Genomic DNA, 288,358 nt, shown 5'->3' with positions numbered 1-288,358 from the left:
AAGAATTGTTTGATATTTGTGAGGTTTCATGGTGGAACATATTTACGCGGTGGATTTTATCTGTGATTTTTGTCCTTTTATATCTTTAGATCAGCGGCAGCTCGCTGAGGGAGTGCTGCGGGGTGGGGGAGGGCCGGGATGGGGGTAGTGGACTCCAACTTATAGCGGAACGGAGTTAAGTAAGTAAATAAATAAATAAAACAATTTACATTGCGTGCCCTGCATCGCGAATTTGTCGATGCAGCGCACGCGATGTAAATTGCTTTGTTTATTTATTTACTTATTTAATTACACTCTGCCGTAAGTCGGGATCCAGTACCCCCAACCCTGCCCCTCCCTCGCCCTGCCCTACCACCCCACAGCACTCCCTCGGCGAGCCACCACAGCATTAAATATTGGTTTGTGCCATGAATTTCTGTGGTTTTTAGTCTGTGATTTTTATTGATACATGTTATCCATTGATAATTATATTTGCACTTTTATGTATGTGTGTTTTTTGGCTGTCTTGCATGTCCATACTTTTATGATCCACAGAGATATAAATAAATGTCTATGGTATCGTATGGTATGGTATGGTATGGTATATTTCAGCACAGTACTTTAAACATTGTTCTGCACATAAATAATGCATTCAGTACCATGTTAGCCTACAACTTAAACTATAATAAAAGTTAAATCAGGAATAGAATTATAATAGTTCAGCATTGTGAATTCACCAGCTCCAACTACAAGAATTTGCCATTTAGAGATCCCCTTTGAGTTCAGCTGCTGAACCAGAGTCCCTGTAGTTGATGTTTTCCAAATTATCTCCAGATCCAGCAGCTAGAGAGATATAAATTTGGTTCTGCTATTATTATCCCATTGAGCATTCTCAGATCACCTTTTATGTGTCTGATGTAACATCCTAAGTGGCCAAGCGTAAGCTGAGATGTGTGTCCCTTGCTCATTGTGCCACTGTAACCAAGCTACACCCAACGGAAGAGCCCTAATCATTGTGAAGCTGGTTTTCGGTTGCTAGTGTTTCCATTTGGAGAGGACTTGGCTTAGCATGTTGCTCTGTATGGTTCCTAGTGGAGAAGGGTGAAAACTGATTTGCATATGGCTATTTCTAATCGGACGTGGCATGGTGGACAAAATAATGATGGGTTGGAATGCTAACCAAGCGATTGCCAATGGTTAGATGTACTGCAAGCATCCTCCCTTCATCTTTTGTGGGTTTGATGTAACATCCTAATTGGCCAAAGTTATTCCCAGATGTGGGTCCCTTGCACACTGTGCCACACTAACCAAGCTACACCAGACTGAAGAGCACCAATATAATTTAAACCATTTTTGGCTTGCTTGTGTTCCGGTTCGGAAAGGACCTAGCTTAGCATTTTGGGCAGGACTGCTCCTAGTGGAGCTGGGCCAAGACTGATTTGCATACAGCTGGTTCTAATCTTAAGTGGCATGGTGGGCAAAAGAACGATGGGTTGAAATGCAATCCTGCCTCAATGGTTAGATGGACTGCAAGCATCTCCATCACCTTTTGTGTGTTCACTGTTCAGCTACATGACCACCATAAGTGTTGTGAAGCTGCAACATGGGTGCAGCTACACAGCAGAAAGATCAGCTGAGCCAGAATGTTCAGCTTTCAGGGGGTCTAGAACAGTATTCTGTAACATCCCCTCAGTGTTTGAACTCTTCAATCTGATGTCGTACAGAATGCCTTCCACACACTACCTGCAGCAGTGTCAAATTTAGGCACTGATTTCTGTGGTCAAGCGCTATCTGCTGCCAGCTCTGCCAGTGAGACATCTCCAGCTGGCAGGCCCATGCAAAGTGGGACACTGCTGCCCATGAAGGTACCTGTCATCCCCCTTTTCTACTCACACCACTCCAGTGGTCCCTTGGAAGGGTCATACACTAGGCACGGTTGAGAGCAACAGCAAAGAACCTACCACCAAGGCACACAAAAAGTGATATCTTAGTACGAGCATCTGGACTGTTCTCCCTATCTACATGATAATGACACATTTCTCATCTGCTCATGAACTGTTGTATGGAAAAATACTTTAAACAACTATTGGCCAATCTGAACTTTTGCATCTAACATTCAGGTCACCTCATTTACTGCCAATCTTACATGAAATATAATCTGCGGAATGTATGCTAAACATTTTCTAAATCAAATTATCAAATTGAAATGTTGTTCATATGTTACTCCTTCTTTGGATCTATTTTAATAAAACTGTTTTTATCACAGCCCGAACACACTTCACATATCTGTTAATACCACTGACAATTAATATAACCAGACACCCCATGTGCAGTTTTGGATAACAAACAGTAATAGTCACACTAATATATGTATCTAGGAAAACAGTAAATTGTGTGAATACACCGTTCTTTAATAAACATGCATTAGACATCCACAAACTCTGCAATGGAGAAGGAAACACCAACAAACATGCAATGCAGAAGGACACATCAACAAACACTCATAAATATAGACCATGTAGAAGAAAAAACAAACTTGGAAAGTAAAAATCTGAATTCCTAAACGTTTTCAGTCCTTTTCTATTTTTAAGTGAAAGATGAATTCTATGATGAATTTATTGGTTTTTATTCACATATTGGCAATATCTTAAGTCAGTTTTGCATATCTATGATGACTGATTCTCAAAATTACTTAGAAGACAAATGGGAGTACTCGCCAACACATTTGGATGCCCACATGTTCTCCTTAGACATTATTCTTAGGTGATTGCATAATGTTCACTAAATCCCCACAGATAGGGTAAGGCAGAAATATCAACTCCGAATTTTGGACAATGAGACAAACACCACATGTGTCAGGTCCCTTTGAGATTAAAATAAATTACATCACTCCATGTTTGAGAATAAGTGGACTGCACACAGAAGCATCACCATTGCACCAATGGCTTGGCAACGTGCACTCCTGATCTCTCCAACACCAGTAACTGTAAGATAAACCAAAGTTTTCACCATTGACTTGCTCATGTCCCAGAAGATTAATTACAGGATGGCATGACCAAGGAAGAACTGGGAAAAAATAATCATGAGTATTAGGCAAACATTGCTTTGAAAGATTTTAACTGTATACACATGTTTCAAAAGAATCCTCAGTATATGAACAACTGGGCTTTTAGAGATCGAATATCTTACACAGGATCCCTCATTAACACATGGGTCTCAGTGAAATGGGCTTTTACTGGCATTGCGAGGTCTCTCAGATGTATCAATACCCAGGTATGTAGAGCATACTTTGAGTCACATGAAAGATATAAACACAAAAAGTAAGTTTAAACATCTGATGAATGTCTGAACACACAATAGTTAATTTGGCTGAGAGATGACACTTACCAACAAGTAAGGTTGTCCTTGTTACATGCCTTCCATTTGTTGTGGTACACTGCCGTTGCATAGCATGAGTGAGAACCAGGAAACCTTGCAGAGACACCTATGATGTTGAAGTCTGCCTTGCAAATCACCTGCACATTGATGGAGTGGAAATGCTTACAGGTGCAGTCCAACAGCTCCCAAGATTAAATTGTACCCATGCAACATGGGTCTCATTTTTTATGCCTACTACATGCAGTGCACCTCCCAATCCAAAAAGCTCAGCCTTGATACTGTTCAGTATTGCAATATGCATAGGAAATATAATCATTTATACATCTGACCATAACATCCAGGACATTAGAAGTGCAATGCTAAAAGTATATTGTAGACACATGGTAGCATTTCCTCATTTTTATAAATTGTAAAACATAATTTAAACACTTTTTCAAAAATTCAATTTAAAATAAGTATATTGATTTAGTTAAATAAAATACATGTAAAATTCCCTAAAGAATAAATAAAACTTGATTACATTTTTTTATTTTCGATCAAACTTGACAGAAAATAAATGAAACACAGTGTAGCTTCATTGATTGTGATAGTGTCAAATAGTTGGTATTCATGAAAATATCGTTATACATGGCAGGAATGGGCATCAAACGCCGTATGAATAACATACTACTGGTCTGCCAGATTGTCAGGCATACCCTATGCTGACAATAACAGTTTTTGAAGGTGGATCAAACATGGCGGACACCTGATGAATCTATCATGATTGACAGACTAGTAAAACAGTGTTGTGCCTAACTTTTCTGGATTTTGCAGTCCCTCATTGGTGAAATGGGTACTTCATTTATGGAGTTTATATCAGTGTCCACTGTCACATTCATATACATGATTTTTAAACAGTGAGGTAATTTGCCTCCTAAACTCAGAATGCATTTACTGTTTCTGCTCAGTATCTTCTGCTAGTGCTCACCATGGCTAAAGAAACAGGTGACTATGCCCCCTCCTTCACATCTGAGTTGTTGGAAATCCTGACCAACTGCAGACAGCAGTATGGCCCAGAAGAGAATCAGGTAGTTGAAAATAATTAACAAAAAATCCATTTGTAATTGTTATAACTATAATTTGATTTTTTTTTTTTACATGATAGTCTGACCGCAATGTGATGGATGTGACGTCTGCTGTAGAAAATGAGCCATGTACCTTCTGCTCCTGATTTTGATTTTGGTATACAGGATGCATTGTCACAAATGCGGTGCGGTACCTGTATTTAAAAAAAAATACCAGTTTTGCCACTTTCCTTAGAGTTGGATGAATGGTGAACTTTCCAAGTGACAGAGTCCTGGGCAAATACTCGTCTTGGCCACGCAGAGGTAGGCCCTGACCCCAACATATCAGAGCAGTATTCCTTGTGGGGATAAACATAAAAAGAATAACTGTCAGGCTGTGGTCAGTACCTAGATTTTGCAAAGGCAAGCTGGGCATTTACCCATGGCACCAACATGGAGAGGGAAAGATTGAGGTACAGTCATGGTCTCACAAAGCTTGCCATGTTGTTTCAATCAATAGGGTAGTAGTAACATAACTGATTTTGCCCATGGCACTATCTGAGTAAATACAAGCCCTGGCTGTGGTAGTAAGCTTTCCGACAACTGAACAAGAATGGACACTGTGTCTGGGAAGATCACAGTTCACTTGATTCTAAATAAACTGTGCATACCATAATGTTTGGTGGACAGGGCACCATCATGTTTGTAATGTAATACCTTTTATCCCAACTTCCAAACCAGGCTGTATATATACCCATGCATATGTAAGGACTTTTCTACAGGCATAAGTGTGGGATAAAGCATATTGTTCTGTAATTTATATGAGTTCTCTCACATACCCACTCAATCTTCTATGCATAACTTACACACCCACTCACTCACCCATACAGGCACTCCCACAACCACTTACCTTAGTTCAACTATCAGTAACTATTGGAAAAAACTCAAAATCAATGGATGATGTCATCAGTGATGTAATTTGAGATGTCATCAGCGATGTCATTTCAGATGTCATCAGTGATGTCATGGGTAATGTCACTGACCATGTGTAATGAATTTGCTTTTCACAAAAAGGACACAGTCAAACACCTGCACTCCCACTTTGGAGGCTAATGAAAAGCATCCCCGTGTGATATCATACCACAACCCATTAGTATAAACTGTGAATTTTAAGGGAGCTGAAATAAAAAGAATCAGTTTGGACTTTTGACAGGTTTGTTTAAGGATCCAGACTGTATTATTCACTTAAATTCCTGGATCACTGGGTTTTAGGAAATTAATAGGGACAGTGCTAGCAATGGAATGGTCTGGGATACATTTAAAGACAGGGTCAGGGGGAGACGATCAGCTACAGAATTAGAACGCTCAATCATGCTATATAAAGCACTGATAGATTTGCAAGAGGAACTGACTAGTGTAATAGTGTGAGGCGCACCTTTAGAGAGCTGGATACATTGAATAGCGGTAACCAAAGCAGAAATTGGGGCAATCTCAGCGACCAAGGCTGCTGAGAACTATCTTGCACGGCACCAGGGGTGCTATGAATTTAGCGAGCAAGTGAGACTTATGCTGGCAGTACGGACGAGGCAGATGAGGGTGATGGGGGAGATTCCACTGCGTATATGGGAGGAATTTGGAAAATACTATAGCAAACTTTATCAGGAGGAACTTAACCTGCCACGAGGCACTGCAGGGGATATCTGAATAATATCCAAATAGAGCAATTTGCTACTAATGATATAGACGACTTGGAGGCGAGCCTGATAGAAGAATAAATATATAATGCCCTAAAGAATCTATTGAGATATGGAGCGTATTAGATCAAACCGATCCTGACATATGTTTCGTTACAGAAACTTGGCTTCAGGAACACGCCTCCTCGGATGTACAAATCGCCTTCCCTTCACTATATAAAATCATCCGAATCCATAGGAAAGAGAAAAGCGGGGGCGGTTTGTTAATTGCTTACAAAGACGCCTTAATGGTTACTATTTTGGAAAATATAATGCACAGTCAATTAGAAATATGTACTTTTCAGATCACTGGCCTCTCCAATGGTTCTTGGAGAGGGGCATTGGCTTATCGACCCCCCGGTGTAAAAGGAAATTTCTCAAACCAGCTATTATTGCGCCCCATGTCTTAGCCTCTGATAATTTTTTTCTGATTGGAGATTTTAATCACTATGCAGAAATGCTATTAAACCCAGACACTGACAAACTAATCTCTAATATGAGTTCCCTCGGTCTTGCTCAGTTGGTGGTTGGTCCCACCCACTGCGCCGGCCACACATTGGACCTCATATTTACGAATGCCTCTGAAATGACTATGGAACCCCCTGAACCGTTGGTATGGACTGACCATTACTTATTGAAATTTGCTATTCCAACTGCTTTAAAAGAAAAAACTAACTTAGATAGCGAAGTCGTGTTAAGCAGATCTTGGCGCAAAGTAACTCCATCTCTTTTTCAAAACAATTTCTCCCCTGATCCGATTGACTCAGCAGCAAGTGTCAACTATATGGCATCACAATTTAATAAAGCCATTTTGACAACTCTGAATAAAATTGCCCCTTTACATAATGTTAAAACTAAGACTAGAGTTGCCCCCTGGTTTACTGATCAACTAAAAACCACTAATTATGGCAAAAAAGTAGAAGCCCTGCTAACCGCGAAAGCTATAAAAAACAGCATCATATCTATATGAACGAAATAAAACTGGCAAAAAAATCCTTTTTGATGAATTGGATCACAATGGCAGAAAACTCCTCCAGGGAACTTTTTCATATTTTAAAAGAATTTACTGCTCCTACAAACCTGCCTACTGTGTCTGCATCCCAAAACTGGACAGACTCTTTATCTAAATTCTTTGAAGAAAATATTATGAATATTCACCGGACGTTTTTTCCCATATATAACTGTACCCATCCTGAAGAACTGCCCTGTTTTTTACTAGACCCCGCATGGCATTTTAGATAAATTCATAGAATGTGACCACAAGTCTGTCACTTCGGCAATACTAAAGATAAAATCAGGCTCCCACGCTGACCCTTTTCCCTCAAAATTATTTTCTATTATGGCACCCACAGTTTTAGACGGATTGATTGATCTTTTTAATAAATCCTTTTCCGAAGCGGATTTTCCTTCTGTTTGGAAGGTAGCCAGAGTCAGACCTATTTTAAAGAAGCCGACAGCCGATCCTAAGGTGCTTCTGAACTACCAACCCATTTCACTACTTCGCTATTTTGGGAAAATGCTGGAGTCCCTTGTTAATCTGCAGCTGGTAAACCATCTTGAGAGCCATGGACTCTTAGACCCCTCTCAATCCGGCTTTAGAACAGCGCACAGTACGGAGACGGCACTGATTGAGGTTACTGATAATATCAGACTAGCCTTAGATAAACATCAATCGGTTATCCTCGTCCTGCTAGATCTTTCTGCTGCCTTTGACACCATCTCCCATAAGATACTTGAACAAAGTCTCTGGGAGGTTGGTGTCAGGGGGAATGCTCTTAAATGGTTTATCAGCTATCTATCAGAACGCACAACTACCGACCAGATGGGAAACTTTGTTTCCTGAGAAAGACCTGTAAAAATGGGAGTCCCTCAGGGCTCTATTCTGAGCCCTACTCTTTTTAAGCTTTATATGACCCCTTTGGCTGAGTTGATCAGATCACATGGTTTTGATGTCATATCCTACACTGATGACACGCAGATTCTGATCACCTTAGGTCCTGACCCAAATGACAACAAACAACATTTTAAAAACTGTCTTACCAATGTCGACAAATGGATGAGATCAAACCATCTCCTGCTAAACGGGGGCAAGTCAGAGATCATGCTCTTTGGTAAAGCTATCAACCATTGGTGATACGACTGGTGGCCTTCTAGGCTTGGCCCTTGTCTTGCCCCAAAGAACATGGTCCATAACCTGGGGTTTTATATGGACGACTGTCTATCTATGCGGGGCCATGTAAACCATGTCGTTGGCACCTGTTTTGGTGTCATGAGTAGCCTACAAAAGGTTTTTAAATGGCTCCCCATAAAGGCACAAAAACCCCTGACACAAGGATTGATCATAAACAGAATGGATTATGGCAACGCATTATTGCTGTCAATGAACGAAGATATTATAAATAAACTTCAGGTTCTACAAAACACAGCTGCGAGATTGGCCCTTGACCACCCTTACAGATCTCCCTCTGTAGCTTGCTTAAACACTCTCCACTGGCTCCCGGTGAAAAAGCGAGCTCTTTTTAAAATACTATGTCTCACTCATAAGCATATGTACGGAACTGGTCCAAAATACTGGCGAATAAAGTTACATTGGTATCACCCGTCCAGGATGCTACGCTCCAGCGATGCGGCATTGCTGACTCCTCTAAGAATTAACACTGTCAGGCAAGGAGGCCGTTCATTCTCCTTTTTGGCACCATCATCCTGGAACAAAATACCTTTCTACCTTCGTAGCATACAAGAACATGGTAAATTCCGTAAAGAGTCGAAAACCTGGCTTTTTGGAAATTAGATCTGGTCCGTTTATCAGAGCCGTCTGCAAGCGCCATGAGACTCATGTGAGTGATATGTGCACGATACAAATGCCCCTGACTTGACTTTACTTGAATCTCCCATCGGGGAAAGCAGTGGGGCCAGATCAGATCCCCCTGGAATTTTATAAAACTTTTTTATCAGTCATTAAAGCAAGACAAGGTAAAAATGTTTAGGCAGGTGCAAGGGGGATGCTCTATACCTGAGTCCTGGGCCCAGGCAGCAATTGTTGTTTTTTCAAAGAAAGAGAAATATCTGCAGAACCCGGCTCATATAGACCTATCACCCTAATGAACAGTGATTCTAAGATCTTCTCAAAGATCTTTGCCTCACGATTAAGCTCAGTCATTAGTAGGGTGATTCACCCATGACTGTACGGGTTTATGCCTGGTAGAGGAACCACCGAGCATGTACGAAGGGAAATAACATTATTCGATGCCACAGCCGTCTCAGGAGACCCTATGGCACTGATACTGAACATAGTGCACATGTTAATGACCTGTCCCCTCTTATGTGCTTGGCTAGGTGAAATTGAAAAGTTTCCGAAGGTTTCCCTGAATATAAAAACAAACATTTCCGCACAGCTCATAATAATGGGAGTCACTAGCGATAAGGCATAGGAAGATCACTGCTACTTCCTAATTATAGCCATGACAGTGGTCAAAATATGTATTGCTGAAGCTTGGCTGGTTCTCCTGATTTCTGGGTTTCAGCAATGGTTAGCGAGGCTATTAGCCACCTATAATTTAGAAAAAGGAGTATATGAAAAAAAAGGCTTGAGAGCAAGAGGATTGGGGGAAAACATCTGAGCCCCCATCATAGGATGGAAAGAAGGAAATTAAATGTATATGGTATATTACCGGCATTTCAGCAGAACATTGTGAAGATAGATTTTCAATATACCAGGTTACCTGTAATTGTCTCCTATAATATCGAATTTCTCATCCTGCAACCTGTTTAATTTGTAACGTGGGTTTTTTTCTTCTCTCCTCTTCTTCCTCGCTGCTGTTTTTGCTGTTTTATTTTCCATATGTTTAACCCTAAGATTGTAACTTGTCTTCTTTTCAATCCTCATGTAACTTGTATGCATTTAATTTGCTGGTGTTGAAATAACCTATGTTTATAAATTGGTTTTGGAATTTTATTGTGTGTTGTGTCTTACTTATTTAATGTATTCGTGTTTTTAAATGCTTTACAAGCCTGACTCCTAAGTTCAGCCTGCCTGCACATTGCCAGTTATCAAGGGTTGAGCAAGGGAATCATTTATTGAGACCCTAACTGAACCTTTTATTGTGTTTGTTGCCCTATTACTAGTGGTAAGTCACTCATTATCACTACAAATAAACAGTCACACAATTGCTGTTAGGACACTTCTAAGTAAGATTCATTAACAATGGTGGTGTCAGGTCACAATCATTTGTGACTGTTTGCTTTGACAAAGCTGCTGCTTGAGTAGAAAATTAGCAGAAAGAAGTAATACCCTCTGGCGCCACCATGCTCATTTGTCAATGTTTAATGAGCTCCTGGTGCTAAAAAGCAGCGCAAGCAACGCATAATGCCGAATTCCACCGGCTCGCAAAACTTTGTCGAATCTCTAGAAGTTTTTATGTAACGCAGCAGAATTTTGTTGGGTAAAACTCCACGAGTTTTGTCCACCCCTAGCAACCAAATGGCAAGAACGATAGGTTGGAATACTCCTGTTTCTTATGAAAAGTCAATTTCAGACACATTAATCAAGTATTGAATGCATTGTATGAAGGCCTTTTTTAACTCAACCATTGTTTTTTGATTTCTTGAATGTTGTTACACTTGTTTTGCAGGTTTTTTCAGTTTTAGGTTTTATTTGATGTTGTAAGCCATGCAGTTATTCATGCTAAACTCAAAGTAGGTTAGTGTACCTGCTAAGTGTGGAAAATGATGGCACATTATCCTTCAATATTGACTTTGCAACCATCGTGGCACGGGCAGAGCTCAGGATGCCTTCTTATGAATTTACTTGCTGTATAAATGCTGATTTCAGTGATCATTATTTGTTTTACATTTTACCATTAACATTATATTTGCCATTTTTTGTTTTATTTTCTATTTTATCATTTCACCTTTTTAATTATATTCTTATTCCTGTGTTATTATGGTTGAGGGTTAGCCTTTTTACATGGTTCTGGGAGGGACGGACCCTTTAAATAGTTGGACCATCTGGTGAACTGGTCCTGACATCCAGATAAACATGCGTGGCAAGAGAGGACATAGATCATGCTGTATGCAACCTTATCGTACAATCAAGAAATAACTACTTTGGTAAGTGCATGCACACTCTGCATTCATGTTTCACTTGTGAGTGTCAGAATTTATGGGAGTTTAGAGGCATTTTTCACTTGTGCACTCACTGACATGTTTTGTAACTAACACTGCTATATTGTTGACTACCCTGTTTGTATTTGCAGAGGCATGCATTTTAACTTAAACTCATAAACCGTGAATGTAAGAGCACACTTCTCACTGGCGTCTGCTAATTGTAAATTGCTTAGTTTTAGATTTATGAAGAGGATGTCACATACATTCAGACACTCTGTTCATTGGTGTCCATTTATTATTTTTCACCCACGTTTAACTCTTTTAGTCATGCTTACTTTGGTTTTGGTGCTTACGAACATGGCAGGAGCATGATTGAGTCCCCGATAAGTGCACACTAATTTTTGTGGAGTCCTTAATTAGTTTGGACTGCTTTCACACCACAGAAGGTATTGCATGCTTTTTTGTTTGGTGTGCGAAATGAAACATCGGTGTTATGCATGAACACATGTTGATTTTTTAGAGGTTGTTTTATGTTTCATTAGATTATGGCTGAGATGTTATATTATTTTATTTTGAGTATTTTGGTCATAAGGTTATATAGCCGTCAATGGCACCATATATCCGATAAATATCAGTCATGTAAAACATGGTTCATGCTTGTCATGGGTGAAAGTGGGACCTGGCTCATTGTATGTTTCTTTTGTGATTGGATGATATGTGGTTCTCACAGTGCCATACACTGTTTTAGTTTTGTTGTGGTTACCCCTGATGAAGGGTCTTTTGCCTCAAAATGCATTGATTCTTTGATATCATTGGATGCTACAATTGAATTTTACGGTTGTAAATGGGTATCTTGTGGAGATATGAGATGACATTCCAATGCTAATAGAGAAGCATGATATGCAATCATCATTAAAAGAATAATTAACAGCAGCTCATCTGTTGGCATGTCATTCTAAAGCTTCTTTTTGTAAATTGGTGAGCCTACAGGTCACATTCTAGTGCATCTTGGGACTGGGAAGTGGGCTCACTACCTCAAATAGTTTAAAGATCTCATGTGCATGTCTTTTATGAAAGTCAGCTGATGTTTATCCTTATCTCGGTGGCATTCGATACGGTTCCTCATGCGTTGCTGCTCTCCCGACTGGCGGAGATAGGTGTATCAGGTAGAGGATGGGGCTGGCTCCAATCCTTTTTGGTGGATCGGACATAGCAGGTGTGGCTCCCACTGTATCCCTCATCACCGAAGAAAGTGACCACAGGAGTTCCATTGGGCTCCTCTCTGAGTCCTCTTCTTTTTAATATTTACGTCACTACTTTGGTTCAGTTCGCAGAGGACTTGGGGGCGAAGATAATCACTCATGCCGACGATACACAGCTCCTATTCACTTGGAGCAAAAACGAATACTCTATTTCATTCACCAAACACAGTCTGACCACAGTTGTTCGCTGGTTGGCGGGGGCTGAATTGAAATGCAATGAGAGAAATCGGAAATCCTCTTATTTGGCAATTTTCCCTCCCGTCTTAGGGAATCACTCTGGCCCCTCGACTCAGTATTGCCTAACTCATCAGGGAACCCAGTTAAGAACCTAGGGGTCTGATTCAAGGAGAAACTCCGATTCACCACGCAGGGCAAGAAGCTGGCAGGGACTTGCTTCGGTCTCTTAATAACCCTCAGGAAGTTTCTTCCCCTTCTTCCTCAGGCGGCTAAGGAGACAGTGATTTGAGCCCTTACTCTTTCTCGGCTAGATTATGCCAACGCTTTTATGCTGGCATCCTGAGCTACCTATTAAATAAATTGCAAGTGGTGCAGAATGCGGTGGCCAGGCTGCTCGTGAACATTCCTGCCAGATGTAGCATGAGACAACACCTAAGCGCCTTACACTAGCTGCCTATGGCGGAGAGGGTCAGATTTAAGGTCCTTGTTATCACCCACCGTGCTCTGTATGGCACTGGGCCAGGCTATCTTCAGAAACAGTTTTCCTTTTACACCCCTGCAAGAGACCTGTGTTCCTCTACTCAACTCCTGGCCCAAGTCCCCCGTTTCCGCTTGCAAAGGACATGCAGCAGCTCTCTAGCTGTGAAGGCCACTTTGGCCTAGAACGATCTGCCCTTTGCGCTTCGGTGCATTCAGGACTCAAATCTATTTAAGAAGAAGCTGAAAACTCATCTATTTCACTAATCTTGGCGCTTGGCTCCTCTTCCTTCTCTCAAGGTTCGTGCCGAGACACTCTTGCAGTATCTGTGCACGTTAGAAATGTAAATAACATAACATAACATTAACTACTTTTGACTAGACATTGCCTTTGCGATGTCAATCAGTAACAATCCCATTTTATATTTAGCCCTGATGAAGACCTCTTCCAGAATATTAACAAGAGTACAAGTATTCCAACTCTCTGTGAATTTGATTTCTGACCTTTTTTGACATATACACTATTGGGAACAGAAGCAAAATTTGGTGTGCTTCACAGCACAACAAAGGATGCAGAAATATCCCAAGCCAGTTTGTTCACTGCCTTTCTCCTGCTGCTAAGGGCAAAGCAGGCAACAGCACAGGCGTTCTACTAAATATGTACACATCACACTCCCTCACATAATATACAACTGCCTTGTCGATACAGGACCGCCTATAATTTTCACTTATCCTGCATTTCATGGGCAAGATACTGCAGTGACCTCTATTTACAACTCATAGCACATTGTCACATAGCTTCAGTGGCACCACAAGCAATCCAGTGCATCATAGAAACCTTAATCACCCATAAATTCATGAGCCGCACTTCTAAATAGCATCAGTTCTTCCTGTAATCCTTTTACTCAAGTGCACCATCTGATTACATTTAACACAATTGCTGAGGCACACATCAATTAAAATAAACCAGAGAAGCTTACAAAATCCAGATATGTGCACACAACATCCGGAGAGTTCGTTGACCAATATACTTTAAGGAATCTATAATACCCGGCTGGCTTACATTGCCCCCTACTGATGCTTGACGATTCATGGATATTATTAATGGATCTATCTACTTGTGTGTAGCCCTGAAAAAGTCCGCTTTGGACGAAACACGTGTCGGCTGTTGTGTGCACATATCTGGATTTTGTAAGAAGATATATTAAAGAAACGTGCAAGCGAAATTCCAAAGCTATTGATGGACTCTAATTTCTGACACGCTCAAATACATTGTGGATACCAGCTTCTCTGGTTTATTTTAATTGATGTGTGCCTCAGCAATTGTGTTAAAAGTTTGTGGAGTCCAGAGAGACCCTTGTCTCTTTTGGATTTTCGATTTATCCTCCAAAGGCAGAGGGGGATTTTCTGCTTGAGAGCACCTTGGATACTGATTCTATGGGAGTTAACCTATTGTCTACATGCTTAAGTGGATGTGCATGCAAATGTTCTGGCAAGCTTTTGCTTGGGTCTCTGTGTGAAGGACCATCTGATGACATATTCATTCAAATGTTGCATTAAAACATCACACTTCAGACATTCTCTTCACTCCTCTCACTCAATGCTCCACTCAACACTGATTCCTCTTGCCTTTCCATACATAATATTTTCACATCTTCATTGACATTTTCATTCAACCTATTACTTAGTGGCAATCTAGATAGGCAGTCACTGCCAAATTTTATTGCACCTGCAATATGCTCAAACCCTTATTTGAATCCTGAGCATGTTTCACCTAATTTAAAAAAAAAACAGTGACGCACTTATCATTCTATAAATGGCAAACTTCAAAACAAATAGGGTATAATATTCAATATGTCCCAAAAAGCATCTCAGTTTGTGTTAATCTTTGGGAGCAGAGTCACATTTCATTGCATTCAAATGTTCACCTTTTGCTGAACTCCCCTGGCTGACACATGGTCATCCCTATGGTGAACACCCTAAATATCGATTCAGAAATATCGACTGACCAGAATATCGAATTTAAAATATAGAGTGGACAGAATATCGAATTATCAAAATATAGATAGGTCAGAATATCGAAATTGGGGTCATAATACAGAATTCCATAATATTGAATTTTAAAATATAGATTACCATATTATCGACTTTAAAAATATAGATATCTATAATATCGATTTTTTTTAGTGTTATGTATGGTAGTATACGTGTTAAAATTATGTATTATTTTTGTAATGTATGTTTAATTTTTAAAAACTAACGAATGTTATGTAATTTAATTTTTGCGTAATTTAATTCCGTAGCGGGTTGTGGGTTTATAGGGAAATAGGGTGGGAAGTAATTTAATTATGGTTAATTAAATATTAATTATATTGATATGTTTTGATAATTAATTGATTGATAATTAATTGTTAATTGATAAATAATTATTATTAATTGGTAATTAATTTATATTAATTGATTAATTGATAATTATGTTACTTGTATTTTTTATTATTAGGAGTGGGTTGTGGGTTTATAGGAGAATTGGGTGGGAAGTAATTTAATTGTAATAAAGTAAATATATTTTTATTTATTTATGTGTATTGATAATTAATTGATAATTAATTATTAATTGGTAATTAATTTGTATTAATGGATAATTAATTTGTATGAATTGCTAATAAATTTTTATTAATTGCTAAATAATTTTTTATTAATTGATTAATTGATGATACAGTTAATTGTATTTTTTATTAATGGGAGTGGGTTGTGGGTTTATAGGGGAATTGGGTGAGAAGTAAATTAATTGTAATAAAGTAAATATTCATTTTTATTTATATGTATTGATAATTAAATGAAAATTAATTATTAATTGGTAAATAATTTTTATTAATTAGTAATTAATTTTTTTCAATGGTAATTAACTTGTATTAATTGGTAATTATTTTCAATTAACTTTTTATTGGTATTGATAATTAATGTAATCTTATTTTAAAATTAAATCATTACTTTCCCTACTTTTGCACTCTGAGGAGTGGGAATAGTAATTTTTACCCTGCTGCTATCCAACGCTTTCCCTACTGTTACACTCTTTGGAGTGGGAATAGTAATTTTTACCCCTACACTATCCAGCGTTTCCCTACTGTTGCATTCACTGGAGTGGAAATAGTAATTTTTCCCTTCCCGCTATCCAACGCTTTCCCTACTGTTGCACTCACTGGAGTGGGAATAGTAATTTTTCCCTTCCCGCTATCCAACGCTTTCCCTACTGTTGCACTCTCTGGAGTGGGAATAGTACATTTTATCCTCCCGCTATCCAACGCTTTCCCTACTGTTGCACTCTTTGGAGTGGGAATAGTAATTTTTACCCCTATGCTATCCAACGTTTTCCCTACTGTTGCACTCACTGGAGTGGGAATAGTAATTTTTACCCCTACGCTATCCAATGCTTTCCCTACTGTTGCACTCATTGGAGTGGGAATAGTAATTTTTCTCTTCCTGCTATCCAATGCTTTCTGTACTGTTACAGTCTCTGGAGTGGGAATAGTAATTTTTCCCTTCCCGCTATCCAATGTTTTCCCTACTGTTACGGTCTCTGGAGTGGGAATAGTCATTTTAACTCTCCGGCTATCCAATGCTTTCCCTACTATTGTACTCTTTGGAGTGGGAATAGTAATTTTTACCCCTACGCTATCCAACGTTTTCCCTACTGTTGCACTCACTGGAGTGGGAATAGTACTTTTTACCCCTATGCTATCCAATGCTTTCCCTACTGTTGCACTCACTGGAGTGGGAATAGTAATTTTTACCCCTACGCTATCCAATGCTTTCCCTACTGTTGCACTCACTGGAGTGGGAATAGTAATTTTTACCCCCACGCTATCCAAAGTTTTCCCTACTGTTGCACTCTCTGGAGTGGGAATAGTAATGTTTACCCCTACGCTATCCAACGTTTTCCCTACTGTTGCACTCACTGGAGTGTGAATAGTAATTTTTACCCCTACGTTATCCAACGCTTTCCCTACTGTTGCACTCATTAGAGTGGGAATAGTAATTTTTCTCTTCCTGCTATCCAATGCTTTCTGTACTGTTGCACTCTCTGGAGTGGAAATAGTAATTTTTACCAATAAGCTATCCAATGCTTTCCCTACTGTTGGAGTCACAGGAGTGGGAATAGTAATTTTTCCCTTCCTGCTATCCAACGATTTCTCTACTGTTGCACTCTCTGGAGTGGGAAGAGTAATTTTAACTGTCCCACTATCCAATGCTTTCCCTACTGTTGCACTCTTTGGAGTGGGAATAGTATTTTTTACCCCTACGCTATCCAACGTTTTCCCTACTGTTGCACTCACTGGATTGGGAATAGTAATGTTTCCCTTCCCGCTATCCAATGCTTTCCCTACTGTTACAGTCTCTGGAGTGGGAATAGTAATTTTTACCTTCCCGCTATCCAACGCTTTCCCTACTGTTGCACTCTTTGGAGTGGGAATAGTAATTTTTACCCCTACGCTATCCAACGTTTTCCCTACTGTTGCACTCACTGGAGTGTGAATAGTAATTTTTACGCTCTCACTATCCAACACAATCTCTACTTTTTTTACATTACTTTTATTATGTTTACATTGTAAGCTCTTTTATATTATATCATGTATGTTTTATTTAATAGTTTTTAATATTTAATTACTTTTATATTATTTTTAATACATTTAAAATATTCGATATTTTAGCTAACCTTTTAACATTCTATATTTTGGAATCGATATTTTAGTACTTACCTGTTTGTAGATATGGAGTCGATATTCTGTCCTTCTATATTTTGGTGTCGATATTTTGTGCATTCTATATTATGTCCCTCGATATTTAGTCACTGAACCATCCCAATAGTCCACCCCGACCTGAATACATTTGGATATGTATTTTTTCAAGATCAGCCTTGAAAACACCCAGGACAGATCAAAATCACTAATCATGTTCCACATTGCTCTTTTCATATATCAAGATGTCATCTTGGAAGCAGGCTAACCTCTCAATTCCCATGAACACCACAATCCTCATCTTCTTACTGATGAGATTGATACAGGCCAAAAGGCTCTCTGGAGTCGTGAGGAAATTAGATGCCTAAATTCCTATGCAGCTCAATTTGATGAGTTGTTTCTGATTTATCAAGAAAGTTGAGCACAGCAGCGTCTTTGAAGATGGACAACATCTTGTTGATGTTGGGTAAAAGTTGACGGTCGACTAATATGCTGGAGTTGATATCTCTCAGGTGAACCCATAATCCTACAAATTTGTCCACCTTTCATAGAGTGTGGAACTTTCTATGGCCTCAATGATTCCTAAAGTGCCCAATTTTTCCAGTACTATCCTAAATTACTGGCTTATGGGTAATGACACTTTGCATACTTTCTCCACTACTGGTATTGCGTCCTTTTAAAGAAAATATTCTGTGTTAGATCTCCTTCCCTGAGACTCATTGGGCCCTTGAGACCCCATCCCCCAGGGCCATGTTTTTTTTAAGGGGGTGCGTGTAGCCCCCTTCCCAGGACATAATTTGGCCCTTGGGACCCCATAATACAAATAAGCGTATTGTAAGCTAGGAATGTAGAGCTTGCCCTCCTTGCTAGTCGTATTCGCTGAATTGCGATACACTACAATCACCAACCTTGAATTTGATTGTGCTCTGGTGTTTCTGTACCAATAGTATTACGTCGGTAACATTAAGTCACTAAGATTAATCCCTGGAACTTGATTGCAGAGTTTCATGAAACAAAAAACACATTTCAAATCAAAGGTCATGAGTTCAAAATGTATTTTAAAACAGACATATTCAGAGTCAACCTATAATACACTATAGAGCAAAAAGACTAAAACATACATACCTGCTTCTATCTGAGAGGAGAATATAGAATAGAGAGGAAAAAGTGAGAAGAATGTCTAGCTAGCAACATTTAATGAACTGTCAACATATAATGCCTACCCTGGTTCAATATCATGCAGCTTGATTATTGTGGGTGTGTGATTTCTATTAAGAAAGCACTTTTAGTGGGGTCTAGCTCATTACATATGAGCAACCAATGCAATTTAGTAGCAAGAAATGTAAATGCAGTGTAGATATGCAGTAAGAAAAGAAATCTATATTGACGAACCCATAGTAATTCATTTTCATGGTCCAATAGAAAGGAAATATTTCAGAAAGTGGGAGACATTTTGGCATCACTAAAATCTGATACATTTGGCAAACTACAGGAGAGCGAAAACAATGTAGTGTATAGCTGGTAGTTTAACATTTGACCCAAAAGTCACAAACAAGTCATATGTTTAGCCCTTTACATGGAGGCTTTGGATGATAAAGCTCCACACAGTCCTAATAGTTTGTGATATAGCCTTTGAAACAAAATGCTGTCTTATAATAAGGGATACTCAAAATGAGGCACTCAGACATGTGCTTGTACTCACAGTATGTTGCCTCCTGTGCATGTCTGCCAAACACATATTTGTTTGAACAAACAAGCAAAACCCACTCATTACCTCCTGCTGAGAACGGGTTGAGAAGTTTAAGTAAAACCTACTGTTGTATTTACCCTGCTGCCTCCCCTCTTGGTACCTCCCATCCACCCCTCCCCTCTTCCTATGGTTAGAATGTCCGGGAGCTCACCTTAGAATGTTGATGGTGTGCTTCGTAGTTGGAGAGCGGATGACCTGAATAAAGACACCTCTTACCTTTAGTCCTGTTTCTTGTCTTACTGGAGTGATTACTACACTGGCGACGATCCTGTGTGGGGGCAGAACAGGTCATCTCCCCCTTTGTTTATGCTCTCATAATTCAAGAAGCCCGGCATTGTACTTGATTTTGGCAGAACAGCCCTTCGAGGTCCACTCGGATGTCAAGGAATGCATTGCAGTTCAGTGCTACTTCTATAGTGCGCCATTGCCTTCCAGCTCCAGGGAAGGACTTATTCACCCCACAGCCTTCCGTGATGATTTAGTCTCTTCAGCTGCCTGGGTGACCTTCTGCAGTTGGGAAGTTGGGAGCGTGCCTCTGTGGACTGTATTCCTCCGCTATCCAGGCAGCTCGGCAGTTCTATCTGGGCCATTGCTGCATTGGGGGCCCCAGCTTCTACAGTGTGGTGTTTTCGGAGCGAGAGGTTCGTGACCACCGCAGCGTCGATGTCTGGGTGAGCGTCTCCCCTCCTGTGGTCATAGGAGGTGCCTCCGGCTGTGTCCTCACGCTTTACTGCAGGTGATCCACCCCATTTGTGGCTCTGACAGACTTTTCTCCCCTGAGGGATCCCATTTTCAGCACCTCTTCAGCGGCGGCTTCCGCATTCCACGGCAGCTCTCCCAGCGACCCTGCCTTCCATTACAAGCTTCCTGGGCGTCCATTACATGCCCACCAGCGGGCGGAACCTCCCCGCGGATCCCCTCATTGCCTGGATTGCTGTGCTTACGGCTCATGAGTCATTTCATCCACAGGTGTTGTGGGCAGTGTCATCCTCGTTCTTCCGGTTACGGTGAGGTGAAATAACTTTTTCTATCCTTCTCCGCGCTGTTGGGCATAGCGCTATTCACCTACGCTGCCCCCCCCCCCCTTTGGAAGTATTTTGACTTTCTCTTGGTTTTCCCCTGCATCTCCTCTGTGAGACGCCAGCTCAAGTGCAACACCAGCCTGGTGTCCATTCTTAGATGCATTCCTACTCTACTCATATCTACAATTGAACAATCCTTCATTTATTCATCTCCTCTCAATCCAGCCAGCTCTGGTACTGCCACTGCGGGAATCTGCCAAACTTGCACTACTTTCTCCAGTGGTTCATCCTCCTATTTTTTGTCTGTGTAAGGTTAAAATAAGGGGGGGGGAGATACGGGGTGTTGGGGATCCCCCTATCTTAGCCTTCTCCCACTAGTTTATTTGTGCTACTTCGCATCTTCCTGGGTCTCTAATTTTTCCTGTTTTTTTGGGGACGTTTACTTCATCATTTCTTCTTCTACTAAGCATGGGCACGCCAGGGATATGTCAACCCCTCTAATTTTTAAACGAATGTGGAGAACCTGATATCCATTGGAAGATATGGACTAAATTATTTTAGTCTTATTTAATTGCCATGGGGGGGGGAAGGTTTTCAGCGTTGCGCAAGCAGCACATTCTTCTACATAATCTGGGTGTTCATGGTCGTAGTGTTCGAGACCCTGCCTGAACCGGAACTAGATGAGGAAGATGATCTGGATGCATATGAAACCGCCCTGCTAAAGTTAGGAAACCACATTGGAGATAAAATAAATTTGTCTTGGAACGTCACAAATTCTTCAACCGTGCTCAATGCAAGAGTGAATCTGTGAAAAACTATATTGCGGCCTTAAGAGGCCTAATCCAATGGTGTGACTTTGGGGATCTTAATGACTCTCTTATACGAGACCAGTTAGTAAGATGTACGAGCAACAGCAGGATTCAAGAAAAGTTATTGTCCAAAAATCACACATTGGAGGAAGCTATCTCTATAGCCCAATCGATTGAACATACTGCCAAATGCATGAAAGAAATAAAAGTATCAGAGGAAGTGGTGGCCGCAGTACAGGTTGACATTCCTAACAATAGCGTATTGAAAGTCCGAAGTAAAGGGGAACTACCCAACAAACCTATGAGGGAACATTCTGGCCTCAAATGCTACCGATGTGGAAGTAATAACCATTTAGCCAACAGTCCCTTGTGCACAGCACAAAATGCCCACTGCAAGAAGTGCAACAGAAGAGGTCATTTAGCAAGAGTGTGCAGGGTTGGAGATAGCAGTCAAGTTAAAGCTATTAATGATGGTAGCTTTGATCAACTCAACTTCGTTTTTCAAGTAAAAAGCTCTTGTGGTAGTTATGTCACAGAGTACCCTAAATGCAACATCCTACTCAACAACAAATCCTTTGAAATTTTTGCCGACTCCTGTTCTCCTTTTACTTTGCTAAACGTGGAGGATTACAGGAAAATTCTGGGAGATCCGGGCATGATAATAAATAAACATGCTATTACACCACATGGTTATGCTAAAGATCCTATTCCGCTGGTAGGCATGGTGGAAGCGCAAATAAACTTCAAAGGTAGATCCACGGTAGGAAAGGTATATCTTGTGAGTACAGGTTCTAACCTCTTAGGGTGGAAACATCAAAGGGAGCTTGGCATCATTCTCAATCCTAATAGCAAGGATCAGGTCATTCTGGTCAAACTTGACAAACTGTGCCATTTAGGCGTCATTCAACCTATCGATGCCTCGGAGTGGTTAGCTCCCATTGTCGTTGCTTCGAAAGCCAATGGGCAAGGCATCCGCCTTTGCATTGACTTACGCAGTCTCAATGAGAATATTTGGGTTTAGCATTTCCCCCACCCCAATATCAACGAAATGCTGAGCAGTATGGGAAAAGCCAAATTCTTCTCTGTTATAGACCTGTCCATGGCGTACTACCAAGTTGAACTCCACCCAGAGTCCAGGCCTTTGACCGCCTTCTCCTCCCCATTCGGCACATACATGTTCAGAAGGATGCCTTGCCTCTCAACAAAATTATGCAATATGTATCAATGCATAAAGATAAGGTACAGATGAATAATAGCATACTACTTTTTTTTGTCCTCATTTATCAACTTATGCTAGAGTGTCCAAAGGATCTAACAGACTGTGGCTAGAGGTGCCCGGTCTCTCCACCATGTAAGAACATCCCTGCCCAAGAGGAGCCTCCTGCCTAATCTAAAGATCTGACTCCTCTGTACAGGTGAAATAGAGATCGAAAAGAATAATGGCTGGTAACAAAGATCCACGGTCCATGCAACATGTATAGCATGTCACTAATTATTGGACCAGTGATTTTACACCAAGAAAGGCAGAGAAACAAAAGAAAAAGAATTAGGAATATTTACGGGATAATACCAGTAATGTGCAGCTTAAACCAATCATCACAGAGTTCCCAGAACCTTGTTGTCTTAACGTGAAAGGTAGCTCAATCAAGTTTAGATGTTCTTTGTACTGATCACATCCATTGTAACTCTATAGGGGTGCAAGTGAAAATCTACTTGATACACAGCTCGCTACATGCAAGAAGAATTAAGATAAAAATGACAGCTTTTTGTGACTTAAGGAGGCGCCTTTTACCCTCCCCTCCAGGAGCCCTCCAAAAGATTACCACAGCCAGGCTCACCTTAATCTCATGGCCCATAATTCCTGAAAGAATCTTACCAACTTTATACCAAAAGTTCTGGATTGATGGGCACTGCCAGAACATGTGGGCATCATTAGCATTTTCTTTTCCACACTTTGGACACTTCTTCGCCTCCCGACTTCCCAATATCGAGAGCTTCTGTGGCGTCCAATAGGCCTTGTGGACAGTAAATAGATGTTTCTATCTGAGTGGTGCAGATTTCAGAGAGGACCATATGTAAGACATAGATACTTGCCAAAGTATTTTGAAGTCTTGGTCTGGCAGTTACCTCCTCCAGATCTCCGTCGGCGAAGCTTGTACTTCTTTCATGGCCTGGATCAGCATCCAGTACCATTCTGTAACTTCTTTTCGCAAAAGCAGCCGTAACTGCATCCTATCCTCCCAATACTTGCTCCCCTTGCCGTCCATTCCCAATGTTTAGGCCTAACTTGCTAATTGCAAATATTTAAATATGGAAAAAGATCTCTCAGAATTATCCAGCAAACCCTGCCAAGAAATTAATTGGTTGTACTTTATTAATTGACCCCAACTATGAATGCCACAGTTGTGCAAAGGAGTTGCGAGTAAATCAAAAAGACGGGTTGGTGTCCCAGGATTGTCCCATATTGGAGCTGAGTCACTGTAGTAAGGTATTTGTAGGGAGAGTCTTACTTGGCACCATAACTTACAGGCACCCGCTAAGATCTTTAGCCTGACTTCTTTTTTTATTTCAGGTGATCGAATTTGGGGAGGAAATAAACTGCTTGCTCTGAGAAACCTGCAGTGAGAGCTCTAAAAAGGGGGGACAAAAAAGAGTTGCACATCAGTAGCTGTTGGAAGTTCTTTAAGTGAAAAGCACAATAATACTGGTAAAGATCCGTAATGGCGATACTGCTGTGTTCCTTCTTTCTAAGAAGCTACATCCAGGCAATTCTAGCGCTTTTGCCCCCCCCATAAAACTGCTCAGAACCCCCTGTACCTTCTGAAACCACTCTTTTTTAAATTCTAATGAGATTGCATTAAACAGGAAGGTAAATTTAGGAAGAACAGACATTTTCAGTAGGCTAGACCTACCTAAAAAAGACAGTGGAAGAGCACCCCACACCTGGAGTAGTTTCCTGGTACAGAAAGCTACCTTGTCGAAACGTACTTGGGCAAGTTTCTCCAGGTTATGCACTTCTTGAACTCCCAGATACCTTATTTCTTGCTTTACTAGATCGCTCGTGTAGTGGGTATTCCACTGCATTAGCTCTGTCTTTTGCTGATTAATAGAGTATCCCCAAACCCTTCCAATCCTTCGGGAATTTCCAAAAATTGCCAGGAGGGACTTAGGCAAATCCCCTGTATAAATCATCAAGTCATCAGCATACAAACCAACTTTTTTCTCCCAACGTTACAGGTAAAGGGAAAACATTTCCTACATGCCCTTAGTTTGCACGCCAGTGGCTCGATGTAAAGGTTAAAAGGGAGAGGGGGCATCCCTGTCTGGTCCCCCTACCGATATTTATTAATTTTGTTAACCATAATCCTGGCCAAGGGGTTTTTAGATAGGGACCTAACTGCTGCTAGAAAGACCTCTCCTAGGTTGAACTTCTGGATCATCCTGTACAGAAAGGGTCAAGTGACCCTATCGAAGGCCTTTGCACCATCAAATGTCTATACTGTTAAAGGGCTCCCGTATTCTCCAGCCAGGTCAATTCCTCTTATTCTATCGTGAGTTAACTCATGAAGTTGTCTTCCTTTTATAAAACCTTTCTGGTCAGTATGAATAAAAGTTCCCACCACCTGATCCACTCGCTTTGTTAAAATCTGAAGGCCCGATTCACAGAACTAACTTAAGACAAAATCCTAAACATACTACCATTTTGGTATTCACAGAAGGCACTCACTCATTTTGGTATTCACAGAAGGCACTTACTCATTTTGGTATTCACAGAAGACACTTACTTATCAATGAGTGAGTGCCTTCTGTGAATACCAAAATGAGTGAGTGCCTTCTGTGAACACCAAAATGAGTAAGTGTCTTCTGTGAATACCAAAATGGTAGTAAGTTTAGGATTTTGTCTTAAGTTAGTTCTGTGAATCGGGCCCTGAGTGTATAATTTATGATCACTGTTAAGAAGCGAGATGGGTCTATAAGACTCGCAGGCTGTGGGTACTTATTTTGTTTAAGTATTATGTTAATAGTTGCAACATCCCAGGCAGAGCCGGACCGGCTGTAGCGGGCACCGGGCAATCCCCTGGTGCGCCTCATGGGTGGGGGCTGGTTTTGGGCCCCTGGGGGCTGTTTTAGTTACAGGGCCACTTTTGCAGCATAGCTGGAAAATCGGCCCTGTAATAAAATCGGCCTGAAACCGGCCCTGGTAAAGAGCTCGATGGCACCCCCCTCCCCCAGGGTAGGGGTGTGGGGGGGTGGCCGAGCACTTTGCCAGGGCCGGTTGTGGCTCCCATTCCAGCCCTGATCCCAGGAGGACAGAAGGCCCTGACTGTGTATGAAAGCAGAGATAAAAAATCTGTGACATAATAGGTGCTAGCTGGTCTTTTAGTATCATATAAATCTCGTTAGGAAGGGAATCAGGGCCTGCAGATTTCCCTTTTTTATAAGTTAGTAAAAATTTTCAGAATTTCCTCAAGACAGATGGGGCTATTTAAATCATATCTCAAGCCCGCCCTGTATAGATGGAAGTTTTATATCTTGAAGGCAGCTCTTCATTCGGTCTCTCCCCACTATCAAGTCTTCTGTATAAAGATCTTGAAAAAACTGTGGAAAAGCATTTTTATCGGAAATAATCTGACTTCCTTAATCATAGTCCATGTTTGGTTAGCTTTTGTTTTCCAGGCTAGCATTTTGCCACAGCCCTCCCCATATTCGTAATGAGGCAACCTACTGGCTTCCCATTTCCTCCTAACTATCACCTCCAAGTAGTCGGGAAGCTCAGACCTTGCTAAATGTAACTTTGCTCAATTTGCTTCACAGTTGAACCAGTAGAAACCTGTTCAAGGTCTAACTGGAGGGTATGTACTGAGACTTCAAGTTTACCAATTGCTTCCCTAAGCTCCCAATTTTTGAGTAACGATTAAACTGGTTAGGATGCCTCTTAAGAAGACCTTATAGGTGTCCCATACAATATGCAAAGAGGATGAATCTATTTTAAAAAGGAAAAAAAAAACATTTGTCGCAACTTAAATTTCTCCACTACCTGTGAGCCTAAAAGTAGAGTGTGAATTAAAGTCCATCTGCGAGAGGGAGGCCTGTTGCATTAGAGTGATCTCTAGACTAACTGCAGAGTGGTCAGATAGATATTCCGGAACATAGGTTACTCTGATAGTGCTCTTGCTGGTATTGTTGTTATTGTTATTTAATTTTATAAGGTGCACAACTATCCAGAGGTTTACCAGCGCCGCCTGACACGAACAGAGAAGAAAGGGAACTCTTGATTAAATGACCAAGTTTTTAAACACTTACGGAAATTCGCAGAGATGGTTTCGTTATGAAGTGACAAGGGAAGAGATTTCCACAAAGAGGCGCCCAGACACGAAAAAGACCGACCACCCATTCATCACAGTCTGGTCCTAGGAACTGAAAATTTTGCGTGAGTGGAGGAGCGAAGAAGGAGCGGTGGAAGGTAGGGGTAGAGTAAGGCATTCTGGTACTGAGGTGCCAATCCAGGTGCCAGATTTTATTTTGTACATATAACTCAGGGCTTTGAATTTAATGCGGTTCTCTGCCCTAAGCCGATGAAGGTCACGAAGAGAACCTGAGATGGAAGCAATTCTGGGAACCTGGCAGAGCAACCTAGCAGCTGAGTACTGTACCATATGAAGTTTATGTGTCACATTCTTATTGGTTCTTAAACACAGGACTTTGCCATAGTCCAGCCTAGAAGTGACAAGAGCCTGGACCACAGTTCTTTGAATTGGACCAGGCAACATCCAAAGAATTCTTTTGAGTCATTTAAGAATGGTGAAGTAGGTTAAGGCGACCTTGACTGCTTGTTGCTTCATTGATAGCTGGTCATCAATGATAACACCTACATTTTTAACCTGGTGCGCAGGTTGGGGTAACCACGCATATCAGAAGGCCAGTGTTGGGGGCCCCAGAGATCTTTATTCTTCCCCAAAATTACCACTGCCATCTTTTTGCCATTGCGTTTTAGCAAGTTGGCTCGCATCCAACATGCAATATTCCTCAGCCTTGACTGGAGAGATGATGGCTTAGATGCCCCTTCAGTGGAGAGGGAGAAGATTATCTGGGTATCTTTGGCATAGGAGAAAATAGAAAACCCTGCATCTTCAGCGTCCATCGCCAACGGCCTGATGTAAACATTAAACCATAGAGGGCTGCGAATGGAGCCCTGCAGTACTCAGTGAGGTGATGCATGGGTATTATAACTGGCTGACGAAGAGAAAACCTGGAACGTACGGTCGGCCAGAAAATCAGTAGGCCAGTTGAGTGCAGAGCCGACAACACCCATTGATTGTAAAGCTTTCAGTAGCATGGTGTGAGATACTGTGTCAAAAGCAACACTCAAATCAAGCAATATGAGTTCTACTATCACCAGTATCAAGACGGTGAAGCAGTGTTTCTGTGACTCCAAGGAGAGTAGTTTCTGTTGAGAAACCTGCTCTGAAGCCGGACTGTGAGGGGTGCAGAAATGTTCGGGAATCAAGCAAGTGAGTCAATTGCAGGATAATGTTTTTTTGTAAGATTTTGGAAAAAGGCGGAAGTAAAGAAATAGGATGGAAATTAGATAGTTCCGCCGGGTCAGCATTGGCTTTTTTCAAAAGTGGAAAAACCATGGCATGCTTCCAATCAGATGGATCAATTGCTTCCTGTAAGGGGGCATTGAGCAAATCCATAATTAACTTTAGTGAAGACAGCTCACGCTTCTGCAGTACGGTGATGGGAAGGGGATCACTAGGAGAGCCGGATTGAATACTACCTAAAAGTTGTCCGAAAGAGGTTATACCGAGAGGTGACCAATTTTCCAATTTATTGGTAGGTTCGATTGTTTGACAGTCCAGCAGTTCAGTACTTCCCAATGTTGGTAGCTGAGTCTACAAGAAAAAAAGTCTAGCCTAGATCAATGGCCACATTTTGTATTGTGAGAAGTAAACTTTCCCCCTGCCGTGACTTCTCTACAGCCCGTTAGTCCCCAGATATCCATGAGGCCAATGTCCACCAGCAACTGTTTCAGGGAAGTTCTCATATAAGGAGTCGTGGCAACTGCCCTCCTAGACGATGTATCTTGGGCCGGGTCAATAACAAGTTGAAGGAGTAAAGCCTGGAGAGGGGCAGGGTCATCTAGTTTAGAACCATAATACCCTAGAAACGTTAGCCAGGAGCCATAAATTATTACCTTAGCTATTGACCATTGTCGCCTCCCGAGATTGATCCCAGAGTGAGGATGGCCAAACGAATGAAAACTTGCAGGAGAGAGGATTGAGGGTCAGGATTTTGGTTTATTCTCACCAAAAACAGAAAGAAAAATCAAAGTCAAGGTCTGTGTATTCCAGGGCCGAATTCCTGGTTGGAATAGTCCCGTCTTCACCAGGCCTTCCCCTGGACTTGGGGTTGGGCATCTGGTGCTTCACCTCCCGAAAGTTGGTTATATCGGCGTAGGTGGGAAGGAACAAGAACAAAACAAAATTGGGATGAGTCATGGGGAAAAAACGGCGCTTCTTAACACAAGGGAGTAGGAGTGAGGGGAGAAATCACCTCCAACCAACACCAAGGGAGCACCGACGTGACCTCCCTCCTCCCTCTACACCACGCCCTTACCCCTCCAGTGTCTTGTGAGCCCCTGTAGTGTCGCCAGTACCTTGGTGAGTCACCCTCCTGAGACATGGTCCCGTTGGCCTCCGGGCTTGACTCCTACGTCCACCACAGCAGCTCTCGCCTCGGTCTTTTCTTCCGCTACAGATCGCCTTGTTCCCGATGATATCCTGCCTCTGCTTGCTCCTGCTGTCCACGCTACAAACTCTCCTCCTGCTCCTGGGAATTCCACTTCCGCCTGGTGAGAGAATGTCGGCCCTCTTGTTTTTGCCATCTGCACCTCTGATAGGCCGCTTTCGGATGATGTTGTGGGCTACACCCCGTGGGGTTCCGCTTGAGAGTTGCTCTTAAAGAGCTCCTGCCCTTCCTGTACAAAGGGTGAGACGACGGGTATGAGAGGCTTGTCGGTATCGAAGGGCAACAAAGTCCGCAGTTTGTTATCGGACTCGTGACACACGCCCCCCTCTTGGGATTCCCCGATCGGGGAAAAGAGGAAACCAGGACAGGTAGTCAGCATTGCGTTTGGTCTTTGTCCTTGCGGTGTAACACCTCAAAGCAGAAAGGCTGCAGGGCCAGAAACCACCGAAGGACTCTGTTGTTATTCCCTTTGTTTCTTTAGAGCCAAGTGAGAGGGACATGGTCAGAATATTGCAAAAAGGAGCGCCCCTCCAAATAATAATAAAGGAGATTCTCCACACTCCATTTCAGGGCCAAACACTCCTTCTCTATCGTGGGATAGGCCATTTCCCTCGGAAAAAGCTGCTAATATACAGAATGGGGCGTTCTAAACCCTCGCTATCTAATTGAGAACGTATGGCCCCTATCCCCACCTCAGAAGCGTCTCTTTGGAGTATGAATGCTTTATGGAAGTTTGGAGTGAAGAGTACAGGAGAAGTGGTCAGTGCTGTTTTCAGGGCCATGAAGGCCTGGAGTTCCTGTTCGGTGGGGTTTTTTATACGAGTAGCCGTAGAGGATTTTTTTAGCAAGTCTGTGAGGGGGGCTGCTGTTTGCGAAAAATGGGGAATGAATCGCCTATAGTAGCCGACCAATCTCAAAAAAGCCCTTATCTCTTTCTTGGTACTGGGAAAGGGGGTGTCTTGGATGGCTCTTACTTTTTCCAATTGGGGTTCAATTATCCCTTCCCCCAACAAGTAACCCAGGTATTTGACATTTTGGAAGGGGAATTTAGATTTCTTTGCATTTATGTGAAGGTTAGCTTTCCTCAACTCTGTAAGAATGGCAGAAAGGTGAGTTTGGTTTTCTCCCCACGTTCTGGTAAACACAACAATGTTGTCTAAATAGGCTGACGAATACCCTAGGTGGTTTTTCAGGAGGGGGTCCAAGAGCCTTTGAAAGCTAGCCGGGGCGCCATGAAGGCCGAAAGGTAATACAGTAAAGTGAAAGAGGCCATCCAGGGTAGAGAAGGCAGTCTTTTCTTGGTCCTTCGGGTGGAGATCGATCTGCCAGTAGCCTTTGGTGAGGATGATGGTGGATATGTAGCGAGCATCACCCAGGCGCTCAATCAGCTCATCCATCAGGGGAAGGGGATACCCATCTGGTTTTGAAATGCGGTTCACCGCTCTGAAGTCAATACAGAAGCGGGTGCTTCCGTCTGGCTTCGGAATGAGAACTATTGGTGAACACCAATTGCTCTGTGAGGGTACCACTACTCCTAGAGCCAACATGTCAGCCACATCTTTTTGCAAGGCAGCACGACGTGCCTTGAGGACCTGATAGGGTTTCTGTTTAACCACCACGCCCTCAAGGGTGGGCATCGAATGAGTGACTAAAGACGTTTTGCCGGGCAGGTTGGAAAAGCTATCCGAGAACGAGAGGAGTAGGGCTTGTAACTCTTCTTTCTCTTTTGTACTGAGTTCGGGACCAAGAATGGTATCCCTGACTGTGGTTTCCGCTGTCGTGGTGAAGGAAATACCGCAGGGTTTCGGGGGAGGCGGACCCAACCACTTTTTAAGTATGTTCACGTGGTACATTTGGGTTTTGTTGGCAGAAAGACAGAGCACATAGGTGGTCCTCCCGACCTTCCTTACGACCTCAAAGGGAGCCTGCCATTCTTTTCTTAGCTTGTGAGAGGAGGAGGGAAGAAGTATCAATACCCAGTCACCTGCTCTGAACTCCCTCCACTTCGCCCCCTTGTCGTACTGTAGCTTGTGTCGTGTCTGGGCCTTGTCTAATTGGTCGTGTGCCAAGGTTCTCAACTTGTGAAGTCTTACCTTCACTTGCTTTGCATAGTCCAATAGAGTGTGTGCTTCAGTAACCCCTTGCTCTTCCCATGTCTCTTTTGTGATTCTGAGGAGGGTACGAGGTCACCTCGCGAATAGGAGTGCAAAAGGGGATACACCCAGGCTTGATTTTCAGTGCTCCGGATGACAAACAGCGCTAATGGAAGAAGCTGATCCCAGTTTCTTCCATCCTCTGACAGGAGCTTCTTTAATGTAAGTTTTAGGCTCCCATTGTAACATTCTATGAGGCCATCCATCTGGGGGTGGTATACAGATGTCTTTATGTGCTTAATGTCTAGCTGTTTACAGATCTCCCTCATGAGACGGGAAACGAAAGGGGTGCCCTGGTCCGTGAGTATTTCCTTTGGAAACCCCATTCTTGAATTATACCCTCGACTAGTTTCTGGGATATGGATGTGGTAGTGGCTGTCTTCAGGGGGAACGCTTCAGGATAGCGAGTGGCATAGTCCACGATCATAAGGACATACTGATGGCCTTTGCTGGATTTAGGCAGGAGTCCTATCAGGTCCACCCCTATTTGCTCAAAGGGCCGCCCAATAATAGGCAGGGGCTGTAGGGGTACCTTCGGAGGGGTGTAGGGGTTTCGTTTCTGACATACTTCACACTCCTGGCAATACTGCTTGATTTGGAGACATATGCCAGGCCAGTAGAAGTTGTCCAGGATTGCCTGGCTAGTTTTTTCCGCCCTTACATGACCTGCTAATAAGTGGGAGTAGCCAAAGTATAGGACATGGTCCCTGAAGCTTGTTGGTACTAAAATCTGAGGTGTGGCCCCCTCCTTAGCGATGCGGTACAGAAGCCTGTGCTGTTCGAGAAAACAAGGATAGGCTTTGTTATGAGCATTCTTCATTTCTTGTGCTCTCTGCCAGGCATGCCGAAGGGATGTGTCGTTTAACTGGGCCCCCCTGAAATTTTTGTCCATCGCCCACGGTTCTAAGGCAGGAGGGCATTGTGTGACCTGTTTGGGACTGTCTCTGGTTTCAGGGCACTAGCAAGGAGGAGGGGAAAAGAGGGATTGTCTACCCCTAAGATAAGTGGCTCAGGAAGAGAGGGGAGAACCCCTACATTGATGGTGGTATGGGTGCCTGTCTTGGTGCTTCCTGGCAATTGAGCTATAGGAGAGACCCGGGTGTCCCCATGCACACATCGTATTCCCACATTCCTCTCTGCGACAATCTGTGAGCGAAGGACCATATCCGCCCGGGCCACTGAAGTCTTGCACCCAGAATCAAGGAGGGCATTTAATTCCTGCTTGTTTACAATGAGACTCACATAGTACATGTGTCCCATCGCTTGCAGAAATAGAATCGATCCGGGGGCGTAGCTGACATCCATGGGCTCCTCATCAGGTTTGTTTCCCTTTTTTCAACAGATTGCAGCTATATGGCCCCACTCGCCACATTCAAAGCACTGAGGGCTGGAGGTGACAGGAGTGTCATATCTTCCGGGTTTGGCTCTAGGGGGTTCAGGGTAGGTTTTGGCAGGCCTTCTTTCCGACTTTGGCGGGACAGGACCTTTTTGAGGTTTTTCGGGTTCTTTAAAAGGTCCTCGGCCCTGGGCATGGATGAATGAAGTGGCCTTATCAACGGCTTGTTCTATGGTCAGGTTTGCGTGTTGTCGCAGCCATTTTAGGGTGCCATAAGGGAGGGCTTCCAAATTTTGTTCAAGGTATATCTTGTTCATTACATTGTTGAGATTGCCCACTTGCAGTTTTAACTAACGGTCGGCAGCATCCTTCATCTTAAAAAAAGGCGTCTTGGGAGTGTCGCCCGCCATTCCGCGTTCTTTCCTGAGTCTAAGGCGGTGGGCCTCGTCATCAATGCCAAGGTGGTCCAGGACGTATTGTTTCACAACCCCATACACAGCAGTTCCATCCTGATTGATGGTATGGTATGCTGCCTGAGCTTCTGCTGTGGGTAAGGTTGCCAGATAAAAGGGCCATCTGTCGGTGGGCCACCCACTGGCCCTAGCAGCCCATTCATAATAACAAAAAATGCTGTGGGATCCTCCCCAGGCATGTACTTTTGTAGGGGGATATTAGTGCCAGGGGATGCGGGAGTTCTTCCTTGTCCCAGCCACAGGAGGAGTTGGTTTTGTCCTTCGGCCAACTTCAGCAGGTTGCCTGCTTGAGGTTGTATGGCAGTTGTAAAGGCTATTCGGTCCATTTCCACTTGATTGGCACTCCGCTCAATGGCCCATTCTAGTTTGATTTGGCCCTCCTTCAGCTGGTATATAATGTTCTCCATCTTGTAGCGACAGAGGATGTGCCTGCATTCTCCACCACTTTGTCGCCTCCCGGGATCGATCCCAGAGGGAGGGTGTCCAAACGAATGAAAACTTGCGGGTGAGAGGTTTGAGGGTCAGGAATTTGGTTTATTTTCACCAAAAACAGAAAGTCAAGGTCTGTGTATTCCAGGGCCGAATTCCTGGTTGGAATGGTCCCATCTTCACCAGGTCTTCCCCTGGACTTGGGGTTGGGCGTCCGGTGCTTCACCTCCCGAAAGTTGGTTATATCGGCATAGGTAGGGAGGAACAAGAACAAAACAAAATTGGAATGAGTCGCGGGAAACAACCTGCGCTCCTAAACACAAGGGAGTAGGAGTGAGGGGAGAAGTCACCTCCAACCGGAACCAAGTGAGCCCCGACGTGACCTCCCTCTTTCCTATACACCGCGCCCTTCCCCCTCCCGTGTCCCGTGAGCCCCTGTAGTGTCGCCCGGACCTTGGTGAGACACCCTCCTCCAGGAGGGTGGCTGGGCGAGACGTGGTCCCGTTGGCCTCCCGGCTTGACACCTTTGTCCGCCGCAGCAGCTCTCGCCTCAGTCTTTTCTTCTGCTACAGATCGCCTCATTCCCGACGATATCCCGCCTCTACCTGCTCCTGCTGTCCACACCACAAACTCTCCTCCTGCTCCTGGGAATTCCACTTCCTCCTGGTAAGAGAAGGTCGGCCCTCTTGTTTTGGCCACCTGCACCTCTGATAGGCCGCTTTCGGATGACTTTGTGGGCCACACCCCCTGGGTTTCCGCTTGAGAGCTGTTCTTAAAGAGCTCCTGCCCTTCCTGTACAAAGGGTGAGACGACGGGTATGAGAGGCTTGTCGGTATTGAAGGGCAACAAAGTGTGCAGTTCAGTATCAGACTCGTGTCACCCATCTACCAAAAGGGTCAGCCACACAGTTCCTGATTTAAGAGCCCCTTTGAGATTATTCTCTTTAAGAGAGTATGACTTGAAGTTTACCATGATCCTTCTCAGGTTTTTTTCCCTGGTCTTCTTGAGAACAGGTAGCGATGTACTCTTTGGATATTGTCCTCTATTCCTTGTCAATATTAAATTCTTTTAGAAGGCTGATCATAAAACCTCTAATGTGGTCTCCCTTGAGACCTTCTGGGACATTCAGAATCCTGACGTTATTTCCCCTAGCACTACTTTCAAGGGCTTCTATCTTGTCTTGAAGTTCTTTATCCCTGCTCTTCAACCTCTGAATCTGATCTTTGTTAGTATCAACTTTTTGGGAAGGATCCACTAGAGAGGCCTCCATTACCCACATTTTCCATCATGTTGTTAATCTTATCTTCCAGAACTTCACATGCACCCTGAATCTTGTGTTGATTTAGTTCAGAGACTGCAAATATTTCCCTTCCTTCTATTAGCAGGGTGGATAGAAGCTTCTCCATGCTGGTTTGCTCGACCTGATTTTCTCTGCAGTAAGCAACCTCTCTTTGGTCTTAGGGTTGATTCAGGATAATAGTAGAATAGGATTTCTCTGATCAGGCTCCAAGTTGTCCTCTACTGCTACGGGGCTGAACCTATTATCTAAGCACAGTGTGTCCTACCCGCCTTTACTGGCAGTGTAAGCCTCCATTGATTCAGGGAAACTACTAGATTAAAAAATGTACAAATAGGTAGAGTACGCCAGTTGGGGAGGAAGGGCAACTTGAGCTCCTTGGGATTGAACTTTAAAATAAGATCGTAGTGAAGGGGTAATCTTTACTCGATTGCTTTTTTGAGTGCCTACCTCCTACTATGTTCAATAAAGATGTATCAGCCAATGGTTTTTTAACCAGTGAGGGTGAGGGGAGAAAGGTATGGCGCCTCTATTATTTATTTTCCTCTGTAAGATCTGTGGGTTTTTTCTTTTATAACAGATGCGCCTGAGGGGGTTTCTCCTCTTTCCCAAATGTCCCTGCTTGTCAGGGTAAGCCTATTTGGTGGGCAGGCAGTATCCTTATCTACCGCCTTACTATCTAAAGAGGGGGCTTCAGTGTGCTTAGAGACCCCACCTGAACTAGCAGGCTCCCATTCCCCTTCCCCTCTTAGAATCATTACTTGGGCGGCATCCTGTACCATCACCTCGCCGCCGTATGAAGTAGCATGTTGTCCGGGGAGGCCAATGCGATCCCTGACACAGGCTGCTGATCTACAGCTCCAGCTGCCTCAGAAGCTGATCCTGGCTGCGGCTCGCCGGCCCCTGCCAAGCCGCGATGAATCCTTCACCCACACATTGCTTCATGGCTATACCGCCATCGCACACGGCGAGCGGGTGAGCCGACCCGTGGCCCCTAAACCACCTCAGGCTCCGCACAAACCCCCCACCAGTACCTCTCCACTACTGCACCGTGCTGCTTAACCTCAGGAGTCCAAGCACAGGTAAGAGTTACTACAGGCTGCCATGTGAGCGAGAGAGCTCGTGACTGGCATTACCTGTCGGCCACCATGTTTCCAACCCACACAGCCAATAATAGCATACTAATGTGCTTGACATATCCACAAAGGAACTCACTGAACCATCATCATATATAACTGCGAGAAATTGTCTCTTTGCATGGTCTTTCCCAATTGGACTGATGCTGTTGGTTTTTGACTTTGTGCACTGTGGTGCTGCTAACCAGGCCCTAGTACAATTCTGTGACCCATAAAAACATGTCACAATTTGCTAAACCATGATTCCCATATTTAAATTTACTCTAAATCATATACTATTGTATACCCATAGCATGTAAAGATACATGTCACCTATGAACTACAGCACTCCTCAGTCATACGCTAGTCTGACAAGACAAACAGGACTCCATGAATAACACTGTAGCCCCCCTGTTGCAGTTTTAAACTGTACCTTGACCTGTCTAAATAAACCCTTTTGACAGGATAAAATGTCCCTTTTCAATATTTATATGTCAATCCTATCTCGACCTTGTTGCCCATAAGGCACAACAGATGATGTTTAAAAGCAAGACATCTAGATCTTTAAAGTTATCATGTCCTTCCACTGATTAGCCCCTAAAAGCTATTTTCACTGGGATGTGATATTAAATATTAATACTATTATCTCATGCTAGGATATCAATAGAAACATATTTTATTTCAAATTTTGTTTTTCATATGTATTAAAAGTCGAAACCACAAATTAAGTCAGATTTTGAATAAATATTAAGGAACATGTACTTTTTGAAAGTTACCCTTTCACTGCCTGAAGCTCTTGGAGGCTAATTTTCATTAACCTCCAACTGTAACCCAGCTGGGAAATGCCCTGCTGAGATGTGAAACCTGCTCCAGGAGCAGGGACAATGGCACGAGTGTCAGGAGGTGATTTTTCCTCCGGCAGGTAGAGCAATCGGCTGTCTGCTGGATTTTAATTTACATCAAATAGGCCTCTCCTGTCTCAAGCAGATGTTGTTCAAACTTGCACAATCCACCTACATTGTACTCCTAGTTAGGCAGTCATTCATCTCAGTGGGGGAGCACTGCCCCGAGAACTGGTTTGAAGTGATCAAGAAGGAGAGTAGTGATCTTTACCTTGACTACTCCTCTGAGTGGAGGTTCTGCATAAGAGAAGAATAGTTTCTCCATTTTGCACTTAGTGAGTTAGGGGTACTGTGGGATTCTTTGCAATAGGGCTCGCAGGAACTGCTGCAAAAGTGGTTAGGGTTACCCCTGATAACTTTTTACATATTGGTCAAGGAAGAGCCATGAATTATCCACACCATCAAGCTAATGCCAGGGATACATCTAGTACTGCTGTGCTCCTTCATTAGAAACATCTGGACCTGTTGAAGAACAGGACTACAATTGCTGTTTGAGACCTGCAAGGCTAGACTTGCTCTTGTACCTAGGACACGGAAGTAGACTGCAAAGGTCATTTGGCTGATCTTATGTGTAAGCTACATGGCTGAAAATTTCAAGAGGCCTATTCCCTCAAGAGCCTAGTTGACCACTTCCAATTGAACCTACCCAGGACCCTTCTCATGGCCTCTGCGGGAGTGAGTCTTGATCCCTAAATGCTGTTCCTGATGTCCTAGAACCCTTGGCTGTGTCAGTCCTCCTACCATCCCTGAAAAACCTGGGACTTAGAAACCTTTATACACTCCATACATTGCATCTGGGCTGAAGAAATAAGATTCCATTCTGAGCAAATCTAGTTTAGCGGGACCTCACTGAGGAGGTATCTGGCCTCTTGGAGCCCTCTTCGGATAGAGCCTTCTGTCTTTCCCCATTGAAGGATCCTGAGCTCTGAGCAATTCTGACGGACTCTGTTCTCTGAATGTAGAAAATGTGACTGTGCGAAGGGACTAAACGCATCTGACCAGTTAGAGGACTTCCTGTGGTAAGAAAGTCAAATTTTCCCTCTCTGAGCTTTTCCCGCCTAAACCAACAACTTCATCGTGACCTCCTGAGGCGGAAGCCGGGAGAGAAACCTTCATTTTTTAAAAATTTGCATTTGTGTCACTAATTTCGCCGAAATACTTTGTACTTTTAACTGAACCTCACTCACCCGTTTTCCTCCTGAAGCGGGCTCTCAGTCACTAGAACAGCGACCCCCTCGCTGCAACGTTAAGGCATCAAACAAACTTCCCTGCCGCCATTCTCGGCGAGGGAGAGAGGCCACGCCCACTTAGGCCACGCCCACCCGCCCCTTTTTCTGCAACATTTAAGATGTGCAACTACCGGACGCGCAGCGGACGGGCGCAGCGGGCGCGCCGTCAGCGCGCCGAAGGCGCGCCAAAGGCAAGCCCGTCTGGGCCCGTCCGGGCCAAGACGGCCTTAGGCCTAGCCACTATGCCCAATCGGCAAAATGGCATCTCATACCCCAGAGACTCACTGCTTGCCTGGAACCGTGGAAAACACCCCCAGTGCAAATACATCCACAAGGAGGACACACCCTATGTAGGATGCACCCTCTGTAATAACCTCGAGGAAACGGAATGCCACCCAGGTCTCCGGCTCGGTCTTCTGAACTGCAGATCCCTGGTAAAGCATGCCCATGAAATCAACATCCTTGTCCAGGACTCGCGGCTAGATCTGCTATTTTTGACAGAAACTTGGCTAACCCCGCACAACGACTTCGATGTGGCCAATGCAACTCCCCCCGGCTACCAAATATGTTGCCTAAATAGGCCAATCGGTAGAGGCGGAGGTCTAGCCATACTCTTCAAAGATCACCTCAAATGCAGAATCGAGACCGGATCTGTTAAAGACTGTGAGAACTGCTACTTCACAATCCAGATCTCTCCTTCCACCTCCCTTTCCGGAATACTTGTGTACCGACCCCCAGGATCCCTAGGGGAATTTACTAGCACTCTGATTGACCATATCCTACTCAAGTCCATCTCGGTCTCCAATTTCCTCCTCTTAGGGGACTTTAATATTCATTTCCTGGACCCCACGAATAACACCGCAGCAAACCTGCTTGCTGATCTCACCACAGCTGACCTCCTCCTGCAAAATCCTAAAGCAACCCACGAGAAGGGCCAACTCCTAGACCCCATCTTCTCTAACATTGCGAACCTGTACGCCCAGGACCCCACCCCCCTGCCCTGGACAGACCACATGCTGATTCCCATGCACTGGCCACTCGACACATCTCCAGGGCCTTCTTATAAAACTAGGGTACAAACCAGACGATGGCATAAATTAGTTCCAGAGGAATGGGAAGCCAAACTACGCAATACCATCTCCCCTTTGTCCACGGACCCTAATACCGCGGACAGAGAACTCATGGATTGGCTAGTCCAACCTCTAGACAGCTCCATTCCATTGACGAGCTCGCTAAAACACATGAAAAGAATTAGTCCCTCCCCCTGGTACACACCCGCCCTTGCCTCTCTCAAAAAGCATTGTAAAAAGACAGAACGCCTATGGAGAAAACACAAAACAGCTGAAGAGAAAAGCGTCTACCTCTGCTCCATGAAAGCTTACAAACAAGCCCTTCATGACGCTAAAAGGACTTATTTCGAGGAAAAGATAAAAAACTCTGCCTGCTCATCCAAGGAGACCTTCTCCATTTTTAAAGAACTCCTCCGTGTCCCTGCCCCCCCCCAGAAACCCCTGGACCCCAAAGAAGCCGAGGAAAAATGCGCCATGTTGGCCTCCTTCTTTGATGAAAAAATAAAAAAAATACTCTCTTCCCTCCCACCTGCCAACTCCAACATCTCAGAAAGAGCCAAGGAGCAGACGCCTCCCGTAGACAAACCCCTTCTAGAGTCGCTCGGCCCGGTCTCGGAAGAAGAAGTAAGAACCACATTGGCCTCAACCAAGACCGGAGCCCCTAGCGACCCGGTCCCCATACGTTTCGCAAAAATTATCATGCAGACCATAGTCCCTCAACTGACTGCCCTGATCAATATCTCACTGGAACACGGAGTGGTCCCTTCCACCTGGAAGGAAGCCGTAGTCAAAGCGCTTCTCAAGAAACCGTCGCTTGACCCCACTAACCTCTCCAACTACAGACCCATTTCACTTCTCCCCTGGATAGGCAAAGTCGCTGAAAAATTAGTTAACAAAAAGTTGTCGCAATATCTCGAGTCAAACCATCTTCTCAACAACTCGCAGACTGGCTTCAGACCTGGCCAAGGCACAGACACTGCACTCCTTGTGGCAGTGGAAAGAACCAGGGAAATCATCGACTCAGGAGGATCAGTGGCAGTGGTCCTCCTAGACCTAAGTGCGGCCTTTGATACGGTCAGCCACCAGGTTCTAATCCACCGCCTCGGGACTGTTGGAGTTAAGGGCAAAGCCCTGAAGTGGCTCTCGTCCTTTCTCTCCCGACGCTCCTATCAAGTATGGGAAGGCGAAAGCCGCTCCTCTTCCATCCCCCTCCAGTGCGGTGTGCCACAGGGCTCTTCCCTGAGCCCTACATTATTCAACGTTTATATGGCCCCACTGGAGGAACTTGTCTCACCCTTCGGAGTCACCATCGTCAGTTACGCCGACGACACGCAACTGGTGGTCACTCTTTCCCACCCCAAACTCGAGCCCTCCAACCTCCACGACTGCCTTACCAGCGTATACCAGTGGATGAGCGACTCCGCCTTGAAGCTTAATGGCTCCAAGACAGAGATCCTGGTCCTCGGACAAAAAACCACTAACATCCCTTCCAACTTCTGGCCCGCCTGCATGGGCGATCCTCCCACTCCCAAAAAGGAGGTCAAGAGCCTTGGCGTGTGGCTGGAGACCGACCTTACCTTCCGGACCCAGGCCAGAAAGACGGCCGGAACCTGCTACGGGTTACTTAAATCCTGCAGGAAAGTAATCCCTCTCCTACCCTTCCAGTCACGCCTTATGCTGATCCGGGGCTTAATCCTATCCAGGTTGGATTATAGCAACGCCATCTACCTGGGCGCCCCGGAATCCACTTTCCAAACTCTGCAAAAGGCTCAGAACGCCGCCGCCAGACTCCTAACTAGCACCCCGGCCAGATCATCGGCCAAACCCGCTCTTAGGAAGCTACACTGGCTCCCGATCAAAGAAAGGGTCACTTTCAAGGCCCTCTGCCTGGCCCATAAGGCTCTCCATAACACCGGCCCCCCCATACTAAACAACTGGATCACCCCCTACAGACCCACGAGAGCGCTTCGCTCAGAGCACGGAAACCTTATCACGATCCCCATGGTGAAAAAGGCCCGGATAGGGGGCCGCCGCTTCTCGGTAAACACCGGACTCAAGTGGAACGCACTCCCTCTGAACGTCAGAACAGAGCCCGATTTACTTCGGTTCAGAAAAACCCTCAAAACTCTCCTCTTCCCCTAATCCGGTCTCTTACCTAGCCGCTCCCCCTCCTGAGCAACAAGGTTCTAGCGCTGGGATACCCTCGTGGTGACTACGCGCTCTACAAACTCTAAATAAATAAATAAATCAGCATTGTATAGCTCTACTTGAATATAGCCTGCTGCTTTGCCCCACTGGCGGACCTTGACTTTGAAAGTAAAATGTCTGATCCGGTGAAGTGACTGACCTATTCTTCATTGCAGTCGGCCTTAAACAACTACTGGGTCCTAGTCTACCATGACCAGTTAACCATCTTTGGCACTTAGTAGTTTTTGCTGTTTTTTTACTTTAAAGTTTGAACAAATTATTAACTTTGGTTTCCCTTATTCGATTTTTGTTGCTTATGTTAGATTTTGTTCATTACACTAGTCTTTGTTTTTATAAACTAGAACAGATTTTTATTGTGGTGTTTTTTGAATTTTTAACTGCTTTGGTACCTCTAAATGCAGTACACATTTTCTTAGATAAGCCTGTCCGCTCAGTGTAATATCTGCCAGGGATGATCTGGCTCGGGGAGAAGGGCGTGTTTCCCCTACCGCTTTATATGAAATTGTGGGCCCCAAGGAATGGGGTTCCTAGTGCTAAAATCAGATAAGGGGGAGAAAGCACGCCCGACCCCAAATTACAATATATATTGACCCTCAGGTTTTGTACCAACCTGGGGGGTCATATATATTGGGGGTACCACAGGATCACTGCAAAAACATCAATTTTGCTTTATATTTTTGCTCTGTGGTGGTCGCTCTGGGATAACGCTACAAGGGCTACGGGGATGGGTATTTTTCTTAAACAATTTCAGGACAGGAAGTCCCCAAGTCCTGTAATGGCTGCCACAAACTGTTAGTTCAGGTAACGGCTAGCCAGTCAGAGCACTAGCTCATGTGGGACTCTCACTTCAATGGGGAGTTAAGATGCGCCAAGGCAAAAATAGTTCCCTTGGCCAATCGGAGCACTAAAAGTTTTGAAGTTGAGCTCAAGGGACTTTCATAAGAGTCTTGAACCTAAACGTCCAGATATACAAATATTTTGAATCTTAATTTCTCAAAAACTACTGAACGTTATCCTAAAGAGCAAAATTCCTGGACCAAGATCCAGCTTTCTGCCAAGCTTTGTGTTATATATATATATATTAGGCCTGGGCTGCGTTTGCGGAGTTCCTCTAATGAACTCTGCAAAGTATCAAAAAACTCTACTGCGTGTTAGGTTGCGCCGTTCACACTGATTTTTAGATGGCTGGCGTTTATCCCGCACTGGAAAATCAGCACAAACAGCACCATGCACAGCACAAGGGGGCGCTGCTTCTTTATGCCGCTGGAGTAGATTTTCTACAGACTTGAGCGGTAGCTTCCTCAACATGAGGGGATGGTCTCTCCACAAACGCCCGCATTAGAAAATCTTGCTGGCAGGTGGTCTGGCGTTGGATTTTCTTAGCTTGAAAACTCAGATCTGATGGGGTCCCCAGGGCCAAAATCAGCTTGGGTCGGAGGGCCCTACACACATCACCTCCTCAAATTACAGTATATATTAACTCCCGGGCCCTGGTCAAACCTGTGGGTAATAATAATTTTAAAAATAACAATGCATTGTAAATGCATGGTGTGCTTAAGGAATTTGTGGGAAGTTTATTGCATGGAAATAAACAGCACTGTAAAAGATGTTTCTCACAGTGAGCAGACATCCAGAGTCACAAATGTCATTTCGTCCGAGAAATCCATATTAGCAAGCTTTTTAAGCAACTCTCTGGTATCTTGTAACTATGAGGAAAGGTTTACTACATAGGGCTGTAAAAAACTATCAAAATACACTGAGATATTTTCAGAGGTGAGCCTATACCAGAAATGATTGGTCGGCCGGGTGAATTGGCCCTGTTTTATGTACCTTCAGGCATATGGAAATACATGGGAAAGTGGAAAAACGGTGGATTCAAACATCTATACTCCAAATCACTGATCAAACATTCATCACACTATTCTTCAAATGTCCTGTAATTGTCCTAGTGAGATCTAAATTAGGTTTTATTGATAAACTCATAAAGGCTCTATTGTCTCCCAATTGCTTATCAATCTCTGAGATGTATTCGAATCTGATCATTATAACTGTTGCTGCAAATGGCCCTCTCTGCAGGGTCAACCCCAAACATTTTGCCTTTCTGCTTCCACTTTTTGCTGAAAATGTTTCTGTTAGCCATTGGACTCTGTGCACCATACCATTGCTTAACAGTGCTAAAGTGCTTTTGCGCACTCCCCAAACATGGTTTGCTTGCCATATGCATAACTGACATTTTTAATTTACTTGTAAGTAAGCCTGGGCGGAGTTTGTGGAGTTTGTGGAGTTCTTCTACGCAGAGCTCCGCGAAGTGCAAGTGTATGTTAGATAAATGCTGTTCGCTATGATTTTCAGTGCCAGTGGTTTGTCTGCACTGTGCAATCATTGCGAACAGCACCATGCACAGCGCCACTGGGTGCTGCTTCTTTTCACTACTTGAGTACATTTTTACTCGAGCAGCAGCTTTCTCAACGCGAACGTAAAGTTTTTCAACACCAGCAGTCGTGAGCATATGCGACCACTCACAATGAGAAATCTGACCGCCTGCGTTGAATATCTCGCTGGGAGGTTTATTTTCCATGCTTGTGCTCGCCAAATTGATGTTGATGATCGCGAATGAGAGAACATCTCATTGGGAGGTGGATTCTCCTCGCTTGCGGACTTGGCGTTGACAAATACGTGCAAGGAAAAAAACACCGCTCTGCTAAGCGGAGCAGCGTTTTTCAGAACTTCGCGAGCTCCGCGTAGCGCGAGTGCAGAAATCTTGGCAAGCTACGCCATCGGAACGGAGTTCACCGCCCAGAATTACTTGTAAGTTCCTTGTAGAGGGGTATACCTTATGTGCAGATCCTGTAAATTAAATGCTACCAGTTTGCCTGAACCGCTTGAATAGTCATTTAGCTAAATGCCGCGCTAGTCTGTGTTTGATCGCTAATGCTTCGCATAAGCTCCTTTTAAGCATTTCTTTGAGGCAAAGTGTTAAAATCACTCTACTGTTGCTGTTATTGTACCTGCACTTTGTAATTTTGTCGCTTGCACAGAACGCCAGTCTCAGGACAGCTTGGGGGGTTGGTCAGCCCAGTACCTGACCACGGTGCCCGTAGTTAAGAGCGAGCCCGCCTCCACAGAGGTTAGCCTACTAGTGGATTGGCTTACAAGGGGGATAAAGTTAGAATGCTGATGTGACCATGCAGCATAGAATAGTAGATGAAGACAGGAACTGCTTGATCAGTCATTTAGCTAAACGCCACACTAGCCTGTGTTTTATCACTAACACTTTGCGTAAGCTCCTTTTAAGCATTTCTTTTAAGCAAAGTTTTAAAATCACTCTACTGGTGCTGTTATTGTACCTGCACTGTGCACTTTCGTTGCTTGCACAGAACGCCAGTCTCAGGACAGCTTGGGGGGTTGTTCAGTCTGGTACCTGACCGTGGTGCCTCCACACAGGTTTGCATACTAGTGGTTGACTTTCAAGGGGATAAAGTTAGAATGCTGATGTGACTGTGCACCAGACGTGTGCACCAAGTGCACGAAGGCATGCCCATCTGTACCCATCGGCGCCCGGAATGGGCAATGCACCAGGACCCTTGCCTGTTTTCCTAATCTAACTGAAACCAGGGAACAGCTACTGTCCTTAAGCACTGGTAGGTGTGACTATGTTGCATTTCTACTTAGTGAAAGGAACAACAACACCCTGCTGTGCCCTCACTGCAGGTACAAACTCTTAGCTTGCAACCTCCTTGCTAACTCCCCAGCCTTTGGTTTTCTTGAAGCGATAGTTTGGAAAATGCATGCAATTCAGGGAACCAAGAACCAAAACTTCCAGTGTACCTATCCATCTTCACATTCATTAGAGGGTACTAATGCTCCACATTTCAAGGGTGGCTCAATTAGAGATATATTACATAATGCTAGATCTGCCTTCAAACACAAAAATGACTTAGAATGTTTGTTGCAAAGCTTGACTCCTGATGTAGTGTTTCTTACTGAAACTTGGGCTACTGCGTCGTCTGAACTGGATTGGATGATAGCCCTACCAAAGGGCTACTCGCTTGCCAGCCTGCCCAGATCAGGGCAAATGGGTGATGGGATTGCTTTTATCTATAGGTCCAAGTTTAAAAATGCTTTTGAGCCTGTTCTGTTACCAGGAGCAGAAGCTATGTTCAACATCAAAATCGGGAATGTGTTAGCCTTTCCTGGTCTGCTCCTCTACAGACAGCCCAGATCCAAATCCCAATTTCCTCAAGCCTTACTGTCCTTGTTGGAATTGTGTCTAAACTCCCCCAAGTTTACCATACTAGGGGATTTCAATTTTCACCAAGAATATGGGGTCGATGCTTATACCTCTGTGTTGATAGACACTCTTGAGGCCTTTGGCCTTACTCAGCTAGTCTTAGACCCAACTCACAAGGCACTTCATACGCTGGATGGGATTTGTATGAACAACTCCTTTATTAGTGTTAATAGAATTCTGCCACTGACCTGGACCGGCTGTATGGCAAGTTTCTTCAACCAGACCTGCCGTTACCACCCCGCCTCCGACCAAAGTACGGTCCTGGCAGAACATCAGGCCTGAGGTGCTAACAGACCTGCTGGATAACAGTATGCCCACCTTAGCTGCAGATTCCAACATGGCAGCTGAAACCTTTAAGAATTGGATTAGGTCAGCCATTACTCAATTGGCCCCAGAGAGAATCGTCAAACAACATAGGAAAAAACACACCACCCCATTGTACAACCCCAAGCTGAAAACATTTAAATCCACCTCCAGATGCCTAGAACACGTATGGAGGGTGGACTACAGAACGACGACCAAAAATAATTATAACCAAGCACTAACTGATTATAAAACAGCTATTATCAGCTCTAAAAAGAACTTCTACACTAGTAAAATAGAGGGAGCCAAAAAGTCCGCCAGAGAACTCTTCACGACCTTCAATGCACTATCTAAGCTCCAACAGGGCAATGCTTTTGCCCCAGATAAAGTGCTCTGTTATAAAATGGCCACTTTCAAAGGTTCAAGTAATATATCAGGAATTAGAGAGCCAGAGCTCTGACTCCCCCTCCCCTCAGGCCACACTCACAGAAGACGTGACATCTATCACCTGCCACCTCACCAGCTTCTCCCCCTTGACAACAACAGCATAAATTACCTACTACTGGCTATCAAGACTGCATCTCCAACTGACCCATGCCCGCCCCATACCCGCCGGACATCATTCATGGTGTCTCGACAAAGTCAGTATCCTACTGGCCCCTCTCTTGAACAATGTTATTAACAATGGTGTCTTCCTGACCTCCTGGAAAAAAGCATACATCCAACCCATCTTTAGGAAACCATCCCTGGATGCTCTTGAGGTAACGAAATACCGCCCGATCTCCTGTCTGCCTCTAGCAGCCAACGTCTTGGAGAAAGGCATTAACTCAGAGCTCACAGACTATCTAAATTCCAATAACCTTCTAGACTTTACACAGCTTGGCTTTCGATTGATCCACTCGACGGAGTCTGCATTAATCATGGCTGCTGAGGAAATATGATGGCAAATTGACAAGGGTGGCAGGGCAGTCCTGATCCTACTTGACCTATCAGTCACTTTTGATACGGTTAATCACACTGTACTTACGAGATTGCTGGAGGCAGTAGGAGTTGGAGGCACAGCCCTGACACTTCTCCTCCTTCCCCTCTGCCAGAGAACAGAGGGAGTGCTGGGACACCCTAGAATCTACTGGTGGAGTGCCACAAGGGTCAGCACTCTCACCAACACTGTTGAACATTTATGTGATCCCATTTGCCAAATTAATCAGGGAGCATGGCTTCTTGCTAGTATCGTATGCTGACGATACTCACATTATTGTCACCATTTCATCATTGGCAGAATCGGTGGTGGACAGATTCCATAGCTGTCTTGGCCACATCATGAAATGGATGCATAAAAACTACTTAAAATTGAACATGGATAAGACCGATGTCCTGGAATTTAGAAATGGTCCTCCTATCTGGACCGAATTATTGTGGCCAGCAGTAGCAGGAGTCTGCCCTGTCCCTGCTACCAAAGTGAGAAACCTTGGTTTTATATGTGATGTTCAGCTCAATTTCTCAGGGTAGATAAATCAGTACACATCAGCCTGGTATTTTCTTTTAAAAATGCTTCATAAAATCCTACCTTTTCTACAGATGGAGCTGAGGAAAACTGTTGTGGTGGCTCTTATTCTCTCCCATTTAGACTATTGTAAGGCCTTGTACCTAGACGTTGACAAACACCAGCTATCAAAACTTCAATCCCTAAAGAATGCAGCTGCAGGTACCCTGCTTAACATTCCAAAAATATAGTCACTTTTCCGGCGCCATCAGAAATATGTACTGGCTTCCAGTTAAGCAGCGAACTGAATTTAAGGAACTGTGCCTGGTTCATAAAGCCCTTTATGGGAGGGCAACGATTACCATAAATCATTCCAATGGCATTCCCCCGTAGGATGCTAAGATCTGCAAATAAAGCCCTGGTCCACGTCCCTAGAGTTAGGAATACCAGATGGGGAGGGAGGTGTCTCTCTTTCTTGGTATCCAAACTCTGGAATGGACGTCCACTCAATATTAGGCTTTTATCATCCAGATCCCAGTTTAGGAGCCAGGTTAAAACCTGGCTTTTCCATACCCAATAGCGATCAAGCCCCTCCTGAATTCTTGCTTTCTCTAGCACCAAGACACCTCAGCATTTGTGTGCTTTAGAAGCCCATACTTTCTTACTTTCTTACTTACTTGCTTACTGGGCCTTCAAAACCGATTTCTATGCCATGCAAACAAAACACAAGATGTATATAATTGGTTGAGGAAGTTCTGCACTCAGAAACACAGCATATGGCTTATGATCCTACAGACATTGCTCAAATTTTCTTAGCCTATTCTTCAGATGACTGCCCAAAGACAAACCAGCAACTATGACAAACTTAGAGCCTTTAATCATCCTTGGAATGAGTGGTTACAAAATCACTATTATAAAAACTCCTTCTTTGTTAGCGATGGCACTGACCGTCAGGCTCATACTGCAACTTACAGGTCAGTTTAATGAAAGTAAAAGAAGATAACTGAGCTCTTTAAAATACTGGGGGCCTTCAGATGGTTGCAGAGAGTGTTGTGTCAATATTTATCAGTATTGGGGAGGGAGAATTCAATAACACATCCTCATGCAAGGTTTGAGAGAAGTTTCTGCCCTGTAATAGAGCCCATACTGCAGAAGCAAATATGCAGGTAAGCTCTGCTTGACACATGCTGTCTGGTTAATTTTTGCGGGGGCCAGGATTAAACATCACTGGGATAATTGAGACTCTGACACCACTTCGAAATGCCAACACATGGTATTTGCACCAGTTTTTTTAACTAAACCCATTTAGGAGCAGAAGAAAAATAGTCTAGACAGCAAGGAAGTTTGGCCACGTCTGCTTTGAGATCAGCAAATCATTAATTTAATCATTTTTTTAAATATATATACCCTGAGGCTTAGCAGTTGCTGCTTCGAGAAGAAGGCAGTTGACTTTCCTTTCTTAAAACACATCTTTTTTAAAGCACTTTATTTTTTTGATTTTTGCTCTTGGATTGTTGGCAGTATTCTGTTCATTTTCAGGTCTCGGCTAGGCAGCGCATGCGCTGTCTCGTCGAGGGATGCTGTATACAGTAAAGTGTAGGAAACACTTTCCACCTATCATTTTGATTGGCCGAAATCCTAAATGCTGGAATATGATTGGTTTTTGGCAACTTAATCCCGCCTCTTGACGGCCATGCCATCATTTTTGTCCTTCCACGGCTATCGGCCCCTTTACTTGAAAAACTCTTTCGTTCCCCTGCCTCCCCGTTCCCTCCCGCAGTCTCAGACTTCTCGGACCACCACCACCTCCCCACCCCCTCCCGTTGGTGCCTTCTTTCAAGCCCGCACTTCTGTTTAAAAGGCAATAGATCTCGCGTAAATACGAGTCCTATTGTTTGGTGTGTGATTGGTGGGTATATTTGCACTTGTTTCTATGTTTTGAGTAGCGTTCTAGTGCATGGGCTGCTCGTTTGTCTCGCATGCGTGCGCAGGCACTAGCAGACGCTTCTCGGTTGTCTGCCTCGCACGGCTTCTTTTTTTTTTTTTTTGTCAGCTGTGCACAGTTCACTGGGATGGAGAGGTTAGGGCGTGTGGCTTGCAGAATTTACAAATGTTAGCTCTCTAGTAACCATTCTAATTACATACGCTACAGAATTCCCTGAGGAGAAATACAGTGATGCGTTTTCCACTGCAGGTTTCCGGTGTTAGAGCGGGCACTGGGACTACATAGGTACTTCTGAGCAAGACTTCAGTCACAGACGGGGTAGTTCTCCCATACATGGACAAACCGGCGCTGTTGCCTTTAAGATCAACAGACAGCACGAGCAGAGCCAGGCAAGCGAGCAGATGTTTGCAGCCACTATGCCCGCAGTCGTCTTTGGTGCCCTCTGGTAAGCACACTTGTTACAAGGCACACTACATTATGTCTGCCCATAGGCGTGTTAATAAATGATCTTAGAGTGCCAAGTTGTGTTTGTGTTAGCTCTGGTGGCAGACGAAGAGGCAGGGATATTGTGGTGTGAAGGTGGCTGTTCTGGATGCCTTTGGTCTGGCTCCGGCGCTTGTTTCCATCTTTTAACTTATTTGTTGACACCAGTAACTCTCAAGAAGGAACGGTAACCAAGAAAAGGCGCTGCACTGCAAAGCGCGTTATGTGCGTCTTAAGGCAAAAAGCGCTATATTTGTTAAAGACGTCTTGGGTCGCGATTGTGTAATGTGGACTAATTGAAAATCATGTACCACGGTGGCGCAACACACCGTGTTTGCTGTCCCAACAGACAGCTCCGTTCCATCCAAAAGTTACTATCTGACTGCACCGATAAAGCGGCTCTGAGTCTCATTATAGGTACTAAGGTGCAGATTTATGAGCCCCTTGCGCCACTTTTGCACCACTTTTCCATGTTAAAAGTGACTTAAAAGTGACGCAAAAGTGGCACATGGGGCTTGTAAATTTGCCCCTAAGTACCCATACCATAACTTTGCTGTTCAATTCTAAACGTTTTGCCATATTGTTGCATGCCGTTGTCTAATTCCACTCAGCGCCGAAACTGCGTGTGAAATTGCCTTTAGCGCTTTCCTATCTTAATATACCCACAAACGAAGCTTGTCGAAACGTCTTCAATGGCCTGCGATTGTTAAGGAACAAACAACCGTGATTCTTAAATGTATTCAAATCAGCTTGTTTCACTTCGACGTGTTAATATAGCGCCGAGACACTACCTTTTCGTCCCTTCAGGGTGCGCGTCGGGGGAAGCATAAAAACGCCGGACATATAAAACTTGTGACTGAGGTGATCATTTTAAACTGAGTACAGGAATGACATCATCAACAAATGTGAGCATTTTAGAGAGGTTGTCAGATGGATGAATGGGTGGATAGGTGCAGCATGCCCATGTAACAGTTTATTCAAAGTATTCCGCACCATGCGCCCAATCCATAGGCATGTAAACCTGGTAAAAGGGCGTTGCAGAAACAGACCGAGCACAGCAGGGTGTACAGGAGCATCGGGAAGCGCGGGAGCAAGAACCTGTGTGGGGGTAAATAGGCGTGTAAAGAAAGGCTGCGCCTGTTCCCTGGTCTGTGTACTGTCAGTGTGTACGCCGGGGATTCTAAAACAAGGCGAACGCGACATTTGTATGTTACAATATTAAAAGTCGCCATCATAGTAATTGCTCTAGCCTAGTGTGCCCTTCAGTTCTCTCGGGCCTTTGCACACTGTGACCTTGAAGTCTGCATGGGCTCTTCGCTTAACTGTGCCTCCCCATCAGCTGGGATTGGCCCCTATAGAAGGTGTGAACTAACGCTTGTGTTTATGATTTGCTCGTGTAGCAGATGTTATCTGGAGTTTAGTATTTGATGGGTGGCTAAGTTCGTCTGCTGTTAATGGTGTTTTTTTAGAGCCGGTGCTCTCTGAGCTGCATTGATTGAAACCTGATGCCTTTTCACAACCCTAGTGAACATCCCGGTCGGCCGTTTCCAAAGGGTTTCTGCTGGACCCAGTAACTGCCATATCGGATTTTGGACACCTGTTGTTCTCCTGGGGGGAACATTGCATCTTGCAACTGGTTACTGGTGTCCATTGATCAAAGTTGGTATTTTTGTTTGTGTCCTGCGTACCAATTGAGATCAATTGCGGTCTTGAAGGTTCCTTATCTTTAACCCCACGTGCATTCAGTGCTCACGCAACCCACAGACCCAACATTGCACTATCGTGGTGCACGGCGGCCTTATGTGGGCGTATGAAGTTCGTAACTCCACGCAATTCATTATTCACAAAAAACGGCCTTTACGTGGTCGTGTTTCACACTGTATTTATGTAGGATTTATCTAAATAACCCTAAATCACCTGGCGTTTTTCCACCCTCAGGAAGGTCTGGGCTTTGGACGGCAAGGTTTTGTTTGCATTAATATTGCGTTTTCCAAACAAGTTACCAATACTCCCCCCCCCCAAACCCCCCCCATCCTGGCCATTTCTTCTTCCCCCTCACAAGGGCCTGTGCTTTTGCTCAATCTTCTCCGTCTTTTGCAGCCTGAAGCAAAGCACCCCTCGCTCTGGCTCCACAGACGCTGAACAAGATTCAGGGGCTGTTTTAAAACTTTTACTGGCTGGGCAAACGTTACAGCTTTTTCAGCCATATCTTTTTTCTTCTTTATCTTGTGCAACATAGGCCTGGTGAAACGCAGTTGAGTCTGCTGATGCGCATCATTCTTGGTGTTCCCGCTAGCCGCTTACATAGGCTAGTTAAGAATCCCGCTGTTCATGTGTAACTTGCTTGTCAGGGCTTCAAGCCGGAGTGACCTTAGCCTTCCTCCCCCTTTATTGACTATATAACAAGAGATAATTTCTTTTAAAGCAGCTCGGATTTCTACAACTTCGGTACATATCTTCACAAAGGTATTCAGGTGTACTTTAGTGGCACAATGCATCAGCAATTCACTACATATTCTAAAGGTGAATTTGTTGTTCATAAGACGTCACATATATGTTGAAAGGAAAGGGCACTTTACATTCATCCGAAGGCAGCCTGCCTTTGGATGAATGTAATGCCCTCTTACCAGCCAGTTATTCAAAAATAACACTTTAAATAAATACTTCTCAATGCAGTTCGATAATATGCCTATGTGTCCTTGCATAATGTACCTGAGGCTCATGTTAAGCACCCAAAAACCTTTGTGTCTAGATCGCGCTACATAAAAATATTACACAAAAATACTTCCACGTTAAAGCACACTAGATGTTACAGTGGCACCCAAGATAATATGCTGAATAGCTAAAAACGTATAAGCTTCGAAAGGCGAGACCGATTGCATTGCAAATGCTTGTTTTATTTTGCATCTCATCTTGAAATACGCTTTTTTATGCAATTTACTTTCCTCTATTGGAACCTAGCATTTGTGATTACCAGAAGCAGTCACTACTAATGCTAAGATATCCGCGTATCGTCTGGCAGCCAAGGGAGGTAACGTTTCTCCCTCGTTGTGGCGCCCGTGTACCTGTCACTCGATCGGGTTATGCTGGCTGCCAGACGATACGCTGATGCAGCCCTTCTACCTTTAGGGGAGGGTTCGGTTTTGTTGAGAACACGGACAACTCGTTTAACGGACACAGAGACGTCTTTCTTAAAACTTACTACAGTGGACGTGGCTGTATAGGGTGTCCTTCCCTGACTCCCACTAATACCCCCCTTTTGAGACACACGGTCCTGAAGAAGCGCACCAGGATTCATTAGGGACCATTAGAATGTGCAAAACATGTCGACCATCACTTATTCTTAGCACATCACACACCTTCACTTACGGTTTGAGAGCAGGTGGGAACAGACTAGTCCCTCCCCTTTATTTAGTCCAGAGGAGAGTCTCCAAACCACATTACATTTTTTAATTTACCTTTTGGACCTTTCATTAAACTTATTGATGTACCGAAAGGTAATTTTAATATCACACACACTCACCACTTTGGCCCACACACCTGCATGCACAAATACGGCACCTCCTTAAAAAGATCTCCAACAAAGAGCCCTCTTGTAGGGCCCGTGAGGGACTGCAGCGCCACCCCCATGAGGAGCACCGCCCAATGATGATGCTTTACACTCGCAAGAGTGTGTGAGGGCACAAAAGAAAAGACAGTGACATATGACTCACAACCATAGTCAGATTGTTGAGCATCTGTCAGCCCCCCCTTCTTTTTCCCTTTTCTTCTCTCCAGGAACTGTTACCATTTTGTTATAACTTATTGTCACAGGAATGTTGGTACAGGACCTCCTCCTACTCTCTCAAACTAGCTCCTCGTCCCCCTCTCTCATGTTAGTGTATAACCACTAATATTAGTCCCCAGAAAGCAGTTGTTCATGAAAAACCAATCAACATTCAAGCCTTATATATTAGAAAATTTCAACTTAAAACCGGCATATTCATAGTCAATCAATAATACACAGTTTTGTAAAAAGAGTAATTAATATAAATCTGTCCTTACCTTAGTGATTTCCGAAGCTAGCCTCTGGACTGTGATAAGGAAGGCTAGTTAGCAACATTTTCAAAACGTAAAACCCACCCTACTACAAAATGTGCACCTTCATATAACAGGAATGGTACAGACATACAGGAAGGACCACTTAGCAAGGTTTACTTTATTACATATAAGCGACCAATGTGATTCAACAGCACACAATGGGAATGCAATGTTCCTGTGCATCAAATGATGAGGTCAATAGTGACAAAAGTGTAACAATGACACTTTATTGTGTATTATAATAAATGTGTGTAAAAAACAAGCTTCCAGTTTTTCATCATAAAAGACTAATACATTTGAGTAATTACAGTAGACAGAGAACCACAGGCTGGTGGTATAGTAGTTATCCCAGGGTAAAAGAAGTCTCTGTTGGTGCACCACACTAATAAATCATATAAGGGCTGATGCACGGGTTTGGGGCCATGTGAGTTGCAAAGGACAGCAGCTCAAGGCAAATGAAGAAAACTTTCACCAGACAATATTCAAAGTCCAAACCGTAAAGGTTTATTCAAAATTTAAGAGTCATTACAGAAAGCAAAAAGATTGGTTAGTTATTCAGTTTAAATCAGCATCAATATGTATCATGTTAAGATAAATTGTCTAAATATATATTCTTTGAGAGGACTGAAATGAAGTCTGCTTAAGGAGAATAAGCAAAAAGCTCATTAAGTTTAATTCAGATATACAGACTGTCAAGGAGTCTGTTTTGGGAAAAAAAGCACGAGGTCTGGCATGCATCCCAAATAAGGCATGTTTATAGGTTTCAAACAGCGAAAGACACGCTTGCAACATGGTGTCAAATGAGACAATAATGACAACAACCAACGCATTTTCCAAAATACATGATACATTAATTGCCAATTTGTTAGAAACATCTTCAGAATACATAATTTATGCTAAACCTTAACCTAAAACAGGTGAACTAAACTGTATATTTGCACATAATAAACATGATGGACTCTTCCGAGCCCTTCACAAGAACAGGAAAATCCATTAATTATTGCAAGAGTGAATACAGTTAGGGTTCAGCTTCCTCCAAAGTTACATAATTGAAACAAAAGGAATTACATTTGAGTTCAGCACAACAGCACAAAATGAATCCTATTTTTTAAATTTTTTGTTACTGGGAAAGAATTTAAGCAGGCCTTTTAAATGTGGAGACTAAAAAGCATTTCTTTCGTGTTTGCAAAAAACATGTGTCAATATAGGGAGTCTAAGGCACACTTATGTCAATTGGAGGCCTAATTATGATAACTTAAACACATGTAAATAAGCATTTATTCTTAATTAATGAAGCTGCTCTATCAGTATTTTGACCTAAAAGTAAGCCTGGGCAAAGCACTACACTACGCTCGCGTAGTTATCGAAGTTTGCGCTACTTCGCACTACGCAAATTGCACGTGGCACAGTGCAACCACGCGCAGCATAGCATTGCATAGTACAGCGGTAATTTGTTGCTTGCTCGCGGTCCTCAACGTCAAGTTGGCGACCGCGAGCAAGCAAAATGACATCCCGGTGAGACTTTTTCCTCGTTCGCGATCAGCAACATCAAGTTGGCGATCGCGAGCGTGGAAAATAAACCTCCCGGTGAGATTCTCAATGCGGGGAGGTCAGGTTTCTCATTGCGAGTGGTCGCATATGCTCACGACCGCTCGCGATGAGAAACTACCAGTCCGCGTTGAGAAAGCTGCCACTAGAGTAAAAATCTACTCGACCGGCAGAAAACTACAGTTCGCACTGTGCAAGATGCCGTTTTCAATTATTGCACAGTGCCGGATGCTTGTCCGCACTGTGCAATCATTGAAAACGGCATCCTGCACAGTACGAACAGGGTACTACGCAGTTCGCGAAGTGCTACACGTAGCTCGCGTAGTGCAGAGTGCACTTTGCGTAGCTACGCGTAGCGCTACTTTGCGAACTACGCCCAGGGTTACCTAAAAGAGGTGGATTAGAAGAGACATGAAAAATATCTACACACTAATGGACAATAAATACAATTATCTCTGCCATTACATTCAAAATAGTTTTTGAAATCTAATTTTCAGCAAAATGTTATCTTACTAAACATGCATGTACCCAAATTATACGCATGTCGAGCAAACATGTTTGTTTGAACTGAAAAGAAGCTCATTGCCACAGATGTAATATAGCTATGACTTAATGTGGCATGCCTCTAAAGGATTGAAAAAATTGTTTCAGTGACACTTAGCAAGCAAGCACAATTATCCAAATTTATCAATAGGTTAAGTTACAGTTAGGACTGGAATATTACTTTGTTTCATGCATCCTGCTAAACAGATATGATAGTTTGATAATAGCTTTTCATACTGGAAGGTATTCAGCAAGGTACACACATCAACCCAATATGCCATAACATCTGTAATACTTATGGGCATTGTGTGGTATTAATATGTTGGAATATTGTAGTGGAATGTTGGCTTGCATTCTAAACCAATTGATGCGGTGGCTGTAGGGTTCTATTCTAAGCAGCTGAGCATGGACCTGGTAGCTGAGCCGCGGGATGTGATGTGCTTTTAATAAAGAACCTGATCTATCTATTTGTGGATGGCTTAATCTTTACAGTGGCAATGACTGGGCAGAAGCATCTCCAGTTACTTCCACCTCGGATGTGTACTATTGGTTTTCTAGACCGAGCTAGAACCGGTATGTTTACCTCCTGGCCGCATTTCTGCACGGCCCCGTGCCTGTATGTCTTATAAATTATTTCTTTCTTTATGTGCTGCTGATTTCTACAGTGCATTTTTGGGGAAAAGACTTCTACCGGCACAGCGTATTTTCAAAGAATAGACTTTCTCCTTCAGGGCCAGGGTTAATAGCTCGTGACACTCTTTGGTGTGGTCTCATAGTCAAGATTCTGTTGCAGGTCTGTGCACATGGCAGCTGCTCCAAACACTGCGTATTTTCAAGGAACAGACTTTCTCCTTCAGCGTGTGCAGTAATAGCTTGTGTGGCCTAGCTGACAAGATTCGGTTCAGGGTGTGTGCACAAGCCAACTGCTCCATGTGCACACTGTACCTGCAATGCAGGTAGCATGTGGCACAGAAAATTTCTTGGTATGTCCAAACTGTGATTCAACATACTATTGCAAGAAGGAATGAAGAATACATATCCCAACTTTATTAGAACTCACCTGCTCGCACGTTCAACTTTGTGTGAAACATTCACAATATCTGAAGTATGCACATTGTTTTTTTTTCGACTCCTCCTGGTCAGGTGACTTACCTAAAGGTAACTATTCTGCTAACAGTTTTTTGCATACAGCCTCTGGAAACTGCAGAGTGTCTTCTTGATGCAGTAGTGAACATGTTATTTTCTGAAAATAAAGTCGAGACTGCTTAGAAACCTCTGTATAATTTATACTCTATTAATCGTAAGTACTGCAACTAAAACTGCTGGAAAGAACTACTTGAGTTGGAAGACACACAGAAAGTAAATATTGTTGTATTCCTTAACAGATTTATTGAGTGATTGTACTACTGTGTAACTGGTTTCTTTTACAGGGAGCAACAATGCAAAATATTGTGCCTCCTCCTTTCTTTCATCACTAGGTGAACCTTCTATTAAATGGTACAAATGGAAGAAAGCCTTTGCACATTATGCCAAAGTCTGTGGATCAACTCTTACTCCAGAAAGCAAAACGGCTCTTTGAATGCACTTCCTAGGTTGCAAGGGTCAAGCAATACTTAAAAATGTACCTGATCTAAATGAAGAGGATGAAGATGAGGATCTGAATGAGTGTGATACTTGCATAACGATAGAGATTTACATTTTCCACCTAAAGTTACCACTGTGTTGGGGAGATACCATTTTACCTTGTCTTGTTGTTTAGGAGCTACTTTAGAGGAATGGATAAGAGATAATTGTATGCTTTGTTGTAGTTCTAACAAAGTAAGACAAGAGCTGTGGTTGAAGGATGATTCCACATTGAAAAAGATTATTTCTATTGCAAAATGTGTGGAACTATCCATGGCTTGGGTGGAGGAACTAGAGAAAAACAAGGTGATTGACGTCTACAAAGTGGGGTTGTTACAAGAGGAAGGGAAGAGTAAGACTACCCAGCTCGCAGTAACGAATGTTAGAGGCGCATGTTACAAATGCAGAAACCCTGGTCAGATTCCATCTTTGAAAAAAATGTTCGGGTCTAAATGCTGTCCATAAACTAAAATTTAAAAAGGGGCCTTTTGCCAAATGTTGCCATTCACAAAGGGGGTCTGGGATAATTAATGGTATATTCTCTGAACCAAATGAAGTTAAGGAGGATTGTACCAGAATGGAACCTCATCTGTGCCTTTATCCAACAAGAGTCTATAGTTTTGCACAAAATATCTGTCCAACTGTACGTTCTACTAGTTAGTAAGTGCTAAATTGTTGGGTAAATTTCCATTGCATATTCTACACTACAGCTGTGTGATGGACCAGGAGGAAATGTCCCCAGTGACCTTCTGTGGGTTTCATTTCAGCAATGTAATTGCTTTTTCTTCCAGAAATTTGTGATTACAAAAAACTTAAAACTTGATTTTTCTCAGGGTAGAAGTAGCTTTTCCGTTATGGGCTGGGCATCTGGGCTCTCCTGCTAGCACCGGGACACTCCTCGGAGTAGTCATGCACTTTATAAATCTTTCTATTATTCATTCATTTATTCATAACAAAAATTCTCCAATAGAAAAGATGACAAGACTATAAAAAGGAAGAGATGTCCTCACATCACCAAAGTATGTGGAAAACAAGCTGGGGGGCAAATTGGTAAGCTTTCCATTTTACGGGCAAAAGGTGAGAAGACCTATGCATACTACTAAGGTAGATGAGGTGGGGCCAAATGGGCAAGGTTTCCAGGTGATTTTGCACATTTAAATACACATAGGGCCTCATGTAGGAAGCCAAATACCGGTCGGTAACGGACGATTTTCGGTAATTATACCGTTACCGACCGGTATTTTGGCTTTTGGTATGTAGGGGGACAATTTCTGTATTCGGAATTTACCGAATCGGTAAAATTACCGAATCGGTAATTTTACCGATTCGGTAAATTCCGAATACAGAAATGAGATGTAGGGGGAGTGTGTGGGTGATGTTTGGAGTCGGTATTTACCACCAACTAATAGTTGGTGGTAAATAAAGTATGGATGGTGAAATGCATTTCATAGCGCCTACAAGTGTGCAATGTGGCAGACATACATGCCCTTGGGGCATGTATGTGTGCCACATGTGCACACATGGCCGTTTCAGGGGTGCAACAGGGTGTCAATGTGACACCCTGCCACCCTTGCATGTGTTCCCCCCATTACCGAATCGGTATTTACCGATTCGGTAATGAGGCATACCTTCCCATCAATGGGAAGGTATGCCTCATTACCGAATCGGTAAATACCGATTCGGTAATTACCGAATTATTCCGAATCGGTAATATTTACCGACCAATTACCTACATATCATTTACCACTTCATAAATACAGAATCGGTACAATTCGGTATTTATGAAGTGGTAAATGTGTCCCTACCTACATATGGCCCATAGTATTTTGAGGGGAGAACCATGGACTCTGTTCTCACCAGGAGAGGACAAGAAAAACCCACTCATAACTTTAAAGAAGGGGAGCAGGCCATGTGGTCCCCCTCCCCTTGCCGATTATGAGGTATATGGGTGAGTAACTACATATATGAAAGGCATCATAGGTGAGTGACTGTATGTGTAAGTGTGTGATTGTGAAAGTGGCTGTAAGGATGAGTGTGTGCTTGTGTCGCTGATGGTATGGATGAGTGACTATGTGTTAGTATCTGTATGAATAAATGAGTGAGTGTGTATATAACTGTATAGGTAAATGGCTGTGTGATTGACACTATGAGTAACTGAGTAGGTGTGTGAGTAGCTCTATGGGAGACTGGTAGTATAGGAGTGGCTATATAGATGTATGAGTGGATATATCAGTGGCGTTAGTGAGTGAGTTGGTGTATGAGTAACTGTATTCATGTATGAGTGGATGTGTATGTAGACCTATGAATCAGTGAGTGGGTGTGTAAGTACTGTATGGGTGTGTCAATGGTTTTGAGAATAGTAGTGTAGAAGTTGCAGTGGATGTATGAATGTTATATTGGTGTGTGAGTGGGTGCCTCAAATATTCTGTGGATGATGTCATCATTGATGTCATTTGAGATGTCATCAGCGATGTCATCAGTGATGTCACTGACCATGTCATGAGTGATATCATATGTGAGGTCATAAACAGTGCATTGCGGGGGTGTGAGTTATAGTTAGCTCAGCTAACAATAACTGCTGAATGTCTCTGGTTTTGTACGAATGAAATGTCAGCCTATCTATAATGTCCCTATAACCTCCTTTGGTTTTTTAAGTGAATTCCCAAGGTTGTGTATATTATATGTTTTTTTTCAGTGAATTTCTAAGGTTTTTTAAATGCTAATTCCTATCTATAATGTCCCTGTAACCTTTGTTTTTATCAGTGAATTTTGAGTGGGATTTTTTATTTTATTTCCTAACTGTGATCTGTAAACTTTGGGAGTAGGTGGTTGAGTTGCTGCACAGGTTGGTGACTGGGTGTTTAAGTGGCTGTATGGATCTGTGAGTGAGTGTGTAATGTCAGCTTAATTACGTATGTGCATGCGTAGTGCCTGGGTGATTGTATGATTACATAGGTAGTATTTGTGTGATTCTATAATTAGAATTGCCAAGGACACACTGTGAATATCGGGTGTTTTTGACAAATATATATAGACATATTTTAAATAAAGTTTCAGTGTAACTATTTAGTAAGATGCTAATTTAACTTTCCCCGTTGTATTCAATTGTTGAAATAACTATATAAAAATGCATTTTCCTTCTTCACAGCAACACCGGAGGTCGCAATGACATCATTAGTCACGAATACAAATGACAAAGTGTAAAACAGATTTATAGACATATTTTACACAAAGTTTGAGTCTAGATGTTTAGTAACATATTGGTTTAAATGTATTTGTAAAAAACAACAGTTTAAAAAAATAGCTTTCAACATCTGAACTCAAGAATAAAACATAACTACCGAATAACCATTGAACTACCCATTGTTACACAAACTCATGGGGAATCAAAAATTGCTGCAATTCACAATCTATGACAAGGCCCTCTCTGGAGGGAGGAACAAAAATATTCATGTGGGACGGCTTCCATCTTATATCATCTTAAAACCTATCATAGAAAATGTCTACAACTGGCGATCTAGCAGAGTGAAACTGCAGGACCATTTACATCAGTGGCAGCAGGAACAATTCCCGGCCAGAAAGTCCCTTCAGAGGTGCAGACTATTACAATTCTGCATTTTCATTCAGATGATAATGTATAGTGTGTCTTCAGCTGTTATAAAGTGCCCATCAGGGTATATGTCTTGCATGTGGGCCATACCAACCTCCCTAAGTAATCTCATTGATCCCTGTTCGCGAGTCACTGAGAGCTCTGCATGATGTGCTAGTTGCAGGGCTGGGGCATACAGGGGGAGCTTATTTGTCATTTTCCCTATCAGCTGCAAGGCCCCTATAGTAACATCCGGGGTATTGATTTCGGCCCTTTTTGTGCCCCTGTGTGTATGCGTTCGTTCACCAGCAAGTGGGACGGGGTGTGCATCTCCGTCTTCTACAGCTACGTGTGGTGTGAAGTCATGTGGGTGATACCAAAGGTATGCATATTGCGTTTGGGCACATAAATAATAAAGATAAGAATCCGGGGCGTTAAAACCTCCTCTATCATAGTCCAACGTGAGTGTATTCCAGCCTACTCGGGCCGTTAAGCCTCTCCAAGTCATTCGTAGCAGTAGAGTGCGCACCGTTTTAAAAAATTGGGCCGTCCCTCTAATGGGAATATTACTAAAAAGACACAAGAAGCGAGGCAGGATAACCAGTTTTATCAAGGGTATGCGATCTGCCAGGGATAATGGTAGCTCCAACCACCTGTCTACTTGTTGCTCCAGATCCATACATGCTTTACAATATTTCTCCCTTATGACCACGTCAGGGTCACGGTGTGCCCATATTCCTAGATACTTGACCGGTTCCGTAGACCATATTAGTGGGTACTCCTTAGTTGGGGGAGCAGTGATTGTTGTCAGTGGTACTACAACCGATTTATCCCAATTTATGTTGAGACCAGAAAATAAGCCGAACTGGATATATTCCATAGTACCGGGGCAAGGTATCGCTGTGGTTCACAAATAAACAGCACCATGTCATCGGCATAAAGAGAAATGCCCACAGGACGGTGGTGAAAATGTAGTGCCGCTTCTCTGTGTCGCTGTCTGATTACGCAGGCTAAGAGTTTGTGCATGATGGCAAACAGTAGAGGGGACAGTGGGCACCCTTGTCCTGTGCCTCGTTCAATACAAAAAGGCTTGGCCGTGAATCCTCCGACCCGTACCATCGCTGATGGTTCGGTAAATAATAGTTGCACCCATTTTAAGAAGACAGGTGGAAATCCCATGCGGGTCAAAACATGGAACATGTATGGCCATTCGATCGAGTTGAATGCTTTAGCCGCATCGAGCATGACTGCAGCTGCAGGGAGGTCCAGGTTCAATATGTGAAACATGGCACAGATGGTTTTTAGGTTGTTAGATGTCGATCTTTCGGGTATAAAGCCAGATTGATCTGGTAAGATCAAATGAGGCATTAACGGTTGGATTTGAGCAAGGATTTGAGCGAGGATTTTCACGTCCAAATTGATCAGTGAGAGGGGACGGTACGAATCACATGCGGACAGAGGTTTGTCTTTCTTATGCAGCGCTATGCCCAAAGCCTATCTGAGGGAAGGCGGTAGCTTTCAAGTCTCGTGTGCTTCGGCATACACTTCGATTAAGTAAGGCGTCAGCAGATCTACATACGTTTTATAAAATTCCGCTGTCAAGCCGTCTGGTCCTGGTGCCTTTTTGTTGGGCAAAGAGAAAATTGCAGCTCTGTCAATTGGCAGGCCAAGATATTCACGCTGTCCCTCTCCCAACCATGCACATGCAGTGTCAGAGAGATAGTCTTCTGGTGCGTTACTATCTAGACTCCCCTGAGAGGTGTATAGTGATTTGTAACAATCCCTGAATTGGGGCGCGTAGTGCTCAGTGACCTGGTCATCAACTATTTTAGAGATATGTTGATGATTGGCCCTAAACTTCTATTTAAAGGCCAGCTGTCTATCTGGTATACCCCCTTCTCTGCATGATCTGGCGACGTGTCTACATGAGATGTAATTGACTTCCTGCTTTGCGAACGAGTCATATTCTATAAGCATCTCTTGAATTCAAGCTAATGTGGATGCACATGGTGTGGACGTATATTTCTGTTCAAGGCCCCAAAAGGAGGATTCAAGTTTGTGCAATTGTCCTCTAATGTCTCGCAGGATGCCCTCTATGTGGTGCCCATACAGACCCCACGTATAGTCACTTTGAATGCCTGCCACAAGGTAGCCGTGCTGTCAGCAGTTCCTACATTCAACTCAAAGTACTGTATTATCGCTGTACGGATAGTATTTTCATATACAGGGTAAAAGAGAGTTTCCGCAGCCAATCGCCAGGCAAATGGACGCTGTGGATTAGTGGGAATAGTTGAGCATCAGGCGCACTGGGTTGTGATCGGACAGTGTGCGAGGTAGGATCTCCACCCCTGTAACCCAGTCATTAGCTTCCTCACCCAAGAGCCAGTAGTTCAGGCGGGGAAGGCTGTTGTGCGCTGGTGTAGCATGTGTACTGATGCATGTCTCTGCATGCCTAGTGTACCAAACATCCAGTAATCCAAATTCCACCATGGCACTTCTTATACATTGAGCCACCTTGAGTGTGCGAGAGATGTGAGGACTGGACTTATCCCTCAGTGGATCCAAATGAGTGTTGAAATCCCCCCCCCAAATTATTGTTGATTGCGACCAGCATCGTAACACATTGAACATGCGGTAAAAAACCTTGGCTCTTCCACAACAGGACCATATATATTGAACATGGCACAGCGCCCTTCGCTATCAGTGTATGTGTCAATGGGTCTAAATGGTGTGCCTCTTTTGACCAAGATCAGAACCCCTCTAGCATAGGCGGAGTAAGACGAGGCCAGCTTGTATCCAGCCCACCTTCGTGCTATCCCTGACTCAGATTTAGTGGTAAGATGTGTTTCCTGGTGTAGTGCGATCTGTATCCCCTGTCTGTCTATATACGCAAATATCTTTCTAATCTTTTGAAGAGTGTTGAGGCTGCAAACATTCCATGTTAGGTATGTACATCTATCACCTAATACCATGGTGGTGGTGTGTTTGTAGAGGCAAGTCATAGGTCGACATGTAATCTGTCAGTGCAGTACATGCAAGCTCGGTCATTGTACACAGTGCAATCAGGAGGAACATATTCAAACATGAACTCAGAATATCCCCAACTCCCGCCTCCCGCCCAGTAGCATGGCATATACCTCCAAGTGTCCCTCGCTATTGCGGCCCCTAAGTCTCACCTCCCCCAACCCCCACCCACTTCAGCAACCCCAAGCTGCCAAAGCTACCCCAATTACCTCCCCAAAATGAAAAAAAACAAAACACACAAAACCAGCAGTGTTGGGGATCACCCATTGGAGCACATCGAGACACAGAACCTCTCCTGAGATGTACGGGTGTTGGATAGAGACTAAGTTCCCGCCCTTGCATTAAAAAGCAAATAAGTAGTAAATGAAACAATTCCCTTAGAAATTGAGGAAATCTTATCTGCCAGTCCAGCAATTAAGACGTTGACCACAATAACAGCAGTCTTTCATCCCAAGCTCTCGATTTCTTTGGTGGATTTGCCTTTGGATTCAGTCAGGCGTCGCCACTCCTGAGTCCGAGTTTTGTTGGTGAGATGTATCTTCATCACTGCCAGGATGGTTGGAGGCGTCACAATGTCACCGTTTGAGGGTTTTCACATAGTCTCTTGCCGATTTGGGATTGTGAAAAATCTTAGATTGCCCGTCGACGTCTATCCACAGCCATGCAGGATACAACATTGCATAGGGGATCTTCTCAGCAATGAGGTGCTTCTTGGCTGGGAGATATTCCTTTTGTGCTGTCTGCACTGCCGCTGTAAAATTTGGAAAGAAAGCAAGATGGTTCCGCTCATGAACAATATCTCCTTTTTCTCTTTCCAGCCTGAGCATTGTGTCACGGTCTCTGTAGTTTAGTAAACGTGCTATCAGGGGTCTTGGGGGAGCCCCTGGCTGCGGCGGAGCTGTCAGAGTTCTGTGAGCATGCTCCACAATCAGCATTTTTGAGATGTTCTCAGCACAAAATATGTATTGCAGAAAATTCTCGACATAACGTTCGAGGTGCCCGGAGTTGGTGGATTTGGGCAGTCCCGTGATACGTATGTTGTTGCACCTGGATCTGGCCTCTAAATCTTCGTTCTTTGCCTGGATCACAGCGAGCACCTTTTCCATGGCAATCGTTTTCTCCGCCATTTGCTGCAGCCCATCCTCGGCTTCAGAAATGCGGGTTTCGGCTTCCCCTAGTCTCAGCGCATGCTTGTCCAATTTAGTGGACATGTGGTCCATTCTAAGATTCAGATTGTTGATTTTGTCGTAGATCATTTTCAAACTGTTTTGTACGGCTAGTAGCATCTTATCTATGGCTGTGAGACTATCTGAAGGAGCGTCGGCCTCCGAGTCCGAGGCCGCCTGCTGCCTGGGTTTGCTAGATTTGCGGCTCCCCGCCAGCCTAACTACATGTACAGCAGCTCCCGATCCCTCAGATTGTGCAGGATTGACCGCCCCAGCAATATGCGCACTGTGCAGTGGCACCAGTATGAACGCAGGTAATCTTACCGAAACACAGAGTTAATTCGCAATCCTGACGAGCGTGAAGTTAAAAAATTCTCGAATGTCTGCTCGAGGAACACTCACGGCCTACAAAATCTGTAAGGAAGCCCTGGTGCTTTAGAATTCCTGCAAGCGTATGACATCATCTTAGCCCAATAAACTTGGAGCACAGCGCTTTGGAATATTACAGGTGTTATCGGGCACCACGAACCAGCAATAAAATTGGCAAAATTTGGACACCCAAAGGGCGGTTTGCCCTCGTATTTTTCAACCAAATTAGACTGGTCATTAGAAAAACTCCCTATAGTGACGCATTGGGTTCTCGTATCCAAGCTGGAACAGCATATGAATGAGGGGGCTCCAACAATACTAATACTACTAAACGTCTACATTCACCCAAGTGAGGAAACAAAAGATGAGCATATGAATATGTTGTTTAAAATAACAAAAACATTACAAAGGCTGTATTGTCAGGCGCAGTTTATCGTCTCGGGTGACTTTAACATCAATTTATGTAATACTCCAGGGAACCTGAACAAAATGGGCATCAACTTTAGATGACAATTTGAAACACTAGGATTGATTCACCTTAACGGAAATACAAAAGAGGATTCTCCAGCCGCAACGACTTTTTTAAGCGGGACCAAAAGTTCAACCATTGATCATACCATAGTAAGTGAAACTGTAGCACGACAGACGCAAAAATTCCAAATCGTGTCACGCATAGAGAGCGATCACATGCCACAATCTTTGCAATTGGAGCAATTTACAGCCAGGCTGAAAGCAACTAAAAATCTACTCTCAACCCCACACGCCTACAACTTTAAAAAATTGAATTGGGAAGGAACGGGGATCAAAAAGGTAATGACTGAAGTATATTGCAAAGCGGGACGAGTAAAGGAAGCCTAGAGGAACCCGGAATTTCAGAGACAACCTAAACAGGGAAGGGTGAGAGATTAAACGCTTGGGAAAATCTAGTGGGAGCCCTAATGGAAAGCTTCGTGGACAACAAGAGGAAAAATCCCTCTGAGTGTCACAGGAAGCACATTTGGACAAGCAGTCACCATCCCTGGTTCAGCCATGAATTACGAAAACAGAAAAGCCTAATAGTGCGTAAATTAAGAGTTGTCTGAAACCATCTAAAAATGGGGAAAAAACCCGACAGAAGTGAGCTAAAAAAATATGAAAGCAATGTAAGAAAAACTGTTGAATAGCCAAAACCAGATACCGAGTTGCAATATGGAATAAACTTCTTCTGGCAAGTAAACAATGGAATGGAAAACACTTCTAGTATCAGATAAATTCATTGACACTTGTGAAAAATAGACATCAAAGTGCAGGGACAAACGAAGATACATGGGTAGCACACATAATGAATATGTACAAAAAACCAAAGCCCAAATCAACATCAGTCAGTCAAACAGCAAAAAAGGATTGCAGGAGGAGTGAGGAACGAAAAAAGGAAATTCCCCCCGGGGGTCATCAACTTGAAAAACAAACATATCGCCCTACAACACAAAAACTCAGATGAATTAACGGAAGTAAGCAAATTAATAAAAATTATAAAGAAATTAAAATTAGAGGGCGCGCCAGGCCCCAATGGAATCCTCAATGCCCTTTTTAGGGGAGACGCCTCATATTGGGATCTTTACTTTACTCCACTATTCAACGAGTTGTTCATTACAAATGGAATCCCAGAATCATGGAGGGGAAGCATCATCCAGCCAATTTTCAAAGGAGGAAATTCAACAAAGCCGACAATTACAGATTGATTGCTTTAATAGATGTTGAAGTAAAGTTATATGCAAGCTGCTTGTTAACCCAATTGAAAAGATGGTCAGACAATCACAACCTCATCCCAAGATCTCAAACAGGGTTTCGGGCTGGAGCAGGCACGCTCACAAACCTAACGGCACTAACATTGCTAGTCAAAAAATTTGGAATCATCAGGGGGTTCTAATCCCTTCTATTTTAACAAGTGTATTTCATTATCAACATTTTTTTTAGATCCCTGCATCTCCAGCTGAGACATACACAAGATAGACATTAGGAGAATATTCACATTCTATCAAGGTAAACCAAAAGAGCTAAGCATGTCTGAACATGTGTTTTTTATCAATGGACTGATATAAATGGTTAGCCCCTTTGAAACTGTATCTTCAAAGGAATTATGTAAGGAAAGGTCACTGTGAGAAAACAAGGTTTTTGCAGATGCCCCCAGTTGGACTACAAGATGCTGGTTTTCTGACTCTGACTCTGCCCTGGGCTCTTCTAACCAGGCCCAGGGCCAGTGCACTGTTCAATGGGTATATGGTAATTAGGTGTAATCACAATTAGAACTGACAACCTACCTGTAAATCCCTTGGATATGGTAGGGCATGTAGGTGTAGAAGCCCAGTGAATTTAATGCACTTTAGTGTGCACTACTGTAGTGCCTGTTATCATTTTAAAGACAGCCCTGCTTTTCAGGCTGCTTTTAAAATAAAAATATGTCCAAATTTGACTTTGGAATAAAAGTACTTCCAAAGTCTTAAACAATCCTATTTTTAATTATGTCATCCCTAAGGTCTACCCTACATGCCCCAAGTGAAGGGTTCATTGTGAAATAAGCCGGGACATTATAAAAGATGTTTTATATGCCCTGGTGAGGGAAACTCTCCCAAATTTGTTTTCTTCATTTTATATGTTTAGCTCCATAGGCTAGCATAGCAAGGTTAAATTAAACTTTATTAAAGCTTATATTTGAAAGGAGTGAGCTAGAAATGTAATTCAAAGAATTCAAATAATAGTTACACTATATCCAGCAACTTTTTTTGATGTTTTATAATTATTGCAGGAAAGAAGTGCTTTTCTGAATTTACCTAAATTCCGCCCTGAAGAAGCCTCTTTTGATTGACCAACCTTTGACAGTCTAAGCCATGCTTCCTTAATGAGGTGTGACGTGGCCTGGGTTGAGACAAAAAGACAATCTGGTGGGAGGAAATCTGCAGCTGCAAATGCCAGGAAGGATGCTGGGTAGCCAAACTGGTCTTCAAAGGGAGAACGACTGCTAGGACAGGAACCCTGCACTTCCCCATTTCCTGCCATCAAAAGCCAGTCGGGAACCCCTGTAATTCAATTAGGAGAGGGAGTGGAAGGGGAGTCTAGAAAAAAGTTTGCCACACTTTTATTTTGAGTTACCCAGACCTGAACCATCAGGAGTGATTCTTTCCATTTTGGATTTTTGTTAGAATTTCTTTCACAAACATATCCCACACTTCTAAGGCTGTTTTCATCATGGATGTTAGCACCCTGCATTCTATTGGTCAGGGGTGCCCCCCTTTACCAGCCCAGAAACTGACAAAAATATGGGGGAGCTGCCCAGCAACTCAGATCGCTCCCTGTAAACATCAAGAGAAGAAGGACTGCCCTGCTGAACCCCTGGTCTACACCAAGAGAGGGCTGCACTCTGAAGAACTGCACCTGCTGCACACCCTGGGCATCACAAAATAGAACTTTGCCTTGCATCAGCGGATTAAGGAGTGGACTCCATGAAACCAACGGCCAACGGGTATATTAGAGAGTTAAGACGTCACCTGCATCAACTTCACCAACACAAGCCCATTTTCCACCAGTGCTCCACCCATGTAATTCCTCTCCAATGCAGGGTAAAGCAAGCTAACGCAAGATGCTGCTTTGCGTTAATTTACTGCTGAAAAATTATGTAAGGCCAAGCAACAATCAAGTTGCATGGCTTTCTAAATGTCATTGATGAACTTGCATTGCTTTGCTTTGACTTGTGTGAAGCAACGACAATGCAAGTGCTTTATAAATCTGGGTCCTGACATTTCCTAGTATATGCATCCAGCCATTACTTTATACTTCCAACTCCTGCACTGACCAGATGACTTTGCTGGAGCAGTGGTCTAGTGGTAGCCTTTCATAAGACAAAACGTTTGTCTGATTCTAGTGCTTATCACACGTACCTAATAGTTAACTATCTTGGCATACAAATTATGCTGCTTCTTTCCACAGCCTTGTCTCCTTAAATTACATGTTAACCAAAAAAGCAGAATCTTTATTTCTGAATCTGCATTGAAAACTGACCTAACTTCTGATTCTTGCCTCTCTTTTTTTCTTTCCAATGGCCCTCTCCTTCCCTTTCATCCTCTGCATGCCTCAGCTCTCTCTAAGCACAACCTTCTCAAGAACACATGCATGCTTGATGAAATCTGTATGATTGTATTTCTGAAAACACCCTACAACTTATATCAAAGACCACAGCTCTGCTTATTGGGAAGTCAAAGTCACAAATCTGCAACAGACAATACATAATCTCTGTGCAGAGCAAATGAGTAATAATGAAGTAAATCATGAGTTTGTTAAAAAAAACAGACTGTTATGCTTGCAGTTCCAGTATTGCTAACTCACATTGGCAGAACAATAAAGGGACCCAGAACTCCCAACAGTCTTTAGACACCTATATAAACCTAGAACCAGCAGTCTACTCACAAAGTAGATATGTGTTGCATTTAGACATTGTGTAAAAGAGATGGTTAAGAGAATGTATGAGAAATGCAGATGTGCTGTCAATGGTGTCTGCTGCCTGAGTGGTATAAATGCAAATGTGTTAAAAAAAAAGGTATATGTTTCATTTACTTATTTATCAAAATTCCCTTTTATAGTCCCAATGTAGGTGTAAATGTATTTTATGAACCACACAGTGGTTGTTTTTGGTATTATTATTAAACTTCAAGGTGCACCACTGGCATATGTAGAGCAGATGTTCATGATCTGGGTGACGTTGAAGATCCAGAACATATTGTTTTACTTGAGCCTCTATTTTCCATGCATATCCAGTCAGGATGCACTGTTAAAAATTTTCTTTAAACTAGTGAGGAGCAAGAGATTGAATTGCTATCGCTGTTAAAAGCTGTCCACACATGGTTATTTAGCAGGCATCTGTGAATTAAATTGTTCTCACTTCACTATGTTCTTTCTGGATAAATTGATTTCAACCATGACATATCATTATCTGTACGAGAAAGATCAAAAAGAACAAAACAATCATAATCTATTCAATTGCTGAATATCTTTAAAACATTTCTAGGATTATAATAAGCAAGAGGCAAGAACAGTGATGCTTCACTACTTTATTCAAATGTGACACAAGGACAGAATAATCTTGAGAGTTTTCTAAATACTAATCTGCTTTCTCTTGGTTACGAAACTAAAATAGTCCTGTGTGTCGAGATAGGGAGAAACAGAAGATCCACCAATCCACATCTGTGTGGGATGATTCATTTGTCACGAAGATCAGGGCTTGAGATTTCCTGAAAGAAGAGCATAAGAAACCTCAGTGAGAAGGATCAGGTGTAGAGTACACTAATCAAATAACTTTAAAATGCAAAGGAAAGCAAAGGAAAGCACATAACCTAAATACTCACAAAAGAAAGAACATTTTAAATCCCCACGAGTTGGTATATGGAAGCAACTAACATCCAGGGATACTCTCTGGTTGGTGGGCCAGGAATAGCCATGGATCTGGGCTTCACACGCTTGCTCAGTACTGCTCCATGTCAAACAGCTATATGTCCCAATATTTTGGCCATTAATACAAATCTGAAACAATATCTACTCTGCACTATCAACTACTGCTTTATTGTTAGAGTAAGTATATTAAGTAACACACAGATTTACCATTCCTATCTCCTTGTCTACTTACCTTATTTCTGAAACACTAGTCAAAATTGTCAATTCAACATTGTTGCAGGTTGCTATGTCGACCATGATCTTATGAGCCCACTACATCCACTGTTCAAACAATTCCATGTGAGGCAGTTAAATTTGAAAAGATGATGAATGCTCAAAAGTCATTTTCAAGAGTAAAGCCTGATATTCACACTTTAGGGTTCTTAACTATCCCTGTATCTGAAATGAACTTTTGCATTAAAATTTTGATTGGGAATATTTACCATTTTCAACAGTTAATCAGTTGACAATCCCTCTGATGGTGCTTTGAGAAAGATTAGCATATTTTTTGAGATGCCGACTCACCATGAAAGCAACTTTTTTGTGTGTGAATACTAGCTTATAATGCTGCACAATTGCTTGCTGTGTCCATATCCATCTCTTGACAAGGACTAATGCCTGAAGAAGTCATAAGTAAGGGGGCAAGAGAATAACCTCTTTTTATCACACCACGAACATCTAATACTTTACATTTATTTCAACTTCAAGAAAATGAGCTGAGGACTCCTTAAGCTCTGTCTGCCTGCATGACAAATGTGCAACAAATGGGGCTTACGTGCAAATGGTATTGGAAATAGGTTTTTTTTTTGCTTTTGGTTGGTATTTGTCTTGATGTATAACTTTATTACTGACATAGTTTTTTTTTTTACAGAGTTTTATATAGTACGGACTTGACCAGAGGGAATCGGGTATCAGAGTGCTTTACACAAGCACCACTTGTGCTGCATGAGGACATTTCTGTTAGGCACGGGGAGAGTCCGTGATTTGCCCAGAATCACAGGATGTTGCATGTCCTTGCCGAGACTTGAACCCGGTTCCCCAAATTTGAGGTAGACGGTCCTAGACTATAGGCCAAGTCCTCTCCCCAGTTAGATCCAGTGTTGTATTCTGAATGTAGCAAAACCAAAGTGGATGACGGACGGAGTGGGTTTAATCCATCATCAATCTTTAGCTCACTCCACCACCCCAGTTCAGACATGGCCATATGCAAATCAGTCTGACCCTGTGCCTCATGGGAACAGTCCAGCCTGAACTGCCAAGCTATGTCTTCCCTTGACTGGATACAAGCATCCTGGGACCGGTTTCTGGCAAATCAGCCGTCATCAGCCAGGCTAGCTTGAATCCAGTGGCAAAGTGAGCAAGGGACCCACGTCTGGGCATACCCTGCCAACTTAGGGTGAACAAAGCAAAACCAAAGGGGATGACGGACAGTGTGTTGAACATTGCAAGCACTCACCCCCAGTCAACTGATCTGGGTTTAATCCATCATCATTCTTTAGCTTACTCCACCACCCCAGTTCAGACATGGCCATATGCAAATCAGTCTTACCCTGTGCCTCATGGGAACAGTCCAGCCCGAACTGCCAAACGATGTCTTCCCTGGACCGGATACAAGCATCCTGGGAACGGTTTCTGGCTAATTAGCCGTCATCAGCCAGGCTAGCTTGAATCCAGTGGCAAAGTGAGCAAGGGACCCACGTCTGGGCATACCCTGCCAACTTAGGGCGAACAAAGCAAAACCAAAGGGGATGACATACGGAGTGTTGAACATTGCAAGCACTCACCCCCAGTCAACTGATCTGGGTTTAATCCATCATCATTCTTTAGCTCACTCCACCACCCCAGTTCAGACATGGCCATATGCAAATCAGTCTGACCATGTGCCTCATGGGAACAGTCCCCGAACTGCCAAGCTTTGTCTTCCCTGGACCGGATATAAACATCCTGGGACTGGTTTCTGGCTAATCAGCTGTCTTCAGCCAGGCTAGCTTGAATCCAGTGGCAAAGTGAGCAAGGGACCAACGTCTGGGCATACCCTGCCAACTTAGGGCGAACAAAGCAAAACCAAGGGGGATGACGGACGCAGTGTTGAACATTGCAAGCACTCACCCCAAGTCAACTGATCTGGGTTAATCCATCATAATTCTTTAGCTCACTCCACCACCCCAGTTCAGATATGGCCATATGCAAATTAGTCTGACCCAGTGCCTCATGGGAACAGTCCAGCCCGAACTGCCAAGCTATGTCTTCCCTGGACCGGATACAAGCATCCTGGGACCGGTTTCTGGCTAATCAGCCATCATCAGCCAGGCTAGCTTGAATCCAGTGGCAAAATAAGCAAGTGACCCACGTCTGGGCATATCCTGAAAACTTAGGGCGAACAAAGCAAAACCAAGGGGGATGACGGACGCAGTGTTGAACATTGCAAGCACTCACCCCAAGTCAACTGATCTGGGTTAATCCATCATCATTCTTTAGCTCACTCCACCACCCCAGTTCAGACATGGCCATATGCAAATCAGTCTGACCCAGTGCCTCATGGGAACAGTCCAGCCCAAACTGCCAAGCTATGTCTTCCCTGGACCGGATACAAGCGTCCTGGGACCGGTTTCTGGCTAATCAGCCGTCATCAGCCAGGCTAGCTTGAATCCAGTGGCAAAGTGAGCAAGGGACCCACGTCTGGGCATACCCTGCCAACTTAGGGCGAACAAAGCAAAACCAAAGGGGATGATGGACGGAGTGTTGAACATTGCAAGCACTCACCCACAGTCAACTGATCTGGGTTTAATCCATCATCATTCTTTAGCTCACTCCACCACCCCAGTTCAGTCATGGCCATATGCAAATCAGTCCGACCCTGTGCCTCATTGGAACAGTCCAGCCCGAACTGCCAAGCTATGTCTTCTCTGGACCGGAGACAAGCATCCTGGGACCGGTTTCTGGCTAATCAGCTGTCATCAGCCAGGCTAGCTTGAATCCGGTGGCAAAGTGAGCAAGGGACCCACGTCTGGGCATACCCTGCCAACTTAGGGCGAACAAAGCAAAACCAAAGGGGATGACGGATAGAGTGTTGAACATTGCAAGCACTCACCCCCAGTAAACTGCTCTGGGTTTAATCCATCATCATTCTTTAGCTCACTCCACCACCCCAGTTCAGACATGGCCAAATGCAAATCAGTCTGACCCTGTGCCTCATGGGAACAGTCCAGCCCAAACTGCCAAGCTATGTCTTCCCTGGACCGGATACAAGCATCCTGGGATACTCTGAATGTACGATTGCCATTAGTGCTGAAGTCTGAAGTTTTTTTCAATTGTGATGTGCGTCGGGCTCCAGGTACTGGTTTGTGCACCCTGTGCCCTACACGGAATAACACACAACCTCACACTGTATTTTCATGACACTAACCAACTGCTCTCACTGCCTTCTGGGGCAGTGGAACAGCATATGTTACTGTACCCATGAGGAATGAAACTCCCACAAAGAATACTACAGTACTCTGCACTAACTCCTAGTAATTCTAACTCACTACATTGCACTGCACTTTAAGGTGGAGGACACCTGATCCCACCTCCATTTAAAACCTTAAATCACACTAGTGAACCTTGCACAGGAGATGGAAGAGGAACTGGCACTGCCTTGCTCTTGACTATGGGAGTGTGGCTGTAGACAAAGCAAATAACAAGAGCCACAGAAAAAGAGAGTTCTGAATAAGCTGCACTGAATGGGCCACAGCAAAGAATACTACAATGTGCCTTCAGCCCTTTCAGGTAAGAAACTGGAGAACAGGAAGTTTAGGGCCTTCTTATTCTTGCCCCTTATGTCCCATCCTTAGGTCTTTGCTCCCCGAGACCCTTTGGATCCCATGGCATAAATGCTTTGGTTCTTTGTGCCTCTTGCGTTGCTATTTTGGCCCAGCCCCCAAGCTAAGCTCTTTCCTCCAGTGGGCCGATTATGGTTTCCCTGGGCCTGACCCCTCTCATAGCTCAATGTTCCTCAGGGCTTCTCATACTGTGAGCGTTGCATCATTATGCTTATGTGTCTGCTTTCCCCTTGGATCTGTCATGCTTCTCCTATTTTCCAGTCTTCTATCTGTGCTCTCCTTCCTATCCCGGCGACTGGCCCTGTTACATGTATTATTGCTTTTGTTGGATCAACACGCGTGGCTCCTGTTTCAGCAGCACGGCCCATGCAGACAGAAACTTCACAGTGAACTTCACAGTGAACTGGGACAAACAAACTTTTTTAAATTACATGCATGCGCCGAACTGAGGCTGACGCCCTCTCCCACAATCCGTTGCCATCCACCCGACACTAGCTGACCACATTTCTAATCATGGAGTGCTCCCTTTGCTATTAAAAAGGGTTGCAAATTTATGGTGGCCAGCCAGCAGCTGCTCAGCAAGATGTAGAAGGGCATGCACCTGGGGACCCCCAGTAGGCAGCTAGCGAGCCGAGAGCAAGACCCTCTCACCCAGCTGTTGCTGACCGCTGGCTTTAGCTCCCCTGCCTACATCCAAATCTTGGCTTTCCCACAACCAAGTCCGGTTCTACCACCACACGAGCAGGCTAGCCCAGCCGGGGACCCAATGCAACCCATCCTGCACGGATCCAGTGGCAGCAGGGCCTTCCCGGAGCAGAGCCTCAGTACGGGATGGCGTAAGGTAAAGCTCGAAAACGTATGCCTCTAGAGACACGCACTAAGAAGCGCACCTTGTTCATGTGCATGTTTACGTCATGCGTGTGCATCTCTACAAAGGCAAAGTCACGCACTTTGACAAGACCCCTGCTACATGCCATGCCTGCACACTGGCTCTTATCTGCTTGTAAGTGTTCTTCCTCACAACTGCGTTTTTGCACTTGCACTGAGCGCCCAGATTTAGTTGTGCATGAGAAGGTATATGCATGTGTTGTGTGGTGGCACACAGCCGGCGCACTTCTCTCAAATACCTAAGAAAACATGAATGTGCCCTTGCGTGATGTAAGTGGTGCTCATGTAAAGCGCTCCACTTCCTAGCGTTATAAAAAAAAATAACAAAATGTGTGGAAAGGTGTACTTCTGCGCACACTATCAGTGCATTTATTGAATACTCAGTTTCACCACAACTATATAAATATATTCTAGTTATTCATGTGTGCTTAGCTACATTGCAATACACATATGGACTGGCATGTATATGCATGTGTATAGAATACCATACTTTACTGAACATCTCACTTATTTTGCACAGGTAACTTAGTAAAGGTATCCCACTTGACTGCACAGCTTCTGTACACTATCTAAGCTGAGGAACTGTACATGCATACAACCTCTACCAAAGTCCAAAGGTCACATATGCAGGTTTAAATGGCACACTCATAGCTCCTAGACATGCATGCAGTCTATTTGCACAAATGGACTATGTGCAAGCAACTCATTTGAACATTGCAGTCATATGCAAAACAAGGTAAATGTTAGTGTTATCTTATTATGTTTAGCTGTTTCATGCAAATATATGATTATTTGCTTATGTGATTCCTTGCCTCATTTTTTTTCTTCCTAAAGCACAAAATTCATGTCCATTTTAAGGTCCATCGCTTGTAAAATGGCATCCAGGGCAACACATCTTTGCGGAATAGTGGATTTCATGATGTATTAAGTGGGGCTTTTTCTACGATAGGTTGAGTTATTCTCTCCCTAGGGTGGAACTATGTCTCCCAGCCCCATTTGTTCTACTTTACTGCATCCCCAGTGATGCACAATGCCAACTTCATTTTCCAGGTACTGCCAGACAATCCGATCACTTAGATATTTTTTATATCTTCGAGTACCAAAGTGGCACAAGGCAACATTTCTCTTGACCCAGACTCAGTGCTTTTTTACTTTATCATTGGGGAGGCATATAGCAATAATTTGTGAAATGCAGATGCAAATATAAGAAAAATATACCATTTGCAGCTAGTCTGGTCCATTTATTTCAACCAATTAAACAAATCAGCGGCCATATAAAAAAAGAAGCAGTCCTAATGTGGGCAAATTCTGTTACTGTCAGGTTGGTTTTAATGCAAGTAACCAGTTTTTTTTCCCAACTCCAGAGAGGAAGAAAGGAAAAAAAAAAACTTAAAACCATGGGGAGACATAATAGAAATCCTGCTACCCCATCTCAGCTAGGTTCTAACCCACCCTTGAAATCAAGAACTCGCAATACACAATTGAAAATAAATCAGGGTATTTCAAAAGCTGAGTGGGAGCGAGTTCAGAAAAATCGAAGAGGGTCTACCCCCATAGCTGATTGTTCAAGCTCTGGGGAGGAACTTACAGATTAAGGTGAAGCTGAAGGTGAGCAAGGTGGGTTGCAGGGAAAATTAGTCAATGTTTCCCAGATTTCGACGAGCTCAATTACAACGGTTACAGACAACAGCACTGTTGGTACAGTTTGCGCAAGCGAGAGCCAAATGAACCAGGACAAAAGTCTTTTAACGGAAAATCAAGAGGACTCGTGTATAGACCTGTGTATAAACCCTTCCAGTCTATCGGCAGGCAAGAACAAGGAGTATTTTATTTTTCAGAAAATTAAACCTTCTCAACCTTTAATACAGTCTCTACCTTCACCGCCGCAACAGTCTCCCAAGCTGGACTCTCAGAGCGTGAGGACTCCCCAAGTTGATCAATCCCAGCCTCCCTCTCCTTTGCTAACCCTTTCTCGTGTACCTCCTCTGCTCTTCCTCCCAATGGGGCATTCCTCCCCTCCCGTTTTACCATTGGAGTTGGATAAACGCCCTAATCAAGTAGTTTTGGAACCAACAGGACCCGCGTCAGGACCTGGGACTGGATCAGCAAAAGGGTCAACAACAGAATCTGGATTCAGTTTCCATAAATGTTCTATAAAGCAAGATAAGTATTAGATTGAACGAACACAAATCCACTTTTAAGAAGAAGAAAATCAAATGCCCCCGTAGGGGAACATTGGAAGGAATGTCAACATACTGAAAGGGAAGTAACATTTTAATTCTAGAGGTGATAAGAAACACCCTACGATGGAGACATAGAGAAAAAGAGAAAACAAAGAGAGCAATTTTAGATGAGTATGTATGCTACTTATAAAAGAGGCTTGAATAATCGTGAAAAGTGAGACCAGCTTATACAATGAAGATTTTGAAACTAAAGTGTAAAGTATAAATTTAACAAATAGAGGGATACTGTTAGTAGAGGGATAAGTTGTAAACCCAGAATTTCATCTTTACTCATTGAGGAAGAGTAAACTTAGAATTTCATGTTTACCCAATGTGGAATTGCTTGAAAATCATGTTATTACAATCAGACAAATATGGGAGACCTTACATATTAGGACAGGCCAAAGTAATCACAAAACTAGCAACACATATAAATACAATATATGTCTGAAACCTTAAAATCAATGATGATACTATAGTAGCAGGGATGTATCTAATTTGTTTAAATAGAGGAAAAGAACAATATATATTAGTATGTTTTAATGTTTAATACTTTGATATAAGAGGACAGTGAATAATGGTCAAATATGGTATAGATAAGTAAAGTTTATTGATATAGTTGCTGAAATAAAAAAAAAGAGGTGAGTAAGTTGCACTGACTCTATGCCGACGAATATGGATAAGAGAATTATGTACGTATATCATATAGTGATTCTTGCGCTATATATATGAAATGAGATATAATATATAATACAAGGCAATAGTAATCCAAATGGAAAGGATGAGAACACCATTGAATGCGTTCCCGTATATATATATATATATATATATATATATATATATATATATATATTCACTGAAAAAACCATAGGTTTCACACACGTTATAGTTAGGAATTAGCATTTAAAAAACCTTGCAAATTCACTGAAAAAACCATAGGTTTCACACATGTTATAGTTAGCTGTACATTTCACTCGTAAAAAACCAATGAAATTCCCCCGTTATAGTTAGTGCAGGCAACTATAACTCACGCGACCGCAATCTTCTGCTGATGCTAATACTGTATTTAGACACTTATTTGCCCATGTCTTCTTCCATTAAATTTTAGCTATACATATATTACAAATATTTTTTTTTCATAAAGACACATATGTCATCAGCAGAAGATTGCGGTCGCGTGAGTTATAGTTGCCTGCACTAACTATAACGGGGGAATTTCATTGGTTTTTTACGAGTGAAATGTACAGCTAACTATAACATGTGTGAAATCTATGGTTTTTTCAGTGAATTTGCAAGGTTTTTTAAATGCTAATTCCTAACTATAACGTGTGTGAAACCTATGGTTTTTTCAGTGAATTTGTACGGTTTTTTAAATGCTAAGTTACTTTACGCCATTCGTGGCGTTGCGCGCCCAGTTAACGCAGTTCGTTCCGTGCACGCACGGTGCGCTTCGCGCACCGTGCGCGCACAGTGAGCACGCGGTGCGCTTCGCGCACCGCGCGCCCACTTTACGCAGTTAGTGCCGTGCACACACGGTGGTCACGCGGTGCGCTGCGCGCGCCGCGTGCCCACATTATGCGGGATGGGCCATGTACGCACGATGCGCTTCGCGCACCGTGCGCACATGGGGGACATATTATGCGCATCTTTTTGAAATGTATTCTTTGTTAATTTTATAGCTGTTATATGCCATGCTCAAATGGTGCCCTTCGGGCACCATTTGCACACGGGGTGGCACCGTGCGCACATGGGGGACATATTATGCGCATCTTTTTGAAATGTATTCTTTGTTAATTTTATAGCTGTTAGATGCGATGCACAAATGGTGCCCTTCAGGCACCATTTGCACACGGGGTGGGGAGAATGTGGATAATTTTTTTTTTTTTAAATTTTTACCGTACGCGTACGGTAAGCGTAATCGGCGAATTTACGAAAAAAAAAAATTTTTTTTTTGGGGCTTGAGGATTGTTTGGGGACCCCTATATCAATGCTGGGTGGTTTGGATGTGACGAAACTGCCTCTTTAGCCATTTTTTGGCTTCGTTTTTGCTGCCCAACTCAGAGAGCGAGAGAGAAAATGGCGGCCGCCGCTTCCTGGTTTCGACCGATTCGAATGTTTACTAAGATCTAAGAGCCAATCAGAATCGCGCACGCCACCGTACGCGTACGGTAAGCGCACCGTAAGCGCACCGTACGCTGGCTCAGATATATATATTGATTTAAAGGCTATTTTCTCAGAATCTACTGAACGGATTTACACCAAACCTACAAAAGGCACTTCCTTGACCTGAGGACTAGCTCTCTGCAAAATTTCAAGTAATTCTGTTCAGCCGTTCGGGCTGTAGCTGTGTCTAAAGGTCCTATAGAAAAATGCATGGGAAAAACGCGTTTTGGGACCCCCTTTTATCTCAGCCCCCGCTTGACGAATCCCCCCGAAACTTTCAGGGTAGGAGCGGAGCGTAGCGCCCCACCTATTTTGAAAAATTCGCGAGGATTCGTCGACCGGCGCCAAAGTTATTCAAAATAGAATGTTGCGGATTTCCTATGGAAACGTGGTCCTAACTATAACTACCTACTGGCGACCGCCAGTAGGTAATATATATATATACATATATATATATGCTAACTATAACTCGCACGCCCGCAATGCACTGCTGATGACGTCACATATTAAATCACTCATGACATGGTCAGTGACATCACTCATGACATCACTGATGACATCTCAAATGACATCACTGATGACATCATCCAGTGAATGTGTGTTTTTCTGAAAATTACATATGTTTTATATATGTATATCTCAAGGTCGATGGAAGAATAAATGGGTATATAAGTGTCTAAATGGATGATTTGTTTTTGAAAAATTGATTGTATAACTGACTGATTAAGTGTATCTTAGTGAATACATGGCTTAGTGTGTAATGTTTAAATATGTAAATATCTGTATCAGACTGTCACTTTGTGTATAAGTGGCTGCATGGGTTGGTGAGTAGCTACATGAGTGTCTATATAGGTTATTTGTTGGTTTTTTGAGTATCAGTATGAGTGTCTGAGTGTCTGTATGGTTCAGTGGGGGGTATTACGTAGTGCATAGGTGCATGAATGAGTGACTCACTGTTTGTATGTGTTGAAGACAGCATGTGTGCAGGACTGTATGGGTGGATAAGTGTGTGCATGGGTGTGTTAGTGAGTGAATGACTCTCTCAATAGTGTCTTTATGAGTAACTACATATGTTTTAAACTAGTATATGTGACTATTGGTGTATATAAGTGAGTGAGAGATTGCAATAATTCCTGTATGAATAAGTATGTGTTTCTATAAGTGATTGTTTAAAAGACTAAGTATATGTAAGTTTCTGTAGAAGTAAGTGTGGTGGTGTGTGTATATCTGTATATGCAAGTAAATGGATGTTTGATTCTTTATTAGCATGAGTGACTATGTGTGTGAGTAACTCTATGGATGAGTGGCATTGTGTAACAGGATGTATAGGTGTATGAGTACAAATGACGAGTGATTACATGTATGAGTGACTGTATAGGACTGTTGGTGAATGAGTGGATGTGTATGTGGATCTTAGAATTACTGAAAAGGTTGTTGTAACTGGTATTGGTATGTCCATTGTTTTGCAAATTTTAGTTTCTATTTTTGAATGTGTGTATCAAAGGTTATATTAGGGGGAGAGGAGGTCTGCCACTCTATCACAAGGATGATGTCATCAGTGATGTCATTAGTGATGTCATTTGAGATGTCATCAGTGATGTCATGAGTGATGTCACTGACCATGTCATGAGTGATGTAATATGTGACGTCATCAGCAGTGCATTGCGGGCGCGCGAGTTATAGTTAGCTGAACTAACTATAACGGGGGAATTTCAATGGTTTTGTACGAGTGAAAAGTCCAGATAACTATAACGCCCCTGAAACCTATGGTTTTTTCAGTGAATTTCGAAGGTTTTTTAAATGCTAATTCCTAACCATAACGTGCCTGAAACCTATGGTTTTTTCAGTGAATTTCAAAGGTTTTTTAAATGCTAATTTCTAACTATGCCCACAGAGATAGGACATGTGAAGAAAGAAGAAAAAACGCACAGAAAGAAAAAAAAGAAATGCAGAAAGAAGCAACAGAAGTCCTCAAAGACGAAGAAAAGTGCAGGAAGAAGGATACCGTGCAGGAAGAACAAACATGTCACGCTTACGTGTTTCATTCTGGAGTGGAGTCAGGTGCGGAGCAGGAGCAGACCAGAGCGTGTTCAGCATCCGACGGCAGTTGGCTGTGGCGAGAGGAGCGGCGTGCAGCGAGCGAGCTGCAGCTAAATGCTAAATGCTAAACGCTAAATGCTGAGAGCAGTGGCAGAGCTGAACAGTTGAGCAGCGAAAGGTTGTTGGCGGTTGGTGGAGGTCGTACGGGACGGGAGGCATAAGGTGGAAGGTGCTCCTGACCTGCTTGACCCGCTTGACCCGCCTTACCCTGCCCAGTTCAAGCTCATTTTCGGCGGCGTTAGATTGCCGCCGTGCTTCCTGCCTGCTGTTTTGATAACAGAGGTAAAGACTTTGATGAGAGAGAGGAGAGAGCGGAGAGCAGTAAGCGAATTCGTTGCTGTTGCCGTCGTCGCATGTTCAGCTGGTTGAACTCTTACGCTGCTGAGCTGACAGTGCCTGACCGAGCCTGTTCGAGCCTGCTCGAGTCCACCCATATTGGTGGCCTCCCTCTTGCTTTGCCTTGCCTTGCCTGCCTGCCTGTTTAAGACAAAGGAGGGTATACCTGGCTAGTGGGCTAGGTTAGTGCAGTTTTTCTCCTTTTTCTTACAAGCGGAGAGGCGGCGCAGTGAAGATAGTGAGGCGTACCAGAGAGAAGTCTCTTTTGGAGAGGAAAAGTGGGAAAAAGCGAGAGGAAAGTGAACTGAACAGATACAACAACAAAAAAAAACTTTAAAATAGCAGAATTTGCTGAATTACCGGAATCAACGGAAATCGACGGAAATTAATTAGTAGTAGATTTTTAATTGTGCATGAGTCTGATAAGGGGTTTGTGTCAGTATTAATGTGTTTTTTTTTTTTGCTTGTTTGGTGGGTAGAGGGAATTGATTAAGAAAAGATAGTTTGATTTGGTTATAAACAGTTAAACACAGTGTGAATACAGAGTGAATCAGGATGAGGTCAGGTCGCCAGCGTTTGGATAAGCAGGAAAATAGCAGTGCAGTTATAGAGGGAAGTTTGTGTCAGCCAGTTGAAGATAAGGTTTTATCAGCGCCCGTTAATAAGGTTATGGGTAGTATGGATAGTAGGATCTGTATGAAATCTCCATATGTGGCTCAATCATCTATAAGGAGTTATTTTTTTAAGTACCATCAAAACCAGTCTGACAAATACACAAGTAATATCACCGAAAAGGATAAGGGTGAGTTTAGCGGGGATACTAGTGATGGTAAGGTGTCTTTAATCTCACCGCTATCATCGTGTAAAAAGGGGGAAAAGAGTTGTGATTTGATCTGTTTAAAGATGCCTGAAAATCTGAATATTATCATGGATAGTCAACGTAGTCAGGATAGGAATACAACTGATGAAGGGATAGGAGTAGGAGTGGGAATGGTGCCGTTATCTTTGTCCCAGGCGACATCATCCTTAGCTGGCCAGCAAAGGGCGCAGGTTCAGGCACAGATTCACGTGTGCGCCCCCATTGCTGACCAGGTAGAAAATGTCGAAGATGTTATTGTGTTAGATTCGGAAGTCGATTGTAGAATTGTAAATTTGGGTTGTGAAGAAAATATTATTGAACCGATATTGGTCCCAGAAGTCCCAGAAGTTTTAGAGGACTTAATTTTCAGTCCAAATAGCTGTTTGGACAAAAGTGGTAATGTCAGTTTATTTAATCTGGAACAGTCAAGTATAAGTATGGAGAATTGTTTTACCACTAATGAATCACTGGTGGAACCAGGTGTGGGTAGTACTGATAATATTATTAATATAAATGATCAACCTAGCATAGAATTAAATGGCCATTTTAATCTAGCAGATATATCTTCGCCAATGAAACTGGAGGAGACAGACAAATCAAACCTAGGTGATCCAAAAGAAAGAGTGGTTAGTCCTGAGAGGGGAGTATGGGATTGTCTTTTATATACCATGGACTCTATCACCAATGCGCTTAATTTCCATTCTGATAAATTGGACGTCCAAGTAGATATCTTAAATAGATTAGCATCCCATGTTGTGGGTATTGATACAAAACTCCTGCAATTAACTAACCTCATAACAAAGGTTCAAGCGGACAAAGAGAATCTGTATATAACATGTACCTGCGCGCAATTGATTGATAAAATTTCCGATTTACCATCTATAGTAAGCTCAATGGTCCACGAAGTAAAAAAGTTGTCGGGTGCAAGAGTACAAGGTACGGAAAAACAACTGATTCATTAGAAAAAAAGAATATCTCAGGTTGTACGTCTAGACAGGGGCTATTGTCATTAGATAATTTGACTCTTCATCAAAAGGATGTACTCAATGGAAATAGTACAAATAGCTCTGATAATAATATTAAGGAACAACTTGTAAAAGATGAAAGCAAAATAAATGCAATAGAAGAACCCCTCATTAATATGAAGGGTGATTTAAATAAAGATTGTTTGGCAACAGGAAACTTTATTACTGAATATCCTATGTTAACCAAAAAACAAAGTAGTGTAAAAAAGTCAGGCCCAAATCAGACCCAGGTAACAAGTGTCCCTTTAAAACCAAAGAACCTTTCAAAAAGGGCAAAAAAAAGGTTAAGGAAGACACGTAATAAGATAATGTACAACTTACAATCACCCATTAAGAATAGTTGTGATAATCCCCCAAAAAATCCTAAAGAAACTAAAACCGAAACTGAAATGAAATTATATTTTCCGATTTTTGGTAATAATAAAAATTCGGGATTAAATGTTAAGAGAAATCATTTGAAGGATTGTGACAGTGATAAGGCTGAGCAAGATGAATGTAAGTTGAGTCCAGGCCCTATACTAGAGCCTTCAAAAATTTTGAGGGAAGATGGATTGAAACAACTTATAAAGGAAAGGGTGGACGCTATAGATGAACCTCTAGGTTAGAAACAGAAATTGGTAGGCCATACCGATCATTTAAGTAGTATTAAAAATGAACAGGGGCATACCTTGTGTCTGAAATCTATTAATGATGTAATGGTTGAACAGGGAGTCAAGAAGGTTATCCATCAGCAAGGTGGCAATATGAATGATCAGGTGGCCCAATTGGATGTGCAATACGGAAAATTAATGAAGGATAATGAATTTAACTGCCTAGCAGATATTGCTCGGGTGTCTCCAACCGAGAACAGGTTGTCAACCACCTTTGTAGATGAGGAGGAAATAGAGGCATCAAACTTGTTGATTGATAAGAGGAAAGTAGCCTTTTGTCCTTATTATACAACAAGAGGTCCTCATGATATTTTAAATTGAGGTAATATCTTGAAATTGTTATATGCAATTATAGACCTTAAAGATGTGGTAACGGAGGATCTGGAAGCAGTAGAGTTTAGGCAGGAAGATGTCAATATGAATAGAGAAGCAACAATTACAACTTGGCGAAATACTGAAATTGTTGATAGAATAATGGCCAATGGCACAATATTTGAAAAGTGGGGTATTAGAGTTTGGAGACCGCAAGGTCCACGATATCCAACGCTGCTAATTCCAATCAATCCACCTGAGTTATTGACTCAAAAAAAAAAAGAAAAAGGAGGAGAAAAAATTAGTTGAGGTATCACAGATAAGAATATTAAAAGGGGCATCAGGCCCATCGACGGAGTTAAATTTATCTTATGGGATCAAGGTTAGAAGTAGCCCGTCTGGTTTACGAACATGTGAGGCACTGAAAAAATCCCCAGAACTTTTAGATGATTGGAGCTGGCTTCCAGGAATATTAACAAATCCAAATCATGGAAAGAAGGATTGATGTGAACCTCTTCTTGATGAAGTTTCAAATACTCTGAAATTCTGTTCATGGAATACTAATGGCTTAAAATCCCTAATTGAGGATCCAAATGTAATAGATTTTCTAAACTCTTTTAATATAATAATTCTCCAAGAAACATGGAATATGTGTAGCGAACCATTTATTGGTTATTTTGAATACTGCAATAGTGCAACACGTGAAGCTCATTCAGGTCGTCCTTGTGGTGGGCTCTCTATATATGTTTCTTTAAGTCTTAGAGTAGAACATTTTGAAATAGACCTTCAGTTAAAATGGTTGCAGTGTATCAAATTAATAGCTGGTCAATCAATCATTTTTTAAAATGTTTATTTAAGTTGTAAAAAGAAGGTTAGATCCACTCAAATTATTCAGTTATGGGGACTGGTAAAAACTTTATATTTTGATCACCTAGATTCAGCATTTATTATCACAGGTGATTTTAACATGCACTTAGTTGCCTCAAAAAAACAGACAGTTGGTTTAAACTGTTTAGCTCAATGGACAGACTGTGAGTTTAAAAAGTACAATTTGAAAATTATGCAAGACTCAGATAATACTCCAACATTTAATAAAGCTGGTGGTCTATCTGTAATAGACTATACAATAATGTCAAAAAAATTATATAACATGGTAAGCAGCTATCAGATAGTCCCGAGGATTGAGAGTGACCACAATCCTCAAGTGGTTAAATTTGATTTAGTCTTTGATTGCCTGCCTGAAACTAAAATCCTGAAAACAGCTCCCATAGCTTTTAATCTTAAAAGATTAATATGGAATGAAAAAAATGAGGCAAGTATTTTGGGAGTTCTTACCTGTATAATACAAGATGTGCAGTCTGCTTATGGTGAAGGGAAACCCATGGTGGAATTGTGGACACATTTATGCAACAAACTCCTGGCTAAATGTGCTAGGGACAAGCCATCTAGGGGTATATTATTGAACCCTAAGAAACCAGAGTGGTATTCGTTCCACCTATTACAACAAAAAAGAAGACTCAATAAAGCAATTAGATTGCTGTACAGAAATAAAAGCAATGTATCGTTTTTTGAGATATCACTTAAAATTAGAGATTTAAAACAGGGCTACAAGAAGGAAATTTGGAGAGCAAAGCAAATGCATTATGAATCAATATGGGCTAAGATGCATTATGCTTGTAAATCAAAAGATCTGCGGTTATTCTGGAGCATAATCAATAACCTTGAAAATGGAAATAATAGAAGCAGTAGTGCTAATGTAGATGAAATAAGTTGGGTGAATTTTTTTAATTCGAAAGTGGATACTCAAGGCCAATTGCATGATAAGTGTATTAGCAATAGTCCTACCTGTAGGTCTAAAATAAAAAATGGAATTAGACAGGAGAGTCGTAATCATCATCAGTATAGTGTAGAAATCAATCCTTGGTCGCTTGAAAAAGTTGAAAAAGCGATAAATAAGATTAAATCCAAGGGAGCTCCAGGTCCAAATGGTATTCCGAATGCCATATTTAAAGCTAAATTAAGGAATTGGCCGGAGCTATTAATGCTCCTGTTTAAGGATATACTTAAAACAGGCCTTATTCCGTTAACATGGCACGGAAGTATCATACAACCAATCTATAAATGTGGCCCCCAGGATAATCCGGGTAATTATCGATTAATTACACTTACAGATGTAGATGCAAACATTTTTGCTAGTTGTCTGTTGGATGATTTAGAGATATGGGCTTTAAAGGAGAAGTTGATTCCCAACTTTCAAACTGGGTTTAGAAAGGGTGAATCAACTCATACAAATCTGATTTTATTAACATTATTAGGTGAAAAAGCTAAAATGAGGAAGCAAACACTGTATGTGTACTTCATTGACTTAAAAGCTGCGTTTGACTCTGTCCCGCGAAATATTCTTTGGTCGAAGTTAAGGAACTGGGGAATATCGGAAAATTTATTAAAAATGATTACATTACTTTATTCCGATACCTGGGTTCAGATTAAGATTGGCGATGGTAAACATACGACTCGTTTGACTACTAACGTAGGACTAAAACAAGGTTGTGTTTTGGCTCCTTGCCTTTTTAATCTTTTTATGGCCGATCTCCCAGCCCATTTTAATACTATTAATTTGCATTCACCCTCGATATACGGTAATGAAATTAAATATTTGCAATATGCTGATGATACCATCTTAATGAGCCAAACCGCTATAGGCCTTAAAAGGTTAATTGATTCCTTTAACTCCTATGTCGTACAAAATGGACTAACTATTAATATAAAAAAGACAAAAATAATGACTATGGGAAAGGGTAAACCGAGAATAAAAGAATGGAATATTAACGGCCTGGTGATTGAAAATGTTAAAACATATAAATACTTGGGTATTATTTTTGATGACGGACTGATATTTAGGCAGCATTTTAATAAACTTGAAGCCAGGGGTTTATCCCTCGCTTTTGCTTTTAGAAAATTGAGAGACAAATTGGTCTGTCCTAATTATGATCATTTAATGAGGGTGATGAGAGCTAAATTGATTCCATCTTTAGATTATTGTTCTATCATCTTTAGGGGCAAAGACGCAAAATTGCTTGATGATATAGAAATTAGGACATACAAATCTGTTTTTAAGATACCTAAATATATTAGTCGTGCCAATATAAGATTAAAATTTGGTTTGAAGAACCAATTATTGACACGCCAATCTGTATTTTTAAAATCTTTATTATCATTAGTCCGATCAGAGGAAGGATCTTTAGCGAAGTTGTGTTGGCTCGAAATTTCAGAAGGTGAATACTCAAGAAGTTGGCAGTCATATTTAAATGATTGTTTAAGCAATTATAAATGCTTAAAATTAGAAGACGAAGTGAGGAGTAAAACTGTATTTAAGAAAGAAATGAATCAAATGGCTGCTTTGCTTAGCACTATAATGGACAAGGATGACCTAAGAAAAAAAACTCATTTTTGGACTATAGCTAACTCTTTTGGTAGGTTGTCCCCTCAACTTTATTTGTCATACCATTTGAGACCTTTGATTAAGAACAAATTTATTCATTTAAGGTTGGGTAGATATCCAACAAAGGATGGAATACCAAAATGGGAAAGTAAATGGTCATCTAATGTCTGCAGGCTTTGTGGGTTAACGGAAGAAACCTTAATGCATATTGTAACAATATGCCCAGGGTTAACTGATGCTCGAAAGTCTATCCTTAAACCGATTTTTAACGAATCGGGAGTTAGAACATGTAGGAATGCAGTTATTGCCTGTTTAAGTGGTGATGATATTAAATTTATCCATCTCTTTATTAAATTCATCACTATTGTGGAAAAGAAATTGCAAAAAATAGCTGTTTGAAGAATAATATCATACGACTATAGAGTACCAGCAACTTAATATAATTTAGGAGTTTGTAGACAATTATTAGAGATAACATTCTTTTTTTAGTTGGTATGATCTCTTAATGTCTACTTATTGAAATTATGAAATGTTTTATCATTAGAAGTTACTGTCGCTCACAGGTCATATTATATCAACTGTGTTACTGCTAAATTATCTGATGTTAAAACATGTTACTCTAATTAGATGTAGTTAAAATAATTTAGCTGCTAACATAAAGCACCTTAGTAAGCACAATGCACTTTATAGTAGTTTATGAATGGATAATAGTAAAAGGATCTCAACTGTAATATCTGCTGCTAATATATGTTACCTAAAGATGTTGCTAAAATAAAAAAAAATTTGCGGTTAGTAAAAGGTATTATGGTAAGCATAATGCTTTTTTCTTTTTTTCATTTAATATGAAACGATAATAGTGAGATATTTGCAAATTACAAAAACTGCTGCTAATATATGCTGTTTTATTTTGTTGCATTTTAAATGGAAATTATTGGAAGTATAATGTTCTCTACTGATTATAAAGCTTTTTAATTACTGTTTTATGTAAAGATTTTAACGTTAGGTCAAAAAATGTTTAATTATTAATTTACAAGTAGTGGTTCTTTTCAAAGGGGTTTTTATTTTATTTTTGTGTGTGTGCACATGATTGTAATGATTTTAATTAATTAACATATAAATTACTACTACTAAAAAAAAAAAAAAAAACAAACAGAAGAGCAGAAAGAAGCCTTGTTGCAAAATCAACCTGTACCCTCAACTTTTTCAGACGGATACTGATGGTAACTGAGTCTGACTAACCAGTCCTAGAGCCAGTGCTATGTTAAAAGACACTCAGAATACAGTGAAAACACCTACATACACTAGGGAACACTATGCGTTGGGGTCCCCCTGTGATCAGCATGACCTCCTCTGTAAGCCCCTAGTATATAATAGGGCAGGGGATTAAAACTACCTCTTAAAACGCGCCACAGAACCTCAGGCCCCATCCCCTCATTTCCCCACTGTGTAAACACGCCCTGTGGCCATTTTAAGTTGAGAGATTAAGTTCATTTGAATCCTGAGGGTCCCTAGGGTCCAACTAGCCCACTAGGTACCTCCAGTATGCGCCACAGAGCTGCGTTGCAGAGAGGTGTAAAAAGTGGCACGGCCTGGACCACCTCTCTGCAACGCAGCTCAGTGGCGCTTACTGGAAGCACCTGGTGGGCTAGTTAGCCCCCAGGGGCCCTCAGGATTGAAGGGGAATTATTTCCCCAACTTAAAACGCGCCACAGCGCTTGTTTGCACACGTTAACTCAGGCCCCGTCCCCTCCCTTCACCACTGTGTAAACACGCCCTGTGGCCGTTTTTAGTTGGGGGAATAAGTCCCATTGAATCCTGAGGATCCCTAGGGGCAAAATAGCCCACTAGGTACGTCCAGTAAGCGCCATTGCAGAGAGGTGTAAAAAGGGGCACGGCCTGCACCACCTCTCTGCAACGCAGAGCAGTGGCACTTACTGGAAGCACCTGGTGGGCTAGTTGGCCCCCAGGGTCCCTCAGGATTGAAATGGAATTATTTCCCCAACTTAAAACGCGCCACAGGGCGTGTTTGCACACTTCACCTCAGGCCCCGTCCCCTCCCTTCACCACTGTGTAAACGCGCCCTGTGGCCGTTCTAAGTTGAGAGATTAAGTCCCCTTGAATCCTAAGGGTCCCTAGGGTCAAACTAGCCCACTAGGTACCTCCAGTAGTAAGTGCTTACCGTCAGCTGCTGCTATAATAAGTGTTTGGAGGCGTGACAGTCGTTTGGACCCCCCGCCATACCCTTTTGTTTCCCTAGCACTACAACCATGGGAAATTTGAGCGGGGATGCAAATGCGATTCAGAATAGTTATAACCAAATACTGGTGCGTGTATGTGAGGTGAAGATAATTGAGTGGAATAATTATCCCAGAAAGTATGGCTACATTGATAGTGATGTCCCACTTTTTATTTAGAGTGTGACGACAAGAGCACCCTCCCCCGCAGTCCCGGGTTCAGATTAGTACACGTAGACTCTTGTAAGTACATTGATTCAATTGGGAGTTGGGAATAATAAACCAAAGAAAAACATGTATGTTTCTTCTCTCTGGGGTTCTAGAGAGAGCTATGGTTGTATAAATTTGCCGTTTTTAACGTATAAGCACTGTAAATACACTTGTGGGTCTTTGACTAAAAATGACTTGGCACTTTCACTATTGGTTTAGGGTTCCATGTGGGTGGTGTTGTCCACTTGCACGGGCTTAGGGTTGTGTTAGAAGAATAAGCTGCAATGAAATATATTAATTACTTAAATGGACCGATGGGAAACACAATAAGAATTATAAATAATGATAAGTATTACGAGATTGGAAATCACGATCCGTTTTTTTCTTCTTTTCTTGTTGTAGAATTGTATATCCTCTTGGAAACCCCAAAAAAGAGTGACACTTGGGTAATTCCCCGATTGAAAAGGTAACAAATACCCGAGTAGTGGTACAAACCATTGAATAGGGACCAACACCCTGATGAATGCCAGAGTGATCCGGTTGGGCATGTAAAAAGCTGGCAGAAACATGTTGGTTTTTGCAGTGGGGATTGAAGGGTCGTTACCTTTCCTGAATACCCCATTTTGTTGATTTTAACCCTGCCAGAGGTTGACAATAATAAAATTTGTGGGTTAACCTCGAGACAGTTTTATATCTATATCTGCACCCCTCTTGGTCCCTTCTTCCAGGAGAAAATTTGTTTTCCTTTTTGGATTTGAGTTACACTTTTGTGTTTCACTTTTGTCTGTCTTCTTAACTATATTCTACCCTCACCACTTCTCTTCATCTTACATCCTAAAAAACTGCGCTCCATCCAAGGTTTTGGTCTGCACCTGAATGTATGATGCGGCCCAATGATGAAGCATGACACTACTAAGTGTGTGAGGGCAGTATTAAGACATCTGTTGATTTTCCCACGTCCAGCGTCCAGTACAGTTATTTATGTCATTGATTGTTTCTCTGTCGTGTGAGACTAAGTATTAGTAAGGGAGTCAGAGAAAGCTTAAAAATCCCTTGTCTCTTCTATCTTGTGTGTTTGACCTCCAGTAAGCGCCACAGAGCTGCATTGCATAGAGGTGTAAAAAGGGGCGTGGCCTCAGAACACCTGTCTGCAACGCAGCTCCCTGGCGCACACACCTGTTGGGCTAGTTGGCCCTCAGGGACCCTCAGTATTGAAGGGGAATTAATTCCCCAACTTACAACTGGCCAGGGGGCGTGTTTGCAGAGTGCTGCAAGGAGGGGGCGTGGCCTATAGCGCAATGCCGGTCTTTTATTTATTTTATTTTTTTAAGAAGGAGGGCTGTGTGGCCCCCCTTCTTTTTCTAATTTACTGGCCCTGGGGACCCCATCCCCCTGGGCCTGCACCCTAATTTTTTTTGTTAAAAAAAATAAATTTGGCCCTCCCAAGGCCTTAATCGGCCCCGGGGACCCCAACCCATGGTTCATGGCCTTTTTTTTATTTAAATTCTTTAGGAGGGGGCTGCGTTGCCCCCATCATCAGGCCACTTATGGTTCCAGGGACCCCATCCCCCGGGGCCGGCCTTTGTTTTTTAATATTTTAAAAATATATATATTTATAGAAACACCTAGGACATGCAGGACAAACCGTATGTACCTATCACCATGACGATTTGCGTGATATTCATTAAAAGGCGACTATGCATAGAATGAATCCACATGGAATGTATTTACACCGCTAGTGAAGCTCTGACGTGTCTGACGCCCTACCGCGCCTAATCCCGGCGCCCCCGCCGGTGGGTACTCTCCAAGTAGACACCCTTGTCATTTATTTATACAAACATGGGTAGCTATTGACAGGCACATTTAATATACACGCACACCAACAAATTCAAAGGGGATTCGACAAAAATTTGACCAAACTATGCAAGAAACCCCCCTCACGGTTAATAAAAAACACATCCACCGCCGGATGTGTAATACTTTTTAATTTACTCTCTGGAAAGGAGACAAACCTCACTTGAGAGTCACAGCATGCTCCTGGCTGAGCCCAATGATGTGTTACACCCACCAGTGCCCGCCGATTGCCTCACACCTCTGTGTTGTATTTCACCAGCTAGTGCGTATGCTATGACACTCTCTAGCCCATGTGCACTGTAACACCACCCCGTGAATATGTCATGCCACACTTGCCTTTGCACAGGTTATATTGCCCCATATAACGTGCCTTCCTCGATGTGTATGTTATAACGCACAGCGCTATGCCATACATATTACAATCTGGGATCCATATCTTTGTCCCAGTGCATATGCAACATTACACTCCCCAGCACATATTTTATATTACAACTTTAGAGACTAGTTATGTTACACAACACTGCCCTGTGCATATTAAACTCCAAGGCGCATATCGTACAGCACGCGCTAGTGCCTGTGCTATCTCGCGCTCTCCAATGAATCTGTCATTGCGCACAATGTATTGCATATTATATTTCACGCCCCAGTTCATCTTATATCACACTTTTTGGTGCATAGTTTATACCATATACTACATCTAGTTTTCATTTTCAATCGTGCTCTCAAGACTATGTTCTATATAACACTGGGTCCACCTACCCTTTTCACGGGCCTTACATTTTGCGATGGGGGTGGAGGGTCAGGGGGTGTTTCTGCCAAGTGAGCCCGGAGTCACAGTCACAAACGTCCCCTTCTTCCTGAATAAAAGTGAGATTATGCTGCATACTTGTTCATATTTTAAGTAGTTCGCAAAGACACACATTTTAAAAACAATAAAGTTCCTAATACCCACCTTCTCTGAACAGTTAGCTTGCTGCCCCATCCACCTCCTCCCTATCCTCTGTTGTCTGAATCCATGGACTAGCCTCCTCCCTCCTGCCATGCATGGTCTGATGTGCTGTCACTGCCCTCCATTTAGCATGATGTACCAGTCCACTCCTCCTGCCCTCCATTGCCCAATTCCATGGCCCATCATTGACCTCCTGCTTAGCCTCTGTGCTTAGCTTGCTGCACCTATTCTCCTTCCCCCTGCCCTCCGATGTCTTTGTGCATGCCCCTGCTCCATCCTTTTTGCCCACTATGTTCCATGGACCTGCCACTCCTATCTACTCTGAGTACTCTGTTGAGCTGCCACTCCCCTCCCACCTGCCTAGCATTGTCAGATGACTGTAACCTGTCCCTGCCACCTCCACCCTGCCAGTCCACATGCCATGCCCCTATCCCCTTCCTCCTGTCCTCCATGGTCCATTTTACTGCCACACCCTTCTGCCCTCCCTGATCTGTTGTGCTGCAACTGCTCTTCCTGCCTGCCCCACGCGGTCTGTTGTGAGGCCCCTTCCCCTGAACTCTCTTGTCTGTGCCCAGGTCCTGACCCTCCCTTCTATCCTCCATGGTCCTTTGTGCATGCCCCTGCACCCTCATTCTTGCCCATCATAGCCATTGTGCTGCCACTAACCCTCCCTCTTGCCATGCATGGTCTTCTGTGCTGCCATGGCCCCTCCCACCTTCCCTGTGTGGTCAGCTAGCTGCCCCTGACCCCCTCCCACCGTCCCTCCATGGTCTGTGTGTATGCCACCATAGTCTCATTGTTGCTCTCCATGGTGTGTCTTGTTTCTAGTGCCCATCCTGCCTGACCTCCATGGTCATCTTGCTGCTCCTGCCCTGCCACCTTGCCCCCAGCCCTCTGTTTCCATGTGCAGACCCCCTATTCCCTCCCTCCTGGCTTGTCTGTTCCATTGTAATGCCCCTGATCCGTCCCTCCTGCCCTTTATGGTCTGTTATGCTGCAGCTTTCTCTCCTGTCTGTCCATTATGGTCAGCTAGCTACCATTGCCTCTTTCCCATCTGTTCTCTGTTGTCCATGTGCATGGTCCTGTCCCCTCCCTATTGCTTTCTCTGGATTGTTGTGCTGCACTCCCGTCCCGCATGCGCTGTGTGGTGTATTGTGCTGCTGCAAACCCTGATGCCTGCCCTGTAGGGTCAGTTTGGTGCACCTCTCCATGTCCCTCCTGTCCTCTGTTATCCGAGTCCATGTCCCTACCCCAATTCCTCCTGCCTACCATTATTCAATGTACCATACTTGCGAACATTTTGAACTTGGTAAGAGGGAGATTTTGAAAAAAAAATGGGGTATTGAAGTACTGGGTATTTTAAGCCCAGCGGTGCAGGGGAACACACCCTATGACTTCGGGGTTCTTCCTGTTTCAGACCTACAGAAACACAGAGTCTTCTGGGTGAAGTCAAAGATTGTTTATTGGCTGCAGACCAATTACAGGCGTCCTAGAAGTACAACAGCGTGTATGTTCTCAGGAGACTGCTGAAAATCACAGAAATGGGCTTCTCCTTAAATATAGATTTTCCTGCCTCAGGCATACATTCCTAGGTTTATGGCATGGTCATTCACAAGTATACATTACAAACGAAAAAGCAGAGTCATGATGACCATCCCACATTCCAGTTAAACAAGCCCGTAATTATTTACACAGTAAAGCTCAGATCCCACATCAGATATCGATAGGCCCCAATAAACATGAGCATCTCCTGTTTTGGGAAACAAGTCATAAAGCAGGAACAGCAATGTGTGAAAGAGATTAGCCGGAGGCTTGTGTAGGATGAAAAGACTTTATGGTGTGTCAAGCCCTGATGCTGATCACAGGCGGCCAGAGGACGGGGAACTCGTGAGACCAGTTTGACCCGGGGCAGCGGAGCCTAGCTGCCCAGGTCACAGAAAAGTCAAGGAAAGGCACATGTGCTCTGAAAGGCCCGTTTTAGCTTTATGCTATATAGCCTATGTGAGGGCAACCATAAGATGGTCACCGATACAAAATGGAACCCACGCAGTGATGTGAAATAGCGTATACACAGTGCGTTCATAGCTAAAAACGTTACAAAAAGCACTCGTACATACCGCATTAACCATTCGCGGTTCACTATTACCGAGGTAGACAGGGGTAGGGCCCTGTCTCCTACGCGGTCCCAAATTCTAAAGTACGACAGACCCTCCTTTTGCCCTTACATAGGCAATAACTATACTCATTTCAATCCGAGTCCAGGTCAATATTCACGAAGTCATGGAGATGTTGCTGTAGCATCATCCTATTACTTAGCTCGTCCCTCGACACAGGTTTCCTTACACATAATGTAGTACAAAGGCCACATATCGCAGGAGCACACTGTATGCACAGACAGAACAGGAAAAGGATGGCTAAGATCATTCCGATGACCATCAGAACTTTCCAACCCCAGGCAGATATCAGTTCCCAGAACCATCCCACCAGTGACCAATCTCCTTTATCCACGTGTATGGACTCAGATATTTTATGCAGTTTGGAGATGGCTTGATAAACTGTTGGAGCGTTGTCTGGTATGAAAATGCAACAACTGGATTGGATAACCTTACATACCCCACCGCGGTCTGCAAGTATAACGTCTAGAACCATGCGGCTCTGCAAAGTCATGAGGCGATCCGTTTGGAGCTCAGCTGTCAAATTACCAAGGGCACCGGCCGTAACATTAACAGTGGATTCAACCACATGAGTCAGCTGTCTCAGGTTCCTACTATTGACCATAGGTCCCCAAAACGGCAGGAAACCCAAAAAGAAGTCTCCCGCTTCCTGACCGGCAGTATCCTCCTTACTAATCACGCCTCTCACAACTCTGGTCTTGTGATAGTCGGAGGCGGCAGTAAATGTTGGCGGTAGCAGATTTGCAATATAACATGTGCCCGAGAAATCAGGGGGCAACCATGTATATGCTCGGTCATTGCAGATAAAATATGTACCCTTGGCAGCCAAAAACGCAGGGGAAAACTGTGACGGAAAAGTGTACGTTTCAGTACAGTCACTTCTTCCCAGTTGAGCTCTAGGATTCTGACCATTACCTTGCAAACAGAACTGACCTATGTGGGGTACGACCCAGATTGGGGATGAGATTTTCCGCTGTCTTTCACCTAGACTAATACTATACCCCGTTGCGTTCCACCCTACATAAGCTCTCAACTCTTCTTTGGGAATGGATGAGTATGCATCGATATCTCTACTCATATCGGCAACTCCTTTCACTAAAGCTTTGTTATTGGTGCTAGGTCTGATGGAACGCGGTTGTCGCGGGGAGTACGCATCTAGTGCATAGAGAAACATGTTCTGGAATGCCCATGACGATCCATTGTAACTATACGGCAGCACCAGATAGGGAATACCCTTATTAATGGTATGTGGCATTAAACCACACACCCAACAATTTGTTGTATTCATGACTAGTTGGTGCTGGTGCAGGAGTTGAATAAACGAGTTATTCACAAACTCAGATCGTCTAGCTTGTTCATGTTCAGGCAGAGGGTGAAAAGAGTGTGAGGAGATAGTAGGAGAAGGTGTAGGCTGTACAGTGGGTGCAATGGGCTCTTGAGAGGAGAAGAATACAAATCCTACAGTGAACACTACCAGACTACATAATACAAACAGGCATAATAATACAAAACGTTTGCGTGTCATGATTTTACACATTCTTGTTTTAAAGTTCATTTCCTCAGTGAGTCTCTCCATCTTACAAAACTCCATCCTCTAGTCGTGCCGCTCGCGGCGGGTGAGTATCTTCTGCTAAGGGGTACGCCTGTCAGTCCAGGGAACACCCTAGACCAACCAGAACCGTCGACCTAACGTCTTCGGCCTGTACCCCAAAGTCTTGGCACCGCGACCCTGCGGCTGAACCCGGATGGTGGTTCGAAAAACAAAAATCAAGAAAGTCCTTCAGATGGGAGAGCTCTGGTTATCAAAAAATAGAAAGGTAAAGGAAAAGAATATTTATTTGTCCGTGGGCCTTGGCCTCAGATTATAACGGAGACGTCCAGGCACTGTTTGATCTTGAAACAAGAGTTCAGGTTCTGTAGTGTCCAATCGAATTGACGGTGGCACAGCTTCTTGCAAAATATCGTCACTTTCCTGCGCTGTACTTGTGCCTTTTATGCGTGTATCACTGAACGGCACAAAACGAGGTACAGTGTCTGTTTCAGAGTCCGCGATACCCTCCTGGACCCACCGGTCATACGGCAGAGGCAAAGGGATCCTCTTCACGTGGGCGCCGTGGATCCAGTTTTTCTTCCCCTTCACTCGAACAGCTGATCTTGTCGACAGCAGCACGAGGTGAGGGCCAATCCAGCGGGGCTCCTCATTGGTCTTCCTCTGAAAATTCTTTACAAGGATCCACGTGCCTGGTTCGATAGGGTGTCCAGGAGCTTCAGAAGCCGGGGGGAGAGTATCATGCACCTGTTGGTGTAAAACACGCAGTTTAGCTGTCAATTCGTGCAAGTAATCAAACAGTATCGGATGCCCGATTTCACTGAATTTCATCGGTCTTGGCACACCCCATACATTGGCCGGACGGCCAAAAACGACCTCGTAGGGACTAAGTCCCACTCGGGAGTGTACGGTCATTCTGGTGGATAGGAGTGCTAGAGGCAGAGCATCAGGCCATTTAAGACCTGAGCTCGCTTGGATTTTGGCCAGTTTAAGTTTGAGGGCACCATTGTAGCGCTCTACTAATCCTGCTGATTGGGGGTGGTTTGCAGCGTGAAACTTCTGCCTTATAACTAGTCCTTCACACATGTTCTTCATCACTTGACCCACAAACTCACTCCCATTATCACTCCACACCATTCTTGGCATTCCAAACCTAGGGAAAAATTCCTTCACAAGGGCTTTGGCTGTGGATAGAGCAGTGTTATCTTTTAGAGGGTAGGCCTCTATCCATTTTGAGAAAGTGCAAACAACCACCAACACATATTTCAGGTTGTTGCATATTTCCATGTGGATAAAATCTAGCTGCAAAACTTCAAATGGATATGATGGAGGCGCAAAATGACCAGCTGGAGTTGGGGTTCCTATACCAGGGTTGTACTTCAAGCATACCATACAATTCTTGACCACATTCTCTGCACACTTAGGAATTCCAGCATTCTGCCATACTGGAGCCAACAACTTACAGATTCCTTTTGTACTGATGTGTGCCATTCCATGTGCCATAGTAACCACTGGAAGCACATATGCATCAGGTAACAACCATCGCCTATGTTCTGACAAATCAATCCAACAACCATTCTCATCCAACTTACCCATACTTTCTCTCCACTTGCTTAACTCTTTCTCTGTGGCTTCAGCTTGAAGGGACTTTACACTCTCTATTGTGTTTTCACACATTCCAACATCACCAACCCTTCTGGCAGGGCCTGCAACATACATTCGAGTCTTCACATCTTTTGCTGTTTCTTTCGCGACTTCATCAGCAAACGCATTACCACGACCAACATCGTCAGTAATTTTCTTGTGCGCACTGCATTTGCATTTCATAATCGCAACTTGTAACGGTAGGGTCAGTGACTCAAGGAGATCATTCACCAACTTGCCATTCTGAATCTTAGCTCCATGCGAACTCAGGAACCCACGTTCCTTCCACGATCGCCCAAAACTATGAGCCACGCCAAAGGCGTACTGGCTGTCTGTATATATGTTCACTCTCATTCCTTCAGACAACACGCATGCTCTCGTAAGGGCAATCAATTCTGCTGCTTGAGCCGAATTTTGTGGCACACGCGCAGTTTCCACAATCGTGTGCAAAGTCGTGATAGCATATGCAGCAGTCGTATCACCATTCGGAAGCTTGAAACACGAACCATCCACCCATAAAGTACCATCACACTCAGTCAGGGGAGTATCTTTAAGATCTACTCTCCCTTTCGTTTCTTCTTCCGTTCTGAACAGACAATCATGTTGCTCAATCTCATCTAGATCTGCTGGAATTGGTAATAGTGTAGCTGGATTCAACGTGTTGCATCTCTTTATGTGTATGTGATTTGCTAACAGTGTCAGCGCATAACCAGATAATCGTGCACTAGTTAAGTGTTGTGTCTTAGTCCTGTTTAACAATGTGTCCACAGCATGTGGAACCATGACAATCAATGTATTATCGATTACTAGTCCAGCAGACTGTCGAATAGACACGGCTGCAGCGGCTGTGGCTCTCAGACAACTTGGCAATGCCCTCGCTACAGGGTCCAAGGTTGACGCGGTCTATCGCCAAAAGGCTGTGTTAACACTGACAATGCACAACCATCTTTCTCGTGAACATACAATGTGAAAGGCTTGCTGTAGTCAGGGGTACCCAACACAGGAGCTGAACACAATGCATTACGCAATTCCCAAAAACTTTTCTGACACTCCTCAGACCATGGGATAGGATTCGGTGTATCTTTGCATGTTAATGCTAACAACGGTTTCGCCAACAAGGAAAAATTTGGTATCCAATGCCTACAGTATGAAGTAATGCCCAAGAAAGCACGCACTTCTCTCTGTGTTCTGGGCACACTCAACTGTGCAATGGCTTGAATTCTTTCCGGGGTCAGTTTCCTTCCCTCCTTCGATAAGAGATGACCTAAGTAGGTCACCTCTTGTCGACAATATTGCAATTTTGAGAGAGACACTTTGTGGTGGAAGGCAGACAAATGACTCAACAATGACAAGGTAGCGTTTTTGCAAATCTTTTCAGTATCCGCGGCGATCAGTAAATCGTCGACGTACTGAATGAGGATAGCGCCATTCGGTAAAACCAGTGCATCAAGCTGCGCTTTTAAAGCCTGACTGTATATTGATGGACTCTCACAGTAGCCTTGGGGAGCGCGTTTAAAGCGGAAGCTGCGACCTCCTAAACTAAAGCCAAAGATGTCTCTGCTCTCCTCTGCAATTGGGATGCTAAAGAAAGCATTCTTTAGATCGATCACTGAGAACCATGCAGCCGAGGCTGGAATCATGGTTAACAAGGCAGTTATATCAGGGACAACTGGAAACTGTGGTACCACAATCTTATTAACCTCTCTAAGATCAATCACAAATCTGTAAACAGGTGGCTGTGAAGGGTCCGTTCGTTTTAAGACAGGTAAAACAGGACTATTGCAAACGTTGCCTCTTGTCTCTTCAATTACGCCCTTCTTAATCAAATCGCTGACAATTGCTAACAATGCTTTCTGACCTTCATTGGAGATCTTGTACTGGGGAATACGTGGCAATCTGACATTGGCTTTCAAAGTAACCACATATGGCGGTATTTCCAGGAGACCCACATCATTGGGACCAGTAGCCCAAAGGGCATCCGGAAGGGATGACAATTCAGGTGGCATTGTATTTTTAGACAGATACATTGGGGAAATCACTTTCTTGCCTAATGTAAGTTGTACTCCTGAGGGAGAACAATATAGCGTGGCATGCAATCTTTTTAGCAAATCTAAGCCTAGCAAATTCTCACCACAACCTGTTGTTAGAATGAGGGGTGCTTTCAGCTCACAAGATCCAACAGAAAGTGACATAGGACTCGAAATCGGGTTCCGAACTGGGGCGCCAGAAAAACCTACTGAGACATTTATTTCGCCAGACAAAGGCGCGCCAGGGAGTTTTGAATGCATAATTGAACTCTTTGCAGCACCAGTGTCCAGCAGAAAGGGCTCCGTTACATTCGCTGTAGTTACTTTAACATAAGGTCCGCTCTGATCCACTGGCACTGAAACAACTCCCTCTCTCTGTCTACGGCCGTCCTAGTAACCATCATCTTCTACATGGTTGTCTTCTGCATAATAATCGTTACTGTAGTACTGAGCTGTATTGCCAGTCGCATTGGCTTGCTGATCAAAGCTATTTATGGTATTTTGAGGCGGAAGAGGACGTGCGTTCTGGGGAATATTTCCACGCCCCCTGCCTCTAGAAGCTTGCTGACCATCTCCACCTCTTGCGCCATACGCATTACTGTTACGCTGCATTAATTTAGGGCAACTATATTTGAAATGACCTTCCTCTTTGCAATATGAACATTGGTTGGGACCTACAGGGATTCGTGGTTGATAATACCCGTTCATTTGCTGATTATTCTGAAATTTTTGGGGCTGCTGATAGATACCTTGTGTTTGCCTATAATTACTCTGTCCTCCACGTGGCGGATAAGCCTGCTGCAAGAGGACCTTTGTCTTTAGTTCCTTCGTTTTCTTATCTGTTCTATCCTTCTCATCTTTGTCTCTATTCTCATAATACTGTGCAGTAGCCAGTATTTGCGCTGAAGAGGAAACAGCCCAAGAACTTTCTGAGTCTTTAAGTTTCTTACACAACTCGGGGAGTGGATTCTGCACAAATTTATCAACAAATAGTCGTTGGCCACCTTCAGTGCTCATGTCTTGACCACTGTGGTCGATAAACGTTTCTTCAAACCTGGTAAAGAAATCGGACACTGTCTCATCTTTCTTCTGCTTACATGCCGACAGTTTGTCCCAATTCACGCGCATCGCAGGCATTATAGTTTTCATGTAGGTAATAATTCTACCAGGGAGCGCTGCTATGAGGGGCTCAGGATTTGCACCACCAACTTGTCTAGCGTCTGCAGCAACGATATTAGCCCACGTGTCACCTAGTTCCGCAGCGTGATCTACATTACGAGTAGATCCCCATAAAGGCTGTGGAACCACATTCCCAAACAGCATATCTATGTCAGCCAAATTCAGAATTCCTTCCTTAATTTCACCATGGAATCAAGCAAACTGAGTCTACCATTCCTTGACCTTCTCATCTTTCCAACAGCCAACGGACTAGGGAGTGAGCTGTTTACCAAACCTATGGCCAGGAACTCTCTCTTGTCTTACGACAGTTTCCACCCCAAATCACTCAGGTCCGGTTTACCATTTGGGCAATTTCTTCGACTGCGACGTAACTGCACTGACACAGACAAGTTCAGAGAGCATGCTGACGTCCTTGCGAAGAATTTAAGGGCTAGGCAGTACCCTGCGAAATTGATCAAACAATCATATAAGCGGGCCAGCAATAACAATCGCGATGCCCTATTAGAACCATCTGTACCCAAGGCCTCGCTGGACAGATTGACATGTGTGCAGACGTTCAGCACCCATTCTAATCAATTACAAAAGATCATACGAAGAAACTGGCGCATTTTGAATGTGGGACAGATACACCTCAGCCCCCCGCTTTTTTCGTTCAAGAGGAGTACTAACTTGCGGGACACACTAGTACACACGCGCCCCAAGAACAGAGCGATCACCAAGACCAATACCTTGTGGAATTTGCCTCCTGTTCAAGGACATTATGCATGTGGCAACTGTGCAGCTTGCCCTAACACTGGACACACTACAGAAGTAGATATAGGGTCTAGAAAACCCTGGAGGCAGATCAAACACACTAACTGTAACAGTGAGAGGGTTATCTATTTGATCACTTGTCCCTGCGATTTGAGGTACGTGGGCATGACCACCAGGAAGGTTAAACTCAGGATAATGGAACACAAAAGTAACATCAGATGTCAAAGGCAGGCAACCCGTATGACCAGACACTTTGTGGAATGTAAACATAGTCCTGATGACATTAGGTGGACAATTTTAGAACAACCGTTCATTCCGTCCCACATAACCGATGTGTCCACTTTCTTGTTCAGAAAGGAGCAACGCTGGGTTTTTACACTCAGAAGTGACACGACAGGGCTTAACGAGTCAATTCCTTGGACTTCGTTATAATACTCTAGGGTCTAAACCCATTTTGCTGATATTGGGGCCCATTATCTTTGGGTCTTGTCCTGTGTCGAGTCTCTAGATACAACACACCAGTGTGATAAACATCCCCAGTTGAATCGTTTGGCGCTTCAGCCAGAGTAGTCTGGGATATTGTTTTAACCCATCTCTACCCCACTCTTTGTGCCATTATCCCTAGTGTACAACATTTCATAGCGAGAGAGATATTCTCTTGCGTGACGACCAGAGTTTTACCCTACAGTTACATAACCTCAATATGACTCGATCACCTGTCGCATAATGAGTTTTATACGTTCTTTGTAAGTAAACTCATTGTGCCATTAGAATCTCCCTCTACTGGTGACTGTCATTACCAATAATTTAAGACGCATCCACCTTGTACGCTTTGCACCTGTGGTCAAACCTGATTTGTTTGTTCCCCTGGTTATATCACCATGATTGGGGACATATGGGGCCGAGATTGTAGCTTCTAGCGATACTTCTGCCCGAGGCATTACACCACTCAGGCTATGAGCGCATTGCATATTGCTTAAACTACAATTTGCACGCTCTGCACCCTTGTCCAAACCTAATTTGTTTATTCCCCTGGTCAATCATGGTCAGGTAACACAATAAGTGAAGATCAAGGTTTTCTACCCAGAACGGGGATATATGGGTTGCGATGGTATCTTTTAGCGATACTCTTGTCCGAGGCATCACATCACTCAGGTTATGAGCGTGCTATAATATTGCTCAAACTACATTTCCCATGAACCCTTTGTACTACGTACGTTCAGGGCACGTTCCACGTCATCGCGCCTCTGCACGACGATTGGCTCGCTGTCCGGAGCGTCATACAGTTGAAGGGCAGGCTTACGAGGCCCCTGTCACGCTCGTTACAACCATGAAGGAAGTCCGGGGTAACGACGGACAGGTAAGCTGGCCCTCTACACCTTGTTACATACTTGCTTGGTCTTTTTACTAGATTCCACTATACAGATTGAGCTTAGAGTTACTCGTGATTGCACTCAGATGCATGTCTTAAGATTTACTTGATGTGGGTAACTTTATTAGTATGTTTGTCATGGACATGCCTGCCAAACGATATTGGTCAACCTGTTTTCCATTGCAGTAGCAGCATGGCTTGTTCTATTGTGTAGTCAGTCAATACATCTTCGTCTGTAGATGGGTTTTTAAGTCTTTAGAGTTATACAGCTTGGTGCTCACACAGTTGAATATACCGTCTTCTGCTGTATATGGCATTAGCTAGTTGTTTCTCCCCTTCTTTTTGTCTTCTAGAGCGTTGCCTCACGCCCTGAGTTGTAACCAGGAGTGTAGGTGCATCCCCGACTTTTTGCGGGTAAGAAGACTACGCAGTTTGCACGCTTGACAAATGTTTATGTACGAGACATTTTAATCAGTTTTAAAGAAAAAGAGTAGATCTGTTCAGCACATTCATGTATTATTGTTTCTGTCTTATCTTCAGGTGATTAAGTCACATCACTACGGTGCCACATATCCACGGATAAGTAGGTACTTTGGTAGGTTGTATCGTTCCTTTTATTTCACTCTTCACTCACTCACGATCTTGCAGTAGTGTTACCTTTTGGTCCTGACGAAAGCCACAGTCATTGGGTAGACACAGGTTGGCTGAAACATGTTGACCCACGAGGGCGCGGCCCTATAACGTTTGTGGACACGCTCCCCTTACAATTTCTGCTGTTTTTAGTTTGGTGTCATTGGATACAGAATAAAATTTATTTTCCAATGATGATCAATTTTAAACCACTTTTTTCTACACACTGCATCTAGATTCACCACACTTATGACAGCTTTCTCAGTCTGAGTTTATCCACCCTCCCAATTACAGGAATCAAAACATCCCTGAGCTCCTCCTTATTACAGTAACCGAAGGAGTAGCAGCTCTATAACTACACCAGGTGTAGTTATGGGAGGTCCCAGATGATGAAGCATGCCACTTCGGTGGGTGATGGGACTTGGCCCTCTTTATGAGGACTTTTTTCATTTTTTGAATGTGCTGACCTGTCACTTCTTTCCTTTTGATTGTTTGGCTTAGACCCGCGGACTCTTTTTGTTGTGTTGAGCCAAATTCATTACACATGATTCTGCAGTTTGGGATAACTCCTTATAATATCCCGCAGGGTTTTTACGGGGGTCAGGCAATGTCTGTTTAAGTGCTAACACCTCAGATCGCTTCCATGGGACATGTACCCAAACACGCTGAAAATGTGCTAGGACAGCTGGATTAGCATTCGGATCAGCAGGTCTCCAAACTGGAGGAACCTCACGCATCGGATATTGGCGCGCTTTTACCTCCTTCCCCCCAGGGAATTCCTGTTCGAACAATGATTGCTGACAATCCCCATTTCTAAGGGACAATAAAGTCGCAACTGCTTTATCTACATTGGGGCCCACAATTACACCTGTTCCGAAATCAAATCGCACTCGACACAATTCCTGTGGGTTTGGGTTTGCACCTTTATCCTCCAATTCCTCACAGAGGAATTCACACATTTTATCAAAGACATACCTCTGTTTTGGGGCGTCCCATTGGTGGAAAATGTTAACAACCTGTTCCACATCATAGAGTGAAGGGAAACCAATCCACCTACGCGCCAGATGATCCAACACCTCTTTCTCTTCGGGACCAGGTAGCTGACTACGCAATTGCTTACGCTGTAAACCAGGAGTCGCACTAGATGACCCAAAGAGAGGCGACATTAGACTAGTAACTACATTAGCTAGTCGTTGTCGCGCTGAAGGAGAAGTTGAGGCGAAAACAGGGGGATAGACAGAGGGAAGAAAAACAGACTCAGATACAGGTACCGGGGTAGTGTAAGAAGGAGCGCCAGGGGAAACCGCTGGCGTGCTAGGCAAAGTCGCAGAAAGCGCGGGGGTAACAGGTAGCAAAACTGGCGGCCCTTGAGGGGGCTGCACTGCAGGGATAGGAGCCAGCTGAGGAGCTGGCAGCTGCGGGAAGGCTTGCGGCATATTTACTAGAGGTTGCACATTTACAAGCTGTGGAGGTGCGGTGGCATTTTGCGCATACGGGGGTGGCGAACTTAGCAAATGGGACATTAGGGAATCATTTTCTTTCTCTTTTGTCTCATCTTGCACAAGGGGTGACAAAACAGGATAACATTTATCAATCCCTAATTTGCGCTGTCTGTGTAATTGCTCATTCCTTTGCTCTTCCTCATTATCTTTAAATTGCACAGCTGCTTGCATCACTGAAATACCTCTCTCTCTCTTATTCCTTTTCGCTAGCTTAATTTCCTTCTGTTTGGCTTCCTTTCGCCATAGGCGGAAAGAATCAAACATCGCCGGCCGGGCTTTCTTTTTAAACAATTTTACTTCCAAATTATCTAAGATATCTGTATCAAAATTTCCATTCTGGGGCCATTTTAAAACACCGTCCTTTCTGGTGTATCGGATCCATACTTCATTATATGCAATGGGGCCCACGCCATGTTTTACATAAAGCTCATAAGTTGGAGTTCCAATTGGAGGAACCGGACATGAATCCTCTAACTGGAAATCCCTTCCACAACCCAAACAAAACAATCTACAAAATACACTAGAACCAGGCATCTTCGCTCACTAGTCTAGTTTCAAACGTCAAAGGATTATCGAATATGATAGTCTCGTGAATACACGAGTCCTCTGGCTTTGGGACTTGCAAGCACCAAATCGAAATGATCCCAAAGGATACCAAATTCAAACTGGGAGACGCTCCACTTATACTTAACTGAATATTGATGATCGATGGCGTCACCAGAAGACTCTCTCGATTGTTTCGCTCTACCAAAAATCGTCAAGGGTCCAAAACAGGGCGATTAATCAGGGCAGCAGTCCTTCGTAGCCGTCGGGACGCGGAGAACCTCGCAGAAAAGACCTTTGGACCACGTCGACATGCAGGGGTCGATGAAGTGGCGGCCTTCCTCCAGACTTGGACCGGTACCGCTGAAATCGCGCCGTGTTGGGCGCCAACTGAAGTACTGGGTATTTTCAGCCCAGCGGTGCAGGGGAACACACCCTATGACTTCGGGGTTCTTCCTGTTTCAGACCTAAAGAAACACAGAGTCTTCTGGGTGAAGTCAAAGATCGTTTATTGGCTGCAGACCAATTACAGGCGTCCTAGAAGTACAACAGCGTGTATGTTCTCAGGAGACTGCTGAAAATCACAGAAACGGGCTTCTCCTTAAATATAGATTTTCCTGCCTCAGGCATACATTCCTAGGTTTATGGCATGGTCATTCACAAGTATACATTACAAACGAAAAAGCAGAGTCATGATGACCATCCCACATTCCAGTTAAACAAGCCCGTAATTATTTACACAGTAAAGCTCAGATCCCACATCAGATATCGATAGGCCCCAATAAACATGAGCATCTCCTGTTTTGGGAAACAAGTCATAAAGCAGGAACAGCAATTTGTGAAAGAGATTAGCCGGAGGCTTATGTAGGATGAAAAGACTTTATGGTGTGTCAAGCCCTGATGCTAATCACAGGCGGCCAGAGGACGGGGAACTCGTGAGACCAGTTTGACCCGGGGCAGCGGAGCCAGGCTGCCCAGGTCACAGAAAAGTCAAGGAAAGGCACATGTGCTCTGAAAGGCCCGTTTTAGCTTTATGCTATATAGCCTATGTGAGGGCAACCATAAGATGGCCACCGATACAAAATGGAACCCACGCAGTGATGTGAAATAGCGTATACACAGTGCGTTCATAGCTAAAAACGTTACAAAAAGCACTGGTACATACCGCATTAACCATTCGCGGTTCACTATTACCGAGGTAGACAGGGGTAGGGCCCTGTCTCCTACGCGGTCCCAAATTCTAAAGTACGACAGTATTGATTTTCCCCTTTGAGTTAAATTGAAAAAGAGGAGATTGTAGACAGGAGACAGATAAAATAAAGCCCATTTGAGCTTAAAAACATTGGACGTTTCCTGGCTGAAACGGGTCTGTTGGCATGTATGGTTGTACTACCACTGCCTCTTCATTCTGCCCACAATGGTCTATTATATTGCCACAGCCTCTCTTGCCAGTCCTGTATTGTTGGTTTGTTGCCCCTGCCCCCCTTTCCACTGCTCTTCATAGTCTGTTGTGCTGCCACTGCCCTCCCTGCCTGCCCAGTGTGGTCAAATTGTTGCCTCTGCACTCTCCTACCTGCCTTCAATGTTCAGAGTCCGTGCCCCTGACCTCTGCCTCTCAACAGTATCCCAATGAACAACTAGATTGCTAACATTCTATATTTATTACAAAAGTGTGGAACGCCTGACGTATCTTGATGTAATCAAAACTGTAATACCTAGAGTATTTCGTTTAGAAATTACATATATGAGAGGGTCTTATTTGCATCAAAATTATGGTTAGTGCTCTAAAAAACTAAAATGAGGACATATTTTCTGAGTTTTCAGATAGCGACAAAGAACTTTTAAATTATTTGTAATCTTTATGTTTTTTTATCCAGTTGACCACTTGATTAAATGTTGCACCTTGGCGAGAGGATGTGGTGTTACTTCCAGAGCTGCAGACTTTGCAACTGGGGAACCAGGTTGGAGTTTCTGCTTCAGCTCAACATTCTGTGATTGTGGTCAAATCACTTAATCTCCTCATGTCTACAACCAACATGAATTTGATCTTGTGTGATGTGACCAATGCTCATGTAAAGCATTCCAATACCTGACAAGTCTGCACTATATAAAACTGCAAATACACAAAAAATAAGTGTTTTGCACACTTCTGTCATTGGGCTACATGTGGGCTACATCTGGGTGATATTTGTGCTGCATTTAGGCTCTTTTGTGTCTGGTGGCCATCTTGGGAGATTTATTTGTTATGAAGTTTCCTAATTTCCTCATTTACTGCAGTCTCCTCAGTAGGAAATGCTTTCAGTTTTTTTACTTTGATTCCATCAAGAAGGTATTCAGATATGTCACACATTTGCCATACATTCTGAATGTTAGCACTCTAGTTGCTCATTAGATCACTGTAGTAAAGCTACTGCTCATCACGAAAGTCTGCTGCTGGTATTAAAAGTGCATGTTTCAGTCTGCATATCAGAATTTTTTGATGAAATAGAAGAGGATTTGAGAAGTCACTCAAAATGTGCCCACATTTTTTTTTCTTCAGCACTAATCATAATTTTTATGGCAAAATGAACCCCCTCATTGTGTTCCTTTTTGAATTAAATGTTTTAAGTGTTACCAGTTTATTCCAATCAAGATGGCTTCAGGTGTGCCAAACTTTTGTCATAAGTAAGACCGTTAGCGCTCTAGTTGTTCGTTAGAACACTCTGGGACATTCTGTCATTGGGCTATACTTGGGATACATCTGGGTGATATTTGGGCTACATTTGGGCTCTTTTGTCTCTGGTGGCCATCTTGGGAGATTTATTTGTTATGAAGTTTCCTAATTTCCTCATTTACTGCAGTCTCCTCAGTAGGAAATACTTTCAGTTTTTTACTTGGTTCCATCAAGAAGGCATTCAGTTGTGTCACACATTTGCCATAAATTCTGAATGTTAGCACTCTAGTTGCTCATTAGATCACTGTAGTAAAGCTACTGCTCAACAGGGAAGTCTGCTGCTGGTATTCAAAGTGCATGTTTCAGTCTTAAAAATTTTTTTTTAATAAAATAAAGAGGATTTGAGAAGTCAAAATGTGCCCTCATTTTTCTTTCTGCAGCACTAATCATAATTTCTATGGCAAAATGAATCCCCACATTGTGTTCCTTTGTAAATTAAATGTTTTAAGTGTTACCACTTTATTCCATTCAAGATGGCTTCAGTGCCATACTTTTGTCATAAGTAAGACTGTTAGCGCTCTAGTTGTTAGTAATAACACTCTGGGACATTCTGTCATTGGGCTATACTTGGGCTACATCTGGGTTATATTTGGGCTACATTTGGGCCCTTTTGTCTCTGGTGGCCATTTTGGGAGACTTATTTGTTATGATGTTTCCTAATTTCCTCATTTACTACAATCTCCTCAGTAGGAAATACTTTCAGTTTTTTACTTTGATTCCATCAAGAAGGCATTCAGATGTGTCACAAATTTGCCATAAATTCAGAATGTTAACACTCTAGTTGCTTATTAGTTCACTGTGGTAAAGCTACTGCTCACCAGGGAAGTTTGCTGCTGGTATTGAAAGTGCATGTTTCAGTCTGCATGTCAGAATTTTTTAATGAAATAGAAGAGGATTTGAGAAGTCACTCAAAATTTGCCGTAATTTTTCTTTCAGCACTAATCATACTTGCCTTTGCACAGGTTATATTGCCCCATATAACGTGCCTTCCTCAATGTGTATGTTATAACTCACAGCGCTATGCCATACATATTACAATCTGGGATTCATATCTTTGTCCCAGTGCATATGCAACATTAAACTCCCCAGCACATATTTTATATTACAACTTTAGAGACTAGTTATGTTACACAACACTGCCCTGTGCATATTAAACTCCAAGTCGCAAATCGTACAGCACGCGCTAGTGCCTGTGCTATCTCACGCTCTCCAATGAATCTGTCATTGCGCACAATGTATTGCATATTATATTTCACGCCCCGGTTCATCTTATATCACACTTTTTGGTGCATAGTTTATACCATATACTACATCTAGTTTTCATTTTCAATTGTGCTCTCAGGACTATGTTCTATATAACACTGGGTCCACCTACCCTTTTCACGGGCATTACATTTTGCGATGGGGGTGGAGGGCCAGGGGGTGTTTCTGCCAAGTGAGCCCGGAGTCACAGTCACAAACGTCCCCTTCTTCCTGAATAAAAGTGAGATTATGCTGCATACTTGTTCATATTTTAAGTAGTTCGCAAAGACACACATTTTAAAAACAATAAAGTTCCTAATACCCACCTTCTCTGAACAGTTAGCTTGCTGCCCCATCCACCTCCTCCCTATCCTCTGTTGTTTGAATCCATGGACTAGCCTCCTCCCTCCTGCCATGCATGGTCTGATGTGCTGCCACTGCCCTCCATTTAGCATGATGTACCAGTCCACTCCTCCTGCCCTCCATTGCCCAATTCTATGGCCCATCATTGGCCTCCTGCTTAGCCTCTGTGCTTAGCTTGCTGCACCTATTCTCCTTCCCCCTGCCCTCCGATGTCTTTGTGCATGCCCCTGCTCCATCCTTTTTGCCCACTATGTTCCATGGACCTGCCACTCCTATCTACTCTGAGTGCTCTGTTGAGCTGCCACTCCCCTCCCACCTGCCTAGCATTGTCAGATGACTGTAACCTGTCCCTGTCACCTCCACCCTGCCAGTCCACATGCCATGCCCCTATCCCCTTCCTCCTGTCCTCCATGGTCCATTTTACTGCCACACCCTTCTGCCCTCCCTGATCTGTTGTGCTGCAACTGCTCTTCCTGCCTGCCCCGCGCGGTCTGTTGTGAGGCCCCTTCCCCTGAACTCTCTTGTCTGTGCCCAGGTCCTGACCCTCCCTTCTATCCTCCATGGTCCTTTGTGCATGCCCCTGCACCCTCCTTCTTGCCCATCATAGCCATTGTGCTGCCACTAACCCTCCCGCTTGCCATGCATGGTCTTCTGTGCTGCCATGTCCCCTCCCACCTTCCCTGTGTGGTCAGCTAGCTGCCCCTGACCCCCTCCCACCGTCCCTCCATGGTCTGTGTGTATGCCACCATAGTCTCATTGTTGCTCTCCATGGTGTGTCTTGTTTCTAGTGCCCATCCTGCCTGACCTCCATGGTCATCTTGCTGCTCCTGCCCTGCCACCTTGCCCCCAGCCCTCTGTTTCCATGTGCAGACCCCCTATTCCCTCCCTCCTGGCTTGTCTGTTCCATTGTAATGCCCCTGATCCGTCCCCCCTGCCCTTTATGGTCTGTTATGCTGCAGCTTTCTCTCCTGTCTGTCCATTATGGTCAGCTAGCTACCATTGCCTCTTTCCCATCTGTTCTCTGTTGTCCATGTGCATGGTCCTGTCCCCTCCCTATTGCTTTCTCTGGATTGTTGTGCTGCACTCCCGTCCCGCATGCGCTGTGTGGTGTATTGTGCTGCTGCAAACCCTGATTCCTGCCCTGTAGGGTCAGTTTGGTGCACCTCTCCATGTCCCTCCTGTCCTCTGTTATCCGAGTCCATGTCCCTACCCCAATTCCTCCTGCCTACCATGATTCAATGTACCATACTTGCGAACATTTTGAACTTGGTAATAGGGAGATTTGGAAAAAAAAAATGGGGTATTGATTTTCCCCTTTGAGTTACATTGAAAAAGAGGAGATTGTAGACAGGAGACAGATCAAATAAAGCCCATTTGAGCTTAAAAACATTGGACGTTTCCTGGCTGAAACGGGTCTGTTGGCATGTATGGTTGTACTACCACTGCCTCTTCCTTCTGCCAACAATGGTCTATTATATTGCCACAGCCTCTCTTGCCAGTCCTGTATTGTTGGTTTGTTGCCCCTGCCCCCCCTTTCCACTGCCCTTCATAGTCTGTTGTGCTGCCACTGCCCTCCCTGCCTGCCCAGTGTGGTCAAACTGTTGCCTCTGCACTCTCCTACCTGCCTTCAATGTTCAGAGTCCGTGCCCCTGACCTCTGCCTCTCAACAGTATCCCAATGAACAACTAGATTGCTAACATTCTATATTTATTACAAAAGTGTGGAACGCCTGACGTATCTTGATGTAATCAAAACTGTAATACCTAGAGTATTTCGTTTAGAAATTACATATATGAGAGGGTCTTATTTGCATCATAATTATGGTTAGTGCTCTAAAAAACTAAAATGAGGACATATTTTCTGAGTTTTCAGATAGCGACAAAAGAACTTTTAAATTATTTGTAATCTTTATGTTTTTTTATCCAGTTGACCACTTGATTAAATGTTGCACCTTGGCGAGAGGATGTGGTGTTACTTCCAGAGCTGCAGACTTTGCAACTGGGGAACCAGGTTGGAGTTTCTGCTTCAGCTCAACATTCTGTGATTGTGGTCAAATCACTTAATCTCCTCATGTCTACAACCAAAATGAATTTGATCTTGTGTGATGTAACCAATGCTCATGTAAAGCATTCCAATACCTGACAAGTCTGCACTATATAAAACTGCAAATACACAAAAAATAAGTGTTTTGCACACTTCTGTCATTGGGCTACATGTGGGCTACATCTGGGTGATATTTGTGCTGCATTTAGGCTCTTTTGGGTCTGGTGGTCATCTTGGGAGATTTATGTGTTATGAAGTTTCCTAATTTCCTCATTTACTGCAGTCTCCTCAGTAGGAAATGCTTTCAGTTTTTTTACTTTGATTCCATCAAGAAGGTATTCAGATATGTCACACATTTGCCATAAATTCTGAATGTTAGCACTCTAGTTGCTCATTAGATCACTGTAGTAAAGCTACTGCTCACCCCGAAAGTCTGCTGCTGGTATTAAAAGTGCATGTTTCAGTCTGCATATCAGAATTTTTTGATGAAATAGAAGAGGATTTGAGAAGTCACTCAAAATGTGCCCTAATTTTTCTTTCTTCAGCACTAATCATAATTTCTATGGCAAAATGAACCCCCTCATTGTGCTCCTTTTTGAATTAAATGTTTTAAGTGTTACCAGTTTATTCCAATCAAGATGGCTTCAGGTGTGCCATACTTTTGTCATAAGTAAGACCGTTAGCGCTCTAGTTGTTCGTTAGAACACTCTGGGACATTCTGTCATTGGGCTATACTTGGGATACATCTGGGTGATATTTGGGCTACATTTGGGCTCTTTTGTCTCTGGTGGCCATCTTGGGAGATTTATTTGTTATGAAGTTTCCTAATTTCCTCATTTACTGCAGTCTCCTCAGTAGGAAATACTTTCAGTTTTTTACTTGGTTCCATCAAGAAGGCATTCAGTTGTGTCACACATTTGCCATACATTCTGAATGTTAGCACTCTAGTTGCTCATTAGATCACTGTAGTAAAGCTACTGCTCAACAGGGAAGTCTGCTGCTGGTATTCAAAGTGCATGTTTCAGTCTGCATGTCAGAATTTTTTTATGACATAGAAGAGGATTTGAGAAGTCAAAATGTGCCCTAATTTTTCTTTCTGCAGCACTAATCATAATTTCTATGGCAAAATGAATCCCCACATTGTGTTCCTTTGTAAATTAAATGTTTTAAGTGTTACCACTTCATTCCATTCAAGATGGCTTCAGGTGTGCCATACTTTTGTCATAAGTAAGACTGTTAGCGCTCTAGTTGTTAGTTAGAACACTCTGGGACATTTTGTCATTGGGCTATACTTGGGCTACATCTGTGTGATATTTGGGCTACATTTGGGCCCTTTTGTCTCTGGTGGCCATTTTGGGAGACTTACTTGTTATGATGTTTCCTAATTTCCTCATTTACTACAATCTCCTCAGTAGGAAATACTTTCAGTTTTTTACTTTGATTCCATCAAGAAGGCATTCAGATGTGTCACAAATTTGCCATAAATTCAGAATGTTAACACTCTAGTTGCTTATTAGTTCACTGTGGTAAAGCTACTGCTCACCAGGGAAGTTTGTTGCTGGTATTGAAAGTGCATGTTTCAGTCTGCATGTCAGAATTTTTTAATGAAATAGAAGAGGATTTGAGAAGTCACTCAAAATTTGCCGTAATTTTTCTTTCAGCACTAATCATACTTGCCTTTGCACAGGTTATATTGCCCCATATAACGTGCCTTCCTCGATGTGTATGTTATAACGCACAGCGCTATGCCATACATATTACAATCTGGGATCCATATCTTTGTCCCAGTGCATATGCAACATTACACTCCCCAGCACATATTTTATATTACAACTTTAGAGACTAGTTATGTTACACAACACTGCCCTGTGCATATTAAACTCCAAGGCGCATATCGTACAGCACGCGCTAGTGCCTGTGCTATCTCGCGCTCTCCAATGAATCTGTCATTGCGCACAAAGTATTGCATATTATATTTCACGCCCGGTTCATCTTATATCACACTTTTTGGTGCACAGTTTATACCATATACTACATCTAGTTTCATTTTCAATCGTGCTCTCAGCACTATGTTCTATATAACACTGGGTCCACCTACCCTTTTCACGGGCATTACATTTTGCGATGGGGGTGGAGGGTCAGGGGGTGTTTCTGCCAAGTGAGCCCGGAGTCACAGTCACAAAAGTCCCCTTCTTCCTGAATAAAAGTGAGATTATGCTGCATACTTGTTCATATTTTAAGTAGTTCGCAAGGACACACATTTTAAAAACAATAAAGTTCCTAATACCCACCTTCTCTGAACAGTTAGCTTGCTGCCCCATCCACCTCCTCCCTATCCTCTGTTGTCTGAATCCATGGACTAGCCTCCTCCCTCCTGCCATGCATGGTCTGATGTGCTGCCACTGCCCTCCATTTAGCATGATGTACCAGTCCACTCCTCCTGCCCTCCACTTCCCAATTCTATGGCCCATCATTGACCTCCTGCTTAGCCTCTGTGCTTAGCTTGGTGCACCTATTCTCCTTCCCCCTGCCCTCCGATGTCTTTGTGCATGCCCCTGCTCCATCCTTTTTTCCCACTATGTTCCATGGACCTGCCACTCCTATCTACTCTGAGTGCTCTGTTGAGCTGCCACTCCCATCCCACCTGCCTAGCATTGTCAGATGACTGTAACCTGTCCCTGCCACCTCCACCCTGCCAGTCCACATGCCATGCCCCTATCCCCTTCCTCCTGTCCTCCATGGTCCATTTTACTGCCACACCCTTCTGCCCTCCCTGATCTGTTGTGCTGCAACTGCTCTTCCTGCCTGCCCCGCGCGGTCTGTTGTGAGGCCCCTTCCCCTGAACTCTCTTGTCTGTGCCCAGGTCCTGACCCTCCCTTCTATCCTCCATGGTCCTTTGTGCATGCCCCTGCACCCTCCTTCTTGCCCATCATAGCCATTGTGCTGCCACCAACCCTCCCGCTTGCCATGCATGGTCTTCTGTGCTGCCATGGCCCCTCCCACCTTCCCTGTGTGGTCAGCTAACTGCCCCTGACCCCCTCCCACCGTCCCTCCATGGTCTGTGTGTATGCCACCATAGTCTCATTGTTGCTCTCCATGGTGTGTCTTGTTTCTAGTGCCCATCCTGCCTGACCTCCATGGTCATCTTGCTGCTCCTGCCCTGCCACCTTGCCCCCAGCCCTCTGTTTCCATGTGCAGACCCCCTATTCCCTCCCTCCTGGCTTGTCTGTTCCATTGTAATGCCCCTGATCCGTCCCTCCTGCCCTTTATGGTCTGTTATGCTGCAGCTTTCTCTCCTGTCTGTCCATTATGGTCAGCTAGCTATCATTGCCTCTTTCCCATCTGTTCTCTGTTGTCCATGTGCATGGTCCTGTCCCCTCCCTATTGCTTTCTCTGGATTGTTGTGCTGCACTCCCGTCCCGCATGCGCTGTGTGGTGTATTGTGCTGCTGCAAACCCTGATGCCTGCCCTGTAGGGTCAGTTTGGTGCACCTCTCCATGTCCCTCCTGTCCTCTGTTATCCGAGTCCATGTCCCTACCCCAATTCCTCCTGCCTACCATGATTCAATGTACCATACTTGCGAACATTTTGAACTTGGTAAGAGGGAGATTTTGAAAAAAAAATGGGGTATTGATTTTCCCCTTTGAGTTACATTGAAAAAAGAGGAGATTGTAGACAGGAGACAGATAAAATAAAGCCCATTTGAGCTTAAAAACATTGGACGTTTCCTGGCTGAAACGGGTCTGTTGGCATGTATGGTTGTACTACCACTGCCTCTTCCTTCTGCCCACAATGGTCTATTATATTGCCACAGCCTCTCTTGCCAGTCCTGTATTGTTGGTTTGTTGCCCCTGCCCCCCTTTCCACTGCCCTTCATAGTGTGTTGTGCTGCCACTGCCCTCCCTGCCTGCCCAGTGTGGTCAAATTGTTGCCTCTGCACTCTCCTACCTGCCTTCAATTTTCAGAGTCCGTGCCCCTGACCTCTGCCTCTCAACAGTATCCCAATGAACAACTAGATTGCTAACATTCTATATTTATTACAAAAGTGTGGAACGCCTGACGTATCTTGATGTAATCAAAACTGTAATACCTAGAGTATTTCGTTTAGAAATTACATATATGAGAGGGTCTTATTTGCATCAAAATTATGGTTAGTGCTCTAAAAAACTAAAATGAGGACATATTTTCTGAGTTTTCAGATAGCGACAAAGAACTTTTAAATTATTTGTAATCTTTATGTTTTTTTATCCAGTTGACCACTTGATTAAATGTTGCACCTTGGCGAGAGGATATGGTGTTACTTCCAGAGCTGCAGACTTTGCAACTGGGGAACCAGATTGGAGTTTCTGCTTCAGCTCAACATTCTGTGACTGTGGTCAAATCACTTAATCTCCTCATGTCTACAACCAAAATGAATTTGATCTTGTGTGATGTAACCAATGCTCATGTAAAGCATTCCAATACCTGACAAGTCTGCACTATATAAAACTGCAAATACACAAAAAATAAGTGTTTTGCACACTTCTGTCATTGGGCTACATGTGGGCTACATCTGGGTGATATTTGTGCTGCATTTAGGCTCTTTTGTGTCTGGTGGCCATCTTGGGAGATTTATTTGTTATGAAGTTTCCTAATTTCCTCATTTACTGCAGTCTCCTCAGTAGGAAATGCTTTCAGTTGTTTTACTTTGATTCCATCAAGAAGGTATTCAGATATGTCACACATTTGCCATAAATTCTGAATGTTAGCACTCTAGTTGCTCATTAGATCACTGTAGTAAAGCTACTGCTCACCACGAAAGTCTGCTGCTGGTATTAAAAGTGCATGTTTCAGTCTGCATATCAGAATTTTTTGATGAAATAGAAGAGGATTTGAGAAGTCACTCAAAATGTGCCCTAATTTTTCTTTCTTCAGCACTAATCATAATTTCTATGGCAAAATGAACCCCCTCATTGTGTTCCTTTTTGAATTAAATGTTTTAAGTGTTACCAGTTTATTCCAATCAAGATGGCTTCAGGTGTGCCATACTTTTGTCATAAGTAAGACCGTTAGCGCTCTAGTTGTTCGTTAGAACACTCTGGGACATTCTGTCATTGGGCTATACTTGGGATACATCTGGGTGATATTTGGGCTACATTTGGGCTCTTTTGTCTCTGGTGGCCATCTTGGGAGATTTATTTGTTATGAAGTTTCCTAATTTTCTCATTTACTGCAGTCTCCTCAGTAGGAAATACTTTCAGTTTTTTACTTGGTTCCATCAAGAAGGCATTCAGTTGTATCACACATTTGCCATACATTCTGAATGTTAGCACTCTAGTTGCTCATTAGATCACTGTAGTAAAGCTACTGCTCAACAGGGAAGTCTGCTGCTGGTATTCAAAGTGCATGTTTCAGTCTGCATGTCAGAATTTTTTTATGACATAGAAGAGGATTTGAGAAGTCAAAATGTGCCCTAATTTTTCTTTCTGCAGCACTAATCATAATTTCTATGGCAAAATGAATCCCCACATTGTGTTCCTTTGTAAATTAAATGTTTTAAGTGTTACCACTTTATTCCATTCAAGATGGCTTCAGGTGTGCCATACTTTTGTCATAAGTAAGACTGTTAGCGCTATAGTTGTTAGTTAGAACACTCTGGGACATTCTGTCATTGGGCTATACTTGGGCTACATCTGGGTGATATTTGGGCTACATTTGGGCCCTTTTGTCACTGGTGGCCATTTTGGGAGACTTATTTGTTATGATGTTTCCTAATTTCCTCATTTACTACAATCTCCTCAGTAGGAAATACTTTCAGTTTTTTACTTTGATTCCATCAAGAAGGCATTCAGATGTGTCACAAATTTGCCATAAATTCAGAATGTTAACACTCTAGTTGCTTATTAGTTCACTGTGGTAAAGCTACTGCTCACCAGGGAAGTTTGCTGCTGGTATTGAAAGTGCATGTTTCAGTCTGCATGTCAGAATTTTTTAATGAATTAGAAGAGGATTTGAGAAGTCACTCAAAATTTGCCGTAAATTTTCTTTCAGCACTAATCATACTTTCTATGGCAAAATGAACCCCCTCATTGTGTTCCTTTTTAATTTAAATGTTGTAAGAATTACCACTTTATTCCAACCAAGATGGCTTCAGGTGTGCCATACGTTTGTCATAAGTAAGACTGTTAGCGCTCTAGTTCTTCTTTAGAACACTCTGGGAAGCTGCAGTAGAACACAAAGGAATCAACTGACAGTCTCTGCCCTTGTTTAATGTACATGTTTTACTGAGAATGTCAGACTTCATTCTCACATGACTGAGAAAGATAATGTGAATTTACAGAAAATATGCTCTCAGTTAGCTTATAGATCACCTTCCAAACCTCTGTGGGAAAAGCATGAGAAAATAGTTTTCTCTCAAACATGATTCATGATATCACAGCAGAAGGCTTTTTAATATGGTAAAATCACCTTAGAACACACCACAATTCCTAAAATGAGTATGGTACCATCAACAAATGATTTATAATGTAACTAAAGTCTTAAAACCTTGTATTAACTGCAATGCTTTTTAATGAGGTGCTATCATGTATATTGGTCCCAAGATATCTGCCAACACTTCTTGGATGAAGTGCTGTCAGCCAATCAGATCTCACGATGAGATGTGTGGTTAGGCTCCGCCCAGATATATATGTGATTTTACTTTTGATTTTCTCAGGAACTACTGAACGGATTTACACCATTTAAGCAAAAGGCACATGCCTGACCTGAGGACTACCTCTTTGCCAAATTTCAAGTAATTCTGTTCAGCCGTTCGGGCTGTACCTTCGACAAAACGTCCTATGGGAAAATGCATGGGGAAAACGCGTTTTGGGTCCCCCTTTTTTCTCAGCCCCCGCTTCACGAATCACCCCGAGACTTTCAGTGTAGGAGCTGAGCAGAGCGCCCCATTAGTTTTGAAAATTTCACGAAGATAAGTCAACCGGCGCCAAAGTTATTCAAAATAGAATTCTCAGATTTCCTATGGGAACTCGGTCCTAACTATAACTATCTACTGGCGACCGCCAGTAGATAATATATATATATATATATATATGTGTGTATATATATATATATATATATTAATCCTCCTTTTTGGCTCCTTTCGCTGATCTGGCGCTCTAGGAGTTGTGCGTTGTCCCGCGACCGAGCCTGGCCGCCAATAAATCTCGCACTCTCTCTTTGAAAGAAATGGGTCGCACTCTGGTCTGGTTTTTCCTTTGATGATTTTTAATCTTTGTGATTTCACTCCATAACAAACCCAAACCAACGCGTTTCGGTTGGAGACCGAAACGCGTTGGTTTGGGTTTGTTATGGAGTGAAATCACAAAGATTAAAAATCATCAAAGGAAAAACCAGACCGGAGTGCGACCCATTTCTTTCAAAGAGAGAGTGCGAGATATATATATATATATATATTCACTGAAAAAAAACATAGGTTTCAGAGACGTTATAGTTAGAAATTAGCATATAAAAAACCTTAGAGATTCACAGAAAAAAAAAAGGTTTCAGCGGTGTTATAGTTAGCTGGCCATTTCACTCGTACAAAACCATAGAAATTCCTCCGTTTTAGTTAGTTCTGCTAACTATAACTCGCGCGCACGCAATGCACTGCTGATGATGTCACATATTGCATCATTCATGACATGGTCAGTGACATCACTGATGACATCACTGATAACATCATGCAGTGAATGTGGTTTAGTTTGAAATTTAAATATGTATTATATATATACCAATCTGTATTGACGATTGAGTGAATATATAACTGTCTGGATGGAGGATTTAGTAGCTGTCTGACTGTCTGTTTAAGTGAGTAATTTAAAGTGTCTCACTTAATACATGGATTAGTAACTAAACTATGTGAATGTGTGCATCACTGTCTCTTTTGTTGTATAACATGCTGCATCAGTTGGTCACTAACTACATGAGTGTGTATATTAGTTATTGATTAGTTGGGTGAGTATTTGTATGGGGCAATGAGTTTGTGTGTGGTTGGATGGGGTGTGTGTAACTCTATGCATAGATGTGGGAATGGTTGATTGACTAGGTGTATAAGTTTAAGAGTGCATGTCGAAACAGTTGTTTGGGTGACTGAGTTTATTTATTTGTGTTGGTGAGTGAATATATGTTTTAGTTGTACATCTTCAGCAAAGTAAAAAAATAAAAGGCATTGTATGTGAGAGTTGGTGTATATAAATAAGTATGTGAAAGAGTCAGTGATTGTGAGAGGAACTATATGAATGAGTGTATAATTGTGCTGGTGATTTCTTAACATACTAACTATGAGTTACTATGTGTTTGAATAAATGAGGTGTTGTTGGATAATTGTGTAAGTGAGTAAATGTAAGTGTGATTAATTGTTTTCAACAGTGAGTAGGATGACTGCATAACCGACTAAGATGACTGCTGAGGTGTCAATGTCTATATATGTATATAAGTGCATTTGATAGTGTTCTATTAATTATTGACTGCATGAATAAATGATTCTGTTGTTGAATGGGTAGTTGTGTGTGTAGACTTAGGAATCAGTGAGTGGGTATGTAGTAACTGGTATTGGTGTGTCAATGGTTTCAAATATGGTACTCTGTATTTTACTGTGAGTGAAGAAAGGTTATACTAGTGTATGATGAGGCGTATCAGATTGTCACGTGGATGATGTCATCAGTGATGTCATCAGTGATGCCATTTGAGATGTCATCAGTGATGTCATCAGTGATGTCACTGGCCATGTCATGAATGATGCAATATGTGACATTATCAGCAGTGCATTGCGGGCGCGCGAGTCATAGTAAACAGAACTGACTATAACAGAGGAATTTCTATGGTTTTGTACGAGTGAAATGGCCAGCTAACTATAACACCCCTGAAACCTATGTTTTTTTTCTGTGAATTTCTAAGGTTTTTTAAATGCTAATTTCTAAATATAACGTCTCTGAAACCTATGGTTTTATCAGCGAATTTCAAAACTTTTTTAAATGCTAATTTCTAATTATATAGTGTCTGAAACCTATGTTTTTTTTCAGTGGATTTCAAAGGTTTTTTAAATGCTAATTTCTAAGTGTAATAGTAGTTATGCCTATTTTTATACAGATTTTCTACAGTTTTTTAACTGTTTATTTAGAAATATTTTTTTCCATTAAATAACATTATATAATTTTCTGAAAATTGCCCAAAAAAAAATAACTAAGAAATATTGAGTACTTTTTTTTGTTTTCATTTTTTATTTTAATATATTTCTATTATGTTCTTTTTAAAAAAAAAAATCACATTTTTTTTGGAGTCGCGCCCTCAAAGCGTACACATCATGGTGGGTGCGCGGATTCTAGCCGCCATTTTAGAAAACTTGTGAAGGATCCGCGTACGGTGTGCGACGGCTGCGTGTTTTTCAGTTACATCATATACATTTAAAATTAAATGATGTGCGTGATTGGTATGCGACCAGTCAGCAATTCCTGCTCCTGCGAATTCGCGACACATGCACATTACGGTACGAGATGCTTGTGTGGTGGCGGGTCCCGCGTGATATCATATACATGTTGGGGCGCGCTCGGTACGCGGCTCCCGCAAAAAAATGTTATGGTCCAAATTGATATGTATGTGTCTTTAATATACATATTAGGGCAAGAGATTATATTATCGAAGATATTCATAAAAATAATATATTTGTACTTATAATAAAGTCGGGTGCATGCATCGTGAGTGCAGAGAATCAGGTCAGCAGAGCTGCTGCAGAGCCAGAGAAACCAGGTCAGCAAAGCGGTTGTAGAGCCAGAGAACCAGGTCAGCAGAGCTGCTCTAGAGCCTAAGAAGCAGGTCATCAGAGCTGCTCTAGAACCAGAGACCCAGGTCAGTAGAGCTGCTCTAGAGGCCGAGACCCAGGTCAGCAGAGCTGATGTAGAGCCAGAGAAACCAGGTCAGCAGAGCTGCTTTAGAGGGAGAAAACCAGGTCAGCAGAACTGCTTTAGAGCCAGAGAACCAGGTCAGCAGAGCTGCTCTAGAGGCCGAGAACCAGGTCAGCAGAGCTGATGTAGAGCCAGAGAAACCGGGCCAGCAGAGCTGCTTTAGAGGGAGAGAACCAGGTCAGCAGAACTGCTTTAGAGCCAGAGAACCAGGTCAGCAGAGCTGCTTTAGAGGCAGAGAACCAGGTCAGCAGAGCTCTTTAGAGGGAGAGAACCAGGTCAGCAGACCTGCTTTAGAGCCATAGAACAAGGTCAGCAGAGCTGCTCTAGAGCCATAGAACCAGGTCAGCAGAGCTGCTCTAGAGGCAGAGAACCAGGTCAGCAGAGCTACTTTAGAGGGAGAGAACCAGGTCAGTAGAGCTGCTTTAGAGCCAGAGAACCAGGTGAGCAGAGCTGCTCTAGAGCCAGAGAACCAGTTCAGCAGAGCTACTCTAGAGCCTAAGAACCAGGTCAGCAGAGCTGCTCTAGAGCCAGAGAACCAGGTCAGCAGAGCTGCTTTAGAGCCAAGGGACCAGGTCAGCAGAGCTGCTCTAGAGCCAGAGAATCAGGTCAGGAGAACTGCTTTAGAGCCATATAACCAGGTCAGCAGAGCTGTTGTAGAGCCAGAGGGCCAGGTCAGCAGAGCTGCTCTAGAGTCTAAAAGCTATGTCTGCAGAGCTGCTCTAGAGCCAGAGAACCAGGTCAGCAGAGCTGCTGTAGAGCCAGAGAAACCAGGTCAGCAGAGCTGCTTTAGAGGGAGAGAACCAGGTCAGCAGAGCAGTTGTAGAGCCTGAGAACCAGGTCAGCAGAGCTGCTCTAGAGCCTAAGAACTAGGTCAGCAGAGCTGCTCTAGAGCCAGAGAACCAGGTCAGCAGAGCTGCTCTAGAGCCAGAGAAACACGGTCAACAGGGATGCTTTAGAGGGAGAGAACCAGGTCAGCAGAGCTGCTTTAGAGCCAGAGAACCAGGCCAGCGGAGCTTCTTTAGAGCCAGAGAAACAGGTCAGCAGAGCTGTTCTAGAGCCAGAGAACCAAGGTAGCAGAGCTGCTTTAGAGCCAGCCATAGAACCAGGTCAGCAGAGCTGCTTTAGAGCCAGAGAAGCAGGTCAGCAGAGGTGCTCTAGAGCCTAAGAACCAAGTCGGCAGAGCTGCTCTAGAGCCAGAGAATCAGGTCAGCAGAGCTGCTGTAGAGCCAGAGAAACCAGATCAGTAGAGATGCTTTAGATGGAGAGAACCAGGTCAGCAGAGCTGCTCTAGTGGGAGAGAACCAGTTCAGCAGAGCTGCTCTAGAGCCAGAGAACCATGTCAGCAGAACTGCTATAGAGCCATAGAACCGGGTCAGCAGAGCTGCTTTAGAGCCAGAGAACCACGTCAGCAGAACTTTTGTAGAGCCAGAGAACCAGACCAGCAGAGCTGCTGTAGAGCCAGAGAAACCACATCTGTAGAGATGCTTTAGATGGAAAGAACCAGGTCAGCAGAGCTGCTCTAGAGGGAGAGAACCAGGTCAGTAGAGCTGCTGTAGAGCCAGAGAACCATGTCATCAGTACTGCTTTAGAGCCAGAGAACCAGGTCAGCAGAGCTCTTTAGAGGGAGAGAACCAGGTCAGCAGACCTGCTTTAGAGCCATAGAACCAGGTCAGCAGAGCTGCTCTAGAGCCATAGAACCAGTTCAGCAGAGCTGCTCTAGAGGCAGAGAACCAGGTCAGCAGAGCTGCTTTAGAGGGAGAGAACCAGGTCAGCAGAGCTCCTTTAGAGCCAGAGAACCAGGTCAGCAGTGCTGCTCTAGAGCCAGAGAACCAGGTCAGCAGAGCTGCTCTAGAGCCTAAGAACCAGGTCAGAAGAGCTGCTCTAGAGCCAGAGAACCAGGTCAGCAGAGCTGCTTTAGAGCCAAGGGACCAGGTCAGCAGAGCTGCTCTCGAGCCAGAGAATCAGGTCAGCAGAACTGCTTTAGAGCCATAGAACCCGGTCAACAGAGCTGCTTTAGAGCCAGAGAACCAGGTCAGCAGAGCTGTTGTAGAGCCAGAGAGCCAGGTCAGCAGAGCTGCTATAGAGACTAAGAGCTAGGTCTGCAGAGCTGCTCTAGAGCACAGAGAACCAGGTCAGCAGAGCTGCTGTGGAGCCAGAGAAACCAGGTCAGCAGAGCTGCTTTAGAGGGAGAGAACCAGGTCAGCAGAGCTGTTGTAGAGCCAGAGAACCAGGTCAGCAGAGTTGCTCTAGAGCCTAATTACTAGGTCAGCAGAGCTGCTCTAGAGCCAGAGAACCAGGTCAGAAGAGCTGCTGTAGAGCCAGAGAAACCAGGTCAGCAGGCCTGCTTTAGAGGATGAGAACCAGGTCAGCAGAGCTGCTTTAGAGCCAGAGAACCAGGCCAGCGTAGCTGCTTTAGAGCCAGAGAAACAGGTCAGCAGAGCTGCTCTAGAGCGAGAGAACCAAGGCAGCAGAGGTGCTTTAGAGCCAGCCAGAGAACCAGGTCAGCAGAGTTGCTCTAGAGCCTAAGAACCAAGTCAGCAGAGCTGCTCTAAAGCCAGAGAATCAGGTCAGCAGAGCTGCTGTAGAGCCAGAGAAACCAGATCAGTAGAGATGCTTTAGATGGAGAGAACCAGGTCAGCAGAGCTGCTCTAGAGGGAGAGAACCAGGTCAGCAGAGCTGCTCTAGAGCAAGTGAACCATGTCAGCAGAAATGAAATAGAGGCATAGAACCGGGTCAGCAGAGCTGCTTTAGAGCCAGAGAACCACGTCAGCAGAGCTTTTGTAGAGCCAGAGAACCAGATCAGCAGAGCTGCTCTGTAGCCTAAGAACTAGGTCAGCAGAGCTGCTTTAGAGGGAGAGAACCAGGTCAGCAGAGCTGCTTTAGAGCCAGAGAATCAGGTCAGCAGAGCTGCTCTAGCTGACACTGACTGCCTGACACTGACTGCCTGACACTGACTGATTGACACTGACTGACACTGATTGACTGACACTGACACTGACACTGACTGACACTGATTGACTGACACTGACTGACTGACAATGACTGACACTGATTGACTGACACTGACTGACTGACTGACACTGACAATGATTGACTGACACTGACACTGACTGACTGATACTGACTGACACTGATTGACTGACACTGACTGACACCCATTGACTGACTGACACTGACTGACTGACACTGACACTGTCTGACTGACACTGACTCACTGTCTACTACTCTCTCTCTTCTACTCACACTCTACTACTCTCTGTTACTCACTCTATACTGCTTTCTACTATTCACTCGCTACTACTCACTCTCTACTACTCTCTACTTCTCTCCCTCTACTACTCTCCCTTTAATACTCACTCTCTAATACTCACTCGCTACTACTCTCTACTACTCACTCTCTACTACTCTCTACTACTACTCTCAACTACTCACTCTCTACTACTTACTCTCTACTGCTCTACTACTCACTCTCTACTACTCTCTCTCTGCTGCTCACTCTCTACTACTCCCTCTACTACTCTCTACTACTAACTCTCTACTACTCTCTCTCTACTACTCTCTCTCTAATACTCACTCTCTACTGTTCACTCTCTACTACTCACTCTCTACTACTCACTCTCTACTTCTCGCTCTCTACTACTCACTCTCTACTACTCGCTCTCTACTACTCTTTACTACTCACTCTCCACTATTCACTTTCTACTACTCGCTCTCTTCTACTCACTCTCTACTACTCTTCTACTCTGTACTACTCACTCTCTACTACTCACTCTCTACTACTCTACTACTCTCTACTACTCACTCTCCACTACTTTCTACTACTCACTCTACTACTCTCTACTATTGTCTACCACTCACTCTCTACTACTCTACTACTCACTCTCTACTACTCTGTCTCTACTACTCACTCTCTACTACTCTACTACTCTCTACTACTCACACTGTACTACTCTCTCTCTACTACTCACTCTCTACTACTCTCTACTACTCACTCTCTACTACTCACTCTCTACTACTCTCTACTGCTCACTCTCCACTTCTCACTCTCTACTACTCGCTCTCAACTACGCTCTACTACTCACTCTACTACTCACTCTCTACTACTCTCTCTACTTCTCACTCTCTGCTACTTACTCGCTACTACTCGCTCTCTACTACACTCTACTATTCACTCTACTACTCAGTGTCTACTACTCACTCTCTACTACTCCACTTCTCTCTACTACTCACTCTCTACTACTCACTCTCTACTACTCTACTACTCTCTACTACTCTCTCTCTACTACTCAACCTCTACTACACTCTACTACTCACTCTCTACTACTCTCTCTCTATGACTCTCTCTCTACTACTCACTCTTTACTACTCTCTACTACTCACTCTCTACTACTCACTCTACTACTCACTCTCTACTACTCACACTCTACTACTCCTTACTACTCAGTCTCTACTACTCTCTCTCTACTACTCTCTACTACTCACTCTACTACGCACTCTCTATTACTCTCTACGACTCTCTACTACTCACTCTCTACTACTCACTCTACTACTCTCTACTACTCACTCTCTGCTACTCTCTATATTACTATCTACTACTCTCTCTACTGCTCACTCTCTACTTCTCACTCTCTACTTCTCACTCTCTACTACTCACTCTCTACTACTCACACTCTACTACGCGCTCTCTACTACTCACTGTCTACTACTCACTCTCTACTACTCTCTACTACTCACTCTCCACTACTCACTCTCTACTACTCGCTCTCTTCTACTCACTCTCTACTACTCTATACTACTCATTCTCTACTACTCACTCTCTACGATTTTACTACTCTCTACTACTCTCTCTACTACTCACTCTCTACTAATCTCTACTACTCACTCTACTACTCTCTACTATTCTCTACCACTCACTCTCTACTACTCTACTACTCACTCTCTACTACTCACTCTCTACTACTCTGTCTCTACTACTCACTCTCTACTACTCACTCTCTACTACTCTGTCTCTACTACTCACTCTCTACTACTCTACTACTCTCTACTACTCCCTCTCTACTACTCACTCTCTACTACACTCTACTACTCACTCTCTACTACTTTCTTTCTACTACTCACTCTCTACTACTCTCTACTACTCACTCTCTACTACTCTACTACTCTCTACTACTCTCTGTCTACTACTCACTTTCTACTACACTCTACTACTCACTCTCCACTACTTTCTACTACTCACTCTCTACTACTCACTCTCTACTACTCCCTCTCTACTACTCACTCTCTACTACACTCTACTACTCACTCTCTACTACTTTCTTTCTACTACTCACTCTCTACTACTCTCTACTACTCACTCTCTACTACTCTACTACTCTCTACTACTCTCTGTCTACTACTCACTTTCTACTACACTCTACTACTCACTCTCTACTAGTCTCTCCCTACTACTCACTCTCTACTACTCTCTACTACTCACTCTCCACTACTTTCTACTACTCACTCTCTACTACTCACTCTCTACTACTCACTCTCTACTACTCTCTACTACTCTCTCTCTCTACTACTCACTCTCTATTACTCACTCTACTCCTCACTCTCTACTACTCTCTACTACTCCCTCTCTACACCTCCACTACTCTCTACTTCTCACTCTCTACTACTCACTCTCTACTACTGCCCACTACTTTCTCTCTACTACTCACTCTGTACTACTCACTCTATACTACTATCTACTATTCATTCCCTATTACTCTCTACTACTCTCTCTCTACTACTCACTCTCTACTACTCACTCTCTACTACTCACTCTCTACTATTCACTCTCTACTACTCTCTACTACTCGCTCTGTACTACTCACTCTCTACTACTCACTCTCTACTACTCTCTCTCTAGTACTTTATACTACTCTCTACTACTCACTCTACTACTCACTCTACTACTCACTCTCTACTTCTCACTCTCTACTACTCTCTTTCTACTACCCTCTACTACTCACTGTACTACTCACTCTCTACTTCTCTCTCTCTGCTACTCACTCTCTACTACTCACTCTCTATTACTCACTCTCTACTACTCTCTACTACTCCCTCTACTACTCACTCTACTACTCACTCTCTACTACTCTCTACTACTCACTCTCTATTACCCACTCTCTACTACTCTCTACTCCTCACTCTCTACTCCTCACTCTCTACTACTCACTATCTATTACTCACTCTACTACTCTCTACTACTCACTCTCTGCTACTCTCTCTACTCACTCTCTACTACTCTCTACTACTCACTCTCCACTACTCACTCTCTACTACTCGCTCTCTTCTACTCACTCTCTACTACTCTATACTACTCACTCTCTACTACTCACTCTCTACGATTTTACTACTCTCTACTACTCTCTCTACTACTCACTCTCTACTAATCTCTACTACTCACTCTACTACTCTCTACTATTCTCTACCACTCACTCTCTACTACTCTACTACTCACTCTCTACTACTCACTCTCTACTACTCTGTCTCTACTACTCACTCTCTACTACTCTACTACTCCCTCTCTACTACTCACTCTCTACTACACTCTACTACTCACTCTCTACTACTTTCTTTCTACTACTCACTCTCTACTACTCTCTACTACTCACTCTCTACTACTCTACTACTCTCTACTACTCTCTGTCTACTACTCACTTTCTACTACACTCTACTACTCACTCTCTACTAGTCTCTCCCTACTACTCACTCTCTACTACTCTCTACTACTCACTCTCCACTACTTTCTACTACTCACTCTCTACTACTCACTCTACTACTCACTCTCTACTACTCACTCTCTACTACTCACTCTCTACTACTCTCTACTACTCTCTCTCTCTACTACTCACTCTCTATTACTCACTCTACTACTCACTCTCTACTACTCTCTACTACTCCCTCTCTACACCTCCACTACTCTCTACTTCTCACTCTCTACTACTCACTCTCTACTACTGCCCACTACTTTCTCTCTACTACTCACTCTGTACTACTCACTCTATACTACTATCTACTATTCATTCCCTATTACTCTCTACTACTCTCTCTCTACTACTCACTCTCTACTAGTCTCTCCCTACTACTCACTCTCTACTACTCACTCTCTACTATTCACTCTCTACTACTCTCTACTACTCGCTCTGTACTACTCACTCTCTACTACTCACTCTCTACTACTCTCTCTCTAGTACTTTATACTACTCTCTACTACTCACTCTACTACTCACTCTACTACTCACTCTCTACTTCTCACTCTCTACTACTCTCTTTCTACTACCCTCTACTACTCACTGTACTACTCACTCTCTACTTCTCTCTCTCTGCTACTCACTCTCTACTACTCACTCTCTACTACTCACTCTCTACTACTCTCTACTACTCCCTCTACTACTCACTCTACTACTCACTCTCTACTACTCTCTACTACTCACTCTCTATTACCCACTCTCTACTACTCTCTACTCCTCACTCTCTACTCCTCACTCTCTACTACTCACTATCTATTACTCACTCTACTTCTCTCTACTACTCACTCTCTGCTACTCTCTCTACTCACTCTCTACTACTCTCTACTACTCACTCTCCACTACTCACTCTCTACTACTCGCTCTCTTCTACTCACTCTCTACTACTCTATACTACTCATTCTCTACTACTCGCTCTCTACGATTTTACTACTCTCTACTACTCTCTCTACTACTCACTCTCTACTAATCTCTACTACTCACTCTACTACTCTCTACTATTCTCTACCACTCACTCTCTACTACTCTACTACTCACTCTCTACTACTCACTCTCTACTACTCTGTCTCTACTACTCACTCTCTACTACTCTACTACTCTCTACTACTCCCTCTCTACTACTCACTCTCTACTACACTCTACTACTCACTCTCTACTACTTTCTTTCTACTACTCACTCTCTACTACTCTCTACTACTCACTCTCTACTACTCTACTACTCTCTACTACTCTCTGTCTACTACTCACTTTCTACTACACTCTACTACTCACTCTCTACTAGTCTCTCCCTACTACTCACTCTCTACTTCTCTCTACTACTCACTCTCCACTACTTTCTACTACTCACTCTCTACTACTCACTCTCTACTACTCACTCTACTACTCACTCTCTACTACTCACTCTCTACTACTCTCTACTACTCTCTCTCTCTACTACTCACTCTCTATTACTCACTCTACTACTCACTCTCTACTACTCTCTACTACTCCCTCTCTACACCTCCACTACTCTCTACTTCTCACTCTCTACTACTCACTCTCTACTACTGCCTACTACTTTCTCTCTACTACTCACTCTGTACTACTCACTCTATACTACTATCTACTATTCATTCCCTATTACTCTCTACTACTCTCTCTCTACTACTCACTCTCTACTACTCACTCTCTACTACTCACTCTCTACTATTCACTCTCTACTACTCTACTACTCGCTCTGTACTACTCACTCTCTACTACTCACTCTCTACTACTCTCTCTCTAGTACTTTATACTACTCTCTACTACTCACTCTACTACTCACTCTACTACTCACTCTCTACTTCTCACTCTCTACTACTCTCTTTCTACTACCCTTTACTACTCACTGTACTACTCACTCTCTACTTCTCTCTCTCTGCTACTCACTCTCTACTACTCACTCTCTACTACTCACTCTCTACTACTCTCTACTACTCCCTCTACTACTCACTCTACTACTCACTCTCTACTACTCTCTACTACTCACTCTCTATTACCCACTCTCTACTACTCTCTACTCCTCACTCTCTACTCCTCACTCTCTACTACTCACTATCTATTACTCACTCTACTACTCTCTACTACTCACTCTCTGCTACTCTCTCTACTACACTCTACTACTCTCTACTACTCACTCCCTACTCTTTATTACTCATCCTCTACTCTCTACCTCTCTACCTCTCTGTACCTCTCTCTCTACTACTCTCTACCTCTCTACCTCTACCTCTTTACCTCTACCTCTATACCTCTACCTCTCTACCTCTCTCTACCTCTCTCTACACACACACATATGCACATATATATATATGCATATATATGCATATGCATTTATATATATGTATGTGCATATATATATCTACATACATATATCAACATATATATAATCTGCATATCTATATAAATACAAATATAAATGCATGCATACACATACATATACATATATATATACATATACATATACATATACATATATGCATACATTTGCATGTTATGTACATGGACATTTGTAAAACACTAATAAAAGCAAAGCTAAAAAGCCAGCTAATAACAAAAAGAATTGCTTTAACTTGAACGAGGGTGAGACCTATTGCATTTTCAATGCTTGTTTACTTTGGTTCCATCAAGAAGGCATTCAGATGTGTCAGACATTTGCCATCAATTCTGAATGTTAGCACTCTAGTTGCTCATTAGATCACTGTAGTAAAGCTACTGCTCACCAGGGAAGTCGGCTGCTGGTATTCAAAGTGCATGTTTCAGTCAGCATGTCAAAATTTATTCATGAAATAGAAGAGGATTTGAGAAGTCAAAATGTGCCCTAATTTTTCTTTCTGCAGCACTAATCATAATTTCTATGGCAAAATAAACCCCCTCATTTTGTTCCTTTGTAAATTAAATGTTTTAAGTGTTACCACTTTATTCCAATCAAGATGGCTTCAGGTGTGCCATACTTTTGTCATAAGTAAGACTGTTAGCGCTCTAGTTGTTCTTTAGAACACTCTGAGACATTCTGTCATTGGGCTATACTTGGGCTACATCTGGGTGATATTTGTGCTACATTTGGGCTCTTTTGTCTCTGGTGGCCATCTTGGGATACTTATTTCTTATCAAGTTTCCTAATTTCCTCATTTACTACAGTCTCCTCAGTAGGAATACTTTCAGTTTTTTACTTTGATTCCATCAAGAAGGCATTCAGATGTGTCACACATTTGCCATAAATTCAGAATTTTAGCACTCTAGTTGCGCATTAGATCACTGTAGTAAAGCTACTGCTCACCAGGGAAGTCTGCTGCTGGTATTGAAAGTGCATGTTTCAGTCTGCATGTCAGAATTTTTCTTTCTGCAGCACTAATCATACTTTCTATGGCAAAATGAACACCCTCATTTTGTTCCTTTTTCAATTAAATGTTTTAAGATTTACCACATTATTCCAATCAAGATGGCTTCAGGTGCCATACGTTTGTTATAAGTAGGACTGTTAGTGCTCAAGTTGTTTTTTAGAACACTCTGGGAAGCTGCTGTAGAACACAAAGGAATCAAATGACAGTCTCTGCCCTTGTTGGACGTACATGTTTTACTGAGATTGTCAGACTTCATTCTCACATGACTGAGAAAGATAATGTGAATTTACAGAAAATATGCTCTCAGTTTAGCTTATAGATCACCTTCCAAACCTCTGTGGGAAAAGCATGAGAAAATACTTTTCTCTCAAACATGATTCATGATATCCCAGCAGAAGTCTTTTTCACATGGTAAAATCACCTTAGAACACACCACAATTCCCAAAATGAGTATGGTACCATCAACAAATGATTTATAATGTAACTAAAGTCTTAAAACATTCTATTAACTGCAATGCTTTTTAATGAGGTGCTATCATGTATATTGGTCCCAAGATGGCTTCCAACACTTCTTGGATGAAGTGCTGACAGCCAATCAGATCTCACGATGAGATGTGTGTTTAGGCTTCGCCCAGATATATCTATGATTTTATTTTAGATTTTCTCAGGAACTACTGAACGGCTTTACACCATTTAAGCAAAAGGGTCGAGTGTGAACCAAGGGCTACCTTTTTGCCACATTTGGTGTAATTCCGTTCAGCAGTTCGGGCTGTAGCTGCGATTAAAGGTTCCTATGAAAAATTGCATGGGGAAAACATGTTTAGGGACCCCCTTTTTTCTCGCCCCCCCCCTTTACGAATCACTCCGAGACTTTCAAGATAGGAGCCGACCGGAGCGTCCTACCAGTTTTGAAAACTTTGTGAAGATTCTTCAACCGGCGCCAAAGTTATTCCAAATAGAATGTTGCGGATTTCTTATGGATAATAGGTCCTAAATATAACTACCTACTGGCGACCGCCAGTAGGTAATTTGCATATATATATATATATATATATATACCACCAATCCCGCCTCTTTATCCAAGAACGGGTCCGACACATGCTTTTGGACAATTGCAGGTAAGGTTTATTTGCCACCCTTCAGACAGGTAAGAGTTCAAAACACCTGGCAGACGCGTTTCGGCGAATGCCTTAATCATTGCCAGCATTGTGTTTTTAAAAAACAAGTTCAAATATGCAGGGACTTTACATACTGTTCATTGAGTTCTTATTGGTGCAACGTAATCCAATCACATTCAATGTTCTTCCCTTACTGTGAGCAGTATGTGCAAGGAATGCTGGTAGCTGAAGTCCCGCAGTCTGTGTTGTCCCACGCACAGTGCGAGTCCGCAATCCCACATCGCGAACTTTGGTCAAGTGGCCGGTCCGTGCATTCAGTAATGCCCTGGCTTTTGCCAGCTTGTGAGGCTGCTCATCTATTCGTGCGGGGACCAAGGCGGCAAACATCATCTGCAGCTCTCCAAATCAGCAGTGATCTGCTGCTCTCTCCTCAAGTACCAGGAACGTTGTCTTGGGCGAGGGGGCGCCGCTTTTGCACGTTCCGCACAGCACACCACTGAAGTTTGCCGACATCAAGCGGAGCACCTGAACGAGAGGCGTGCCGGATGTACAGCGTCGACTGCTGCACTCGAACATCTACCACCAATCCCGCCTCTTTATCCAAGAACGGGTCCGACACATGCTTTTGGACAATTGCAGGTAAGGTTTATTTGCCACCCTTCAGACAGGTAAGAGTTCAAAACACCTGGCAGATGCGTTTCGGCGAATGCCTTAATCATTGCCAGCATTGTGTTTTTAAAAAACAAGTTCAAATATGCAGGGACTTTACATACTGTTCATTGAGTTCTTATTGGTGCAAAGTAATCCAATCACATTCAATGTTCTTCCCTTACTGTGAGCAGTATGTGCAAGGAATGCTGGTAGCTGAAGTCCCGCAGTCTGTGTTGTCCCACGCACAGTGCGAGTCCGCAATTCCACATCACGAACTTTGGTCAAGTGGCCGGTCCGTGCATTCAGTAATGCCCTGGCTTTTGCCAGCTTGTGAGGCTGCTCATCTATTCGTGCGGGGACCAAGGCGGCAAACATCATCTGCAGCTCTCCAAATCAGCAGTGATCTGCTGCTCTCTCCTCAAGTACCAGGAACGTTGTCTTGGGCGAGGGGGTGCCGCTTTTGCGCGTTCCGCACAGCACACCACTGAAGTTTGCCGACATCAAGCGGAGCACCTGAACGAGAGGCGTGCCGGATGTACAGCGTCGACTGCTGCACTCGAACATCTACCACCAATCCCGCCTCTTTATCCAAGAACGGGTCCGACACATGCTTTTGGACAATTGCAGGTAAGGTTTATTTGCCACCCTTCAGACAGGTAAGAGTTCAAAACACCTGGCAGACGCGTTTCGGCGAATGCCTTAATCATTGCCAGCATTGTGTTTTTAAAAAACAAGTTCAAATATGCAGGGACTTTACATACTGTTCATTGAGTTCTTATTGGTGCAAAGTAATCCAATCACATTCAATGTTCTTCCCTTACTGTGAGCAGTATGTGCAAGGAATGCTGGTAGCTGAAGTCCCGCTGTCTGTGTTGTCCCACGCACAGTGCGAGTCCGCAATCCCACATCGCAAACTTTGGTCAAGTGGCCGGTCCGTGCATTCAGTAATGCCCTGGCTTTTGCCAGCTTGTGAGGCTGCTCATCTATTCGTGCGGGGACCAAGGCGGCAAACATCATCTGCAGCTCTCCAAATCAGCAGTGATCTGCTGCTCTCTCCTCAAGTACCAGGAACGTTGTCTCTGGCGAGGGGGCGCCGCTTTTGCGCGTTCCGCACAGCACACCACTGAAGTTTGCCGACATCAAGCGGAGCACCTGAACGAGAGGCGTGCCGGATGTACAGCGTCGACTGCTGCACTCGAACATCTACCGCCAATCCCGCCTCTTTATCCAAGAACGGGTCCGACACATGCTTTTGGACAATTGCAGGTAAGGTTTATTTGCCACCCTTCAGACAGGTAAGAGTTCAAAACACCTGGCAGATGCGTTTCGGCGAATGCCTCAATCATTGCCAGCATTGTGTTTTTAAAAAACAAGTTCAAATATGCAGGGACTTTACATACTGTTCATTGAGTTCTTATTGGTGCAAAGTAATCCAATCACATTCAATGTTCTTCCCTTACTGTGAGCAGTATGTGCAAGGAATGCTGGTAGCTGAAGTCCCGCAGTCTGTGTTGTCCCACGCACAGTGCGAGTCCGCAATCCCACATCGCGAACTTTGGTCAAGTGGCCGGTCCGTGCATTCAGTAATGCCCTGGCTTTTGCCAGCTTGTGAGGCTGCTCATCTATTCATGCGGGGACCAAGGCGGCAAACATCATCTGCAGCTCTCCAAATCAGCAGTGATCTGCTGCTCTCTCCTCAAGTACCAGGAACGTTGTCTTGGGTGAAGGGGCGCCGCTTTTGCGCGTTCCGCACAGCACACCACTGAAGTTTGCCGACATCAAGCGGAGCACCTGAACGAGAGGCGTGCCGGATGTACTGCGTCGACTGCTGCACTCGGACATCTACCACCAATCCCGCCTCTTTATCCAAGAACGGGTCCGACACATGCTTTTGGACAATTGCAGGTAAGGTTTATTTGCCACCCTTCAGACAGGTAAGAGTTCAAAACACCTGGCAGACGCGTTTCGGCGAATGCCTTAATCATTGCCAGCATTGTGTTTTTAAAAAACAAGTTCAAATATGCAGGGACTTTACATACTGTTCATTGAGTTCTTATTGGTGCAAAGTAATCCAATCACATTCAATGTTCTTCCCTTACTGTGAGCAGTATGTGCAAGGAATGCTGGTAGCTGAAGTCCCGCAGTCTGTGTTGTCCCACGCACAGTGCGAGTCCGCAATCCCACATCGCGAACTTTGGTCAAGTGGCCGGTCCGTGCATTCAGTAATGCCCTGGCTTTTGCCAGCTTGTGAGGCTGCTCATCTATTCGTGCGGGGACCAAGGCGGCAAACATCATCTGCAGCTCTCCAAATCAGCAGTGATCTGCTGCTCTCTCCTCAAGTACCAGGAACGTTGTCTTGGGCGAGGGGGCGCCGCTTTTGCGCGTTCCGCACAGCACACCACTGAAGTTTGCCGACATCAAGCGGAGCACCTGAACGAGAGGCGTGCCGGATGTACAGCGTCGACTGCTGCACTCGAACATCTACCACCAATCCCGCCTCTTTATCCAAGAACGGGTCCGACACATGCTTTTGGACAATTGCAGGTAAGGTTTATTTGCCACCCTTCAGACAGGTAAGAGTTCAAAACACCTGGCAGACGCATTTCGGCGAATGCCTTAATCATTGCCAGCATTGTGTTTTTAAAAAACAAGTTCATAAACTTTGCTTGGCCACCATTTCACACACTATGGGTTTAGGTTGATGTAACCAGAAAAAGGTTTAAAGGACGGAGCTTGAAACCGAGTCACTTTTAAACGAAATTGAGAAGTGAAAGAAGTAGTGAATCTGCAGCGTGCATTTCAAAGTTGAGCAAAGAGGTATCAGATTTACGCTATTTATTAGATATCCAGTACGCAAAACATTGGCATAGCGATGTTTATGAAGAAATATAGAAATTATGAATGCAAGTAAATATACCTGCACATGCTTTTGGCACTCCAAAGTATTAATTCCTAGCTGAGTACTGCAGTTTTGTAAATGCCAAATAAAGAGAGGATTTTGGAAATGTGCAATTAGGTACATACAGTTATACACGTTCCCGGTGATTTCACGTAGGGATTTGTAGTGTTGTATGTCAATGAAGTAAAAGACATACAATTGATGGACGAAATGCAGAACAAATCAAAACATTCACCGACAGTCAAGAGATCTGGGATACATCCATCATTCTTTTGCACACTATGCCACCCCAGTTTAGACCTGGCCATATGCAAACCAGTCTTGACTCTGTGCCTCATGGGAGCAGTCCGTCCCGAACTGCCAAGCCAGGTCTTCCCTGGACCGGACACAAACATCCTAGTACCGGTTTAGGGGTTTCACCCCTCATTAGCCAGGAAAGCTTGAATCCAGTGGCATTGTGAGCCTGGTACACATGTCTTGGCATACCCGGCGCACTTAGGGTGAGGAAGCAAAAGACACACAATTGTTGGACAGAATGCAGAACAAATCAAGACATTCAACCCCAGTCAAGAGATCTGGGTTGAATCCATCATTCTTTTGCTCACCATGCAACCCGGGTTTAGATCTGACCATATGCAAATCAGTCTTCACCCTGCCCTCATGGGAACAGTCCTGCCTGAACTGCTAAGCCAGGTCCTCCCTTGACCGGAAACAAGCATCCGAGGACCAGTTTTGAGGTTTCATCTCTCAGCAGCCAGGATAGCTTTAATCCCGTGGCACAGTGATCCCGGTACCCATGTTTGGGCATGTCCGGTGCACTTAGGGCAAGGAAGTAAACAATACACAATTGATGGACGGAATGCAGAACAAATCAAAACATTTACCCCAGTCAAGAGCTCTGGGTTAAATCCAGCATTCTATTGCTCACCATTCCACCCCAGTTTAGACCTGGCCATTTGCAACTCAGTCTGGACCCTGTGCCTCATGGGAACAGTCCAGCCCGAACTGCCAAGCCAGAACCTCCCTGGACTGGAAACAAGCATCCTAGGACCGGTTTCTGGGTTTCACCCCTCTTCAGCCGGGATAGCGTGAATCCAGTGGCACAGTGAGCCCAGGACCCACGTCAGTTGCTAAGATTTGTATGTAATATGATATTGTAGTGGTTTGTTTTTAACTATTGTTGTATTTTAATTTTGTTCTATTGAGTGATGAGTGAGAAGTGTATTAAATTGAAAACTGATATCCTTGAGGAAAATACACTCCAGAGAATTTGATATATGAAAAAACATGAAATAGTTAATGACTTTGCATTTTATCTATTACAACACAAAAAGAAATGTAAGTGGAAAACAATATATAATAAATCAGACTTTTTTACATGAATACAGGTATCAGTGTTTAGTGTTAATTTTTAAGTAACAGTGAGGGATATAGATTTACTCTCTCAATTAATAATTAGCTTGAATGATGGATAAAAGGTTGATGTATTCAGACAGAGAAAAGGGAGACTTTTTCTATTAGTCATTTTTGGAATACACAATATTCTGCAAAGGGTCAAATACTTTTGTTCCACAATTGTATTGTAAATAGGTCTATGAGGATGACCATGTATTTGTCTGCTTTAGTAGCAGCCACAATCTGTTCAATAGATAGAGTTGTTGGTGTGCTGAACCTCACAACAAAGTTGAGATACTATTTATTTGCTTTGGATGTTCAACTGTGGCATTGTAGTGGCACTGGTGAAACATAATCTGTGAGGTTGTGATCTTTCCAGGGCTTGTGTAAAGTTGCATAGTCATACTCTTGTAGTTGCAACTCCCTTCTCTGGGTGTGAAGGGGTATGTGAGCTTTTGGATTTCCAGAAATATTTAGCAATGCCTGGGCATTAGTAAAGACAGTGAAGTGCTTTCCAAACAGAAACACATGCATATGTTCACAGGCCCACACTACAGACAGACTCTAATTACCGGCTAAGAATAGGCACATACTGTTTCAGACAAGATTCTAGTGGCAAAGGTTATGGGGAAACTGTTTGTTTTAAGAGTAATTTTGGGAGAGTGTCCAAATTAATCCAGTCACATTATTTGTTGATTCTTCTTTGACTTTTGATCTTCTTTACAAGCAGCTTGTCCTACATGGGCATGTCATCCCTTTGTTGATATCACCAACACACACCCATCTTCTTTGCTGGTCCTTGATAATGGCGCTGAAGAGCCTTTGTATGATGAACTCGACAATGATCGACTTTGCTTGGTTTATACTTGTTGAACCTGATGTTGCATTTTGGCCTTGTGGGCATGGTGAAAATGCTTCTGGAACCTTCTAGCATCCATTTTCTCTTCTTGCTGTGACACATTTACTTTCGGTTTTCCTCTGCAGAATGCTAGGAAGTGGTTTTCTTCCCCACTGCCTTTAAATATCTGTCCTATGGCTGGACATTTATCTTCATGGGGAAGTGAAAACCCCCTTCGGAAGCATAACTTTTTCTTCTTCAAAGACATCACCCTGTGTGCATCCACTTTGTGCTTGTGGTTGCTTTTCATGATCAACACTGATTTGTTATGCAGTGTTCCTGCTTCCATCTCAGCAGCTTGTCGATCTGCTTGTTCTTCTGCTCTTGCTGCCTTTAGCATTTTCTCTAAATTGAGGGGCATATTTACAATGAAAATGGCTCAGGGCTGTGTTGCAAGCACTTGTGCTATGCTGAGCTGTGCCATTTTAACGATGCAGGGATGCGCTGTATTTACATGAATACGGCACACTTCTGTGCTCTCTGTCTGCTTAGCGCCAGCACAGGCACCCTTGCATCATGGTGCAAGAGTCCCTGCATTGCAGGGATAGTTGTTGTCCGGGAAGGGACACCTTCCAGCATAAAAACAATAATTAATGGCATTTTTCTCCTTCTATGTGTTCTGTTCAATGCAATACCTATAGAAAGAGCAAAGAAGGAGGAGAAATAAAAGTATTTTTCTGTGTTGCGCCACATTAACACCCCCTTTTGAAAGGCGTTATATTTTGGTGCTTCCTCAGATTTATATATTCTTGTGTATCTGGGACAGTGTAAAAAAGCTATGGGTGTTGCGTGGGAACTCCAACAGCAACACCCATTGCACGCCTCTTTGCCACAGAAAACCTGGAAGCAAGGAGGGCCATATTTACAAGGCAGCGTTAAGCCACGCAAATGGAGTAAATATAGAGCAGGGCATTGAACCTCCGGAGCATCAGAAAAAGTGATGCTCCAGTGGTGCAATACCAGAAGTGATGCTCCAGTGGTGCAATAAGCTTGTAAATATACCCCTTAGTGTCTCTCTCAACATGTGTGTCCTGAAGGAATCCAAAGGACAGTCATAAATGACTCTGAGGTGCATGGCATCTTCATCAATAAAGTCACAGAGCTTACACTGTTTGATAGGAGCATCAAGTCGTTCAGCAAACTCATCCATCATTTCACCAACCTGTTGTCGTACTGTGGTAAATATTTCGTTACCGGTACTATTTTGTATGCGGTAAAATCTAGTAAGAATAACTCAGTAAATATAAGAGGCAGAATCCGTGGTATTAGAGGTTTTAAAATGCTTTATTCCTATACAAAGGAATACAATTCGAATTGTGGGCCTTCTATTCCATCACCACGAAAGTTCAGGAAGGAAGGGGCATACATTATTGACAGATAGGCAGTTTTATAGAAAATACATTACAGTGAAACAGATGCAAGAGGCGTGACAGCTGATAATTCAGATAAACTGTACATACGTAACTAATAGAGGCGTAAACATGGGTGTAGCTAAAATACGTCATTAAACATGATGTCACAAGTGGGTGGATCCATAAAAGAATCCTGCAATGTCAGCAGAAATGTTTGGCAAAGATGCGCGCGCAGCCGCATGACGTGTGATTGACGTGCAACTAGAGGGTGAAGGGGACTTTGACATTTAGCTCTACATGTGGAGACAGAAGTCTGGGGTTATGTCAACCTAATCCCAAATCATATCTAATATCCTATGTTTAAAGAACTGTGTTATCCAAAAGGAGAGGTCTCTTAGGACAGAATCTATTCTATACTGACTATACTGACTGTTAGTGCGTGTACAAGCGTCTAAGTGTCTACACTAGATGCGAGGGGGTAGGAATATTCCATGGTAACGGGGCTATGAATTACTTGCATGAGGGCAGCGAGGCCTGGCCCTTTGCACGGTAGCTGGAGGAATGTTTACCTAAACTACTAGACAGGAATGCATCGGATGAGGAGCGAAGGAGATAATCTTGAAGGTGAAATACAGTTTTTGGCAGGCAACTGGCTGGATCAGGCACCGTTAGCCGCGCAGGGAGTAGGACAAAGTTCATGGTCACAGATGCAGGCTCAGACTGGAGCTTTCAGAAGCAGAAGGCAGGAAAAGGCTTGATGACAGAATTCGGGCCTACTCGCCTAAATTTGTGAAATGTGGAAAGTGAACCACATAAAGTCGGTGGCCTTTCATACTTAGGAATGGAATATCTGACCCATTCATGGCGGATCTGAAAGAGGACATGTTGACGGTGGACGCACATATATTTGCGTCTTCAAAACTGGAGTAGGAGGGAACATACATGTACTTATAGCATGCACATGGAGCCGTTGGGGTCTACGATAGGGGACATAACTGATCACAAAATTCATATTTCCTCATTCCCTCCTTGTCCCCTTCGGACCCTCAGGAGATATCGATCTTCATCAATCCATCGATCTGTTCATATAGCATCATTTGTTCTTCTTTCTTCTTCCGGGATCTTGAACGAAAACTTGGATGTGGGATACACGAGGTGGCACACAGACCACAAATCGCTGGCCCACATTGTAGACATAAGCAGCAACTGAATAGTATGAGAAAGCTAATACCTAGGAAGGATAGCATTCTCCATCCCCAGGCTGACAACACGCCCCAGAACCAACCGGACCAAGTCCAGGTGGCTGGGCTCTGGTGTATCTGGCTTACAATCTTATGAAGGCGAGTTATGCCTTTATATACTGACGGCGAATTTTCTGGTATGAAAATGCAGCAACTTGATCCGATGACCCTACAAGCTCCGCCCCTATCGGCCAGGATGACGTCAAGGACAAGACGATTTTGAAGCACAACAATCCGCATAGCAGACTGCTCTTCTGTTAAATTGCCTAAGGCGGAAATAGTTTCGTTCACTACTGCTTCAAGGGTTCTGGTTAATCTACGTATCAGCTTACTATTAGTGACTGTACCTATATAGGGAAAGAAACCTTTATTGAAATCTGTGTATTTTTCCCATGCTGTTTCAGTGTAATCGACAATTGGGAGATCTCTCTGCTGTCTATTGTGTACTAAATGGGTGTTTCTATGATAATCAGGAGGGGCTAGGAAAACAGGTGGCAGAAGGAATGCTATGTAACAGGTACCATCCCAATCTAAAGGTAGACATATATATGCGGTCTGGCCACATATGAAGTAGGAATGATGGGAAGCTCTAAATGTAGACTTGCCTTGATCACTGAATTTTATTACAGTGGTGCATTTACTATGGCCCATGTGTATGGAACCATTCTTTCTGATACATAATTCCCCTTTTACTGGGAATACTGACATGGCGGGCAAGATTGGTGTAGCTTCAGATTCAACGTTCAGGATCATGAGGTTAAGTGTAAAGTTACCTAATCCATATACTTCATTTTCTAGATCAGTTCCTGTTCTTTTGGGAAGTCCCTCCTTGTTAGGGTAGCAGACTTTAAGCAAAACTAAGTTCAGGTTTCCCCATACCCAGTTGTCTTGATAAACTGCGGAATTTGAATCTACGGAATTAATCAAACTAAACCATGCTCCACAGGAGCCATTGTGTGTGAACGGATAGGGAAAGAGGGGCAAAACTCCCTTATAGTTCTGATAGGGAGGGAGTCGGCCACATATCCAACAATTTGTGGCATTGCTGGTTTGATGGGAATGATGTAACATACTAATGAATGTGTTGTTGCGCAGCGCAAATCTATAAGACAATTCATGTGGAGGTAATTCACTAAAAGAATGTTCTGCAGTTATATTGTAAGCACGCTTAGGAATAGGGCAATACATGTGTAATAGGATGCTGACAATGATGATCAAAAGACTTAGGAAAAACAAAATTAATAACGTTACTGGGCAGTGACTACGAAATGATTTACAATACGCATGCTTTTTGAGCTGCATCTGATGATTTCTTTCTCTATTCCGGTCTAGAGGATACATGTCAGGGACAAATTCAACCGATTCACTTTGGAGAGGACTTAAACAATCAAATTGTCTGACTTACTAGACCTCAATTTTAGTTTATAAATTTCTGAGTTCGATTGCTCAACCAAGGGGAGCTTTGAGTCTGTCTGTGAGGGAATACAGGGTTGAGTATCTACATTGGATGGTAGTCCATAAAATTTCTTGATATGACTCGAGTGCAACCACCCTTTCCTTCCCTCGATTTTCACGGCTGTCCTTGTGGTGAGTAGAACCAACTTCGGTGACTTCCACCTAGGATCCAGTTGGGTCTTCCGGTCAAAGTTCCTGACCAAAACCAGGTCACCAGGAACCACGTCATGGGGCTTCACCTCAGTATTATCGGGAAAAGCTGCGGATACCTGTGAACGACAAGATTGTAGTGCAGACATCAAGGAAGCCAGGTAATCTGTCAGCATATTACAGTCAACGTCAGTGATTTTGCGAGGTATAGGCGTCCCCCACATATTTGGTGGTCTACCGAAGATCACCTCATACGGGGATAGCCCTGTTCGGGAATGTGCTACCATTCTCATGTAAAAGAGTGCAACTGGTAAGGCTACTATCCAATCGACTCCTTTTTCTCTACATATTTTGGACAATCTAATTTTCAAAGTTTGATTATGGCGTTCTACGAGACCTGCTGCCTCGGGATGTCGGACACAGTGAAATTTCCATTGATAGCCTACTAGAAGGGAAACGTGTTTCATTAGTTCGGATGAGAACGGCTGGCCGTTATCTGAGTAGACAACACGTGGTAAACCGTACCGTGGGAAGAATTCTCGAACTAACTGTTTGGCAGTAGTCGGGGCAGTGTAATCTGAAACCGGGTATGCTTCTGTCCAACGGGAAAGAGCACAGACAACTACGAGAACATATTTGAATCCTCAACATCGTTCCATCTGGATATAATCCATCTGGAGGACTTCAAAAGCATGATCGGGAGTTTGAAATCCACCCTGTTCTACGGGGATGCTTTTACCTGGATTAAACTGACAACATATCATACAGGTACGAACCTTTTGTTTAGCTGCGGCTCGCAAGCATCGCTCGGACCATCGTAGCTAGACTCACGGCCCTCATTAACACCTCCATCTCCCAAGGAGAAGTCCCTCTAAGCTGGAAGGAGGCCGTGGTCAAGGGATTACTAAAGAAGCCGTCGCTAGACCCCACTGACTTGTCCAACTATCGACCCATCTCGCTCCTCCCCTGGATAGGGAAGGTGGCAGAGAAGCTGGTAAATAAACAACTGTCCCACTTCCTGGAGGCTAACCTTCTCTTAAAAAACTCCCAAACCGGCTTCAGACCAGGTCAGGGGACAGACACCGCCCTCCTGGCGGCCGTAGAGAAAGCGAGAGAGATCATTGACACAGGAGGATCAGTGGCAGTGGTCCTCCTGGACCTCAGCGCGGCATTTGACACTGTCAACCATCAGGTCCTAGCCCAGCGCCTAGACAACATAGGTATACAAGACCGTGCTCTGAGATGGCTCACATCCTTCCTCTCACAACGCTCCTTCCAAGTCTGGGAAGGAGAAAGCCGCTCCTCCCCAATTCCCCTCCGGTGTGGAGTGCCCCAGGGCTCCTCACTGAGCCCCACGCTTTTCAACGTGTATATGGCCCCACTGGAGGAATTGGTCGCCCCATTCGGAGTGACGATCGTCAGCTACGCTGACGACATCCAGCTAGTGGTGACTCTCTCACACCCCAAGCTAAAACCCTCCAACCTGCGTGACTGTCTCTCCACCGTCCACCAATGGATGAGCGACTCTGACCTAAAGCTCAACGGGTCAAAAACAGAGATCCTGCTCCTCGGCCACAAATCCCCGAGCATCCCACCTGACATCTGGCCCGCCTGTATGGGTGACCCCTCCTCCCCCAAAACAGAGGTCAAGAGTCTAGGAGTGTGGCTTGAGACAGACCTCACTTTCAGGACCCAGGCTAGGAAAACTGCCGGTATCTGCTATGGGCTTCTAAGATCATGCAGAAAGGTACTGCCCCTACTACCATTCAAATCTCGCCTCCTGCTAATCCAAGGCCTAGTGCTAGCAAGGCTAGATTATAGCAACGCCATTTACCTCGGCGCACCGGAAGCCACCTACCAGATCTTACAAAAAACCCAAAATGCTGCAGCCCGCCTGCTCACAAACACCCCATCTAGAACATCGGCCAAACCAGCGTTGAGGAAACTTCATTGGCTCCCCGTGAGGGAAAGAGTCGCATTCAAAGCCCTTTGCTTGGCCCACAAGACCCTGCACAACGCTGGCCCTCCCATTCTGAGCACATGGATCACCCCATACAAACCACCGAGAGCGCTCCGGTCTGAACAGGGAAACCTTATTGTGGTCCCCAGGGTGAAGAAAACCCGCGTTGGCGGCCGCAGATTTTCTGTGAACACAGCCAGAAAATGGAACGCACTTCCCCCAAACCTCAGAGCGGAACCAAACCTTTTAAGATTCAGGAAATCCCTCAAAACCCTCCTCTTTCCTTGATCTACTCGAAGTCTTCCTTGCCCCCCCCTTTAGGAGCACGAGGTTCAGCGCTGGGATACTTAAGGGTGACTATGCGCTCTATAAAAACCTAAAATAAAATAAATAAAAATAAGTGTTTGTTGAACCAAATGTGTTGAATACTGTCTAGCATAGCTTTTTCTCCTAGGTGCGCTGGACTATGTATTGTGTTAATGATGACTTGGACCATTGAGTCGGGAAGAAACCATATAGATTTTTCCTTCGTCATCCATCCTTGATCTGTTTGGATCCCTCCTAATTCAGTCCATTTCTTTATTTCTTCTGGTGTAGCATGTGTCTGTATGTCAATTACATCAAGGGCGGGATCCTTAACTGTCATGCAATGTGTTGGTATCGGAACTATTGTCTTTGTCGTGTCAGTTGTGTGAGTCTGATTCTGAGCAGTCTGTTTAGCTGTTCTGTCAGCTAGGTCATTACCCTGAGAAATAATATCGGTAACTTTTGTATGGGCTTTGCATTTCATAATCGATATTTCAGTGGGTAGATGAATCGCGTCTAATAAGGCTTGAATGAGGGGTCCGTGTTGGATGTGGGCACCGTGAGAAGTTAAATAACCTCTCTCTCGCCACAGTACGCCGAAGTCATGGACGACTCCGAATGCATAACGTGAATCTGTGTATATGTTGACTTTTTTATTTGTGGCTTGAATACAGGCTTGTGTCAGAGCGGTGAGCTCTGCTGCTTGAGCTGACAAAGTGTTAATACAATTTGTTTCAATGACTTCAGTGTCTGTTGTGACTGCGTAAGCGGCCACTAACTCTCCTGTACTTGTTCTCATACATGACCCATCTACATACAATGTCAAGTCTGGATCTGACAAAGGGATGTCTGTCAAGTCTTGTCTGGGTTTCGTCGTGATAGTAATGACTTCGACACAATCATGTGCCAATGGATCTGTTCCGCCTACTGGTAACAGTGTGGCAGGATTTAACGTATTACAACGTCTGATTTCTATATGTGGCTGAAACAATGTTAATTCGTAACCGGTGAGTCTCGCTATAGTCAAGTGTTGTGTTTGTGTGCGGTTCAAGAGAACCTCTACTGCGTGTGGTACTTGTACTGTCAATTGATGTCCTAACACTATGGCATCGCTTTGTCTGATTGCTAAAGCTGTTGCTGCCACCGATTTCAGGCACGCAGGAAGTGCCTGAGCTACTGGATCTAATGTACTAGAGAAATAAGCACATGGTTTGTGTGATCCTGCTTGTTCCTGAGTGAGTACCGACAAAGCAGTACCTTCGCGTTCTGTAACGAAGAGTGTAAACTGTTTACTGTAACATGGTGTTGCTAGGACAGGTGCTTGACATAAAGCTTTCTTTAAGCTTTCAAAAGCGTGTGTATGTTCTGGAGTCCAAGGGAGGACAGTCGATGTGGCTGCCTCCTGTGTTGTCAACTGGATGAGTGGTTTTGCTAAAAATGCATATTGAGGGATCCACTGCCTACAGTATGAAGTGAGGCCTATAAAAGCCCGCACCTCCTTTTGTGTCTTGGGTGCTGGCATGTTAGCAATTAACTGGATGCGGTCGGATGTAAGCTGCCTTCCCTCCTTGGACAGCGAGTGCCCAAGGTAAACAACTCGCTGGACACAGAATTGCAGCTTAGAAGGGGACACCTTGTGCCCCTTGTCGGCCAGAAATTTCAAAACCGTCAGTGACGCTTTTTCACATTCAGGTTCGCTTCGGGCGGTGATCAGCAGATCATCGACATATTGAAGCAAGGCAGTGTTAACTGGCATGTGGATACTGTCAAGTTCTCGTTTCAGCGCTTGGCTATAGATGCTGGGGCTTTCTGTAAATCCTTGAGGTGCGCGTGTGAATTTAAAACTTCGTCCATTTAAACTGAATCCGAACAAATATTGACTTTCCGGATCGATTGGGACACTAAAGAAAGCATTCTTGAGATCAATTACAGTGAAGAACGTTGCTTCTGAGTCAATAGCTGTGAGTAATGAAGAGATATCTGGGACCACAGGGTATTGTGGTACAATACATTTATTTAATTCGCGCAGATCAATAACTAATCGATATACTGGTGGTGCTTTTGGATCCGTTCTTTTAAGAATCGGAATTATCGGAGAATTACATACATTGGAGTCTGTTTCGACAACCACTCCTTGTGCAATGAGCTCGTCAATGATTTGCAGTAAAGCCACTACAGCATCTGGTGGTAACTTGTATTGTCGCATTCGTGGTAGTACTATTCCTGTTTTCAGTGTAACTCGATATGGTGTAATGTTCATGCAACCAACATCAGTGGGGCCTTGTGCCCATAAATGTGTAGGTAAATTCTGCAGTCGGTGATCCATGTCTCTGGATACGTAGTGACCTTTAAAGTCACGTAAAAATAGTCGTACTCCTTCCGGAGAACAACATATAATAGCTCCTAGAGCTTTCAATGTTTTTATGCCTAACAAGTTTTCTGGACATGATTTAGTAAGCAATAAATCTGTAGTACATGTCAATGGACCGACCGTAAGTAAAAGAGGTTGTGTTACGTCATTGATTATAGGTTTTCCTGAGAATCCAAGGGAAATATTCTGTGAGCCTGAGAGGGGTGCCCCTGGAACTTCACTACGTCTTATAGTTGTTCTGCTTGCCCCTGTATCAAGTAAAAACTTTCTGTCTTCCCCTAATAATTCGCTATGTACATAAGGTCCCTCTTGGTCTACAGGAACCTCAATAAGGGGTAAGCCAACTTCCCTCTCTAGGCTATCTCATGAGTATCGCTGATAATCGGGATAATCTGCTTGTGCATACTGATACATCTGTTGTGTTGTCGCTTGTGTTGCAGCAATAGGCTGCGCTTGTGGTGGTGCTACGGTCTGTTGTGGAGCTGCCTGTTGCGGAGCTAGTTGTAGCGGAGCTAACCTAGGTTGTGCATGCTGAGGAATTTGTTGTTGATTCTGATCCTGTCTAGGTGGACGTGGTCTCTCCTGAGTTCTACCTGTAGCAATATTATGTTTCAGGACTGGACAATCGTGTATATAATGACCTGGTTGTTTACAATAGTTGCATGTCCCTTTCGCAGGACCTGCGGAATCACCCTTTTGATGACTATCGGCTGGAACTGACTGTGCAACAAGCATTTTCATTTTTGTATCTTTCATACGTCTTTGTTCGTGTTCTTGTTCTTCTCTAATTCTATTGTGATGATATTGTAACATCTGTAGCATCTGTGATGGGGTATTACCTTGCCAGGTACTTTCGAATTTCAATACTCTATTCTTGACTTGTAGCAGAGAATTTTCAACTAATTTTGTCACAAACAGATGTAGGTATGACTCACTACTGGCTTTTATGCCACTATTTATACTAAAACATTTTTCAAATCGGGAATAGAAATCACTAGTGTCTTCATCTGGTTTTTGTTTACAGGCTGAGATTGCACCCCAGTCTTCCTTTTTCGTAGTTAATAAACGTGGCAGTACCTGTATTAGTAATCCTGCTAGTGCTGTAGTCTTTTCCCCAAGCCCTGCTCCTGCAGCTCGGGCCTTTTCTTCGTTCTCTAATGCCGTCCAATCTATATTTTGGTCTCCCACCTCCCATTCTTTTTCTTTGAGTTTCTCATAAACACCGGCGGGTAATAGGACTTTTAATATTTTCATAATGTCGGGGTAGGTATACTCTCCCATGAGTAACATGTCTTTTATCTCACGGTGGAAACCTGCTGGGTCCTTGTCATGGCTGGGTACTACTTTCTTCATTTCTAATAATTCCAATTTAGTTATAGGCGTGTACACAAACACGCGTGTAAAATTATCGCCGGCACCTCTGATCGGGTGCACTTCGCGTAACGGGTTCTGTCTATCTATGTGATACATTTTTCTTCCCATTATGGGAACTGGAACGTGTTCTGGGCATACGAAATTTAAATATTGGTTTCGGGATTCTAGTATTTCTTTAATCAAATCAGTACCTGACCCTCTCCATATGTTCGTGAGTAGTTCTGTCAATATGTCAGGTAAGGGTCCTGGATCGGAGTGTTGGCTTTTATATAATATAAGGAGGTGTTGAATCATGTATATACTAGCTAAACGCTGTTCATATGGGTCTAGATTCAGAAACGTGTGTGCAAGTACATCGTCATTGTATTCGCCGGGACTGTCAGCCCATTGTACTGCTGACCTGACTAATTCTTGTTCGTCCATGGAATCGAGCATGTGGTACCCCCTTCGATCTCGGAGTAATTTATCAGCGGCTTGGAATAAGTGTTCAGGGGATTTTGTATTTAGCATAGGGTTTGGAAAATGTCTATTACATTCTGAACGTATTGGACGTATCGGATCGTTAAAACCTCTAGTATTATTATGGGGTCTTCCTCTACCTACATAAGCTATCGTTTCTACTTGCTCTGACTCTTGCTCCTCCTCCTCTCTGTTTAGGTCAGCGGCGTCTACCTCTAATCTTTCTTCGTGTATTCGTTCTACTTCTTTGCGGATCTTTCGGTACATAGCGACTATACATAACTGTTTATCATGTCTCCCTTCTGATACATTCTGGCCCCAAGTGACAAGTTTTTGCATTTCTTCCGGATTTACCCCAGGCCGGTCTTGATTTCTGATTACACAGTTTATGAGGAAACGTAACAGTTGTCCCTGTACCTCCGCTTTCTGGTACTCCATGGCTCTGCTAATACTTTCAGGACCTCGCCCTGACTGGACAAAGTGATTTATATTTTCTAAATGTGTAATCATTCCTGGTAGCTTCGTTAAATATATTGCAGCTCGTCGAATACGTAATGATGACAGCAGCATTTCGTCCCGTTTACCGGGCACAGGATCATATCTACAATCTACTAGAAGTTCCTTAAGCATGTCGGGAGTTGCTAGTTTGGGCGTACGTTGGTGTGCTAATTCTCTAAGGGAAAATTTATTTCCTCTGGGTGGCGTAGAAAAAATGTCTGTCGTACCTCCTGTAGCACCGTCTGGGGTGCTGGACGTGAAAGGATTTGTTGAAGGTGAGACAGCAACCGTCGTTGCGGGAAAAGCGGTAGAAACAGATGTGCTTGTCGGAATGTGTGTCGGAGCTTGTTGTTGCGGAGGTACAGACGAATGCTCTTGGTGTAGAACACCATCGGCAAGCAGTGTGGGTAGTATGGCATTAGCATACTCGGGAGCTGCGTCATCTAAATAGCAGAAAAGGAAAACATCTTCTGCGGTTCTGGGATGCCCCTTGGGATGTGCTTTTATCGGAAACAATGGAGGTGGCAAGTCTTTTGGTATTTCCGGAGTAGCCTTAGGTAACCCTTCGGCCAGAAGTGGATACATACCATTCATAAGGGCGTTTCTTTGTCTATTTACTTGTTCTGATTCTACTCGGGTACCTTCCTCAATTAACAGATTTTCTCGGACTTTATTTGAATTTTCCTTACCCTTATCTCCTGTCTGAGTGCTTTTTCTGTACGTCTGTATGATTCTTTACGCCATAATTCAATGGCATCTTTCTGTGACTGTCTGGCTTTCTTTTTCCATAATTCTTCTTCTACTCGCATGATGCAATCTGCATCCCAGGTCCCCGCTGCGGGCCATCTCTGACTCTCTGGTAATTCTTTGGTGTAATCCACCCATAAATCAAGAAATAATACGGCATCTAGGCCATGCTTATGATACATAAAGTACCCTGGAGTGTCCCTCGGTGGGATGGGAACAGCTTCTTCGAGTACCCCTTTTCTAGTTTTGATCTGTCTTAGTTTCGAAAAGAGCGGCATTTTTAGACCTTATTACTAGAACACACTTTATACAAAAAAAACACAATAATGAACAGTCATTCACACCACAATATATAGAACGTATTTAAAACATTTAACGCTTAACAGTTTTACGAACAATAATAACTAATAGAAAACTAGTTACTGACATTATACCGACACTAGATAATACTTATTTATATGCAAAACATACTATATATACTGCTAAACAGTACAGATACACTGCTAAAACAGTGCAGACCGGATTTGTGTACCCAAACCCGTCTTGACCGGCACAGACTTTGTGCACGTAAAATGCCTCCCCGGTAATGGTACTCACCGGGTAGCTCGGAACGGAAGGCCTCGGAACGGAACTGAAACTGGACCGGACTGGACTCGACTCGACTGGACTCGGAACTTCGGAACCTGGCGGGACTCTGTATACCTCGGATCTTGCTCTCTCAGCTAGGCTCTGGTCGGGATACTTCGCACTTCTCACCGCCTCGTCTGGGTGTTGATCGCAGCCTCAGTCGTCCCCGCTTGGCCGGAAGGAGACACAGGAAATCCTGTAGATACGCGTTTTTGTCCGTTCAGCTGTGGCAGGAGACCGGGCCTGCAACGCACCGCCGGCGCGTGAGATGAGAAAGTGTCCCTGTTCGGGCGCCAATTTATGTGGTAAATATTTTGTTACCGGTACTATTTTTTATGCGGTAAAATCTATTAAGAATAACTCAGTAAATATAAGAGGCAGAATCCGTGGTATTAGAGGTTTTAAAATGCTTTATTCCTATACAAAGGAATACAATTCGAATTGTGGGCCTTCTATTCCATCACCACGAAAGTTCAGGAAGGAAGGGGCATACATTATTGACAGATAGGCAGTTTTATAGAAAATACATCACAGTGAAACAGATGCAAGAGGCGTGACAGCTGATAATTCAGATAAACTGTACATACGTAACTAATAGAGGCGTAAACATGGGTGTAGCTAAAATACGTCATTAAACATGATGTCACAAGTGGGTGGATCCATAAAAGAATCCTGCAATGTCAGCAGAAATGTTTGGCAAAGATGCGCGCGCAGCCGCATGACGTGTGATTGACGTGCAACTAGAGGGTGAAGGGGACTTTGACATTTAGCTCTACATGTGGAGACAGAAGTCTGGGGTTATGTCAACCTAATCCCAAATCATATCTAATATCCTATGTTTAAAGAACTGTGTTATCCAAAAGGAGAGGTCTCTTAGGACAGAATCTATTCTATACTGACTATACTGACTGTTAGTGCGTGTACAAGCGTCTAAGTGTCTACACTAGATGCGAGGGGGTAGGAATATTCCATGGTAACGGGGCTATGAATTACTTGCATGAGGGCAGCGAGGCCTGGCCCTTTGCACGGTAGCTGGAGGAATGTTTACCTAAACTACTAGACAGGAATGCATCGGATGAGGAGCGAAGGAGATAATCTTGAAGGTGAAATACAGTTTTTGGCAGGCAACTGGCTGGATCAGGCACCGTTAGCCGCGCAGGGAGTAGGACAAAGTTCATGGTCACAGATGCAGGCTCAGACTGGAGCTTTCAGAAGCAGAAGGCAGGAAAAGGCTTGATGACAGAATTCGGGCCTACTCGCCTAAATCTGTGAAATGTGGAAAGTGAACCACATAAAGTCGGTGGCCTTTCATACTTAGGAATGGAACATCTGACCCATTCATGGCGGATCTGAAAGAGGACATGTTGACGGTGGACGCACATATATTTGCGTCTTCAAAACTGGAGTAGGAGGGAACATACATGTACTTATAGCATGCACATGGAGCCGTTGGGGTCTACGATAGGGGACATAACTGATCACAAAATTCATATTTCCTCAGTACTCTGTTGAAGAAGTACCTTCCATAGTCGCCATTCGGCATCAGAATGAACTTGGTTTCCAACGCTTCCTTTTGCTGTTGGCATGATATTGCAGCAGTTTGTGAGACTTCTTTATCACTTCTTTCACTCAATCACCGGTAATCACCGGCAAGATTTTTCAATAATGTCATTATTTTTTTTTCATCTTTTTCTTCTAGTACATCTTGATTCATGCAGCCCACCTGGTACCAATGTTCTGTTTCTTTGCTGTGTTGAATAGTGGTGGTGGTTTCAGAAACACTGCAGCATATTACTTTGCACTCTCTTCTGTAGCTATTGAGAACACATGCAGTTCAGACGACTACTGCTGTCCACTTGACTCTGCAACGTCAGCTGGCATCAGACTTGTGCTTTAGCTTGGGCTGTCATGCCCAATCAAAGGTTATACAGCAGAGTTTTCTTCCTTGATGGTGAGTGAATTTTCTGTTTATCGTATTTGGGGGTCGCTGCCTTTAGCGTTTCTCATCATGTGAATAGTTGCCCTGTGTTCGGATGCAGGATAGTGTCTCTTCTTTCAGCCATACCAGTATGTTCTGGTGGGCATTTCAAATGTGCCCCTCTGCAGCGCCTTCAACTTCCTCGATGGCCGTGTATGAGCTGGAGCGGAGCTTTGACTCCACATGCGCCAAATGCAGACAGCTTTGGATCAACTTAGTGCACCTGTGGCATGCATGAGAAGTTTCCTGTACCATTGCAAACTCTCAGGGAGAGCAGCTTTTCCATTCGAGGCATGTAGCCCCTACTCAGCGCCAGTTGTATCATCTTCCCCAGCCCTAGAGCATGCGAATGAACAAGTCACACACAGAGCTCTGTAAGATATGTTTTTATTTTTCAGCATACAACCACCCACTGCACACATCGCATCATAACCATTATACCTACACCTGAACACCTACCAGCAGATTACGTGATTTCTTATTTAGAGTCCGCCTAGAACTGCAATGGTCTTAGCGTGCATAATATGAAGACACTACAAAATCTACAGGTCCTCTTCAGGAAGGTGCTAGCTTTGTTTACATCTGTTAAGAGATGTGGGCATGAGAAAGGAGATGTGTCAGGTTTGTCAGATATGGCTGTGTTCCTAATGGTAGTGCATTTCCAGTGGGTCCTCCCTGATATACTAGAGTGATACTGAATTATTTGAACAGAACAAAAGTATACAGCTCTAGTGTTGATCTGCTGACCCATATCAAAGAAAAGGTTCAAACTTGTTCTCATGATCCGCTGATCCAAGCAGATCTGTGGAGTGGCTACACTATTTCTTTTGAAGGCAACCTCAACCACCACCACTCACTTTGAAAAATGAATTGGTGCTGATTTTAGCCCAAAGTACACATAACGGTATTGGTGAAAGAAGTTCCTGTTCAAAATATTAGATTTTTCCGTAGGTCTTGAAGATTTAAATATGAAGAACTTTTAATGCCATACAGCATCCCTGGTGAAGATGTAGGTAGAATTAATGCAGAACTAACATACAGACCCTCTCCCTCTATTCTCATTATTTAACATACATTTTAAAGACTGGAACAATACTCCAAACTTATAGTTTTTCTATAACATATATCAATACCTAACTGAGGTAAATGCCTTTCAGCCTTCTGCAATTTGAAAATCTTCACTCCCACCTTCTTGCACTCCCAAATTTGCACTGCTGAAGTCTGACGTTTCATATTCAAGAACTTCAACACCCTTGGTGGATTAAAGGGTGGAGGCATGTGGAATTTGATTTTTTAAACATCTTCAAAAATATTTAGCACCCACTGGCTGATAATGCTTCCACACAATGCATTTGCAGGTGCTCAATGGAGGAGGCAGAGAGAGGGAGTCATTAAATGTTTTTGAGAGCCTTTATTGGTGCTGCAGAAGGTTGTTGAGGGCCTGCAGCTCACTGAAGAGTCTTGGCTAAGATGTGACTATTGCTCAGGTTGCTTTAGCTGCAGTTGTATCTTCCAAACAGCTAAATTAGAGTGTTGTTGGCCTTATCCACACACTTTGAATTGTGCCTCAGGTGCTCTTTTTCTTCTCTTCACCAAGCAGTTTTTGTGTCTCAGATTCAGCCTTCATGAATTATTTCTCATGAAGACCAAATAAGGTGGAATTAGGATCAAAAGCGTGAGTGTCAGCAATAAAGAGGCACTCCTTCAGAGCCACTATATCAAGAGCAGCCAGATCAGCTGAGTCCTTGACTGTGCTGTTCCTTTAATTCAATATGATTCTGATATTACTTAAAGTTAACTTTCAATTCCTTTTTATCTTCTCTAGGCACACAGATGATGAAGCAAACCAAGAAGTTTCACAACTTTCTATTCTAATGCCTTAGCTCAGCAGTAGAGCTTCTTATGTTAGACGTAGCAGGGAATGTGAATCCAGAAGCATTGTAGCACTTTATAAACACAGATATCAGCAGAGAATCATGGGACAGTGTATTGAGCAGGAAGAGGGGTTCATATTGTGGAGTCCTCTACTTCTAATCTTTATGGTGCTCAATTTCCTTCACAACAAAGGAGCTTATTTACAAGAAAATGATGCAGCACAGCACTGCAAAACATCTTGCTGCACCAAGTTGCATCATTAGGAAAGTGCAGGGATGCATCATATTTACAGCAATAAGAGGCATCCCTGTCCTTTCCTCAGCACTAGTGCACAATTGGCTGACTAGCACCAATGCAGGCTCCCTTGCGCCATGATGCAAGGGTGCCTGTGTTGCAGGGATGATTGTTTTTATGCAGGAAGGGACACCTTCCTGCACAAAAACAATCACTGGTGATGTTTTTCCCCTTCTATCTGTGCTGCAGCACACATAGAAAATCAAAAAAAGAGGAGAAATAAAGGTATATTTCCTTGTTGTGCCTCTTTTACACCTGCCCTGGGGAGGCGTAGGAATCTGATGAACTCCCAGGTTTTTGAAATCTGGAAATTTGTCAGAATCCATAGGTGTTGCATGGGAACACCCACAGCAAAACCAACAGAGCGCCCCTTTCATGCAGAGTAATGCGTCGAAGGCAACCATATTTACAAGCCCATGAAAAGCTACACAAGGTGGCTTTGAATGGCATTGTTAATATGGTGAAGCATTGTGCGACATTGGACATCAAAACAAGCGATGCTCCGGTGTCACTAGGGGCTTTTAAATTTGCCCCAAAGTGTGCATTGTGGTCTCCAAATACACTGGTACTAGAGGAGCTACAAGAGGCCCTGTTTTTGTCTTTTAAAACAATAGTAGCTATTCAGAGAATGCATTTTGTAGAACGTTTTGTAGTATTACAATACTACTACTAAAAGTACTTCATAATTTGGTACACAAATTGCACTTCTAAGTACTGCTTCAAAAAACAAGCAGTAAGCCCAGCACCACAAACAGCCAATAATTGGTACTGGATTACCCTCCCATAGAAAGTAATGGAAGGTGGGTCTTGTAATAAAGCCCCATAGGAACTAACGTTCTATTAAGTCTTCTAACTTGTTAAGAATATAAAAATGTAAACACGTTAGATTTAATGTTAGAAAATATCTGAAAATAGAATATATTTGCTATTTATTTATAAAATATTCTAACACACTTTTCATATAACTATTTTATAAGTAATTAACTTTTTACATCAATTTTAATAATGATTAAATCTGAAGAATTTTGGGGGGATTTAATATAATTAAAGTAATTAACAAATGAGTTCAAAATAAATGTAAATGTACTGAAGCATTTTTTCTTTTTTTCTACATGTAATATAAATATATAAAAATAATTTACCTTTATATTTAACATAAACATATGTTTCATAAATTGTACAAGTTACATACACTATTTAGAATTTCCCTACACTGAACCTTATAGAGTGTGCTAAAGGTAAAATATAGTTTAAAGAAAAAAGCCCATTTAACTGGAAATAAACAAAAAAATATTACAAATAATGTTTATGTTTTATAAGTTCAAAACATACTACAGCATGCAGTTTCAGAATACCCTCAAAGTCTAGAAGATAATGATTGTTTCTATACATGAGCCAAAGCTTCAATATTAAGCTTCCCATCTGCTCTGAAAAGTGGCCATATTTCCTGTCGGAGACCCTCTACCCCTCCGATTCTGAATAAGTCACAAAAAGTTGAGGTTTTCACTACACCCGGTAAATGCCATTATCTGGAGAGAGGTGCATACCATGTGCAGTAAATGAATCCTATTATACGTTGTTTGTGTGTTAATAAGTTATAACATGTAAAATGTGTGTATGGCACGCCAATTACCATCTGTTTTCTGTGCTTTCCTGTCTCTTCCTCCCTCCAAAAAACATTTAGCAGGTTTGCTAATCTCCTATCTGGGCTGGAGTGGTGGCAAGGCTGGAGTTCTGGTATATGTCTGAACAGAATGTATTACTGCTAGGAGGGAAAATTGTGAGGAGTGCGGGAATCTTACCAACCATCTTTCTCTTAAATGGCAATGATGATGCTTCTTTTTCCATTTTAAGCCTTTCCTTCTTGTTGTGGTGACATTTAGGCGTTCTTGTCCTTCTCAACCTGTTGTATGAGGAGGAGGCAGGTTTGGCACCAGAACAGTCATAGAAATTGGTATTACAGACACAGGCCCTGAAACTTAAGACAAACCTAAGACAAAATTAAGACAGACTTAAGACAGACTCAAGTTAGGATTGTGTATTAAGTTTGTCTTAAGTCTGTCTTAAGTCTGTCTTAAGTCTGTCTTAAGTTTGTCTTAAGTCAAACTTAATATAAAATCCTAACTTTACTACTACTAAATGCCTTCTGTGAATACCAAAAGTTGTAAGTTTAGGATTTTGTCTTAAGTTAGTTCTGTGAATCGGCCCCATAAGCAGTAAAGCACTCCTAGAATCCAGTAATAGGAAACCACCTACCAACCAGCTCATATGTCTGACTGCATATAACATCATTTCTAATCACGTAAGGAAAATAATTCAGAAGATCTGGAGCCTACTAATCACTGGCAACCTATAGATATACATTTTCACATAGGGTCAGAAGTCTTAATGACACACTAGTATATGCTTGAGAAGTTCTAAGAATAAATGTTACTCCAAGCATGACCTTGTAGGGATCATCCAGAGTCACAGGTCACTGTCTAAAAGGTGCTGAAGGGCCCTGCTGAATGGCTTCTGGAAGTGCTTCTTCCTCTGGCCAGGCCTACCCCTTTCAGATTACCGCCTTGTCCACTGGGGCTCCCCATCTGCTGTCCCTCTTTTCCGTCTTGACCCCTTTTTGCTCTGTATGAGTCTTTTATTTTACTCTTGTACCCTTTTATTTGTTTTCTCAGCTTGCTTTTTCTTTCACTCTCTCTCAAACTACTTTTCTGTCTCTTTCTCTCACTTTTCTCCTATTCATTCTGCCTATTTTGTCACTCTCTAACGTTTTCTGTATTCTGCCTCTGTTTTTGCTGACTTTTCTCTCTTATTTCTCTTTTACATTTGCCTCTAGTTGCCTCTTGGATGCCTCATTTAAATATACTCTTGCTTTGCTTGCCTCATATTTGTTTTGCATCTTTTTCCATTTTGCCCTTTGATGCCTCTTTCACTCAAACTATAGCTATGCTTGCCTTGTGCTTGTTTTGCCTTTTTTTAGCATTGACACTTTTTTCCACACACGTTCTCATTCATCTGTTTCCTACCTTTTATTCTTGCTCCTGCCTGCCTTTTCCAACCCTATGCTGCTTAAGGGCTAGGCTCCCCCACCGCTACGCAGATCTCCTCCCCCTCCTCACGACCTTCTTAATGGTGAAAGCTTCTGGGAGTTTCTGGGCTCCCAATCAGGCCCGGCCTATACAGACCACCTCTTTGCTCCTCTATGGACCCCAGGATGCCAATCCTCAATTTGCCTCTTGCACCATTTAACTCCTTTATTGCATTATGTTCTTCTTTTTTATGCTAGTTTTCTCTTGCTTTGCCCCTACTCTCTCACTCTCACAGTTGTTTTCTGTCTCTATTTCTCACCCTTATGCTTCTGTTGTCTCTCTCACACGTTTTCTTCAATTTTATTCCTGTTTTCTGTCCATTTTCTCTCTTTTCTCTCTTACTTTTGCATCTTGTTGTCCCTTTCACTCTCACTTTTGCTTTGCTTGTCTCATGCTTCTGTTGCCCTTTTTACACAAGTTTTTCTCTTTTTTTATGCACCTTTTCCTTCTTTGCCTGTTTTACATCTCTAATACAAACCCACAGCCCCAGGATATCCTTTTCCCCCATGGATATTTCATAAGGCGGCCGCCAAAGGCAGGCCCATCTACGCCCATCTATGTCCTGTCTATACACCATCTCCACTAAGTGCCAATAATCATGGTTTCCAGATCATCTCCTCATCCCACTTGTCACTACTCTGCCCAAAACTCTTCTCCCTTAATCCAGGTCGCCCCTCACATCACTGCATAAGTGTCATCCCCGCCTGGATATTTGTTCAACCCACCACTCTTCCTGCACCTCACCATTATCTTCTCCATCAACACGCATCACAGGCCACTCACACCAAGGTCAGACAAGGGAACCACTGACCTCAAAGCACATCATTCATTTATCTAACCCACCGATCAGCACCCGCTTGCATGTCAAACACTCCATTAAAGTTTAGGACCTCCTGGAAGATGTCTCCCCCAACATGCTGCTACTCACAGAAGCCTACTTCCTCCCTGGACATAGCCACCATCCCCCTGGCTACAAAATAACCAACATGACGGAGCCAACAAAATCGGAGGTGAGAACATCAACTGCTCTGGAAGCTCAGCTGGAACCACCAACTGACTGCAACATCTAACTTTCAAGATCAACATTCCCAATACCGCCACTATAGGTGGTGCCCTCTACCACCCAAATGGACCCATAACTAACTTCAGCCCAGCCCTCTCTGACCTAATCACCCACTGGATGCTATAATCCAATTTCTTCATCCTGCTCAACAACATGGATTATTACATAGAGGACAGGTCACACTCTACTTTGCCAGCTTCCTAAACTACCTTAGGAGCCTGGACCTTACCCAATGAGTCAACCCCATTTCCACCAACTTCCCCTATATCTCAGTACACATCCTGATCCTTCTGACCTGGATCGATCCCTAAATCATTAAATTGAACATCCAACTTTTCAAGCAGGCTAAAACCACCTGACAGCAATAAAAGCAAATTATAGATGACAATTGGAAATCTGAACTCGCTCACTGAATCTCCTAGCCCACACCCCTCACTCACACCACCCTAACTTTAACAACTGGATAGCCAACTGACCACATCCAAACCCCAAAGCACACTCCACACCAGCTGGCACACTGGAGACCTGCAGTTTACAAAATGCAATTGCAGGCACCTAGAATGACAATGGAGCCTCACCTATGATGCCACTGACAGAACCTCTTTCAAACTGTCCCTCAGGATGTATTATCAATGTCTCAAAGCCACCAAACCTGCAGCCCGCTCATCCCACTTGCAGATCAGCATGAACGACACTAAAGAGATCTTCACCATTGTCAACAAATTAACATGTTGGCATGTCAGCATCACAGAGATTACACCCTACCAGGAACTATACAAAGAAACTCATCATCCATTTTGCAGGAAGAAAAACAGGACAATCTAGAACATTTGATCATCATGGAGGCAGATAAAGGAGGTTGTGTTGTAGTTATGAATAAGGCAGACTATAATGATGAGGTTTATACACAGCTCAACAACTTTAATTGCTATGTGACTATAGAAATTAACCCTATCTCACGTATTAATAATTCGATCAACACAGATTTGAAAAACTGTTATGAGGAAGGTTGACTAAGGAATATGCATATCTTGAGATAGATAAACCCCCTCCCAGGGAGTCCAATTGTCTTGGGAATAGGAGGACCCACAGAACAACTGTCAGAATATGTAGACATATTTTTTGCAACCATTAGTTTCTAAGTTACCTTCCTTCATCAGAGATACAAAGCATGTTCTCAATAGGTTTATTGATATATTCTGGGAGGAAGACGTGATTTTGGTGATTCTAGATGGGGTATCACTTTACAAGAATATACTAACAGAATTTGGAGTGCTAGCCATCACACATTATCTAAACAAAAGATCGGCTGAACTATTATCACACACTGAGATGTTTTTGAAAATGATTTGCTTAATTCTGGATAACAACACCTTCCTATTTGATGGCAAATGGTACAAACAGATCAGCTGGACTTTGATGAGCTCCGGGTTTGCTCCTTCTTAAGCCATTCTTTCATGGGTTGGTTTGAAGAGAAGCGGGTCTGGAGCCCAAAAGGATCACATTGGAACAAATATATACATTACTGGGGCATTGATGATATCCTGCTGATATGGACTGGCCCTGTAGAAGTAATAATTGTCTTCAAGCGCTACTTGAACAATAACAGGTGTAATATGTAATTTACAATGAACTTCGACCACCACAAGTTTCAGTTCTTAGATGTGGGACTTTAGGTACATGATCACAAAGTACTGAGTAGAATGTTTAGAAAGGAAACATTGTTCAATGCAGTACTGCATGCTGATAGTGCTCACCCTAGTCACCAGCTCAAAGCGATACCATATGGGGAAATGGTCAGAGCTAGAAGAAATTGGAGCTGTGATGACGAATATATTAAGAATTTGGAGGACATAAAAACAGATTTCAGATTATAGGGTACAATACCACCACCATCAATAGAGCTTACAAGAGAGCGATAAAACTGGCCAGGCTAAATACTTTAAAGAACAATAAACTCAAGAGAGATAAATGAACAGAGACCGTCAGACCCAATATGTCATATGGAAACAACACTTCCTAAATCAGCAAAGTATTAAACCACCATTGGCCTGTATTACAATAAGTTAGGAACATTATACCACACATCACAAGACACCAATGTATTATCTTTCAAAAGGGCAGAACAGTAGAAAGTATATTATGCCCCTGTTACTCACATACTAAGACACATGAGAACCGGCTCACTTCACACAATAGGGGGCCCTACAGATGTGATCACTGTGCCAAGGAAACAATATTCTTTGAATACAATCAGAGCATAGAATATCAAATCAAACACAATATCAACTGTACCAAGCGTATTGTGGTCTATGTACTGGTCTGCTAGTGCGGTAAAGTATACATTGGCAGAACTGTGAGATTGGTAAAAGAAAGAATAATTGAACATTTCTGAGCAATGAAACAAGGAGATACAAGATTTCCTTTTGCCTTACACACTCTCACTTGTACACAACAGAACCACCATGGCTTAGAATTAGGGAACTAAGATTAAGACAAAAGAAAGCCACTCGGATAATGCGTCTTTGAGCAGTTGAAATGGCTCTACATATACACCAGAATCACACTAATTTCTAGTAGATTTGGACATTGCTATGTGAAGTAAGGGGTTATGGATATGAAATGTATCCTCAATTTTGGCTGTATACGATGGAAAACTGCTGTACCTCCCCATAATATTTATGATCTTTCCTTATTAGCGGGATCTGACCTTAGGCTAGACATGAATAAATATGTTATATTTACCCATTTCGTACTACTCTCAGAAAATTATGACATTGCATGTGAACTAGTACACTGAGTGGATATGAAATGTACCCGTATTCTGTAAAGTATGTGATGGAAAACCATTTTCCTCTTGATGACTCTAGAAATCTAAGTTCAGTAGGATCTGGCACATGGCTGGCCATGGGCAAGTACGCTATAATCCTCAAATAATATTGATGTAAAATTGTACTCTCTCTGTATGCTTGACTTTTGACTTATATACAGATCTTGTTTTACTACTAGGTTTGAACTAGGGAACCAGGATGTATAGCATTGGTTACCCTGTATGAGTAATAATACTATGATGCACCATATGACACTGATATGTGTTGATACAGATAATATTGAAAACTGATCTAATTTCCTCTCATTTCACATTTCTTAAATAACTTATCACCAGGCAGGTGCTGTTGCGTTTATTGCTCTATACCACTTATGTAGCACACACACGTACTATCGAAATAATGACAGAACCTAGTGGGCTGTCCTGAAGGTAATTTCTTACCACAAGACTTAATGTTACCGTTTGATGAAAAGAAGAACATCTACAGCTTCTAGTGTTATTATCGGGATGCTGGAGTACAGCAACCCACCTAAGTCGCAACATGAGGTTATTGATGTATTTTGAAGAATGTGTTAATACACTGCTATATAGTGGTTACATTTACATATTAATTGGAGGGCATTTAAAACATTACTCAAGTAAAAACACAACTGACAGGATACCTTATTGTTATCACCAGGCACGATACACACACAAATATCTGGTACCTGATATAACAACATGGCCACTGCTATTATTAAGCCTTCTGTGGGATATAGAATTTTTACTTGTCCTTCCTTGATCTCCTTTACAGATAAATAGGACTTTCAAAATGGCAAATGCACAGCATGCCATAGACCTGTTACTTGGCAGGACCGCCACACTCACAAGTAAGTGATAGCATGAGCCGGTTAAGTAGCTTCCGTCCTCTAGCATGGGAAAGCTAAATGGACAGATATTCTCTGGTCCTTCTTAGATATTTTTAGTCAGCTCACTATGTATGTTCTTGCGTGTAGTTATTCGGTAACACTGACTACATTCAGACCGATTGATTCACTAGACATAACTGCATCATTCTACATGACACGCAGAATGCGACTTGTAATTGATATATTGTTGATATTTTATTACTCATTCTATACTGAGAGATTTTTTCTCCTTTTTGGACCCCGTTCAATTGACAGTTTGTGCGACCACCTCATAATGATCAACTGTTTGGACGGGCTGATTCAGTGTTTCAGTCTGCTGGTGAGAGAGAGTAGCATAGACCGATGCCCCAAGGCTGTGGGTCTCAATTACATACCTCCATGACACTGCAGTATGTATGTGGTGACCAACACTTACAAGTGCTGTGTTAAACTGATTGAGACACTGACTATAATTGCACCTACTTACCTGCCATATAGACTATGATATGAATTGGTTATGATTTGAGATCTTGAACCGAGGCAGATTGCCACATTCAGCGTTATTATCGTCCGTAGCCATCACAACATTTCAAGTACATTATCTACTTACCATCTACCCAGTGGAACCTCAATCTTGTCCAATGGTAAATATTAAACCTTTGTTTATTATCACACTCAGGGACCCAACCACTATACCAGACCTTGAGACACTCTAAGGTAAGATTATATGCCTTACCTGGCCCCGACGGTCTACTGCTCATATGAATTGGAACTGACTGTTATGCACTCTGTTTAATTTCAGAGCAAACATATCCTTGCTCCTGAATTGGAATGTATGCATTGTACAGACTTTGCTTACATGCATTATAGGATGAAGCGTTACACACACGTATCTGGTGAGCTACTACCTGCGAATACTCTGTCAGGTAGTGGCTTAGGACAACTAATCAAGCATGCACTTAAAACACCTGCTGAGATGATTGGTTTACAATGATGTCTATGTTGCATCTACGTGCACTCTTCCTTCTTCACACCTTTAGATTACCTTTGTAAGATCTCATCTAACCTATAGAACTCAAAGAAAACATTATTTTGAACCTTCCTTTGCCATTTATACTTGGCCATGCACAAGACTCTTGTACCTCAATCCCGTCAGGTGACTTTTGGGTCACAGATCCTGGTGCGGGGACTATAACAAGCTAGAGCCTCCTCTTTGTAATAGTATCATATTTTATTATAGCCCTGATGAAGTCTGTTGTTACGCCCACAATGTATAGACAAAACACATGTTGGAAAGTGAAAATTTCAAGTATAAGGACAGAACTGAATATTGGAATAAAGAACTGTTGATACCACAACCTCGATGCCTAAACCTTTAGTGTGCTCGGAGAACATTATAATTTGGTTTGGACAACCTTATCAACTGCACTCCCAAAACTATGCCAAGATCCCAGATATTGTGCTGGGCAGAAATCTCCACTGTGGAAACAGCCACCTCAATGCGATCCATAAAATTTGGAGCACTACCCACACTAAATCTTTTTAAGAAAAAGTAAACCTTATCTGCTCTATGATCACCTCAATACTCAGTCTCTTTCTCTCAACTGCCACCTTCCTGGGCAAGTGGTAACATGCCACCATTCTACCCCTTCACTAGAAACCTTTGGCTGACCATGTGACTTTGCAATATCTAACTAAAGGCCCATCTCCTCTCCTCTCGTCTCTTCTCCTCTCCAGTGAATCAGCTCATTCATCAAATGGTTAGCCTCCTCCCTTTCCAATTGGATGCCACCAAACTGATATGCAGAGTTCCACAGGGTTCCTTCTTTAGACCAACTATCTTCAATGTCTACATGGCTCCATTTGCATTCATCGTTACAGTCGCACAGCCTTTGCATCGTCCAATACAGAGATAACACATGCTGTTGTTATCATGCCAGACAAGGTGGCCGATGATGAGGAGCTGTATTAGGAAGCTCCTGGCTAGGGATCAATATCAGTCGCAAATGCCATGTTTTAGTCTTGCCATCCATCACCCTCCCAGAAACTTCTGAAATGGCTTTGAATAACCAGATGAGTTTGCTCGTAACTGGATGGGATCCGGCAAAAATATCGGAGCAAACCTACCAGTGACACTATTGAGTGCTCTGTGGACATCCCGCATGGGGCAGAGAAGAGATGATCTGCCTTGTGATGTTGCACACCAGAAGGGCATACTGTGTTGATCTGGTGTGAAATTGAAAGGTGAAGAGCCACGCTTGGGGCGAAACTAAGAGCTTGGGCTCAGGTGGCTGCCTTGCTGTTACTGATAGCTGGCAGACTGTAGGAAGAGGCCCCTGTGTGGTTCAGGTGGCTATCTGGCAGCTGCCGCCTCTGTTCTACCACTGATCTGTCCCTGACTTTAGCCAGTGGCTGGCTGAGGAGTCGTATCACTAGCGTGTCCAAGGCACTATGCAAGACATGAGTCCCAGAATATAGGAGCACTGTCTATGGCCTGGGGAGCATCAATCAATCAATCAATCAAGAAATTTGTATTGCGCACTACTCACCCGGAAGGGTCTCAAGGCGCATGAGGGAGGGGGTCTGCTACTGCTCGAACAGCCAGGTCTTGAGCTGTCTCCTGAAGGCGAGGTGGTCCGGGGTCAGTCGCAGGTGGACGGGCAGGGAGTTCCATGTCTTAGCCGCCAGGTAGGAGAAGGATCTTCCTCCGGCGGTGGTTCTCTGGATGCGAGGGACGACGGCGAGGGCGAGGTTTGCGGATCGATGCTGGCGGGTGGGCGTGTAGAAAGTCAGGCAGTCGTTGAGGTATCTTGGGCCAAGGTCGTGGAGGGATTTGTGTGCGTGGGTGAGGAGTCTGAACGTGATCCTCTTGTTGACGGGGAGCCAGTGCAGGTCCCTCAGATGGCCCGAGATGTGGCTGCGTCGGGGGATGTCCAGGATGAGTCGGGCGGAGGCGTTCTGGATATGTTGAAGTCTTTTCTGAAGCTTGGCCGTTGTACCGGCGTAGAGGGTGTTTCCGTAGTCTAGTCTGCTGGTGACGAGGGCCTGGGTGACCGTCTTCCTGGTCTCGGTCGGGATCCAGCGGAAGATCTTACGGAGCATGCGAAGGTTGTGGAAGCAGGCTGAGGATACGGCGTTGATTTGTCTGGTCATAGATAGGGAGGAGTCCAGGATGACGCCCAAGTTGCGTGCGTGATCCGTAGGCTTGGGTGCGGTGCCTAGGGCCGGGGGCCACCAGGAGTCGTCCCATGCGGAGGGCGATGGTCCCAGGATGAGGACTTCTGTCTTGTCCATGTTCAATTTCAGGCGGCTGATGTCCATCCATTTGGCGACGTCTTTCATCCCTTCGTGTAGGCTGGTTTTGGCGGTGTCGGGGTCTCTGGTGAGGGAGAGAATCAGCTGGGTGTCATCGGCGTAGGAGATGATGTTGAGGTTGTGTTGGCGTGCAATGGCAGCGAGGGGTTTCATGTAGATGTTGAAGAGAGTGGGGCTGAGCGATGATCCTTGCGGGACGCCGCAGATGACTCCGGTGGCCTCAGAGAGGAAAGGAGGGAGGCGTACTCTTTGTGTTCTGCCGGAGAGGTATGAGGTGATCCATTCCAGGGCCATCCCTTGGATGCCGGTGTCGTTGAGGCGTTGGACTAGGGTGCGGTGGCAGACAGTTTCAAATGCTGCGGAGAGGTCTAGGAGGATGAGTGCCGCTGTTTCACCGTTGTCAAGCAGAGCTCGGATGTTGTCGGTGGCTGCGATGAGGGCGGTCTCGGTGCTGTGGTTGGCTCTGAATCCGGACTGTGATGGGTCGAGGGATCCGTTCGACTCGAGGAAGGCGGCCAGTTGCTTGTTGACGACCTTCTCGATGACTTTGGCGGGGAAGGGAAGGAGCGAGATGGGGCGGAAGTTCTTGAGGTCGGTCGGGTCCGCTGTTGGTTTCTTCAGCAGAGCGCTGAGCTCGGCGTGCTTCCAGCTTTCCGGGAAGGTGGCTGTGTCGAAGGAGGTGTTGATGATGTCTCGGAGGTGGGGTGCGATGGTAGAGGCGGCCTTGTTGAAGACATGGTGGGGGCACGGGTCTGTCGGCGATCCGGAGTGGATGGTGTTCATCATGCGTGTTGTGTCTTCGGGGGTCACCTTGGTCCATGTCTGGAGGATGGCGGCGGGTTGCGTAGGTTCGACCGATGGGTGCGGGGGTGAAACGCCGAAGCTGTTGTGGATGTTGGCGATCTTGCAGTGGAAGTACGAGGCGAGGGAGTCGCAGAGCTCCTTTGAGGGAGTGATGTCGTTGTTGCCGGTGCTGGGGTTAGAGAACTCCTTGACGATGTTGAAGAGCTCCTTGCTGTCATGGGCGTTCTTGTCCAGTCGTTCCTTCAGAGATTTCTTCTTGGTGGTGCGGATGAGCTGGTGGTGTCAGCGGGTAGCGAGTTTGAGGGCGGTCATGTTGTCGGCGGTCTTGTCGAGGAGCCAGGCCTTCTCGAGGGTGCGGCAGGCCTTCTTGGAGTTCTTGAGTTCGTCGGTGAACCAGGGGGCCTTCTTGCTTCTGTGCCAGGTGAGTGGGTTCGTCAGTGGGGCGAGGTCGTCAGCGCAGGAGGTCAGCCACTGAGTGAGGTTGAGGGCTGCTGTGTTAGGGTCCGATGTCCTGACAGGTGGGTTCTGACTGAGGGAGGTGGCGAGCTGGTCGACGGTGATCTTGCTCCAGTTCCTGTGGGGAACCCGCTTCGGGTGGTGGTGGACTGTGTTCTTTTTGAAGCTGAAGTGGACGCAGCTGTGGTCAGACCAGTGAAGTCCGGTGGAGTGGCTGAAGGTGACGTGCTTGCTGGATGAGAAGACGGGGTCGAGCGTGTGGCCGGCGTAGTGGGTGGGGGTGTTGACCAGTTGCTTCAGCCCGAGGTTGGCCAGGTTGTCCATCAGGGGGGTGGTGTTGCGGTCGTTGTTGTTCTCCAGGTGGAAGTTGAGGTCCCCGAGGAGGTTGTAGTCGGCGGAGGGGAGGGCGTGCGGGCTGATGAAGTCGGCGATGTCTTTGCTGAATTGTGTGCGTGGTCCCGGGGGTCTGTAGATGAGGGTGCCTCTGAGGGTGGTCTTGGGGTTGAGGTGGATCTGGAAATGCAGGTGTTCGGCGGCGTTGAGAGTGTCGGTGGAGTCAGTCGAGATGCGAATGGTGCTTTTGTGGACGATGGCGATGCCTCCTCCGGTCTGGTTGACGCGATCTTTCCTGATGATCTTGTAGCCGTCCGGGATGGCGATGGCGATGTCGGGGGCTGAGGAGGCGTTCATCCAGGTTTCCGTGAGGAAGGCAACGTCTGGAGATGCGGTGTCGAGGAGGTCCCAGAGTTCCACGGCGTGTCTGTGGATGGAGCGGGTGTTGAGCAGGATGCACTTCAGGTGGTTGCTGTTGTCCGTCTTGGTGGGTGCGGTGCCGGTGCGGAGGCAGGAGAATTTGCAGGATCTGCAGGCGAAGGGTCCGTGGGTGTGTCGCAGGGATGTTAGGTGGCACCCGGGGGTTCGGGCGGTGTTGAGTGCGATGAGTGTGGCAGCATCGTAGGTCCTGCGGGGGGGCTGGCGGGCGCGGGGGCCAGGGGGTCTGGCACTGGGCACGGTCCAGGCGCAGACGGGCGCAGACGGGCTTACCTTTGGCGCACCTTCGGCGCTCAGTCGGCGCTCCCGCTGCGCGCGTCCGCTGCGCGGTCGCTGAGTGGGCGTCATAAGTAGTGAGCCGGGAGGGAGGGTCAGCCGGGAGGCGGGAGGCTGGGTGGCCAATGGGAAGGAAGGGGAGGCGGGACTGCGGGGTCAGTGGCGGGAAACCGGAACTGGGAGGTGGGAAAGGAAGGCGAGTGACCGGGGCAGCGGCGGCGGTGAGCTGGCACGAAGAAGAAGGGCAGCAGAGCAGGCAGCGAGCGGAGGGCAGTACCTGGAAGTTGCGGGGCAGAGGTCGTCGGCGGCGGAAGAGGTAAGTGGCGTCAGGGGGGTCAGCGGTGACAGCAGGCGAGCAGGCAGGCGTCAGGTAGTGGCGGGGCAGAGGTCAGCGGCGGCGGAAGAGGTAAGTGGCGTCAGGGGGGTCAGCGGTGACAGCAGGCAGGCAGGCGTCAGGTAGGCAGGCGTCAGGTAGCAGGCGTCAGGTAGCAGCAGTGGAAGGGGAGCGACCACCTATGAGTTCAAGCCCTGCCTCAGCAGTGTTCAGGTGCCCGCACTTAGAGCCATGTTTGCCCAGGGAGATGGAGGGTAATGGGAAAACAATGTAGAATGTTTGTGCATACTTATGCCTCACAGGCAGGATTGTGGGCCTGAGAGGACATGATGGTGATATCGAGAGGAACGCTTCCACCCTCCCACTTCATATAATAGATTACAGAATAAGACTTTACCTTCAATGAAAACAAAAAGAGGACTGCGTGAAGGCTCCCACTCTACAGAGAGAGGAGTGAACTAAAAAATAACTAATCAAGGGGCAGTCATCTCATACAGTTCCCTCTAGACAGACATAGATCGATCATGCTTGACAATCTTTCCCAATCTCTCAAAGAAATACACCTGATCTGGCAATCATAGTTAACCATTCTTTTCCCCTCAAACAAAACAGAAAAAACCCTGGGAACAGGATAATGGAAACATATAGGATTACCCAGAGACAGGCTGTCACCTGTATATTCAGCTGCTGGTTGCTTTTTAAGCCACACATCCTTGTCCAGTTATCCTGAGACAAGCACTTTAAGCCTGGTTCTTTTTCTAAAGTCACACTGCACTCCGCTCCATCTATGCAAGTAGATCCGCTGCAAGGAACAGCCACAATGCCATGCTCCAAACCTAAAACTCACAGTACTGACCTTGAGAGAAGCAGCCCTAACTTTTGGAGCATCAAACATCCTAACAATCTGTCCAAAAATGCTATAAAAAGGCTCAAACACAACATACTTAAACCATATCCTTCTCCATTGCCCCCTCCCAAAGTTTCAGATGATCGGGCATCATATCCATCTTCAAAACGTAGAACATATTAATCAGAGCGATGGACCCACACCTTACCATCTTTGACCGGTATTTTGAGACAGTTATCTACCTTATGACACAACACACTCCCACTTCCATTCACCCCCTTCCCTCCACCCCAGACTGACAACCTAGCACCAGTTCTCCAGCATGACCCCAATGCTACTACACCCACTAACGTCATCGCCCAACCAAGTTCTAACTGCTACGCAGAAACCCATCCCTCTGTTATACGCCTTGGTCATGAAAGCGCAAGAACTGATCTAAGACTGATCACCAAAGTGCACCCCCTAGCCCCCTTGAACCCAAACATGACCTCCAACTTGGATCTGCTAAGCCAAAACAAACACACTACACTTGCAACTGCAACTTCCCTGACCACTCCTTGATTATGGGTCATTCGTCTGCTACAGACAAGAGAATGTCCACCTGCGCCCCTTTTGTGGTGCTGCAACCCCACCTTACCTACTAAGCACAACTCTTAGTGGAATAGAAAATAAATTACACCCTTGCTGAAGAAAATTGTGGCCCAAACCAGGTTGTTACGCAAACCCACATTTATGCCAGGAAAAATAATTCCCCACAAAGGATTTCCAAGTGATAGTAGACAATCCTATGGGACCTCCAATCACCTTGGTCACCTAGATCACAGAACCCACAAGCCCTTAACACTCTATTTCCATCAGAAATGGAATCTCTTAGAACATTATACATCTCTAAAGCACCCCAACTACCTCAAAGCCCTCATTCAGAACCCTAGTTATCATCTGAACACATAGAATCCCTAGAACAAATATAGTGCCTAGACCACCTACTTAACACACCATTCTCCAAACACTCCACTCTCTAAACAATATTCCTAACTCCCTCATTTGCTTGCTTGTGAACAACAGATCAGCAGCTAAACATGCAACTGAAGTAGCTGAAACTATACTAGCAGAAGGAACCAACATTGCATTCCTAACAGAAACCTGGCTCAATAATCACTAGACCCCCATACTCTATCTGCTCACACCTCCTGGCTACTCCATCATAAGACAGGATGAACAGGACAGACCAGGGTATATAGGAGGCGGGCTAGCGATCATTCATAAAGAAGATATCTGTCTCAACACTTTTGAGACAATGGATTACGTGACCTTCGAATACTTAGGAGTAGAACTCATAACAAAAGATGAAACTCTGATCAAACTTCATATCATCTACCGCTTCCCCAGTGATCGCTCAATCTTTACCAACGATCTATTTTACCTGATACATACCAACCGCATAGGTAACGGTGAGTCTGCTGGTGGCAGATCCAGGTTCATAACTTAGAGCCCAACAATCTGCCCAAATGGTAATGGTCCAGTTAGGCAGCCTTTCCGTCAGAACAATTTTTGGCTCATTCCTATAGACAAACAAATTAGGCCAAACTAGATCTTCCACCCGAATGCTGTCTCTACGTTGCTATCCTTTCTAATGTCCCTTCCCTCCTGGGCAGTTTACAAGAATCCACAGGTCAACTGAAAAATAAGGTATGTCACTGGCTATCTCAAAATACGGAATATGATAACTCCAGTTACCATGACATCTTGACGGTTAGAAAAGTAAGCTGGGTTGGTCCCCTATGCAAGTCCATTGAGGGTGATTGTATTGTGATAAACTGTTGAAACCCAGACCTGGCAGGGTCCATAATTAGGAGTGTGAGAAACCAATCCAGTCGGGATCCAGACTATGGGATAGTCATAATGCCATTGGGTTTCTTTTATAGCCATCTGAAACCCTGCGGTCCAATAAATCCACAAAATGCCCGACTACCATGGTATGAGTAGTCAAGGAAGGAGCAATCCCTCTTTGCAACAAGTAATAGATACAAGGCACTAACAGACCTGGACAAATTAGATTGACTAGAGCCCAGTAATGCCCATTTCATGACAGCCCAGGATACTACTCAAGATGCTATTTCTATGGAAGAACAGACCCATCCCAGCCCCAAAGAAATAGCGGACTACACCCCAGGCAGCCCACCTGTATATAAGGCTCTAACCACAGCAATAACAAGGTGTAACCCTCAAACAAGACATCTATTGAAGGGAGAATTTATTACCGACCCCCAGCTGAATCTCATCTCACGGAATATTGCAGGGCTATGCTCTAAACTTAATGATCCTGAGTGGGGTAAATTAGTTTATAACTGCCATATCTGCCATATCTGTCTTTTCCAAGAAACCTGGTCCACAGAACAGATTCCCAAGGTGGGTTTTTCCACATTTAGTATAGAAGCAAGACAGTTACCATCTGGTAGACCAGCAGGAGGAATACTGATCTGGGTCAAGACAACATTAGCTTGTAAAATTAAGCGCCTCGACATAGATTCCCAGGATATCCTAGGTATTTATTTATTTTTTATTTATTTATTTATAAAGTTTTATATAGCGCGAACATGACCCACGGGGGTATCAGAGCGCTTTACAGTACATAATTCTCACAAGTTATACATACAGTCGGAAATCGCATGTAATACAAAAGAGGTAGACATTGATGTTTGGATATAATTGGTGGCAAATAGGCAACAAAGTGTTAAATATTTAGGATGTTAATTTGTTCATTAGAAACAATTTTGCTTCTTTTTTGAAGGTGGTAAAAGAGGAGATTCTACGTATGTCTGGTGGTAGGTTGTTCCAGATCTTCGGTGCGATACCTGAGAAAGTTCTGCACCCAGTTCTCTTTTTGTGGAAGGATTGAGGTTTTAGTAGTAGTGAGCTTGCGCTTCGCGTTTGTCTGCAACCTCCCGACCGCTCTAGCTTTTGCGCTAGATAGCTGGGGGTGTTGCTATTTAGGGCTTTATATGTCATGCAGGCGATCTTTAGTTGTATTCTCGACTCGTAGGGAAGCCAGTTCAGAGCCTTCAGGGCCGGTGTGATATGGTTATTTCTTATTGTTCCGGAGACCAGCCTGGCCGCAGCGTTAAGTGATGCCCTGATCGGTGCTAGCTTGTATTTTGGAAGACCGCAAAGCGTGGTGCTTCCATAGTCCAGTCTTGGTAGTACTAGCGCTTGAACCGCCACTTTTAGATCAGTCTGTGGGAGGAAGGGTTTAAGTTTCCTTAAGATACTGAGGAAATATGAATTTTTATGATCAATTGTGTCCCCTATCTAGACCCCAACGGCTCCATGTACATGCTACAAGTACATGTATGTTCCCTCCACTTCAAGCTATGAAGACGCAAATACAATTGTGTCCAACGTTAATATGTCCTCTTTCAGATCTGCCATGAATGGGTCAGATATTCCGTTCCTAAGTATGCCTTGCCACCGTCTTTATATGGTATACTTTTCACGTCTTTCACGTTTTCCAGCTCTGGCAAGGTAGGCCCTGAATTCTGCCATCAAGCTTTTCCTGCTTCTGCCTCTGAATGCTCCAGCCTGGACCTGTATCTGTATCCATGAACTTTGTCTTACTCCCTGCGCGGCTAACGGTGCCTAGCCCGGCCTGTTGCCTGCCAAAACTGTATTCAGCCTTCAAGTTATCTGCTCCGCTCCTCGAGAAATGCATTCCTGCCTGGTGAAGGAGGAATGAACGCGACCCATCTGCAAGGAGGGAGCCCAGCCTTACTGTCTCTTTTTGTGTGATTACAAAGCTCACGTCAGTGAAAAGCCCATAGCCCCCGTGCAAGACTTCAGCAGTAAACGAAGAAATAAATGTCACATTGGCTCTTGGTGATGGGCAACCTCTGTCACGAATCAGTCCCTGCTCCAGACTTTAGATATCAGATAATACAAGATGTGCTGGTCGTCCTGACACTGAAGGCCTCACTTCCAGACTTGTCCGGTTGCATAGCAACCCTCCCCACGTCAGTTACACGTCATGCTTGAGTTGAGCACAAGTAAGGCAAAGTTCCAGTACAATTCCAGCAGATCACGCAACCCCCTCCAGGTCTCCACCCACACATGACAAATTACCCATTATCATCAAGTGGACGCCCACATGGACGCCCACCTTCACACCCTCTTACACGCCCACATGCTCTTATCTCACTCTCTTTTGCTCTTTTCGTTTCCGATGTATATATACTGTACTCTGTGAATAATGTTTTGAGAATATTGAGAATACTTTTGAGTCCCTTCCAGATCCTTTGTGGTGATGGTAATATTCTCCCTTTGACTCGAGTTATTGGAATAAAGCCCTTTTTGAACCTGATACCACAGACTCAGCCTCTTGCTTTATGCATGATCCTATTTATATTCTGAAATACATAGAGCGTAATATTTTATTCACGACATAATGGCGCCCGAACAGTTCAATCTCTTTCCCCACACGCCGGAGATGACGGTCCAGTTTTGCCCCCTTCCATAGCCGTGACGGACTTCAAGCGCGCACGTCGCGGGTGTTCCCGCCAACTCCCTCAGGCCAACGAAGGGGACGGACTGCGACCAGGCATCCAGACGAGGCGGTGAGGAACGCAGATTGTCCTACCCAGAGCCCACCTGCGAGAGGGCTGTGTCCGAGGTATACAGAGGCCCACCAGATTCCGAAGTTCCGAAGTATCCACGTCACGAGTCGAGTCCAGTCCAGTCTGGTCTAGTCCAGTCCAGAGTTTCCGAGGCCTTCTGTTCCGTTCCGTGCTTCCCGGTGAGTACCGTTGCTGGGGACGCATCTAGACGTGCACATTGGTTTGTGCCGGTCAAGACGGGTTTGGGTACACAGACCTGGTCTGCACTGTTTTAGCAGTGTATCTGTACTGTTTAGCAGTACATCTAGTATTATGCAGTTAGCTAGTTTTATTCTAATTATCGTTGTTCATTTTAAAATGTTTTAATGTGTTTTAAATGTCGTGGTATGAGTGATTGTTCGATCTTCATTATTGTGTTTATTGTAATTATTGTGTTCAAGACCGAGTAAGAATTAAGTAGCAAGGTTCAAAATGCCGTTATTTTCAAAATTAAGACAGATAAAAACTAGAAAAGGGATACTCGAGGAAGCTGTTCCTATTCCACCTAGGGACACTCCAGGGTACTTTATGTACCATAAACATGGCCTAGATGCCGTATTATATCTTGATCTATGGGTGGACTACACCAAGGATTTAGCAGAGAGTCAGAGATGGCCCGCTGCTGGGACATGGGATGCAGATTGCATCATGAGAGTAGAAGAAGCATTATGGAAAAAGAAAGCCAGACAGTCACAGAAAAATGCCATTGAATTATGGCGTAAAGAATAGCATAGACGCATAGAGAAAGCGCTCAGAAAAGAGGATAACAGTAGGGAGGATTCAGACAAAGCCCGAGAAAACGTATTAGTTGAGGAAGGTATCCGAGTAAAAGCAGAACAAGTAGACAGACAACGAAACACTCTTATGAAAGAGAAAATGTAGACCAGCTCGGAAGGATGCCATTGAGTTTTGGCGCAAGGAGTCACATAGGAGGACAGAGTAAGTGTTTCACGAAGCAGAGAGAAGTAGACTGGAGTCTGGAAAAGCCAAGGAAAAGATGTTACAGGAGGAAGTGGAGCAGGTAAAATGAGCGCAGGCTGACAGAAAAAGAAATACTGACGTTGCTGGTATTTATCCCGTCCTTTCAGAGGACCTAGCAAGAGTGGCCCCAGTAGAAAGACCAGTTGGAGTGCCACCGCAAGTACCCCGATACATATAATAATGATATAGTTGCCCAAAGGTTCTTGAGCCTCCCACCAAACGAACAGCGCATAGCTGGTGTTTACATGGTCCAACATTTGACTACGTTGTCAATAGGAAATTGAGAGGGGTGTAGCTAGAGAAGGAGCAACACCTGTGATTTGATGACACCCCTAATGTACAAAGTGTTAACGAAAAAATAATTAGTGAAAAGTTTAGCTTGAAAAAAGAATTGTGGGTATTTCGAATTTGCAAATTGTTCAAGAATACAGGTTTGTGTTCTTGGTGGTCCAGTGAGCCAATGTGCTGGGTCAAGTCGGTAAGATTATGACCCCCTGAGTGCAAATTGTATGTAAAAATAATTTTTCAATTGGGCGAATTATTGCAGTTTTTATGGAATTGAGTAGTCTTTTTGTCTTTGACAGCTTCAGAGTGAGGAGAAGGTGGGGGCTGTGTAGAGCAGAATGTGATACAGAAATCGGAGACAGATTCTGACCTTGTAGCCAGTGTAGGTGGGGGCCGGTGAGAGGAGCAGAACAAAGGCACTGCTTAGAAAGCTTCTCTGACATCGCATCTGTGTAATGCCTGCAGCCGGAGAGCCTTGGGGGCCAGGAGTAAGAAAAAAAAAAAGATGGCTGGCAGCCCAGGCTCAAGCCGCGCTGAGGGGCTATTTTTAGCTTCTCTGATAAGACAGGGCAGCTGAGAAATGTAAGTCGAGAAAGATTCCCTTGTTCTATTCTGTGCAAAACAAGTGCCCCGAGGAAATGTCTATGGAGAAGATTTGTTTTATTTTTTAGCAAATGTTATATTGCTTCTGGCCAAAAAGTAAAATGTTGCTCTTGCTTGGAATTTTAAGGGCTATATGCCTATTTAAAAACGATTTCCAAATTCAGACATTTTTGAATTGTGGCCACAAGCTGCCACCAGTTGCACTGGATAAATGATCCAGTGGTTACGGGTCTGTGAGGTAAGATGGGAGATGCATCTTCGACTAGGACATGAGGGTACATTGTGTACGAAGATTCATAGCTCATTTTTATAAAAAAAAGACAGGTTCGTGTGTTCTTCATTTTTGATTATGGTTGCTGATCCAGTGTGTCAGACTTGACACGGTCATCATTGGGATGACCCACTGTCAGATGGGAGTGTATAGGGCAGGTAAATCAGTTATTGATTATAAGCCTGACAAATTAAGCAGGCCAGAATGTTCGCCTCTGAGCTGTAGGTACTGTAATTGCGCATCACTGCTCATTTATATATGTTAGTGTAATTGTCTATGCTTTCTGTGCTTGGTATACTGATGGCTTGGCATATGTATTTTATATATGTTTTGTTTTTGTGTTGTATTGACCAGTATGTTTAGCATTAATACAAGTTCTCCTGGGCGTTACAGAGATGGTCGTGACGACGTAAATCTTTGCGCTGCGCTTGGCTGGAACTTGTTCACAATTACTAAATTTCACAGACATGATATTACCTTTATCATGCTGTCAAAATAGCAGACAACACGTTATCAGTGTATGTCTAATTGGTATTAGAGATGAATAAAAGAAGAAAAAAGTTATGCAAGACTAAAATATGTATCACATGACTGCCTTTCTCTTATAGACAGGCAGCCTCGGTCATATGTTTCCAGATTGGACATTAAGGAACCATTATGATCTGTGCACTCGCATCTTAACTCTTGAAAGGCCTGTTTTAAATAAGGACTGCCACCCCAGAGTGACAAATGAGGCTCGGTATTTAGGGTAATGAGAAAATATCTGACAGGATTTCCTTTTTAAAGTTTGCTTTAGTAAGCTCATTCTTGTAAGTGGTGGCCCCAAAAGTTGACTTGTTTTTTAATTAGGCTATTAGGTTTGAGCCTCTGAAGGGAGACGTTTGAATATGAAAGGCGAGGGATGCAGTTTATTGTATAGGTGGAAATTATTGCAAAATGACTGATTTCTTTAGCAGATAAATTATTAATTATCAACATTAACAACTGTTCTTAAACTTGGTTTTCCGAATATTTAGGTAATTTAGCATTCCTATTAGGGCCTCCTAGCATTAATATTGACTTCAGGTTGGTGTAGGTTCATGTAATAGGGACATTTGCGTATGAGATGTCATTTGGCCAGCTTATGAGCTAACACAATGAGGTTTGTACATTAATTTGAAGGATTTCTCGCCGTTTCAAATACGCTGTGTATCTCCTATAATTTTGCTTACGCCCAGTAGCTACACACAGGGATTAATAGTGTTGACAAGACACAGGGTTTGATAGTGTTTGACAGCAGTGAAATCTGTTTCAGATTTCCTCCTGTCAAAAAGGGGGGAAGGAGGAGAATATTGGCTTTCTGCTGGCCCCTGAGGAGGTTCGCTTCCCGCTAGCCCCTTAAGAAATTAAGCCCCTTAGAAATTAGCCCCCTTAGAAATTAAGCCGAGGAAATAGGTATGGTGCTTTCCCCTTTTTCTCATGTTTTATTGTGATCTTTCAGGGGAATTAGTTGTGGGCACCGGAACGTATTCAATTGATTTCTGGTTTTTCACAGCCCAAGACACAAAAGGAGGTACGTGCATTCATTGGCCTCACTTCATATTGCAGGCAGTGGATTCCCCAGTATGCTTACATAGCCAAGCCCCTAATACAGTTGACGACACAGGAGGCAGTTACTACTAAAGTCCTCTCTTGGACACAAGAACACACTGTGGCATTTGAAGAATTAAAGAGAGCTTTATGTCAAGCACCAGTTTTAGCAAACCCTGATTACAACAAATCGTTTATGCTTTTTGTGACAGAGCGGGATGGAACAGCACTATCTGTCCTAACACAAGATCATGCAGGAAAACACGAGCCCTGTGCTTATTTTTCTAGTACATTAGACCCAGTAGCACAGGCTTTGCCTGCGTGCCTAAAATCAGTTGCAGCAACGGCCTTAGCCATAAGACAAAGTGACTCGATAGTGCTGGGCCACCCTCTGACAGTACAAGTACCACACGCAGTAGAGGTTCTCTTGAACCGGACACAAACACAACACCTGACTGTAGCAAGACTGACAGGCTATGAGCTAACGTTATTTCAACCACACATAGAGATCAGACAATGCAACATACTGAATCCCGCTACCCTTTTGCCCTCCAGTACAGAAAGCGTTTCACCACACGACTGTGTTGAAGTAATACATACCGTGACTAAACCAAGACAAGACTTGACAGACGTTGCACTCCCAGACCCCGACCTAACACTATAAGTTGACGGCTCATGCATGAGGACAGGGGCGGGAGAATTAGTGGCAGCATATGCAGTGACTACTGATACTGTAATAATAGAGACTAAAAGAATAGACATATTGTCAGCACAAGCAGCAGAGCTCATCGCCCTGACACAAGCGTGCATAAGAGCTAAGCACCTGAGAGTAAACATTTACACCGATTCTGTGGCGAGAAAGAGGTTTCTTGACCTCTCATGGGGCCAAGATACAGCATGGCCCCCTTATTCAAGCCCTACTGGAAGCAATACATTTACCAACAGCCATAGCTATCCTAAAATGTAAAGCACATACTAGAGCCACAGATACCATTTCCCAAGGCAATGATCTGGCAGACCGAACTGCTAAACAGACAGCTCAGACCCGACTAGACATGACAAAGTTACAGGTTCAATCAGTGTCCAACGCCATGACAGTTAGGGATCCTTCCAAGGATGTACAAGACATACAGACACATGCTACTATGGACGAATTAAAGAAATGGTCGGAACAAGGAGGGGTACTGACTGATCAGGGTTGGATGAATAAGGGCAAATCCACATGGTTTCTTCCTGATTCGATGGTACAAGTGATTATAAATACCGCACATAGTCCTGCACACTTAGGAGAGAAAGCAATGATAGATAGCTTACAGAATATATGGTTCAACAAGCACCTGCGTGCAGCAGTGAAACAAAAGGTCAGAACATGTATGATCTGTTGCCAATTCAATCCAGGTAAAGGCATTCCGATGGAACAAGGTGGATTCCATCCACCTGTCCACCCTTTTGAAGTGCTCCAAATGGATTATATCCAAATAAACAGATGTAGAGGTTACAAATATGTCCTGGTACTAATGAAGCAGGTGTCCCTTCTGTTAGGGTATACCTGGAAATTCCATTGTGTGCGACATCCTGAAGCAGCAGGCCTTGTAGAAAGACATAATCAGACATTGAAAATTAGACTAGAAAAGATTTGCGCAGACAAAGGTGTAGATTGGATGGTAGCCCTACCGGTTGCCCTCTTTTACATGCGAATGGTAGCTCATTCTAGAACAGGCTTATCTCCCTATGAAGTGGTCTTTGGTAGACCACCAAATATGTGGGGCAATCCAATGCCTAAAAGATTACTGATGTTGATAGTAACATGCTGACAGATTACCTGGCTTCCTTGATGTCTGCACTACTCTCTTGTTGTTCGCAGGTTGCTGCCGCCTTCCCTGACAACACCCAGGTCAAGGGACACTCCATCGCTGATCCGGAACTTTGATAGATCAAGCCCTCTTGAGCCGAGGTGGAAGACGCCAAAATTGGTGTTGCTAACGACAAGGACCGCCGTTAAAGTCGAGGGACGGAAAGGATGGATACATCATTGCAAACGTTACTTTGGGAATAACTGTACTTTCCAAAAAGAACACTGACTGCTTGGACTTTGAGCCCCCTTTTCTAGAGGAGACTCCCCAGCAGGAGTTAAACTTAGATCTAAAAAGTCAGAACCCGTTTGATCAATTAAGTCCACTAGGTGGTGAAGCGGTTGAACATGTATTCTGGCTTGCATAAGATCTTGGACAATAACATAAAAAAAAAAAGAGCAAGATAAGAAGCAAATACTGTAAAATATTACGTGGTAGATGTATAGTGACTGTGATTTTTCTATCTCTTCTGTGCATCACGATAATATGTATCAGCTTAATACTACATGCTATTTTTCCTCCTATTGCCTCACTCTTATACTTCTCCACTAATGATACCATAAAGCACACATTTAGTGATCTGCCATCCCATGAGTTATCATATCGATTTGCACTGCGCAACAACACATTCATTAGTATGTTACATCATTCCCATCAGACCAGCAATGCTACAAATTGTTGGATATGTGGCCGACTCCCTCCCTATCAGAAATACAAAGGAGTTCTGCCTCTCTTTCCGTACCCGTTCACACACAATGGTTCCTGTGGAGCATGGTTTAGTTTGATTAACTCTTTAGATTCAAACACTGTAGTTTACCAGAGCAACTGGGTATGGGGAAACCTGAACTTAGTTTTGCTTAAAGCCTGTTACCCTAACAAGGAGGGACTTCCCAAGAGAACAGGAACTGACCTAGAAAATGAAGTATATGGATTAGGTAATTTTACACTTAACCTCATGATTCTGAATGTTGAATCTGAAGCTGCACTAGTCTTGCCTGCTATGTCAGTATTACCAGTCAAAGGTGAATTATGTGTAAGAAAGAATGGTTCAGTACACTTGGGTCACAGTAAATGTACTACTGTGATCGAATTCAGTGATCAAGGCAAGTCCTATTTCAGAGCATCACGACACACCTACTTTATTTGTGGCCAGACAGCCTATGTGCAACTGCCCTTAGACTGGGGTGGGACGTGCTACATATCATTTCTTTCATTCCTAATAACGCACCGTCTGTATACAAAGCAATAACAAGGCTCCACAAGATTGCCCAAAGCATACATCAAGACCCAGGCACGTGGACATGGTCCGGTTGGCTCTGGGGATTAATATCGGCTTGGGGATGGAAAGTGTTGACCGTCTGTGGGTTGATACTATTAATAATATTCAGTTGCTGCCTGTGTCTACAATGTGGGCCAGCGATTTGCGGCCTGTGTGCCACATCATGTATTCCACGTTCAAGTTCTCATTCAAAATCCCGGAAGAAGAAAGAAGAGCAAATGATGTTACATGAACAGATTGATGGATTCCTGAAGATCGATATTTCATGAAGGGTCTGTAGGGGACAAGGAGGGAATGAGGAAATATGAATTTTTATGATCAATTGTGTCCCCTATCTAGACCCCAACGGCTCCATGTACATGCTACAAGTACATGTATGTTCCCTCCACTTCAAGCTATGAAGACGCAAATACAATTGTGTCCAACGTTAATATGTCCTCTTTCAGATCTGCCATGAATGGGTCAGATATTACGTTCCTAAGTATGCCTTGTCACCGTCTTTATATGGTATACTTTTCACGTCTTTCACGTTTTCCAGCTCTGGCAAGGTAGGCCCTGAATTCTGCCATCGAGCTTTTCCTGCTTCTGCCTCTGAATGCTCCAGCCTGGACCTGTATCTGTATCCATGAACTTTGTCTTACTCCCTGCGCGGCTAACGGTGCCTAGCCCGGCCTGTTGCCTGCCAAAACTGTATTCAGCCTTCAAGTTATCTGCTCCGCTCCTCGAGAAATGCATTCCTGCCTGGTGAAGGAGGAATAAACGCGACCCATCTGCAAGGAGGGAGCCCAGCCTTACTGTCTCTTTTTGTGTGATTACAAAGCTCACGTCAGTGAAAAGCCCATAGCCCCCGTGCAAGACTTCAGCAGTAAACGAAGAAATAAATGCCACATTGGCTCTTGGTGATGGGCAACCTATGTCACGAATCAGTCCCTGCTCCAGACTTTAGATATCAGATAATACAAGATGTGCTGGTCGTCCTGATACTGAAGGCCTCACTTCCAGACTTGTCTGGTTGCATAGCAACCCTCCCCACGTCAGTTACACGTCATGCTCGAGTTGAGCACAAGTAAGGCAAAGTTCCAGTACAATTCCAGCAGATCACGCAACCCCCTCCAGGTCTCCACCCACACATGACAAATTACCCATTATCATCAAGTGGACGCCCACATGGACGCCCACCTTCACACCCTCTTACACGCCCACATGCTCTTATCTCACTCTCTTTTGCTCTTTTCGTTTCCGATGTATATATACTGTACTCTGTGAATAATGTTTTGAGAATATTGAGAATACTTTTGAGTCCCTTCCAGATCCTTTGTGGTGATGGTAATATTCTCCCTTTGACTCGAGTTATTGGAATAAAGCCCTTTTTGAACCTGATACCACAGACTCAGCCTCTTGCTTTATGCATGATCCTATTTATATTCTGAAATACATAGAGCGTAATATTTTATTCACGACAATACTCAGCTGAAAATTGGCTCCCTTGGTAGCATTGTAGATTTGTGCCTGCATATTTAAATGTTTGTCAAAGGTGACTCCCAGGGATTTTGCGGAGTCAATGATGTGTGGGGCGCAATCAAAGGAAGTTAGATGCTTCAGCCATAAGTCTATCTTGGGTGTGTGATTGGGGGGGGAGATGAGGAGGAACTCAGTTTTCTTGGTATTGAGCATGAGGTGGTTGCCATTGAGCCAGTTTTGGGTATTATATAGAATGGCGTTGAGGGAAATGAGGTCATCTGGTGAGGAGATTTTCATACATATTTGAGTGTCGTCCGCGTATAGGTGATATAGAATGTTTGCGGAGTTCAGCGCATTGGCAAAGGGTTCCATGAGTAGATTAAAAAGGATTGGTGATAGTGCTGATCCCTGTGGGACTCCTAGGGTGACCATGGATGGTCGAGAGAGTGATTGCTTCATCTTGATTCTTTGGGTTCTGTTGCTTAGGAAGGAGGTGAAACACTGGACCGGTAAGGCCCATCCTTCGTTCAAGAAGGGCCAGTAGATTGTCGTGTTTAACCGTGTCGAAAGCGGAAGATAGATCAAGGAGTATCAGTAGGCACGATTCGTTATGATCTAACATTTTTAAGATGTCATCTATTATATGAGTTAGTGATGACTCAGTACTGTGGCCTTGCCGGAAGCCGGATTGGTGTTTATTTAGGAGGTTGAAGTTCTCGATGTTTTTGCAAAGTTGAATTTGAACACATTTTTCCAATAACTTCGCCAGAGTGGGGATGGTGGATATAGGGCGGTAGTTGTTGAGATCTGTGGAGAGGGAGTTGACTTTCTTTAGTATAGGCGTTACCTGCCCTATTTTAAGGCAGTCAGGTAAGGAACCTTGCCTCAGAGAGGCGTTAACAATTTTTGCCAATAGTGGTAAAATAGAGGTCTTTATCATTTTGAATACAGATGGTGGTAGGGGATCGGAGAAATGATTGACAGGGTTGATCGCTAGCAGGGTGCTATAGGTTTCGTGTTCAGGGATGGGTGAGGAGGAGTGCCAGTTGGCATTGTTTTTTGGAACTTCGACCGGAAAGCTAAAGAGGCCCTTGATCTGTGAGTAAAGAGTAGATTCTTGGTCAGTAGATGGTTGGGGAACCTTCTTGGATTGAATGTCATTTTCAATGACTCTAGTCTTTTCTAGGAAGAATTTGGCAAGCTCGTCGCAGCTCGGGGTAGCTGGGCTGCTTAGCTCCGCTACATTTGTAGAGTTAAGTGATTGTTGTTTTACGATTTCGAATAGCTTTTTGGGACGGTTAATGGCTTTGTTCAGCTGTGTTTTGAAGAAGTCTGCTTTAGCTTTTAAAAATTTTCGGTGGTAAGTGTTTCTCAATACCCTAAGTTGGTATAGGTGATCACTGGAAGGTACTGATTTCCAAGCTCGCTCAGCTAGTCTTAACTTGCGCCGGTCCGAGTTTAAATTCTCGTTGAACCATGGTTTGGAGATTTTGGAGGAGATATTTTTCTCTTGGAGGGGCGCTGTGGTATCAAGGATTTCAAGCATAGTGACGTTGTAGAAGTCTGTGAGTTCATGGACGTCAGCCATGTCTGCTGAAGGGGTCAGGGCTGAATTCCATTGGGATATCAGGGCGTTGGGATTGATGTTTTGGATATTCCTTTTCCATTGTTTTGTTTTAGTAGGTTGGCATCGTTTTGGAGTTACCTTACTGTTGATGGAGAAGAAGATGCTGTAATGATCAGTCCAGTCACATGGGAGGATGGATTCTAGTGATATAGTGTTTTTTTTTGCTATGATGAGATCTAATGTCTCCCCCTTGTTGTGGGTTGGGCTGTCACAGACAGCTCCTGGTCGGCCAGAAAGCATTTGAGACCGCTTACATCATGATCGCCAGAATTGTTCCAATGGAGATTGAAGTCTTCCAGAAAGATCTGCGGCATTTGTGAGTTGGCGTTGGCTGTAATGACTTCCATTAGTTCATCAATGAACTTCAGATTGTCGCCCGGGGGATGGTAAATTATGTGGAGTTGGCAGATGATGCCCTTGCCGTCCGATATGTTGGTGCAGAGATATTCACAGGAGGATAAGGATATGGAGTCTGCTTGATTGACTGTGATTGTGTTTCGATAGATGTAGGCTAGTCCTCCTCCGGGTTTCTCGTTTCTATCCATGCGAAGTATGTCATGACTAGGGGGGACCAGTAGGTCAAGGATGGGAGCAGAGGAACTCTTTAGCCATGTTTCGGTGAGGATGATGATGTCCAGGTCATTCGTGAGAATGAGATCATAGATGACCGTAGCATGTCTGTTGGCTGATCTGCAGTTGATTAGTGCACACTTTAATTTGCTAGTCGAGTGAGTGAGGGTCGATTGCGTTCTCTTGATTTTTGTGAGGTTTTCCTTAATTATGGATCTGTGGTTGTGAGTGGGGTCTCTGTGGGGGTTGGGTCGGATGGATTGGATAGTACCATCTGGAGACTTGCTACTGTCATTATGGCTTGTGTATGAATTGAGAAGGTCGTTTAGGTAATTGTTTGATAGATTATCCAATGTCCTCGTAGGGTGATACAGGTCGTTGGGTGAGGGTATTTTACTCCGTGATGTATAGACAGGGTGTGGATTCGTGGTGAAGTACCTGCTGGTGTGCTGACCAATTCGGTTAACGGTGGTGCTAGTGACTTTATTAGAGTTCAGGAGTTCATTGGTGATTGATGAGAGTTTTTGCATTTCATCCTTGAGCTGGGCTAGACCCAAAGTTAACTCGTTGAATCGAGCGGTCCAGTCATGGTTAGGACAGTTAGTTAGTGTCTGTGGGCGTGTGTTCCCTTATGGTGGTAGTTCCTTCATTATGGCTTCGTTACTTTGAGAGCTGGATATCATTTTGAGTGGGGATATCTTTATTATTTTTTGATTGGGTTAGTTGAGTAGTGAGGGTAGTAGGTGGGTCAGAGTCGATGTGAGTGGTGGACTCATGATGTGCTACCATGAGAAGGGCATCTGCATGTGAGGGGGGTATGGTCGCTGTGTGTAGGGTTTGGTTGAGTGGGTAGGGCAGCGAGGGTGTTAGGGGTTGACAGGGGATCAAAGTAAGTGTCGGATCAGGAGGATATTTGTCAGCTAGCTCATCTGCTGGTTGGGCGATTGTAATGTCAGGGGTGTAGTTATGGTTGTTACCTTCTCCCTTAGTTATCCGGTGAATCATGTGTGTGCCTGCGTTGAGGTGGTCGTTAACAAAGCTGATGGACCCTGGTGTGGTTGAGTTAGTTGTGATGGGCGGGTAGGGATCGTTGGGGGAGTAGGGCATATAATCTATGCTTGTGGCTGTCCTAGCTGGGCCCCGGGTGTTAGGGGTTGACAGGGGATCAAAGTAAGTGTCGGATCAGGAGGAGATTTGTCAGCTAGCTCATCTGCTGGTTGGGCGATTGTAATGTCAGGGGTGTAGTTATGGTTGTTACCTTCTCCCTTAGTTATCCGGTGAATCATGTGTGTGCCTGCGTTGAGGTGGTTGTTAACAAAGCTTATGTACCCTGGTGTGGTTGAGTTAGTTGTGATGGATGGGTAGGGATCGTTGGGGGAGTAGGGCATGTTATCTATGCTTATGGCTGTCCGAGCTGCACCCCTGGGTCGTGGAGCGGTTGAGTCAGTTGTGAGGGACATGTGGGGGACTTTGGGGGTTTGGCGAGATATTAGGTCCCTATGGGTCATTAATGGATTACGGTGCAGAGATTGTGTGTTTACCTGAGAGATGGGAGGAGTCGTGTCGGGGAAATAATTTTTCTTGCTGTTCACTGCACTTTTGAGAGTAGGAAAGATATCATCCAAGAGTGCTAGATTTCTGTCAGAAGCTTGTATGAGGATATTACCATTATTGTATATGGATATGGTGGCATTCGCCTTGCAGAAGTCCGAAGCTGTAACCAGCAGTTTGAGGGCATGAGGGTTTTTTTTGGTATTGGCGATTTGAAGCAAGGCGTAGAGGGTGTTCCTCCACTGTGCACGTTTTTTAGTGTGGAAGATGAGGTCATTCGATATTATGCCCTTGTTGGTGCAGAAATAAGGGTCTGATATCAGTGTCTCCGGGTGAGATTTCAGTATTGTATGTTTGTACTTCTTCGCTGTGTTTTTAGATAGGTTGGGGGGGGTAGGAGATGGTGAATGCATGGCAGCCTGCTGGCTGTAAGCTTATTTCCATTGTCTCACTTTCTTCCTTCTATCTCTCTTTCTTCTTTACCCTATCCGTTTTGGCTGTGATTCTTATTTTCCTTAGCTTTTGGGGTCACCTTCTCTGTTTCCTCCTTTCCTGTATGCTTTTACATACCGTTCCAAGTTGGCTCACACCAGGCAGTCCTCCTCACCAGTGTCCGGCACTCCGCAGTCCAGACGGTCCCAGAGGCGGTAAGTGAGGTCTGTGGGCAGCGGGCGAGTTGACGGCGATGTTCTGGGTGACCAGTGGCCATCCGGGTGGTGAGCTGGGGGAAGAATGGCGGGGTTATACCGGGTTATCGACCGTTCTAGGTGATCCCCAACCCGGAGCTCATTTCAGGAGCTCCCGTCCATCGGCCATCTTGAAATGTATGGTATGTATTGATCTGGTTCTGTTTAAAGGGGATACCCTTGTTAGGCTTATCAATGTATATATTAGGATTAAAGGTCATCATAAGCCCTCTGACACAGTCACAATGGTAACTAACTTCCTCGAATCCACTGAAAATGAATGCCCCCTTATTATAGTCGGAGACTTCAACACCAGATACAAGCCTGTTGAGTACATTCAGGAAATAGTCCAGGAGGAAGAAGACACTAGAGGCATTATTAGACTTCAGATCCCAACCCTTAAAAGATGCACTTGTGTTGTGCAGCAAGTCCTTTCGCTTACTGTTTCACGGGGTACGTGCATGTACGGGAGGACATGCTCAGATGGCAGTGCAGACTCTACCTGTCAAAAGCAGATTAGACTATATTATGTTTGACCTTGACCTTTGGCCACACGTACGTGATATGACCATCCTCAATCGTGAGGATAGTGATCATAACTCATTGCTTTTAAGTCTCTCTGGGCTCCTACAGCCTCAGTTTAATTTAACGAAGGCACCGGTGGTAACGACCAACAACAACAGGAGAGTCAAATGGGCAAACGTAGTCACTGATGGCAAGCTTCTCCCCAAAATGTATAAAGAGGTGGCTCAGACCTTAGTGAAGATGTTTAATACCAACATGAATGACAATACTATCCTGGCGAGCTATCAAGACCTGTCTAATAACATCACGCATTATTTTAGCACCCAGGGAAGTTCATCCATGCGCAAAAGTAGCAATTGTGCATGGTATAATGAGGAATGCAGGAATGCAAGAGCAGCACTGATGGTAGCAGTAAAAGACGGGATAAGGACCGACATAAATAACAAAAGGAGACTGTATAAAAATATACAAGGGGAGGCTAAATGGAGCTGGAAGGTAGAAAATTGGCGTATCTGTGGTAATGTGTATTTCCTAAGCCTTTGGCTTAGAATGTAGTGAGGTTATGGAGCAGGAGAAGAGTGTTCGCTCCCTGACATTCTGTATTGTGTCAGTTGCTCAGGGCCCCTTCTTGTACAGATGTCCTTCCATCAATAAACCCACTTCTTTAAACATTCACCTGGAAGAGTCTTCATTACAAAACTGGCGACAATTAGAGATTACTTGGCTTTTATTGGACAATGTTTTGATCAATGAAGGGGCCAGAGAGCAAACGAGCGAATCGCTGATGACTTTAATTTCACATGAAGGAACGTTTATTCACTAGTAAGTGAATAACTAAGGTGAGAAACTTTTGAATTTCCTCTTCTTCGTCTTTTTGCTGCTTTTAAATGAGGATTTCCATTGTTTTACATTATCTACAACTCGCTTTTAATGTTGTGCTTGTTGCCTAGCAACTGCCGTCTTTGAATCTTTCCTTCGCAGCTGACACAAACGTTTCAAATCTCTTTAAATGTTCTAAAAGCTACTGTACCACAAATGCTACAAGTACTGAGTAATATTCATAAGACCTACGAACTTTCAATATCTACTCACAGTGCATGATAATTCTCAAGTTTCACCAGCGCATCAGTGAAATCTTTCAACAAAGCGCGCGCGCTGTGAAACTCTAGCGCTTCTGAGCCATCCGCTAAGTAAATATCAGTACTCAAGCAGCATAAATAGAAGAGTGGGTCAGCGCCAACTACTCTTACTAGCCATCCTAATGCTGCTTCTTCTGAATCCTTGCAACGTTAACCTCAGTGACCATAGAGTTTCCAGAGTGTACTTCAAGTTACACTGCCTCTACTGGTGAACATCGGTATTGTTCATTCCTTTGTGTAAACCAGTTTCAAGTTTCAAGTCTCCGTGATTCAACTTCTCAATTTCAATGCTAATTTTCTGTGATGTGCACACTTATATATATACATTAACTGCAATTCAGCATTTAAAATTTGCATGTCTTTGCACATCTACTTGGTGATCATCTTTCTCTGGAAGATTCACTTTCTACACTGTGATATGCATACATTTAGAGAAAACAAATCTACTTTTCAGCGATTTGCATGCTTCTTCATTATTTGTGCATGTCTATCAACCTTTGATGTGCACACTTTCTCATTAAGTGCGAGTCAACTCTAAACAAATCTACTTTTCAGTGATTTGCACGCTTCTTATTAAGTGCAAGTTAGGAGCTCATATTTTTTTTTGCAGCGATTTGCGGCTTTCTTTTTGTTCAACGCCTTCTGCGCCTATTGAATTTCATCTTTTTTCAACCACATTTCCATTCTCAATATGCAGAGCATATCTCCACCTGCACCTTTCATGCAAGCTCCTGGCGATCCTCCATTAGAATGGAAACTGTGGATTCGCTCTTTCAAAGCGTATTTAGTGGCATTTGATGCAAACAAGTTCAAACCTGACAGAAAGAATGGTTTAATGCATTATCATCTTGGTGTTGACGGCCAAAACTTTTTTGATCATCTGCCTGAGTATGAAGGCTCAGATGAATCAGAAATTGATGAATTTGACGCTGCAATTGCCCAACTTGATAAGTATTTTGCTAAATCAAAAAAACTGGTGGTTTTAAATTTTTTACTAGAGTACAAAAACCTTTGGAGAACATTGACACATGTGTTACTGCATTGAAAGTGTTAGCATCCACGTGTGAATTTGAAGAATTCACTTCACAATTGATTAGAAATCAACTTGTTGTTAGATGCAGTTCTAAAAAGATTCAAGAACGTTTTCTCACTTGCAAAAACCCCTCCTTAGATAAAGCTATTGACATAGCCAAAAGCATTGAGTATTCATTTCAAGATTTGAAATTCCTTGAAGAATCTCTCAATAAAACAAGTATTTCAGGAGCTGTCGTTAACAAATCCATCCCTGTTATGGACCATAAAAAGAGTAAAATTCCAGTCAAACCTAATGTTCAAGTTTTTCCTTAAAAAACAAATAGTCTGTTTCAGGTGTGGTTCACCTAACCATGTTTCTTCTTTTCGATATTGTCCTGCACATGGTCAACAATGAAAAAAATTTAACAGAATGGGTCCTTTTTCAAAAGTCTGTAGAGGTGGTAAATTTAACAACCCTATATGTTCACTAGTCAGTGAAAGTTGTGAAGTTCAAACTGACAATTGTGATTCTCCTAATGAATTGCTATTAGATGCCAGATGTGTGAAAGAGTTTAATTCTTTATCAGTTGCAGATCCTGAAATTGAAGTTTGGATTGATGGGGTCTCCATCAAGCTTCTAGTAGACACTGGAGCTCGCATCACGATCATAGACCATCAACAATACGTACTTTCATGGAGTAAACATTCTCTGCTTCCTCCAGATGTTACAACTATGGCATTCGAGGGTAGCAGAGTGGATCTTCTTGGTTATTTTTTAACTAGCATCACATTTCTCCAATCTTCTATTAATGGTAAAGTCGATGTTGCTCGCAAAGGCATTAATGTATTCGGTTTAGTTTACCAAGCTGAGTTCAATTTAGTCATAAGACCTGGCTCTTGTAATCCTGTTACCATTGAAAAAGTCAAAATTTCAAATATTAATGTCCCCATCAATAATTTACAAGATGATAAAATTATTTATATCCCAGAATTTGATTGGGAGAAGAAATTTGACAAAGTTTTTCAAGATAAATTGGGAAAAATTTCAGATTTTGTCTTTTCCATAAAAGTTAAACAACAGGTTACTCCAGTTAAACATAAGTAACACAACATACCTTTAAGTGTTAGAAAATAACTATCTGACATGCTATCAGACTTATGTAAACAAGGCATCATTGAGAAAGTGGAGGGGACTCTATAGTAAAACAAAGAACAGTTACTTTCTTTTTTTAGGGCTTTGTGAAATTTATGCAAAATTTCGGAAAAACTTTGCTAATCTAACTGAATGCTTCAGTGCAGAGCTCATTTGGTCGGACTCTTGTGATCATTTTTTCAAAGTCATCAAAGAGAGGATTGTTAACATTCCTGCCCTACAATCTTTTTGTGAGAACAGAACCACTGTCATCATAGTTGTTGCGTGTGAGTATGGCTTAGGGGCTGTCCTTACTCAAACTGAAAGAGGACGTGAATTTACTATTAGCTTCGATTCCCAAACTCTAAGACCTGCTGAACGCAAGTATTCAGTAATCGAAAAAGAGTTATTAGCCTGTGTATGGAGTGTAGAGAAGTTCAAAGCGTATGTATGGGGTAGACATTTCATCCTGAAAACTGATCATTGCCCTTTAGTGAATCTCTAGACTTGCAGCGAAACATCTAGAATTTTCATTTACTGTGGAATACATCTCGGGGAAAAAAACTCCCGTGTAGATTGCCTTTCTAGACTTCCTATTGAAAAGTCAGAAAATTAAGAATGGGATGCAGATATTGAATAATGTTTCATTGCTTATATAGGGGATGACAGTTTTTCTGAAAATGACTGGATTACAGCTCTTCAAAATTATTGCATCTTAAATTAAGTGGTTCCATTAACGAAATCTGGTTGGCCAAAAGAATCACAATTGAAAAATGAGTTACAACCATTTTGGAACATTTCTGATGAGTTATCTTTAGAAAGTAACCTCCTAGTTCATGGTGACAAACTAATTGACCCCTTTTCTTATCGACTTCAGGTAATAAACTTAGCACATAGCAGGCATTTAGGTACCACCTTGACAAAAAAGAAAGTCAGAGAAAAAGTCTGGTGGCCATGTATGGACTCAGAAATTGAAGTCTTTGTTTCCAATTGAATTAAATGTAAGTCAGTAATAAAGTGTTAACAACTGAACATCAAGTAGAATCTGTAAGTCTTTGTCCAAAGAAAGCATGGCAACACATTGGTGTTGACTTTTTAGGCCCATATTAAATCTTACCTTACAATTTAAGATACTTCATTGTTATGGTGGATCATCTTTCTAGGTGGGTTGAGGTTGAACCTGTTTCTGAACCTACCACTAAGAAAGTGCTAGAATGTTTTCAAAAAGTCTTCTCTAGAGAGTGGCTCCCAGAGGAGTTACTCACTGATAATGGAGTTCCATTTGTGTCCTCAGAAATGTCTTCTTTTCTAGAGAATTGTAACATTAAACATTTAAGAACACCACTTTACCATCCCCAGAGTAATGGAAAAGTCGAACGTTTTAACAAAGTGTTAGTTGAATATTGTTGGAAACCCACACTCCCACTCTGAAAGGGTGGTGATGGTCTTCCGGACACACTGTGGTAGCTTGGCTCGAGTGGTCAGGAATCAGGCTCCGTGCTAAGCATACAACATACCCAAACAATAACCATGCGTGCATCCGTTCCAAAAACGACTCTACACCGTAAAAATTATGAAAATATCTTTCTTTATCTGCTTTTTCTCTTAGTTGCTGATTGGATAAAATAAATAACAATCATAATATACAACTTTTCAGATAGGTCAGGACAAATAAATACTGGCTTAATGATTCAATAAATAGGGGTGATCATAAATACTGAAGGCATAAATAAAAGTGCAATACAGACAGGCAATTAAATATTCTGAGGCAATAAATACTGTAACCAATAAATATTGTGCATCAATAAATACTGTGGACCAATAAATACAGTGGAACAATAAATAGGTTAAATACAATAAATACAGTGCCCCTAATAAATACTTAAAAGCTGACAGTGACACTCATGGAATCAGATCACTTTTGATTCCTAAGGGCTGATTTGGCCCAGGCACAGCTTGTGGGGGTGTGGAAGGCTTGGGGGTGTCTACTCCCTGGCTTGGTCAAGGCTGAGGCCTAAACTGAGGTAGATAAAGGGGGGAAATACCAGAGACCTGGCTCTCTCTCTCCACACAGCCTCTCTAGATTAGTCCCAGTTCATCCCTGGCACAGTCAGGTTGGTTCCAACACCTCCCTAGCCCCTTAGAGCAGTCTCTCAGGTCTCCACAGGGCCTTAGGCGCCCTCTACTCCACTTACTGCCCTTTTTCTGATGCTCCGACGCCGCTGGAGTCGTATCGATGCCGTGAGGCGGTTCCGGTTCGATGTCGGCGGCCTCGGCACAATGTCAGTTCTTTGACGACGCCGGCAGGCGGATCCGGTCTCGATGTCAGCGGCCTCGGTTCGATCTCGACCTCCGATTCGATGGCGTCGGGCAGTCTTACTCGATGTCGACTTCGGGCGGCTCCGGTCCGATGGCGACCTCGGCTTCGATGACGTCGGCCGGCCTTGCCTCGATGTCGACTTCCGGCGGCTCCGGAGTGCGATCCTCACTCCCGACCTCCGGTGCTCCTCACAGGTTTCCGGCGACTCCGGAGTGCGACCTCCACTCCCGACCTCCGGCACGATTCTCACAGGTTCCGGCGACTCCGGAGTGCGATCCTCACTCCCGACCTCCGTTACCCTTCACCTCGGTCTCCGACGACTCCGGAGGGCGGACTCCACTCCTCCGATGACGCCGCTCACTCGACCTCGGGTGACTTCCTCCTCGACCTCTGGTATTCCTCACGACCTCTGACGGCGCCCTCTCTCGACCTCTGGCGGCTCCGGGTACGACGTCTGCTTTTCCAGTCAGCGCCGCTTCTCCACCTCGGGCTCCAGGTCTTAGGCTACTCGACGTCGGACTTCAGGGAAACCAGCTTCCAGGTCAGGATCTTGCTGTTCTCTTGTTTCTAAGGCCTGTTCCTGCTGTCCAGGTCCTCAGGATGGTTTTTCTGACTTCTTCCCACACAGGGCTCTAGGCTGGGCTCCGTCAGTAGGGACTAGTATCAAGGGTGGGTTTATGGACCCCACTCCAGGCACAAGTTTCCACCCCTGCTGCTTCACTCCTTCCTCCTTCACGTTTTTGCTGCTCACTCCTCACCAGTCAGGTGCCAACTGCCAGCTCCAACTGCCAACTCTCTGTCTTAGCTTCCCAACATTCTAAACCGCCTCCAACTGTCACAGGGTTCTGGAATGTTCTGGAAGGTGCTGGTAGGTTCCAGTGGATGCTGGTGATGTCACAGGTGGCCACCATTTTGTGCTTCAGGCCCTCAGACAGAAGTTTCAGGGGTAGCTAAAATGGCTCCCTGAATCTGCAGCAACACTAAAAAGTCTGGTGGTTCCCAAAAAGGAAAAATTCAAACAGGGTTTGAGGCAAAGGTGGGACAAAATAAATTATGATGAGGAGGGACCACCCAAAGGGCTGACAGGTCTAACACGCGTCCCCCCCAGCTGAAAGTGGGGAGAGCTACCCAACCCCTTGGGAGTTCTCATCACTAAGGCGGAAATACCTTGAGAGACCGTCTGCATTGGCGTGGTCCACTCCAGGCCGATGTTCCACCTGAAAGTCCATCCCCTGTAGGGAAATAGACCACCTCAACAACTTGGGATTCTCCCCCTTCATTTGCATCAGCCAACGAAGGGGTCTGTGGTCGGTCTGAACTAGGAAGTGCGAGCCAAACAGGTATGGCCGCAACTTCTTCAGAGCCCATACCACTGCAAAGGCTTCACGCTCTATTGCACTCCACTTCTGTTCCCTGGGAAGTAGTCTCCGGGATAGGAAGACCACGGGTTGATCCAGACCCTCTTCGTTGAGTTGCGATAACACTGCCCCAATGCCATGTTCTGATGCATCTGTCTGGACAATGAACTCCTTGGAAAAGTCTGGGGCCCTTAAGACCGGGGCCTCGCACATGGCTTTCTTCAATCTCTCAAAGGCTTGCTGACAAGCCTCCGTCCAGACTACCCGTCGAGGTTGTTTCTTGGACGTGAGCTCCGTGAGGGGGGCTACGATGGTACCGTACCCCTTCACGAAGCGGCGGTAGTATCCCGTGAGGCCCAAAAATGCTCGGACCTCAGTCTGTGTCTTGGGGGGTTTCCAGGCCATGATGGCCTCGATCTTCGCCTGGAGGGGTTGCACCGCTCCCCTACCCACCAAGTGTCCAAGGTACACTACCGACCCCTGCCCGATCTGGCACTTGCTGGCCTTGATCGTCAATCCAGCTTGTCTCAGGGCCTGGAGAACAGCTTGCAGGTGACGCAAGTGATCCTCCCAGCTGTTACTGAAGACGGCTATGTCATCCAGATAAGCAGCAGAGAAACTCTCCATTCCGGTGAGGATCTGGTTTACCAGGCGCTGAAACGTGGCAGGTGCGTTCTTGAGCCCAAAGGGCATCACACAGAACTGGTAGTGGCCATTGGGCGTGGAGAAGGCTGACCTTTCCCTTGCTCCATCAGTCAAAGAGATCTGCCAGTACCCAGAAGTAAGGTCAAAGGTACTTAGATATTGGGCAGCTCCCAGCCGGTCAATCAATTCGTCCGCCCTAGGGATCGGATGAGCATCAGTTTTGGTCACTGAATTCAGTCCCCGATAGTCCACACAGAACCTCAGTTCTGGTTGGGCACCCGGTGGTGCAGCTTTTGGTACTAACACCACCGGACTGGACCAGGGGCTGCTAGAAGGTTCGATCACTCCTAGCTCCAGCATCTTAGTGACTTCACTATGAATGCTGGCCTTCACCTTGTCTGACATCCGGTAGATCTTGGACTTCACAGGTGGGCTGTCTCCTGTGTCCACGTCATGGACGCACAGGTGAGTCCTACCCGGGACAAGGGAGAACAACGAGGAGTACTGCCCCAGGACCTGGCGACAGTCCTCCTGCTGTTCAGGAGTTAGAGATGGGGAGAGAATCACTCCCTCCACCGACCCATCCTTCTCTTGAGACGCAAACAGATCAGGGAGAGGCTCGCTTTCCACATCCTCTCCTCCGTCAGTCACCATCATCAAGATGACTTCGGGCCTCTCGTGGTGGGGTTTGAGGCGGTTGGCATGCAGCACCCGCAGGGGCTGACGAGGGGTCTTCAGGTCCACCAAGTAGGTAGCCTTACCCTTCTTCTCCAACACCTCAAAGGGTCCTGACCAGCGATCCTGGAGGGCACTAAGCTCTCCTGGTTCGATCACCCACACCTTCTGGCCAGGCTCCAACTCCACCGGGTGAGCATTGTGGTCATACCACGCCTTCATTACTGCTTGGCTGGCTTCCAAGTTGTCAGAAGCTTGCTTCCACAACTTAGCCATTTGGCTCCGGAAGGCCAGCATGTAGCTCACCACATCCTGGGGAAGCTTTCTGGGAGTTCTTTCCCATCCGTCTCTCACCAGGTTGAGAGGTCCACGTACAGGGTGCCCATACAGAAGCTCGAAGGGGCTGAAGCCCACTCCCTTCTGTGGCACTTCCCTGTAGGAAAAAAGTAAACAGGGTAGGAGGACGTCCCATTTCCTCCGCAGGCTTTCAGGCAGACTTCTGATCATGCCCTTCAAGGTTTTAATAAACCTCTCCACCAGACCATTGGTCTGGGGGTGGTAAGGAGTTGTTAACCGGTATGTCACTCCACACTCCTTCCACATTGCCCGCATATACGCTTACATGAAGTTGGTCCCCCTGTCGGACACAACTTCCTTGGGAAAACCCACTCGGGTAAAGATTCCCATCAGGGCCCTTGCCACAACAGGTGCTGTTATGGTCCTCAGAGGTATTGCCTCTGGGTACCGTGTGGCATGATCCACCAGAACCAGGATAAACCGGTGACCAGCTGTAGTTGGCGGATCTAATGGACCCACAATGTCGATGCCCACCCTTTCAAAGGGGGTGCTAACGACAGGAAGTGGTTCCAGGGGAGCTTTCAGCTTCACCCCTGTTTTCCCACTGGCTTGGCAAGACACACATGTCCGGCAGTAGGTATCGGATGACACTTTCATCTGAGGCCAATAAAAGTGTGGGACAAGACGGGCGAAGGTCTTGTCTTGTCCCAGGTGTCCTGCCAATGGTATCTCGTGAGCCAACTCCAGAAGGAAAGCTCGATAACGTTGAGGGACTACCAAGGCTTGTGACGATCCGTGTAGGGGTGCCTTGGGTTCACTGTAGAGGAGGCCATCCTCCCAGTAAACACTGTAGTTCCCTTCAACGTTCCCTGCTGCCTGGGCTTCGGCCTGTCGCCTCAGCCCCTCAAGGGTAGGGCACTCCCTCTGGCCCTGGCAGAATTCCTCCCTGGATGGGCCTCCCTCCACGTGCCACTCGGCCGGGATGGGTAGGTCCTCCAGGTTGGTAACGTCCCCCACCGCAGACTCCTGGTCCACCACCTCCGGTGGCCTATCCGTCCTACGGGGTGGGGACGCCGAGGCAGGCTCCTCCTGTCCTCGGTTCTTCCCTTGACTGGCAGCTGGCTGGGCCTTTGTTCCAGGCTCCAGCCGAAACGAACTCCCTCTTCGGGTAGTCGTGGACCTTGTGCTAACACAGGCCCAGTCAGGTGTACCCAGCATCTCGGTGTGAGTCCGGTATTCCACCTCCTTCCAAGCGTTGTGCTCCATGTCATTCCCCAGCAGACAATCGACTGGCACGGCAGGGCTTACGGCAACTCGAAGTGAACCTGCAACCCCCCCCCATTCAAAGGGAACCTCGGCCACTGGATAGTGGCCTGTTCTGCCGTCAGCCATCGCGGCTGGGTGGAGTACATCGGGAATTACCTGCTCTGGAGACACCAGTTGGCTACGCACCATAGTCATACTGGCTCCGGTGTCTCTCAGAGCCTCCCCTCTTTGGCCGTTGATGGTGACCCACTGCCCATACTTTGCGGTATTTGCGGGCACCTGGATCTTAGGAACCATCTCCCGTTCTCCCAGGGACACTAAAGTGACACCCGCCCACTCCCTTCCCTTAGTTAAGGGCATCTCCTCCCCGAGCACTACACTAGCTACTCCAGGGGTCTTTCCTCCGGTGGTCGTTTCAGGCACTTCGGATCTCCTTTATAGTGTCCAACGCCACCGCACTCGTAGCAATGGACAACCCTTGGCTGCTGACTCTGGCCAGGATTAGGGTTTCTGGGCGGGTTAGCCTTAGGGGTGAATCCTGTTCCCTTCCCTTGGAAGTTATTTTGGGGGCCTTTGGAGAACTCCTTTTTCTTTTCCCCTCCCTCTTTCTTCTGGGGGGCGCCCTGTCCGGCCTTTTGAGTATCCCCTCCAGTCCCCCTTGTGGACACCCGGGTACTAGCCCAAATGTCCGCCTCCTCAGCAAGCTTCCGGGGACTGGTCAGCTTGCTATCCACCAGGTGTTGCCGCAGTTCAGGGAAACATTTCTCGAGCAGGTGTTCCTTCAGTACCAGGTCAAACAACCCCTCGTAGTTCCTCACTTCACTGCCCTGAATCCAACCTTCCATTGCCTTCTTCGCATAGTCCAGGAAGTCCACCCAATTCTGCGTGCCCAGCTTGTGACTACCCCTGAACTTCTGTCTGTACTTTTCAGGTGTTAGTCCAAACTTTCTGATGAGCGCCAGTTTCATGGTGGGGTAGTGGGTCTGCTCATCCTCCTCGAGGGCCAATAAAGCATCCCTACCCGCTGGAGGCATGTACTTGTACAATCCCCCTCCCCAGTACTTCTCTGGAACCCCATGGGCCCTCAATGAGACCTCATAGGCCGCTAGCCACTTGGCGATATCGTCGCCCACTCCATAGCTAGCTACTATGTCCTTTGGCAGGTATGGTTTAGGTTCCCTGGTGATCTCTTGGGTTTGGCTGCCACCATTAGGAACAGGTTGTGCCCCGATTCTCAAGATCTGAAGATCTATTTCTTTCAGTCGTAATTCATGGGCCATCCTCTGCTCCTCCTTCTCCTTCTCCAGCCTTGCTAAGTCCCATGTGAGCTGTCTTTTCTCCCTCCGGTCTGTTAACTCCACCTCAGACAAGCCACCGCTAGAGGCACTGCTGCCCTTCCTAGAAATGGTTCTGGGCCCTGCTGACAGGTTCCCCACCTCAGGTTGGTACATCTCAGCCCCCTCGGGGTCAGGCTCTCCATCCCTGTCTTCCTCCTCAGCCTTGCTTTCTCGGCGTGCCTCCCCCCAAGCCCTTAAGCTGGTTTGGAGTGCACCCTTCTTTGCTCCTGGGGGACAGTACACCCCCTCCCGCTGGCAAAACTCCCTGAGTTGGGCCACAGTGTACGTGTCTAGATTTTCTAGTACAAACTCCATCTTGCCCACTCAGGTTAGAGGACAGGTCTTTGTGCAGTAACTATGCAGGGGGGTACCTTTAATAATACCTCCTCCCACCACCAGAGTAAATTTGGAAAAAAACAAAAACCCACAATTAGGAAGGCCGCTTTTGAGAAAACTCCCGGTGTAGGCCTATGGACTACCCACAGTTATTGTTGAGTATGCGTAGGCACAGCTCTATCCCACCACTGAACACCAATTTATGTTGGAAACCCACACTCCCACTCTGAAAGGGTGGTGATGGTCTTCCGGACACACTGTGGTAGCTTGGCTCGAGTGGTCAGGAATCAGGCTCCGTGCTAAGCATACAACATACCCAAACAATAACCATGCGTGCATCCGTTCCAAAAACGACTCTACACCGTAAAAATTATGAAAATATCTTTCTTTATCTGCTTTTTCTCTTAGTTGCTGATTGGATAAAATAAATAACAATCATAATATACAACTTTTCAGATAGGTCAGGACAAATAAATACTGGCTTAATGATTCAATAAATAGGGGTGATCATAAATACTGAAGGCATAAATAAAAGTGCAATACAGACAGGCAATTAAATATTCTGAGGCAATAAATACTGTAACCAATAAATATTGTGCATCAATAAATACTGTGGACCAATAAATACAGTGGAACAATAAATAGGTTAAATACAATAAATACAGTGCCCCTAATAAATACTTAAAAGCTGACAGTGACACTCATGGAATCAGATCACTTTTGATTCCTAAGGGCTGATTTGGCCCAGGCACAGCTTGTGGGGGTGTGGAAGGCTTGGGGGTGTCTACTCCCTGGCTTGGTCAAGGCTGAGGCCTAAACTGAGGTAAATAAAGGGGGGAAATACCAGAGACCTGGCTCTCTCTCTCCACACAGCCTCTCTAGATTAGTCCCAGTTCATCCCTGGCACAGTCAGGTTGGTTCCAACACCTCCCTAGCCCCTTAGAGCAGTCTCTCAGGTCTCCACAGGGCCTTAGGCGCCCTCTACTCCACTTACTGCCCTTTTTCTGATGCTCCGACGCCGCTGGAGTCGTATCGATGCCGTGAGGCGGTTCCGGTTCGATGTCGGTGGCCTCGGCACAATGTCAGTTCTTTGACGACGCCGGCAGGCGGATCCGGTCTCGATGTCAGCGGCCTCGGTTCGATCTCGACCTCCGATTCGATGGCGTCGGGCAGTCTTACTCGATGTTGACTTCGGGCGGCTCCGGTCCGATGGCGACCTCGGCTTCGATGACGTCGGCCGGCCTTGCCTCGATGTCGACTTCCGGCGGCTCCGGAGTGCGATCCTCACTCCCGACCTCCGGTGCTCCTCACAGGTTTCCAGCGACTCCGGAGTGCGACCTCCACTCCCGACCTCCGGCACGATTCTCACAGGTTCCGGCGACTCCGGAGTGCGATCCTCACTCCCGACCTCCGTTACCCTTCACCTCGGTCTCCGAAGACTCCGGAGGGCGGACTCCACTCCTCCGATGACGCCGCTCACTCGACCTCGGGTGACTTCCTCCTCGACCTCTGGTATTCCTCACGACCTCTGACGGCGCCCTCTCTCGACCTCTGGCGGCTCCGGGTACGACGTCTGCTTTTCCAGTCAGCGCCGCTTCTCCACCTCGGGCTCCAGGTCTTAGGCTACTCGACGTCGGACTTCAGGGAAACCAGCTTCCAGGTCAGGATCTTGCTGTTCTCTTGTTTCTAAGGCCTGTTCCTGCTGTCCAGGTCCTCAGGATGGTTTTTCTGACTTCTTTCCACACAGGGCTCTAGGCTGGGCTCCGTCAGTAGGGACTAGTATCAAGGGTGGGTTTATGGACCCCACTCCAGGCACAAGTTTCCACCCCTGCTGCTTCACTCCTTCCTCCTTCACGTTTTTGCTGCTCACTCCTCACCAGTCAGGTGCCAACTGCCAGCTCCAACTGCCAACTCTCTGTCTTAGCTTCCCAACATTCTAAACCGCCTCCAACTGTCACAGGGTTCTGGAATGTTCTGGAAGGTGCTGGTAGGTTCCAGTGGATGCTGGTGATGTCACAGGTGGCCACCATTTTGTGCTTCAGGCCCTCAGACAGAAGTTTCAGGGGTAGCTAAAATGGCTCCCTGAATCTGCAGCAACACTAAAAAGTCTGGTGGTTCCCAAAAAGGAAAAATTCAAACAGGGTTTGAGGCAAAGGTGGGACAAAATAAATAATGATGAGGAGGGACCACCCAAAGGGCTGACAGGTCTAACAAATATATTCAAGCTTCTATTAAGAGCAATGTGACTGTTGCAAAATCCATACAAGAACTAGTGTGGTCACACCGTACCACCCCGCACTCGGTCACTGGATAATCTCCATTTGAATTAATGGGAGGTAGAGAAGCTGTCACTGAATTATGTCCTTTTTGGGTTTTAAAAGTGTTACCAAAGCCTGGGGATGTCAATAGCTGGTGCAAATCTACTAAATCTAGCTCCAATTTGTTCAATTTTAAAAGATCTGTGAAACATATTTCTGTTCCAACGAAGTCCTGTAGATTGAAAATAGGAGACTGGGTATGTGTCAAAAATCCCATTCTGGTTTGGAAAGGTTTATCAAAATGTAAAGATCCTGTTCAAGTTTGTGAAATAAGGAAGAACTCTGTGAAACTTTCTGATGGGAACTGGTGGGGCATCACTCGCGTAGCTTTAGTTCCTCGTAATTTTCCAATTCCAAAGAAAATAGAAAATTACACTAAGGGCAAACTGCTTCTACCTAGAAGGAGTGACTGTGTTCCCATGAGACCAAAATGACTAAATGATTTTGTTCCTCGTTAAAGTTTTAAAGGAAGAGGTGATGGTCTGTGCTCTAACTTGAATTTGTAGTAACTAAATTACTTTAACTCACTTATCAAACATTTTATGGAATGTCTTACTATATTAGAAATTCTTGTGTTTTAGAATATTTTCGAGCTTAAGATCTTTATTTATTTCATTATTTCTTTTTGCTTAATCTTATGTTTTTATAAAAAGGGAGATGTGTGGTAATGTGTATTTCCTTAGAATGTAGTGAGGTCATGGAGCAGGAGAAGAGTGTTCTCTTCCTGACATTCTGTATTGTGTCAGTTGCTCCAGGGCCCCTTCTTGTACAGATGTACTTCCATCAATAAACCCACTTCTTCAAATATTCACCTGGAAGAGTCCTCATTACAGTATCCTTGCTGAGGCATCCAAGCAAAAGGACTGTTGGATATTCTGGCACCTTTTCTCTCAAGGGGTAACTCATCTGGTTAGTGAAAATTATGTTTACATCCAGCCACACATCTGGGAAGAGTACTTTCAGGCATTATAATCTGTGAAGGATTGTGAATTCGTAGGTGATGCAGAGGAGGTAACCGGGGCTTGTAATTAAGTATTTGATCCAAATGAGGTAGTGAGCTTCTCCCTTATGGAGACCATGAATGCAATCAACTCACTACAAACTGGTAAAGCCCCTGGGGTAGATAGACTTCCGGGAGATCTATATAAGTCTGAACCCAAAATATGGGGCCCTCTGTTCCAGCTAGTCTCTAATGCCATCACACATGGAGGAGATATCCCGGCAACATGAAAGGGTGCCAAAATAATCCCAATATTCAAATAAGGGGGTAAAGGGGACCCTGCCAATTATAGGCCTATCAGCCTCGTAGATGCGTCGCAGAAATTATTTAGCAAAATTATTTTATCACAGCTCCAAAATTGGATTGAGGATCACAACATACTCTCACACCTGCAGGCTGGGTTCAGAGCAGCTACAAGCACCCTAGATCTAGTGTTTTGTTTCCACATGCTTATATGGAAAGAGGTCAAGCTTATGAAGGGTCTTTTTTATATAGTGTTTGTTGACCTTAAAATGGCACTTGACTCAATTGATCGCACCAGGCTCTGGTCAGTTTTAAGGGACATGGGTCTCTCCCCTGGCCTACTCCGACTACTAATCCGTCTACATGATGCCAATTATGCTAAAGTCAGATGGATCCCTGATGGGACCCTGAATGACAAAATATCCATTAATGGAGGAGTGCGCCAGGGGTGTGTGCTGGCCCCTACTATGTCTACCCTACACATAAATGAGCTAATGAATGAGCTGTTTGATTGTGGAGGTGACCTACTGAAACTGGGAGGCAAGTTAATACCGTCCCCTTATTTGCTGATGACACAATACTTATATCAAAAACTCCTATGGGTATTCAGAATCTGTTAAGCAAATTTGCGACAGCATGCAAAGTTCGGGGTCTTAAAATCAATTGCTCAAGAAACAAGTTTATAGTTTTCAATCCCTATAAATCGACCAAGGGGAAACTGAGGCTCGAAGCCCAACTATTAGAACAGGTCAAGACTTTTGACTATTTGGGTGTTAGGATTAGCAACAACTTGGCTTGGTCCCCCCAAATCGAGAAGAGTGTCTTCACACTCCAGCATGTGGATTACGCAATTGTAAAAAAAAGTTAAACGCTCACCTTTTCGCCCAATCTCTCCTACACTAGAAATACACAGGGCCAAAGGTTTGGGCGCAGCCCTATATCATCAGAACTGTAGGGTCTGGAGAATATTGGCCAATTAGAAGTCGCTGAGAATAAATTCTTAAGAGCTCTTTTAAATATCGCAAAGAGTACACCCATACTACCCCATACTACCATTACACCTCGACCCTGGGCTAAAATGTATTTCTCACTGTGCTGTCCTGAAGGTGCTTATGCTCTGGATAAGGCTATGGACAGGTAACACCCAAGTACCAGTAAAAGATGCTGTGGAGGAATTACTAATCACTCAAAGAAAATTAGGTTTCCTGCCGTGGTTTAAAAAAGTCAAAGGGTGATTCATTAAATTAGGGTTGGGGAACATGTGGGATAATCCTCATTCCATTACAAAAAAATGATACCACAGTTAAAAATTACGTATTGGGATTTTATTAATACTGTTTCCACTGAGTCTAGGTCACATGGCACTTTAACAACATCTTTTTTAAATGTTAAAAGTTGTTTTAATTTTGAAACCTATATGGACGATTTTGAACTAGCCCAAGCACGTGCACTTTATATACAATTTAGATTTGGCACTTTGCCTCTGAATGATATAAGAAGTAGGTGGGGAACTCCTACCACTACTCCTTTATGTCCATTTTGTAAAACTACTACTGAAACCATTCATCATTATGTTTTCTTTTGTCCTGCATATGCTATTCTGGAGAAAAAATTGATCATTCCTGCATGTCGAGTACTGTCTTGCTGACGCCCTTCAGATGCCTTGCGTGTATTTAGTTCTGACACAACCAAATGGCTTGTTTTCACCCTTTCTATATATCTCCTCTACGCCTGGTGGCAGAGAATCAAAGTGGCTACATAATCCCCAACTGCAGGAATATGGGGATAATCAAAGTGGGGGCTTAGTCTCCGAGCCTAGCGAAAAACAAGAAAATGATGTTTTTTGCCTGGCTTGGAGGGTTCACCCCTCCCAAAAGAACATCTACCCTAGGAATAGGCTCCTATGTCTCTACACTGAGATCACCAGACTGCCCACTGGCATGTCTGGCTGCTACCCAGGCCCTCAGTGCCTTTTGAAGCTCTTCTTTCCTGGTGAGGCCTCTGATTTGGACCTCTAGGTTGTTACAAATAGCCTTCAACTCCTTGACGTAGTAGGTTTCCAACCTTTCCTCCTTAAAGGTCACTTCTAGGGATTCAATTGATGATACTGATGGAAAGACAAAAATAGACCAAAAAAAGAAGAAACAGTATGTGGTAAGTAATGGTCTGCGATATGGTAATAGTGCACAACAACCACTGTATGTCGAGTGCAAGCTATCCTACCCCAAACCATGTTAGAAATAGGGGTCTCTAGTTGGCAATGGTTTTCACCTTTGTCCACACAGGGACCCTTCCTTCTAGTCAGGATAAGGGGGATACACTTCTTGGTAGCTTAGCACAAGCAGTCAAGCTTTTCTCAGAGGCAGTGTGTAAAGCATTTGCACGAAACATACAGTAATACAGTGAAAACACTACAAAAGGACACCACACCAGTTTTAGAAAAATAACCAATATTTTATCTGTGCAAACAAGACAAAAAATGATAAAACAAAATCTATCATACAGTTCTCAGAAATCTCAATAATCAAAAATAGACTTAAAATAAAGTTCCATGAAGTCGATAGCTCCATCTGGGTCTAGCATGTCATCTTGAACAACAAATCCAAACAGTTCTGGCTGACTGCGGCGTCGCGGGCCAGCTATGGTGTCAGGAAGACCCGCAAAACTACCTTTAGAAATGCAGGGCTTGGGCAACATCTTGTTGAGCCCTGAAGAGCCAGCGTACAGAGGCATCGGTTCTGGAGGTCGATGCAGGAGTCGTCGGCTCTTGAAGTCACACGCTCTGCAGATCGATCAACTTGTGGTTGGATTCAAGAGCAGCAGCGTATCAGGCATCACAGCTGTGTTGCGAAGTGCAGCGATGCAGTGCCCAAAAGTCACTGTGCAGGCAACCGCTAGGTGATGGTCATCCAGCAAAGTCAGTGAGACTAGGGCTGCGGTGCTGGGAGTTCACGGTGCAAGCAGCGGCATCATTGTTGCGGAAGCGCTGTCGTCAGATGATGAACTGGAGTCAATGGCGCCACCGTGGGTAGGCCAACGGTGTGGTGCAGGATGATGATGGTGCATTGTGTAACTAACAAGAGGTGCCCATTTACCAAGTTGCAAGCAGCAGCGTCAATGTCAGCATGGAGAGGTGTTGTCGGTGATGAAAGGGCAGCGGAATGAAGTGTGACAGTGCAGAGTGCAGAGTGCGGTGGACACAGGTCATGGTGCAAGCAGGAGCTTGGTGGTGAGACCAGGGTTACAGTGCAAAGTGCAGCAGTGCCCTCTGCGGTGACTTCAGGACACAGATTCTGCAGCATGGCCATTGACAGCATTGAGGTTGCTTTTTCCTCTGTTGCAGCATAAAAACAAACAGTGTTTTTTTTTTTATTAAAAAGGGGAGGGGGATGAGTGGCCCCCCTCCTGGCCCACTTCCAGCCCTGGGGACCCCATCCCCCTGGGCTGGTCCTCACATTGGGGACTGAGGGGGAGCCCAATGACCCTGCGTTCCCTGCTGGCTCACTGCATCCTGCAGGATCCGCTATTGCTTTTGGGCAAGGGGAGCTGCTAACATGCAGCTTCCCATGCCCAAAAGCAATTCTGCTTTGCTTCTTAGAAGCGAGAGCAGGTTTCCTGCTCTCAGTTCCAAGAAGTGAAGCAGTGTAAGCTATGGCAGCAATGTCCCGGGGGCGGGCACCACGGACATTGTAGGTGCTGGCCCTAGGGGGTGGTGGTCCCCAGGTCCATCAAGGGCACTAGGAGGTGGGCCGCACACCCCCTCCCATTGTCAAAATAGCCCCTGGGAGGTGGTGGTCCCGGGCCCCAGTAGTCTGCAAACAGACCCCCACCGTGATTATAGTTTGCCCCAGGGGAGGTGGCGGTCCCTGGAGCAGTGTGGGAAGGGGCAGGAGCCCACCCCACAGTTCTTTTGTTTAATGGTCCCCAGGGCTTGGTTGCCTGCGAGCCCCCGCACATACTTAACAATGCCCCGGAGAGGTGGCGGTCCCTGGGCCAGCATGGGGTGGCAGGAACCCCCTTCACGCATTTTTTTTAAAAAAAGTCCCAGATAGGTGGGGGTCCTCAGGGCTTGGGGGCCCACAAGGCCCCCCACACATAACTAAGGGTGCCCTGGGGAGGTGGCGGTGCCCAGGCAGTGTGGGGAGGGGCAGGAGGCCCCCCACACTTCTTTAATTATTTTTAAGCCCCAGGGAGGTGGTGGTCGCCATTGCTGTGGGGACTCCAGCAGCCCCTTCTAATTAATTGCACATTGCCCCCATGACCTGGCCCACTTTCTTTTTTTTTTTCAGCCCGATTCATGCACCTAGCCTGAATTTGTCCGATTAAAAAAATATATATTTTTTTGGGGGGCCTGGAAGTCCATGTGGGACCTCCCCGGGGCATTGTTTGTTATTAGCGGGGGCCTGGCGGCCCCCCAAGCCCCAGGGACCGCCACCTCCCCAGGATATTAATCATATAAATACGGGGGTCCATTACAGCACCTCTGCCCCGTGGACCACCACCTCCCCAGGGCTTTGTCAATCATGGGAGGGGGGCCATGGGCCCCCCTTGGAGCCCTTGATTGCCCTGGGGACCACAGCAGAATTCTTGAGCACTGGTTGGAGGCCTAGCCCCCTTTCTCCACCGCTCTGCAAACACGACTACTGTCAGGACTGGCCAGCGTAAGCCACCAATTTGCCTAAAGTTTCTTCCAGTAATCAGGTTACACGGTGTCAGAAATTGCAGATTGATCAGGTACTTGCCTAACCGTTGGTCTTCCCATCTGTTTAAGGGACGACTGATTCGTTCATGGCGGAAATCCAAAATGGCCGCCGGGTATGTTCTTTAGTTTGCCGGTCTAGTGTTTTTGCCCCTTTCCAGCGCAGCTGTGCTCGCGACTCAGCTCGCGGCAAACTGCGCACTTCAACTGAGGAAAATTGGAAAACGGTCGCATATTCCTTTGCGGCGTTTCAGGCGTCACAGCTGTGTTGCGAAGTGCAGGGATGCAGTGCCCAAAAGTCACTGTGCAAGCAACCGCTAGGTGATGGTCATCCAGCAGAGTCAGTGAGACTAGGGCTGCGGTGCTGGGAGGTCACGGTGCAAGCAGCGGCATCATTGTTGCGGAAGCGCTGTCGTCAGCTGATGAACTGGAGTCAATGGCGCTACCGTGGGTAGGCCAATGGTGTGGTGCAGGATGATGATGGTGCATTGTGTAACTAACAAGAGGTGCCCATTTACCAAGTTGCAAGCAACAGCGTCAATGTCAGCATGGAGAAGTGTTGTCGGTGATGAAAGGGCAGCGGCATGAAGTGAGACAGTGCAGAGTGCAGAGTGCGGTGGACACAGGTCATGGTGCAAGCAGGAGCTTGGTGGTGAGACCAGGGTTACAGTGCAAAGTGCAGCAGTGCATTCTGCGGTGACTTCAGGACACAGATTCTGCAGCATGGCCATTGACAGCATTGAGGTTGCTTTTTCCTCTGTTGCAGCATAAAAACAAACAGTGTTTTTTTTTAATTAAAAAGGGGAGGGGGATGAGTGTCCCCCCTCCTGGCCCACTTCCAGCCCTGGGGACCCCCATCCCCCTGGGCTGGTCCTCACATTGGGGACTGAGGGGGAGCCCAATGACCCTGCGTTCCCTGCTGGCTCACTGCATCCTGCAGGATCCGCTATTGCTTTTGGGCAAGGGGAGCTGCTAACATGCAGCTTCCCATGCCCAAAAGCAATTCTGCTTTGCTTCTTAGAAGCGAGAGCAGGTTTCCTGCTCTCACTTCCAAGAAGTGAAGCAGTGTAAGCTATGGCAGCAATGTCCCGGGGGCGGGCACCACAGACATTGTAGGTGCTGGCCCTAGGGGGTGGTGGTCCCCAGGTCCATTGAGGGCACTAGGAGGTGGGCCGCACACCCCCTCCCATTGTCAAAATAGCCCCTGGGAGGTGGTGGTCCCGGGCCCCAGTAGTCTGCAAACAGACCCCCACCGTGATTATAGTTTGCCCCAGAGGAGGTGGCGGTCCCTTGGAAAGACTTCTGGTAGGGAGATACCAAGAATTGAGACAGCTAGGCTGCTTCCGCGGCTGCGGTAAGTGAGTCTTCTCTTCTATGTTTCACTGAAGATTTCCAGTGGTGTTACAAGGAAATTGAAGCGACTTCACTCAGCGCACTGGTAAGAGTTTAGTTCTTCTTGAGCAAGAGGCTTAGCACATGAGTATCTTGTCAGCGCATTAACTGCACTAACTGTACTGACTGGCAAGTGGAGATTGTTACAGAGACAACATTCTATGTCAGTTGAATATAGAAATTCGACGACAAGGAAATTTAGAGAATAGTTACAGAGACAGAGAAATTCGACAAGTAATTTCAGCGATTAGCAGACCAGCAAGGTTTACATTGAAAGTTCGAGAAATAATATCCAAGAAAGAGAGAGACAGTTCTAAGAGATATTCAATCCTAACGACAACTACAAGTAGGTGTAGTTATATATATATTCACTGAAAAAACCATAGGTTTCACACATGTTATAGTTAGCTGGACATTTTACTGATAAAAAACCAATGAAATTCCCCCGTTATAGTTACTGTAGCAACTATAACTCACGCGACCGTAATCCTCTGCTGATGCTAATACTGTATTTAGACACTTATTTGCCCATGTCTTCTTCCATTAAATTTTAGCTATACATATATTACAAATATTTTTTTTTCATAAAGACACATATGTCATCAGCAGAGGATTACGGTCGCGTGAGTTATAGTTGCCTACAGTAACTATAACGGGGGAATTTCATAGGTTTTTTATCAGTAAAATGTCCAGCTAACTATAACATGTGTGAAACCTATGTTTTTTCAGTGAATTTGCAAGGTTTTTTAAATGCTAATTCCTAACTATAACGTGTGTGAAACCTATGGTTTTTTCAGTGAATTTGTACGGTTTTTTAAATGCTAAGTTACTTTACGCCATTTGTGGCGTGCGCGCCCACTTAACGCAGTTCGTTCCGTGCGCGCACCGTGCGCGCTTCGCGCACCGTGCGCGCACAGTGAGCACGCGGTGCGCTTCGCGCACCGCGTGCCCACGTTACGCTAGATGGGCCATGAACGCACGATGCGCTTCGCGCACCGTGCGCACATGGAGGACATATGATGAGCATCGTTGTGACAGGTAAAATATATGTTTTTTGATCCTGTAATAAGCCATGCACAAATGGTGTCCTGCGGGCACCATTGGCACACGGGGTGGTGAGAATGTGGATATTTTTTTTTGTTTTTTATTATTTATTACCGTACACGTACGGTAAGCGTAATCGGCGAAATTTACGGAAAATTTAAAATTCCCTTTTTTCACTTGGGGGATCGTTGGGGACTCCCTCAACATGGCTAGGTGCTTGGGAGCTGTCTTAACAGCCCCTTTACATGTTTTTGCACTTTGTTTTTCAACCCCCTGTCAGAGTGCGAGAGAAAATGGTGGCCGCCGCTTCCTGGTTTCGACCGATTCGAATGTTTACTAAGATCTAACGGCCAATCAGAATCGCGCTCGCGCACGTCACCGTACGCGTACGGTAAGCTCACCGTAAGCGCACCGTAAGCTGGCTCAGATATATATATTGATTTAAAGGCTATTTTCTCAGAATCTACTGAACAGATTTACACCAAACCTACAAAAGGCACTTCCTTGACCTGAGGACTACCTCTCTGCCAAATTTCATTAAATTCTGTTCAGCCGTTCGGGCTGTAGCTCTGTCTAAAGGTCCTATGGAAAAATGCATGGGAAAAACGTGTTTTGGGACCCCCCTTTTATCTCAGCCCCCGCTTGACGAATCCCCCCGAGACTTTCAGGGTAGGAGCGGAGCGTAGCGCCCCACCTATTTTGAAAAATTTGCGAGGATTCGTCGACCGGCGCCAAAGTTATTCAAAATAGAATGTTGCGGATTTCCTATGGAAACAGGGTCCTAACTATAACTATCTACTGGCGACCGCCAGTAGATAATATATATATATATATATATATATATATATATATATATATATATATATATATATATATATATATATATATATATTACCTACTGGCGGTCGCCAGTAGGTAGATATAGTTAGGACCCTGTTTCCATAGGAAATCCGCAACATTCTATTTGGAATAACTTTGGCGCCGGTCGACGAATCCTCGCGAAATTTTCAAAATAGGTGGGGCGCTACGCTCCGCTCCTACCCTGAAAGTCTCGGGGGGATTCGTCAAGCAGGGGCCGAGAAAAAAGGGGGGTCCCAAAACGCGTTTTCCCCATGCATTTTTCCATAGGACCTTTAGACACAGCTACAGCCCGAACGGCTGAACAGAATTACTTGAAATTTGGCAGAGAGGTAGCCATAAGGTCAAGGAAGTGCCTTTTGCAGGTCTGGTGTAAATCTGTTCAGTATTTCCTGAGAAAATAGCATTTAAAAGCATATATATATGTGGGCGGAGCCTAACCACACATCTCATCCTGAGATCTGATTGGCTGTCAGCACTTCATCCAAGAAGTGTTGGCAGCCATCTTGGGACCAATATACATGATAGCACCTCATTAAAAAGCATTGCAGTTAATAGAAGGTTTTAAGACTTTAGTTACATTATAAATCATTTGTTGATGGTACCATACTCATTTTAGGAATTGTGGTATGTTCTAAGGTGATTTCACCATGTGAAAAAGCCTTCTGCTGGGATATCATGATTGAGAGAAAAATATTTTCTCATGCTTTTACCACAGAGGTTTGGAAGGTGATCTATAGGCTAAACTGAGAGCTTATTTTCTGTAAATTCACATTATCTTTCTCAGTCATGTGAGAATGAAGTCTGACATTCTCAGTAAAACATGTACATCCAACAAGGGCAGAGACTGTCAGTTGATTCCTTTGTGTTCTACTGCAGCTTCCCAGAGTGTTCCAAAGAACTACTAGAGCGCTAACAGTCCTACTTATGATAAACGTATGGCACACCTGAAGCCATCTTGCTTGGATTAAAGTGGTAACTCTTAAAACATTTAATTTAAAAAGGAACAAAATGAGGGGGTTCATTTTTCCATAAAAAGTATGATTAGTGCTGCAGAAAGAAAAATTAGGGCACATTTTGAGTGACTTCTCAAATCCTCTTCTATTTCATTAAAAAATTCTGACATGCAGACTGAAACATGCACTTTCAATACCAGCAGCAGTTTTCCCTGGTGAGCAGTAGCTTTACTACAGTGATCTAATGAGCAAAAAGAGTGCTAACATTCTGAATTTATGGCAAATGTGTGACACATCTGAATGCCTTCTTGATGGAATCAAAGTAAAAAACTGAAAGTATTTCCTACTGAGGAGACTGCAGTAAATGAGGAAATTAGGAAACTTCATAACAAATAAGTCTCCCAAGATGGCCACCAGAGACAAAAGAGCCCAAATGTAGCCCAAATATCACCCAGATGTAGCCCAAGTATAGCCCAATGACAGAATGTCCCAGAATGTTCTTAAAAACAACTAGAGCGCTTACTGTCTTCATTATGACAAAAGTAAGGCACACCTGAAGCCATCTTGATTGGAATAAACTGGTAACACTTAAAACATTTAATTTAAAAAGGAACACAATGAGGAGGTTCATTTTGCCATAGAAATTATGAATAATGCTGAAGAAAGAAAATGAGGGCACATTTTGAGTGACTTCTCAAATCCTCTTCTATTTCATTAAAAAATTCTGACATGCAGACTGAAACATGCACTTTTAATACCAGGGGCAGACTTCCATGGTGAACAGTAGTTTTACTACAGTGATCTAATGAGCAACTAGAGTGCTAACATTCAGAATTTATGGCAAATGTGTGACATATCTGAATACCTTCATGATGGAATCAAAGTAAAAAACTGAAAGCATTTCCTACTGAGGAGACTGCAGTACATGAGGAAATTAGGAAACTTCATAACAAATAAATCTCCCAAGATGGCCACCGGAGACAAAAGAGCCCAAATGTAGCCCAAAATCACCCAGATGTAGCCCAAATATAGCCCAATGACAGAAGTGTGCAAAACACTTATTATTTTGTGTTTTTGCAGTGTTATATAGTGCAGACTTGTCAGGTATTGGAGTGCTTTACATGAGCATTGGTTACATCACACAAGAACAAATTCATTTTGGTTGTAGACATGGGGAGACTAAGTGATTTGACCAGAATCACAGAATGTCGAGCTGAAGCAGAAACTTCAACCTGGTTCCCCAGTTGCAAAGTCTGCAGTTCTGGAAGTAACACCACATCCTCTCCCCTAAGTGCAACATTTAATCAAGTGGTCAACTGGATAAAAAAACATAAAGATAACAAATAATTTAAAAGTGCTTTGTCGCTATTTGAAAACTCAGAAAATATGTCCTTATTTTAGTCTTTTAGAGCACTAACCATAATTTTGATGCCAATAAGACCCTCTCATATATGTAATTTCTAAAGGAAATGCTCTAGGTATTACAGTTTTGATTACATCAAGATGATGTCAGGCGTTCCACACTTTTGTAATAAATATAGAATGTTAGCAATCTAGTTGTTCATTAGGATACTGTTGAGAGGCAGAGGCCAGGGGCACGGACTCTGAAAATTGAAGGCAGGTAGGAGGGTGCAAAGGCAACAATTTAACCACACTGAGCAGGCAGGAAGGGCCGTGGAAGCACAACAGACTATGGAGGGCAGTGGAAAGGGGGGCAGGGGCAACAAACCAACAATACAGGACTTGCAAGAGAGGCTGTTGGAGGGAAGATCTATTACGGGTCAAGGAAGCTAGGGGCGGTCCCCAGATCCCCGGGAGCCACCACAGAACTGAGCAGGAGAGTGAGTCAGGGACAAAAGGGGCACCTTAATTTGAGCCGGGGTGCCTAGGAACGCTTGCTCCAAAAATGAAGAAAACAGACATATGAGACATGGAATTGGAGGCAGAATACAATGGCAGTTTAATGAGAAGATGCAACTTCAAAGAAACCGCAGAATAGAGACATAAAGTACAAAATACAGAATCCAGATAATCATACAGCTGTCATAATATTCTCTGTATCTCAATTAATGTACTGACAGAGAGAGAGAGAAAACACATCTATAAATGCATCATGAGAAACAAGTTACACCAAGGAAAATGTTACCTAGGAACACTCACGTTTACTCTTAGAGCAAGCATTCCTGCAATTACAATACAAAATCTTTTAAATGCAAAAGTAAAGAGAACAATGGTTAAACATAACATGACATTTCATATAGGTAAAATAGAATAAGATACTTCAAGCAAAGCAGAGCAAGACATTTTAAGCAAAGGAAGACAAGAGCTCCCAGCTCTTGGGGAAAACCTGCACTGCCTGTTAACCTACATACAGACGGCGAGGTAGTCCGTCGATATCTGTGGGTGCTCCCTTTTTATATCATTTTGTGGGCTCCTTTGCACGCTACATCTACCTACGTATGCTACCCAAAAGCTTCGTCTGCAGATTTTACCAGACATTTCGTCATTTACCCACTTAATGCTGACAATGGACTGGGTGAAAAGGTCAGTCTCTCAGGCCAATCGCTTATCGTAAGTTCCATAGAGCAAGCAGAAAATAATGGGTATTGTACGGGAATTCAATATATTCATGTATAAAATCTCCTCAGTTCTCCTAACTTGACGCTCTGCGGTTGCCACTTCCTTAAAAGCGGGAAACCTGCCCAGGAAGCAAGTACCAGTCCAGGATGCAGCCTACTGTATGTCGACAGCTTCAGGGGGATGTTGAACTTTGATACCGAGCACGGAGCACTCGGGTAGGGTGGGGGCTACTAGTTTGGATCAGAAGGCCTCGCAGACCTGCCTTCAGACTGCTATACACTAAAATTGCAGAGCTATGGTCAATTTAACAAAGAGGCCTACATATTGAACAGAAGGGCCTACACAGGGGTTTTATGCTGGCTGAGTGGTAAGGATGTCTCAGGATAATTATATAGCAACACAGGACCCGCTGGTCAATTTAATACGGCCTACAAATGCAGCTGGCAGGGCAAGGACAAGGGTCTCATACTTCAGGTGTGGACAGAACGGGCCAGGGGCCCCCTGTGATACAAAATCTACCCTCCTTCAAGGCTATGGCAATGTAATAGACCATTGTGGGCAGAAGGAAGAGGCAATGGTAGTACAACCATACATGCCAACAGACCCGATTCAGCCAGGAAACGTCCAATGTTTTTAAGCTCAAATGGGCTTTATTTGATCTGTCTCCTGTCTACAATATCCTCTTTTTCAATGTAACTCAAAGGGGAAAATCAATACCCCAGTTTTTTTTCAAAATCTCCCTCTTACCAAGTTCAAAATGTTCGCAAGTATGGTACATTGGATCATGGAAGGAAATGGGATAGGGACATGGACTTGGATAACAGAGGACAGGAGGGACATGGAGAGGTGCACCAAACTGACCCTGCAGGGCAGGCATCAGGGTTTGCAGCAGCACAATACACCACACAGGGCATGCAGGACGGGAGTGCAGCACAACAATCCATAGAAAGCAAGAGGGAGGGGACAGGACCATGCACATGGACAACAGAGAACAGAGGGGCAAGAGGCAATGGTAGCTAGCTGACCATAATGGACAGACAGGAGAGAAAGCTGCAGTATAACAGACCATAAAGGGCAGGAGGGACGGATCAGGGGCATTACAATGGAACAGACAAGCCAGGAGGGAGGGAGTAGGGCTGGGGGCAAGGGGGCAGGGCAGGAGCAGCAAGATAGCCATGGAGGTCAGGCAGGATGGGAGCTAGAAGCAAGACACACCATGAAGAGCAACAGTGAGACTGTGATGGCATACACACAGACCATGGAGGGAAGGTGGGAGGGGGTCAGGGGCAGCTAACTGACCACACAGGGAAGGTGGGAGGGGCCATGGCAGCACAGAAGACCATGCATGGCAAGTGGGAGGGTTAGTGGCAGCACAATGGCTATGATGGGCAAGAAGGAGGGTGGAGGGGCATGCACAAAGGACGATGGAGGATAGAAGGAAGGGTCAGGACCTGTGCACAGACAAGAAAGTTCAGGGGAAGGGACCTCACAACAGACCACACGGGGCAGGCAGGAGGAGCAGTTGCAGCACAACAGACCAGGGAGGGCAGAAGGGTGTGGCAGTACAATGGACCATGTAGGACAGGAGGAAGAGGATAGGGGCATGGCATGTGGACAGGCAGGGTGGAGGTGGCAGGGACAGGTTACAGTCATCTGACAATGCTAGGCAGGTGGGAGGGGAGTGGCAGCTCAACAGAACACTCAGAGTAGATAGGAGTGGCAGGTCCATGGGACATGGTGGGCAAAAAGGATGGAGCAGGGGCATGCACAAAGACATCGGAGGGCAGGGGGAAGGAGAATAGGGGCAGCAAGCTAAGCACAGAGTTTAAGCAGGAGGTCAATGATGGGGCATAGAATTGGGCAATGGAGGGCAGGAGGAGTGGACTGGTACATCATACTAAATTGAGGGCAGTGGCAGCACATCAGACCATGCATGGCAGGAGGGAGGAGGCTAGTCCATGGATTCACACAACAGAGGATAGGGAGGAAGGGGATGGGGCAGCAAGCTAACTGTTCAGAGAAGGCGGGTATTAGGAACTTTATTGTTTTTAAAACATTGTGTCTGTGCGAACTACTTAAAATATGAACAAGTATGCAGCATAATCTCACTTTTATTCAGGAAGAAGAGGACGTTTGTGACTGTGACTCCGGGCTCACTTGGCAGAAACACCCCCTGACCCTCCACCCCCTATCGCAAAATGTAATGCCCGTGAAAAGGGTAGGTGAACACAGTGTTATATAGAACATAGTCCTGAGAGCACGATTGAAAATGAAAACTAGATATAGTGTATGGTATAAACTATGCACCAAAAAGTGTGATATAAGATGAACCGGGCGTGAAATATAATATGCAATACATTGTGCGCAATGACAGATTCATGGGAGAGCGCGAGATAGCACAGGCACTAGCGCGTGCTATGCGATATGCGCCTTGGAGTGTAATATGCACAGGGCAGTGTTGTGTAACCTAACTAGTCTCTAAAGTTGTAATATAAAATATGTGCTGGGGAGTGTAACGTTGCATATGCACTGTGACAAAGATATGGATCCCAGATTGTAATATGTATGGCATAGCACTGTGCGTTATAACATAGGCATCGAGAAAGGCACGTTAGATGGGGCAATATAACCCGTGCGAAGACAAGTGTGGCATGACATATTCACGGGGTGGTGTTACAGTGCACATGGGCTAGAGAGTGTCATAGCATATGCACTAGCTAGTGGAATACAACACAGAGGTGTGTGGCACTCGGCAGGCAATGGTGGGTGTAACACAGCATTGGGCTCTGTCAGGAGCACGCTGTGACTCTCAAGTGATGTTCGTCCCCTTTCCAGAGAGTAAAATAAAAAGTATTACACATCCGGCAGTGGATGTGTGTTTTATTAACCGTGAGGGGGGTTTCTTGCATAGTTTTGGTCGAATTTTTGTCGAATCCCCTTTGAATGGCTTGGTGTGCATGTGTATTAAATGTGCCCGTCAATAGCTACCCATGTTTGTATAAATAAACGACAAGGGTGTCTACCAGGATTAGGCACGGTAGGGCATCAGACATGTCAGAGCTTCACTAGTGGTGTAAATACATTCCACGTGGATTCATTGCATGCATAGTCGCCTTTTAATGAATATCACGCAAATCGTCATGGTGATAGGTACGTACGGTTTGTCCAGCATGTCCTAGGTGTGTCTATAAATATATATTTTTTAAAAATAATAAAAAACAGTGGCCGGCCCTGGGGATTGGGGTCAAAAAAATATAATTAGGAGACTGGCCCTGGGGGATGGGGTCATCAGGGCCAATAAATTAGAATAAGAAGGGGAACCAAACAGCCCCCCTTCTTAAAAAACTAAAATAAATAAAAGACTGGCATCGTGCCGGAGGCCATGCCCCCTCCGTGCAGCACTCTGCAAACGCGCCCCCAACAGGCATCTCCAGTATGCGCCAGGGAGCTGCGCTGCAGCCAGGTGTTCTGAGGCCAAGCCCCTTTTTACACCTCTCTGCAACGCAGCTCTGTGGCGCTTACTGGAGGTACCTAGTGGTCTAGTTTGACCCTAGGGACCCTTAGGATTCAGGGGGACTTAATCTCTCAACTTAGAACAGCCACAGGGCGCGTTTACACAGTGGTGAAGGGAGGGGACGGGGCCTGAGGTGACGTGTGCAAACATGCACTATGGCACGTTTTAAATTGGGGATATAATTTCCCTTCAATACTGAGGGCCCCTGGGGGCTAACTAGCCCACCAAGTGCTTCCAGTAAGCGCCACTGAGCTGCATTGCAGAGAGGTGGTCCAGGCCGTGCCACTTTTTACACCTCTCTGCAACGCAGCTCTGTGGCACTTACTGGAGGTACCTAGTGGGCTAGTTGGACCCTAGGGACCCTCAGGATTCAAATGAACTTAATCTCCCAACTAAAAATGGACACAGGGCGTGTTTACACAGTGGTGAAGGGAGGGGACGGGGCCTGAGTTAACGTGTGCAAAAACGCCCTGTGGCCTGTTTTAAGAGGTAGTTTTAATCCCCATGCCCTATTATACACTAGGGGCTTACAGAGGAGGTCATGCTAATCACAGGGGGACCCCAACGCATAATGTTCCCTAGTGTATGTAGGTGTTTTCACTGTATTCTAAGTGTCTTTTAACATAGCACTGGCTCTAGGACTGGTTAGTCAGACTCAGTTACCACCAGTATCCGTCTGAAAAAGTTGAGGGTACAGGATGATTTTGCAACAAGGCTTCTTTCTGCTCTTCTTTTTGTTCTTTCTGCACGTTATCCTTCTTCCTGCACTTATCTTCGTATTTGAGGACTTCTGTTGCTTCTTTCTGCACTTCTTTTGTTTCTTTCTGTGCATTTTTTCTTCTTTCTTCACATGTCCTATCTCTGTAGGCATAGTTAGAAATTAGCATTTAAAAAACCTTTGAAATTCACAGAAAAAACCATAGGTTTCAGGCACGTTATAGTTAGGAATTAGCATTTAAAAAACCTCAGAAATTCACTGAAAAAACCATAGGTTTCAGGGGTGTTATAGTTAGCTGGACTTTTCACTTGTACAAAACCATTGAAATTCCCCCGTTATAGTTAGTTCAGCTAACTATAACTCGCGCGCCCGCAATGCACTGCTGATGACGTCACATATTACATCACTCATGACATGGTCAGTGACATCACTGATGACATCACTGATGACATCTCAAATGACATCACTGATGACATCATCCTTGTGATAGAGTGGCAGACCTCCTCTTCCCCTAATATAACCTTTGATACACACATTCAAAAATAGAAATTAAAATTTTAAAAACAATGGACATACCAATACCAGTTACAACAACCTATACAGTAATTCTAAGATCCACATACACATCCACTCATTCACCAACAGTCATATACAGTCACTCATACATGTACTCACTCATCATATGTACTCATACACCTATACATCCTGTTACACAATGCCACTCATCCATAGAGGTACTCACACACATAGTCACTCATGCTAATAAAGAATCAAACATACATTTACTTGCATATACAGTTATACACACACCACCACACTTACTTCTACGGAAACTTACACATACTTAGTCTTTTAAACAATCACTTATAGAAACACATACTTATTCATTTAGGAACTCTTTCAATCTCTCACTGTCACATATACTCGCTTATATACACCAATAGTCACATATACTAGTTTAAAACATATGTAGTTACTCATAAAGACACTATTGAGACAGTCATTCACTCACTAACACACCCATACACTCACTCATCCACCCATAGAGTCCTGCACACATGCTGTCTTCAACACATACAAAGAGTGAGTCATTCATTCATGCACCTATGCACTACGTAATACCCCCACCGAACCATGCAGACACTCACACTGATACTCATAAAACCAACTAATAACCTATATAAACACCCATGTAGCTACTCACCAACCCATGCAGCCACTTATACACAAAGTGAGAGACTGATACAGATATTTACATATTTAAACATTACTCACTAAGCCATGTATTCACTATGAAACACTTAATCAGTCAGTTACACAATCAATTTTTCAAAAACAAATCATCCATTTAGACACTTATATACCCATTTATTCTTCCATCGACCTTGAGATATACATATATAAAACATATTTAATTTTCAGAAACACACACATTCACTGGATGATGTCATCAGTGATGTCATCAGTGATGTCATTTGAGATGTCATCAGTGATGTCATGAGTGATGTCACTGACCATGTCATGAGTGATGTAATATGTGACGTCATCAGCAGTGCATTGCGGGCGCGCGAGTTATAGTTAGCTGAACTAACTATAACGGGGGAATTTCAATGGTTTTGTACAAGTGAAAAGTCCAGCTAACTATAACACCCCTGAAACCTATGGTTTTTTCAGTGAATTTCTGAGGTTTTTTAAATGCTAATTCCTAACTATAACGTGCCTGAAACCTATGGTTTTTTCTGTGAATATATATATATATATATATATATATATCTTTATATGTATAAAGATACTTACCAACAGCGGTGAAGGCATCCTTCCTTTTAACGGATTCTTGGAGCTTTCCAACAATCTGAGAGTCGAGAGCTGAAAGATAAGAAACAAAAGATTAACGACTTCATTGGTTGTTTGCAAGGTAATAGAGTAGGATTCAGGCAGACAGTGTAATACTGAGAAACCTAAGACACCCAGCAAACCAGGCTAACCTAGTACCTGTGTTTCTACCTTAGGACCTATCCAACCAAGATAAACAACTGAGTCGCAGATACTATAAGGAGGCCAACACACAAGAAAATAGTTAGCCACAAAGCTAGGACAGGTAACAATTCTTTTGGGGCTTAGATTATGACTAGGAATGTGAAAGTATAATTGCTAAAGTTAGATCTTTTGCAGGAAGAAGTTGGCAAGAATGATAGCAGCCCTGTCCAGCTGAAGGAGACGTGGTGTTTCTCTTTTCTTCCCAATCCCCTTTCCCCCCTCTGGTTGCCAGGGTATTGTATATATATTCTGTGTACAGCTCTGGTAACGGAGTTGAGGAATCGTGGAACAGTAATTGGCTCCTGTGGAAGCTTGTGGTTCTGGGACAGGTACTTGACAACTACTAGTTAAAGAAGCATTTGCAATGTAAAACGTTTTGCATTTGCGAGAGTTAGAGCTATGGGCGATGGAAATGTAAATGTTTTTGCTAATGTTTTTTGGAGTGGAGTGTAGGTACACTGTGTGTAGTGGAATTATGTCGTATGTTGTGCAGTGAAATTATGTGGATAGAAAGTATGTGGTGTTTAGTGTATAGGAATTATGTAGAGTTGGATGATATTTTATGGAGAGTAATTATGTGGTATGGTAGTCTGATTTGTGGAGTGGTAATCTCAGGTTTAGTCTTCTTCATTTCCATAGAAGCTAATCTATAAACTCAATCAAACAAAAAAAAGAAGAAACCACTGAGGGGCACTTCTGGGCGTAGTCAGAGGTATGAACAGGGCCACTGGAATTATGTACTTGTTTGGCTGCACCAATTTTCGCCTAATTATACTTTTCCGCCTTTTGCCACATAATCCATCATCTGCTGCATATTCTACAGATTTTAACAAAAAAGACCTTGTTTCTAGCTCAAACGGCTCAAACATTACTAAAAATGCAGCAACAAGTGTTACAGTGTGATGGAAGGCCCTTTGCAAAGCTGGAATGGTCACCTGTTACTTATTGCTAAATGCGGGTGTTAAATTAGTACTAATGGTGTGCACACCACTCTTGGTTCTTTCTCTGACTCTCTTGCCTCTTTCTGCTAAGGGTGGGCAGAGCTGGCAGAGTTCCACTCAGCGGAATTACACAGAATTACCATAAAACTCAGTGGAATTCCTTCGAGTTCTGCTAGCAGGCGGAATTAGAACAGTTACCATATATTAAATGAGGTGTTCAGTTTCACAAAGCGATAATAGTGCAGCTTGACAAAATAGCCACCAGGTGGCAGTAAAACTGCACAAACAATACAAGATTGGCTTCATAATCGTAAATCATAATACCGTACATGATTTTCATTTTACCAGCTGGTAAATCTAGCAAGTAAAATGGCAGTAGGCTAAACAAAGCCTGGCCCTGGAACAGACCCAACCCCCTTCTATGGCATGGGCTAACACCAACCACTCCACCATGCAACAGACAACAGGCTCTACTGCACACAGACTCCCTACCTCCATTTCTCACCAGAATACCCCATTCCTCCCCCTACCACACAATAGGAGATTACTTACAGGCTTTTGAGCGTGAGGGATCCGGATTCTTCTGGACTGCTAGAACTCTGGCTGCACTCTAAGAACTGGAATTTCACACGAGCCCCAACAGCTCTTCTTGCGTGGCTGATAGGGCTTGGCCTGAAAGTCCAGGTAGAACAAGACTGCCACCAAACGGATCATTTTAAGCTGGGCTTCCTCATACTTCAGCAGTCTCTCTCTCCTCTGCTGGGAGGTTTCCCTCCTATGAGCAGAGATATAGGTTCCTATAGATGAACCAGAATGGTTAGACTCCACTGAGGGAGATCTAGACCTACTAGGCCCACCACCAACTCTTCCAGAAGGGACAAAGAGGGGACAATTGTGACCCTCCCCCTCATCTTCTAGGGGAGCTGATTTATCGAGGTCAAGATCATTGTCATCTTCCTGGTCAGCATTAGAGGTCAGGTCATGGGGAATTTCACCCCTAGGCCCTTCCTTACCTGCTACCCCACCCACTCTGCCTGGCCCTTCAGACCCTATAGGTCTTCTGAGATCATCCAGCCTGAGTACCTCTATGAGATGTTGGGAGGTTGGACTTTTGCCTGTCTTCAGTGTCCTAGTACTGCATAATGCTCTCAATTCCAAGGATGGGAGGTTATCATACTTGGAGGTAAGAAGTCCATTGGTTTCTGACAAGGACCTACTGTTTCCTGGCCTTGAAGACATTACTAGTGAGGTGTGGAGTATTGCACTACCTACTCTAGTGTGGCCTACTAAACTCTCTTGAGTTGTAGAAAGGGTGTGCTGGGCCCTTAACACACAACTCTAAGTTCAGTAGAACTTACTGTATTCTAAAACTTGTATTATATGTACCTCAGGTACCTTTAGTTTTTTTCAGGTAGTCAATTCAATTGAGATTATCTGGTAAAACAATAGCAAGCTGGAATCCCACACGCTGCACACCAATGTGAGAAGTTGGACTGGTATATGCTGTCCACTACTTATAGTGGGCACCTTGCACCAGTCCAAACAACCCCTTATTGATGATAGGTTAAAGACAACCTTTATTAAAAGCTATCCTAGTGATAGCTATGGAGAGCAGCCTTCAGGCTAAGTCTTGAAGGAATGTAAAGCAGCTTGTTTTACCAGTCTATAATCTCTTGAATGGCTAAATGAAAGACAACCACGCCAGGCATATATATAAAATATATGTATTTATTTCTAAACACACCCTACTAGTCTCTTTATGAGGCTAGAGGTCCAAACACATAAGTTACGCTTCAAATATTACAGCAAAATAGCAAAAATACACGTCAGGCCCGAGGGGCGAGCCAAACCATATACTAAAATAGAGGTATAAGAACCACGACTGAACTAGACACAAGGCCTAGAGCCTGTAGAATCGCTGGAACCCCAAGGACCCACCCAAGGTAGTGACACAGGGGACCCACAGGGGACATGTGCAGTGTGAGAACACAGCCGCAAGCTTCCGTTAGCTTCTATGGGGAAAGTCGCGGTTAGATTTTTAAAGATTAGGGACACATAGAAATGAGTCAGGACCAAACCCTTTGGATCTAGGAAGTTCTAGGAACAGCACCCACGGGAGCACTGGAGTACTTGTGTTACCTCACCCAGGGAAGCCGGATGCAAAGGTGTCAAATGGTGTTGGGTTGCGTCGTCGATTTCAATGGGAGCTGGCAAAGAAGTGCTGCTGCTGGGAAGATGCAAAGTGTCCGAAGAGATCCAAGACTGGATCGAAGTCAAGAAGAATCTGAAAGCAGAGGGGACTGAGTCTGGGTCACTTGCCAGTGGCCAGGAGGACGATAGGAGGGTGCCCACGGATGTTGGGTGATTTCAGGTGAAGAAGGTGAAGCTTGACTCTTCAGCCACGAGGACCAGGAGGTGTCAAGGAAAACCAGGAGCTGGATTTGAGCTGTCCCACAAAGGATGTCAAGTGCTGCAGTGTCGGTGCCTGGATTGGACACAACAAGCCTTGACAACAGCAACCCACGCAGAAAGGAGAAGGATGCTTCGGTGCAGATCAGCAAGGTGTGAGGGACTCACCACTTGGTGGGAAGTCAAGGCACGTCTGGAGCAATCAGAAAAGCCCAAGGAAAATCAAAGTTTCCTTCTCAGGGACCCACCAGTCTGCGGACCAGGGATCACAAAGGAGCCTCAAGAGGAAACACAAAATGGAGGCCCATGGGTCACTCAGGGTGACTAGGCCAACAATCTTTGGTGGATTCTCTGCTCAAGGTGGGGGCTACAAGAAACCCCAAGCACGACTTCAAGAGACATTGACAAATCAATGAACTTGCAAATGTGCACGGTGACCAGGAGTTCCGGTTCCACACTACTCACGAGGTCAGTGGGTCTCAGCTTTGCTGGGGACTCTGGTTGGCCTCTGAGATATCTAGAAATCCTCTTCCTGGGCTGCAATTACTTCAGAGTGCGGCGGGAGCTTCGGAGATGTAGACTGGCAAAATGCTTCGTTGGTGCCTGCCAAGCAGGGGAGTCACTCCTTGACCCCAAAGGAGATTTCTTCAGTCCTCTAGTCTTACTTATACCTAAGGAAGAGGTTGGACTAACTCTGGGGACCCGCCTATGGGAGGGTTTGGAAAGAGGGGTGGCTACACCCATTTCCTTTGTACAGTTTTGCATCAGAGCAGGGGCTCGAAGCCCCAGAACCGGTTTGAGCTGGACTATGCACAGGGACACCAAATGTGCCCCAGTGCAGGACTTCAAAGCACTCAGAGAGTGTTCCCACTCAGCCCCAATACACATAAGCCTCTCTGGGAGGTGGTTACACCTCCCTGTGACAGGACACCTCCCCTGCTGAGGTTTCGGTCAGCAGCAGGAGGCCAGACCCGTGTCTGTGGCTGCAGCATCCATTTTGTGATTCCAGGGCTCTGTTAAGTTGCTACCGGGTATACCAGTACTGCCATGCTGAATTTAGAGAGGAATAAGCTAGGCTGGGGTCCTGAATAGCTGGGCCCCAGACAGACTAAAGTAAAAAAAATAGTGAAACACCAGCCAAAAGTGGGGGTAACCATGTGAAGCAGATCCTACTCTCCTACAATTTCTGCAACACTCTTGCCTCTTTCTGCCGCCCTCCTCCCTCGATATGCACGTCTCTTGCCTCTGTCTGCACCACTGTGCTATCTTTCTCCACCTTGTTTGCCTGTTTGTGCAACTTTCTTGCCTCTTTCTGTAGTTTTCTTGCCTCCTCTGCACCTCTGTTGCTTCTTTCTGCACTTCTCTAGCTTCTTTATGCACCTCTCATGCTTCTTTATGTGCCCCTCTTACCTCTTTCTGCACCCTTTTGCCTGTTTCTGCACCCCTTTTGCTTCTTTCTGTACTTCTCTTGCCTCTTTCTGCACTTCTCTTGCCTCTTTCTGTACCTCTCTTGCATCTTTCTGCATTTCTGTTGCTTCTTTTTGTACTTCTCTTACCTCTTTCTGCATCCCTCTTATGTGTGTTTGCACCTCACTTGCTTCTTTTTGTACCTCTTCTGCCCCTTTTTGCACCTCTCTTGCCTCTTTCTGCACCTCACTTGCCTCTTTATGCACTTCTCCTGCTTTGTTCTGCGCCTCTCCTGTTTCTTTCTGCAGCTCTCTTGTCTCTTTCATCACATTTTTGTTTCTTTCTGCACCTCTGTTGCTTCTTTCAGCACCCCTCTTGTCTTTTTCTGCATCCATCCTGCCTTTCTGAACCCCTCTTCCCCGTTTCTGCACCTCTTGTGTATCTTTCTGCACCCCTGTTCCCTCTTTCTGCACCCCTCTTGTCTTTTTCTGCATCCATCCTGGCTTTCTGAACCCCTCTTCCCATTTTCTACACCCATGTTCCCTCTTTCTACACATCTCTTGCCTGTTGCTGTACCTCTCTTGCACCTTTCAGCACTTATCATGCCTCTGTTGCTTCCTTCTGCACTCTCTTGCCTGTTTCAGCACCTCTCTTGCCTCTTTCTGCACTTCTTTTTCCTCTTGGTACACTCATGTTGCCTCTTTCTGCTCTTGTCTTCTATCTTTCTGCACCTCTCTTGTCTCTTTGTGAACCCTTCTTGTCTCTTTCTGTACCAGTTTATCCTCTTTCTGCACTTCTGCTGCCTGTTGGTGCACCTCTGTTGCTTCTTTCTGTACTTCTCTTGCATCTTTCGGCACCCGTGTTCCCTCTTTCTGCATGTCTCTTGCCTGTTTCTACAGCTCTTGCCTCTTTCTGCAACCCTTTTCGCTCTTTCTGCACCTCTCCTGCCTGTTTCTTCAATTCTCTTGCCTCTTTCTGCAGTTCTATTGCCTCTTCTGCACCTCTCTTGCCTATTTCTGCAAGTCTCTGGTTGCCTTCATCACTTTTCTGTGATGCTTCTTTCTGCTTTCCTACACTTCTCTTTCCTGTTTTAAAACCTCTTGTGCCTCATTCTGCAACTCTGTTGCTTCTTTCTGCACCCCTCTTTCCTCATTCTGTACACCGCTTGCCTTTTTTAGCACCCCTCTTCCCTCTTTTTGCACTGCTCCTGCCTCTTTCTGTACCTCTGTTCCTTCATTATGCACTTCTCTTTCTAGTTTCTGCACCTCTCTTGCTATTTCTGAACATCAATTGCCTCTTCTGCACCACTGGTCAATCTTTCTGCACTCATCCATTCCCTTGTGCACTATTCATGAACTCATTCAATGACCCAGGCATTAGCCTTGCATTCATACTTTTACACAGATACTTCCCATGCACTCATGCAATCACCCAGATACTACCCCTGCACTCATGCAATCACTAAGGCACTACTCTGGCATCAAACATTCACTCCGGCACTATGCATACACTCATCTATTATCTCAGGCACTACTCACACACTCATACAATAACCCAGGCATCATTGTTGCTGTCATCCTTTTGCTCAGGCACTACCAATGCACCAATCTAAGTACTCAGATATTACACTTGTACTCATGAAGTCACTCAGGCACTACTCATGCACTCCTCCAATCACCCAGGCAGTACCCCTACACTTATGCAATCACCCAGGCACTGCCCACGCACTCATGCAATCACCCAGACCTTACTCTTTTACTCAACCATTCACATAGGCACTACCTATGCAGTCATGCAATCGCTTAGGTACTACTCTTGCACTCAACCATTCACTCAGTCACTATTCATGCACTAATCCATTCACTCAGGCACTACACCTGCACTTATGCAATCACCCAGGTACAACCCATGCACTTATGCAATCACTCAGGCCTTATTCTTTCACTCAACCATTCACTCAGACACTCGCAATCCACTCATCCATTCTCTCAGGCACTATCCATGCACTCATCCAATGACCCAAGCATTAGTCTTTCAATCATCCTTTTTCTCAGGCGCTACACATGCACTGATATAAGCAATAAGACATTACTCTTGCACTCATGAAGTAACTGAGGAACTACCCATGCTCTCATCCAATCACTCAAGCAGTATCCCTGCACTCCTGCAATCACCCAGGTACTACTCTTGCACTCAACCATTCCTTCAGTCACAACCCATGCACTCATCTATTTTCTCAGGTACTACCTATGCACTCATACAATGACCCATGCATTTCTCTTGCAGTCATCCTTTTACTCAGGCACTACCCATGCACTGATCTAAGCACTCAGACATAACCCTTGCACCCTGTTCCCTCTTTCTGCATCTCTTTTGCCTATTACTGCAACACTCTTGCCTCTTTCTGCACTTCTCTTGCCTCCTTCTGTACCCTTCTTGCCTCTTTCTATATAACTGTTGCTTCTTTCCGTACCTTTCTTGCTTCTTTCTGCACATCTCTTGCCTATTTCTGCACCTCAGTTGCTTCTTTCTGCACTTCTCTTGCTTCTTTCTGCACCTCTGTTGCGTCTCTCTGCACTTCCCTTGCTTCCTTTGGCAACTCTCTTACTTCTTTCTGCACCTCTTTTGCAACTTTTATGCACCAGTCTAGCCTCTTAGTGCACCTCTCTTGCCTCTTTCTGTACCTATCTTGCCTCTTTCTTCACCTCTCTTGCCTCTTTCTCTACTTCTCTTGCCTCTTTCTGCACTTCTCTTGCCTCTTTCTGCACCTTTGTTGCTTCTTTCTGCACTGCTCTTGCTTCTTTTTGCACCTCTCTTGCTTCCTTCTGCCACCCTGTTGTCTCTGTCTGCACTCGTCTTCCCTCTTTCAGCACCTCTCTTGTCTCTTTGTGTACCTCTTTTCTCTCTTTGTGCAACTCTCTTGCTTATTTATGCATTTCAGTTGCCTCTTCTGCACCTCTATTACTTCTTACTGTATTTCTCTTGCCTCTTTCTGCATTTCATGTGCTTCTTTCTGTACTTCTCTTGCCTCTTTCTGCACCTCTGTTACTTCTTTCAGCACTTTTGTTGCCTCTTTCTGTACCCCTCATGCTTCTTTCTGCATCTCTGTTGCTTCTTTCTACACTTCTTTTGCTTCTTTCTGCACCCCTCTTGCTTCTTTCTGTACCCCTCTCCCCTATTCTGCACCTTTCTTGCCTCTTTTTGCACCCTCGTTCCCTTTTTCCGCACCTCTCTTGCCTGTTTCTACAAATCTCTTGCCTTTTTCTGTAGTTCTCTTGCCTCCTTCTGTACCTCTGTTGCTTCTTTATGCACCTCTCTTATTTCTTTCTGTACCCCTCTTGTCTTTTTCTGCACCTCACTTGCTTCTTTTTGTACTTCTCTTGCCTCTTTCTGCACCTCTCTTGCCTTTTTGTACAACTCTCTTGTCTCTTTCATCACTTCTCTTGCTTCTTTCTGTACCTTAGTTACTTCTTTCAGCACTTCTTTTGCTTCTTTCTGTTTTTCTCTTTCCTGTTTCTATACCTCTCTTGCCATCCTCTGCACTGCTGTAGCTTCTTTCTGCACCCCTCTTGCCAATTTCTGTACCCCTGTCGTAAATAAAATATTACGCACTCGGAATTTCTATGATATCAATATGATCATGCATAAAGCAAGAGGCTGAGTCTGTGGTATCAGGTTCAAAAGGGCTTTATTCCAATAACTCGAGTTAAAGGGAGAATAGTACCATCACCACAAGGGATCTGGAAGGGGCTCAAAAGTATTCTCAGAATATTCTCAAACTTTATTCACAGAGTACAGTATTTATACATTTGATATTATACGTAAGCAGAAGAGCAAGAGAGAATGAGATAAGAGCATGTGGGTGTGTAGGTAGGCGTGAAGGTGGGCGTCCATGTGGGCGTCCACTTGATGATAATAGGTAATTTGTCATAGGTGGGTGGATACCTGGAGGGGGTTGCGTGATCAGCTGGAATTGTACTGGAACTTTGCCTTACTTGTGCTCAACTCGAGCATGACGTGTAACTGACGTGGGGAAGGGTTGCTGTGCAACCGGGGAGTCTGGAAGTGAGGCCTTCAGTGAAGTCTTCAGTGTCAGGACGACCAGCACATCTTGTTTTATCTGATATCTGATGTCTGAAGCAGGGACTGATTTGTGACATAGGTTGCCCATCACCAAGAGCCGATGTGGCATCTATTTCTTCATTTACTTCATTTACTGCAGAGGCCTTACATGGGGGCTATGGGCTTTTTACTGACGTGAGCTTTGCAATCTCACAGAAAGAGACAGAAAGGCTAGGCTTTCTCCTTTGCAGATGGGTTATGTTTATCCCTCCTTCTCCAGGCAGGAATGCGGTTCAGCAGATAACCGTGCTCAATACTGTCTCGGCACCTTTGACAGGGCCCCTTTGGCTGAGGCCCAAGTGTGCAAGGCCAAGGATACGCAGCTGCAGCTTTCTGAATGTCTGAGGCCTGAAACCTATTTTCGGGTCTGGCTGAGCCACAAAACACGGGTTTTCATGTGGTGCAGGAAAACATGATGCAAAACGTGTAGGCCTCAATACAGATTTGTCGTTTCTCTCATGGGAGACTGGATGATGGCAGGCCACATTATAGCATAAGCATCATGATAGAAAGGCCATGGAGGGGAAATGCATAGGTTACATGCATGTGCACATAAGCGTTGGGGGGCACAGGGGGACACATAGGCCTCATAATTTTTATTTTCCTCATTATTTTCCTTATTTTCCTTTTTGCACCCTCGTTCCCTTTTTCCGCACCTCTCTTGCCTGTTTCTACAAATCTCTTGCCTTTTTCTGTAGTTCTCTTGTGCCTCCTTCTGTACCTCTGTTGCTTCTTTATGCACCTCTCTTATTTCTTTCTGTACCCCTCTTGTCTTTTCTGCACCTCACTTGCATCTTTTTGTACTTCTCATGCCTCTTTCTGCACCTCTCTTGCCTTTTTGTACAACTCTCTTGTCTCTTTCATCACTTCTCTTGCTTCTTTCTGTACCTTAGTTACTTCTTTCAGCACTTCTTTTGCTTCTTTCTGTTTTTCTCTTTCCTGTTTCTACACCTCTCTTGCCACCCTCTGCACTGCTGTAGCTTCTTTCTGCACCCCTCTTGCCAATTTCTGTACCCCTCTCCCCTATTCTGCACCTTTCTTGCCTCTTTTTGCACCCCTGTTCTCTTTTTCTGCACCTCTCTTGCCTGTTTCTGCAACTTTCCTGCCTGTTTTGCAGTTTGCTTGCCTCCTTCTGTACCTCTGTTGCTTCTTTCTGCACCTCTCTTATCTCTTTCTGTACCTCTCTTGCCGTTTTCTGCACTTCTCTTGACTTTTTGTGCAACTTTCTTTCCTCGTTCTGCACTTCTCTTACCTCTTTCTGCATTTCTGTTCCTTCTTTTTGTACCTCTCTGGCCTCTTTCTGCACCTCTCTTGCCTTTTTGTGCAACTCTCCTATCTCTTTCATCACTTCACTTGCTTTTTTCTCCACTTCTCTTGCCTATTTCTACACCTCTCTTTCCTCTTTTTGCACTGCTGTAGCTTCTATCTGCACCCATCTTTCCTCTTGCTGAACCTTTCTTGTCTCTTTCTGTACCTATGTTCCCTCTTTCTGTACCTCCCTTGTCTGTTTCTATACCTTTGTTCCCTCTTTCTGCACCCCTTTTCCCTCTTCCTGTACCTCTCTTGCCTTTGTCTACACCTCTCTTGTCTCTTTCTGCACCTCATTTGTTTCTTTCTGTACTTTTCCTGCCTATTTCTGCACCCCTTTAACCTCTTTCTGCACCTCTGTTGGTACTTTCTGTACTTCTCTTCCTTCTTTCTGTACCTCTCTTGCTTCTTTCTGCCCCCTTTTGCCTCTTTATGAACCCCTTTTCCCTCTTTCTGCACCTCTCTTGCTTCTCTCTGTACTTCTCTCACCTGTTTCTATATTCAAATGGGAAGTGCAAGCTGTCAAGTTTAAAGGTCTGCATGCTCTAGTGACTGAGGTATATGTCTAGTGTACATGTATTCTAACATGTGTTATGCATCTGAAGATGATAGCTTACAAAGCGGGTAGCTTATCTTATAGGTGGTCAAATCTTCTTAGTTCTGCTCTGTCATTTGGTTGCACAGGCAGACATGTTTTATGCACATAGGTATTATAGAGTCCCTCAAATATACTATTGAATACCGATGTGCCCTTGAAACACAGGTATTCAAGTATTTGTATATTTTTATGTAACATGTCACTAGGTAAAAGCACAGACACAGGCATGCATACCTTCACAAACGTGGTCAGACTTACAACAGTGATATGGTTAGGATTGCTGTTTTACATTTGGTTGGCCTAACATTCTGAGCAGTCGATGAATAGTGAACCTTCATGAGAAAAGTGAGGTTTATGACATCTTGGTAGAAGGATTAGTGATTAACCTACTTTGTATGAGTCTGTGGAAAGGAACAATCAAAGTAGGCCTCTTTCTGTACCTCTGTTGCTTCTTCCTGCACTTCTCTTGCTTCTTACTGCACCTTTCTTCCTCTTTCTGTATATGTCCCACCTATGTAGGCATAGATAGTTAGAAATTAGCATTTAATAAACCTTAGAAATTCATAGAAAAAATCACATGTTTCAGGGACGTTATAGTTAGAAATTAGCATTTAAAAAACCTTAGACATTCACTGAAAAATCCACAGGTTTCAGGAAAGTTATAGTTAGGCTAACATTTCACTCATATAAAACCAGAGAAATTCAGCTGTTATAGTTAGCTGAGCTAACCAAAACTCACGCTCCTGCAATGCACTGCTGATGACATCCCAAATTATATCACTCATGACATCATTCACTTAATATCTGAGGCACCTCTTCATACCATACTATATCCTTTCATACACCCACTCTAAAATACAGGTTCCTATTTTGGAAACCATAGACACACCAATACTGGTTAATACATACTCACTCACTGATTCATAGGTCTACGCACACATCCACTCACTCACCCATACAGTTCCTCATACGCGCAGTCACTCATCGATACAGCCACTGATATATGAACTCATATACCCATACAGACACTCACATACCGCCAGTCACCCATAGAGTTACTCACACCCCTAGTCAGTCACCGAAAGAATCAATCACACTGCCATTTACTCACCGATACAGTTATACACACACCACTTCACTTATTCATACACATAGTAACACATACTTACCCTCTTTTACAATCACTGATACAAGCACACGATCATCCATAGAGCCACTATAACATTCTTAAACTTTTTAGAAACACTCATATAGTCACATTTTGTCATCAGTGATGTAATTTGAGATGTCATCAGTGATATCATCAGTGATGTCACTGACCATGTCATGAGTGATGTGATATGTGCGGTCATCAGCAGTGGATGTGGGGGCGTGAGTTATAGTTAGCTCAGCTAACAATAACGGCTGAATTTCTCTGGTTTTGTATGAGTAAAATGTCAGCCTAACTATAACGTCCCTGTAATCTGTGTTTTTCTCTGTGAATATCTTAGGTTTTTTACATGCGTAGTCCTAACTATAGCGTCCCTGAAACCTGTATTTTTTTTCAGTGAATATATGGCTGCATGCATTGGCTGTCTGAGTACATAAATATGTGTTTGTGTGGGTGGATAAGGGGTATTTGACTCCCTGCATGGATGATTGAGTGGGTGAGACAATGGCCATATGGGTTAGTGAGTAGGTCTGTGAGGGGCTGTATGGATGACTGAGTGGGTGTATGGCTGTGTCGGTGAGTGAATGGATGTGCCAGTGGTATATGGGTGAGCAACTACATGTACAGAAAGCAGTATAGTTGAGTGTTGTGAGTATATGAGTGACTGGATCTATGCCTAAGTGATTGCGTGACTGTGCTTGTGTCAGTGACTGTATCGGTGAGTGAGCATGCATTAGCATCTGTATGAATAAGTGAGTGGTGTGTGCATGACTACATAGGGGAGTACGTGGTTGTGCAATTGACATGATAGGTGAGTAACTAGGTATGTGAGTAGCTCAATGGGTCACTGACAGTGTGTCAATGACTGTATGGGTGTATGAGCGGATATATTAGTGGTTGTATTGGTCAGTATGTTAGTTATGAGTGGTTGGATAGGTGAGTGTGTGCTTGTGTCAGTGACTGTATAGGTTGGTATATGTTAGTATCTGTATGAATAAGTGAGTGGGTGTGTGTATAACTGTGTAGATGAGTAAGTGGCTGTATGATTGACTTTATAGGTGAGTGAGAAGGTGTGTGAGTAGCACTATAGGTGTCTGACAGTGAGTGAGTGGCTGTATGGGTGTATGAGTAGATATATCAGTAGCTGACACCTACAGCACACAGCCCCCCTCCCTGGGCAGATTTTTGGCACCAGGGTCCGCATGCCCCAGGGCCTGGTGAATTAGAGATAGGGAGGGGACTGAGCTGCCACCTCCTCAAACTAACTTTGGCCCTGGGGACCCATCTCCAGGGGCCTGACGATCTTGAAGTTGGGTATTCCACTCTTTACTCTCCACTGGGACTGCGGGGGAAGCCTGAAGGCCCTTGCAGTCCTTCCTGGCTCCCTGCCTCCTGTTGGAGCAAGAACTGCTTTCACACACAGGGAGCTGCTGGAAATACTGCTCCTTGTGTTTGAATGCAATTCTGCACTGCTTCCAGCAAGCCAGAGCATTTCTAATACTTCCACATGCTGGAAGTGGAGCATTTGCTGAGGCTTGGTGGGAGCAGTAAAGCATTGGCCAAGCCACAGCAAAAAGCTATGTCCCGGGTGTGGGTGCCCCGGGGCATAGCACGAACTGGTCGTGGGGGATGGTGGTCGCCAGAGTCATCTATGACTCAAGAAGGGGAGCATGCACCCACCTCCTTTCTTCTTCCAGGGCCTGCCTCAGGACATGGCAGACCCCAGGTCCGAGGGTGGCCTAGAGGGGGGCTCGCAGCCCCTCTCATTGTTTTAAAAAGAAGTAGGCCCTGATGAAGTGGTGGTCCCAGGAGGCTTGGAGGGTCAGAGAGGTCCCCTCAAAACAATGCATAAGCCCCAGGGAGGAGGTGGTCCTGGGGTGAGGGGGGGGTCCAACGGTCCCCAATCTATTTTGGAATGTGGTCCCTGGGAGGTGATGGACCCCGGGGCCCAGGGGGTCTGATAGGCCCCCCATTTAATAATAGAAAAGCCCCAGGGAGGTGTTGGTCCCTGGGGCATTAATAAGCCCCAGGAAGGGGGCCATGCCCCCCTCTCCTTTATTTACAAATGCCCTCATGACATGGCCCACTCGGGGCTGATTATTACAGAAATGTGGGAGCCTGTTCTTCTTTTTCATGTTTTTATTTTTCGATGGGAGTCACAGCTCCAGCGCGACTCCTGCTGTTTTTTTAAATAACATTTTGTGTGCCCTAGTGGTGTCCCTCTGGGGCCCCCTAAGAATCCAGGGAGGTAACAGCATTCCTACATTGCTACCCTGCACCCCTCTTTTTTTATTACTTTTTATCTAAGGACTCAGCTCAAGCCAAGTGGGACCCTAACACCCGCATTAGAGGCCGGGCCCGGGGGATGGGTTTCCCAGGGCTGAAATTGCCTTGGGAGGGGATCCACGTGGACGTCCTCTGATTTTTATTTTTTTTGTAATTTTTTTTATAAAAAGAGGCTGGGCCCCAGGGTATGTGGTCCCTAGGGCTGAAATTTCCCGTGGAGGGGGCCTGTGGGGGTTACCGTCCCTCGTGGGGTTTTACTGTCAGAAAGAAGTTGGGGATACCACGAATAGGTATAGGTTCTTGTTTATTTACAGATAGGCGGAGAACCAAACACTGATAGAACAGTCCCAAACTGTAACTAGGCAGAGCAAAACAACGTAGGTCTTCCCCGAGATTTCTCCCTGTAGGGTGTTTTCCTTGCTCCTCCACGTCAGGGGTCTCAATCTTCACAGGTGCTCGGGGTTGCAGGGAGAAAGAAAAGAGAAAGAGAATGGTCTGAGTTACTGCTACCAGGGTCTCTTTGTTGTGCTACCGTCACCAAGGGGATGTGTAGGAGGGGAAGTGTGGGGTCGGGGATGTTCTGCACCTCTCACGTGGGTCACAGCCCTTCACAACCTCCCCACCGCCCCCACCCAAAAGGTCCCCGCAGAGCCACTTGCCTCGAGCCACGGCCCGTTCTCCGGACCGCGGCGCTGGGACCCGGGGTGGTTTCTCCTCCCTGCTGCCCACCGGGTTTGAGAGCCGTAAAGATGTTACTGACGCGACCTGCTTCGTCGTCCTCTGCTGTTTCTCCTCTCGCTCGTCGTCCTCGTCCTCCGATCACCACCGCTCCTCCGGTCGCCTCTGCTCCTCCGGTCGCCTCTGCTCCTCCGGTCACCGCTGCTCCTCCGCTCGCCGCTGCTCCTCCGGTCGCCGCTGCTCCTCCGGTCACCGCTGCTCCTCTGCTCACCGCTGTTCCGCTCGATACTCCTGCTCCTCTCGATCCTCCTCGCATCTCCCACACCTTCTCGTCCTTCCTTGCCGTTTTTAAGCGTCCCGCTTCCTCTTCCGTGTCTGGCCCCTCCTCTAAGGGCGGTCTCGAGACTAGACCGTCTCCCGTTTCCGGTGCTACATGCCGCGGCACAGTCCTGCTCCACTTCCGGTCTGACTCGCATTCCGGCTCACAGGGCCGATTGGCCCTGTCCCCATTCTACATAGGTTTGGCCAGAGGAAGGGGTCCCCAGAGTCAAAATTGATCCAGGGAAGGGGGGCCAAAACATTTTTAAATCTTTTTTAATTAGACAGCAATTTGGCAGAGGACCTGCCCCCTTTCACCACCACTCTGAAACATGCCTCCTGTTGCACAACTAGTTGGTGGACAAAGTCTCCTTGGCTGAAGAGGGCCCTTGGGGTCCAACGAGTCCTCCTGTTACCTCCAGTAAGTCTCACACTGTTGAATTACTGAGTGGTCTTTGGAGTCCAAAACCCCTTTCTCCACCACTCTGCAAACACACCTCCATGCCCACTTCTGTTTGGGGAATAAAGTCTTCTTGGCTGCTGAGAGTATTTGGGGGCCAACTACCCCTCCTGTAACCTCAAATAAGTCCCTAACAGCTAATTGCTCTGAGGTTTTTGGAGGCCATGCCCCCTTTCTCCACCACTCTGCAAATGTGCCTCCTGCTGCACTGCTGGTTAGTGGATGAAGGCCCCTTGGCTCTGCAGGTTCCATGGGGGCCAACTACCCCTTCTGTTACCTCCAGTAAGTGCCACAGAGTGTGATTGCTATGGGGACTTCAGTAGCCATTCCCTCTTCACTACCACTCTGCAAACCCACCTCCTGGTCCACTACTGGCTGGGGGATAAAGTCCCCTTGGAGGCTGAAGGACCTTGGGGGCTAAAAAGAACTCCTGTTACCCCCATTAAGACCCTTTTAGTTGGATTCCTGAAAGCTGGTTGGAGGCTTGCCCATTTTTTGTCTACCAGTCTGTAAATGTGAATCATAGTTAAAAAAAAATTAGAAATTCACTTTAAAACATTAAGTGTTACAGGAACGTTAGAGTTAGGAAATAGAATTTGAAAAACCTTAGAAATTAATTTTAAAGAAAACAAAGTTTACAGGGATGTTAAAGTCCGGAAATAGAATTTGAAAAAGAGACATTATAGTTAGGCTCAGATTTCACTCGTGCAAAACCAGTGAATTTCAACCTTTATAGTTAGTGAGCTAACTATAACTCCGCCCCTGCCATGCATTGCGTATGGCCTCACATATTACATTACTGATGATATGGTCAGTTTCCTCACTGATTACATCACTGATGACATCTCAAATGGCATAACTGATGACATCACTGAGGATATCACCCAGAGTATCATTGACACACCCACTCACACCCCATATAACCATTTCTATGGCCAATCCAACTTCCACAATACCATGCTCAACACCATTCACACTCCCGTACCGGTACTTACACAGCCTCTCACTGATTTATAGATAAACATACATATCCACTCATTCACCCATACAGCCACTCATACATCCATTCAGTCACTAATATAGCCACTGACATATCTACTCATATACGCATATAGCCACTCACACACGGAGTCCGTCACCCAGAGAGCTACTCACACACCTACACACTCACCCATAGTCAATCACGCAGCTACTCACCCTAACAGTTATACACACACTCACTTACACATATAGATTCTAACATATACTCACTCACCTGAGCAGTCACTGACACAAGCTCACTCCCCTATATAACCACTCTCACATTTACTCACCCATACTGTCACTCATATACTTCATCACTTCCCTATACTACCTGTCACATATCCAGTCTCTCACCCATATACCACTGACACATGCACTCACTCACCGATACATCCATATACACACTTGCTCACCCATATAGCCCCTAAAACACCCACTCAATAACTCATACAGACACTGAGTCATTCACTCATCCCCACAGGCAGTCACACCCCCATTGCTCTCCCACACAGACACTCAGACACCTATAGAGGTATACAGGCAACTAATCACTCACCCATACAGAAACTCATGTATCCACTCACACTTCCACAAAGCCACTTTGACACTAACTGACAGACAGATACATACATTCACATAGCCAGTATCTCACCCATACATTTATTGAGACACCTAAGCACTCACTTATACAGTAAGTCATGCACCTAGTGAATCATCCGAAAAGACAATCATAAACCCATTGATTCACTAATACACCTTGTTATGTATATTTGACACTCCTAAGATTTTTAAAAACACTCACAGTCACTGGATAGTGTCATCAGTGACGTCATTTGAAATGTCATCAGTGATGTCATGAGTGGTCACTGACCATGTTATGAGTGATGTAATATGTGACGTCATCAGCAGAGCATTGCGGGCGTGCAAGTTATAGTTAGCTGAACTAACTGTAACAAGGAATTTCACTGGTTTTGTATGAGTGAAATGTCCTTCTAGTTATAACACCCCTGAAACTTATGTTTTTTTCAGTGAATTTCTAAGGTTTTTTAAATGCTAATTTCAAACTATAACGTCCCAGAAACTTATGTTTTTTTCAGTGAATTTCAAAGGTTTTTTAAATGCTAATTTCTAACGATAATGTACCTGAAACCTATGTTTTTTAAGTGAATTTCGAATGTTTTTTAAATGCTAGTTTCTAACTATGCCTACAGAGGTAGGACATGTGAAGACAGAAGAAAAACTCACAGAAAGAAGCAAAAGGGATGCAGAAAGAAGCAACACAAGTCCACAAAGATGAAGAAAAGTACAGGAAGAAGCAAGACATGTGCAGAAAGAACCAACAGAGGAGCAAAAAGAGGCCATGTTGCAAAATCATCCTGTGCCCACAACTTTTTCAGACGGGTACTGGTGGTAACTGACTCTGACTAACCAGGCCTAGAGCCAGTGCTATGCTAAAAGGCACTTAGAATACAGTGAAACACCTACATACTCTAGGGAACACTATGCGTTGGGGTACCCCTGTGATTAGCATGACCTACTCTGTAAGGCCCTAGTACATAATAGGGCAGGGGAATTAAAACTACCTCTAAGTCAGAGGTGCAGAAATATGCTACTTTAAATAGTAGTCACGTTTGCAGAGTGGTGGAGAAAGGGTGCTGGGCGTCGAACCAACACTCAGGAATTCCACTGCGTAGGACTTACAGGAGGCACCAGGAGTGATTCTTGGCCCCCAAACTCCCACAGGACTAAATTGGACTTCATCCCCCATCCCGTAGTCTGCCACAAGGCAGGTTTGCAGAGTGGTAGAGAAAGGGGGCCATGGCCTCCGAAGACGTCTTAGCAATCCCACTGTGTGGGACTTACTGGAGGTAACAAGAGGGGTAGTTGGCCCCCAAGGACATCCTTGGGGCCAAGTTCCCAAACTATTACCTCCAGTCAGTCCCACACAGCAGCATTGGTAAGTACTCGTACCAGGCCATGCCCACTTTGCCCACCACTCTACAAATGCACTCCCTGGCACACTCTTGGATGGGGATTGAAGTCCTCTTCACTGCTGGGGGTCCTTTAGCGGCCAACTAGCCTACCTTTTACCTCCAGTAAGGCCCCACGCAGTGGGATTGGTGAGAGGTAGACAAAGGCCATGCCCCCTTTCTCCACCACTCTGCAAACGCGCGCTCTGCCGCATTGTAATTTGGGGGATTAGGTCCCCTTGAATCCTGAGGGTCCCTGGGGTCCAACTAGCCCACCAGGTACCTACAGTAAGCACCACAGAGCTGCATTGCAGAGAGGTGTAAAAAGGGGGTGGCCTGTACCACCTCTCTGGAAGGCAGGCCTATGGCACTTACTGGAGGTACCCGGTGGGCTAGTTGGCCTCAGGGGCCCTCAGGATTGAAGGGGAATTAATTCCCCAACTTAAAATGCACCCACAGGGCGTGTTTGCACACATGCCACCTCAGGCCCTGACCCTCCCTTCACCACTGTGCAAACGCACCCCATGGTGCATTTTAAGTTGGGGGATTAAGTCACCTTGAATCCTGAGTGTCCCTGGGGTCCAACTAGCCCACGGGTACCTCCAGGAAGCGCCACAGAGCTGCATTGCAGAGAGGTGTACAAAGGAGCGTGGCCTGGACCACCTCTCTGCAATGCAGGCCTCTGGCGCTTCTTGGAGGTACATGATGGGCTATTTGGCCCCCAGGGGCCCTCAGGATTGAAGGGTAATTAATTCCCAACTTAAAACGTGCCACAGGGCTGAGTTGTACTTTCTGAAAGAAGGTGTTGTGTCTAATGGAATTTAAGGCCTACATCATTGTGAACTAGTGCTCAGTTTACCTGTGAACAAGGCTGATTATACAGCCAAAATGCATCAGAGAAATAAATACTGCAAGTCTGTGTGGTGATATACACTGTAACCATCTGTAGGTTTTAGTGTTTTACCAACCACTCAGGATAGGTCTAAAGTTCTTTATACTTTATTGAGAGGAAAACAAAACAACAAGTTATGTGTAACAGGCAAACATAAAGTACCAATCTTGTAGTTTATAGTGTCTTTTTCTTTGTCAGGGCCCTTGGAGTTCCTCTCTGCCAGCACCCTCGACAGAAGCAAAGAAGCAGGTAAGTGTCTGTACTTCTTTCCACTTCTTAGGAATTGGGTTACTGGGGTGTTTGTTTTATAATTCTCTTTTTATGAAGAGAGCTTTATAGAAACTGGTCAATCAATCAGGGAACTGTAAGCGCACTACTCAACTGTGAGGGTCTCAAGGCTCTGAGGGGGGTCCGCAGAGGTGTTTAGCCGAAGAGCCAGGTCTTGAGGGTCTTCCTGAAGGTGTTCAGGGAGGGGGCGTGTCTGATGTCTGCCGGTAGCTTGTTCCAGGTCTTGGCTGCAATGTGAGAGAAGGATCTTCTGCCTGCTCTGGCTCTGTGGATGCACAGGGTTTAGGCCAGTGCGAGGTTGGAAGATCGGAGGTTTCTTTTGGGTATGTGGAAGTAGATTCAGTGGTTGAGGTATTTGGGTCCGTTGTTGTGTCGGCATTTGTAGGTGTGAGTGAGGATCTTGAAAGTGACTCTCTTCTCCACGGGGAGCCAGTGGAGACTTCGTAGGTGTTGACTGATGTGTTTGTGCCGGAGGATGCCGAGGACTAGTCTGGTGGCGGTGTTCTGTAGTATCTGGAGTTTGCGGAGTAGGTACTTGTTGATTTCGGCGTAGAGTGCGTTTCCATAGCCCAATCTGCTGGTGATGAGTGCGTGGTTGACTCTCTTCCTTGACTCAGGGGGATCCACTTGAAGGTCTCGATGAGCATGCGGAGGGTGTTAATGTAGCTGGTGGTGACGGGGTTGACCTGTCGGTTCATTGTTTGTGATGAGTCGAGTAAGATTTCAAGGTTCTTGGCGTGGTCTGAGGGGGTAGGTGGGCTTCTGAGGGCAGTCGGCCACCAGGTGCTGTCCCATGCAGAAGTGGTGGTACTAAGGATGAGGACTTCTGTCTTCTCAGTGTTGAGCTTCAGGCAGCTGTTGGTCAACCAGACTGCAAAGTCTTGCATTCCTTTCTGGAAGTTAAGTTTGGCAGTGGTGGGGTCTGTGGTGAAGGAGAGGATGAGCTCAGTGTCGTCGGCGTAGGGTACGATGTTGAGGCCGTGTTGTCGGACAATGGCTGTGAGGTGTGCCATGTAGATGTTGAAGAGGGTGGGGCTCAGGGAGGAACCCTGTGGGACTCCGCAGGTGATTTTCGTGGGATCAGAGAGGAAGAGTGTGAGTCTGATCCTTTGGCTGCTTCCAGTGAGGAATGATCGGATCCAGTCCAGGGCTGTTCCTTGTATGCCTGCGTTGTGTAGTCTGGCAACTAGTGTACGGTGGGAGATGGTGTCAAAGGCAGCTGATAGGTCTAGTAGGATGAGGGCTGCGGAGTGGACATGGTCCAGGAGGGTGCAGATGTCATCTGTGGTGGTGAGTAGGGCGGTCTCTGTGCTGTGGTTGCTTCGGAATCCGGATTGGGACGGGTCAAGGATGGCGTTCTCTTCAATGAATCATATCAGTTTCCTGTTGACTGTTTTCTCTGCAACTTTGGCTGTGAAGGGGAGGAGCAAAATGGTCTGATAGTTTTTGAGGTCAGTGGGTTCAGCTCTGGGCTTCTTGAGCAGAGGTCTGACTTCTGCGAGCTTCCAGTGATATGGAAAGGTGCCTGTTTTGAAGGTGGTGTTGATGGTGCGTAGTAGTTCCGGTGTGATGGTGGCCGCTGCTCTGTGGTAGATGTGAGGTCAGCAAATAAGAAGGATAGGGGAGATAGGTTGAGAAATAAATAACCCCCCAAAAAAATCATGAAACATGGTAGTGGGGAGATAAATAACCCATTAAACTTCTGGGTTCTAGGTGTGGATGCTTTGTCTGTTCCCTCTTTACCCTCTCTTTTACTTTTTTGCTTTTTTTCTTTGAGAAATTGTTTGTATTTTCTCCTCCCTCCCACCTCTTTGGTTTTACTCCAATTCACCACCCTTTCCTTCAGCTGTTTTTTATATTCTTTTGGTTCCTACTTAGAAAGCGGGCGTGCACCTGGAGGAGCCACATCCCTCCAAGGGTATAGCGGGTTCAGGAGCCAGCCGGTGGTCAAGAGACTCTGCTTCTGCCAGTACTTTCTGCTTCTCTTGTGGGATGTCAGCCTCTTCAGGAACTGGCCGGCTGCTTGCTCTCTGTCTCGCTGTTTTGTCTCCACCGGTGCTGTCTGTCTGGTATTTGTAGGCGTTCTTCTTCAAGACCACGGTGTTTGTCCCCCTCCTCTTCCAGGTCGCTTGGAGTGACGTGACTCCTCCCAACTGCCTGACTTCCAGGACAGGCAAGAAAAAAAACACGGCCTCGGTCTCTGTTGCGTGGAATTTGTCAGGTCGGTGACATACACATATATATTTTTTTTTCCACTGGAAATACCAAAGGTTACAAGGACATTATAGTTAGGAAATACGAGTGAAAAGAACCTTAGGAAATTTGCTGCAAAAAACAAAGGTCACATGGACGTTCTAGTTAGGCTCATATTAACCTCATACAAAACCAGCGAAATTCAGCAGTTATAGTTAGCTCAGCTAGCTATAACTTAAGCCCTCTCAATGCACTGCTTGTGACCTCACATACAACATTTCTCAAACATGGTCAGTGATATCACTGATAACATCACTGTTGACTTGTCAAATGACATCACTGATGACATCTCAGATGGCATGACTGATTACATCATCCAGTGATTGTGAGTGTTTTCTAAATGTTACAGAGTGTTACATGTATAATCTAATGTACGTTGCTGTGGGAGTGCCTGTGTGGGTCAATGAGTGGGTCTCGGAGTGGTATATAGAAGAGTGAGTGGGTATGTGAGAGACTGAATAATAAACAACCTAAACACCAATGGCAGACTTGTTAACCACATCTTACATAAAGTCCCAACCAATTATGACCCGGTGCACCTCTTTTTACGGTACCAGACGTCGATAGATACCACTGCCAAGCAGAAATGGAATTTACTAACAAGTGGAATGGGGCACCCTGAAATATATCAATCTACAAATCCTCAGTTATGTTTAAGAATATATTTATTCTTCCTTTATTTCATATTCATAACATTTCCTTTTAAGCGGTGCTCCAGCCAATGTGTTCCGTTCAAAAAAGCATTTGAACTTAGTCAGGGCTCAAATATCTTAATATCCTTTATATGCTTGTGCTGAGATTAATGAAAGCAATTCTCAAAATTAATTGGTCAAATCAAGCGGATACTGTAATTGGATGATCTCCATATTTCTGAACCAAATCTGCTAAAAACATATTCAACTGGTCCAATAATAAAAGAGGAAATAGTGTGCCCCATATGTTACCTGAGTCCATGTCAAAGTGGACCCACCATACCTCTTACTGGACTGTTTTGTGAGGGACTGTATACATGAGTGAGCGTGTGATTGGGTTTTTGTATGTTCAAGTGAATGCCTGTTTTATTGGCTGTAATGGTGAATGACTGGGTAAATGAGTATTTGTACGGGTGAGTGAGTGGGTGTGTAAGTGGCTGTACTGGTGAGTGAGAGGATGCATGAATGGCTGTATGGGTTAGGGTATAGGTGTGTCATGGGATTTAAATGGTGACAGTAAGAAAAGGGCACTTTTTGCATGGTTATCCCCCACTTTTTGTCTGGAATGATTTCAATCTGTAAGTGCACTGGTTCCCTGCTATCCAGGTTCCCAGTGCCAGATCTCTTTCTCAAACACTGTACCATGATTGCCACAACTTCGGTCACCCCTATATGTCCTTTGTAAATGTTACCCCTGGTTCTTAGGGCATTGGTACTGAAGAGGGTCCTCTGAGGCTACATCACTGCTTGAGTTACCCGAGGGATCCCTCAGCAAGGCTATGCACTCTGGTTTGCCTGCTCTCTGTCTCGGTGAAGGGAAATCCAAACTGTTGACATGGCACACACCTCTGTGTAGCATGCCTTCCATACACTGATTAAGGTATAGGTAAGACACCCCTACTGCAGGACTTTAACCCTGAAACAGGGTACACTATAACCTATGTGAGGGCATTTCAGCAGGAGCAGGTATGTCCCTACAAGGCCCAGTCTGTTCTGAGATATTGTACATGCACAGGGAATTCTTAAGGAGTACATGGGATGGATTCTTGTGAAAACAACTTTCCAAGCTCTAAGAAGGCTTTACTGATTTCTAAGATGTTTGGTACCAAAACATTTTGTCTTAATACATCCTTGCTAATGCCAGTGTTGGATTTATTAATACATTCACACAGGTGATCTTTTGAGAGGCTCCCCTGAAAACCTACCAAGCACTCTGACTTGTTTCAGCCAGTCTGCCACCACCAGACATGTTTCTGACCTCATCAGGTGAGAGCCAGTGCTCTCAAAAGATAGAGACAAAGTCTGCTCTGGGTGGAGGTGCTTCACACCTCCTCCAGTGCAGGGTGGTCTTCCTGGGAAGAAAGCTTTGAAGGCAAAGCCATATTTGAAATTCAACCTAGATACCTCCAGAAGGTGGGGGAAGTCAAGCCCTCTTTCCTGCTCTACTTCTGGTGGGAGGAAAGGTGGGAAAATTAGTTAAATTAGGAGGAGGTTCCCAACTTAGCCTAAAACACGCCTAGGGTGGATAGGCGTGTGAACCCTGCTCCTGAAATTCCACCATCTTGGGATGGTTGAGAAATAACCTATCAGGGCTAGGGTAGTGCCCCTTCCTACAGGAAGTGGTCACTAGAGGGTGCAGGCACCCTAAAGATAGCTAGCCCATTGGTTGCTACCTGTCTCTCCCTTGTAACACACTTATATTCAGTATTTAGATGGCACCCCATGACCTGAACATGATATTCGATGGACAAGAGAAGACCGGGACAAAGATGTCCCGCTGCACGAGCACTGAAGTTCCAAGCAGGAAAGATTTTGAATAAAGAAAACAAGTGTATCATAGGAATCACTCACTCGCATAAATCCTGTTTTCTAAGAGGAATCTTAGGGTTACAATCGTAATCAGCTTATGACTCTGTGGCAGACTGAGTTGCCGGATGATTTTACGGGGCAAAGGCAATAGGCCTCTAAAGTCAACAACCAATGCAATTTTAAAGCAGCAAAGAGAGTAAGTAATAAAAATAGGTTCTTACCAGAGAGACAAACTTAAAGAGCAGAAAGTGATGTATAGGATGAGTTAATAACACATAATTATACATTGTCACCATATAAACACACCCACAAAAAAGAGTTTGCAAAATATAATTCCACACATATGAGCAACCAAAATGATTCAGCAGCGAAAAACAGAAATGCAACTTTTGATGAAGCCAGTCGAGATATGCAGGTAATAAATTCCATTTTATAGTCCATTAGAGAGACTGAATTTAGAATACAGGTTTATAGTTTACTCATTTCAGCAAAGAATCGGATGAAGCTGAGAGAGTACAGGGGAAAAAGATATACATATTTGACTGGGGTGGTAGTTTTAACATTTGTCAAAGGTCACAGAAATGCGCGCTATATTGAGCCTTCACCCAGAAGCCTTTATGGGCAAAGGCTGTGTGCAATAATTGTTGCTGGAATCTGTTTATCCTGCTGTCCTCTCAGCACGAAACTACAACACATATGGCCCGATTCACAAGTACCTTGCTTTGACTAATGCTTATAGTACTTCTGAATTTCTGTAGTAAAAGAGGAGTAGTCCAAGAGTAACTCCTAGCATAATCCAGATATTCATATGTGAGTCAGGAGCACTATATATATATATATCTATATATACAGTATGTATACAGTATATATATATATATATTTTCACAAAGATAGGTAAGGGACCAGGTGTGGCACATATATATATGGTCTTCTATAGGGTCTACTCTCGTCTTTTCTACAAATGGATTTTCGGACGAGTTTCTTGTGTGTATATATATATACTGTTCCAACAAATGCCAAACAAACTGTTGAACTCCTTACGTGACGGTGCCTCCTTCGTGCATTTGGCTTGCACGCAATAAATTGTCCAACAAAAGTCCCTACTTCCAGGAACATAACCGGAAAACTCACAGGCTTTCATTTAAAACATTTATTTCATCAGCATGACGCGTTTTAACCGCCAGGCCTTTATCAAATGCTTATATGATGAAACCGATCATTAATGTTCCGATGTTTAAATAGCTCACTATGCTCCCCCTCTTTGTCGTAGCAATAAAAAAAGGACTGCATTTACATTATAGTGCCTTTGTTGTTTTTTCACGCCGCCATCATGGAGTGTGAGTTGATTACATTACAATCCCATAGTGGTGGTGTTTTATTTCATATGCTGCCTTTCAAAGTAAGCTTCCATTTGCGTAATGGGTTAAGTGATCCTATCTCACACATTTTCTTTGATTGTGCCACTGTTCATTTCATTCAGGGTGCAGTTGTAATTGTGATGCTATTATTATAACATGCCTTTCGTCAGCCACTCTATGCACATCAGAATGTTTGTACCTGAAAGCGCTGATTTTAGTAATCACTGCTTTTCCATGTAGTCATGTCCCAACTCCATCGTTAGCAGGTACATTATTCATTTGGCTGGGGCGGTTCTGGCAGTTTCCAATTCATGTTCAAACAAATGCCAAACAAACTGTCGAACTCCTTACGTGACGGTGCCTCCTTCGTGCATTTGGCTTGCACGCAATAAATTGTCCAACAAAAGTCCCTACTTCCAGGAACATAACAGGAGCACTCACAGGCTTTCATTTAAAACATTTATTTCATCAGCATGACTCGTTTCAGCCGCCAGGCCTTTATCAAATGCTTATATGATGAAACCGATCATTAATGTTCCGATGTTTAAATAGCTCACTATGCTCCCCCTCTTTGTCGTAGCAATAAAAAAAGGACTGCATTTACATCATAGTGCCTTTGTTGTTTTTTCACGCCGCCATCATGGAGTGTGAGTTGATTACATTACAATCCCATAGTGGTGGTGTTTTATTTCATATGCTGCCTTTCAAAGTAAGCTTCCATTTGCCTAATGGGTTAACTGATCATATCTCACACATTTTCTTTGATTGTGCCACTGTTCGTTTCATTCAGGGTGCAGTTGTAATTGTGATGCTATTATTATAACACGCCTTTCGCCAGCCACTCTGTGCACATCAGAATGTTTGTACCTGAAAGCGCCGATTTTAGTAATCACTGCTTTTCCATGTAGTCATGTTGTGGTCTTTGAGGTTGTCCAGATGATGTAGTCCGCTGAGGCTAGAGCGTGGTGAGCGATGAAGTCGGTTATGGCTTTGCTGAAGAGGACCGAGGTCTGGGAGCTCTGTCGATGATGGTGGCGCAGAGGGTAGAATTCGGGTTGGTCTGGATCTGGGAGTGGAGGTGCTCCATGGCAGATGAGTGGTCATCAGAGCTGGTTGTGAGGTGGAGGATGTCTTTCGGCATGAGGACGATGCTTCCTCCCGGCCGTTTGATGTGGGCTAACATGGATGATTTTGTAGCCGTCAGGGATGGCTGTAGCGATGTCAGGGGCTGAGGTAGAGTTTATCCAGGTTTCTGTAAAGAAGGTGACTCCATGGGATATGGTGTTGAGTAGGTCCAAGATGTGTACGGCATGTCTTTTGAGGGAGCTAGTGTTGAGTAGAATGCATCTGAGGAAGTAGGGACCGGTTGTTGAGGGTCGTGCGCTCAGTGGCTCTGGTGTGCAGAGGCAGGTGAATGTGCCTTGGGTGTTCTTCAATGATGCAAGGTGGCAGGCAGTGGAATGTCCAGTGTTGAGTGCATGGAGGGTGCTGGAGTCGTGTCAGTGGATGGCCCATGGACCAGGGCTGTGCCTCTGGATTCAGCCTAGGCGCATAAGGATGCAGACAGGCTTGCCTTGGTGCACCTGCTGCATGGCCGCCAGCACTAAAAAGTGTTTGGGGTGGGCTGGACAGCTGGGAAGCTAGAAAACAGTGCTGGAGTGGGGGCGGGCCATGGGGGACGACCAGCAGCAAGGGAAAGTGGAAAAAGGTGCAATAAGTGGAAAAGAGAGAAAGTGACAAGAAAGCAGTAATGGGAAAAGGGAAAGGTGGAAAAAAGAGCATGGCAGCAGGAAAAGGCAGAAAGCAGAAGACAGAGGGCAGAGCGGCAGCAGAGCAGAGAGGTCTGTAATATCACTCCTTTACCATGTATCAGCTCCAATTAAATAGTGTTTGGCGAGGGCTGGACAGCTGGGAGGTGGGAAGTGGGAAAATGGTACTGGAGGGGGGCGTGCCCATGGGGGAGGAGCAAGGGCAAGGGAAAGGGAAAAAAGGTGCAATAAGGAAAAAAGAGAGAAGTGATAAGAAAGCAGTAACAGAAAAAAGGGAGGTGGAAAAAAGAGCTGCGGAGCAGAAAAAGGCAGAAAGCAGATGATAGAGGGCATAGCAGATGCAGAGCACAGATGCTCCCCACTGGACCACCAGGGATGAGGCTAGGGTTGATGCCTGCAGGTAGAGGACACCCTTGAACTAGGAAGCTGGAAGGGTCAGGGGGAAACAGCTACAAGGCGGAGCTGTGAGGCGAGGGGAGCAACTTACTGGCAACCAACTTACTGTCAGTAATACTTACTACAATTGAGTCAAGTATTTCTTTTCAGAACTTTCAAACTCAGCACCATCATTTAGGTGGTATCTCAAATAGACCTTTGTTTATGTTGTGTTGTTATAATAACCATACAGTTATAATGAAACTTAATCAGTGTCAATTATTGTAATCATCATGATGAAGGTCCTGTCACATGATTTCCTGAAAAAATACCTCTCTCTGTTCCCGGTTGTTCCCAGCCTGAGGCATGAACTTCTGCTTCAGATGTCTTGGACTCGATGAGTGATGAATGGTGTTTCAGAGAGACAAGGAATTATTAGCTTGACATTACATTTTAATGTGGCGGAGCTGCCAATGCTGGAGATTCCTGGTCCCACGTTTCATGGTCTTTCCAATTCATTTCCAGAGAGGAGTGCATTAAGTTTGATTGTGTTTCACAAGTTGCATTCAGTTCTTCAGCATTTGCCCCTTCAAGCTGCGGTTGGATCCCCTGATTTTTCAGCCACAACGAATCAAACATTATCAGAGTCATTTTCACACTGGCACTAATTCAAACACATATGTCAACTCAAACCAAACATTTAAAAGTGCATTTTGAAAAGGCCATTTTAGGAGCCTCATTGTGAGTTCCCCTTTAATGCTGATATTACTGGTGCCACAGAAATGGCAAGATTCATGGATTTAAAGCAAACCCAGTTGTTTCTTTAAGGAGATTTTATTTGCTTAAAGAAGGCAAAATCTTTCATAGTGAAAAAACTTGGAAACACAGAAATACTCACTTTTAAGAGGACCATTGGTATCCCTATAGCAATAATCTTATGATTCTATGGCAGACAAAGTTACCAGATGATTATCCATGGCACCGGCAAACTGGCAATGGGCTGTGGAAGTCAACCACCAATGCTATAATGTAAAGTAAAGAAAGTAAGTAAAAAAAATATGTTCTTACCTTTTTCACACTCTTAATTAGAGAAAAGAAAGTGAGGTCAAAGTTTAGTTAATAACATTTAGTAATACATTGTCAGCATATGAACCTACTACAGTTTTGTCTCATATGTCATAAATATGAGCATGAAAGCCTGGCAAATCCGGATCCACCCAGTTGATCCCCATTCCCTGGGGTTAAAATTTTAATTGCATGTTAATGAAGGGGTGATACTGCATGGCACTGGACTTGCACTCCCACTGTACTGTGAACCTCATAACCCTGGTGCTTCACTTTATACATTGGCATGTTTATAACTGTCTGATAGCTAGCTTTGATTTGCTTATCTATTCCCTCAATCCTTCCCTGCTCTTAATGCACCCAGATTTAAATAAGAAGGTGTGAGACATTGGGTTGTAGGTTGACTGGGATGTAGGCTCTTGTCAAGCAGCAGCCACAATCATGATGAACCAAAAAGAGTCACTAAATTAACCAGTGCTTAACCCTGGGTAACTTGGCAAAAAAAGCAGTCTGGCTTAACTTAGAGGCAATGTGTAAGGTATGTATTCAGCACCTAAATAGGTTTAAAGTGAAAATGTTAACACAAGAAAAAACCCAAAACAATTTAGAAATACAGAGTAAATGTTAATAAAAATTTGACACCAAAACAGCAAAAATCCAATAAGTTGAATCGGACTTTTAAACATTTTTTGTAAAACTACTGTGGATATAGAGGAGAACAAGACTGGGTAAAAGTCGAAAAATATGACCGACTGGTTTGGATACGCAAAGAGGATTGGGCCTGGTCAGCGCTTAAATTTGGAGTTAGAAGAAATTCTGAGAAAAAGTGTCATAGAAGGTAAGGTTCAACGGGGCAAGGCTGCAGGAGATTTGTGCAGGGGCGCCATCGTAGGATAGCCTTTGGTCAAACATGTGCTTTAGATTCATACTTTTGGTCTTAGTCTCTGAAATGGAACTAACAATTCTCCAGTGGAAAAGAGGCATTGAGCTGTAGTGAGGAAAGTGCCATGAGCAGGATAATCTTTGTCGAAGGACAGCTGAAAAGCATTTGTTCCTGCTGCAAAGAATGTAGCAGGAGAAGCCGGTCTCCTCCTGGTTCTCAGAGCAGTTTTTGTCAAAATATCTCTGTCCTCAGTTTTGGGATTTGGTCATTTGAGTACCTTTAGCACCACAACTAAGGGTCCAGTTTTGGGATTTGGTCATTTGGGTACCTTTAGCACCACAACTAAGGGTCCAGGGCTGGTAGGACACCTCTTGAGTTTCAGAACACACTCAGGCTGCATCAAGGTGCGGGTTCAAGATGGTGGGTGCAATTTGTGTTCCTGTGGCTCTGAACAACAGGCTAGTAATCTAGCCCTTGTAGTCACTCTGGTAGTGCGCACCTCAGGGCTGGCCTCTGAGGGTTCAAGGCAGGCTCCAGGCAGCAAAGCATTCCCTTCAGGTACGGTAAAGAGGTCTTGCAGTGTGCACAGCATATCACAGCAGCAGGCTTTTCACCAGAATTCCAAGGATACAAAACATTAAATTGCTATCTGCTCCCAATTGGAAATTACTGCTTATTAAAATGCAATAAGAAATCTACAATGTTATCCAATGGCAGAGGTAGGCCTCACAGTAGTCAAAAACAAGCTTGGAAGTTTTTCAATACCAGGAAATGTAAAACTCAAAATTACATGTCCACATTTAATATATCCACATTTGTAAAGCGCAAACAATCACCCATAAGGGTCTCTAGGTGCTGGGGGCCGTCAGGAAGATTAAGCCAGCTATTGCCCAGAGTCACATGGTGCTGGGCTAATCTGCATCCAGCGCCGGGGATCGAACCGTGATCCCCAGATTCTGGAGTCAGTCGCCCGGCGCCACACCTCTTCCACACTGTCAAATCTTTCAATTACATATCATCGGTCCTGTGGGCTGCCTACCGTAGGGATGACTTATATGTAATAAAAGGGGAGTTTATGGCTTATCAATGTGCTTTAATGACAAGTTGACATTGTGGTTTAAAACTTCATTCAGGCTTCAATGGCAGACCGGAGACATGTTATAAGGTGCTACTTAATTAGGTGAACCAATATGTTCTGCATGCTCACTGGTAAAATTTGATTTAGAGGCCCTAGGTATATAGCATACTACTTCACAAGGGACGTCAAACACATTAAATATGGATTGGGTGTAGGCCAACTGAACTATGGTGTTGGAGAGTGAGCAAAAGCTCTTTACCACTGTGTAGCAGTGGCAAAGTGCCCAGATTTCTAAGGCCAACAAAAATGATAGCAGTAAAAATGTTGAAGGTGAGGCAAAAAGGTTAGGGGAAGACCACCCTAAGGCTGACAGGTCTAACAGAAAGCAAGTTATTTTTTTCTGAAGTACATCTTACTTTTTACTTCTATTGTTCTGGAAGTCTTTTATTTCACGTATAGAATTCAAAAGAAATTGATTGACTTCCACAAATGCATGATACCAATCTTCTGCAGTCTTCTTTCAATATGTTCCTTGAAACTATGGATAGAATATTGATTGACAAGTAGTTGCGTGATTCATAGATTTAAAACGTGTGGTCAGTAGAAACTATGCCCAGGTAGGGGAAGAGCAGAATTTAAAAATCTTGACTTAAGTGTCGGAGGTATGCTGTTGCAGGGATTCTGCTCATGCACAGAACTATGCACAGGAAACCAGGACCTCAGTGAATTGCGGTGTACCAAAAACTCACCTCAGTACCCAGAACCCCTATCCGACTAGCATCAGTGTCTCATTCGCTCTCCGTATCATCTCGAAGCTACCAATGATTAGACAACCCAGAACATGTGACTTAGAGTACTCTCAGGAATGGTGGGAATCAGAAATACCTGTTCGTTATTATTCTCATATCAGTCCACAACAAGAGTAATTAGAGACACAGTAAAGTTTAAAACGTTTATTTTATAAACTATGTGTCCTAAGATGCAGTACTTTGGCTAACATAAGCAGACAAATGATTAAGAATAAAACCATCAGCATTGTTGCAATACCATAGAAAATGAAGGGAGAAATCATGCTACAAATGATAGTGGAATGCAACCACCCTCCCTTCAATAGTAAGCTAGTATTATTAGACTAATAGAAGGTCTCTAGAGTTGAATGGGGAACCCCATACCGTAAATATCAGCTTAAGTGAATCACATCACAGGATCAGCTTTGCTCCGTGTCTGTAATAAGTCTTCTCCAAAGTGTGTGTCTAATGCATGCAAACTGCAATATTAAAGGCGCTCGAATTTCAGATATTTGCAGCTGTGTGCATGTTATGGCTAGAACGTGGGCCAATCAACCTGAATTCAAAAGCATACATTGTTTGTTGGCCCTGACTGTGTCTGCACGCGATGTTCAGACCAAGGTCGCTGTGCACATCTAGGGATGTGAACAACAGACCATTCCCATGTGAAGAAAAGGCAGGCAAGCAGTTTTCTTTTTTTTTGAAAAATATTTTTATTGACAACACAAATAAATCAGAAACAAAATATTAGCTGATAATAGTAGCATATACATTTGATATCAAGTAGGCCATGTAGATATATAAACATTAGAGACTTAAAAGGAAAGATTAAAGTAAATTTCCCCACATTCTATCAAAGTTTTTCATTGATTTCAATCCACTCGTTTTGGCAATAGCACGTTCCATAGTATAAATTTCATTAATCAAGAACCACCATTCCAGAATATGTGGAGGTTTCTGGGAGATCCAGGCCCTAGCAATAATCAATCGAGCACAAGAAAATAATACTGTTAACAAATCTTTATGTGGGCAATTCACAGATTGTATATCTAATAATACAGATAATGGCGAGAGAGAACCAAAACCAATTTGTTTTTGCGATAAAATATTTTTGAATCCGGCCCAGAACTCAGACAAGGCTGGACATGAAAAAAATATATGTGTAATATCAGCCGCCAAAAGGTCGCATTTGGGACACTTGGAGCGTTCACTTGATGAAGAGTTTTGGGACCAATTGAAAATTCTTAGCGGGGTATAATATAAAAAGCAGATGGTTTTGTATAACTGAATCCTCAGGCTCGAAGATTGTACCACTTTGTTAATATTACAGAGTGAGGCCGAGATTTTGGTAGAAGTGATGTTAGTCCCTAATCTAGTTGTCCATTTCAGAGCAATTTTTGGACAGTTATCTTCTTTGAAATTATTTAAACATCTGTAACCCCTGCTAATTAATCATTTCTGATTTTCCGAGTAGAAGCAGATCCATAGATCTGAGTCTGAGATTTGGTTGATTTTCATCTTGCAAACCAAATAATCTCGAATTTGCATATATTTAAATCGCGTTGCTTCAGTTAAATTGAAAAAAAGTTTGAGCGCAGTGAAATCTAAAAAGCCTTGAGTACCATAAAGGTCCCCCAAAAAATTGATACCCAAGTTGGCCCAGAAAACCCCAAATCCATCATTGAATATTCCTGGTAGCCCAGGGTTACCCCATAAAGAAAGCTTTGGATGAAAAAAAGAAGTCCTACATGTAGTTAATAAAGATTTCCAAACCGCAACTATCTCTCTCGCAGTCTTAAATTTGACCCTTTTAAAATAGTTAGGGTCATTTACTCTTGCGAGGAATCGATTTGAGTCAGTGCCCAACATAATTTGGTGGTAATAGTATTGGTTATTGGGATTAAATAGACTACGAAGGCGACCGAAAAAGGTTGCCAGAAAATATAATTTAAAGTCGGGGAAGTTTAATCCACCTTTGTTGGTTGGTAATTTAAGCAGAGCAAGCGATCTTCTAGCTTTCTTATAGATCCCGTCTAGTTTTTTGAAAAAGGAATTACTAACGCGTAAGGGTATAGACCTAAATAAATATAAGAATTTGGGGAGTATCTTCATTTTAATTAAGTTGATCCGGCCTATCAAACTTAAAGGTATTTTGTGCCATTTTTTAAGTAGGCCAGCTATTTCTTTCAATAAAGCATCATAGTTGGCCAAGATGAAGACGCCGCTGAGCGGCAGCGCTGTGTGATGCTCCCTCCCTCTCTCCCTTCCGCTTTGTGAGAGAATAGTGCCGCATAAGAAATAGAATCAGAAAGAGCTCTATCTGCTTTACCCGCTGATACTCACTCTTGACCAGCCATCGGATGTTACGTTTCCTGCTGGGTCGCTGTAGGTGGAGGCTTTTCTTCACTCAACCGGTGATCGCTCTGGGAGCAATCAGGGCTTCGCTGGACTCTTCACTTGGCTGTTCTGGTCTTGGACTGATACGGCCCTTGGCTGTGCACCCTGCTCCCAGCTTCTGCTCAGGAAGGGAGACGCGGCGCGTCTTGGATACCCGCGTCATGGCCCCGAAAAATGCACACAGATCAGCCCGGACAGGGAGAGGTCTCATTACCGAGAACACAGCCGGCAGCGGAAACATTGTTGCAAGAGCTCCTTTGGTGGTCTCGGAGGCTACAGCAGAACACGCTGGGAAAGCCGAGAAAACCGCAGCGATCCCTGGTAAGCAGATCATTCGAGCTTCCTTATTTTCTGCAGATATACAGGGCAGGGCAGGCTCTAAATTGACATCTGGAAACAATGCTGTCCCTGACGTGCCCCTTACACACAACAAAGCCTTGCCTCTTAATCCAACGGGGGATACCCTTTCTACTATCCAAAGGGGGATTCCTTCTAGCGACCAGGAAGACATTCTCTCAGTTAATGCAATCGGTACTGACTGTGAGCTAATTACAAACCAGCAATCGGATATTTTTGGTGCCAACGGAGAAATAGATCCTAATTTATCCAACAAGGGATGCTCAGAGACTTCTATATCTGCTGCTGGGGGGGGCACACTTATGATTGATACTTTGAAAACACCTGAGTATCCACAAAGGGACGGCCAGACACACGCACATACGGGAGGAGGTCGGGTACTCTCGCGTCACCCCCCACGGACGTGCAAACTACATCAACCGAAGATGAAACGAACTGCAAGGAAACAGATGACTGCCTTATTGATTATTATGAGGACTTGGCTGAAGAAGAAGATACGTCTAGCCCTCCCATGAAACACTCTGGTCTCAAAAAGGGGAAATCAAAAATAAAACACAAAATAAAGAAAGGGAAGTTTCTCAATACCTCTATTCTGTCTGTATCAAGCTCGGTCTTGAAACCACGTGGTAAAACCATTACTGATGAAAGTCCCTTACAAAGGTGGATACAGGCAAAAGGAGGAGTCAAGAACATGGCCTTACGCCTTTCAGGTACTAGCCCCACGGAAGAAGAACACTTAAAAGAGTGCTCTGCTACGGCCGGAGGTAAAACAATCCAATCTGTCCCGGCTATTTCACCCACTGCTGCTCCAGGTATCTCGTTAGTTGACTCTTTTGCTTCTACTGCTACTACTGCAGTAATAATTACTGAATTGGATTCTCAACTATTAGCTCTAACCCCTACAAGTACTCCAGGAGTCCTGCTTGCCCAAGACTACACTGGGAACACAGACTGTAATCTTTCATCTTTTGATCAGATTTTAAAGATTTTGACTGACCACAGAAATGAAGCACAACAACACTTCCTACAGCTCACAGAAGACAATTGTCAACTGCAGAAGTCCTTAGTAGAGGCTACTAATAAATTTGGAATAATTACTCAAGAAGTTGAGGAACTGCAACAAAGGGTGGCAGGCATCGAGGAAGTATCTGCCCGGACTGAGATTCTAACTAACCAACATGATACACAGATATCAAATCTTCAGAACAAGCTCGAAGATATGGAGAATCGCCAAAGAAGACAAAACCTCCGACTTTTTGGTATAGTGGAAGGCTCAGAAGGATCTGATCCGCGGGCTTATATGGTAAAGCTCTTTCAGAGAGCCTTCCCAGACTTATCAGATTGGGATTGGGACTCCCAGCTGCAAAGGGTACACAGGTTACCTCTGGTTCAAAGAAACAAGGAGAGTAAATTTCCCCGCCCTTTCCTGATTTACTTCGGCAATTATCTACTAAGACAAGCGGTCTCTTTTAAGGCCAAGCCTCCCTCCCCTGTCAAAATAGATAATGTTACTTTCTTTGTTAGATCTGAATTGAGCAAGGCCACTATGGACAAGCGCTGGCAGCTACGACAACTTATGGACCCTTTCAAATCTCTGGGTCGGCAGGTATTCCTGCAAGAGCCTGCACGTTTAAAAGTAATTAAGGGGGGTCATACATATACCTTCACTGACGTTAAGAAAGCTGAGACAGCGCTATCGAAATTTGGCTAAGAAAATATCGATAATTTTCTTATATATATGATTATTCGCTTTAAGGTTATAAATGGTAGTTGTGCTTGGGTGAAGTATGGACTAGAGCTTGATAACTAATATGGGTACCTATTGTTTGATGTTTACTACATATGTTTTTTTGTTTTTTCAGGGTCTTTTCACGATCCTTAATTTTTCTCTTTTCACACTCGTATGTACACACGCACTGTATGTTTCTATTTTTTTTCCTAACAAATGGAGTGGGGGAGTTGGAGGGAGATACCCGCTGCCACCTCTAAACAAGGCTGCATCAACAACGGCAGCAAGAGACAAGGGGGTGCTCTTCCCCAGGGGATTTGGGGGAAGGTTCAGGTTGGGGGTGGGTTTGGAGTAAGGGGTCACGGGCGGAAGCCAATAATGGTAAAAATGACAACACAATAGTAACACTTACTGAAAATAATAAAAAGAAAGAAAAGCTAATATTTACGATAGTTATTATTAGAATAGTTGATCTTCTAATATCTTTGAAATGTATAGACTTAGATGCTTAATATGGAATGTTGCAGGCCTCAATTGCAAGAATAAGAGACGATTAATACAGGAAGAGCTTAAATTGTATAATCCTCATCTAGCTTTACTTACTGAATCACACATCTGTTATAAAGATAGGAAATTATTAAGGCTATTAGGGTATGAGGTGGTTGCCTGTACAACTCTAAATGCCACTATCAGAGGGGTCGCCATTTTAAAACAAAGGCAACTGAAACTAAATATTAATAAAGCTGCTGTAGACAAGAGGGGCCGATGGATAATTATCCAAGTTGAATTGGAAAGCTGTAAATATGTTATATGTTCTGTATATGGATCTAATACCGATGATCCGTATATTTTTGATTGGCTAAACATTGAATTATTGGAATGGGAAGGGGAACTTCTAATCGGGGGGCGATTTTAATTGCATAATTGATTATGATATAGATACCACTAAGCATGGGGGGTTTCAACGCATGTGGAAAACACGTGCGGCCATTTTAGAACTAGGCCGCTTACATAACCTAAAAGATTCTTGGCGATTCCTTCATCCCAAAATACCAGGCTACACGTACTATTCTCCACCTCATAAACTATGCTCACGCATAGATATGATCTGGGCCTCTGATAAGATTCTAGAATCTAGAAGCATCGATATTTGCCCAAGACTCACCTCAGACCACAATCCCATTCTCTTTATTTTTAACACAATCTCAAGAAAACAAGATATAAGATTATTTTCATTTCCCAGGTATCTTCTTTCTGATTCAGAATTTATACTACAACTCAAAGAACATATCTCTGAATTTATTGATATAAATCTTCATTCTACCTCTCCAATCCATGTCTGGGACGCCTGTAAGGCCAGCATAAGAGGATTTACACAACAGTTTATTCTTACACAAAACTCAAAACGCCACAAAGAGGTTAAGATTATGACGTCTAAAATTTTGTTGCCAGAAAGTCAGCTAGCAGACGCTCTTATACAAGGCTCACTAGATACGGACAAACTAGGATTAGAATTAATTAGTCTTCGATCTGCTACCAAAAATGTTTTTAGAGAGCGAGCTAGTGTAAAATTACAAAAATTTAAAATCTCTCAATATGAGAGTGGCGATAAAATCGGTAAGATTTTGGCGTACAAAGTTGCGGATGACAAAGCTAATACTATAATCAAATCTATTAAGGGACCTAATAACACTATTTATAATCAACCCATACATATAACGGAACAATTCGTTAAGTATTATAGTCATTTATACACCCCGGAAAATAACCCTACACTGCACAATATTCAAGCATACATCGGTAATAATGTCACTAACAATATAGAAATTGAACATAATGGGCAATTAGGGGAGAATGTTACCACTGCCGAAATGAGAACGGCAATTACTTCTCTTCCGTCTGGTAAGGCTGCCGGAGAAGATACACTCCCTATAGAACTTTATAAAATCTGTGTTGATGAAATAGTCTCTCTTCTCTGCTTAGTAATCAACTTGATTGGTCTAACAGGGAAGGTTCCAAATTCTTGGAATTCTGCTAAGATCTTTTTTTTTCTCCAAAAAAACAAACCTGCTGATGAGTGCGGCTCTTACAGGCCTATCTCACTTATTAACGCAGACGCCAAATTATTTTCTCAAATTCTTGCACTCCGACTGGCTCCCCTTACATGCCTAAGCTAGTTAATCCACAACAACATGGATTTATTATCGGCAGAGACACTACAGCCCATGTTAATATGGCAATCACTGCTTTCGATGTAGCAACAACCAATTCCACCCGACTCGGTATGATACTTTTAGATGCTGAAAAGGCATTTGACCGAGTCGGGTGGGATTCCCTCTGGGCTGTAATGAAGGCGAACGGTTTTAAAGGCCAATATCTAAGATGGATACAGGCTCTATATGACTCCCCAATTGCCAAAATTAGCTATGCAGGTATGATCTCTCCAGGCTTTAAAATACTTAGAGGTACGCGGCAGGGGTGTCCGCTTTCACCCCTGCTGTTCGCACTTTCCATGGAACCATTTATAAACTCATTACAAACTCAACCTCATATTATCCCATCGGAATTCGGTCCTAACACCTTGAAAATCCCCGCCTACGCCGATGATATTGCCATATACTCCACTGATGTAGTAAAAGCTCTCTCAACGATAATTGAAGAATCTAATGCTTTTGGATTAATTTCAGGATACAAATTAAATTTAAATAAAACACAGGTAATATTAAACTATAAACCATTGACCCCTGTCCAAGGTACCTGTCGAGTGGCGACGTATCTAGGTGTTAAAATATCAGCCAAAATAAACAACATAAACACCCTCAATTATGATGCTTTATTAGCAGTTTTCATATAATAACATCTATCTGCAGTGTCGTTTGCAAAAGCAGCAAAAGCGACAAGATGGCGTTTAACGTCTAAGATGCTTATGCTAACAAAGCAATGTGTGCACCTGGACCACTACACCCGCCCTTGATCGGACCACGAACAAATAGGGATATAATCTAGGAACACAGAGTTCAAGTTCGACAGTGACAGAACCAAGTGCATGTATTTTAAATCCATATAAATGGTAGTGAAAGTTTGAAAAATCAGCATAAAAATGCAAAAAAGAAAAAACGTGTGACGTAACATCTCGCAAAGGCTCAGCATAGGCCTAAATAGCGAGTCAAAAAAAAGAGAAGAAGAGAAAAAAAATACATCAAACTCCAAGTTAATCCAACAACGTGTAAGCACAATAAGTTGCGACAGCCTCCAAGAGGAAGTTGTTATAATGTCCGGTAAAAGTGTCTGCCATCCAGTCTAACAAAGTAAATGAACATATATGTTCTTCAATAACTGGAGCCTCTAGCACAATCAGAGGGCAACTTGCATGTTCCTCAATTTAACTTCTCGCCAAGAAGTCACACGACGTGTCCCAATTCCCTAGGAGTCCATGTGCCGCTCCACAGGCCATAATCCTGATACTAGAACAGTCCAACTCATGAGCCACGAAGGGACTCAACAGTTCATCTTAATCCGGGGCAGGAGACACCGAGTTCGACAGGTACAAATCCATAGCCCATTCGAAGGGACAATCTAGGCAATGAAAAACAGGTTGCACGCAAGTAAAGTAAGAAAACCGGAAGGACAATCCATAGGCTATGCTTAAAGTGGCCAGTGGCAATGTTCCAAAATTGTCAAGCTTCCGGTTACGAAGATGGAGCAGCCGGGGTAGGCTGTCGTGTGACACATATTGTGCAGCCATTGCGCAGGAAGCAGACCAACAGGAGTACACCAGCCGTGAGGGTGAGAATCAACGGGGGCCCGCCAAAGACGCTCGAAAAAATAGAATGAAAAAATGCCGGTATCACACCAAAGATTGTTTGGAAAGAGGTCACGAGGCCGGAGCCCACAACTTTGAAAAAATGCGCCGAGACAGTTGTTGACGAGGCATTGAATATAGTGTTAATCAGAGCACCGAAGTGAAGGGGGCGAACAGTATTCAAAAGCGCATGCAACTCGGTGCGGGTGTTTGCGACGTGAAGGACAAATGTTTCACGGGAGGAAGTCAGAGTGACTTCTTTTTGAGACAATAGAGCCCTTATTCTGCTCATCTTGTTGAACTCTGCTTTCAAGGTTGAGATGGAAGGCCAGATGGATACATCCAGCCTTCCATGCGGGGGCGGAAAAAGGACATTGCTACAGCAGACTACTCGTTGTGAAACAGTCACAACATAGGGAATTCCCACTAGCATCCCGCAGCAAGCCTCATCATTTAAAAGCAAATAACTACCGTTAGCTTATAATGTAAAAGTGGGCGTAATAGCTGGCACTGGAACTCCTTTCAGAACACAAGCTAAATTTGGTGCCTGAACGTTGCACGCACCATGCAATTCGATGTGCCTACAGACTACTGAGTGATCAGGTGTGGAAGTGCATTCATCACCTTTCAAATAAACCTCTTTACTTTCTCTCATGCATCTGTATGTAAATGGGAGTGACCAAACTTCATGCAAAAAAGCAATACCCAGTGGTTCATATCTGCCTAGGGCATAATGCTTCATACAGGAACTGAACTTAAACAAAGGAAATGGCAAGGTGATTAACCTGTGGATAAGCCACACAGCGGAGTTCAATTCAGCCACAGAGAAAGGCAAAGGTTCCAACTTTTCAGTATGTAGTAATGGGTATGTTGCATCTTTCATGGACATGAACTGTTGTTTTGTAGTCAGATTAAACAGCAGGAATAAAGATGATGTATTCATGTAGTCCCAAGGAACTTTCCCAGCCTTCAACGTTTGCAAAGTCCATGCAAACTGCATAATAGAACGCAATTGATTTTGGCCATGATATAAAACAGACATATCATCCTGTACAATATCCACAACAGATGAATCAATATTATCTAATGTGTGAATTCTGGAAGAAAGTGTGTTAATGCTATTATCGATAACAGCTAGCACTTTTTCCTAATTTGCTTGATCAATGGCTCTTAATCTGGAGGCCGCTTCAATTTGCGATAATTTCCAAACTTCGTTTTAAATACCGTATAGCCATCTTTTGGACCTGCCACCCACAGGACCCTAAATAAAATCATTCAAATTAATTTTGTCATGCAATTTTGATAAATGAAGTTTAACAGATGCCAAGGTGGAATGTTGCAGCCAATTCTGACATAACTTCCCTACCAAATAGGTAGTCACCAAATGGGAAGATTCAAAGCGTGGGTCCACTCTAACCTGTGTATATCCAGGGTATAGACCCAGAAAACGATGTTGACAGGAATCTGAGCTTTTCTGCCATATCAACAATCCTTCACGATTTAAATTGGAAATGTTGAAGGATGTGTTAGTAATATATGACTGCAACACCGCAAGGGACATATCTGTGTGATTTTCCCAATTTGGGTAAGCAGCCAGATCAGGAATAGAGGGGGAATTAATCTTTTTAGAAGTAGCCAACCCAAAGCAGGTGGTTTGAAAAATGGTACAATTCAAAAATAACATGTGGTTTGGGATAAGGCAAGCACGATGAAGAGCCTCAGTTCCTTGGGCCTGCAGTGGTTTAGAACCCCAAAGTGATTTAAGATCAATAGTATCTTTGCACAGCTCATAACCCCTTATAGTCAACTCATCCATAAAGGATTTGGAATATAACAATTTAGTCGAAGTCAGTCTCACTTTAGAAGCTGGCTCCGCAGCTAATTTAAAATAAAATGCTTCAGGGTCAGATACACTGAAATCCGTAAAATATGTAAATTTGTTCACTAAAGTTTTAGAGCTGCCTTCGATTGGCGCGGGACAATGTTCCCATTACGTATAATTAACAAAATTTTGAAATGTATTGGCTTTATGTAAGAAGTGATTACCAGAGTGTTGGTAGCAAAATAGCTCCCCATAATTAGCCGTGTCTAAATACAAATCTTCAGCATCAAAGGCAGCATAATATTTCAAATCAGAAAACAGTGCCTCTATGGCCTGGACGTCCCAATCGTCAGAGCGGATGTTTTGTTTCACAACATCACCCATAGAAACACGAAGTACATTTGGGACATTAATCACCTCTGTGGGACCATGAATTTGAAATTTAACAGCATCCCACACAATCCCATCCAACACAGGCCAGGCAGTAATGTTCACAAAAGTCTGGTCCCTTTTCATGATGTGCGATGAGGAGCGGGGGGCCAAAGTTCCATCAATTAGTCTAATTGCAGATCTTTCGATGAGATAGTGTCCATTTACAAGATGAAAAAATACCACCACAAATCCAATGGACATAAACAAAAAAATACTTATGAGCATCAGCCAAATATAAGTCCAGGGGGGAATTAAAAAATGTCTCTTAAACCAAGTAGCAAAAATAGAAACTTTCGATGGGGGATTTTAACTCATAGAGTTTGTATCAAATGAAAACGTGTCTGGTCAACTGCAGTTGATTGTAAACCAGGCAACGATACATCTGTGGGATAAGCATACTCAGTATCTTCAGATTGACCACCAGCCGGTGGAGGCAACAAAGGATTAGTAACTGTATGCATCTCAATGGTAATGTCAGGCCTGTTGGTATTTGCCGGAGCCAAAACAGAATTTCTCAGCTTCGCTGGACAAGAGACCACTGGAGTCATACTAAGAAGAATCGGCCACTCGCTGTAGTTTGACATTGTCAATGGAGATGTGCCTGTTATCCTTGCGACCAGGAAGTGGAGGTAAAATGACTGTTCTTGTACCCTGCACGCCAAGCACTGGTACTGGTGCACGATAAGAGGGGCTGAATTCCTTCTTGTTCTCCACCTTCTCACGAACCAGGTCACCAACTCGAGGTAGCCAGCCGACTACCGGAATCTGAAGCGCAGCATCAGTTGTGGAAGGCAAGTGTTCCTTTGCAAGACTGTCTCTGGTCTCTTGTAGATTCTGTAATACAGCACAGTGATCATCTACGTCAAAGGGTGCTGCCGACGCCACCATGTCTAGACCATCAAGGTCCGGGACAAACATCTTTATGCCAAAGAGCATTTCGTATAGGGTCCGCCCACCCAGAGACCTTCTAGGGAGATTATTAAGTGCACGTTTTACGTTATACAGATGGGATAACCAGTTCCTGCCAGTGCCTATAACCCTAGCTGTCAGGGATTGCTTTAAGTCAAGGTTCATCCGTTCCACAACACTATTGCCCTCAGGCCAGTATGGAGACAAAAATTTGACTTGGACCCCCAAAGATCTCATGGCTTCTTTGTACGCCTTAGAGGCGATTGCAGGACCTTGGTCAGAATGAAGGGTTCCACATGCAAAGATTCCCACAAAGATTCTCAGATCCTTAATGACAGTTCGAGCATCAGCACTCCTTTGTGGCCATACCCAAAGAAAACGTGTGCACAAATCTACTGCAACTAAGATGTACTTATACGCAGTATCAGAGGAGAAAGGACCACAGTGATCTAAATAAACACTCCCAAGTGGTTTATTAGATATATACAACTGCGTTTGTGGCGGGCGTGTAGCAGTCGAAGGTTTAATCTGCTGGCAAATGTCACAATCAAGAACATAAGCATGAGTCTGTTTATACAATCCGCACCACCAGTAACGCTGTTGTAAAAGAGTAACAGTCGCTGAAACGCCGGCATGGTCAGAGGCCATACCTTCATGAGCGGCTGTTATCAAGGAAGGTCTGCAGTCCGCATTGGGAATTAAGCTGTCACAAACGTCGTTAAGTCTCACATAGGGAACTTTATCAGGACTTAAATGATAAGAGTACCGAGAAGGGAAACCTCTAGGGTAATTACTGCCCTTCTCTGTTGCAGCAATAGCTGCCAAGATGTCATCATCAATCTTACTTTTGGATCTTGTAACTGCTGCTACTAAATATGTTGCCAATGCAGTTTTCTCTGCTTCATCAGCTAAGCTGTTCCCGACAGCGTGGACAACAACTCGCTGGTGCCCAAGAGTGTGAATCACATTCACGAGAGACAGATTCTGTTTAAGTTCTGCCACTCGAACCCAAAGCATTTTATGCTTGATTGTGCTACCCTTGGAATCACGATATTAATTTTGAGACCAAAATAACAAATTGTCATTAAAAGACTGAACACAGTAAAACAAGTCACTCACTATAAGAGTTGTAACCTGTGGATCAGCAAACTCCAGTGCAAGCACAAGAGCACGTAGCTCTGCCAACTGGGTGGTACAATCACCCAATGACTGCGTATGCACAACATCAGATTTGAATTCACCATTCACAAAAGTACCAGCCACAATTGCGCAGGCCGCTGAATAAGCATGCTTTGATTCCGTTGCAGGTTGCGCGGAAACATCTGTGTATATGACATAATGGTAATCCTCAAGTGGGCACAATGACAGAGGAGAGGGATGAACAAATTCATACTGCAAGTACTCCTGAGTCTGCAATGAGGCATCAAAGATGTATGTGACATCCGGTGATGACAAGGAAATGGCCAATTGTATCCAACGTGAATGCAAAGCTCTAGAATTAGGTACACTGGCTTTCGTCACTGCCTCAAGAGCAGGATACGGTGTGACAACCAACATGCGCTTCCCTTGTGACAGTGCTCTCTCTTTAAGAATCGCCATCTGCACCGCAGTCAAAACTTTTTGGACCGTGGAAAAGCGCATTTCAGCTGAAGTGTACAGGTGTGATTTGTAAGCAATGGGGACTGTATCGCCCTCATTGAACATTAAGTACGTGAAACCTACTGAGCCAGGCACAATTCTTATTACCAGGTTAGTGTGGTTATCACACGTCAGCAAGTATTTCGAAGCAAGAAGGTTAGCCTGCAAAGATTGCAAGATAGCTGAATGCTCTGGCAGCCAGCTCGATTTGGAAAAATTAGGTTGTAGCAAGGCTTGATACGCTGGGCATAATCGGGAATGTAAGAACGCCCGAAATTTAGAAAATCCAGTAGTGATTGTAGTTTCTTCAGCGTTGTCGGAGCACGCAAACAAGCGCACTTCTCTAAGAAGTGAGGGGCTAATCCTCGACCTTCATTGTTGAGCTCATAGCCCAAAAACAACACTGTATACTCTGCAATGTGAGACTTTGCAAAATTGAATTTATAACCGAAGTCCGCAAACATAACAATGATGCGGTCAACGCGACACAGATGCGGCCATAATTCCTCGTCTGTGAGATAGATATCATCAACATACAAGTACGCATCAGGGTCAATGCTCTCTAACAGAGAGAATACACGTGCGGCAAAGACACCAGGGCTGTTTTTTAATAGCCCATGGCTTATCTCCTAAACTGTTTTTGTTTGCCGCCAGAAGTAAAGGCTGTCCATTGACTACTAATAGAGGACAGATTATGGCTGAAAAAGCCATTAGATATGTCAAGTGTGGTCTTAAACCTTTTTCTCACAAGACTATCAACGAGGGCAGAACTGTGGGTATTCTGTACAGCAGTGTACGACAATGAGTGTTTAGATGCAGGTAATCCAAAACTATGCTGTACGACCCATCAGGTTTAGTCACAGTGAATAGAGGATTATTCATTGGGGACACACAAGTTTCAATATTCCAATTGTTCAAGGATTTCTGCGACGTGAGATCTAGCTTCGCGGCGCATGTGATATTGGGGTTGCGGCTGGGGCATAGACTGTAAAGGAATCTCATGGCTTGGCGACAATTTATCCCACCCAACCTGAGTATGTACAAAGCCAGAGCAAGCACCTGGGCCCATTCTTCTGCAAATTTTTGAGCGTGATCCTTTGGCACTGTGTGCGCGAAGGACGGGAGGATTACCTCCTCCCCTCTAGGAGCAGCCAAAACAAAAGCTGGGGGCCAGTCCGCCTCTGCTAATAAAATGTCATATGTAGAGGTCAGATTATCCCAAAAAATCCCTTGTATTTTACGTTGTATGTCACCTTCAATTAAAAGGACTATATCATATCACTCTAGTATCCGCAGTTTCTACAGTATTGAACGTGTCAGTTGCTGTTGCCTCCAGATATGGTCGCAGTGCTTGCCACACTACTGTAACCTCCGCCGCGCTGTCTAGCAGCCTTAGTGCCCATGTCAGGATCCGAAGCTGTGTCCTCACTATTTGTGGCATACCTCGCTGTTAATGCAGCAACTTTCTTCCTCTGAAACGGGGGAGGTTGACGTGCAAACTCGTCCTGCTTGCCCTTACCGTCAGGCTAACGGGGTTGCTCATGTCCTTGTTGGGCACCCGACCTTTACCACATTCTCCGCCACCGGACTGTGAGGCCGATGTTTCCTGTGAAGAACGAGGAGAACGTTGTTCAGTAACCTGAAATCTGTTAGGTAACCTAATTCTAGTGCGATCTTGCAAATCATATGTGCGTTCACTAGTCGCCTGTACCGGTGACGCAGGACGAGACCCCTGTTTCTGTTTGCTGCTTTCCCTGTTTCTTAGCTCTCCAATTTTGTTTTGGAAATGCTGGACGATCGTCTTTGAAAGACGGACTCGCCTTAGTTTGCTGCTGTACATCTGGAATGACAATAGTAGGCTTAATCCCCAAACTACTGAGGCCAATATGTCTATAAGCCTCCACAATAATTTTTGGCAATTACTGGGGCTTATCGAGTTCGTCTACGAGGGCTTAACCATTCACCACCTGAAAGTGAACTGCATCTCCCTTGAGGTTACCAAGGATGAGAGTGGCCACTACGTCGAACATACCGACAAGCTGCATTCCCAACCCAACCGCCGCCTCTGGACCATGTTGATCTTGAACACTTTTGATGATGGAGGGAAGTACGGCCATAGATGGGGTGCCGAAGCACTTCGAGTAGACGGCTGCAAAAACTTTAGCCCAGTTGTCACAGTCGGCCACCTCTGGGACTAAGTCTTTCTGCAAACTAATGGTGAGTATTATGGGGGAGATTAGATGCGCCGCATTTACAATGCAGTGCATCGTGGCGCAAGGATAAACAGATGCGTGACGCATCAGATGCGGAAGGTTGGCGCATTGCTGGAGTTGCGTCGCAAGCGTGATGCAGCTCCAGCAAGGCTCGGGGGTGCCCTATTGTTACCATGCTGCGTCAATCCTTACGCCTGCAGGGTTTTGACGCAGCATGGCCGTAAGAGTGACTGAGTGAAATCTTGTAGATTTCACTCAGCCACTTTTCGGAGGCGTTCCTGCGCCGGCACGCCCCCCCCCCCTGTGCAGGTACGCCCACATGTGGCGTAGGCTTTACAACGTGACGCATCTCCCTAGATGTGTCACGTTGTAAATGGGGCGCAACATGGCGCAGGGTTTACGCCGCCGCTGCATCACAAAAGTGATGCAACGGCGGCGTAAAAGTGGCGCAAATCTGCCCCCCTGTGTTTTTCCACAGGAGTAGAGTGCGGAAATACTGCTTCCAGCTGGTCAAATTTCTCAGCAAGCCAATAAGGTAAATCGTCCTAATTCTGGGGGCGTTGCCCATTACCAAATTAACCATGATGGGACTAATGACAATCCCGGCCGGGCCAGCTGGCTGCCCCGCAATGACAGGTGCCCCCACTTGCACGTTGCGTGAAACGTATTGCACTAAAGCCCGATGTACTGTAATCAGGGCTGTATGGAGGACACATAACTAATCCACCGTAGCGTTCAAATAACGAGGATGAGGTGTAAATCCGGCCAGTACTGGCCAAGTGGCCCCTGGAATTGACAAAGGGCCCAAGCGAACCGGTGTAACCGTATGGGGAAGGGCGCCATTAAACCAAATGCGATGCTGCCAAGCCGAAATAGGAATCTCATGCATCCTATATGGCGTATAATTTGCTGGGACCTGCGTGGGAGTATAGGAGTGAAACGTACTGTCGTCCGCATTCACCGCCGGCATTGTAACCCAAGAGTAACACAACTCATAGGGATATGATGCATCGGCACTCACCACAAAAATTACAGCCATCCCATCGTCCGGCACCCCAAACTGCATCAAATGACGCCGGAGAGGTGCTCGGCTATGCGCCGCAATAGCGACTGCGGCCATAAGGACACAGAGAAGAAAATCAAACAATTATAATCGGAGCACAATAAAGGGTCCAAAAGTATAAAAACCTTTTTAATTTACAAGCTTGATTGAACCTATTGTACCAATAGGTAGGTTAAAACCGTCACTCCCGCTATCCGGAAACAAGAGTGAGGGCGTTGTGGACTAATATAAGCACTACTAAGGCATCTCAAATCAGAAGACCAAACGTTAGGTGCGCCATGTTGCAGGGATTCTGCTCATGCACAGAACTATGCGCAGGAAACCAGGACCTCAGTGAATTGCGGTATACCAAAAACTCACCTCAGTACCCAGAACCCCAATCCGACTAGCATTAGTGTCTCATTCACTCTCCGTATCATCTCGAAGTTACCAATGATTAGACAACCCAGAACATGCGACTTAGAGAACTTTCAGAAATGGTGGGAATCAGAAATACTTGTTTGTTATTATTCTCATATCAGTCCACATCAGGAGTAATTAGAGACACAGTAAAGTTTAAAATGTTTATTTTATAAACTACGTGTCCTAAGATGCAGTACTTTGGCTAACATAAGCAGACACATGATTAAGAATAAAACCATCAGCATTGTTACAATACCATAGAAAATGAAGGGAGAAATCATGTTACAAATGATATTGGAATACAACCACCCTCCCTTCAATAGTAAACTAGTATTATTAGACTAATAGAAGGTCTCTAGGTTTGAAAGGGGTACCCCATACCGTACATATCAGCTTAGGTGAATCACATCACAGGATCCGCTTTGCTCTGTGTCTGGAAAAAGTCTTCTCCAAAGTGTGTGTCTAATGCATGCAAACTGCAATATTAAAGGTGATCAAATTTCAGATATTTGCAGCTGTGTGCGTGTTATGGCTAGAACGTGGGCCGATAAACCTGAATTCAAAAGCATACATTGTTTGTTGGCCCTGACTGTGTCTGCACACGATGATCAGACCAATGTCGCGGTGCACATCTAGGGATGTGAACAACAGACCGTTCCCATGTGAAGAAAAAGCAAGCAAGCAGTTTTCATATAATAACATCTATCTGCAGTGTCGTGTGCAAAAGCAGCAAAAGTGGCAAGATGGCGTTTAACGTCTAAGATGCTTATGCTAACATAGCAATGTGCGTACCTGGACCTCCGTCTCCGTTACAATGCTGCTGAAATATCTATATATTTTGTGATTTTTTTTAGCTAAATTGTATATTGCAAATGCTTTTTGCACAATGTCAGAGAACAAGTTGTGCAAACACAGCACTGTCACTGCAGACACGCTCTTTCACTGTAAGTCTATTCAAATAACAAAGAATGCTCGCTTCAGCTTGATGTAAGGTAAGACCAACTGAGAGGGCTGCTGCTTCGGACAAGTTAATAATGGAATAACAATAACCTGGTGCCACGTGCTCATTGGCACTGCCAGGTTTTCACATACGAGGTATACTTGGAGAATTTTGAGTAACTTGTATACAACCACTAAACCTTGCAATGCGAGTGTTAATCTCCAGCAATGGCACATATTAGTATATGGGAAGTGTTAGAAATCGGATCTCTGGTTGGCTAAGGCTTGCACCAAAGCCAGGCAGAGACCACCACTCTAGTCAGGGAAAGGGAGTTACACGCCAAAGATAACCCCTGCTCACCCCCTTGGTAGCTTGGCACGAGCAGTCAGGCTTATCCCAGTGGCGATGTGTAAAGCATTTGCGCAACACACACAGCAAAAGGAACTCCACACAAGGTTATATATAAAAATAGACATTGTATTATCATAAAACAAATTAGATGGTAATCACACAATATACACTGTGCCAACTGGCACTGGCCAATATTTACAGGGGATTATTTACACATGACAGGGCCACGTGGGCCACTGTCAGAATCATCACTTGGTAAAAATAGTAAAAGTAAGGACATATCATAAACGTAGACAACAACCAGTAATTACTGGCAGACACTACACTCAGCATCATCCTGTAACATAAATCATATCATGTACAGTATAACATTAGCCAAGAAATATTCTGTGCCTGATGGAGCGGGTAAAATGTTTTCTTTTTATATTTCCAATCCATTTATATATGTTTGTATTAAAATGACTAATGATTAATTATAATAATTATTAGAGTGTTGTTTTCAAAACTAATCAACCTTTATTAATCAAAAGAATACACGTGGGATTGCTCTGCAGGGCTAAAATAATATGTGAACTAAGTTTGTATGCATATTAAAATGATAAATGTTGCTTATGTGATGTTATTGCTTAACCCCTTCGCTGCCAGGCCATTTCCCCTCCTGTGCCACGCCCTTTTTTGGGTATTTGGGATAGTGCGCGCTTAGACCCCTGTAACTTTTTGACCACATAAGGTATCCACGCCAAATTTGCGTCCTTTTCTTCCAACATCATGGGGATTCTAAAGGTACTCAGGGTTTGTGGATTCTCCCAGAGGGGTCACAGAAATGAGCCAAAATACAGCAACATTTTGGGTTTTTTCGGAAAAATTGGAAAAACAGGCTGCAAATGAAAGCATCTGGGTTTTTCCCTGCAAATGTTATCAAAAAAGGGTTTATGGGGTTGGAATCACCATTTTCCCAGCTTTTCAGGGATACCAGACGTTTGTCAGAAACCCATCATTTTTTACACAGTTTTGGCATTTTTCTGGGACATAGCCTAATTTTGCTATTTTTTGTGCTTTTGCCCACCTTCCAGTTAATGGCAGAAATGGGTACAAAAGCAATAATGGATCCTGGAAAGCTATACATTTTCGAGAAGAAGACAAAATTCTGAATTCAGCAAGGGGTCATTTGTGTAGATCCATCAAGGTTTTTTTTATAGAAACTAACAGTTAAATATAGGATAAATTGAAAATTAGTTGAAAAAAAAAAGCCTTTCGGGTCAACGTTTTCACCTGTAACTTCTTCTAATTTGAAAGCAATATACCATTACATCCGCTCGACATTACTGGTTGTGGGGATATATAGGACTTGTAGGTTCACCAAGAACCCGACGAACCCAGAGCCAAAAACTGAGCAGCAACTTGCAATGGTTTTTTATTATGTACCGGGTATATAGTAATTATTCTGTAAAAATGTGTACATGGAAAAATTGGTATGAAAGACACCTATGTATTTCTGAAATGGGAACAAAATATAGAGTTTAGAAACAGTAGATATTTGCACATTTCTGAAATTGGGAATACTCATACTAGCTTGAGAATTATCAGTCATTTTTTAGAATGACTTCTTTTTTACAGAATATCTTTCATTTGGAAGGCAGAAATGCATCAAAAGTAAATAGATAATAACAGTTCCTTTACAAAACTGAATTACCCTAAGTCTCACGATAAAAATGGTACCTCACTTGTGTGGGTAGGCATAGTGCCCGCGACAGGAAATGGCGCAAAACGCAATGTGGTCACAACTCAATATCGCAGTGAAAATGTACCCTTTTTTGGCAAAGTGCCTAGCTCTAGTTTTTGAACCCTAGCTCTGCGGGCACCTTGGGAAACCTAGCAAACCTATAAATTTTTGAAAACTAGACACCCAGGGGAATCCAGGATGGGGTGACTTGACTGCCTCCCACCAGGGTCTGTTACCCAGAATCCCTTGCAAACCTAAATAATTGACAAAAAAAACACATTTTCCACACATTTCTGTGGTGGAAAGTTCAGGACTCTGTGTGGATCCACAAATTTCCACCCACCCTGCGTTCCCCAAAGTCTTACAAGAAAAACGGTACCTCACTTGTGTGGGTCGGCCTAGTGCCCGCGACAGGAAACGGCGCAAAACGCAACGTGGTCACACCTCAATTTCGCAGTGAAAAATGACCCTTTTTTGGCAAAATGTCTAGCTGTAGTTTTTGAACACTAGCTCTGCGGGCACATTGGGAAACCTAGCAAACCTATACATTTTTGAAAACTAGACACACAGGGGAATCCAGGATGGGGTGACTTGACTGCCTCCCACCAGGGTCTGTTACCCAGAATCCCTTGCAAACCTAAAAAATTGACAAAAAAAATACATTTTCCACACATTTCTGTGGTGGAAAGTTCTGGAATCTGCGTGGATCCACAAGATTTCCACCCACCCCGCATTCCCCAAAGTCTTACGAGAAAAACGGTACCTCCCTTGTGTGGGTCGGCCTAGTGCCCGCCACAGGAAACGGCGCAAAACGCAACGTGGTCACACCTCAATTTCGTAGTGAAAAATGACCCTTTTTTGGCAAAATGTCTAGCTGTAGTTTTTGAACCCTAGCTCTGCGGGCACCTTGGGAAACCTAGCAAACCTATACATTTTTGAAAACTAGACACCCGTGTGCTTCCAAGGAGGCATGGCTTGCATGGATCCCCCAACGTTTCCTTACCCAGAATCCCCTGCAAACCTCAATTTTAGCAGAAAAAATCACATTTTTCACACATTTTTGTGTGGGAAAGTTGAGGCTGACACAAATTTCCTACCACCCAGCGTTCTCCCGAGAATCCTGATAAAAACGGTGCAGCACTCGTGTGGGAGGCCCAAGTACCCACGACTGGCAAGCACCAAAACGTATTGAGGCGACATGAAAATTGCCTACCTCAAAACGACCTGGTTTCGCAAGGGGGGTCACCTGGGTTTTTGGCCCAGTGCACGGCGGCCACCTAGGGGAACCTACCAAACCCATACATTTCTGAAAACTAGACACCTGGGGGATTCCAGGGAGGTATGGCTTGTGTGGATCCCCCAACGTTTCCTTACCCAGAATGCCCTGCAAACCTCAAATTTAGCTTAAAAAATCACCTTTTTCACACATTTTTGTGTGGGAAAGTTGTGGCATCACCGGGCTGACACAAATTTCCTACCACCCAGTGTTCCCCCGGGTCTCCCGATAAAAACGGTGCCTCACTCGTGTGGGAGGCCCAAGTACCCGCGACAGGCAAGGCTCCAAAACATATTGAGGCGACATGAAAATTGCCTACCTCAAAACGACCTGGTTTTGCAAGGGGGGGTCACCTGGTTTTTGGCCCCGTGCTCGGCGGCCACCTAGGGGAACCTACCAAACCCACACATTTCTGAAAACTAGACTCCCAGGGGATTCCAGGGAGGCATGGCTTGCGTGGATCCCCCAACGTTTCATTACCCAGAATGCCGTGCAAACCTCAAATTTTGCTGAAAACATCACCTGGAATCCCCCGGGTGTCTAGTTTTCAGAAATGTGTGGGTTTGGTAGGTTCCCCTAGGTGGCCGCTGAGCACCGGGCCAAAAACCCAGGTGACTCCCCTTGCAAAACCAGGTCGTTTTGAGGTAGGCAATTTTCATGTCGCCTCAATACGTTTTGGGGCCTTGCCTGTCGCGGGTACTTGGGCCTCCCACACGAGTGAGGCACCATTTTTATCAGGAGACCCGGGGGAACGCTGGGTAGTAGGAAATTTGTGTCAGCCCGGTGATGCCTCAACTTTCCCACACAAAAATGTGTGAAAAAGGTGATTTTTTCAGCTAAATTTGAGATTTGCAGGGCATTCTGGGTAAGGAAACGTTGGGGGACCCACGCAAACCATACCTCCCTGGAATTCCCCGGGTGTCTAGTTTTCAGAAATGTGTGGGTTTGGTAGGTTCCCCTAGGTGGCCGCCGAGCCACGGGCCAAAAACCCAGGTGACCCCCCTTGCAAAACCAGGTCGTTTTGAGGTAGGCATTTTTCATGTCACCTCAATACGTTTTGGGGCCTTGCCTGTCGCGGGTACTTGGGCCTCCCACACAAGTGAGGCACCGTTTTTATTGGTAGACCCGGGGGAACACTGGGTGGTAGGAAATTTGTGTCAGCCCGGTGATGCCACAACTTTTCCACACAAAAATGTGTGAAAAAGGTGATTCTTTTAGCCAAATTTGAGGTTTGCACAGCATTCTGGGTAAGGAAACGTTGGGGGATCCACGGAAACCATACCTCCGTGGAATCCCCCGGGTGTCTAGTTTTCAGAAATGTGTGGGTTTGGTAGGTTTCCCTAGGTGGCCGCCAAGCCCGGGGCCAAAAACTGATAGGACCCACTTTGCAAAACCAGGTTGTTTTGTGATAGGTAATTTTGATGTCTCCTCAATAGGTTTTGGGCCCTTGCCTGACGCGGGCACTATGCCTACCCACGCAAGTGAGGTACCATTTTTCTCTGAAGACTTTGGGGAACGCAAGGTGCGTGGAATTTTGTGGACCCACGCAGATTCCATAACTTTCCGACAAAGAAATATGAGGAAAAAGTGTTATTTTGAACACATTTTTAGGTTTGCAATGGATTCTGGGAAACAGAACCTGGTGAGAGCCAGTGAAGTCACCCCTTCCAGGATTCCCCTTGGTGTCTAGTTTTAAAGAATGTACAGTTTTGCTAGGTTTGCCTACGTGCCAACTGCGCTAGGGCCCAAAATCCACAGGTATGCACATAGCTAAAAAAAAAAATCGGAGCCCAGTGGGCTTTCTGCCTCCCTGGGGGAAATCGGGGAAGGGGGTTTCATCCCGATATGCCCTTAAAGGGGCAGAAAGACTGTGGCTATTTTTTGTGGCGGTGGGGGCATTGGTATGACCATTTTCGGTAGCTCCCACCCCACGCATAAAAAAAGCCTGCATACTCGCTGGCGCCTACTGGGCTTTCTGCCCCCCCCACGGGGGCAGATCAGGGGCCGCTGCCACCATCTGCCCTCCCGGGAGGCAGAAAGAATGGACTTTCTCTAGAGGTAGTGTGGGTTAATTGTCATGCCCATTTTGGGGAGCCCCTACCCCTACACTAATAAAACAAAAAAATCCATGGTTTCTAGTCGGCATTCTGCGCCCCCAGGGGGGGCCAGATTGGGGGCTACTGCTCCCATATGCCTCCTGGGGGGCAGAAAGACTGACATTTTTGTGGGGGGGAGAGTGGGGGCATTGGCGTGCCCGTTTCGGGCAGCCCACACCCTAAGAACAATTGCGCCAACAAAATCCCTGGTGTTTAGTGGGCTTTCTGCCCCCCGGAGGGGCAGATTAGGGGCCAATGCCCCATCTGTTCCCGGGGGGCAGAAAGACTGTAGTAATTGGGAGGGGGGGGTGGGGGCATGGGCCTGCCCCTATTTATTTTTTTACGCAGCTTCCCTGGTGTCTAGTGGGCTTTTTACCCCCCCGGGGGGGGCAGATTAGGGGCTAATGCCCCCGTCTGCCCCCCAGGGGGGGGCAAAAAGACTAAAATGCCCAAAAATACACAGGGGGGAGCAAAGGCCCTTGCCCAAGGGGCCGCTCCCCCCTCCCTGGTGTCTAGTGGGTGGATCTCTGCTTGGGGATCGCCCTCCTGTGGCGATCTCCAAGCAGGGATCCACTGGAAAGGGGAGATTCTCACCTTTCCAACGATACCTCTCCCGTCTTTGTACGTGCTCAGGGGGCTGAGATAGACCCCCGAGCATGTACAAAGTGAAACCTGAAAAGAGCCTCTTGGCTCATTTCAGTTTCACTTTCACTGTAATGACGTCGGCGCGACGTGCGCGCCGATCGTCATTGCAGTGAAAGGGGGGGGGGGCCTCGGTTGCTGGGGAAGATCTTCCCCAGCTCCCAAGGCTATTTGTGCAGACCGCACCAGAGGGATTCCCTAGGGTATGCCTCATGACGAGCTGGACTCGTCATGGGCACAGTGCGACTGTGCTCCATGACGAGTCCAGCTCGTCATGGGCATACAAGGCGTTAAATAAACGAGTACTAATGGCTTTGAACGTGGCATAAGGCTAGATAAATGCACACACATATGGGTATTAGCAAGGGAAATAACACTGTTTAACCATTTCAATGTATTAATGACGTTTTTGTGTTTCTTTGCTTAAGTTGACCATTCGGGCCTGCTATCAAATGGCCGACAACTGAACCAGACCTTACGAAGTAAAATCAATGAAGGGAATGGAGAAACGCGCCTGCGCAAACCTCAGCAGCTGCGACCTGCCGGTGAACTGTCATCACTGTGCCCATCAAGGGTGCACCAGGCGGAAAGCCAGCCCTTCAATACAAATTGTTGCAACCTAAACCATGAATTGCCAACATTCCCATACATTCGTTTTGGAACTTTTAGCATGTGGGAACGACATTGAATGTTTCCTGATGAACTAAGATGTACTTTGATTGACCAATGAAAAGCTCTGGAAAAGGAGTTTGTAACATTTGAAATAAATATTATTAGACTAGAGAGGGTCATTCGGAACGCACACCACCATATCCCGTATCCTGATGTCATGCTGACGGAGAGGACGGTGACGCTGCATGATAGAACAGAACTTTGACGATTTTACTGAGGACCAGATTCTGACTTAGAAAATGACAAATAGCCAGAATAGGTAATTATGACAAAAGATGAAATTTACTAATTGGGTCTAACCTGCATTTGATTTAGATAAAGAAGGATTAATTGAATTCATGTGTGGTGTTGTTCTTTCATTGAAATGTATTATTGATTGATTCAGAGAATTAAGGAGTCATGAAACTAAATTCAACTAAATGATTCATCAGCAAAGTTAGCTGTTCTCCTTGATGGGAGGAGAAAGGGATTTCTGTTAGGTGATGATATTAGTGAATTTTCCCATCAGGGGGAAAGCAGTGTAGTTCGGAACCCAAATGCCTTATTCCTTTTTCTGAAAAAAATTGGTGCGGATAGATTGATTAGAATGAATGTTGGTGTTATGGGCCCCACCAGTGTGTGATGTGTACGTGTGTGTGTGACTGCGAAATCACTCTGTCCGTGGTAGTAAGGAGAAATTGAGTAACCCGAACTGCACCATGCCAACCTCATAAGCCTAAACATAGTGGACCATAACCTCCTAAACATTACTCGCATTAGGAAATAAACATACTAACATAAACCGCAGTAAGGAAATACTCATACCTAAACCACAGTAGAGAATAAATTAAAACATAACACAGTAGGTAAAACCTCATAATCATAAAAGCACATCTAGAGGCATAAATCAGGGTGCATAAAACAGTACATGAATGACATTTCCTGCGCACCTACATAAACCTAACAGTCCCCCAGGCCAACTAGCCATCTTTAAGGGGCTCAAATGCCCTACGTCCAAAAGTCAGGGCGCGCTGCCAATGCAGCAGGAGTCAGGGGTGCGCACTGTGCAAACCTAAACGTTGCAGCTGTCACTAAGTGCTGCACAGCTGTGAAGAAAAGTACTGGGGCAGAGGAGTGCACCTCAATCCTAACTTCAGACATGCCCCCAAAGAAAGAATTGCCTAAACGGTGCAGCTGCCCACTACTTGCTGGGCAGCTGTGAATATTTAAATGAGGCCTGGACACTCCTGGTGCCCCTAGAACACATGTGGGATGAGAATCCAGTGAAGGGGCCCTGTCACATCTGTGCCTTCGGGGACCCACTGGGGCTCTCTCACCAACCATGCCCCCAAAACATGGAGCACTCTGGCGGTTAAAACTAAATATGCCCCGATGGAGTGCACTGGCACTTTAAATAAACATGCCCACGATGGAGCGAACACGGGCCACTCTGGCCCGTTAAACAGCAATGTGCCCACCTCGTTGGAGGGGCCCGCAACGGCGGGACCGCTCAAGGAAGACCCTACTCGGGGGCATCTGGCGGCTGGGATCGGCACCGACGGACCTCAAAGGGGGTGTCTTTCTGCTCCTCTGTGGACTTCGGTCTATGCGGCGGTCCGCGGGCCTCCCTCTTCACCATGGGAGCCCCGCCTGCGGTATTACGCCACCGCGGCCTGCTCCGGCCACCTCTCAATTCACCCAGGCCCCCTCCTGGGACCCGGTACTCAGCATCACAGCTACTGAACGTGGGGCTTCCCTCTTTCCTTTCAGAAGCCCCGCCCACATGAACCACCACCTTAGTTGCCTTCCGGGTCGCGCTGGGCAGCGGCTCCGAAGAGGCGCAAACGCGAGGTGGGCTCCCGCTAAAGGCAGGATGGGAGAATCCCTATGCTTGGGATTCCCTCGGGAAACAAAGACGGCAGCTCAGCGCTGCACAGAACCCACGCATTCCCCTTTCCTTGGGGGACACAAATAAATAAAGCATAGCGCTCACAGGGCGCAGAAGACTGCAGCAAAGGTCCTGGAGATGAAGAGAAAGTCCTTTCAGGCACCAAGGGGCCATGCAGGGCCCAGGGGCCAGCACACAGGGTCCTCCAGCAGGGCGACAGCCCCCATGGCGGTCTCTTCTGGGCCCCTCCAGCAGCAAGCCCCCCTTCATCAGGGACAGAACAGGAACTGAACATTTACATGGGGTCACAGCCCCTATATTTATACTACTAAATCCCTTTGTCTAAGAGTGCAGGGCATGGGAGAACCAGATACAACTGGTTCAGGAGCACTTTGTGTACATGACTCTTCCTTCTTTTCACAGGACAGGCCAGGGAAATCAGACGCACCACAGGAGGTGGAGCCAGCATTGTGGTGGGGAGGCACAGCCCTATTCAGGTCCCAGGTGCAACTCCTCCCTCCCATCTACATGCAGATCTCTCTATTCACCACTGGGCAGACTGATCCTGGATCCTGAAATTCCCCAGCCATCTCAGCTCCTGTCAATCAGAAGTCAGACATGCAATTCACATCATGTAGGCAGTCACACAGCACATATAAATGCCAACTTCTAAAAGTGGCATTTCTAAAATAACCACAATAAATCTGCGCACACTATTGCGCAGCATTTATTCACTCGAGTTAGCACATACTAAACTTGACCCTCCACTCCCCTCATACCTGGAATTACCATGGACACTCATATCCCCTATGCATTCCTATAGGAGTGCAGGCCAATCTCACCACACGCACTCATAGTGCGCACGCACTTTACACAGGGCCACAGTGCAAAAGTGCGCAGAGGCCTAAAATCACTACCAACATGTCAGAGCTTAAGGCAAAAAGTTCAGGGGTGGACCTGCCAAAAAGGGCCAAGTCCAACAGGAAGGCACTTAAGAAGTGCTGCACTCCTCAGCAAAATGGCTAAACAATAAAAATGTACAATCCATAATTCTTGCATCTTTAATCTTACATTCTCCAGTACATTACTGCTATGTTGAACCTTTGCAGAAGCCGATAATAACAATGGACTGCTTCTTAGAATGTCATGATCCAAGCCTCAAAGTCACCAAGCATAATTTCACCAGGAAATTAAACATGCTGTGGTTAATTTCTACTCTGTTTGAAAAACCTACAAAAAGCAATTCCCTTCTACAACAGGACATCCACCATCTTCATACCGTTTGCAATAACCTACTTACAAGGCAATTATTGCTCTTACACAGTAATTGTGAATATAAGATTTCACTATTTTTGGAATCAGAGTCTCTCTGCCAAAGATTGAACAACAGAAGTTTTCCTTACTGACTTGTTAAGTGAGCACATAAGCATGCCTGGCTTTGTCTAAGAGAGAAATTTTTAACCCATAAGATTCATGTCTCTACTCTCAACTCAGTGCAAAAGGTCATCAATAGAATACTTTTATGTAACTGGCACAAATTAATGTGCAATGTGAAAAAAAAATATTGATTTTAAAAGAATTCAGCATATTGAAGATCAAGTGGTCTAAACTCATACAATCAAGCCTAGATCCTTGACAGCAGCATTGGACCTTCCAGGATTTGTACATGATTTCACATGTGGCGGTCAGGTTGTATGTGCACAAACTAGTAACACTAAGATGTTTCAGTATTATGCAAACTTAAAAACTCATAAGCATCAATGTAATTTGTACCATCAATTGAGTGAGTTGAGTTACTGTTGGGCATACTACACAGAATGTGAAGCTGGTAATCAATCATCAAGAGCGCAAATTCTGCAGCGGAATACAAAATGCCCCCTTGGCACAGCATTTTTTGCAGTTTAAACAGTTTGACAATGACTTGACATGGATGATATCTGAGGATGTCATATGCCCTGCGGGAGGTGCTGGACAGCATAACATACTCCTAACTCATAACACAATTGTCATTTTACCATGCCCCTGGTCAAGCATTGGATTAACAAACCTTTTGAATATCTGTCACTCACCAACATTCACAACTTAAAACATCAACCCCAGAAGTGTGTCCATCTTTATATATGCAAATGAGGCTGTAGAGGATCTTCACCAGGTCAATCTAAACATATGTTTGACTAATGTACTGTCTGCATGTGTCTTGATTTTCATGATTATGTGTTTTCTGTTTTTAATGATGTTTTGTAGGCAATAGTGACTGGTTCTGCATATTTTCATATACAGCCTTCCTTTAGAAGGTGTTTGTAATCTTTTGGTACGTTTTCTGTGGTTAATTTTGTCCTACAATTTAATGTTTCCATAACACACAAGTCATTGGGGTTGTTGTTTCTTCTTTGGATTTTACGGTTATTGATTCGATATAACTATGAAAGATGCCAGAGACTTGTGTTTGAATGGTTTGCCATGTTTCTTTCACTTGCACCCATTTTATCGTACATTTCCTGAATTTATTAATATTTTTTCTAATTATGACATACAAGTTACTTATTTGCACAAAGTATCTCTGAGGCATTAGTGAGCAGTCATGTTTTTGTCTTTTTTTTCTTTCGAACATGGTTTTGCCTCGAGTCTCCTATTCTAATTGTTGATTCTGCAGGAGTGGACTTTTGGGTAGTGGGTCTTGTGCTATGGTTAAGTTTGCTCCCTGGTTCTTAGCACTGTAGAGGATGCACCAATAGCAGGCCATTCTTTTTCGGACTCAGCACAGACAGTTTATCCCATCCATTGCTGGAAGATCAATGGACCTGAACATAACAGAATTAATTACAGAACTCTAGATACGGCAAGTGAGATATTAAATAGGAAGACATTCAGGGCCTCATTATGATGTCATCGTAGGTGCCTCCTACAGACACCATTTTGGTGCATGAACCGCCTGACCATAGGTTGACGGTTTTGCACACTGAATTAGGATGCAACCACAAATGGTGTGGTCACAAACTCCCATTTTTTTATGGGAGCTTGTACAGTCGGGCGGAAACCACCCGCAGCACAAGTTCCCATTGAGAAATGGGATTTTGCGTAAATCCCTGAACCGTGTGTCAGGCACCTAGAACGACAACTGTAACCACAACCGGCGGGCCAGGGGGGAAGAGGGTCCTGTTAGGGGCCCCTAAAGACACTATCCAACAGCAGTTCCATGTCGGAAAGTGCCATCATAATCCTGACGAGGGAAATTTGTATCGTTAGGGATTAAGAGGCTCTTCCGACTGGTCGACATCCTTCTTGAGCCCGACGAAACTGAGCCAGATTCCCCAGCCGGTTTGAACTCCGACCACCGTCATCATGATACGCGGTCAAAGTTCAAATGTGCGATGTCTGTTAGAGACTTTCCGACCAACATCAAAATCAGGCCCTCAATGTGTTTTGTGTGTATTAAACGTGGTTCCACAAATAACAAAGGGATGCTTTATATATGCATGGGACAACTCCTAAGTTCAAATAAGACAAGAGACTCATTCACTGAACATCATCATGCACAAAGGAAAATGTCTGTGTTATTTTATGCATTCTTTTCTGACTCTGCCCTGTTTAGATTTAGGAGAAGCAGTACCCTGACTGGGTACATCTATTTAGCTGGAGCTGCCTACGAACCACCTGCCCATCCTACCTCGCTTCCTCCAACCCCTGCCACGCACAGGTCCCGGTCCCATTTTCTGCACACTATACTGGAAACATGCTGACCCTTTTTATAGAATTTTAGGTTAACACCAAATTGAAAGGGCATGAGAGCACTGTTTTTATGCAATGCTGTGCACTCCTGTCCTTTCATCCTGTGCTGGTGCAGTTTCGGTAGCCTATTGCCAATGTAGGCACCCTTGCAACATGGTGCAAGGGTGGCTCTGTTGCATTTAGGATTGTTTTTGTACAGCAAGGAGCATCTTCCTGCACAAAAGCAATTCTAAAAGTATCCAAGGAGAAATAAAGATATTTCTCTTGGTTAAGCCTCACCTCAGGAGGTGTAAAGATTTGCCACTTCCCATGTTTACATGATTTTGTAAATCTGGTCAGCGTCAAAATCCATTGACACTATTTGAAGGCCTCCCAGGCACAGAGTAAGGCGAAGCAGAGATTTGTGCTGCTTTGCCTTACTCAAGATTTATGTGGCCACTTGATGCCACACAGGGCAGCTTTTTCATTGCTTCAAAAATCTGATTCGATGCCCTGCTTCACGCATGTACCACTTTACGTGGTGGAAAAGTGATGCAGGGCTCTCATAAATAAGCCCACTGTCTCTTCACTTTTAGGCTCTCATTTATAGTGTTTTCGCGTTAGGCAATGCAGCAAGACGCCTTGCTGACTGCCCTAAGCCAAAGTGAAAGGGCAGGATTACACTGTATTTACACACTATGGTGCATTCCTGTTTTTTCTCCCTGTGCTGGTGTCGTTTGGCAGCCTGGTGCCAAAGTAGGAACCATTGCACCATAATGCAAGGCTGCCTCAATTGCATGCAGGATTGTTTTTTGTGCAAGAAGAGGAACACATAGAAAGAGTAAAAACTAGGGGAAATGAAGATATTTCTCCTAGTCATGCCTCACCTCAAGAGGCGTAACCATTTGGTGCTTCCCCAGGTGTACTTAACTTTCTAAATCTGAGGCATCATCAAAATCCAACTGCAATGCCCATGCATTGCCTACCAGATGCAGAGTGAGGCGGCACAGCTAATGGTGCTGCTTTTCCTTACTCAAAATTCATGAGGCAACTTGAAGTCTGCAGGGTGGATTTGCATGGCTTCATAAATCATTCAGATCACATGTATCATTTTACATGGTGCAAAAGTGATGCAGGGATCTCATAAATAAGATCCTTCATTTTTAGAGCCCAGACTAAAATAATTACAGGAGTGGGAGCACTGCTGGCATCCTGTACTCAGGGTGGATTCTAATATAATGCTGTGAGCTGAGCTCGGACAGCCTATCTCGCCCCCCTTTCTGCAATCCCTACCACGTACAGTTCCACTCCTCCCATTTAACCAGACTTAAACATGTACAGGGTGGTATCCTTGCTGCATATTATCACCAGTCCTCTCAAGTTCATTAGGTATTTGCAGTCCATTGTGATGATGATACTCACAAGTAAATTTATTCTGCGTCAGCTTCTATGCAGAGCCAGTGCAGGGCTGCCGGCTTTTCAGTTTGCGCGACATTTCACAGTTTCAGTTTGTGTAGAAGTGACTTTCCATTACCAAATGTGAGACACTTTGAGTGACTCTTTATTGGGAGTGAGTGCCCACAAATTGTAATTTACTCTTTATGACCCCTGTTGCAAGGAGAATTCTAAAAACTGCACCTGTGCCTCACCTGAAAAATGATCAAAAATAGATCAAGGATACACAAACAAAATGCCCTCTGCTAGTTTGTGCTTCAAAGGGCTGTCCATTAAGTACACTTGAGTGCTGCAAGGAACTATACCAAATTGCAGACTATATCTCACATGGACAGTCTAGGAAAATTCATTTTTTTGCATGGTTAGCTCCTCATTTTTGCCTGACGCCTAATGAGATTTCAAAATGTAAGTGCAATGTTCCCTGCTAACCAGGTTTCTACTGCCTGGTCTCTTTCACAAACAATGTACCTTGATTGGCACAACTTCAGCTGCCCCTTTAATTCCCTAGTAAATGGTGCCCCTGGTACCCAGGGCATGGGAACTGAAGAGGGTTCTCTGGGGCTTCAACACCGGTTGTGATACCCTGGGACCCCCTCACCAAGGCTATGCACTCTGCCATTGCAGACTGCTTGTCTGGGAGCAGAGAAATCTGAAGATTCAACATGACATAAAACCCTGTCTGCCATGCTACTCATACACTGCATAAGGTATAGGTAAGTCAACCCTACTGCAAGCCTGTTGCCCTAAGGCAGGGCACACTATGTGAGGGCATATCAGCATGAGCAGGTATGCCCCTAAAATGTTCAGTCTATTTTAAGATATTGTGCACAGGGAAGCCGTAAGGAGTACATGGGCTGGATACTTGTCAAAACGGGTTTCCCAGGTTCATAATGGCTTCAGTGATTTCTAAGATGTTTGGAACCAAACATCTTGTCATAGTATATCCTCACTGATGCCAGTGTTGGATTTATGAATAAAGTCCCACAGAAAACCCCTTTAGTGGGTCCCTTGAAATCCTACCAAGCACTCTGACTTGTTTCTGCCAGTCTGTCACCACCAGATATGTTTCTGAACTCATGAGGTGAGAGCCAGCACTCTTGGAGGACAGAGGCAAAGTGTTCTGGGCAGAGGTGCTTCATGTCGCCTCCAGGACAGGATGGCCTTCCTGGATGGGAAGCTTCAAAGGCAAAGCCACCTTTCTAATCCTACCCATGCAAACTCCAAGTCGTAGAAGAATTCGAGACCCCTTTCCTGTTCTAACTTCTGGCAGGAGGAAAGGCAGGAAAATTAGTTAGATTAGGAGGAGGGTCCCCACCTAATCTACACCGCCCATAGAGCGAGGCAGGCATGTGAACCCCTCTCCTGAAATTCCATCATCTTGAAATGGAGGAGAAACAACCTATCAGGGCTAGGGTGGTGCCCCTTTCCACATGAAGTGGTCACTAGAGAGAGTAGATACACTTAAGATAGGAAGCCCATTGGCAACTTCTTTCCTCCCCTTGTAAAGCCCCTTAATTCTGGATTTAGGTGGCACCTTGAGACCTAAACATCAGATTCGATGGACAAGAGAATACCAGAACAATGAATACCTCACGAGAACTGAAGCTCCAAGGAGGAAAGATATTGAGTACAGAAAACAAGTGAG

The 288,358-nt window shown here is 44.2% G+C and overlaps 1 protein-coding gene across 2 annotated transcripts; it reads left to right on the top strand.

Annotated features, from left to right (window-relative positions):
* The first annotated feature begins 49,238 nt into the window (after nt 1-49,238).
* Nucleotides 49,239-280,016, top strand: LOC146806019 (uncharacterized). Of its 2 annotated transcripts, XM_085620575.1 has the most exons (4): nt 49,239-49,422; nt 49,708-49,903; nt 243,060-243,110; nt 279,440-280,016. In XM_085620575.1, exons 2-4 carry the CDS (start codon nt 49,792-49,794, stop codon nt 279,697-279,699), a joined length of 423 nt encoding a protein of 140 aa, XP_085476701.1. In that variant the 5' UTR covers nt 49,239-49,422; nt 49,708-49,791; the 3' UTR covers nt 279,700-280,016. The 2 variants fall into 2 exon arrangements, with proteins under 2 accessions (XP_085476701.1, XP_085476700.1); XM_085620574.1 differs by lacking the exon at nt 49,239-49,422 and having other exon boundaries at nt 49,565-49,903.
* Nucleotides 280,017-288,358: the final 8,342 nt, after the last annotated feature.

The sequence above is a fragment of the Triturus cristatus genome, chromosome 8, assembly GCF_964204655.1.
Source record: "Triturus cristatus chromosome 8, aTriCri1.1, whole genome shotgun sequence".
NCBI classification, from domain to species: Eukaryota; Metazoa; Chordata; class Amphibia; order Caudata; family Salamandridae; genus Triturus; species Triturus cristatus.
The sequence above is the reverse complement of the archived record's forward strand: the minus strand, read 5'-3'. Positions and strand labels throughout refer to the sequence as shown.

What these genes read in the sequence shown, in the direction of transcription:
- LOC146806019 (XM_085620575.1), top strand. Translation starts at nt 49,792, where the DNA reads ATGGACAAACCGGCGCTGTTGCCTTTAAGATCAACAGACAGCACGAGC. An exon ending in GTCGTCTTTGGTGCCCTCTG is followed by an intron (nt 49,904 to 243,059) that starts GTAAGCACACTT and finishes TTTCTTTGTCAG; the next exon opens with GGCCCTTGGAGTTCCTCTCT. An exon ending in CGACAGAAGCAAAGAAGCAG is followed by an intron (nt 243,111 to 279,439) that starts GTAAGTGTCTGT and finishes TCTTTGCTTAAG; the next exon opens with TTGACCATTCGGGCCTGCTA.